The sequence below is a fragment of the Natator depressus genome, chromosome 8 (genome assembly GCF_965152275.1).
Source record: "Natator depressus isolate rNatDep1 chromosome 8, rNatDep2.hap1, whole genome shotgun sequence".
NCBI lineage: Eukaryota > Metazoa > Chordata > Testudines > Cheloniidae > Natator > Natator depressus.
The window spans coordinates 52,260,093-52,512,476 of NC_134241.1; the positions used below are offsets into that span (position 1 = coordinate 52,260,093).

General features: G+C 44.1%; 1 protein-coding gene across 2 annotated transcripts; it reads left to right on the forward strand.

The window, feature by feature from the left end:
• The first annotated feature begins 6,684 nt into the window (after nucleotides 1-6,684).
• On the forward strand, nucleotides 6,685-233,916 carry XPR1 (xenotropic and polytropic retrovirus receptor 1). 2 transcript variants are annotated; one of them, XM_074961056.1, is made up of 15 exons: nucleotides 6,685-6,904; nucleotides 20,447-20,498; nucleotides 142,067-142,168; nucleotides 164,553-164,776; nucleotides 169,572-169,721; nucleotides 170,079-170,162; nucleotides 170,749-170,830; nucleotides 182,652-182,839; nucleotides 183,639-183,818; nucleotides 189,624-189,789; nucleotides 191,697-191,891; nucleotides 218,020-218,186; nucleotides 228,289-228,428; nucleotides 229,403-229,624; nucleotides 232,302-233,916. In XM_074961056.1, exons 1-15 carry the CDS (start codon nucleotides 6,836-6,838, stop codon nucleotides 232,360-232,362), a joined length of 2,082 nt encoding a protein of 693 aa, XP_074817157.1. In that variant the 5' UTR covers nucleotides 6,685-6,835; the 3' UTR covers nucleotides 232,363-233,916. The 2 variants fall into 2 exon arrangements, with proteins under 2 accessions (XP_074817157.1, XP_074817158.1); XM_074961057.1 differs by having other exon boundaries at nucleotides 229,403-229,571.
• Nucleotides 233,917-252,384: the final 18,468 nt, after the last annotated feature.

Genomic DNA, 252,384 nt, shown 5'->3' on the forward strand with positions numbered 1-252,384 from the left:
CCACAACAAGCATTCAGATCCCCCCCTGAGCCGCCCGCACCCAAATTGCCCCACACAGAACCCTCTCTAACCACACCTGGATCCTCCCACACTAAATCCCTCCGCACTTGGATCCTGCCTTGCTTAGCCTTTCTGCCCACACCTGGTGCACCTGGCATGGAGGGGCAGGGCCCTGGGGTGTTTCTGGGGCAGGCCTGGTCCTTGTGCTGTGTCACGGTTGGTTGCAGCCTCACCGCTGAGTCTGTGTCCTGGGGCGAGCTGCACAGTGATCTCCCACCTCTGTGCAGCCAGTGGCCTGTGCTCCCCAATGCCATACTGGAGCCTCCACATTTATTTGACAAATAAAATTTGCAGAAATTTGCAGAATTTTAAAATACTGTGTGAAGAATGTTTAATTTTTTGGTGCAGAATGCCCTCAGGAGTGAAAAACTAAGATAATAAGTAACCACATGACTCCAGGAACTGGGACCCTCGACATGGGTGCAGTGCCTAGGCCTTAATCCACCTCTGATTGCCGTGCTACTTCATACCTTTTCTTCTCCCCCCACCCCCCTTTTTTCTTGGGAGAGAATTTTTGAGCTGTAACAGCTCTTCTTGTAGAGCAGTGTATCAGGCCAGTCTATCCCTTAGACCAAGAAGGGATTGATGCTGTTCCCTATGGAACCTGTCCACCAGGCTCATGGGTTAGCTGGAGAGGATCACTCAAGTGGGACGCCCTCTATCCTCCTTCAGGGATGAGCATTCGGCTCACCACAGCACTCTCAACCCCTATCAGCAGGGGAGACAGGGTCATCTCAGGAACTGAATTCTGACCACATCCTGCCTCTAGTGCCATTAATATTTATTCTGACAATTGACTAAGTGGGCCAGATCCTTGGGTCTACCTGAACTATGCTCTACGCCATCATTTTATCTCTCTTGATCTGAGAAGTAGCTGGGCTTGTTTAGCCCTTGGAACATCTTAGAGCAGATGTAAATTACACCAGCAGCAACAGTCCCAAAGACGGGTCTGCTGGCCCAAGAAAGCTGGTGCACCATGTACTCCAGCCATATACCTCTCAGTGCTTGGTCTGCCCCTGATATGCACCCGCTGCAGGTAGAGAGTGGGAAGCAGGTGGCACTGAGCTGCTACACTGGTATTACACCACCCAGGGATTCTCTTATGCAAGCAGCTCAGGCTAGTTACTCCACTTAGGGCTGTTTTCTGTCTGCTTTGTGCTGCCTGAGCATTGCAAAGCAACTGGATGGGGAGGGCGGGACCGAGGGTCTGGACCTCAGTGTTTTAATGCATCCCGTACTCGGAGCTTCATAGTCTTTGAATATTTGTATTTTGCAGGCCACCAGTGCCTTTGTACACACAGGGATTGCTCTCGGCTTGGACTTTGGGCTTTCCTTGTTATCTTCTCTTTGGTCAGGAGGGATCAAAAGGCTGTTTCCCATATCCTCTCCATTCTAAGGGCAGGACTGAGTTATTCTTTGACCGGCTGACAACACAGTGACACTTCTTCCCATATAGACCTTCCACTACCCTGACACACTTTATCCTGCTTGAATCAACTGCCTCCCTGCTCCTCTCAAGTCCTAATCATTTTTCTCCAAATGCCAGATGGACAGGCAGAAACAGCCCAGACAGAGTCTTTGGCATGGTTCTCAAACACGTAGCAGAACTCCCCTCGATTTACCAGAGCCCTTTGTGCACAATCTGTGTAATTACTATATCATCCCAGGGTGCAATCCAGACCAGTGAGGGGCTGTGTCAGTGTCAGCATCTGCCCTGTAACCTTGGGGAGGCCTCACAATGCTTTGCTGCTATAGCTCCCAAACTGGGCTGCCCACAAACAGCTTGCAAGCATGCAAGTCACACCCTGAGTGTCTGTGTATAGCTGCAGCCCTGGTCCAACAACTCTGACCCCATCAGTTTATCAGCAACACACTAGCCACACTCCAGCTTTGAGCAGGCTTGGTTACTAGATGCAGGGAGATCCCAGCATATTTCCAGTCCCAATTTTCCCCCAAAACATGTGTGTTGCACTGTCAAGCCCTCTCCTGGACAGTTCAAATATTAGAGGTCCATTGCCCCTGTAAGAGATCAGTGTACAACAGTTTGCTACTTTAATTGGAGTTACCAAACGATTCAGTTTAAACTCAGCACTGGATTTGATTAAAGAACAAAACAAATTTATTTAAGTTTTAAGTGAGTACAAGTATAAAGGCATTAAAGTCAGAAATGAGTACAAAGGAAATAAAGATAAAACATTTTCTAGTGCTAGAACTTTAACAAACTAGGCTTGGTTCAAGGTGAAATTCTTACTTCTTAAAGTTCAGAGCAACAGGGCTGACCAAATTCTCAAATCGGGACCCTTCCCGAAGTCCAAAAGCTGGTTCCTTTGTCTTCTCAGGTGAAAGAGAGAGGAAAGAAAGAGCGAATACCTGGGTTGTTCTTACCCCTTGCTTTTATAGTGCAGTCACCCTTTGAAATGCATTTTCCTGAGGGTTGCCCCTAGCTAAAGTTTGCTCTCACTGTGAGGATGGAAACATGGAGTCTCGGGGTGAAAGAGGTTCCATGTTGTTGTTTATTAAAATGCAAATCAATCTGTTCCTGTCTCTTTCTGTTGCCAAGGAATGGCCACTAGACCGGTGATAGCCAATCGACTTTGATGACAACTGACTAGAGGCGTCAGTTTGCCCTTTGTCTCTGAGGAACAGGTTTACCCCCCTCCCCAGACTTGTCTGGTAAACACATTTCAGTCATAATTTTTGTTTACTTTCATAGCTTTACATTATAATGTTGCTACACACATTTCACCATATTATTGACCAGTGAGTTGTTCGTTTTCAAATGATATCGCACAAGGCATATTTTGTACAGAGATTATTACAATAGTGTGTTGCATGTGAATACAGCAGTACATTCGGTCACAATCACACACAAACAGCTTTGGTAAATTGAAGGCAGTTGTGGTAGACGTCTATGATCTGCACAAGTATTAAGTATTTGTCTATTGTAATGCTTGGGCATTAAAGATATTTAATTAACTCACTCTTTCCCTTGGTTTTCTTCCTCCTCCTTTACCATTTCTGTTCCTTCACTCCAACTTTCCTTTTCCTCCATTTTTCTGCAGTGTCTTATCCCTCATTCTAATTTCCCTCCTCCACCATTCTCTTCTATCTTCCTCCTTCCTGCATATTCTTTCATTCTTCCCATCTGTCTCCTCCCTTATTCTGAATCTGTTCCCTGCCCAATAGCCCCAATACTCCTTTCTCACACTCACACACTGCCCTCCCCATCTCACAAACATGCTCTTTCCCTCTCATGCATGTACCCCACCCCTACTGATTCACACTAGTGCTGCATGGATTGGAGGGTACCCAGGGAGGCTCTTCATCCTCCTCCCCAGGCTAGAAAAATGGTCCTGACCTCACTCCTTCTACAGGCTTTCTTTGGTGCAATGGGGGTGGGCAGGAGAATTCACTTAGGATGACCAGATTTTCAAATTAAAAAGCCAAGACACCTTTCAAATGGGGTAGGAGTGATGATGCATGGGGGGGGGGCAGCACTTTGGGGGGTTATGCCTAGGAGGGAGAGTGAGGGACAAAGGCTTGTCTCCTCAGCCCAACAGCCCCTCCCTCTCTTTTCCTATCACTCTATGGATTTGACTATGAGGAGTTGTGTGGAGGAAGGTTGCTTCAGCAACTTTTGTGGAGGTGATGTGGGGGTGTGGTGTGTGCTTTGGAAGGTGGGTGTGGGAGGAGATGTCAACATGCAGGGGGGAGGTGGGTCCTTGAGGCTTGTGTGCTCAGCCCACTCGTCATCAATTGCATGAGCTCAGCTGCTTCAGATGGCCAGTTTACAGGGTTCACAAAAACAGAGACAAAAGGCTGGATTTTGTAAAAATAACAGGGCATTCCCAGCATTCAGAGATACATTGTCCCCTTCCAACTCACCTCCCTGGACAGGTAGAACAAGGAACAGGGGCTCTGCCCTCACCCCACTTGGTCTCCCACTGTTAGGGTGACCAGATGTCCTGATTTTATAGGGACAGTCCCAATTTTGGGGGCTTTTTCCTATATAGGCACCTATTACCCCCCACTCCCAGTCATGATTTTTGACACTTGCTATCTGGTCACCTTACCCACTGTGAGACTGGAACTGGCAAAGTGAAGATCATCTAGAGCTAATCTGCTCGCACTTGTAGTCTAGCCCTGGGTCCTGCTAAAGCTACCAGCCTACTTGCCAAATGCTGGATGGCCTGGGACCCCAATCCATAGGAAGCTACTGAACTCAGAACTTAAGTTATAGCCATCCCAAAGCTGCTGTAACTAACTTTGGGGCTAGGCACACAGCCCCCTGTTCTAAGTGCCAAGCTCAGCTCAGACAGAATGAAGAATTAGGACCAGAGAGAGAGCAGCACCTTGCTGTAAAACATGAAAAGAAATTTGAAGATAAAGTACTTTTCTGCTCACGATCATATAAAATTCAATAATGCTCCAGGATGTGGGTTTGTTACTCTAATATACAGATTACTCGGGTATGTTCAATAATATGCTTATAATTTCTGCATTTACATAGAACCTTTCACTCAAGGCTCTGAAGAACTTTACAACCGTTAATTAAGTCTTGCAACACCCTATAAAGTTGGTAAGTAATGGAAAGGTTAAATGATTTGCTAGAGATTCCAGAGTGAGTCAGTGTCAAAGTGGAGGAAATAGGCCTAGGAGCAAAGATGACTGTTAACTATTGCTATACCACAGAACAAACTGGCTCTCCAAAGTATACTGTATTTTTAAAGGAAAAGCTGATTTATGACTGAAGTTTTCCATGTTATTAGTGAACTACTAGCTGTTCAGTTAACCAGCAGAGACTATGCAATATAGAATATCAGGGTTGGAAGGGACCTCAGGAGGTCATCTAGTCCAACCCCCTGCTCAAAGCAGGACCAATCCCCAATTTTTGCCCTGATCCCTAAATGGCCCCCTCAAGGATTGAGCTCACAACCCTGGGTTTAGGAGGCCAATGCTCAAATCCAATATGACTTATACTGCTTTCTTCTCTTGATGACAAAAAAACTCATCAATCACTGTGCATGTAAATTTACTAGGAGGAAATATTTGTTTTTATAGATGATTGTAGCAAGTTAATATCATTCTTCAGGTAAAAGAAAACAGCACTTAAATGCAGGAGGTTTGATTTGTCCTTTTTGTCACAGTTCAGGACAACAGTACCTGTATTCCCCTTTTGTGGTGTCTTGAGGGCACCCATTCTAGGCTCCTCAGTTGCCACCTTTTTTGGTCAGAGATCTGCATCTCTCTCCCTTCTGACCAGCGTTTTTTCCCCCCAGACTGCACAGTTCCCTTCCTACACTGTGATATTCCCAGCAAGCCAGACTGCCTAAACAAGTCAGGGTCTGCATTTTCCCTTCTCTTCAAAGGCTATGAATAGCTGTAATTGCTAACAGTCACAAGTTACCACACAACTTCTTATAAGCAAGCACATTTATTTTTAAGGTGAAAGCATTATAGAGAAAGCATATTAAAAACAATAAAAGAATGTACAGTCATGCCAACAAGCTTACCGGAGATTAGCCCTCAACTCCAACAAGGATTCTGATAGAAGTCACTCCTTCAAACCCCACCAAGGGGTTTTTCCATGGTTACAAGTTCAGAATACCCTAGCTCAGAACTAACAAACTCTGAATAGGTTAGTCTTTCCTTTATACAGCTTGAGCATTGGATCTTGAGACTGTGGGAATCAGTAATTAGCCCTCCGCAGGGTATAGCTTCAGAAGGCTGGGATTTTGCATAATCAAGAGGGTGAGGAATTTGCATTCTCCTCCCCGTAGAGATTCCTCAGGAAAACCACTTGATACTGTGTGTCTCAAAAGTCTATTCTGGTCTAGCATATTGTTCAGTATAGTCCTAGGTATAATATACCGGTAGGGGGTTCCCACTTTCTCCATGCACAGACACTATGGCATAGGTAGCCGTCCGCACTATGATGGTGGCCCATCCCATGACCCAAGCCTGCCCTCCACACTGGCTAATGGGAATGGGGTGACCTTTGTTTGTCTCATGTTCAGTCCACTGTCCCCAGCCCACTCATACTGGCCAAACCAGGGACTCCTGCTTACATGTAACGCAGTCTGGCACTAGCTACTAGCTCACACTGTCCAAAACCGTGCAACCCCCCTTTCTCAACTGAAGCATCTCATCACCCTTGTGTGCTGTGCAGTGCCACCCAGTCCATTCTTGGAGGAGGAGCTACCACCATTGGCCTGCAGCAGCATTCCCTGCCTTCTAGCACCGGCCTGGCACGACTGTGCCCAGCTGTACGGCCCCGACGTCCACAACACCCTCTTGCCGCATTGACCGGGGGTGGGCGGAGCGAAAGGGGAAAAACTCCGCCCCCAAAGGCTTCACCGCGCTCCTTGCTTTCAAGCCACGTTTGTACCGGAGAGGGTGGGGCTCGCTGTTACTGCTGCCCCGCCCCCTGGCTCTAGGCCCCGCCCCCGTCCGGTCTCCGCGCTGCGGCGTAGGAGGTGGGCGGTGGTTACCATGGCGATGACGTCCTGCCGGCGGTAGGGGGAGAGCGGGGGAGCGAAGAGGGAAAGATGGCGGTGGCTGCGGCGGGGCCGCAGTGGGCGGCAGGGCAGCGCTGAGGAGACCCGAGCCGGGCGGGGAGGAGGGGACGCAGTGCGGGCGGCGGGAGCGAGGAGCGGGGCCCATGCGCGGCGGGGGCAGCAGCACCGGCCCGCTAGCACCAGCCACCGCAGGGTCCCGCGGAGCCGGCTCCGGGGCAGCCGAGTGAGCGCGGCGGAGGCCGGGTAGGGGCGGCAGGATGAAGTTCGCCGAGCACCTCTCCGCGCACATCACGCCCGAGTGGCGGAAGCAGTACATCCAGTATGAGGTACGCGGGCCGGGCCGGCGCGCTCAGCCCCGAGAGGCGGGCGGGGCGCCGGGAGCAGCGCTGCCGCGGGAGGGGGTCTCCAGGCGCCCCGCGGCGGGGAGCCAGGGCCTCGCCGCCGAGCGAGCTGTGAGAAGGAGCTGGGCTCAGCGGCGCGGCCCCCTCGGCTGCCTGCCCGCCGTGTGATCCCCGGCCGCTGGTGTGCCTGAGGGAAGGTCCCGGTCATCGCGGAGGTGACTGCCCCGGGTTCTCTCTGATCAGCAGCGGCTCCTTATCTCAGAGCCTCCCCCGGGGGCTTTCACCGGAGCAGCCCCCTATCACCTCACTTCCCCATCCCTTAGCGTGCCGAGGCGTCTCTGTCACCCCATGCCCTCCTGCCAGGGCTTTCGCAAAGGGAACCCCGAATCCAGCATTTCCTTCCTTTGCGTGGCTCTCCGCTAGCATCCTATGTCACGCCCTCTGCTTCTGGGTTTCTCCCAGCCCAGAGGGCTCTCCTTTCATCCCATCATCCCCTGTGCCCTGCTGGAAGTGTTTCCTGATCGGCCTCCTATCAGTCACCCTGCCCGTTATCAGCCCGAATCTCTTTTTAGCACCTCTCAGGTCATCTGTCTTTCCATCACTCCCGTCCCTGTTCACCCCAGCCCTGGTCAGTGTGGTAAATGTCTATCCAGGGGCTCTCTAACTGGATTGAAACTTGACATGGAGATAGCCTAGAAGCATGCTCTGAAAGACTTCTGTTTCCAAATATATAAAGTAAAATGTTACAATTATACAAAATAATGAAAATGTCTTTGCTGGTGTAGCTTTTGTCCATAATTTTGGAACTTGGACTGTAATTGTTTTTTGCTTTTTGAGGCTTGGAGGAAACAAATAGCTGTCATGGCCATTTAAATAACTAAGCCTTTATATGGCATCAATACTTTTAAAAAATAAACATTGCTGTATATTTTTTGGTTGCATATATTTGAGTGAAGGACTGTAACTCGAAAAATACCCAATGAGCTCTAAGGGTTGTATTCAATAAATATAATTTGCCATATAACCACTTGGATCCAAGAGATTATTTTTGTGTTCAGCAACATTATCTAGCATCCAGCGGTTTCCATTTATATACTCAACAGGAACACAGTGCAAAGTCAATATGTTTATACATGTAGGGACATGTTAAGAATGAGATTGGAGCTCATGCCATCCATAGAGCTTGAGTAAAAGCAACTTGAAGTAGTAGCTGTAACATTAAGGGGCAGCATTGGATTTTTGCATATAATCTCTCTGATAGCAGATGAGCTGGGTTTAGGAGCTTGAGGAATAAATAAGTTATTTAAAAACATTTAGTGGGGTTTATTAGGAGAAACCAGTGATAATATAAAATATGTGATTGATGGTATGCAGGAGGCTGAGAATTACTTGTCCCTTGTAGTATTTTCTTTTTATGGTAACTTTACATAATTGAGAAATATAGAGGCTATGGAACTGTGGTATAGAGTTATGCGTAATGCTGTATTGTTTTTTGTTCTTTCAGTTCTGGGATGCTGGCAAGAGTCCAGATTACGGTTCTTATTAAATTTGGTGGTGTTTTTACAGCTACTTGTGAGCAAGTGATTTTCAGCACCACTGTCAGTTCTCTACATGTGGAGGTTTGGAATATATGACCTCTTTGGCTCAGAGTTGCCTCTCAGTGAAGTATGGCTCCTAAAGATCAGAACTGAAGGGACAACTGTGGTGAATATAAAAATCTACCTGAATGCCTGAGAACATTATGGTTTTTATAACAACAGTTTCTTAATTTTTTAAGGTTAGTGAGGCCTTCTGGGGAAATTTGCTTTGTATATGTCTGCTTCATACTTGATTTTAGGATTAATCCACTTAAGTTGCAGACTCTTAATCTTCATGAACACAATTCACGTAAGGTTCTGCTCTATTAATCATGGATTATTTGCAGAAAATAGCTTTTATTTTTTTTCAGATTTTATTACATCAATTTATGATGAGAGCGGTAAAATTATCCCTTGACTAATCCTAAATTGGGGTATAAAATGTTGTTTTTTAAAAGAACAAATGGGAAAGGCAATACAGAAAGGTTCAGCATTTAAAATTTATTAAACCTTAAAGGTTTGAGTACATCTAAAATAATGCTTTGCAGTATATATAAGTCCTCAGGGTTTCTTGAAATCTATTTTAACCAAGTAGCAAGAATCCCATAAAATTATTATCCAGCATAATATTTGCAAAAGAAACAAAAAAAATGGACTAAATTATTCCAGTGGTCTTTGTGCGTGCAAATACATCTATCAGTTGGATTTCTGCACAGATATTCATGGCAGTATTTGGCATGAAGTCTTCTGAACGCTAACATCCTTTGTTACTCAGAGCTTTGCAGGAATAAATTACTAATGCTTCAGTGCTAACACTGACACTACTGGAAAATCTACTTTTGTTCTTCATATATATTTCAGGTAAGACTGGTAGGCAAGTTAGTGAAGCTACTCTTATGTGCATCTTCCCGAATTTAGACTCTAGAGTGAATAAATATTAATATCCTAGTATGATATCTTTCCTCATTCAGATGCTTGTGTTTTCACGCTCAGTGATACGATAGCCTATTTTGCATTCTTCTTTGTTAGTACCTGCAGTGATGATTGTTGTTGGAATTTGTATTTTTTTTGTGTTTGCACAAACTCTGCATTTTCATTCATTCCGAGTTTAGGGAAGCTCTTTCTTTCAATATCATCTTCTAGAGTTTCAGTGTCTTCAAAACAGTCTTGTATTAGCTATCACAACTTTCAAAAGGTCTTGCTGATTATGTAGTTTGAAATCTGGTTCATGGGATTTGTTGGAAGGTTTCATTTTGACCTGATGGAGATCAAGTCCGTTTTTTTCAGGTGCATACATGGATAAAATTGTTTTTAGAGACTTCAGTAACAGTTGTTGCTGCTCGTGATATGTCTCATTTCTCCCCAACTTGAAATGTGTGATAGACAACAGAGAACTTCAGGAAACCCATGACCAGCAACAACTTTGTCTGAAATGGTAATGGCTGATTTTAAAAAAAAAATCCATTCCCTGCTACTCGAACTCTTGTTTTTTCTGGGGGACTTCGCATCTTAATATTCACAGTAGAAATAAATTGATAAGAGAACTTTTGAAAGGAAAAGAGCTCTAAAATCATGTATTTGTCTTAGTTTGGCTCATAGAAGCTGAAACAACTTGAAGTGGGGTAGCAGAGTAATATTAATGTCTGCTGTTTTGACCAATCCTACCTCTTCTATTTGTTCCCCAGTTCCGAAGGAATTAGTCCTTGTATCTGAATACCAGTTAACGATCCTCTTACTAAAAATGGCTGAAGTTTAGTTTGAGAACAAAGTTTCAAGTTCAATGAGTAATTTAGAAAATTATGTAACCAAGTGGTGGCTAAAAATTTCAAGTGGATATTTGTTTTCTAAAAATATCAGATTAATGTTGCATCTTGCCTCTGATAGATATTTTCTATAAGAGATACAGGAAACAGAAAATGAAGATGTATCCTGAATGAGCCTTCATAGAAATTTAGGGCTAGAAGGTTGCACGAGAGACCTGCTCCAGCCTCCTGCACTAAGACAGGACCAAATAAACCTAGACTATCCCTGGCTGGTGCTTTTCTAACCTGTTCTTAAAAGCCTCCAATGACAAGATTCCACAGCCTCCCTTGGAAGTCTATTCCAGTGCTTAAATTACAGGTAGAACATTTTTCCTACTGTCTAACCTAAATCTCCCTTGCTGTAGATTAGGCCAATTACTTCTTGTCCTACCTTTATTGAATATGGAAAACCGTTGATAACTGTCCTCTTTATAACAGCTGATATAACACATATAACATACCAATGTAACATATTTGAAGACTATCAGTTTCTCCCCCCCTTTCTCACCCACCCAAGTTGTCTTTTCTCAAGGCTAGACATGCCCGGTTTTGTTGGTCTTTCCTTGTAGGTGAGATTTTCTACAGCTTTTATAATTTTTATTGCTCTCCTCTGGACACTCTCCAGTTTGTCCACATCTTTCCTCAAGAGTGACTCCTAGAACTAGACACAGTACTCTAGTTGGGGTCTCACTAGTTCCAAGTAGAGTGGGACAGTAACCTCCCGTGTCTTACACATGACACTCCTGGGACCCCAGAATGAATAAGCGTTTTCTGCAGCCACATTACATTGTTGACTCATGTTCACTTTGTGAGCAACGACAACTCCCAGATTTTTTTCCAGCTATGCTACTGCATAACCACTTATTCTCCATTTTGTAGCTGTGCATTTGATTTTTTTTTTCTTCCTAAGTGTAGTACTTCGCATTTGTCTTTATTTAATTTCATCATGTTGATTTCAGACCAATTTGTCAAAATCATTTTCAGTTCTGACGGGTAGTAAGCCCTCCCAATTTAATGTCATCTGGAAATGTTATAAACATACTCTCCACTCCATTATCCAAGTAATTAATTAAAACATTGAATAGTTCTGGACCAGGACAGACCCCTAGTGGATCCCACTGGACACATCCTTCTAGTTTGACAGTGAACCATTGATAGCTACTCTTTGAGCATGAAGAAAAGGAGTACTTGTGGCACCTTAGAGACTAACCAATTTATTTGAGCATAAGCTTTCGTGAGCTACAGCTCACTTCATCGGATGCATACTGTGGAAACTGCAGAAGACATTATATACACAGAGACCATGAAACAATATCTCCTCCCATCCCACTCTCCTGCTGGTAATAGCTTATCTAAAGTGCTCACTCTCCTTACAATGTGTATGATAATCAAGTTGGGCCATTTCCAGCACAAATCCAGGTTTTCTCACCCTCCGCCCCTCCACACACAAACTCACTCTCCTGCTGGTAATAGCCCATCCAAAGTGACCACTCTCCTTACAATGTGTATGACAATCAAGGTGGGCCATTTCCAGCACAAATCCAGGTCGTCGTCCTCCCCTCCCTCCCCCCCCCCCAAAAAAAAACAACAAAAAACCACACACACACACACACACACACACACACACACACACACTCTCTCACTCTCCTGCTGGTAATAGCTTATCCAAGGTGACCACTCTCCCTACAATGTGCATGATAATCAAGGTGGGCCATTTCCAATCATGCACATTGTAAGGAGAGTGGTCACCTTGGATAAGCTATTAGCAGCAGGAGAGTGTGTGTGTGTGTGTGTGTGTTGGGGGGGGGGGGAAAGACACCTGGATTTGTGCTGGAAATGGCCCACCTTGATTATCATGCACATTGTAGGGAGAGTGGTCACTTTGGATGGGCTATTACCAGCAGGAGAGTGAGTTTGTGTGTGGGGGGGCGGAGGGTGAGAGAACCTGGATTTGTGCTGGAAATGGCCCAACTTGATTATCATACACATTGTAAGGAGAGTGAGCACTTTAGATAAGCTATTACCAGCAGGAGAGTGGGATGGGAGGAGGTATTGTTTCATGGTCTCTGTGTATGTAATGTCTTCTGCAGTTTCCACAGTATGCATCCGATGAAGTGAGCTGTAGCTCACGAAAGCTTATGCTCAAAGAAATTGGTTAGTCTCTAAGGTGCCACAAGTACTCCTTTTCTTTTTGCGAATACAGACTAACACGGCTGTTACTCTGAAACCTGTCTTTGAGTATGTCTTTCAACAAGTTATGCACCCACCTATTAATAATTTACTATAAACCTCATTTCCCTAGTTTGCTTATGAGAATGTCAAGTGGGACTGTTAAAAGCCTTACTAAAATCAAGGTGTATCATATCTACTGTTTTCCCCCTTATTCACTAGGCTAGTAACCCTCTCAAAGAAGGAAATTAGATTGGTTTGGCATAAGTTGTTCATGACAAATCCATGCTGGCTATTACTTATTACCCTATTATCCTCTAGGTGTTTACACATTTATTATTTAATCAATTGTTCCAGTATCTTTCCAGATATTGAAGTTAGGCTGACTGATCTATAATTCTCTGGGTTTTCTTTGTTCCCCTTTTTAAAGATCGGTACCTTGTTTGCCTTTCTCTAGTCCTCTGGGACCTCACCAGCCCTACATGCGTTCTTAAATATAATTGCTAATAGTTCTGAAATTGCTTCAGCTAGTTCCTTAAGTGCCCTTGGATGAATTTCATCAGGCACACCCTGCTGACCTGGATACATCTAACTTATCTAAATATTATTTAACCTGTTTTTTTTCCTATTTTGGCTTGTTCCTTCCCTCTTGTTAATATTAAATGTGTTAATTATCTGGTCACAGTTAACCTTTTTAATGAATACAAAATAGGCGTTAAGCACCTTAGACTTCTTGATATGTTGTTAGCACTCCTTCCTCACTAAGACATGGACCTATACTTCCCTTTGTCTTTCTCTTGCTCCTAATGTGTGTATTCATAGAACCTCTTCTTATTGTCGTTGATTCAAAAATTCAGTTTGCGCCTTAGCCTTTCTGATTTTGTCCCTACATGCCTGTGGTGGTATTCTGTACTCCTTCTATGCAGTTTGTCCATGTTTCTGCTTTTTATAGGATTCCTTATTGATTTTTCAGGTCATTCAAGAGCTCATGGTGAAACCTTATCAGCCTCTTACTAGTTGTCTTATCTTTTTTTCACGTTGGATAGTTTGTTGTTGTACCTTTAATATTGTTTCTTAGCAAAATTGCCAGCTTTCCTGAATTCCTTTTCCCCTTAAATTTCTTCCAGTGGAACCTCACTTACCAGTTCTAAGTTTATTAAAGTCTGCTTTTTTTTGAAGTCCATTAGCCTTATTTTGCTGCTTTCCTTGCTTTAGAATTATGAAATCTATCGTTTCATGATCACTTTCACCAAATTGCTTCCAGCCTTCAGATTCACAGCCAGTTCCTCCCTGTTAGTCAGAATCAAGTCTAAAATTGCTATTCCTCTAGTTACTCCCTTCACCTTCTGTAACAGAAAGTTGTCCCTAACATATTCCAAGAACTGAGTGGATCTGAGATACAGTACTGATAACTGGAGTGCTCTTTATTAAGAACACATTTAATGACATAATTAAGTACATTTAGGTGTGGTGGAAAATTCTAGACTGATAGCACTGGACATCTGTTTATCCACAGTACAGATGTATCTGAGATAGATCAAGCTTGTCCACCAGTATGCCTCAACCCTGATCCCTCTAGAGGTGAGACCATCTGTCTCTCCATGTTTGTTCAGTCCTTGTTTTCTCTGCTCAGATTGCCAAGCGTAGATGTCAGTTTTGCTACACACACCTGTCCACTAAAAAATGGATTGAGGCTTATGGCAACACATGTCAACCAAAATTAACCTGGATTGGATTTGAATTGGTTACCTAGCTGTGAGGTTCTATTTCCTTACCTGTTTGTTTAATAATTTTTTCAGCCAAAATTGTTTTCTTCATGCCCAATTTCCTTGGTGCTCCATGCCCCCAAAACTTTTCTTTTGTGCATTGTATCATATCAAAGAGAGGAGGTTGTTGACTTTATTTTTTTTTTTGAAAAGTTTTGCATTGGTAGCTCTGTCAGTTCATCTCCAGTAAGAAAAGGGGCTAGATTGAAATTGCAGTATCTAGGAAGTGAGAAGGAGGAAAACAACAACTGGGACAACAGATACTGATACCATTGGAGACTATGGGTAAAATTCTCAGAAGGACCTAAGTTCAGTTGGGTTTCAGTTGAACTTAAGCTGTAAGTGTCTGAGTCCCTTTTGAAAATGGGATGTGAGTTTCTAAATTAGGCACTTGTGAAAATTTTACCCTTTGAGACTATGCCATATAAGGAAAGGAGAGGTTGGCAAGAATTGGTTTTCAATATGTAGTTTCTACTTCATAACTGGTGGGCCAGGGCCAATTTCACTTTAGACCTAAATTTTCTGCCTCCTGACACACACCTGTTGTTTTTATTTCATTATTTGTTCCTCTAGATTACTCGTTCTCAACAGGGGGCCTGCGGCACCCCAGGGTCCGCAAGCAGGTTTCAGGGGATTTATCAAGGACTGGGCTTCAGTGCCATTTGGTGGGACTCAGGGAGGTAGAGCCACCTCCACTCTTGACTCACCTCAGCGGGCTGTCCAGCCTATCTGCGTTAGGAGGATAGGTGCAGCCAAAAATTGCAGTCTCATGCAGGAGAGAGATCTCCCCCTGCCATCAGAAGGGGCTTGCTCTCGCTCATTGACTCCATGAGCAGGCAGCAACTAGCCAAGGAGATACGCTACATCAGCCCTTCAAAGAACAGGGCCACATGGAAGGCAAGAAATCTGGAGGGGGATGTGATGTGACCCCCTCCCCCCACATCATCTCTGGTTGGGGGTCCGCAGATTTGTCTGTTTAAGTTTAAGGATCTCTGGATAAAGAAAGGTTGAGAACCACTGCTCTAGATTGTCCGTGTACATGCTTAAAGGAACATTATAATTTGAAATCTAGTCAGTTTAAAAAAGCGTGTAGTAAACTTACTTTAATTTAATTTTAATTACTCTGAATCTGTCGGTTTTGGCTTTGTTGTCATATTTTTCCTATTTTGTAAAGGATTTTCTTTCCTCTTTGTGTGAGATCCAAATGGGGTAAGCTGACTGCAGATAAAAATGCTGTCAATAACACAAAGTAGGAAAAAAAAAACTTTGTTCTAGTAATTTTAGGTGTTAGACGTAACAAGGATAAGTTTAAAAAGAACCAAACACCCCTCAGTTGATTTTAAGAAAACCCCTGTTGTTTGTAATCTTGGCATGGGGTGGCTCAGGTGATTGGTAAAGGGGCATTGAGCCTTTCACTTCTAGATCTATTTAATTATATAGGCCAGGTGAACAGTGACTGAATCTGCTGCTATGCAGCTTCCAGTTTTTACATATTTCAGTTCAGTACCACTGACAACTGGTACCCCCCCAGTTTTCAAGGCTGATAATCTAGAATCTTTCACTGCACTGCATATTTTCTAGAGGTTAATCTTGAAACTATGGGTATAGAAAATACGTACATGTTACAGATTTTAAAATTCTTTTAGAACACCTTTGTCTCACAGATTTTTAAAGAAATTCTGCATTTTCCAGCCTCATGCTCTTTTGAGCTTTATGATGAGTGGAACTTGTCCAAGAATTTTGGGCTAAGTTATTAATGCTAAATCAATTTAACCTTCCAAAAATCCCCCTTATATTTAGCAGTGTGAAAGCTAGCTGAGCCCAGATGGGATCCAAGCTAGCTCAAGAAAGGGATTTAGATTTCCTTGAACAAATAAGAATATAAGCACCCTTCATTCTTGGTTCCTCTTATAGACCCGAGGAGCATTTTATTTTTCCCCACTTCACATCTTCCCTCGTAAGGCTTTGCATCATGGACGCAGTCCTTCCAGTAGTATGCTAGACATGACTCCCTTTATTCTATTTCTAACAAATCCACTTGAAGTCCAACAGTATGGTTTAATCAACGAGTTTGAGTAACATGAGTTGCTTCCCCTCCAGGGTCACTTTTGATCTGTCAGTGGTTCTCAGCCCACGGGCCACTTGTGGCCCAATTAGCACATGGCTGCAGACCATGTGACAGGCTCAGGGCCGTACAGGTAGTAAATATATTGTGTGGATGTGGCTCACATAACACACAGAGAGCTGCATATGTGGCCCACAGTGGTAAATAGGTTGAGAACCACTGATTTATGTGAAACAGTACCCTGTAGACAGAGCCATGCAGAATAGCACTACAACTGAATAAGGTGAAAACTTATTCACCTTAAAGTGACTGTAAAAAGATTACCTCCTTTAGAGGTTAATAGTTTTTAGTCGTCTCTGTCCTTTCCTATCCAACTTAGTTTTCTGGGGCCTCAATTTAATTTGCTCAGGAAGAAAAAAGTAAAGATGTCTAGATTTCAAAGGGTTTGTGTCTCTTATTGCTTAAGCTTAAATTGGTAGGAATCAACTCAAGCTAAATCGTAATAAGGCATGCAGACAGACTTGACTGTACACAAAACGGGCTTGCACTGGTTTAACTTCATGAACTTCTGAACTGATTGAATTTTATTGGTAAAATTCTCTTGTGTAGACAAGGCCTAAGAGAAAAGATACAGTAGGGGCTCCTTTTATTAATCTGTAATGCTGCACCCTCCCCCCCCCCCCACCTGGATTATTAGAGAAGATTTAATATTGCTATAGCAAGGATTATTTGGTTTACATTTGTTTCATTACTCATTATGGCTAGGGGTGGGGGTCCTGGGGGGGGCGGTCAGGGGACAAGGAGCAGGGGGGGTTGGGTGGGTCGGGGATTCTGAGGGGGGCAGTCAGGGGGCAGGAAGTGTGATGGGATGGGTGGGGGTGGGGGTCAGGCTGTTTGGGGAAGCACAGCCTTCCGTATCTGGCCCTCCATACAGTTTCGGAACCCTGATGTGGCACTCGGGCCAAAAAGTTTGCTCACCCCTGTTATAGAAGGAGATTTCAACTAGCCTTTTTTCTTGTACTTTATATTTCTCATGGGCTGTGTGAATGTTTTAGTGCATGGAAAAAGTTATAGCTAGGCAAAGATTAATAGGAGGAAAAACAAGAACACTTTTGCCACTTGATAGACTGTGGAACTTAGGTCATATGCAACTAACTAGCAAGTCATGTGGAGAAGCAGATTCAAATGCCAAGTATTTCCTGGGAATGTTTAAAAAAGAAAACAGTGGAGGGGGAAGGTTGACTGGCATGGAGAAGATGAGTAAACAATGTCTTAAGTAGGAAAACACAGGTATTCAACAGGTTTCAGAGTAACAGCCGTGTTAGTCTGTATTCGTAAAAAGAAAAAAGAAAAGGAGTACTTGTGGCACCTTAGAGACTAACCAGTTTGTTTGAGCATGAGCTTTCGTGAGCTACAGCTCACTTCATCGGATGCATAGCATATCGTGGAAACTGCAGAAGACATTATATACACACAGAGACCATGAAACAAAACTTCCTCCCACCCCACTCTCCTGCTGGTAACAGCTTATCTAAAGTGATCTTCAAGTAGGGCCATTTCCAGCACAAATCCAGGTTTTCTCACCCTTTTCCCCCCCCCCCCCCCCACCACATACACACATACAAACTCACTCTCCTGCTGGTAATAGCCCATCCCTCTTTGAAAAAGAGAGGTTTCAAAGAGGGATGGGCTATTACCAGTAGGAGAGTGAGTGTGTATGTGGGGGGGGGGGGGGGGGAAGGGTGAGAGAACCTGGATTTGTGCTGGAAATGGCCCTACTTGAAGATCACTTTAGATAAGCTGTTACCAGCAGGAGAGTGGGGTGGGAGGAAGTTTTGTTTCATGGTCTCTGTGTGTATATAATGTCTTCTGCAGTTTCCACGATATGCTATGCATCCGATGAAGTGAGCTGTAGCTCACGAAAGCTCATGCTCAAATAAACTGGTTAGTCTCTAAGGTGCCACAAGTACTCCTTTTCTTTTTTCTTTTTACAGGTATTCAAGTGACCCATGCTGAGACCTCTGTGTGGATTCAGGAATCGGACCTTTGGGAGATGGCTAAAACTGTCTGTTTAACTTGCCATTTGTGGTATCCTGAAATAAAGATGTGTCCTTTAGACCTTGTATTTACTTTGCAAGATTATGACCACCGTTACCACAGTTCTTCTGATTTTTCTCTCTTATTGCTCAGTTTGCTTTTTTCCTTGACTACTATTTGCTAATTATGCTGCAGAGTCTTGATCTTGGAGAATTGGTGTGCGGCTCAAGGATTGGGGTTTGTATCTTGTTGGTTGCAGGAAATAGGTTTGTAGAACATGTTCTCAGGATGGATTAGGATAACAGCCAAAAAGGACAGGCTGGACACTTCAAATATCCTAAAATGGAACCAGACAATGCAATTCTTGTTAAAACATGATGGTTTAGATCAGGGGTGGGCAAACTTTTTGGCCTGAGGGCCACATCGGGGTTCTGAAACTGTATGGAGGGCTGTGCCACCCCCAACAGCCTGGCCCCCGCCCCCTCACGCTTTTCTCCCTATCCCCTGACTGCCCCGACCCCTATCCACACCCCTGACAGACCCCCGGGACTCCCATGCCTATCCAACCCCCGCATTCCCGTCCCCTGATGGCCCCCCAAAACCTCTGCCCCATCCAATTGCTCCCTGTCCCCTGATTGACCCCCACAGAATGCCCAACCCATCCAACTCCCTTGTCCCCTGACTTCCCCGACCCCTATCCACACCCCCGCCCTCCGACAGGCCCCTTTGACTTCCATGCCCTATCCAGCCCCCGACCCCCGTTCCCTGACTTCCCCCCGCCCGACCCTCCGCCCCATCCAACTGCCCACTGCTCCCTGTCTGCCCCCTGGGACCCCCCCGCCCGCTTACTATGCTGGAGCCAGCCACGCTCCAGGCAGCGGTGAGCCAGAGGGCTGGCTTTGTGTTGCGCTGAGGGGAAGGGGGAGGGGCCGAGGACTAGCCTCCCCGGCCGGGAGCTCAGGAGCTGGGCAGGACTCCTGGTCCTGCAGGCTGGATGTGGCCCGTGGGCCGTAGTTTGCCCACCTCTGGTTTAGATGTTGATAGGTTCACAAATCTGAAGATTCAGTTATGGTTTGCACAGCAACTGTATCTCTACCACTTTCACATTCATCATGTACGCTATATAGTGTGTATTGTTTGCCTTAACATATGAAGTGGGGCTGTTTCTCCCTTGCTGTTAATGGGTCCAGCATGACCAGTGTAGGCTTCACCATTATTCATCCTGTTTCTTTCTTATTTGCACTTGCGTAGTAAGCAGGAGTGTAGAGTATAAAACCCACTCTTGAATTGCTGGTATTGCTTCAGTAACAAGCTGAAAATCATCATATAAAAAGGATTGTAACTGACATGATGGGCTTGGAACACATGAGGTTTTTGGGATGTTTGAATACTACTCTTGAACCCAGGTTGTGTATGTAGCAGTTGAATGGATTGCCCAAAGTATATCTTTAACTGTGTGACCTCTGCCAGTTTGATTTGTGAAACTGCTTCCTGTACTAGAAAACTAGTGTACTGGGTTTCCTGAGCTATTTGATCCCTTGAATTCTGGAGCATGAGACACTATGGTTCTGGAGTGCTGGTTAACGATCCTCATCTGAATTAATGTTTTCCTCTTTTAGTCTCCACTTCAAGAGAAGACTAAAAGGGAAATATGATTTCTTTTGTCATGTGGTTTTCACTTTTTAAAGAAAAATGTATATTTTTCAGTAGTTCACAATACTGATAAGCAGGCCCTGAGGCTCTTTCTTCCTTTGCCATGACAGATTCCTGTTATGTCACACCAAAGCTCTGGTATTGTCGGGTTTCTCTCTAGTAAAATCCTATCCTACCTAATTAGAAATATTTTTCCAAAAGAGCATATTTACACATGCTGTCAGGGTAGTCTTTTAGACAGCAAGGCAACTGGTTCTAGACAAAGCTGTCAGTAAATACGTAGTTTGTCTATTTCCTTTGTTGTCAGGAATAAGTATAATTGCAGTGACCTCACATTCCATAGCTTTATTATCAGTCTTGAGGAATTAGACTTTAACTGCTACTCATTTTCAAACAGGCTTATCAGAGTGACTTAAGTCTTTTGTGCTGACTGGTTTAATTTTTTCTGTTTGCTGCAGGCTTTCAAGGAGATGCTGTATGCAGCTCAGGACCAGGCCCCTTCTATAGAAGGTAAGCAAGCTGTGACCCTGAATCATACTTGCATTACTGGATGTTGAGTACCAAGCACAGTTTCCCCTTGCCTATCTGCTGAAACTGACAGGCTTAATAGACCAAAGGGGAAGCAAGATCTTGGCTGCAGAAAATTCTGCTTTCCCAGCTCTCTAAAGCTTTGTTTACTGAATCATTAGAACAGTAAAAGGATATTTCTATAGTGTGAGGCTTGTAACAGCTATTTTCTTCTTGTGTATATGAACACTCAATCATTCAGTGGTGGAAGTGACCCCTTCTTGAGTTAAGAATAGTACTGTGTTCTGGTATGACAATTCCAATCCCCAGAAGTGGCTAATATGAAGTGCTGGACAGGAACATATAAAATAGCCATAATGTGTCTGTCTAATTTCTGCAATGTTGCACTTTGGGATAATTTTCTGATCCCACGTATTGGTCAGTTTATGCCCTGAAGCATAAGTGAGCCTCTAACATTTATCCTGTGTTCAATTGGGATGCCATTCTTAATTGTATAAATGTAGAATTATTTTAATATTTTTCTTACTAAGCCATTTGTATCTGTTCCCTGGCAATGAGTTCCCTTGATAATGTTGTGTAAAAAATTCTATCAGCTTTAAACTGGTTGCATTATAGGAGTAGGCTTTGTTAATCAAGTGCTTACCCATAAAACTAACTTTCTTGATGAAACTCATTACATTTATCTTTCATCTCCTTTGTAAGAGAACTACAGAATAATCCTAATCTTTAAATTGCTTGCCCCAGCTGCTAGTTTTGTTACCCTCCTCGTATCTTTTTGCCTTTTTTGCAGTTAGGTGACTAAAACTGAATGCAATATCGAAGGTGAGAATGTATCATTAACTATAATGGCACTTCTATGTTAATCCCTATTTTAATACAGTTTATGACTTTATTCACCTTTTTAGGTATATATAAACCAGGAAAAACATGCTAATATGGTCAGGTTGTTAATCTTGGTCATGTTTTCTGTAATGGTGTCAAACAATTCCATCCCATCTATGCTTGCAGTTAAACTGATGTTATTACTAGTAGAAAGAAGGGTGGGGCATTGCTAGCAACTGTATGTCACTTTCCTAGAGTACACTGGAAATTTAATCACCGCTATGCATTATTCATTATTTTAAGATTAATTTTTCCGTTCTCTTCTCTTCCAGAAGACTAAGTAAGGTCTTTGAATTTTCTGTTTTTCTCTAAAATCAGAACTCCCAGGTATCTTTTCTTATCATTCCACAGGACTAATTTACCTATTCACCTGTTGTGGAAAAGGCTACAATGAAAAACACAAGTGTAAAATGTATTTTTTTTTCCATTCTTTTTCTCTTCACCAGTCTACTCCTACATTCCTGCCGATTAGCTCCTTGTATTTCCTTGGTCTTTACCAGGTAGTACACTAAATAGCTGTGAATAGGGATTTAAAAATAACAAGGTAAGGGATGTGGAGAAGATGTAGTGGGAAGCTAGCTCTAATGTGTTAATTAAACTTTGGGAGCTGTAACTTTTTTCTCTTGACACTTTTAGCATAGTATCTAGATATGTGGTCTTTGTGCACATTGTACATATTTATTTAAAGTACCAATGGAAAAGGAACTGTGTGTGTGTGTATGTGTATGTATTGTCCCTCTAGTTAGGATATGGGAGAGCTTTAACTTGTTTCAGTCTCCTGTGATGTCCTCTAAAGAGCTTGTCAAAGTCCTTCAGTAAAAAGGGGTAAGTGACATCCTGGTATTTTTAATGTAAAAAACCAAGCAGAAGAGTTTTTAAAAATAAAACTGAACCTAATTTTGTATGGCATAAAATAATTAGCTAAGCAGTCTACTTTAACTCAGTTTTGCTAAAACTATCTCCAGTTAGACAATAGCAACAGCAAATGCCTGCATGGGGCCATTTAAGTTAGGGGTTCCATTCTTTTTTGTTGAAGTAGTCCTTGTGGTGGATTGGTGGGAAGAAATTCCCTTCTGTCCCTCTTCCCAAGTATCAGCATCGTTGTCACCATATGACCATTCTTTTGCTCAATTCTTTCTCCATTTTCTATCTATTCCTTTTCCATTATTTTCTCCCCCCCACCCCCACCCTTGTTGCTCTCACTTAGTCTCTTTTGCTATTCTATATTTATTTTGCTTCCATGCTTCTACTGATTTCCCTCTCACCAATATGCTTCTTGAGATGTCTGTGGTCTCATGTGCTCTTGTGGCTGAGCTGCATACTACAGGAGAAGAGAAACAGGTTGCGGGGATTATTGCCTGAACCTACATTCATATACATGTGTGCTGCTTCTTTGGCCAGCTGGATTAGGAGCTGCTGAGACAACAGGGAAGGAAGGCAGGTGACATTCAAGGAAATGCAGCTTTTGGAGTATGTTTTTAGTAGTGACAGGAGATTGAAGATCAGGTATATCTCTCTGTCTCCATTGCTTTTATCCTCTTCCCTTATGCCCTCCTGCCATGGCAGTGCTCAAAGTTGAGAAGCACTGACTTAATTACTAGCATTCTCTAGTACGGTGGTTCTCAAACTTTTGTACTGGTGACCCCTTTCAAATAGCAAGCCTCTGAGTGTGACACCCCCTCCCTATAAATTAAAAACACTTTTTAAAAATATTTAACATCATTATAAATGCTGGATCCAAAGTGGGGTTTGGGGTGGAGGCTGACAGCTCGTGACCCCCCATGTAATAACCTTGCGACCCCCAGTTTGAGAACCCCTTATCTAGTATGTCCATCTGAAATGTTTGGTTGGAGTTGAGGTATTTTAACAAACATTGAAAATGTTAGGTCCAATTCTGGAGCTGGGCAAAATCACTCTTCAAAGGGATGCACATAAACCCTTCAAAAGCAGTGTTATCTGCCTGTACTCTGGTTACAAGAGCTCTACATAGCCTGCTCATAGATGCTATTGTCAGACCAGGAGGATGGACTGTGTTTACATGCACAATATGTCCAGAACGCCTTTCTAGTTCCTATCATGGATGCAACCTCCCTGGATTTTTAAGAGCCAGATCAGCAGTAGTCCATGACCAGCTTCTTTTCCCAGTAGTGGCTGTTTGATGTTGGTTTGCTGACAGTGCCTATATATGAGATATGCTACGCTTGCCAGAATTGTGCATATTTTCTTTTTCGCTATTATTCAAACCATTGTCCAGGATGAACAGTCTACCGAAGCCTTGTCTAAATGCAGATTGTACTGGTTTAATCAAAATTTTTCTAATTTGCTTAGTTAAACTGGTGCAGACCCCTGCGTGGACACATCTAATTAGCTTTGATTTGACTTAATGTGGAGTACTAGTTTATTAGTCAAGGCTTTGTCATGTCACTTGAGCTAGGAGAAGATTGAGTCTGTTTGCTTCCTTAGAGTCTAGGAATTTTTCCCCTTAACTTCCGAGTTTCTCCTGCTCTGTTACAAGTGCAGTGAAGTATTAGCACAGACTCTTTCTTAAATGGCTGCTACAGGCTGCTATACGTATCATTTCGCAAAGGGTTGTGTGGTGTGATAAGTGCTTCATATCACCTCCAAAACACTCCCAGTAAATAATGGGGGCAATCTAAAGTCTCAAAGATCTGCTCAGGCTAAGCACAAAAAAACCAAAAACAAACCTAATATAAACAGTTTTCAACAGCCTTGTACCCATGACTGTCTCTTTGCACAGTTCAGTCATGGACAAACAATGTTAACTTCTAAGGGGCACTTAAAGAATTTAAACTACTTGTAGTCTTACTGCTTTCAAAAAAGTTAAGAGGTGGTGGTGGGGAAAAGCCTGAGATCTGATGAGTGATGGGCAGAGCCCAGGTCAAAGTGGAGATCTTCTACTCTGCTACCTTACTCAGGTTTTTTATGATGCTAACTGGCTTTGTGCTCAGCTGACTTTTGCATGTGTAAATCTGTGTTTCCATTTTAAAGCTATGAACACTGACAATTGGATTTTAAATAACAAAGCAGGGATGTGAGTGACCAGAATAATGTATTGCAAAAATGTGCAAAAACACACCTCCCCATACCACCACCCACCTCTGGGGAAAATTTGTGCAACTTCCTGTAAATTTTAAGTTATTGCCCCAATATTCTCCTGTCCTTGCTGATGCCTTTATAATTCCTTGGTTCTTCCTGTATTGAATATTGCATTTTGCTTATTTTGGATGGAGGCAATAAGCATGGAAGAGGCGAGGTCGTTCTGTGCCTGACCACCCAAGCCTTTTGTAGAAGCAGCAGAGTACCAGCATTATGCATTTCTGTACCCTGAATTCTGCATGAATTACACCAAGTGGCCTGCACACGCTCTTCCAGAAGAGTTGCTCACATATACATAGTTTAACTAAATTTGTTCAAAGATCCCATTTCTTCCTGTGTCTCGTTATTTTTTGTTCCCATAGTTTCCTTTAGGCTTTCATCAGTTCCCTGCATGTTCTTAATAGCTTTCTTTGTGGACTTCCACTTTATCAAAGCAACGCTGTTTGTATACCCTCCTCTTATCCAAGCAACTTCTGAGCAGTATCTATGTTTGACCTTTCTTAAACCACACTTTCACATACAGGACATAAGCCAGTAAAAGCAAACAAATAATATGTAATTGTCTCCCAATCCTACATGCTATGCAAAGGAAATTCCTTGAACTACCAGGGGATTCTTTGGCTTTCATATTTGCCCTATTAGTAGAAATTAGCATGTAATATTTTTATAATGAATGGTTCAGACTGGATGAATTGATGCTGTTGTAAGATTGTTCCTCCTTCTGCTTTACACAGCTCTCAACCTTGTGAGATTACAGGTTTTCCACCAGAAACTATGCACATGAGTATAAGAAGTCAGTAGAAATTGGCACCCATGGATTTGCTGTGAGAGGAAGCACTCGGGAAGCAGCTCCTGGTGTTTTGTGGTGAAAATCAGGTATCATGCCTTGCTTTTTTTCCCAGAGGCAAAAAGCACCCTATGACAAAGGCATGAAATACTGGCCTGATATAGGGCGAGTAGTGCTCTGCCTTTCTCCCGTTGTCTCCTGTCAGCTTTGTCCCCTCAACAAGACAGGTTGCTGGACTGTCGTGGCTTGGACTCCTACTGATTATTCCACTTGGTTAGCAGATGTGTCGGCATTTCCCTGAGCTCCTTAGAATGCAACTCTTCTCAGCAGTAGTGAAGATGAAAGCATGCCTATAAATTATTCATTCTGATTATCTGCTTGAATGGACAGGGTCCACTCTGAATATTTTTCCCCAGGATCTTTTGTTTATTCTTAGGGATTTTGAAACTTAACCTGCTTCTAAAATTATTTTACATCTGTTAAAATGAGCTGTTCTTCCCACTTATTCCATAAACCTATATCTCAGTAGGACATAATTTCATTCCTTTTGCCTCTCTGAACAAGGATCACTACCCATAAGAAGGTTAAACCATGTATGGGGTTTAGAAAATATTCTAATTTTGCTTTTTATATACATATATATTTTACTTAAGAATATATATTATATAAGAAATATATATATAAGAAAATATATACACACACTTATATATTTTACTTAAGAATAAAACTAATGGATGATGTTACAGCAAAATGGGGCTGGAGGTAGAAAGAAGCAAATGTAACAGGGTTTCTCTATAGTATTTTTTATATATATATAATTTGCTTTATTTGTGAAGAGTGACAGGAGTGGGGCTCAAACCATGTGAGAATACCAGTGCTTGAGGGCATGTCGGTATGATTACACACACTCATTCTCATATAAGAAGGTTTTAATCTTCATTTGCAATATACCATTGATTAATTTTGGGTTAATATCGTCAGACCCCTTTTGTAAACTGACTTGGACTTATTCCTGCAATTAAAATAAATGAAGGCCTGATAGTATTCCTTAGTCTACTCCATTGTGGTGATAAAAATATTTAGTGCTGAATGTGATAGGATATGGAGCAAATCTAATTCCTTTGCCATGTTCCAGACAAATGGTTAAGAGGCTGCAGAAGTAGTTATTTCAATACCTAACCCCAAGGCGGCTCGCGAGGGATGGGTCCAGAGTGTACTTTGTGACAGTTTGCTAGTGAACAGGGTGTGATTTCTTAGAAGGCACTGAGGAGTTGGAAAGATATGAAGTTCAAAAGATCAAGGGAGTGTGTGTGTTGTGTGTGGAGGTGTGGGGAATAAGGATTTATCAGTAAGAGGGAAAAACTGTAATCTAGACCTTGTAATTTAGTGACAGAAATCATCCAGGTGGTTGACAAAACAATTTTTAGGCGTTCACTTTAGTAAGGCTTGGATGTTACTGATTATTGAGACTTAGGTATGCAAAGTGGTATAAGCACAAAACTCTGTCTGAGATTGGGAAGGGGGCAGGTTATTGCTTTGGTATGATTCATTTACATCCATTTCCTTTTCCAGCTTTCTGGTGTTAATAAATAAGAGCTGTGAAAACTGGGACAATCAGAGCTGTATTTAGTACAGCAGGTGGTAGTGAAAGTTGGACATAATAGGCTGGCCTGTCCCATATGAAATGGCAACTGAGAAATTGTGTTCAGGGAGCAGTAGGTCTGGTGAGCTGCTTATCAGTCCGGTTGCAGAAGTGGTATGGATTATTCATTAATGGTACTGGATAATACATCAGAGACCATAGACTGTGCTCTTTTTTTCCTTCTTTTACCTCCTTGTGTTTTAAAAACCACAATAACCGAAAACAAAACAAAAACAGCAAGGTGTACTTCCTTTTCTCTGGTTAAGGGAATTAGTGAACATTTATAATTTGACAGGTATATGTCCAATTTCATTTTAGTGACCAGCATTGGGGGTTGTAGACCAGAAAATATTCATTTTTCCAGTGTAGCTCATTTCACAAAGGTGGATAGTTGGTAGCAACGTTTTGATGAAGGAATGGCTGTCGAACAGGACCAATAGTGAAAAAAATCAGAACACTTTTTTAGTTGCAGTTATAGAGAAACAATACATGAACATTCACAAAACCAGGCTGGTTTTTGTACAATATGCAATAAAAATTGCTAACAGTCACTTTTACCATGAGGTAGCCTCTGGGTTTCCAAAAAGAAAAGGAGTACTTGTGGCACCTTAGAGACTAACCAATTTATTTGAGCATGAGCTTTCGTGAGCATCACTTCATCGGATGCATACTGTGGAAGCTGCAGAAGACATTATATACACACAGAGACCATGAAACAATACCTCCTCCCACCCCACTTTCCTGCTGGTAATATTACCAGCTATTACCAGCAGGAGAGTGGGGTGGGAGGAGGTATTGTTTCATGGTCTCTGTGTGTATATAATGTCTTCTGCAGCTTCCACAGTATGCATCCGATGAAGTGAGCTGTAGTTCACGAAAGCTCATGCTCAAATAAATTGGTTAGTCTCTAAGGTGCCACAAGTACTCCTTTTCTTTTTGCGAATACAGACTAACACGGCTGTTACTCTGAAATCTGGGTTTCCAGTAATTCCTTATATAAAATGTGATTCTTGAACTATTATTATGCAATTAAGACTTAAGAGGAGATCAGCTGTCCTCAGTGATTTATGCAATATGAATTAAACTTAATTGGTTTCTTTTGGTTTCAAAATGTGTGCTGTGGGCAGGGAAGGAGCAGAATCATTGAAATGAGATAGTATTCTGTCAGATAAGAATAGCTTGTAAGATGCCTTGGAAAAATGGCCAACTCACTTAACTAACACCCCGTGGAATCCTGATGTGTCTGCATAATACAGTGGAGGAACAAAGGATTTCCCCTATGATTATACCTCTGAGGCAGCCCTCTTCAGTTTTGTTACACGGTATGACCTTTAAGCAGATTAATGTGTTGGTTATAACAATAAGATTGTATGAGAGCATGAGGATGACTTTTTTTTAAGATTAAATATTTTTAAAGCAAACAAGGGCAATGTGCAGAGTAAAAGTCAGATCACTCCTGATCCTATTCCCTGTCTCATATATGCTTAAGGATGAGGGATAAAAAAGAGGACCAGGTAATAGTGAATTTAGAAAGGAATATTTATAGTTTAGTTGACATAGGAGTTAATGAATAGATCTCAATTAATGTTGAAAACTGCCTTTTTAGTTTAGAACACAGACTCAATAGAGTCAAAATTTGACCTTTTTTTTTTTTTACTTGAGATGAATTGGAATTTAAAAATTCTTAATTTTATTTACATGTTGTTAGTTCTTTAACTTCTTCCTGTTTTACAGTCTTAAATTTCTAAAGTGGCTGTTTTTGTATTTTGTTTAATTTTGCACATGCCTAACTTTAAGCACCTTAGTAGTCTCATTGAAGTCCATTGGACTCTTCATACAGGTAAAGTTACACACCTGTTCAAATGTTTTGCGGAATCAAGGCTTTCACTTATAATATTTTGCTTTTTTGCCTATAACAATTTTGTCAAAGTCAAATAAGAGATCCTACCAGTAATAGCATTTTTTAAAAAGCATTATAACCTTACTGCAATTTTCAATTAAAAATAAATTAGCACAGATCATAATTGTTTTACAAAGCCTCAGTATGACTTCAGTCAATGATTCTTTATTTAAAAAAGCCAGTGACTGACTGACTTTAAATTGCTCCACTGTTACTGTTGGACATGGTAGCCACTTTTATTACCTAGGTTAATATCTAATATGCTGTACAAATTGCAGACACTTGAGTTAATGGCATTTTATCATCAGAATTACAAATGCAGCTGACAAGATCTTTAATCTTTAAGAAATTCCATTGTAATATAATGGATGCTTTAACCATTACGTACAGTTTCAAAGAAATAACGTAAAAGTTAGTGACTTGTCAATCAGGAAAATGTTCCAAAATCTCTGTCGCCAAAAGCCACAGGGTAGGCAGCTATGTCAGAATGTATGAATTCACTTTGAGTGCAAAGCAGCTTCAGCATTATGGTGTACAATAACATGGCTGGCAAAGTGGTTCTTAAATGCTGCACTGTGACAGGCCATTAGACTTCTTTAGAGAATCCTGTGAGCAGCAGCCATCCATACAAGCATTGTGGGGGCAGGGGGTGGTATCAATAGTATTGGGGCCCAGTAAGGTCACGTGTTTAGTTTCTCATTTTCTCTTTTGTTAAGAGGGTGAAGCATAGTTTATTACCAAGGAGATTGAATGTCAGTCTGTGGTTCCTGATGAGAAATTGACTAGCTATGTGACTTTAACAAGAGATGCAATCAGTGGATCGGGAAAAGGAAAATTGCATTTGTATTGGTGTATTATGGCATGCAATTGATTTTTCATGCATTATGTAACCCCAGGCATACAGATTTTTATTAGGAGCTGAATTATCTGCATTCTAGACTATAGTACTGTAAGTCCTAAGTAGCTGAATTTGATTTTAGGAGTATGCTGTTAAAGCAATTATAGGAATAATTCTGAACATATTTTATAAGTGCTTCCATCCTGTTTGTGAGGCAGGGTGGATTTGAAGCAGAAAAGAGGAGCAATGGGGATGAGATGGTTGACCTTGAAACCATCCTGTCCCATAACTGCAAACTTGCTCTGAGGGCTGTAGCCAAAGCTCAAGACATCTTGAAAGATCACTCCCTATACTACTTCACCTGTCCCTAATGCAGGTGTCTAAGACAGCCATCTTATCTGTAGCCTAGCAGTCCAGGCTTCTCTCCTCTGCTAAACTGGAGTGGATCCATGCCAGCTAGATTGTTCAACTGCCAATTCATTGCCAGGGGGCTTTAAAGAAGGATGGGTACTGTTACCATAAAACTTGGAGTCTTTTGTTGCTTAGATAGGATAATCCTAGCAGGTTGCTCAGTGCGCAGAGACGCAAGAACCATTTGTACAGATATGGATGAAAATGCTTCACAGAATAATTTTATTCTGTAATTTGTATTCAGTGTTGTGAGAGGACAAACCATATTTAGTGGGGCCCCTTTGTGTGATCATAGACCAGTAAACTCAGGTTTGGTAATGCTAATTCTCTGAGTGGTGGTGACTCCTTTCTATGTCTGTGATGCAGTGAGGTGGGGTAGCAGGTAAGTGTTGACTGATGTTCCCTTGTGTAATTTGATTAATGGAATTCCATTAGTGTTTTAGTACCTCTAGAATTACTTTTCATCTTTCATGTTCAGAACTGGAAGTTAGGAAATGAAATTGATTAAATAAATGTGGGGCCTGATCTTGCATTCTTTGTACACCTAAAACTCTCATTGAAATCAACGGGAATTTTAGGTGCCTGAGAAAACAGTCGGGACCACGGTTCAGCTATTCTGTTGAACAATTAAAGTACAACAAATGCCTTCAAAATGAGAGCAACTCAGGATTTGGGTCTGCTTTACCTTGGCTAAGAGCAGCTACAGGAAAGAAACCATTTTTGGAAGTGAGTCTAATACTTTGAAAGGACACTACACACCTAAGCCCAAAAATGTGTTCTTAAGGATGATTTAAAAACTCTTAGAAGTTTGTGTGGTTGTGGCTGGATGCCTGAAGGGGCCACCCTGAGAATCCTTGCAGTTTGCCTTGAGTAAGCAATAGGGCAGACAGTCCCCAAAGGGGGTAATAATTAGAGTCACCAAATCAGTAACAAAATAGCTTCTATAATACAGTACCATATATTCCCCAGTAATCATGCAATAATCATGCAGATGCCAATCCTTTAGTATCTAAAAGACTAAAGGTTTAATAATGAAAAGAAAAAGGAAGAGAGTTATGGTGGTTAAGAGATCAATACACATACAGATATATGAAAAGTCTTTAGGTCAGTTTCATAGCAGAGATGGTGAGGCTGCTGATTTGTAAAAATCTTTCTGGAATCAGTTTAAAAGGTTATAGTCCAATAAACAATCCAGTTTGTTCTCTTCCATGAGAATTCCAGGTTAAATCCAGAGTAAACCTGGATACCTCAGTCTTGTGGCTTATACCTTCTCTGTCAAAGTTTAAGCAGGCCTGAGATGGCAGGATCAGACCCAGGGCTTTTTCTTTATAGTCTTGTAGCAAGTTGATAAGCCTCTTGACAGCACTTGTCACATCAGGACCTTTCCTGGATAAAGAATAGGCAGTGTATATTGTTGGTTTGAAGCTGATCTTCTATTTCCTGTGCATACACAGGTAAACTAGCTTCATCATTTACATAAATCAATTAGCCATTCAAATTATCAAGGCAGTTCATCATAGCAAAGAAAATTAAGATGAAGACGATATCAGTAATAATATTAGTTCCTGTAGTATCTTACATCTTTGATCTTTGAGTCAATAGGCAGTAATGATGCCTTATAAGACAGGAACAGGATTTTAGCATCTACCAGCTAATTAGATCACACTGTTAAACTTGTAACAAGATACAGGTAAACACAGACAAATACACTCAGCATCTACTCTTGATTTCTATTACTACAAATAAATGGTTAATGATTGTTGGTCTAGGCCATCTCTTTGAAACTCACATGCAAATAGATTGTCTTGATTACATTTCAGTGTCTCTTGATAAGTTGTTATGGGTGACATACAATTTGACCTGTCTGTCAATGTCACAGTGGTCCTCAGTGATATATAGATTGTTGCGGACCCAAACAATGTTTATAGATTATACTGTGTGTGCATGTGGGTGATCTTCTAGAGTTGTTGCATGAGATTGTGTTTGGGCCCAAAAATCCTTGAGTATCCCATTTAACAACCAGATTATTTTACTGATACTATAGTTTTAAACCAATGTGAGTTTGGTGAGTTGTGAATCTGGAAATTTCGTGCTTCAAAAGGTAAATTTAATTGTTACAAATACAGGTCTAGAACTAAATCTCCTCTTTTGGAGTCCTATATACAGCACTGAAGGATTGACCATATGCTTTAGGGAAATGGGGGAGAGGTATGTTATGCCAGCCTCTGAAACCTCATGTGTAGGCTGTTAGAGGTAGGATACCAGATTTTGGTGGACCAATGGTCAGATCTGGTTTGGCAAATGCAAATTATGCTGGCTGTGGGGCAATCACTGTCGCTGGTGAGCACCACTGACCTTGCATATGTTGTTTATCAGGCATGAACACTAGGTATTCATCAGCCATAGGAAGAGCTTGCCACTGTTCCAAAACCATTTTGCTTGGCAAGTGTCCTTCATGATGATCTCTTGGAATGCCTAAAATCAGAGTGGGATAATTGAGAGAAGGCAATCAGGTTCATGTCTGCATGCAAACAATTATCTGGCAAGAACTGGGATTACGGCTGAGCCCCACACTCTGGACGAGGCTTATTACTGAATGGAACTTACTTGACTGGTGTTGATTTCTGGTTCATGTTTCTGAATTCATGTGGACACTGGTGTTCTTTCCCAGCTGGTGCCTTTGACTCTGTGTTCTTAAGATATACCCATCACTTTTTAAAATGGAAGATTTGGTTGCTACTGCAGATAGTAAATGAGTCTTTGGGGGTAGATTTTCAAAGTCACTTTTGGTGCCTAACTCCCAAGGAAAGCCATTTAAGCCTTTGAAAATCTACCGCTTTCATTTTTGTAACTCAAACCTAGCCCGGTTAAAAATGTTCCATAACAATTTCCCTTCCACCTGTGAATTCCTATAGTTCTCAGCCACCTACCAATTTAATTCTTGCTTTTGTGCTCATTTGCTTGAACTAGGGTGGTGTGCACATATCTCAGTGAAGTGTTCTCTCTGGCTAGCTCAAATGAAACTAAACATCAGAAGGTGTGTGATCTCTGTTCAAGCTTGCCAGAGCACAAATTCCATTAATGAATTAGTCAGACATGGAATTATTTCTCTGGGGCCACAAATGTTGAGATTGGTACAACCCAGCTGTCTGTCAGGAGTTGCTGATGCAGGAAATTCTTTGCCAGCTGAGTTTTTCCTTATTTGTTAAAACTTGGCTGTTAACCACTGAAGCACCAAAATGAAGAACTTGATATAAAATCTACTGAGTGCTTGAAAGCTCTGGCCTTTTTAGCTAGCTTTTGCTAATAGTACAAATAGATATAAATTCAAGAAGCCTATAGTGTTTAACTGTTATGGAAGGCTATAGGTCTCATTTAGGATATAATTTCAAGTGTTTCACTGATTTCCTATCTTAATCTAGTCAAGGTGTGCCAAAAGCATTAGCTTTCCCACTGAAATTTCAGGATTGATTGACATGTTTATCAAGGCATGGGGTAAGAGATGCAATAGCTTTATCAGCCTTTAATTCTTGGCCACACTTTTCCTCATCAAATCTTTCCTTTTCTCTGCTTCTCTACTTGTGCCATATGGCTCTGTGGTGGCTGGTCTCGTTCAATGGTAATATGTTTGTAAACAATTAGCTAGTGCTGTACAACTACTGTACACCTTTCTTCACCCTTCAAAAGGCTGAAAACATAGTCTTCATGCTTCCAGCCTCCATCACCTTTAGAGCTTAAAATTGAGCTAATAGAGGAGAAGTGGAGTCATTGCTGTCTTTTACAGACCAGACTATTTCTTTCACCTAATTGGATTGATAGTTACAGTCCTCAAATACAAGCACAGATGCAATCAACTGCTGCTTGAGGTGGGGAGAAGAGACTAATGTTAATGTTGTCATTGTCCTATCTCAGGGGTGGGCAAACTTTCTAGCCTGAGGGCCACATCTTGGTATGAAAATTGTACGGAGGGCTGGCTGGGGCAGAGATTGGGGCTCATGGGGGGGGGGGTGAGGGTTCTGGCTGGGGGTGTAGACTCTGGGGTAGGGCTGGGGATGAGGGGTTTGGGGTGCAGGAGGGTGCTCTGGGCTGGGATCAAAGGGTTTGGAGGGTGATCTGGGCTGGGGAAGGGTGGTGGGGCATTGGGGAGGGGTGGGGGGGGAGTGTTCAGGGGTGCAGGATTTGGGCGGCGCTTACCTGAAGCAGTTCCCAGCCAGTGGGAGCTGCAGAGCCGGCACTAGGGGCTGGGGCAGCATGCAGAACCCCCTGGCTGCCCCTGCTTCCAGGAGCTGAGCAAAGCAAGGCAAGCCCCTGACCCCGCTCCCCGGCTGGAGCACCGGAGCAGGGAAAGCTCCCAACCCCACTCCCCGGCCGGAGCTCGAGGGCTGGATTAAAAGGTCCGACGGGCCGGATGTGGGCCATAGTTTGCCTACCCCTGTCCTAGCCTATAAACCCCCAGTAGCAGCAGTGGCGGCTTACACCTGTGCTGATTTTACAGAGAGCTTCCTCTGTGGACCCAAAGGAGAACTAATGTGAAATTAGCCAAGCTGTCAGTTTAACTTGTCTGTTGCTGTCATTGCTGAGTGAGTCCTGTGTGCAAAAGCAACCAAATGAAAGTGATTCTCCACTGTGGGGTGGGGACGTGGCGTGAGACACACAAGTTTCTGTGCCAAACTTAAACTCATGGGCCGCCTTTGTAAGAAACTAAGATTTTACAAATACTGAATGATGCCATGAGTTCCCTATCTTAGCTGTCAGCTTGGCTTAACTGTGTGGCTTTACAGATTAAACACTTGGTTTTATAGTACCTTTGTTTAATCATGTTTGTAATGTAAAACTTAATTTTCAAAATTGTACGTTTTTTTTTCCAGCTAACTTTGTTCTGAAATGTAGCAAGTGGCTAGGATTTATATGTAACTTTAGACTAGTTTTCTAAAGCTTCTTCAAGTCTTTGTTCACCCCTCTGAATGTATTGCAGTTACGTTAGTAAAGTTACAATGTACTTTGAAAACAAAGTTATCATGGTTTCTAGAGCAAAAAGCAGCTGGAGAATTGAAGCAATTGGTTTCCGGTGCCACGATATTGCTGAATAATCTTGTGTTATACTAAAGGGACACTAACTTGTAATATCATAATCTTGGGGGAAAAAAAATAAGTTAAGGTGTTTCAGGTACTACACTTGTCCTGGGTCCCCTTGAAAATACTCATATTTTGTAGGTTTCAGAGTAGCAGCCATGTTAGTCTGTATTCACAAAAAGAAAAGGAGTACTAGTGGCACCTTAGAGACTAACCAATTTATTTGAGCATAGGCTTTCATGAGCTACAGCTCACTTCATTGGATGTGTTCAGTGGAAAATACAGTGAGGAGATTTATATACACACAGAACATGAAAAAATGGGTGTTATCATACACACTGTAAGGAGAGTGATCACTTAAGACAGCTATTACCGGGGGGAGGGGGGGAGAAAACCTTTTGTAGTGATAATCAAGGTGGGCCATTTCCAGCAGTTAACAGGAACGTCTGAGGAGCGGTTGGGGGTGTGGGGGGGAAATAAACATGGGGGAAATAGTTTTACTTTGTGTAATGACCCATCCACTCCCAGTCTCTATTCAAGCCTAAGTTAATTGTATCCAGTTTGCAAATTAATTCCAATTCAGCAGTCTCTCGTTGGAGTCTGTTTTTGAAGTCTTTTTGTTGTAATATTGTGACCTTTAGGTCTGTAATCGAGTGACCCGAGAGATTGAAGTGTTCTCCGACTGGTTTATGAATGTTATAATTCTTGACATCTGATTTGTGTCCACTTATTCTTTTACGTAGAGACTGTCCAGTTTGACCAATGTACATGGCAGAGGGGCATTGCTGGCACATGATGGCATATATCACATTGGTAGATGTGCAGGTGAACGAGTCTCTGATAGCGTGGCTGATGTGATTAGGCCCTATGATGGAGTCCCCTGAATAGTTGGCAGCGGGCTTTGTTGCAAGGATAGGTTCCTGGGTTAGTGGTTCTGTGGTGTGGTGTGTGGTTGCTGGTGAGTATTTGCTTCAGGTTGGGGGGCTGTCTGTAGGCAAGGACTGGCCTGTCTCCCAAGATTTGTGAGAGTGATGGGTCGTCCTTCAGGATAGGTTGTAGATCCTTGCGTTGGAGAGGTTTTAGTTGGGGCTGAAGGTGATGGCTAGTGGCGTTCTGTTATCTTTGTTGGGCCTGTCCTGTAGTAGGTGACTTCTGGGTGCTCTTCTGGCTCTGTCAGTTTGTTTCTTCACTTCAGCAGGTGGGTATTGTAGTTGTAAGAATGCTTGATAGAGATCTTGTAGCTGTTTGTCTCTGTCTGAGGGGTTGGAGCAAATGCAGTTGTATCGTAGAGCTTGGCTGTAGACGATGGATCGTGTGGTGTGGTCTGGGTGTAGTCGCGTTTCTCTGTTTTTAAATGTTTCTCTCCCCTGTTGCTATGTGGATGATCCAACAAACAGGAAGTGGCCTGTACAGGGAAAACGAAAAACTCCCTCTATGCAATGTTGTCAAATATGCAAAGTAAACAGTCTTTTTTTTAATTTTTTTAAAATTCAGTTTAAATAATCTTAATTGTTACTTGTGACTGTTATAGGTGAAATACCTTCCAAGAACATGCATGAGTGTGCACAAACACAAACTAAGGTGTCCTTTAAACAGAAGTATATGAATATTATGACAGGTTTCAGAGTAACAGCCGTGTTAGTCTGTATTCGCAAAAAGAAAAGGAGTACTTGTGGCACCTTAGAGACTAACCAATTTATTTGAGCATAAGCTTTCGTGAGCTACAGCTCGCTTCATCGGATGCAGTCTACAATTTTCTTTCCATAGTGATGCAGCAAGCAACAAAGGAGAATAGAAGTATGCAAGTATGCAGAGTTAATCCTAGCCTTCTTTTGGGGCTAACCAATAGGAAAGAGCAGGCCAGCTATTCCTCCGTCACCCCACTTGGGTAGAGGGGAGGAGTTCAAATTAGATACAATGTACTATCCAGTGTCATAAAAAATAGTAGTACAGCAGTAACTACCACTGTTGTTAAGGTTGCATGAAGTTTCCATTTTAATCCTTTTACTGTCTGAATTAAGGTTAGAGGTATTAATCTGCATCTACAATAGGAAAAACACTGTGCTTGGGTCACATGTTGTTAACTGTGACTTAATCTTGACCTCTTCTAATCTAGATAAAACCCGACACAAGGGGGGGGCTGGGAGAGAAGGACCTGCTAAAAGGAGTGATCAGAAGTAGGAGGAGAGGACAGAGTTGCTAAAACCAAGGGAAGACATGGGTGGTACATGTGTTTATGTGAGAGCGACCATGTCAGATGCAGCTAGCAGGTCAAAAGATGAGGATAGAATACAGACATCCATAATTTAGCGAGGAAGAAGTCATTAAAGATCTTGATGAGGGCAGTTATGGAGTGGATAGAGTTAAAGACAGACTGGCAGAAATCCATGATGGAGTTGTAAGATGGGTATTTGAGGAAATGTCTTGCAGGCAAGTGGGATAAAATATTTCTTTTAGGTTGGAGAGACTTCTAGACTTTGCTTTTGTTTTGAAGAAAGCAAAGCAAAACAGTGAGGTTGGAAAGGGGAGGTTAGATGAGTATGAAGAAGTAGAAGGAAGGAATAGAGGTAGAGAGCAAGTGAGAGAACTCATTATTCTGTAACAGGAGTTTTGGTGGAGGCCAGAGAAGGAACTCTGACTTTCAGAGAACAGAGAAGGAGCAGTGCTTAGAGAAGTGTCTGTTTTGGTGAGTGGGAAAGTTAATTCAGGGTTTGAGATTGAACAAGATGAGGGCAAAGAAGGAGGTGGTAAATGGGACAGATGGGATATTAATGTGGAATTTGAAGTCACCAGTGATTAAATGGGAGGGAGAGCCAGGTATCGGAGGAAGGTGGTTGGGAAGAAGTTGGATGGAAATAGTGGCTGAAAGCTGCATGAAGTGGAAGGGGAGACTAGAGTCTCCCCTTCCACTTCATGGCAGATAGCTTGAAGGAGGAGCAGGAAATGGGAGAAGAGAAGGCTGTTTGGAAGTGACAGGAAAAGGAGATGAAAAGCCCAACGTCTCTGCATTCGTTTGGGGACTCCTTGAGGTTGTGTGTGTGAGAGAGAGAATGGTTAGACAGTGTAGCCATGTCAGTCCCAGGATATTAGAGAGACAGGTGGATGAGACCTTTTATTGGGCCAACTTCTCTCACCAACAGAATGGTTAGAGGAAGCTAGTGAAGGGATCCAGGATCCCATGCATGCCATGAGATAGAGGGGCAAGAGGTGAAAGGTTGTGAATGGCAATTGTCTTTATAAAGAGATGTTTCTAAAGGAGCAGGGGCGGGGTGGGTGGGAGGGAGGAGGCCTGAATGGATGTGAAGTTTGAAGGAGAGTCCAGAGGGATAGAGGTGGGAAATGCAAGGAACGTGAGGGTTGATGGAAGGAGAAAGTGGCGATAAGGGAGAATGTGAAGGTGAGAAGGTACAGCTGTTGGGGAGCAGTAGAAAGGGAGAAAGTAAAAGGGGAGGAAAGAAAGGAGACAGTAACAGGAGAAGTATGATGAGTGTCTTGGTGGCAGATAATGACAATGGTTGGTGAAGAACAATCAATAGGTACGTTGGGAGCAGACCATCAATTAATATAGACAAGAACAATCAAGCAACTTGGGCAAAGAAATCAATTTTGCTAAACAAATAGCAATTACCAGAACAGTAGTAGCAAGCAACATCATGAGCAGTTATCTTAGTTGTGCAGTGAAAAATTACATACAGAACCTTAATTCTGCCCTCTTTTGAACATATAAATGATGCTATTTTTCAAATACAATTAAATATTACCCGTATATACTCAATCATAAGCCGGTTCGTTTATAAGCCAACCCCCTCCCTGCCCCCCGCAGATGGATAAGTTAAAAATAAAAAATTTTATGACCCATTCATGAGCTGACCCTATAATTCGGGGGCCGGCAAACTTTGGCTCCCAGGCCATCAGGATAAGCTGCTGGTGGGCCAAGATGGTTTGTTTACCTTGAGAGTCCGCAGGCACGGAGGTAAACCTAAGTAAACAAAGTGTCCCAGTGTGCCAGCTGCTTACCCTGATGGGCCGGGACAGCAACTGATGGGGAAATTTTTGGGGGGAGAGAAGCTGGGGGTCAGGGAAGTAACCCCTGTGACCACCCCCCACATGACCCCACGCCTAGACTGGGACTCCCACACTCTCCCCATCCTATCCCTTCCCACCTTATCTGGGGAGGGCCAAGGGAGGCGGGCCGGACGGCGTGGCCCGCTGAGGCGGGCTGGGTGGCGCGTCCGCGGCCTGCTCCTTCTGTTGGGGGCAGGGGCTGTGTCCTATCTCTCCCTCTCTATACCCGTTCATAAGCTGACCCCTTTCTCTGGTGCTTCCCTTTTTTACTAAAAAAAATTTGGCTTATGAATGAGTATATACAGTACTTTTTTCTGCAACGTTAAATATGCATGTGTGGCTTGTCCCAGTACGGTGCTCTTTTCTGCATGTCACACAATTCATGAATCATTTTTATGAATGTACACAGTAAATAATTATTTAACAGTACAATTGAAACTATAAGTGAAAATTTGCTGATACATCGGTCACCTAAATTTGCATTTAACAGCCTCATCTTTTGATCTACATGTAAAGAATCCTATGCTGCTTGTTGAAGAAAAATTATTGAAATACACAGGTGAAGCAAAGATATATGTTAAAATATACCTGAGTAAGGTAATGGACTCTTGTGACAATTAAACATTTGACATTCTTGTACACTCAGAATTACAAGATGCCACATGTATCAGACTGCACTTTTTCATCTTGCACCATGGCCTGGTTATGTTACAAAAGGTTTTGACATGGAGGCTGGCTAATGCAGTACACTTATTTTGAGTTGCCTGAAAGGTTGGTGGATCAAGTGGCTGCAGCGAGCACAGAATGTGATTGTCTGACTATTAGAGGATGGCAGTGGGAGATCTCTTCTCATGCTGCTTCACATTCTTCATTAACGGCCTGTGATGATATGCAGCTTTTTTAGTGTTGATATTTAAAGCTCTTTTAGCAGGCTGGGTCCCATGTAAAGTATCTTACCAAGGATGGCACATCACAAGGATGGGGCTTTTGCTCTCAAGAAGTGGCAGAACTGATAAGTAGATTTGTGCCTTTTGGACTCTGCAGCAGCCCAAAATCTCCTGAGTGTCCTATTCCTGTACATTCAAAATTCTGCGAGTTTTTGGGCTTCGTAGAAAGGTATTCAGATACAATTTTTTAAAGTTTTAAATGTTGTAATTTAAAATATTTGTCTACATCTGGACCTATTAAAGCTTGTACTTTACACATGTAAAGCCTTAAATGTGGGACTCTGCCATGGCATTTGATCAGTTGAGTTGAACAGTAGGCTTTATCCAGATGTGAATTTGAGGGAGGAAAGAAGATCTTCCAGGCCCAACCTCCTTTCGAATACTTCCCTCCCTTCTGGTCACTTGTGTACCAAAGTATGTTGGTAGCTTTTCCTGGTAATGTCTTTTCCTCTCTCCCCCCACCCCCCATTTGAATGTGTATTTTTGTAAGTGATGTGACAAATACTTCAATTTCCTGCAATATCTTTGGGAGATCGTATTGAATTAAGTTGAAATAACTTTGCATTTATAACACAATGGACTCCAAAGTCTGTGTATTACTGTGGGATTGTATGTAACTTCTCTGCGGGGAGATGTGGCCAGTGTAAACCCTGGGAAGTGTTATGAGCTTCAAAGGACTATCTAAACCAATGTGCCGGACAAGAAAGAACTTTTAGGGCAAAGAAAGTTAAGTAGATTTCCTGGGAAACACCTAGGGGGAGAGAAATGCAAATTCCCACCTCCGGACCCAACCTTTTGAGGCTGCGTCCTGAGGAGAGAACCACTGTTTGACTGATCAGCTGTTCAGGGTCTCTGAATATCAATGTCCCAAGGTATATAAATGAAAGGCTAACCTATGCATATGTAAAAGCGGAAAAGAGTCCTGTGGCACCTTGTAGACTAACAGACATATTGGAGCATAAGCTTTCATGGGTGAATACCCACTGCGTCGTGCATATGCATATGTGTGTTCGTTCTGAGCGCATGTCTGTTATGAACTTATGAACCAAAAATCCTTTGATTGGATTTGAAAGACTGGTCACCTGTCAGAGCCCTTGAGTTGGGGGTGATCTCTGGTAAGCTCATTAGCATGTGTCTAGCTTTTTATTGTTTTTAATATGTTTTCTCTGTAATACTTTCACTTTAAGAATAAATGTGCTTGCTTAGGAAGGCTTGTGTGGTAACTTATCACTGTGGGCAGTTACACTGTTTATAGCTTCAGAGGAGGATAAAACAAAGCAGGTCTACTTAGGCATAAGAACGGCCATACTGGGTCGGACCAAAGGTCCATCTAGCCCAGTATCCTGTCTTTTGACAGTGGCCAATGCCAGGTGCCCCAGAGGGAATGAACAGAGCAGGTAATCATTAAGTGATCCATTCCGTCACCCGTTCCCAGCTTCTGGCAAACAGAAGCTAGGGACAACATCCTTGCCCATCCTGGCTAATAGCCATTGATGGACTTATCCTCCATGAACTTATATAGTTCTTTTTTGAACCCTGTTATAGGCCTTGTCTACACTATCAGGGTAAGTCGACCTAAGTTACACTACTCAGCTATGTTGTTCATGTAGCTGGAGTCAATGTAGCTTAGGTCAACTTACTGCGGTGTCCACACCATGCTGCATCTAAGGGGGACGCTGTCCCATCAACTTAACTTAATCTTCTCGTTTCGGTGGAGTACCGGAGTTGACCGGAGAGCACTCCACAGTTGATTTAGCGGGACTTCACTAGACCCGCTAAATCGGCCCCCGCTGCATCGGTCGCAGCAGCGTCGATCCCTGGTAAGTGTAGACGTGGCCATAGTCTTGGCCTTCACAACATCCTCTGGCAAGGAGTTCCACAAGTTGACTGTGCATTGTGTGGGGAAAAAATACTTCCTTTTGCTTGTCTTAAACCTGCAGCCTATTAATTTCATTTGGTGACCCCTAATTCTTGTGTTATGAGAAGGAGTAAATAACACTTCCTTATTTACTTTCTCCACACCAGTCATGATTTTATAGACCTTTACCATATTACCTCCCCTTAGTCGTCTCTTCCCCAAGCTGAAGTCAGTCTTGTTAATCTCTTTATATGGAAGCTGTTCCATACCCCTAATCATTTTTGTTGCCCTTTTCTGAAACTTTTCCAACTCCAATATATCTTTTTTGAGATGGGGCGACTACATCTGCATGCAGGATTCAATATGTGGGTGTACCATGGATTTATACAGAAGCAATATGATATTTTTTGTCTTATCTATCCCTTTCTTGATGATTCCCAACATTCTGTTCACTTTTTTGGCTGCTGCTGCACATTGAGTGGATGTTTTCAGAGAACTATCCACAATGACCCCAAGATCTTTCTTGAGTGGTAACAGCTAATTTATACCCCATCATTTTATATGTATGGTTGGGATTATGTTTTCCAATGTGCATTACTTTGCATTTATCAACATTAAATTTCATCTGCCGTTTTGTTGCCCAGTCAGTTTTGTGAGATCCTTTTGTAGCTCTTTGCAGTCTACCTGGGACTTAACTATCTTGAGTAGTTTTGTATCATCTGTAAATTTTGCCACCTCACTGTTTTTTATCCCTTTTTTCCAGATCATTTATGAATATGTTGAATAGGATTGGTCCCAGTACGGACCCCTGGGGGAGACCACTCTTTATCTCTCTCCATTTTGAAAACTGACCATTTATTCCTACCCTTCCCCCCCCCACCTTTTAACCAGTTACTGATCCATGAGAGGACCTTCCCTCTTATCCCATGACCGCTTACTTGGCTTAAGAGCCTTTGTGAGGGACCTTGTCAAAGGCTTTCTCAAAATCTAAAGTACACTATATCCACTGGATCCCCCTTGTCCACATGCTTGTTGACCCCTCAAAGAATTCTAGTGGATTGGTGAGGCATGATTTCCCTTTACAAAAAACATATTGACTCTTCCCCAACAAATTATGTTAGTCTGTGTCTGACAATTGTTCTTTACTATAGTTTCAACCAGTTTGCCCAGTACTGAAGTCAGGCTTACAGGCCTGTAATTGCTGGGATCACCTCTGGAGCCCTTTTTAAAAATTGGCATCACATTAGCTATCCTCCAGTCATTTCGTACAGAAGCTGATTTAAATGGTAGGTTACAGATGACAGTTAGTAGTCCTGCAATTTCACATTTGAGTTCCTTCAGAACTCTTGGGTGAATACCATCTGGTCCTGGTGACTTATTGCTGTTTAATTTATCAGTTTGTTCCAAAAACCTTCTCTAATTATACCTCAATCTGGGACAGTTCCTCAGATTTGTCACCTAAAACAAATGGCTCAGGTTTAAGAATCTCTCTCACATCCTCAGCCGTGAAGACGGATGCAAAGAATTCATTTAGTTTCTCCACAATGGCCTTATTGTTCTTGAGTGCTCCTTTAGCATCTCAATTGTCCAGTGGCTCCACTGGTTGTTTAACAGGTTTTCTGCATCTGATGTACTTAAAAAGAAATTTCTATTATTTTTTGAGTCTTTGGGTAACGGTTGTTCAAATTCTTTTTTGGCCTTCCTAATTGTATTTTTACACTTCATTTGCCAGAGTTTATGCTCTTTTCTATTTTCCTCACTAGGATTTAACTTCCACTTTTTCAAGGATGCCTTTTTATCTCTCACTGCTTTTTACTCTGTTTAGCCATGGCAGCAGTTTTTTGGTTCTTACCTTGTTTTTTAATTTGGGGTATACATTTAAGTTGAGCCTCTACTATGGTGTCTTTTTAAAAAGTTTCCATGCGGCTCAGAGGGATTTCACTTTTGGCAGTATAGCTTTTTAATTTTTGTTTAACTTCCTCATTTCTATGTAGTCCCCCTTTCTGAAGTTAAATGCTACAGTGTTGGGCCACTGTGGTGGTTTTCCTGCCATAGAGATTCTATAATACAGTTTGGTTCATTTAAGATTTTTACTTCACTTGATTCTTCGCTTTCTTTCCTGTGTAGTTCTGTCCTTCTGATATATTTTTTTTTTACCCTGGTATTACTGTGTCCCATTGATTATCCTCATTCCACCAATAAATCTTCTGCTAAGGGATGTCTCTGGCCGAACCATGTGTTCCTCTGCTCCTGTTGGCTTTTCCCCAGCCCTTGGTTTAAAAACTGCTCCAGGACCTTTTTAATTTTAAATGCCAGCAATATGGTTCCATTTTGGTTTAGGTGGAGCCCATCCTTGTTGTGTAGGCTCCCCCTTTCCCAAAAGTTTCCCCAGCTCCTCATAGGTATAAACCCCTCCTCCCTACACTGTTGTCTCATCCACAAGTTTTAGAATCATAGAATCTCAGGGTTGGAAGGGACCTCAGGAGGTCATCTAGTCCAACCCCCTGCTCAAAGCAGGACCAATCCCCAATTTTTGCCCCAGATCCCTAAATGGCCCCCTCAAGGATTGAACTCAGAACCCTGGGTTTAGCAGGCCAATGCTCAAACCACTGAGCGAAGTTGAGACCCTGCAGGCAGTCTGACTTGCTGGGGACCTCCATGTAGGTAGGGAATTGTGCCATCTGACAATGGTCAGGAGGGTGAGAGATACAGGTTTTCACCCAAGAGAGGTGGCAGCTGTGGAACCAGAAGCCTAAAAATGGGTGCCATTGCTAGATCATCTATTGGGGAATACAGGTACAGTTGCCCTGAACTGTGACAATTGATTTATTGCATTGATGGATTTTGGGTAGGGGATTTATTTTATTTTTGGTCTAGAGTCCTGTAGCTTTTCCATGTTTTTTTGTTGGACCTTCTACTGGATAGTATAATTTACCAAGACCCTTGTCAAGCCTCCCAGGTGAACTGATTCTTAAACCCCTTTTAGACTCAAGTGCACCCCTTAGATGACACATCTGCCTTCTTGGATTTCACTGTGGGTGGAAGCACATGGTTCAATCACTCTCAGACTGGATCTCTGGTCTGAAGACCCCTGTTCCCAACATGTTACACCAGGGGTGGGCAAACTTTTTGGGCTGAGGGCCACATCTGGGTAGGGAAATTGTATGCAGGTCTGGGGCAGGGGGTTTGGGTGCGGGAAGGAGTGCGGGGTGTGGGAGGGGGTACGGTGTGCAGGAATGGGCTCAGGGAAGGGGGTTGGGGTGCAGGAGGGGTGCGGAGTGCAGGAGGGGGCTCAGGGCAGGGTGCGGGAGGGGTGCACGGGGGTACAAGATGCAATGGGGGCTCAGGGCGGGGAGTTGGGGTGCAAGAGGGGTGGGAGGTACAGGCAGGGGGCTTAGGGCAAGGAGTTGGGGGGCAGGGTGCAGGAGGGGTTTGGACTCTGGGTTGGCAGTGGTGTGCACCGGGACCAGGGCAGGCTGCCTGCCCTCGCCCCACACCATTCCGCTCCGGGAAGTGGCCAGAACCATGTCCCTGTGTGGCCCCAGGGGGGGCCACAGGGCTCCGCGTGCTGCCCTTACCACATCTCCAGGTACCTCCCCCGAAGCTCCCATTGGCCACGGTTCCCCGTTCCCGGCCAATGGGAGCTGCAGGGGGCAGTGCCTGGGGATATGGGCAATGCATGGAGCCCTCTGTCCCCGGGGACGTGGTGCCCGGCTGCTTCAGAGAGTGGCGCGGGGCCTGTGGCACCCCGGGGGGCAACCCCGCGGGCTGGATCCAAAGCCCTGAGGGGCCAGATCCAGCCTGCGGGCCGTAGTTTGCCCGCCCCTGTGTTAGACACAGGTGCAGCTCTGTTTTTACACATGTAAGAGTTTCCCTTCAGGAGCCTCTGACAACATAAGTTTGTATTGAGAAGACAGAAATGGAGTCTTCAAAACAAAACCATTATTTATTTATTCCTCAAAGGTACAAAGCATGTAGGGCAGAGGGCATAAACAATAAAAGGCCTGCACACATGGATATTTCTTAAATCTTCATCCATTCACCTCAGCCCAATGTCTGGTGGGGAGAAAGGCTCTGCAGTTTCCACCTCATTCTGTGTGTTTTGTCTAGGGATGTAAAAGGTAAGCATTAGGCTTAACCTTAACCATTAACCCCCACGGCTAGCCATGTCAGCCAGAGCACGCCAGACTGGTCGCCGGCGGGCTGGAGCAGCCAAGGCCGGCGGGATCCCGGCCGGTGGAATTCTGGCCCCTGCCACCCCATGCTGGCCTGCTGCTGGAATGACATCGGTTAACAGTTAACTGGTTAACCGATATTAATTGGTTAACCGGTTAACTTTTTTAATCGATATTTACTTTCCTAGTTTTGTCAGCCTGTCAACTTTTCACTCTCACAGCTGGGTAGCATCTCCCAGTTCGCCCAAATGCCTTCCCTTTTCTAGGGTTTTTGAGGTTTTTTCCTTTGATCCCAGGCTTAACCTTGGGCAGAGTAAACCATTCTAGAGTAAACTGATGGGGGTCAGTCAGGTAGCTCTTCCCCACTAATGGCCTAAGTATTGTCTTTGTTGCTTGGAAGGTGTGCACCTGTGGCTGTCTTATCTTTGCCATTGTTTTGTTTTCTGTAGGTTTGCACAGTTACAGATTGCTATGGTTTTAAATCAAAGCAAACACCATATTCATTAAAAATACTTTCCAATTCATCATAGCCCTTGAGGGCTTGGACGATCAGAAAAATTTCTCAAGGGAAACTCACTCAATACCTTCAAAAGGCAAACCTGGGAACTTAAATTTGTAACTCTGGTAGACACAAAAGTCATGGATTTAACAGGGACACTGTTTTTATGGCTCATTACAATTTGTATGTCACAACACTGCATGCTACCCTTAATTACACAAAGGATTTGAAATGGGCAATAGTCTAACCCTCCAAATGCCTACTTCATTTCAGGTGATCACCTTTCTGTTTAACAATCTGTCCCAACTTATGTTTAGCTCAGACACTGTTTCCTTTCCCAGAGCTGAAGATCTCAGTGTAGCTCGAAAGTTTGCACCTTCCACCAACAGAAGTTGGTCCATTAAAAGATATTACCTACCTATCTTGTCTCTCTCATATCCTGGAACCAACATGGTTACAACAATACTGCAAAGAAAAATTTTTAACTGTTAAATTTGTATACTTTTAAAAAGACATCCAGTATTTTTTTGAAAGAAAAATGCCATATAAATGGTGTGCTGGCTTAAATCCTTAGATGAGTCTTGACAGATTTTGAGACTACTGATGTTTTATCCTTTTTTGGCTGAAGACCTAATGACAAGATGCAATATGTGATTACTTCAGGCTGGTCTCTGAATTCAGCCAGTTCTTGTTTGAAGTGCTGAAAGATTGGAGCCAAAGCTTTCTCACTCTTGGCAGGTGTCTAAGCAAGTGGTCTGACTTGGAGAGGTGTTGAATGTCTCTTGCTCCTGTTGAAATCAATAGCAACTGTGGACACCTGTGAAAATTCGGTCACTTATTTAGACTTATAATTTTAAATAGAAGTCTGAAAAACTTGTCTAGACTTACTCAGGCCAAAGATGTTGTTCAATCTTCTGTTTCTGTGAAGGAAAAAGAAGTCAGCAGATGTATGTTTCCATCTGATAAGACTGTTCGTGTGGGCTGATGTGAGCTGCTTTTAAAATCATTGCTCCAGGCATCTTATTCTAAAACAGGCTTCTGGACTATGATACTGTTTAAATACAATAGACACATTTTAAGAAATTATAGACATTCATTTTAACTTCAAGGGTATGTGTTTTCAGTCAGGGAAATGGAAACTATTACAGTATTTAGAAACTACTTCTGGGTTTCTGGTTGCAAAGATATTCCTGATCTTTGAGAAAAGAAGCTTCCCTCTGTGTGGAATAGATCAATTTAGCAAATGTGCCAGTCTACTGTCTACATCAGTAGTTTGTAGATTAATTTGAATTTGCAGTTGTATTTGCATATTCTGGTGAAAGTGTATTAAATAAAAAGAAAAGGAGTACTTGTGGCACCTTAGAGACTAACCAGTTTATTTGAGCATGAGCTTTCGTGAGCTACAGCGCACTTCATCGGATGCATACTGAAGTGAGCTGTAGCTCACGAAAGCTCATGCTCAGATAAATTGGTTAGTCTCTAAGGTGCCACAAGTACTCCTTTTCTTTTTGCGAATACAGACTAACACGGCTGTTACTCTGAAACCAGTGTATTAAATGTTTTTCTTCTACGAAAGAAATAGAATTGATCTCATGAATTAAGAATTTTTAGTCGAAGGGCAAGTCTACATTACAAAATTAAGGCTATGTCTACACTACCGCGGTACGTCGACCTACGCTATGCAACTCCAGCTACATGAATAATGTAGCTGGAGTCAATGTACATTAGGCTGAGTTGCCGCGGGGCCTACACCATGGGGGGTCGATGGGAGAAACTCTCCTGTCGACTTACCTTCCTCTTCTCATCGGGGGTAGAGTACAGGGGTTGACTGGAGAGCGATCTGTTGTCGATTTGGCGGGTCTTCACTAGTGCGTCCATCCCGGCTGGAATGTAGATGTAGCCTAAACGTCGACCTACGTTATGTTGACGTACAGCCACCACAGTAATTGAATTGCTTTTTGCATGTCCACGCTATGCTCCTTGTGTTGGCGATGCACGTCCTCACCAGAAGCGAGTTTGCACCAATTTAACAGTCAGTGTGGGACGGCTTCTGAAAGGCAGCCGCAGTTGATGTAAGCAATGCGATGTCTACACTGACACTGCATCGACCTAACTAAATCGACCTAAGCGTAATGTAGTGGGCGAGTTACATCGGTGGGAGCTACATTGTGTAGATGCTTACAGAGTTAGGTTGATGTAAGCTGCCTTGCGTTGACCTAACTCTGTAGGGTAGACCAGGCCTAACTCCAGTCCTTTCCAGCTGAACTTTTGTTTGCATTCAGGAGCAGTAAATAGAGTTAACAAAGCTATTGCTTCACTGAGGGCTTGTCTGCACTTAAAATGCTATAGCAGCAATAGATTTTCCAAATGCTAGTCTAAGGCCCCCACCCCCAAATGTTCAGTGGTGAGATAAAATAAAAAGGAATGGGTGCTGCAAATAAGTACTTGACCTTTATGTCAGTCATTTACTAGCATTTATGTAGTTTAGTAACACCTTAATTGTACCTTTTAAAAAGTCAAAACATACAGTGTAACGTAAAAGAAGAGTAAAGTACAAGGTTAGGGTGACTGCAGTGAGCTGTAGCTCACGAAAGCTTATGTTCAAATTTGTTAGTCTCTAAGGTGCCACAAGTCCTCCTTTTTCTTTTTGCGGATACAGACTAACACGGCTGCTACTCTGAAACCTAAGATAACACAGACTCCTAGCCAGTGCCTTCAGATATTGATGGAAAGCTGTGCATATCGTTGTGTTAATGCTTTGGATTGTGAAGCTACTTGAAGCTGGAATTTTATATGGAACTTTGGGAATGACCATATTTATACACTTTTTTACCATATTCCCTTTGCTACAGTTCAGATATGTGCATCTTGTATATTGATATTTCCTTTTGAATCCCACAGTGTATTCTTCATCTTGCACTTCAGTTTGTCCTGGAAATGAATTAGAGGTTACAAATATCTTATGATTTCCTTGCAGTTTTGACATTTTCATTACATGAATTGGACAGGAGACTGGTTAACCATTCTTCTCTCCCAGACAGTGTTGTGGGATCTCTTAATGCAACTGTGAAGAAGTTTTCTATTTCCGCCTTAGAGTAAGGTGCATTACTTCTGTAGAGATCTTCCCCCTCCCTTTTTTAAAATCCCATAGCACATGCAAACTTTTTTTTTAAGCAAATGTAATTTAGGGCATAAGGTGCTGGTTAAATTCTTCACTTGGAGTCTGTGACAACTTCTGAGTTTCAGTAAGACTGTCAATAGCAAATTTGGAAATATTATTGTACTGTATGTATATGTGACTGCCTGGGCCACGCTAATGGGAACAGTGAGAACTGGTGCTGCTGTGCAAAGAAGTCTGACAGAAGTACATAGGATTCTGTTTTCTCTTTAAATCAATAAATAAGATATTCTTTAGGATGCTTCCCCTCTGCCCTCCCTCCATGCTTCCAGGAAGTTTTTCAAAACTTCTTCCTGAGACCGTACCAGCTCAGATGGATATTGAATATTTGTCCTCCAACACAAGCCAGCTGTTATCTATCTTGGCAGCCTCCAGTCAGCAGCATTCAAAGAAGAAATGCTTCTGTCACTGCTTCCTTTTTTGCTTCAAGATCTTCAAACAAGTTAATTTTTTAGAGTTCATCTACTTGCCCAAGTTGCTTATCTCTGTCTTCCAGACTTGAGGATTTGCTTAATGATCTAACATTAGGGGATTCAGTGGGGAGGGGATGAGGAGGGAGGGAATAAGTAGTCTCACAACTTTAATCTTAATTGTTCAGTAAGTTTTACATTCCTTATTTCAGACTTTGTTTATAGGATCAAACAGATGAAAAATACGCTAATTTTCCAACTTGCTGAACTGAGGAATTGATTTTGTGCTGTCACAAATTGACATTTAATGTTCCTTAAAAGCTGGTTGAAAGTTGGTATTTGTGACAATGAGGTATGATTTAAGTGGGCATGGTAGTTGCATTCTTTGGACTCCTGCATCTCTGGTCAGGAATAAAGGCAAAGGTCTCTTAGGATATGGCTACACTTGCGGATGTAGAGTGCTTTGAGTTAAACCTGCCTTCGGAGAGCGCAGTAGGGGAAGCGCTGCAGTCTGTCCACACTGACAGCTGCAAGTGCACTGGCGTGGCCACATTTGCGGCACTTGCAGTAGCATTGGGAGCGGTACATTATGGGCAACTATCCCCCAGAGCACCTCTTCCCATTCTGGCGCTGTGGCTTGTGGGAAGGGGGTGAGGGGCATTCTGGGTCCTGTCTCAATGCCCCATGATGCATCGGTTCGCATCCCAGCAATCCCTATGCTTCTGTCCACATTTGGCGCTATCTTTCAATGTTTTTTGTACTGAGGGCTCTGTCTTCCCTTTTGGTCTGCGGGAATGGAGCCCGAACTCCTGAGGAATATGCTGACTAATCTCGCCAGCACGTCACGTTTGGCAGTCGAGTTATTCCTTATGATCCAAAGTGACAGTGAGGGATCAGACAGTTATATCAACTCGAGTAACACATATGACACGAGTTTGCTTGTGGCATTCACGGACATGCTCATCACAGTGGAACGCCGCTTTTGGGCTCAGGAAACAACCACTGAGTGGTTGGATCACATCATCCTGCAAGTCTGGGATGACAAGCAGTGGCTGCAGAACTTTCGGATGCGAGAAGCCACTTTCATGGGACTGTATGCTGAGCTTGCCCGCACCCTGTGGCGCAAGGACACAAGATTGAGAGCTGCCCCACCGGTGGAGAAGCGGGTGGCTATTGCAATCTGGAAGCTGGCAACTCCAAACAGCTACCGATTGGTCGCTAACCAGTTTGGAGTGGGAAAGTCGACTGTTGGAATCATGTTGATGCAAGTTTGCAGGGCCATTAATTGCATCCTATTCAGAAGAACTGTGAATCTGGGTAACGTGCATGATATTGTGGCTGGCTTTGCACAAATGGGTTTCCCTAACTGTGGAGGGGCGATAAATGGGACACACATTCCAATTCTGGCACCAGCCCACCTAGCCTCAGAGTACGTTAATTGGAAGGGGTATTTCTCTATGGTTCTCCAGGCGCCTGTGGATCACCGTGGGTGTTTCATTGACATTAACGCAGGCTGGCCCGGAAAGGTGCATGACGCACACATCTTTCAGAACATTGGCCTGTTCAGGAAGCTGCAAGCTGGGACTTTTTTCCCAGACCATAAGGTCACTGCAGGGGAAATCGAAATGCCCATTGTGATCCTTGGAGACCCTGCTTACCCTTTAATGCCGTGGCTCATGAAACCCTACACAGGGAGCCTTGACAGCAGCAAGGAGCCATTCAACAACAGGCTGAGCCGGTGCAGAATGACTGTGGAGTGTGCTTTTGGCCGTTTAAAGGGCCGCTGGTGCTCTCTGTATGGGAAACTGGACCTGGCCGATGACAGCATCCCCGCGGTTATATCTGTGTGCTGAACCCTCCATAACATTTGTGAAGGGAAAGGTGAAAGATTCACTCAGGCATGGAACTCGGAGGTTCAACACCTGGAGGCTGAATTTGAACAGCCAGAGAGCAGGGCTATTAGAGGGGCCCAGCGCGGGGCTGCAAGGATTAGGGATGCCTTGAGGAAGCAATCTGAGGCTGAAAGCCACCAGTAATGTCTGGTGCCCTGCACGGGAGTGAAGTGCAGTGGTTCCATTGTTAGCAGGAATCTGTTTGCTACGCTGACTTGCAGTGCCTGTTTCTTTCCTGGGCTAAGGTATCTTTTACTTTATGCAATAATAAAGATGATTTTCAAAGCCAAAAAATCCATTTATTGAAAAGATTTGCATATGTCCTGTTATCATACTCAGCCTTCCTGTCTGGAGTGCTGTGCAATGAATGCTGCACTTCAGGATGGCTATACTGCATGGTGATGGGGGTTGAGTGCAGTGGGTAAGGGTTGTAGTTTTCAGGGCTGGGTGGTGAAGCTACAGGTGTTGGAGGCAGCTGGTGGCAGTAAGAACCCAGATGTCGGGGAAAGTGGGTTGGAGGTGACATCGGGACACAAGGGAAAGAGTTTTTTGGGACAAGGGCTTGGGGGGGGGGGGCGGCAGTAGAGCTCCGTCTGCATGGCTACAAGCGCCTGGATAGAGTCCGCTTGGCACTCCATTATGCTTATCAGCCGATCCCTGCTTTGCTGCCAGAGCACTGCCCTTTTGTACCGGTGCTGCTCATTCTGCTGGCGGATCCTCCTTTCATTGTCCCGCCGCTCCGGCACTTTTTGATTTTCATTACTTGAATGCTGCATTACTTCATGCAACATGTCTTCCTTCCTTCTACGTGGCCTCTTTCTGATTCTTTGGAGTCTTTCGGCCAGTGATAACACGGACGGCTGAGATCTCAAGGTTGCATCTGTAAAAGCAAAATGCAACACTTAACAGAGGCAGCATTGTTCATACCAGACAGAGCAATGATTTCCCCCATACTTAAGGGCAAGCACAATCTACACAATAGCATAATTTACCCATCCCAAAGTGAGCGCATATAACCCACGGGAGCCCCAAAATGGTGAGTAAGCACAGGGTCAAGCGTGACTGATCGTTTCACAGCTGTACTTTCCTCTGAGTTTGTGTGCCTTGGGGAGAGCCCACAGCGGCAAGGGGCCCCTATACTGAATACTGTCCCCCCATTTTCCACAGGAGTTCGTCCTGGAAGATATCTTGCTGCTGAGGGTGACCTCGGAAGCAAGGGAGGGTCTTCTACTGCAATGCGCCCTGGCCCATATGCAGCTTGCCTGTGTGCAGCAATGGTCCCCGCACCTCACGGCACAGTGGCACAGACAAGTTAGCCTTACTGGGACAAGGACCACAGTGGCTCTCTCCTGAGAAACCTACACAAGCGCATTGCCCAAGTTCTGGATGAGGCCTACTTTACCTACACCATTTTCTCTAAAGACAAGGTTACTATATGAACCCCCCCTCTCCCCAATTCCTCCCCAAGGTGGTGTCTACCTTCCACCTTAACCAGCCAATATACTTACCTGTATTCCATCCCAAGCCTCACACGACTCCACAGGAAGCTGCATTACATACCCTCGATGTCTGACGGGCTCTTGCATTCTATCTTGACAGAACTAAACCATTTTGTAAATTCCTTAGGCTATTTGTTTCTACTACCGAGAGATCAAAGGTGATGCTATCTCTAAGCAAAGACTCTCCAAGTGGATCTCTGCTTGCATCAGATCCTGCTCTCAGACCCAGAATGTTCAACCACCAGACGGTGTTAAGACTCATTCTACTAGAGCAATGTCAACATCCATTGCCTTCCTCCACAACGTACCTGTTACAGACCATATGCAAGGCGGCCACATGGACATCTGACCACACATTTGCCAAACATTGCGATCTCACGGGATACCATGGCAGACACCATAGTCGGCCATATGGTACTGTCTACTGTTGTCCCTCACACAACTCCAAAATCCCACCAACCATAATGGATACTGCTTCACGTTCACCTAGAGTGGAGCACCCGCAGGGACAGCACTCGAAGAAGAAGAGAAGGTTACTCACCTTGCAGTAACTGAGGTTCTTCGAGATGTGTGTCCCCTGTAGGTGCTTCACTACCCATCCTCCTCCCTCCTCTCCCCCCCCCCCACTTTGGAGTACTAATCAGACAACTCTACGGAACAGAAGGAACTGAGCGGGGTGCAGGACGTGTGTGCTCAGGCAGACCCTAACGACACCGCAAGACAGCAGCTGAGTGCATGCGTCCCAACCAGGCACTGCTACCGAAGATCTCCGATCAACAGCGCCGGGACACACAGTCACCTAGAGTGGAGCACCCACAGGGACACACATCTTGAACCTCAGTTACTTCAAGGTGAGTAACTTTCTCTTCTCCAGGGTGACATTCAACTGCCTTGACCCTAACACTGACCTTTCTTTTTCTGCAGTCCCCTGCCTCAGGGGATGTCTTCAGTGGCAACGTTAAAATGCTGCGACGGCAGCTCTTTAACGTGGCTTGTGTAGTTGCAGCACAGCGCTAGGAGAGAGCTTTCCCAGTGCTCTAAAAAAACCACCTTCACGTAGGGCGAAGCTACCAGCGCTGAAACTTGCAGCACTTGGGGTGGGGTTCACACCCCTGATTCAGAAAGTTGCAGTGCTGTAAAGTGCCAGTGTAGACAAGCCCTCATTTGCTACACAGCTTCCAACTTCTGCAGCACACAAGGCAGGGGTCATACAGACAATAGCCTCCTTTAGTACTGAACCCTGAGCCATCCTCTAGCAGAATGGGAAAAACAATGTAACCATTTAATTAAAGACTCAATGGAATGATGGGTGGGTTGATTTAAATCAAGGTGAATTAAATTACCAAGAAGAAAGCCTTTATTTAGATCATTGATTTTAATAACTTTCCCATTTCTACTTCAGAGACTAACAAATTTATTTGAGCATAAGTGAGCTGTAGCTCACGAAAGCTTATGCTCAAATAAATTTGTTAATCTCTAAGGTGCCACAAGTACTCCTTTTCTTTTTGTGAATACAGACTAACACAGCTGCTACTCTGAAACATTTCTACTTCAGTTATTTTGTAAAGAAAGGTGTATTCTCGCAGATTATTATAACCAAATAAAACAGGTTGATTTATAACTATATAGAGCCTTTACACTAGATTTGGTACAGCTTTTTGCTACCTGGCAGGGTACACTATAACTATATTTAATTATATAGCTGAATATTTTCAGATTCTTATTAATTGTACACCTCTAGTATGTTAGAAAATCGTGAATGATATATTGCTTATTTTACTAGGTAATGAACTGTTCATCATTCTTGTCAAGCTGCATTAGGATGGTAATTGGAATTTAATTAAAAAGCATTTTTTATTTAAATATTTTAAGAGATTATAAGAAGTTTAGGCCTTAACCTATTTTGTATTATATTCATATTTCATTGGAAAATGTTTATTTTAAAAAAGAAAAACTTGATATAATTTAAATAACAAAATTTTAAAAAAGTGAATTAAAAAATTCAATTTTCAAAAAAATCATCAATTTTTATCCATGTAATGAATGTGCATGAGGGGGCTGAATTAAAGTTGTGCTAGCATGAGGATGGAATCTTCTGAGATTTTTATCAGTTGAGCTCTAGCAAATCTCTACTGAGCATGCGCAAACTGTGATTCCTACCCCCGCTCCCCTTCCCTGTTTACAGCTTGGCCAAATTTGGATGGATTTTCACTGGGCTGACAAAAGGCACATCCCTGAGCCAGTAACTGCCCTTTGACCAAATTTCAAATCCCTGCTTCAAAGCATTACCAAGAAGAGGTTGCTAGAATTTTTTAATATTGAAAAATCTATTTTCCCCCAGGCTCGTTCTCAGAAATGGTTTAATTGTTTTGGCTGAAATGTTCCAAAGTATTCAGCCTGAAGCAGACACCCAACAGGGAAAATTTAAGGTCCAACAGTCAGTTTGGTAAAGTCATAAGCAACGGAAAACAAGGTCATGTAATGGGAAGTGTTGGCCAAACATAGTAATAAGCAGGCTGCCAGCCCATCCTACAATATGCATTTCTTGCTGTACTAAAATTAGCAAAAGGTTAATGCAACACCTGTGAACTGTACTATGCCCTTGGGGTACTACTTCCAGCTCTGTCACTTTTAATACTGGGTTATACAATATGCATTTCTTGCTCTACTAAAATTAGCAAGAGGTTAATGCAACACCTGTGAACTGTATTAATGCACTTGGGGTAATACTTCCAGCTCTGTCACTTTTAATACTGTTATACTTGGAGTAATGTGTGTTCTGGAAAAGGCATTGCAGTAACTTATTCTTCTGCAGTTTCTTGGTGGTTGTCGTTACTCAAAGAGCTTATTGGATATGTGTGATGGTGCCAGAAGCTGAGCCTGTTGGAAGTTAATTATCCACATGAAGTGGATAATTCAAAGAATGGGTTCATTTACAAGATGAATTTTGGTTGTTCAGTTCTGTCGACCATATGCCCAGAGAGATAAGTTCTTATCTTTGGCCAGGTGCATGAGAGCAGGCTCACAGGCTGTTTGTACTGGAGGGGTTTGTGATTGTGACTTTTCTTTATTCGGCCCTGATTCAAGCCCAAGAACTGTGTCTGTCTCCTAACCCAAATTTGATTCTTAGGTAGGGATTTGTATTTAAGAAGTTAGAAGGCACTAAGGCATTATCCAGTGTGCATCTTTTTTTAGATTCAGATTTCATGAGATCACTTGTCCACTTCTCTTTGCTATAAAGTGCATTCTACCAGAGCATCGTAATTAAGTATGAGCCACTTTCTTAACAAATTTTTTGATCATCTTTTCTTAAGTCATCTTGTTCTAAAGTTGTTTCATTTAACATGGCAAAGGTTAAATTAATTCTTTTTACTGAAAAGATGAAATGCTTTCTGTGTCTTGAACCAATATTTATTCCATTTTTATAGCTGGTAACTTATGTTTTAGATGGATGATACCTTTAAAGTCTGAAGATTTGGCAGAGCCTTTCTGTGAGTAAATCTTTCTCTTAACGTGACACTACTACTGAACTACTTTTGATCATCACTTTGTCACGGAGAGCAGCTAGGAGTTAATAGGGACTAGGGACGAAAGAAGACAATGAAAATATAGCGCAACTATTTATCTGAATAAGGTTAGATTTATTATTTGTATTGTGATAGAGCCTAGAAGCCATGGGCCCCATTGTACCAGATAATGTAAACACACAAAGGAGATGGCCCCTACCCCCAAAGATTTACAGTTCAAGCAATTATCAGAGGTGAGCAAAGTTGCTATCTAGATAGGGGCATATTGAGGTGATCTCCCTCCAAACCCCTGCCGCCCCTTCAAGGGGGGGATGTTTTCTGCATCCCTGTCTGGAAACCTGTGGGTCTTCATTTCTATGTCTCTTCCTTTCCCTTCTGGTGACCCATGGCGTAGCCAGGCCTTTATCTGACTAACTAGGACTAGAGAGGAATTTCTTCAGAGCCTTTTGGTACCACTTCTGAATTCAGATCTTGTGAGGAATGCTTTTGATTCTTTTATCAGGGGTTCATCGCACCCTGTCCTTTATGCTAGTTTCGGAAGCAAGAGATTCAGGGCAGGAACTGAATCTAGGTCTTTTGCATTACACTGGGTTGGTCAGTGAAAACCCTTTTATCGGTTGACCAGGCTTAGGGTGACCAGATGTCCCGATTTTTCAGGACAGTCCTGATATTTGGGGCTGTGTCTTTATATAGGCAACTGTTACCCCCCACCCCGTCCCAGTTTTTCACTCTTGCTGTCCGATCACTCTAGCCAGGCTATAAAAATTGCATTTTGGTGTTCCATTGGCTTATTTTGCTATGACCTGATATTTCTTCTTGCCTACCCTTGCTCATAGCCAAAGTCATGTTTAAATCACTCTGGATTTTAGAGATGAGCTCTAAACTGACCAATGTCTGGTTCAGCTGAAGGCACAGAAGTATGTGGTTCTGAGCAAAGAATTAGTCATGTTCTAAATGACCCTGATAAATCTGTAGGAGACAGATGGCCCATTCTTTCACACTAGACTTCCGTCACAGGATCTTGTGTATTTAGTGAACTAAAACTCCTAATTTTGTATTAGTAATTGTTATTGAGTCAGTGTGGTCCAACCTTTGAATAGTGAAAGCTTATCACTAAACTGTTTTCAGAGTCAGCATCTATTTCAGGGATTGGAACTCTACGGCTTTTTGCTTCTCTTTCAGTTTCCATGAATTTAGTTACCTTGAAGTTTGCATGCCTGTATGTTTCAGTATATCTTATTTACTTATCTCTACACTGCCTCATTAGAACAGGAAAAACAGGAATTGAAACAGCTTGATTAGTAAGGAAACTGTGTTGAAATCACACCTCTTTGAAATACTAAGTATTTGAACAGCACAGTGTCAACGGCTGTTACGTTACTGTATGGGGAATCCAGATAATGAAATAAGATGATGCATTAGTTTGAAACATGTAGGGTGGTTATTACTAATGCATCTTAAAATGTGCTTCAGTTAATGAAATGTGGACATCTGGGGCATTTCTGCAGAAAACCTGTGTACCTGCATGTGCTAAATATTTCAATGTATCTGCATTTTGAAGCTTAACCATGTTCTTTTGTTTTCATTTATTCTAAATTGTAGTCTCCATTAGAGTTTAAATAACTGTAAATTTCATAATCAGACCGCTGGCTTATTGTCTGAAGTGACAGTTGTAGTCACTTCTGCAGTAATTATTGGCAGATGTCAGCCACAGAGCTGAGAAATTTTCAGGGATGCTAATTAGTGCTATCTAAACTTTTTTTTCTCTGAGTATCCTTTATTCATAAATTCCATGATTATAACCTTACAAGTGTTCCTGCAGTAGGGAAAACACTTTTTCATTATTACGTAGGAATGCTTCAGACAAGGAGGTGACAAAAAGGAGTGTCAAGCATCATTCTCCAACCGGCAGGTGTACACTGATGATTGATCAGTATCTGGGTAGAGTAGGTGACAGCAGCACAACCTCCCTTATTATACTATCCGTACAACTGCCTCACTTGTGATTTTTAAAATAGAAACAGTTGATACTGGGTGTGATGTTACACTCCACATTCTTTATGAAAATATGCTAATGATATGGATATTGACATAACTGAGCTGCACTTTATGCAAGATGGCTCATGTAAGATATCATTGGAAAGATTATGATTTACTGAATGTGATTATTCAATTTGTTTGCATGTAGAATTTCAGTATCTAAAGTTAGGAATATGCGCTATGTAACCATTACAACTGGGTGTGTATTGGGAAGCCACCCACCAGACGACAGGCCATCAGATTTGATGGGCCATTAGGAAGGAACAACAAGACTGTGAGGATACTAATCTCTCTCCCTCCTGGGAGGCATCCTGGGACATAACTGTGACACTACTAAGTCAGGTGGTCTTGTCACCTGGTACTAAACATTATCTTGGACTTCTTGTAACTTTCCACTAATGGGAAGGGGGATCAAGTTTGGGAAACAAAGGATTCTCGCCTTCTGTAAGGGTGGGGAGGAAGGCAAACAGGGCTCATCTCCATGGCCTGTCTGCGCTAGAAGAAAGACTGCTAAAGACACCTGAAGGGAAGGCAATGGAAGAGTCCAGACTGAGACCGGGGTCCAGTCTGAAAAGAAACAGAGCTGGAACTCTAAGCTACAGAAACTTTGCAACTTGCCTAAAATAACATTTAGGGTAAGAAATTACATTTTGTAACCTGTTAAGTATATTGAGCTTAGCTTGCATATTTGTTTTATTTGCTCAGTAATCTGCTTTGTTCTGTCTGTTATCTTTGGGGGGGAGGGATAGCTCTGTGGTTTGAGCATTGGCCTGCTAAACCCAGGATTGTGAGTTCAATTCTTGAGGGGGCCATTAAGGGATCGGGGCAAAAATTGGGGATTGGTCCTGCTTTGAGCAGGGGGTTGGACTAGATGACCTCCTGAGGTCCCTTCCAACCCTGATATTCTATGATTCTTATGGTCACTTAAAATTAACCTTTTGTAGTTAATAAACATATTTCTTGTTTATAATATAACCCAGTTTGTGCAAGTCATGGGGTGGGGGTGTAACAGGCTGTGCATACCTTCATCCACATTGAGGGAGGAGGTGGATTTCATAACATACCTTTTGGATCTGCACTCGAAGGGAGGTGGACACTTGAGTGATGGGGCAAGGCCGTTAAGCTGAGTCTTCCCAGAGCTGATCTGAGTGTCTGTGTCGTTCTGCAGTTGGGTGTGGCCCTGCCTGTGTGTCTGCTGGAGGAGGCTTAATGGCCTGCCTCAGAAAGACAGGTAAAAAGGGTGCCCAGGCAGGCTCAGCAGTATCTCAGCACATCAGGTGGCATGTTGAAGGGGGGCAACCCATTACACGGGTTATAGAGCTCTCTGTCCAGCGGGTTAGCAAGGTGTTGGTGAGGGGAAATGAAGTTTGGAAAAGAGATTGCTCCCCTTTTTCAAGTACCCCATCTGGACACAGTAGCTCCACTGCTCTGGACTTTTGCAGCAAACTCATTGTAAAGTGGAGGAAAAACTGTGTTGCAGCTCTATTTAAAAACAAATCAGTAATATTTTTGGTCAGACTTTCCAGTCATATTCCTCCTCTTCCCGAGGAATTGGCTTTTAATTCCATCATTACTCCTTAGTGAAGCAATCCATTTAAGGCAAACATGTATTTAAGGCTAAAGCCTCCTCATTTAATTGGGTTTTATGCAAAAAATGAAGGTTAATTAAATCTGCCAGAACTATTCAATAAGGAGAGTAGCTGGTGAACATGGCACATAGGAAAATGCATGGTTCATCCTGAACTGTACCCAAAATGACAATCTTAAGTCCTTAATATCATTGGCATGCAAATATAGATAGTGATTTGTAATTTAAAATTATGTAGAGTGCTATAGTATAAGGATTGAGGAAAATATGTAGCCTAGTGTGGGTTTTTTTTTTTTTTTTTTAATAGAATAGTGGAGGTCTCAGCCAGCATAAAGTGTTGTCAGTGAAGGTGAACCTGCAGCAGAGTGATTGTGGGCAATAATATGAGGCATGGGTTAGGGAAGCAAGCTCAATATCAGAAAGTTGTCAAATGGGAACAATCGTCCAGCAGTCACACATAAGTTACAGAATTTTAAAACTAAAGTTTAAAACTGAGTTTTGTTTTAAGTCTTTTTTGCGGTATCTTTTATTTTATGGTACTTAAGTAAGGTGACTTAGCCCTTCTCTAATACTTCTGCCACTTTTTAGAAACTGCAACTCTTTTTCAGGATGTAGCACTTCTGTGTGACCAGCACTATCTCCAGTAGATACGTTCTTTGTGTTTCCAGTCCTGTTTTGTTCCTTTTCCTTGGTAGCTGACCTCTCCAAATGCCTCTCTACTGCTTTCCACTCTTCTGACAAACTGTTTACCTTAAATTTCCACCACTGTAATCTTCCCCTTTCCAAGAGTTTCTAGCATTGTCCACTTGCAGGAACTCTTGTGACTGATTATATAAGAGCTCTTATAATTGGGCAATTTGTATAGCATCCCAGGATCTGAATTGTGCAAGGTTGGACTGGATTTTGACCTGGGCATGCATTCCTCCGCTAACCTGATGTGAACCATGGGCCAAAACTGCTCCATAGAGCACATACATTCTTTATGATTAAGGCTACGATTTTGTCATGGAGGTCATGGAAGTCATGGAATCCGTGACTTCCAAAGATCTCCTTGACTTCAGCCCCGGTGGCTGGGAGCTGCAGGGTCCTGCCACCTCCCACAGCAGCAGGGAACTCTGAGGTATCCCTGCCACCCCAGGCAGTGGGCCCCCAAGCTCCCATGGTCGCCGCGGCAGGCAGCCGGGGGGACCCTGGAGTTCTGAGCCCCCACAGTTGCCCAGCCCCTTACCATTTTATCATGGATATCTTTAGTAAGTCGGACAGGTCACGTGAATTTTTCTTTATTGCCTGTGATCTGTCCCTGACTTTTACTAAAAATATCCATGACAAAATCTTAGCCTTAGTTATGGTGACTCATTCTAAAAGATAGAAACACTTAAGCACAGGAGGTAACTTCCTACAAGAATCAAAGCTCTGATTAACCAAACAGTCTGTCTTGAGGTTGTTTTCATGAATTTTCTTAGCCTGGATGACAGCTATTCATTGTATAGGATAGTGAAATTGAGGCGCTAACATAATAATAGTATGAAATTCTTTTATTACCTTTCTTCCTCATGGCATCTGTATGGCAGTTTCTTGCTTCCCTTAAGTGATGGATTCTTGTATCTTAAATCTTTGTGTGTAGCTGGTTGAAGTCCAGTATTGCAAATTAACGTGTTCTTCTGCAAGTACAAGGGAGAAAATGAGGGAGGCATAGCACAGATCATTGTGGAGCAAGGCTTAGTGTATAAGTTTCAAACACACAATTTAATACTGTACACAGCAATGATGATCGTGAAGCTTGGTTGAGGTGGTGGAGTCAGAGGGTGGGATATTTCCCAGAGAATGCCTTGCTGCTGAATGATGAACTAGTACTTGGCTAAGCCCTCAAGGGTTAACATATTGTTGTTAATGTAGCCTCACACTCTACAAGGCTGCACTAATGGAGGGAGGAGACACAATAGATACATGGCAGTGGCTGCATACATTCCCTGTGGAAACGGAACGTGATGATGAACCCATGCTATCCCACTGGAGCTCACCACTCCCTCCACTTTCCAAAGTGCTGGGGGAGGGCTGGTGTGTGTGTGTGTGTGTGTGTGTGAGAGGGGTGCATTGGCCTTTTTAAGTAGTTCAGCAAGTTGAGACAGCAGCTGCTGCCGGCAAGCTCCTTCTGTCCTGAGCCCTGTCATGTCCCTCCCTGCTTTGTGGAGATGGGATACAGGAGTGTGGGGTGGGGCACCCAGGCATCAGCATCCTTCTTCTCCCACACCCCCTGCACAGCAAGCAGGAGGCTCCCAGGAGCAGCTCCAAGGCAGAGGGAAGGAGCAGCATACGGCAGTAGGGGCGAGGAGGGGGACACATCTGAACGGCCTGACAATTGATAGCTGGTGTGACAAAGCTCTGTCCTTGCCTCTGTGGGTCCCACGTTTCCTGGCTAGCCTCAGAGGCTCACTGTGACCCTCCACGTAACCCTTCTCTCTCTCGAGACAAGGGTCACAGTCTACTGTGCCATTTTTATCATAAGCCAGCGAGGGAGGTGAGGAGAAGTTATCCTTCCTTGTACAGTCTTTGTTGTTTCCCAGTCTCTGTGATTAATCAGGGGGCAAAGGTGTGGGGGGGAGCCTGGGCCCACCCTCTACTCTGAGCTCCAGCCCAGGGACCCTAATAGTATCAGCTATGGTAGCTGACCTTTTAAAAACATGACATGTACAATTCCCTGGGCTACTTCCCCCACAGCAGCCCTCACTTCCTCAAGCTCCACTTCACCCTTACCTCAGGGCTTCCTTCCTTGTGCCTTATATGGTGTGTACTGCTCAGTCTCTCCAACAGTGCAACTTCCTCCCACAGCTCCTGACATGCACACCCACCTGACAAACTGGGAGGCTTTTAACTAGTTTCAGTGAGCCCCTGATTGGCTTAGGTGTCCCAATCAACTTAGCCTTCTCCCTGCCTTCTGGAAAGTTCTTAATTGGCCCTAGGTGTCTTAATTGACCTGGAACAGCTGCCATTTCACTTATCCTGGTACCAGGGATTTGTTTAGCCTGGAGCTAATATATCTATCTCCCACTACTTTTCTGTAGCCATCTGGCCTTGGGCCGTCACACCAGCTGGGCAGCTGCTGCACGGCGAACTGATAGCGGGCCTGCTGGTCCACCCTGGTTCCAGGCCCCCACCGGCTAGCTCCCAACGGGTTGCTCTTCCTGCAAGCAGTGGACAAAGCAGGCAGCTGCCAAACAACGTTATAAGGGAGCACTGAGCAATGTTAACTGGGCTGACGTTAAGTGAGGAGTTATTGTACTCCAGCTGACGTCTAATCAGTAAAGCGGAAGAATTACTTTCTCATTTCTTGCTTACAACACTCCTGCTAATATATCCCAAAATGTTTGCTTTTTTTGCAATAGTGTTATACTGTTGACTCATATTTAGCTTGTGATCTACTATGATCTCCATATCCCTTTCTGCAGTACTCCATCCTAGGTGCAGAGATAAAGGAAGGAGGAGGCACGCCTCGGGGCCCTATTTCACCTCGGGGTGTTCGCTACTTCCCAAAACAGATGTAATAAGGTTAAGTGGTGTCTGTATAAAATAAGTAAGAACTACTAATTATTCCTCAAAGGCTTTTAATGATTTTCGACTATAATAACAGCATAAACAAAACAAGAAAAGGAAAACCAAAGACCAGCACTGACTAAGGATTAATACAAAAGGCAGATTGTATTGAAGACAAGCGCAAGTACATGTAATATTGTGGACCATTTGCGAGTTCCTGAACAGTGACTCTACATTTGCTGGTCCTGGCAGGTTACAATAAAAGCCCCGAAAACAAGCATACGTAAAGGTATTATTCACCAGCTCTATGTTCCTGGTGACAAACTATTTCAAAGGCAACATAAAGCTGATGAATGGCAGCACCACATACATCTGCTCAGACTACTTAAAAGACAAGCACAAATACATGCAAAGCTATTATGCATCAGCCACCTACTACTGATTTTATGCTACAGTATCGATACAGCTATGATCAATTCGGCTCGAGCGACCCCACTTCTTTACTCCATAGACTTACCCTGCATTCATCCAAAAATATGTTACCCTTCAGTCGGCCGCTTTCCGCGCTGGTCAGGTACAGACAGTCGAGAAGTGCACGTCCCTTCAGTTCAGGGGGTGTGGGTACCGAAAACACACACACACACACACACACACACACACACACACACACACACACAGTCCCATGCCTTTGTTCTTTTTATCTGATCTGACGGCCGTGTTTTAGAACAGACCAACCAATCAGGGTGGGCCATATTGGTTATGTGGTTGTCCTAGTTGTATCAAATTTAATTTTTTATGTCCAATTGTTAGTTGTTCGTATAATTGAGGCCTATTTATTTTCGGTGGCCAATTAGATTTTGAATGTGGGTAATTTGGGGTTGATAAGTACATAGGAGTCAGCATAAATTGTTATCTGGTTGCAGCACATCGTGACCACAAGCCACAAGCTTAAACTTTTGGTTTTTGCAAGGCTTACATTTTGAAGTATACGGAAGTTTGAGGCTGACATCTCTAGAATGTATTTCGTCAGGCCCTGGTGACTAGAGATGTAAATATTATTATTTAAAAAGTTAACTGTTTAAATGATTAATTGGTTAACAGATTAAACAATATAATTTGAAAGGGAGAGGGGCTGGGGTCGCTACCGTGGGTCCGGGGCTGGGATCGGCCAGCACAGCTGGGGTCGCTCCAGCCAGTCGGTGCAAAAACACCTTCATTTGGTTTTGAGAAGTAGTTGCTGAAATTCCAAACTAAGTTAGTAAAGCATAGCATACATCATTGCTGACGTTTACTGTATAGTTGGCTTTTTTCTGGTCTAGGATACTCCTTATCTTTGTGTATACCACTTACCGCACATTATGTTGTCATGTTCCTCCTGGTGCCAACTTCAAAACCTTAGCTGCCCAGTTTGTCTACCTAATTATCCCAACTAGTAATTGTGATGCACTTAATTGGTAGAGCACAGTGAATCATCTCTATATTTAGTTCCTGTTTAATTACAGTAAATATTGTCAGAAATAAAATACTTGGATTACCATGTTACAGGGTTTATTGCAGCAGGCCTCATGTTCTTGCCATGGACAGAACTGTAATCTCTGTAGATATTCTTACTGTAAATTTGAGTGACATTACGTTTTCGAAGTCCATGCCTGCTTAAATACTGGGATCATGGCCACAAGTTGGCAAAAATGCCTTGGAAATTGACAATAAAATTGACAAATAAACTCAACTCTTCACCTATACAGTTCCAGTGTGAATAGAAAATACAAGAAAAAGATGATAATATTCAGGCGTCTAATTGAGCCAGCTCATGGTGGCTTAGGAATCCAATACTATGTTTTTGGCATCCATCTTACCTAAATATACTTTCCACCAAGATTCTTACTCTTGGGTTTTAGGTTCTTAGGGCTACGCCACAGGAATTCCCACAGCTTCCAGAGGATTTTGACACCAGACGGCTGCAGCAGCAGGCTAGAGCCTGAGCAAGGCCTTGGATATTGTGCACCATCATTTGTAAGGATATAAATGTTACCCTCTGATTGTCTTGGCTCCTCATTGTCTGTGGTCAACAAAGGAGCAGTCAGTTTGTATTTGTGTGGCATTTCAGCTCTTTCTAATCTGTATCCTGTTAATTGTCCTACCCTTCTAGTTGTTTCAGTAATGGTTGTAAGATTTGTTATGCAGTTGCCACAGTGTTCTGAGACATCATTGTACCATTTTGGGGCCACATCATTGTATCATTGTACCATTTTGGTATTCTGACTTCTGTTTCAGTGTGGAACAGAACTACCAAGAAGGATACTAAAGTTTTCCAATATATAATTCATTGAATTACACGTCTAAAATGTAATTGTGCAGGAATAAAAGTCTGTACAAGCAGCAATCGGTGTAGAATATTTAAGCATGGTTGTTGGGATCCACTAATTGTGAAGAGCCCCAAGCACATTACTTCTTATAACCTTCAATTTTGACACCGCTATTACTGTTATTGGCCTCTACCAATTATATAATTATAATTCTGTAGTAGAGCTGTGGCAGACTGGCTTATCCTCATAACCAAAATTAAGGTAAATTATTACTTTGAGTTGTAATACATTTGAGATGTCATGGTCACACTGTATTTTATTGTTGTAGCTTGTTCGTGCTTATCTTGCATAATCCAGGCATTGAATGGTATGCATGCTTATTTGTTACTCTAGTGAATGAAAAGGTGGGTGGAGGGATTTGTAAATGAAGGAGTTTGAGTTTTGGGGTGGAGATAGGTTGCAGCATTAATAAAACAAAACAAACAAAAAAACCCCCCAAACTCTCAGTTCACAGGGAAAAGTCCACAGATCAATTACAATGGGTCTTATTCTTGTTTGCTTTTCCTCTGAGATTGCAGACCTGTCAATCGCATCAATTTGCTCAAAGCAAGAGAAAACAAGAGATCCTTTAAATTTTTAATATTTAACTTATTGGATTCTAAGACCAGAAGAATAGAGAGGCTGGCAGGAAAGGACACACACATGCCTGGGTTAATTGAACTGTTGTACGGGCATGCCCCGCTTCTTTCTTGCTCTCCTTTGAAGAGCCATCCATGGAGGGATGCAAGAGTGAGCAGCCCTGACGTGGAGGAGCAAGCAGGCAGTAAGGGGACCATTTCCGTGTCCCTCTTTAAGGTGTTTTGATTTTATGTAATCCTGCCTTTCTCATGATGGAATTCAATGAGAAGGTGGCTGCGCCATGTGGCTTCTTATATAACAATGTCCTGCTCACTGTGGGGTTCAGTGAAATAAAATATCTGTTCCTTTTGAAGGCTTCCCCTGGCACTCCCTGGAACAGGAGCTTAAGGAACATCTATAAAGTTCAGAGCCCACATAGGGCTTCAGAAGCAGGGAAACTCATTCAAGGAACAGTTTCATCTAAGATTCATAGATAAACTGACCTCCAACTTAGTATCAGTTGGCTCAGGCTCAGAGCAATCAGATATGTCTTAAGAGCTGTAACCCCAGTCCTACTCTGCGAACGTGTACCAGATGCCTTGAACACTTCGGCAGTTGCTTTTATCAACAAGGCAGAAAGTACCAGATCTTTAGCCATGCTATGAGCATGTAATCTTCTTTTTTGTTCTCTTCATCCAGGACCAAATATATGAATTACGTATTTTCAAGTGCTATACATTTACAGGAAATAAGCATCTTAGTATCTGGCTAAGCAGGAAAAGGATAGATCTGGGAGAGCTGAGTCTACAGTCCAAGATCTTTGAGTGGAGAGTCGGACCCTATCTCACCCGCCCACCAGTGGACCTATTGGCATGCAGCTGAAAAATACTAGAGTCTTTTTCTAAACAAAGAGACTAATAGGCTGTAGCTATGATCATTCACTTCTTCCTGTGGTCAAAGCATGGCTGTCTTTATGTTAACAGTGCTCTCCAGCACAATTTGAATAGAAAAAGCAGAAGTAACCCAGGTGGCCCCACGTTCTCCAAGGAAGTATTGGTTCTCATATCCAATTCGGGTAACAACCATTGCAATCATGTCACCTCTACAAGAAGGATTTGTTCTCAAGGACCAAAATTCCACTTACAGAATTTAAGAAATTAAATTTAGCTACATTATATTTGAGATGCATCATTTAAAATAGAGTATTGTTTATAATACATTTTTAGTCTTTAAAGTATTCCACCAATGGGATCTTCAAGGGCCTGGTAAGGCATAGAGCTTGGCTATTCAGCGCGATGGAGCTAGTCAAGTCAGAGGCAGAACTTTTTTTTTTAAGTCCCTACAGAAAAGTCTTAATATGGGCCTAGAAACTCAGCCCCAGTGGCAAAGTCCTCAGATCCAACCCACGTGGCACCAGGATTATTGTTCTGCGGGAGGCTCTTAAACTGTGTTGCCATGTTCTTGTGAGCACGCTCTGTGTGTGTGTATGTTCTCTGGTGGTTGTGGTAAAATTTGAATTTGCTCTTCAGTAGGTCTTATGAATTTCTTTTAATAACCTGTCGAAGTTTAAAAGAATAAGGTCTATTGGCGAAAGCTTCAGGGATGCAGCTGCTCTTAGCTTCCTGTGATTGACAGGTATCTGTCACCAAGGCGCTTTGAGCAGGAATAAAACCCATTGTAATGGATCTGTGGATTCTCCCACTAGAAGAAGACATTTTTTTGTGCTAAGTTCAGATAGATTTTCCTATTTTTCTTACTTGTTTTGGTGACTTTGCCAGCACAGAACAAGCACTGAACTGAGAATGGAAATTTCTGAGCGGAAGTACAAATGTAATTCATGGCTGCTTTGAAGAATGGGAGAGAAGATTTAAAAACAATGTTGCAGAAATATCATGTCCTCATATTATAATTTTACTAAGGCACCTATAAAAGAAATATTACTTTATTGGCAAATATGATTTGCAAGCTGACAGTTCATCCTTTAAATTTGAGATGCAAACTTGTTTTCATGTCCTTTAATAAGCCTCCAAATTCTTTATCAACTTGTTCATTTTCATCTCACTTTTAAAAAGTTGTTTTTGAGGGTAGCAATGCCAGAAGCATTAAAAATCCTCATTAATAAAAATGAAGTCTGGAGAGAATCTATGAATGTCTCTTTTGGAATTTGAGCCAGCTGAGATGGCATACAGTAACATGATCTTGTTTGCTTTGAAGAGTCATGTAATGTGTCATTATTTCTTCTGTTAATGGTTTCAAACCAGCATGACTGTTTAATACCATTCCAGCAACTCTAATGGGCAATGGATAACAGTTTAATGTAGTCAAATAAGAATACTCCAGCTGTGCCTTCAAATCATGTACAATACTGCAGCTAACAAAAATTGTGTGGAAAGGGGAACAGGAAGAATACCTTTGTTGTGCAAATACTTACACTTCTTGATTGACATATGCACCAGTATGTAATTCTACTTTATATCACAGGTCCTTTGCCTAGGTACAGTACCAGTGGATAGAGCAGCTCCATTATAACCCTACAGATAAAAATTAAATGGGCTGATAGGATAGAGTGCTAAATTCATGGCTTATTATGTTGTCCTCCGCAGCGATGTTGAATTCAAGGAGAAAATCCCATGGCACTAAGAAATCCAAACTGTCTGAAGGATCCTAGCCATGCTTCCAGCAGAGGGCTAGCTGTATATTTCTAATAGCCAGTCAACACTGTCTGAGTTGGCAGAAAAGTTTGTCACATGCTCCTCCCAAGGGGCTGTATGCACTAGTTCCACAGCACTACTTGTTTGGGAGTGAAGAATGGAGTAAATGCCTCTGAGAAATGGTACAAAAGCATTGATCAGATAATTGTAGTTGTATAAGAATGGTTTTTTATGGTATTGTACACTGAATTCCACAAGGCTGAAGAATGTGGTAATGAGTTTGGGTAGATTGGAATGATAATTTTGTGCTTGCATTTTTGTCTGTCATTTAGCTATCTTGCTCTTATTTCCCTGGTGAATTATGGAGGTAGAGCAGTAGTACTGATAAGAAATGGTGTAAGTTCTGTCACAGGGAGTGAAAAACTATTCAATTAAGAAGCCTACTCATCCCTGGGGGGACAAAAAAACTGTCCAAGAAATACACTTCACTTGCTATCCTTTCTAGCAAATATCTTAAACCATCTGATAAAGAAATTCATTTGGAGAAATTTTAAATTGTTTGCTATTGTATTAAGCTTTCAGAGGTTATCACACTGCAGCCTCTTAACTCCAGTCAAACAGTTAACTGATCACTGAATTCTACTGAGCTTTGTTTTGTTGAGCATGTGGCTTTTAATCAGCATCTTCCTGAAGTCCTCCTCTTTTCAATCACACCTGTTTCAACTGTTTTTAGGTGAAGTATGTGTATGAAAAAACAAGGCTTAACTAAAACAAGGCATGTGAACGATGTATTGTTTGCTCAGTACAGGCATGAATGTCTTGTTACAGCTGTAATTTTAATGGCTTTAAAATGACTTTGAACAGAGTTCTTTCAGGTATAAGGTTTTGAGTGGCTGCAGGGAAGGGTCCTGTTTGTCATTTGCTCACTGACAGCCTAGTTGACGCATCTTGGGGGAAAGAATGCAGCATTAGAAATCCCTTTTTCCTTTGATCTTCTAAAGATATTGAGAGTTACAAATGGGTTCTGCATCAGAGCTTTTTTTCATCTTGATTCATTTAGCTTGAATTATGACATAAATTATGTGACACAAATTGTTTAACTGAATTTTAGAACCCATTTTGTCCTAGTGAAGGTAGCTATTTGATTGAAATATACTGGCATTTTTGTAATTGTTCTTTCATTGCCCAACTGTGGTACTGAGGTTACAACTGAGCTCAAGTAATCATCTAAAAAATGTCTTGCACATGGGCTTGGCAATTTTGGTAGATCATATCAGAGGGTATACTCTGAGTGAGACCCTTATCAAGGAACATATGGTTGCCCACAAAAGAGACAGATGTGCAGTCAGAAAGCTAGCATGTGTCAGTGTACTAGACGAAACAACTTCTGACCCTGCCTCAGAATATTTTAATACAATCTTATCTAAGGCAAAGAACAAAACAGAGTAGAGATTTCTGTTCCTTCTGGATAGATTTTCCTACCTATAACCAGGCCCCCATGTAATCTGCTGCACAATGGGACCAAATTCCATAGCAACAGCTAAAATCTATGGCACTATTAATTTATTGCATGAAATATTCTTCATTCTCTTCCCTTACTTATACAAACACAATGGCTAATGGCTGAAAATACCCATTGATGTATATTTGATCAGTTTTTAAGTTTTTGAGGATAGGATTTTTTTACTCTGCTCTCCAGGTGGCTTGGCTCCTTGTGACATTGTCGAAAGTGACCTGGCTCAGAGTACCCATATGTCCCAGGGAAGGAGGGAGCTTGTAAACCATAGCAGTTTATTTTCGTGGACCTTGGCTGATGTGCTGTTCCCTAGGTAGCCCAGTTCACCAACCTGCATTTCTGGTTCCCTGTGCATCCTGACTGGAAGCTGGACGCCCAGCTCTAGTTCTCTGATACCTTGCAGCTTGGCTTCATGGGACACTGCAGGGGAACATACACAGTAATCTAATTAATTCCCCCGGTGGGAAAGCCTAGAGTGCAAAGCAGGCAGGTCCCAGCAGGGCCGAGAGAAAGAAAACAAAATGTTCTGTGCCTAAATGATGAATTCTGTGGAGTCCACGAGGCCCTGACTGAGTGGAATGGTGTGTGGGTCATGTGTCTCAGGGACTGTTTCAGGCTCTTAAAAGACTCAGGCAGGCATCATTGCATTGATTAACACTTGGTTCATGTTTTTAAGGTTAGTTTCAGAACTAGAAGATCTAGAAACATATTTTTTAAAAATAAAAATTGACCCTAAATTCTAGAGTACACTTCTTTGGCACATGCAACAGAACACACAAGGCTTTACCTATAACCTCTGTACAGTACCTAAACAGCATGGTAATAAGCTTAGAAAATGCCTCAAGGTAAGGGTTGAAGTTTCTCTCAGCATCCAGTTTGTAATATGTATAATATCCCATATAATTGAACATACTTTGTGGAGGTAAAATGATAAACTCCTGTGACTACTTCAGGCTCTTGATTGAACACATACTGTAAGTCTCAGCCTGTTTCAGCTGTTTATCCTTAAGGAAGTTGCAACTAGCAAGGGATGTTAAGAGTAACAAGAAGGGTTTCTACAGGTATGTTAGCAACAAGGAGGTGGTCAGGGAAAGTGTGGGCCCCTTACTGAATGGGGGAGGCAACCTAGTGACAGAGGATGTGGAAAAAGCTAATGTATTCAGTGCTTTTTTTGCCTCTGTCTTCACGAACAAGGTCAGCTCCCAGACTATTGCACTGGGCAGCACAGTATGGGGAGGAGGTGACCAGCCCCCTGTGGAGAAAGTGGTTCAGGACTATTTAGAAAAGCTGGACGAGCACAAGTCCACGGGGCCAGATGCACTGCATCCGAGGGTGTTAAAGGAGTTGGTGGATGTGATTGCAGATCCATTGGCCATTATCTTTGAAAACTCATGGTGATTGGGCGAGGTCCCGGATGATTGGAAAAAGGCTAATGTAGTGCCCATCTTTAAAAAAGGGAAGAAAGAGGATCTGGGGAATTACAGGGCAGTCAGCCTCACCTCAGTCCCTGGAAACATCGTGGAGCAGGTCCTCAAGGAATCAATTTTGAAGTACTTTGATGAAAGGAAAGTGATCAGGAACAGTCAGCATGGATTCACCAAGCGCAAGTCATGCCTGACTAACCTAATTGCCTTCTATGACGAGATAACTGGCTCTATGGATGAGGGGAAAGCAGTGGACGTGTTATTCCTTGACTTTAGCAAAGCTTTTGGTACTGTCTCCCACAGTATTCTTGCCAGCAAGTTAAAGTAGTATGGGCTGGATGAATGGACTATAAGGTAGATAGAAAGCTGGCTAGATCATTGGGCTCAAGGGGTAATGATTAATGGCTCCATGTCTAGTTGGCAGCCGGTATCAAGTGGAGTGCCCCACGGGTCAGTCCTGGGGCTGGTTTTGTTCAATATCTTCCTTAACGATCTGGAAGATGGCATAGATTGCACCCTCAGCAAGTTTGCAGATGACACTAAACTGGGAGGAGTGGTAGATACGCTGGAGGGTAGGGATAGGATACAGAGGGCCCTAGACAAATTGGAGGATTGGGCCAAAAGAAATCTGATGAGGTTCAACAAGGACAAGTGCAGAGTCCTGCACTTAGGACGGAAGAATCCCATGCACTGCTACAGACTACAGTCTGGCTCGGCAGCAGTTCTGCAGAAAAGGACCTAGGGGTTACAGTGGACGAGAAGCTGGATACTAGTCAGTGTGCCCTTGTTGCCAGGAAGGCTAATGGCATTTTGGGCTATATAAGTAGAAGCATTGCCAGCAGATCGAGGGACATAATCATTCCCCTCTATTCGGCATTGGTGAGGCCTCATCTGGAGTACTGTGTCCAGTTTTGGGCCCCACACTACAAGAAGGATGTGAAAAAATTGGAAAGTGTCCAGTGGAGGGCAAGAAAAATGATTAGGAGACTGGAGCACGTGACTTATGAGGAGAGGCTGAGGGAACTGGGATAATTTAGTCTGCAGAAGAGAAGAATGAGGGGGGATTTGATAGCTGCTGTCAACTACCTGAAAGGGATGTTCCAAAGAGGATGGATATAGGCAGGGGTCAGCAACCTATAGCACATGTGCCAAAGGCGGCACATGAGCTGATTTTCAGTGGCACTCTGCTGCCAGCCTGGGATCCCGGCTGCCGGCCCCCTGCCAGCCTGCTGCCGGCCTGGATGGACGTCAGTAGGCTGAGCCGCTAAGCTCGCTGCTGGTCTGGAGTTCTGTCCGCTAGCCCCTTGCCAGCCAGGGTCCCAGCCGCTGGCACCACTCAGCCCGCTGCCGGCCTGGAGACATTGGAAAACTTAGCAAGGAAAAGCAAGGGCAAGGATTACACGAAACTGATAAGATCTGCATTTTAATTTAATTTCAAATGAAGCTTCTTAAACATTTTAAAAATCTTATTTTGCGTACCTCAATAGTTTAGTTATATAATATAGACTTATAGAGCGAGACCTTCTAAAAACGTTGAAACGTATTACTGGCACATAAAACCTTAAATTACAGTTAATAAATGAAGACTTGGCACACCACTTCTGAAAGGTTGCTGACCCCTGATCTAGGCTGTTGTCAGTGGTAGCAGATGACAGAACAAGGAGTAATGGTCTCAAGTTGCAGTGGGAGAAGTTTAGGTTGGATATTAGGAAAAGCATTTTCACTAGGAGGGTGGTGAAGAAATGGAATGCGTTACCTAGGGAGGTGGTGGAATCTCCTTCCTTAGAGGTTTTTAAGGTCAGGCTTGACAAAGCCCCGGCTGGGATGACTTAGTTGAGGGATGGGTTCTGCTTTGAGCAGGGGGTTGGATGAGATGACCTCCTGAGGTCCCTTCCAATCCTGATATTCTATGATTCTATGAAATATCCTGTGACTCCACTCTGCTTTTAACTATCTTTGGGTATTCTATAACATACATCACGGTATCTAATTGCTTCCTAAGTAAATTATCTCTGTTTTGTGAGGTCTCTGGAGAACTCATCTTTCGCTTTCCCTGGAAAGAAGGCTTTGCTTGGAATGTTAATCTTTTATGTTTACCCTTCCCCTTTAATCTTGGTAATTTCTCAAAGAGGAAGAGCGTTTTGAAGTATTCCTTGTAGTTGGTTAGACTCTGGATTTAACTTTAGCTCCTTTAATAGTGGTTCCACAGCCAAACCTCTTCTACCAAGGATAGTTTTGTCAAGCTCTTGTCCATTTCATAATAGACGTTTTATGTTGTACTGTACCAGAGGAACGTAGCTGTTTTGGTGAACCCTGGACAGGGAGACAATAGCTGATATAGCTGGGTCTGATGAAGTTGTTGCCCTTGCAAGTCAGGACTAATGCTTTGATTAAGCAATGGAAGCAGACTGGAAGTCAGTGGAAGAATTGGAGAATGGGCATTATATTCTCAGTGGTCCATTCTACTCAGGAGCTGAGTTGCTGCAATATGTATGAGCTGGAGCCTCGCATTGCTGTTACTTTGGGTATGTCTACACTACGAAATTAGGTCGATTTTATAGAAGTCGATTTTTAGAAATGGATTTTATACAGTCGATTGTGTATGTCCCCACTAAGCACATTAAGTCGGCGGAGTGTGTCCTCAATACTGTGGCTATCATCGACTTACGGAGTGGTGCACTCTGGGTAATGTCTGCTGCCCATTGGAATACTGGATTAAGCTCCCTTGATGAGGCAAAAACATTGTCACGGGTGGTTTTGGGTACATGTCGTCAATCTCCGCTCCCTCCCTCCATGAAAGCAATGGCAGACAATCGTTTTGCGCCTTTTTTTTCCTGGGTGACCCGTGCAGACGTCATATCACGGCAAGCATGGAGCCCGCTCAGCTCACCGCTGCCGTTGTGAGCATTGTAAACACCTCATGCATTATCCTGCAGTATGTGCAGAACCGGGCTAAGAGACGCCAGCACGAGGACGATTGTGATGAGGACATGGACACAGACGTTCCTGAAAGCATGGGATGTGGCAATTGGGACATCATGGCAGCAGTGGGGCTGTTTGACACAGTGGAACGCCGATTCTGGGCCCGGCAAACAAGCGCAGACTGGTGGGACCGCATAGTGTTGCAGGTATTGGATGATTCCCAGTGGCTGCGAAACTTTCGCATGAATAAGGCCACTTTCGTGGAACTTTGAATTGCTTTCCCCCATCCTGAAGCATAGGAATACCAAGATGAGAGCTGCCGTGACAGTTGAGAAGCAAGTGGTGATAGCCCTGTGGAAGCTTGCAACGCCTGACTGCTACCAGTCAGTCAGGAATCAATTTGGAGCGGGCAAGTCTACTGTGGGGACTGCTGTGATCTAAGTAGCCAGTGCAGTCACTGACCTTCTGCTATCAAGGGTAGTGACTCTGGGAAATGTGCAGGTCATAGTGGATGGCTTTGCTGCAGTGGGGTTCCCTAACTGTGGTGGGGCGATAGACTGAACACACATCCCTATCTTGGCACTGGACCACCTTGCCAACCAGTATATAAACCGCAAGGGGTACTTCTCAATGGCGCTGCAAGCATGGGTGGATCACAAGGGACGTTTCACTGACATCAGTGTGGGATGGCTGGGAAAGCTGCATGTCGCTCACATCTTTAGGAACTCCAGGCTGTTCGAGCAGTTGCAAGAAGGGACTTATTTCCCAGACCAGAAAATTACCTTTGGGGATGTTGAAATGCCAATAGTTATCCTTGGGGACCCAGCCTATCCCTTGCTCCCATGGCTCATGAAGCTGTACACAGGCACCCTGGACAGTAGTCAGGAGCAGTTCAACAATAGGCTGAGCAAGTGCAGAATGGTGGTAGAATGTGCCTTTGGACGTTTAAAAGCTCACTGGTGCTGTTTGCTGACTAGGTTAGACCTCAGCGCAACCAACTTTCCCATTGTTATTGCTGCTTGCCGTGTGCTCCACAATATCTTTGAGAGTAAGGGGGAGACATTTATGGCGGGGTGGAAGGTTGAGGCAAATTGCCTGGCGGCCGATTTTGAGCAGCCAGACACCAGGGCGATTAGAAGAGCACAGCTAGGTGCTCTGCAAATCAGAGAAGCTTTGAAAACCAGTTTCATGACTGGCCAGGCTATGCTGTGACAGCTGTGTGTTTCTCCTTGCTGCATACCCGCCCCCTTTGTTGATTTTAATTCCCTGTAAGCCCCCTTCGATCATAACTGGCAAAGAAAATAAAGTAACTATTGTTTTGAAACCATGCATTCTTTCTTAATTTAAAAAAACAGTGAGAACTGACAAGGTAGCCTGGGTGGGGTGGGGTGCGGGAGGAGGGAAGGACAAGGCCACATTGCTTATTGTAGCCACACTACAAATCAGAACTGTTCGTTTGAGTGACAGCCTTCTGTTGCTTGGGCCATCCTCTGGAGTGGAGTGGCTGGGTGCCTGGAGCCCCCCCCCCCCCCCATGTTCTTGGGCATCTGGATGAGGAGGATATGGAACTTGGGGAGGAGGGCAGGTGGTTATACAATGGATGCAGCGGGGGGCTGTGCTCTTGTTGGCTTTCCTGCAGCTCCAACTGATGCTTCATCATGTCTGTTTGCTCCTCCATTAGCCTCAGCATTGCCTCCTGCCTCTGCTCTTCACACTCAGTTAATGCTTTTCTGGCCTCTGCCACTGAATGCCTCCATGCATTAAGCTGTGCCCTATCAGTGCGGGAGGACTGCATGAGCTCGGAAAACATGTCATCACGAGTGCCGTTTTTTTCGCCTTCTAATCTGGGATAACCTCAGGGACGGAGATGATAGGAGGAGCATAGAAACATTTGCACCTGGAGTGAGATACAAAGGGAGAGTAAAATTTAAGATGATACATTTCTGAGAACAAAAGGGAGACTCTTTGCAGTTAATCAAGCAATTCACAGCACATGTGCTTTAGGTACAAGGTCTTTTGCCTTTTATATTGAGCGCCTGCCAGTATGGTGACATGTCACACACGGCTGGGCAACAGAATTTGGTTTCTAGGCAGCCATGGTACGCCTTTTGGTATGCGGGGTTGGCTTCTGCCACCTTCATAACATGTGGGATTGGTTTCAAACTGCAGTGCCATCCTTTCCCATAGCAAGCAATGCCGGTTGGGTTTTACATTTAAAAGAAGGGGCTGCAGTTTTCAGGTGGATGTGCAGCACACACCTTCCCCCACCCCACCGCATGGCTATTCTCTGGGATGATCCCTTCACCCCTCCCCCCACTGCATGGCTGTTCTCCAAGATGATCCCTTTTAGCCAAGTGCAAACAACCCAGCATGAACGGGGTCCTTTTACTGTTCCCTTACACAAATTCCCCTATTTCAACCAGGTAACCATGAATGATATCACTCTCTTGAGTCGCTTGAATGCGACCAAAATCTAGGACCATTCGCTGCCATGCTTTGTGCCGCAATGATTCCAGACTACTTGCTACTGGCTTGGCATGGTAAAGTGTCCTACCATGGAGGACAAAATAAGGCAGCCCTCCCCAGAAACATTCTGCAAAGGCTTTCAGAGTACCTCCAGGAGAGCTTCATGGATATGTCCCTGGAGGATTCCCACTTCATCCCCAGACACGTTAATAAACCTTTCCAGTAGCTGTACTGGCTGCGAATGCATCCCAATTCTTCAGGGCAAATCAAACATTAAACGCAATTGCTTTTAAACCCTGTACTGTAGTTACAAATGTGCACTCACCAGAGCTGCTTTCTCCGGCTTCAGGGTCGGGGATCCCGCCTTGGGAGGGTATTGGCTCCAGGGTGATGAAAAGGTCCTGGCTGCTGGGGAGAACGGATTCACCGCTTGCCTGCTGTGCATTCTCCTCCTCCTCTTCCTCATCCACAAAGTCCTTCTCCCTGTTGCTTGAGACTCCCCCCTTGCAGGTGTCCACGGACAGTGGTAGGGTAGTGGTAGGGTCCCTCCTTAGAATGCCATGCAGCTGATCATAGAAGCGGTATGTATGGGGCTCTGACCCAGAGTAACCGTTTGCCTCCTTTGTCTTTTGGTAAGCTTGCCTGAGCTCCTTAACTTTCACGTGGCACTACTGTGTCCCCTTGTTGTAATCTCTCTCCACCATGCCCTCTGTGATTTTGGCACATATATTAGCATTTCTTCTTTTTGATCAGAATTCGGCCTGCACAGATTCTTCTCCCCATACAACAATCAGATCCAGTGTCTCCCTTTCGGTCCATGCTGGAGCTCATTTGCGATTCTGGGGGGACTGCATGGTCACCTGTGCTGCTGAGCTCACCATGCTGACCAAACAGGAAATGAAATTCAAAATTTCCCGGGGCTTTTCCTGTGTACCTGGCTAGTGCATCGGAGTTGAAAGTGCTGCCCAGTGTGGTCACATTGGAGCACTCTGGGATAGTTCCCGGAGGCCAATACCGTCAAATTGCGTGTGCACTACCTGAAATTCGACCCAGCAAGGTCGATTTTAACGCTACTCCCCTCGCTGGGGAGGAGTACAGAAGTCTATTTTAAGAGGCCTTTAGGTCGATGGAATGGGGTTGGTTGTGTAGATACATTTTAAAATTGACCTAACCCCATAGTGTAGACAAGGGCTTAGTTTCAGATAGTGAGTTATAGTAAACCAGTCTGGGGTAATGAAAACTTTATCCAGGTCCTCCTCTTGGTTGAAGGGGTGACATTTCTTAGTAAGTGGGAGGTGGAAGAACGTACTCATTATCATGGATGCTATCTTGTCTTCTAGGTTAAATGCAGAATTGATCATCATCTGATTCTGTTCAGTTCTGCTTCACAACATTTAGGTGACTGGAGCGATGCCACCTTTGGAAGGAGGGGGCAGTAATTTCTTCCCTTCATCCAGCATCTTATTGGTCTTTTCTTGATTAAGGCTGAGCATAGTCTTGTAGGAAACATTTGTGTTGCTGGAAAATTGATTTGGAGCAGGCATTGTGCCAACAGTATTTAGTCCTGTCTTTTGAATACTCTATTCATGCTTCATTTTGTTGTGTTTTCTGTATGTGTTGTAAGCTTAGATGATTGCTAATGCAGTCTCCAGGTGCTGTAAGTTTTTTTTTTTTTTTTTTTTTTCTTTTAACTTGTTAATGCCATTCCCTTGCACATGCTTAAATCTCACTGTTTTTGTTTTGGTTTTTTTTGTACTTGGAAATAGATGGGTTTAACTGAAGATTTGTTTCTTTAAAAGTCATGGAGTCTATGGGGGAATTACAAGAAATAACTCTTCCAAAACTGGAGGTGGCATACGTCTTGAATCAAATTGTATATCTTAGAATTCCAATATTTCTTGTCACTCCTCTAGCGCTCAGTACTGCCTCAGTGTGAGCTATATCCTCCCATACCAATGAGTCTTTGGAGCTCCCAAGAACAGTGACTCTAAACTGCAAGTCTGTTTCTGTATTATAGCTAGAACACAAACTCATTTGGCTTCCATTTGAATTAGAGGACAAAAATATCTGCTTGCTTTCAAAAGACTTGTGTCCCTCTTTCCCCTTCACTCTGGAAACAATTTTCTCTTGCTGCTCAGTTGTCTTCAAGACTTATCACCCTTCTGACCAGGACTTTAAAAATGTATAAGCTACCAGAAATAGATACAAATAGCAAATGGGGACATACCAACCAGTGAGATCCAGGGAAAATGCCCTGTGGAGAAGCCCTGTTGCTGGACGTGAGAAGTTTTCTGGGATTTTATTAAAACGTTAATCCTGGGTCATACTTTGTGGCATTATATTTCATATTAGCTGCTGGCTAGTCCTGTCTCTCAAACTTTAAGTTCTATTTTCCCTTTAGTTGCTGGAAGGGAGGTGCTTTCTGTTTCTTTTGCCTTAAAAGACTGCTGGATTTCATGAGTGAATAGGAGGGGCTTCTATCCCTCTTCAGCCTGTTCTTTGCATCCTCCTCTGAGTAACTTCATTGCCTGCCTTTGCAATTGACTTGTTAATTTTATTATGCAGTTGCTTGGAAAAAGCAATGAGCAGCTGCAGAGGCCCTGGAGCTGTCTGCAGACTTGTGAAGATTATACCAGAACATTCATGTTTGGAATGTCCTTCAAAACCATAAGAGCTAGAAATTAAACTTTAAAAAAGAAATGCTTAAAGTCTGTAGAAACTCATGGCAAAGATCACTCAGCAGGGCCAAATCAATTTCTCATCCCATGTTCCAAATTGAGGTCTTTTTTGTTGTACTGTGCAAACATATTTTCAGATGAGATTATGGGTTATTAACATTTCATTAATCCTTGAACTGGAAACTATTGCAAGCAAACAAGATGCTGCTGTAGTATCCTTCACTAGCTTTAATCCATTTCTTTCTCCTCTGGAGGCCTTGTTTAAAATCCTGCTTTATATTACAAGTGAACGTGCATGTCATATTGGTAGCTTCTGTTTGAGGTGCAACACTGGTGAAGGGTTCTGTGAATCTGTAGTTTAGCTTACACAGAACCCATCATTCCTCACTTTCCTGATTACCCAATTCACACTCCAAGAGATTAACTATCCTTTGTACTTGCTAACTTGTATCCTTGGTATGCAATATATGGTTTATTACCCAGATTAAGTATGTCTTTTGTGTGTTGTCCATACTGAGTTGGACATTGGTTGTTGTTTCTCTTTAACACGTGAACTTCCTTGCTTCCTTTTCCTTGTAAATACTATCTAGAGACCTAAATTCCCTCTGAGAGTATGTCTACACTACAAAATTAGGTCGAATTTATAGAAGTTGTTTTTTTAGAAATCGTTTTTATATAGTCGATTGTGTGTGTCCCCACACAAAATGCTTTAAGTGCATTAACTCGGCGGAGTGCTTCCACAGTACCGAGGCTAGCGTCGACTTCTGGAGTGTTGCACTGTGCGTAGCTATCCCACAGTTCCCGCAGTCTCGGCTGCCCATTGGAATTCTGGGTTGAGATCCCAATGCCTGATGGGGCAAAAAACATTGTCACGGGTGGTTCTGGGTACATGTCGTCAGGCCCTCCCTCCGTCTGTGAAAGCAACAGCAGACAATCGTTTCGTGCCTTTTTTCCTGAGTTACCTGTGCAGTCGCCATACCACGGCAAGTATGGAGCCCGCTCAGCTCATTGTCACCGTATGTCTCCTGGGTGGTGGCAGATGGGGTACTGCATTGCTGCACAGCAGCAGCAACCCATTGCCTTGTGGCAGCAGATGGTGCAATAGGCCTGAAAACCATCTTCATCATGTCCGAGGTGCTCCTGGCCTCCTCGGTAAGGTTGGTCAGGAGCACCTGGGCAGACATGAGCTCAGGGACTAAATTAGGAGTGACTCAACCAGGTCATTCTCTTTAGTCCTGGAGGAAGTCCTATTGTACCATCTTCTGCCGAGCAGCCAGGAGATGTGGATGGCTTGCAGTCCTACTGCACCGTCTGCTGCCAGCCAAAGATGTAAAAGATAGATGGAGTGGATCAAAACAAGAAATAGACGAGATTTGTTTTGCATTCATTTGCTCCTCCCTCCCTCTGTGAAATCAACGGCCGACAATTGTTTTGGTGAGGTCTGTCAGGGGCACCTTGAAAAGTTTAATGGAGATTCAGTCCTGCCTGAAATACCAGAGGGAGGGATAGCTTAGTGGGTTGAGCATTGGCCTGCTAAACCCAGGGTTTTGAGCTCAATCCTTGAGGGGGCCATTCTTTGTGACAGTTGTTTTTGTTTCTCCTTGATGTAAAGCCACCCCTTTTGTTGATTTTAATTCCCTGTAAGGCAACCCTGTGAGCCATGTCGTCAGTCGCCCCTCCCTCCGTCAGAGCAACGGCAGACAATCGTTCCGCGCCTTTTTTCTGTGCAGATGCCATACCACGGCAAGCATGGAGCCCGCTCAGATCACTTTGGCAATTAGGAGCACATTAAACACCACGCGCATTATCCAGCAGTATATGCAGCACCAGAACCTGGCAAAGCGAAACCGGGTGAGTAGGCGACGTTAGCGCGGTGACGAGAGTGATGAGGACATGGACACAGACTTCTCTTCAAGCACGGGCCCTGGCAATTTAGGCATCATGGTGCTAATGGGGCAGGTTCATGCGGTGGAACACAGATTCTGGGCCCGGGAAACAAGCACAGACTGGTGGGACCACATAGTGTTGCAGGTCTGGGACGATTCCCAGTGGCTGCGAAACTTTCGCATGCGTAAGGGCACTTTCATGGAACTTTGTGACTTGCTTTCCCCTGCCCTGAAGTGCATGAATGCCAAGATGAGAGCAGCCCTCACAGCTGAGAAGCGAGTGGCAATAGCCCTGTGGAAGCTTGCAACTGCAGACAGCTACCGGTCAGTCGGGAATCAATTTGGAGTGGGAAAATCTACTGTTGGGGCTGCTGTGATGCAAGTAGCCAACGCAATCAAAGATTGCTGATATCAAGGGTCATGACCCTGGGAAATGTGCAGGTCATAGTGGATGGCTTTGCTGCAAAGGGATTCCCTAACTGTGGTGGGGCCATAGACGGAACCCATATCCCTATCTTGGCACCGGAGCACCAAGCCGGTGAGTACATAAACCGCAAGGGGTACTTTTCAATAGTGCTGCAATCACTGGTGGATCACAAGGGACATTTCACCAACATCAACGTGGGATGGCTGGGAAAGGTACATGACGCTCACGTCTTCAGGAACTCTGGTCTGTTTTAAAAGCTGCAGGAAGGGACTTTCTTCCCAGACCAGAAAATAACTGTTGGGGATGTTGAAATGCCTATAATTATCCTTGGGGACCCAGCTTAACCCTTAATGCCATGGCTCGTGAAGCCATACACAGGGACCCTGGACAGTAGTCAGGAGCTGTTCAACTACAGTCTGAGCACATGCAGAATGGTGGTAGAGTGTGCACTTGGACGTTTAAAGACGCGCTGGCGCAGTTTACTGACTCGGTTAGACCTCAGTGAAACCAGTATTCCCACTGTTATTACTGCTTGCTGTGCGCTGTACAATATCTGTGAGAGTAAGGGGGAGACGTTTATGGCGGGGTGGGAGGTTGAGGCAAATCGCCTGGCCGTTGGTTATGTGCAGCCAGACACCAGGGTGGTTAGAAGAGCACAGGAGGGCGCGGTGCTCATCAGAGAAGCTTTGAAAACCAGTTTCATGACTGGCCAGGCTACGGAGTGAAAGTTCTGTTTGTTTCTCCTTGATGAAACCCCCCGCCCCTTGGTTCACTCTACTTCCCTGTAAGCTAACAATCCTCCCCTCCTCCCTTTGATCACCACTTGCAGAGGCAATAAAGTCATTGCTTCACATTCATGCATTCTTTATTCATTCATCACACAAATAGGGGGATAACTGCCAAGGTAGCCCGGGAGGGGTGGTGGAGGACAGAAGCGCTGGGAGGGGTGGTGGAGGAGGGAAGGACAAGGCCACACAGCACTTTAAAAGTTTAAAACTTTAAAACTTATTGAATGCTAGCCTTCTGTTGCTTGGGCAATCCTCTGGGGTGGAGTGGCTGGGTGGCCGGAGGCCCCCGCACCGCGTTCTTGGGCGTCTGGGTGAGGAGGCTATGGAACTTGGGGAGGAGGGTGGTTGGTTACACAGGGGCTGTAGCGGCGGTCTGTGCTCCACCTGCCTTTCCTGCAGCTCAGCCATAAGCTGGAGCATATTAGTTTGATCCTCGAGCAGCCTCAGCATTGAATCCTGCCTCCTCTCATTACGCTGCCGCTACCTGTGAGCTTCAGCCCTCCACTTACTCTCTTCAGCCCGCCACCTCTCCTCCCGGTCATTTTGTGCTTTCCTGCACTCTGACATTGTCTGCCTCCACGCATTCGTCTGTGCTCTGTCAGTGTGGGAGGACAGCATGAGCTCAGAGAACATTTCATCGCGAGTGCTTTTTTTTCGCCTTCTAATCTTCACTAGCCTCTGGGAGGGAGAAGATCCTGTGGTCCTTGAAACACATGCAGCTGGTGGAGGGGAAAAAAAAGGGACAGTGGTATTTAAAAAGACACATTTTATAGAACAATGGGTACACTCTTTCACGGTAAACCTTGCTGTTAACATTACATACATAGCACATGTGCTTTCGTTCCAAGGTCACATTTTGCCTCTCCCCATCACGTGGCTAGCCCCTCACCTCTCCCCGTGGCTAATGGCAGGGAACATTTCTGTTTAGCCACAGGCAAAAGGCCTGGCAGGAACGGGCACCTCTGAATGTCCCCTTAAGAAAAGCACCCTATTTCAACCAGGTGACCATGAATGATATCACTCTCCAGAGGATAACACAGAGAGATAAAGAACGGATGTTGCTTGAATGCCAGCAAACATACACTGCAATGCTTTGTTCTACAATGATTCCCGAGTACATGCTACTGGCCTGAAGTGGTAAAGTGTCCTATCATGGTGGACGGAATAAGGTTGCCCTCTCCAGAAACCTTTTGCAAAGGCTTTGGGGGTACATATAGGAGAACCGCGAATGCCAGGGCAAATTAATCATTAAACATGCTTGCTTTTAAACCATGTATTCTATTTTAAAATGTACACTCACCAGAGGTCCCTTCTCTACCTGGCGACTCCGGGAGGCAGCCTTGGGTGGGTTCGGGGGGTACTGGCTCCAGGTCCAGGGTGAGAAACAGTTCCTGGCTGTCGGGAAAACCGGTTTCTCCGCTTACTTGCTGTGAGCTATCTATAAGTTCTTCATCATCATCATCTTCCTCATCCCCAAAACCTGCTTCCGTTTTGCCTCCAATCTCCATTGAAGGAGTCAAACAACATGGCTGGGGTAGTGGTGGCTGAACCCCTAAAATGGCATGCAGCTTATCATAGAAGCGGCATGTTTTGGGCTCTGACCCGGAGTGGCCGTTTGCCTCTCTGGTTTTCTGGTAGGCTTGCCTCAGTTACTTAAGTTTCAGGCAGCACTGCTTTGGGTCCCTGTTATGGCCTCTGTCCTTCATGCCCTGGGAGATTTTGACAAAGGTTTTGGCATTTCGAAAACTGGAACGGAGTTCTGATAGCACGGATTCCTCTCCCCATACAGCGATCAGATCCTGTACCTCCCGTTCGGTCCATGCTGGAGCTCTTTTGCGATTCTGGGACTCCATCATGGCCACCTCTGCTGATGAGCTCTGCACACACCTGCAGCTTGCCATGCTGGCCAAACAGGAAATTGAAATTCAAAAGTTCGCGGGCCTTTTCCTGTCTACCTGGCCAGTGCACCTGAGTTGACGGTGCTGTCCAGAGCGGTCACAATGGAGCACTCTGGGATGGCTCCCGGAGGCCAATACCGTCTAATTGCATCCACAGTACCCCAAATTCAACCAGGCAAGGCCGATTTTAGCGCTAATCCCCTTGTCGGGGGTGGAGTAAGGAAATCGAAAAAGTTGAAAAAAGGGCTTTGTCGTGTGGACGGGTGCAGGGTTAAATCGATTTAACGCTGCTAAATTCGACTTCAGCTCCTAGTATAGACTAAGGCTAAGGTGCATGCCTGCGCAGCTACACAGGAGGTCACCAAAGGCTGCGCACTTAACCCCCCTAATCCCGGGGCTGTGGTGCAGTGAGGGGAGACACCTCCCTCCCTGCCCCGGAGCTTCTGCCGTGGAGAGAGGCGCCTCTCTGCCAGCCCCAACCCCGGAGCTGCTGAGGTGGGGAAAGAGAGCTGGGGGGAGGGGGTGGTCCATTCTCCCTGCCGCAGCCCAGGGGCAGCCTGTACCCCAAAGCCCTCAACCCCAGCCCCACCCCAGAGCCTGCAACACCTCTTCCCCCTCCCCTTCTCTGCCCCAGTCCTGAGCCCCCTCCCACACTCTGAATCCCTCTGCCCCACCACACGTCACCTCTATATTGGTGTATATCGCGAAATTAATTCTGCACATGGATGGGAAAAATTAGAACATTGCTCGAGACCAAATCCAACTATTTCCAAAAACAAATTTTAGTAGCAGAATTTGTAGAATGAATTATTAAAATGTTCCTGCTTCAGAAACAGAAGTCAATCATTTTATTACAGCAGCTGGTGAATGAGACACTTTCTACTGTTTGTAAAAGCACAACTGACCCTCCCAGCCCCTTCCCATACAAAGAATATTATAAAGGACCAGGTTGTTCTTTGGTCACTGTTCCAGCATATTTATCTTTCAGTGAGATGTCACTAATGCCTACTTCTGTGAAATCATCTTTGCCTGCCTTGTTTGGTTACTTAAAGAACACTAAAAAACCTGTCAATTAGTGCCTTCAGGAGATGAAAGCTGGAGTTATGGTTTTGGCTATGACTGCTCCAGAAATGCACATGTTTTGCTTCAAAGAGCTGTTTGAATTTGAGACCGATAATCACACACAGGCACAGATGCTCCTGATTGACCTAATCAGGCACCTGCTAAAGAGCTCACAGTAACTAGAGGAGCTGTGGCTGATTTCTGGTAACATTATCTTACTTAGCACTCACTGATATGATAGGAAGTTATGATTCAGAGAAGCACGCACAGATTAATGCAAGCTCATGTCCTCTGCCTAGCTTGTCACAAGCCAGTGTCATGTGGCATGTTGTAATTTGTCAAGATGGCCTCTGGGGAAATAATGCACCTGCTTATAAACTAGGTTGTGTTGTATTAACCGTTTCAAAGCTCATTAAAGTAGCACTTCCCTCTCCTCAGTCCTTTCCTCTCCCACCTTAGCAAACCATCTAACTGGGCTTCTGTGAAGAACACCACTAGTGATCATACCAATCAGCCAAGCCCTAGGGAGACTTGGGAATGTTATTAATGTATGCTTTTACCATGTACTACTAACTGGCTTGTAGGTTACTGCCAGTTATTGATGCTCGCTTTCCTTGATGCATGGAGTTGCCTTCCCACTCCTTGAACAATTCGTTAGGCTCCCTTACTATTTAGGTAATGCAGAGGTTATGAAAGTAGTATACCATCTTAACTAAGAGCTTGTTTACACTTAAAACATTACAGTGGTGCTACTGCTGCACTTCAGTGTAGACCAGGGGTGAGCAAACTACAGCCCATGGGCTGGATCTGGCCTGTCAGGGCTTTGGATCCAGCCCGCGGGATTGCTGCGGACGGCAACATGTCCCTGCGGTCCCTGGGGGAGGGGGTGCAGAGGGCTCTGTGTGCTGCCCTTTCCTGTGGGTACCTACCCCCGCAGCTCCCATTGGCTGGGAATGGGGAACCGCGGCCAATGGGAGGTTTGGAGGAGGTACCCACAGGCAAGGGCAGTGCGTGGAGCTCTCTGCCCCCACTCTCCCAGGGACCGCAGGAGTTTTTATCGGTTATATTTATTTCCGCAAATAACTTATGCCAAAGTAAGCAGTGTATCACCTGGTGAAAATATTTTCTGACAGTGTTTCCTACAGATCACATGGAAGCCAAAAGAAGCATTTGGTTTCATATATGAAAATAATAGCCTTATTCCGAACAGGTTTTTTTCTATTTTTGACTTGGCACAAACATTTAAGGCTCTTAAGGAGCTGAAGGTCTTCAGTCACCAGTAGATCTGTACAGAGGCGCTTTACTGCTTTGGTGTCTTTTAAATATGGTGCTGCTCTCTCATGAGATTGGTGATAAAATAGGCAATTGTTTTTAAAATATGCAAAATGTTATGTCTGTTACTTTTAGACCCCCAGACCCATTTCTAGACACGGTTAAGGATCTTCACTCGAAAAAACAGTATCTGAGGAGTCTAAACAAATTCTGTTCACCTGTTGAGGGAAATATTATTAGCCACTCTCTCTGTCAAGATGCTAGAAATAAATTCCATTGTGGCTTTTCCCCTTCCTGTTGTCCCCCTTTCCAGATAACATAAAACAGTGAGCCTACTAGGAGCCAACACAGAGATAACTTGCCGGAAAGTTTTATTCAATGAGAGTGCACAGTAGAGCTGATTGAAACTTACAATTTCCATATTGTGGGAAGTGTCAACATTTCAAAATTTTTCTTTCTGAATTGGAATTAAAAATTATTTTTGAAATTTCCCACAAAATAGAAATTTCCAAAAAAAAAAAAAATCATTGAGGTCTGTTTTGGAGGGGAAAAAAAAGTTGAAATTTCATTTCAAAACAAATTTGTTGTTTTGAAATTTCTTGTACATATTACATTTCATGACATGTCAGTGCTAGTGTACATCATATGACAACATATTAGTGTCATATAACATAGTTCAAATATTTTTTTATATTTTAAAAAAAACTGCTATTTCAGTACAGATCAAAACATTTTGAGCAACTGCATTTTTTTTAAATAAAAATATTTTGACTGTCGTAATGACATGACTTGACATGGTGACTTGTCAATAGTAGTGCAGAATGACATGTAATAAAATATAAAAATAAACAGATTTCAAAACAAAGGTTTTTTTTTTTTTTGAAACAATTTTAAACTTTTTCCAAAACCAAAAACTCTTTATTATGGGAAAAAATTTATTGTAGGAACATCATCAGAATTGTGATCTTGCAGAAAAATTCAGTTTGGTCAAAACAGCATTTTCTGTTGGAAAAATTTTAATTAAAAATTTCCAACCAGCTCTAGTGCACAGCTTGATCTGACTGTGTTCTTATGTAGTATTAACCTGCTGATCTCCCTGGTTTAGTGAGATGGTTGTGAATTTATGTTTATACACTCAACAAATTTATTTATATATAAAAAATAGGGCTGTCAAGCGATTAAAAAATTAATTGCACAATTAATTGCACTGTTAAATGGCAATAGAATACAATTTATTTAAATATTTTGATGTTTTCTACATTTTCAAATGTATTGATTTCAATTACAATACAGAATAAAAAGTGCACAGTACTCACTTTATATTTATTTTTGATTACAAGTATTTGCACTGTAAAAAAACAAAAGAAATAGTATTTTTCAATTCACGTAATAGAAGTACTGTAGTGCAATCTCTTTGTCATGAATCGTGAATTTACAAATGTAGAATTATGTACAAAAAATGCATTCAAAAATAAAATGTAAAATTTTAGAGGCTGCAAGTCCACTCATTCCTATTTCTTGTTCGGCCAATAGCTCAGACAGACAAGTTTGTTTACATTTGACGGCGATAATGCTGTCTGCTTCTTGTTTACAATGTCACCTGAAAGTGAGAACAGGTGTTCCCATGGCACTGTTGTAGCCGGCGTCGCAAGATATTTACGTGCCAGATGTGCTAATGATTCATATGTCCCTTCATGCTTCAACCACCATTCCAGAGGACGTGTATCTATGCTGATGACAGGTTCCGCTCGATAATAATTCAAAGCAGTGCAGACTGACACATGTTCATTTTCATCATCTTAGTCAGATGCCACCAGCAGAAGGTTGATTTTCTTTTTTGTTGGTTCAGGTTCTGTAGTTTCTGCATCAGAGTGTTGCTCTTTTAAGACTTCTGAAAGCATGCGCCACACCTCGTCCCTCTCAGATTTTGGAAGGCAATTCAGATTCTTAAATCTTGGGTCGAATGCTATAGCTATCTTTAGAAATCTGACATTGGTACCTCTGCATTTTTTGAAATCAGCTGTGAAAGTGTTCTTAAAATGAACGTGTTCTGGGTCATCATCCGAGACTGCTACAACATGAAATATATGTCAGAATGCAGGAAAACAGAGCAGGGAACATACAGTTCTCCCCCAAGGAGTTCAGTCACAAATTTAATTAACGCATTATTTTTCTAATTAGCATCATCAGCATGGAAGCATGTCCTCTGGAATGGTGGCTGAAGCACGAAGGGGGCAGATGAATGTTTAGCATATCTGGCATGTGAATACCTTGCAATGCTGGCTACAAAAGTCCCATGCGAATGCCTGTTCTCACTTTCTGTGACATTGTAAATAAGAAGAGGGCTGCATTATCTCCTGTAAATGTAAACAAACTTGTTTGTCTGAGTGATTGGCTGAACAAGAAGTAGGACTGAGTGGACTTGTAGGCTCTGAAGCTTTACGTTGTTTTGTTTTTGAGTGCAGTTATGTAACAAAAAAAATCTACATTTGTAAGTTACACTTTCATGATAGAGATTGCACTACAGTACTTGTATGAGGTGAATTGAAAAGCACTGTTTTTTTTACAGTGCAAATATTTGTAATAAAAAATAATGTAAAGTGAGCACTGTACAATTTATATTCTATGTTGTAATTGAAATCAATATATTTGAAAATGTAGAAAAAATCCAAAAATATTTAATAAATTTCAATTGATATTCTATTGTTTAACTGTGTGATTAAAGCGGCGATTAATCGTGATTAAATTTTTAATCACCGTAAATTTTTTTGAGTTAATCGCATGAGTTAACTGCGATTAATTGACAGCTCTAATAAATAAACGTGTGAAACAATAATATATAATCATCCTGTGAATGGGATGTTTCTGCTGAAAACCCAGTGCAAGGAATGGAGCTTTCAGTATTGTTTAATTTTTCTCTAAGGTTGCTCTTAAACACAAAAGCTCATTTCCATTTTGAGGAAGGTGTGGAGTGTTCAAATTATTAAGGCTATGTGTTCTGGTGTTTACCCTTAGGACGTAACTGAGGTTGGCACTTATCCTAAGGCTTGGCTACCTGAACAGTTAGTTCACAATAAGCTGGGTGGGTGAAACTGCCCTGCACTCACCTGCTGTGGACTAACTGTCCAACATGTTAACTCACGTTAACAGTTCAGTAATGCGTTTTCATCTAGTCCTGTTTGAAATGGGACTAATCATGTTAATGAACTGTTAATTCATGTCAGCAGGGTCCTTACAAGCAGTTAGTTCACAGTAGGCTAGTATGGGGTAGATTCACACCCCAGCTTGCCATGAACTAAATGTTCATGTAGACAAGCCCGTAGAGGGCTCTATCAGCATAATCTGGTTAAATTTTCCTTCCAAATTCTGCATCATAAAAGCACCAATCTGTGTGCTGGCATACTCCATATTCCTAAAGTGCATGTAGAACATCACAGAACTATTTTAGCTAGTTGCTTGGTGAAATTTGTATATAATTATTTTGGTACTCTGCTGACTTTATAACCCTTCCTATATAGTAGTTAAACATTTACAAAATGTTCTGTGTACCAGTTAGGAAACTAAGTGTTCTGTTCCCCCTCAACAGGTCAATATATAATAAACTCTGGGGTGGCCTCGCTACTCAACTGCTTAATGCATTTTTTTCATTTTGTTTAATGTACCAGTGGATAAAAACACTATTTCCACTAGTGGAATCGCTTCTTTAGGCAGATGGCCCAATTTGCCTGACTTGACATTTCAAGATCTCCGCCCTCCCATCATCTACCCTCTGCTTTAAGCAGATGCACAAGTATTTCATGCAACACAGCAGATCAATTGAACAGAAAGGACCCCCACTCCTGTTACCCAGTGGTGCTTTCTCTGGTGCTTTCTCTAGTGGGGCCATCCTAATCTAATGGAAGTCTAATCCACCCCTTTGACATGTTGCTAAAAAGCCTCCTGCTCCCTTCTCAGTGCACGCAATCAGTGCGCCTGCATTCCAGCTTTTCAAATGGAGATTAAAGAAACTCCAGTGCCCAGCAAAATTGTCCCAGATGCTCTCTGAAGAACCTGGTGGTGGTGGTAATCTTTAGGCATTCCTCTAGCACACTGCCTCTTGGCAGCACTTTGATTACATGAAATAAGGCTTTCCTTTCCTCTCCCCTTACAGATCAGAAGGTGGTTTCTATTTTCTGGTGTTCTGTAGTCACACCAGTTAGCAAGAACCTTCTTACTGTCAAGTGGGTAAATAGTTTCTGCTTTACAAGGCCAGAAGCACATCAAACACCACAAACTCTGCTCTGATTCTCCTTGGTTCCGTTCCCCTTCTCTCCTCAAGGAAATCTCTGTGGACATACATGTAAAATAGGACATCAGCAACTTCAGGTATTTCTTCTACCTCCCTTACAGCTGTGCCACTGTAAGCTTGTAAGTGTAGACTTGGCCTTAGATGGATAGTTTGCATCATTGCCCTGGTCTGCACTACAGTTGGAGCCATGAAATTAAAGAAAACTGGGCAGCAAGAGCCTGGCTGCTCCCTGCTCCCAGCCGGGCTCCTGCCCGGAGGCTCCCTGCTGAGGGATCCAAGAAGCCTGGAGAGGCAGCTGGCCACCCAATGGGAAGCTGTGCGGAGCTGTGAGCCCTGGCTCTCAGTCCCCCATACTGCCCCTCTTCACTTGGTGGAAGCGTTCCTAGTGAGAATGCACACCGCTGATAGGAGGAGTCTAGCATGGACCTCAGCTGTAAATTGACCTAATGTAAGTAGACTTAAGTCTGTAGTGTAGACATGTCCGTTGTTTGAGGATACAACTTTTCACTACAAAAGAATTTTGGAGTTTCTTTAACAGGATTGCAGGGCATTTTTCTCTCGCTTAAGGGACAGTTGGAAGTCGGCAAAGCTTGCAAACAGATTTTGTCAAGGAAATGAAAGTGTCTGCTTGCCAGTTAAGCTAGCCAGTAAGGAAATCTGCTCTTGAGTTATGATGCAGAGGGCACTAGTAGATGGGGTAATACTTTTTTTTTTCTTTAGTATGTCAGACCTCCAGTTCTTAGGATCAGTACTGTGGGAAGCCATGTGCCATGGAGTTGAAGTGTGCAAATGCCTCTAATGGAACTGACTTAATCATGGATTTTTAAATAAAATCTGTAATTAGTTTGGAGTTCGCAATTTGCAAGCAAGTTACAGAAGAGTTTAATCAGATTTGAGGGCAAGAAACACAGAAGCGATTACAGCAGTTTCTAAGTTCTAAGGTCGTCTTCTTCTAGGTTTCACTGTTCCCATGGAGTAAAAGGCGCAGGATTAGTCTGCAAGAAACCAATTTGGCTAGCTTGCATTTCCTGGCAAAGATGAAGGTAAAACCTGGGAATAGATTTCCCCCCCTCCCCCCCCAATAACTAAAGCCTTCATAGGCTATACAAAACCTACATTCCAGACAAGAAGGTACTTTAGTAACACCTAAGATAGAGGTGGCAGTGACTCCCAGTGTAACAGACCTGTGAATAATGTGCAGCCTGTTCCATATGGGTTGATACTTGCTGCAAAAATGCTGGTAACTTTATTATCTAGGGTTCTAATGTGCTTCATAATAGACCTTTATAATCCTGGCCAGAGCACTGAAATGCTCCCAGAACATGTTGGACTGCCAAAGGGGCTAATGACATCTTATGTAGATTACCTAAACCAACATACTGGTCCCAATTCTAGGAGGAGAAAGCAGTCTTCAGAAACCAAATACCCTCTTACTAAAGGAATAGTGTCAGTATCAGCAAGACAAAGAAATTGAGCATAAACTGATATAAAGGAAAGCTGTCTGCTATATAATTGGATAAAAGCATATAAAATTAACATCTATCTAATCAAACTGATTCTTTAATAGAAAAAAATATTTTTTCATTATTTAGAATGAGGTTTCACCACAATGGGTGTGTTGAGCTGGGTAAATCCCCCTCTCTGCATCAAAGAATTTATACCTACCCAGGAATTCAATTAAATTCATAGCCAAACTTGAGCCATGTGAGTCAGCACTGAGCTGAGACAAGGAGATAATTTTAAGCTTTGAGATATGAACTTTGTCAGCAGTGCCATAGATACGGCTTCTGTGCTCAGTAATAAAAGCTTAAGGCTTGGTTAGCAATGCCTTCCACAATATTGTTTACTTGTAATTTTATGGTTTCCTTTTACTTCTGTAACTTGCAATAAGATCTGTTTGTAGCTTAGACAACTGAACCTGGACCTGGCATATGATTGGGGGCAGTCATCAATGGCTACAGCAGAGAGCTGGTTTTGGCCGTGGGGGACACAGAATCAGAAGTGAGTAACGGCTGATGTACAAGTTGATCTTACAATCTCCATCACAATGCTGCGAAACAATCTCCAAAGTACTGGTTGTAGTTCTGCAATTGCAGTAGATCACCTCTGACCCAAAGGTCCATTGGACATGAAAATTCAACCCTGACAAGGGCATTGAGACAGCTAGAAGAGGTATTGTAAATTAACTTTCATGCTTTCCATTTTGGAATATGTTCTTTGTTTGACCCACAGAGACAGAATATTAAAACTTACCCCAACAAGAAACTTTTGAGGTTTTTTGTTTTAATGAAGGATTTATCTCTTCTCTCTCTGCTCTCAAGTGGAAGAAAGAAACTGTTGGTGATAGCTTCAAGGGGAGGGACAACTGTTTTCTTCTATTTATTTTTATTCTAAAAATAAAGACCAGTGTATTGGTGGCAGCAACCCCAACTCAGTGGCATAAGTGTGTATGACTTGGCAAAGCAAAGACCCTGGGAGAAACCACATCTTGTTCATTTTCAAGAGCAAGGTACTTACTGTACTATTCAAGTTTCAGTGAGTTTCAAAAAGTCATTGGAATAAAAATATTGCATTTTATAAAGTAGCTATACAGCAAAAAATAAAATAGTCTTCCTCCCAATCTAATTGATTTTATAAAACTCTAGTGTGAAAATCTAGTATTTTAGAGAAGGAGAAAAATCCCCTTATCCAAAACAAAAATTGTTTTATATTCTGGAATAAGTGAATTAACAATTGAAAGTAAATCCTTATCTGAAACATCCAAATCCACTCCTAAAGAATTCCTGTGTTTTTTAAATTGGTTGGATATAGTTTTTGGTAATATCAGTCATAAAATGATACAAAAGTTCTGCTGGAAGTAATACAAATCCAAAATGGCTAAAGATGAAAAGTCCACCTTTTAAAATCAAACTTCTTATGATGAGCTTAAGTAGCCACCCTATCCGAAAATAACATTTTTCCTTATATTGCCAAATTACAGCTATAGCGCCCTCTGTCTTGAACTGAAGCAAATGTGATACTTCACTTGTTCTGTCACACTTTAAATGATACAAATTTGAATAAAATCCTAACCACTTAATTTGGAAAGGAGGCTCAAACTTTATTCCAGTAGATTCCGGAAATTGAGCTATAGCTAAATTAAAAAAAAAAAAAAGTGTCCACTGTTGTCATTTTTCATAGTTTGAGAGTTCTCCTGCAGATTTTAGTTTATAAAGCAGTTGCTGTTCATGGAAATTATGGGGGAGAAAAGGGTGGTATAGATTTGCTTCTCTATGCTTGAGGTGTCCCAGAAACGTGTTGAGTGATAACTTTTTCCCTGTGTGATACTACTCTTTTTGTCATCTTGGGAGACACTATGGAACGAAAAGGAGAGGCATTCCTTCTCTTTCAGTTTCTCAGTGTGGAAGCACAAAGGATGAGACATGTTCTTTTCAACTCAACAGAATAATATCAAAACCATGAATCATCAGTATTTGAACCACTGGAGCAGTTTAAAAAATAAATAAAATAAGTAGATTGCCAGTAATCTGAAAGTTCTAGCACTGTTTCCATGCTGTAGCTTCCAGCAACACAACAGCCAGTAACTGTGATGTCATCCAAAAGTGGTAGGGTGTTCCCAACAGCATAGCCGTTTATGTGTTTTGGTAGCACATAGGTGCAAATGCCTTAGCATATTTGACCTCTCATCTCTTCTGTTGACATGTCCTGAAAGAATATTCACAGAAATAGTTCCTGGTCTGCTGCAAATAAACCTCAGACTTGTTCGTATTTGTGTCTGGAGACAAATCCAAACCCCTTTCCCTTATAAATGTAATGGTATATAATTGTTGTCAGAGACTGAATTTATTTCTAAAAGGGGCCACCACTTAGGAAAACTTGTTGATGTGCCAGATAGGTCACTTGTATCTGAATTTATTGAGTATTCCCATTTAATTCAGGGCTAGTCTGTACAATTTAAAAATAGGGATCTATTATGAGAACAGGGTATCTTTCTTGCAAGTTCAGGTAAGTTCAACTTACATTTACACTCAAACTGCTGCTTCTCTTTTTATAGTTTCGGATATGCTTTTAACCTCTGTCAGCTAACATGACCAATTTAAATTTAGGAGAAAAGTAAATTGCCTAAAAAAAACCCCTTCTCCTTACAGAAGAAACTTGCATATTAATTTACTGGTTGATAACTGCAGACAATATAAAGGTGGCTCCCAGTGGTATTGTGTGGACCAAATCAGTCACATGGGTCTTTACGTGGACCTAGGCATTCTATGATATGACCCCTGAGCCTGTTTCCCTGGCAGCTTGGGACTTCAGTGCCCTGCCTGGTTTGAGCCAGACATGCTAGCCTGCTGCAAACCCAGACCCAGGTCTGAACAATGTCCCACAAGCTGCAGGCTTAACTGAAAAACAGCTTAAGAAGTGTTCCTGTCTCCAACACTCAGATGCCCAACTCCCAGTGGGGTCCAAACCCCAAATAAATCCGTTTTACCCTGTATAAAGCTTATACAGGGTAAACTCATAAATGGTTCGCTCTCTGTAACACTGATAGAGAGAGAGATGCACAGTTGTGTGTCATGTCCACCCCCCCCCCCGGTATTAATACATACTCTGGGTTAATAAGTAAAAAGTGATTGTGTTAAATACAAAAAGTAGGATTTAAGTGGTTCCAAGTAAAAACAGCCAGAACAAAGTGAATTACCAAGCAAAATAAAATAAAACACGCAAGCCTATGCGTAATACAGTCAGTAGCTGAATACAGATAAAGTCTCACCCTCAGAGATGTTCCAATAAGCCTCTTTTACAGACTAGCCTCCTCCTAGTCTGGGTCCAGAAATCACTCACACCCCCCGTGGTTACTGTTCTTTGTTCCAGTGTCTTTCAGGTATCCTTTGGGGGTGGAGAGGCTATCTCTTGAGCCAGCTGAAGACAAAATGGACTTCCTCTTGTGGGTGGTCCTCCTCCCTCCCCTGTGTAGAATTCCAGCTACAAGATGGAGTTTTGGAGTCACATGGGCAAGTCACATGTCCATGCATGACTCAGAACTTACAGGTAGCAGCCATTGTTCACATGCTACCTTGAACGTCCTCAGGTAGACTTCTTATGTGGATTGGAGCCTTTCAAGATCCATTGTCCATTAAGTGTTTCTTGATTGGGCACTTAACTTGCAAATTCCTTTCTAAAGAAGCTGCCCAAATGCCTTACTAAGGCTACTTAAAATCAAACAAGTACACAGCCAATATTCATAACTTTGAATAAAAAAATGATACATGCATTCAAATAGGATGAATATATTCAGTAGATCATAACCTTTGCAGAAATATGTTACATGGCATATGTAGCATGAAACATATTCCAGTTATGTCATTTACATTCATAAGCATATTTCCATAAAGAATTATGGGGTGCAACATCACAGCTTCCTTCCCAGTTATGAGACATTATTGAGAGAAATACACTTGATTAGTAGAGTAGGTGTCACTTCTATTTTTAAGATGCTCTCTGGTCTTATGTGGTTCATGGCAAAACATGATAAAGTTGTCACAAGGGATTTTTGCCTCTCCAACCCTTTCCTGACTCCTCTTTTTCCTTTTCTTCCTCCTCCTGTGGCTGTCAGTGCAGTACTTTCAGTTAGCAATACGAGCTAACAGCTTCTGTTTCAGCCTTCTGCAGGCCACCTGAAATTTCAAATTCAAGATGAACAGAACTCTTTACTTCCACACTGAATATTACTGTTTCCTTTCTGTTCGCTTTTGGTTTAAATTTTCACCATTGGCTATTTTGCAGAGCCGAAAATGATACTGACCTAGTGTCTTTTTATAAATAAAACCCTGTAGAAATCAAAGTACTTCAAAAGTCACAGTTCCATGACTGCTGGGTTTGTGCTAAATTTTATCAGGAATTGAAAATTGCATTAGTAAGGAAATTCAATCATTTAGTACTGGACTAGTGCCAAAAGATGCCTTTGAATATCCGTAGCTCATGATATTGAATGTAGGGGCAATCCTGAGAAGCCAAGCACCCCATTCAGCTGTTGGGAAGAAAGGGAGTGTTGGAGGGACTACATCTTATCAGCCTCTGCTAGTAGGTAGTTAATGAGCACAAAGTCACTCTTTGCTTCCTGGAAGAGAGGAGCTTTCTGTCTCTTCCCTCCACCCAGAGCCTCCTGACTGTTTGTGGTTTTCTCGACTACTCTGTTCTTCCTTGAGCTTCTTGGCTGCTTTTGTTCGGGTAGTGTTGCATGGAGGTGGGGGCGGGTGGGTAGTGTTTTGGGAGGTGAGCCCCTGTGAATAACTCCTTCACCAAGCAGAGAACACCACCTTCTCCCATCCATCTTCTGCACTGCTCAGTACCATCCGCTTAGCTCTGAACCCTCTCCCTTCAAACTTCTGCAGCCGCCCCCCCACCCCTTTGGAAAATGCTTCTGGCTCTGAACTCATCCCCCTCCTAACTGATATCCACCACCATCTCCAGGCTTGGGGGCCCCATCTCTAGCCTCTGAGTGCTGCTGTGCCACCCTCATTCCAACAACTACAGCTATGTTTGATTGTATCTTTCCCGAGTACATGTTCATGGTGGATGTTAAGTTTTGTAGCAGCTTTGCAGTGTATTTGAGATGAGTGAATGTGTCCAGTTTTGTGACTTGATACTGGTCCATTGGAACACAAGCATGGAGTGGCAGCATGGAACTGAAAGTTTATTAATGTTATTGCTGTTCTGTTGTGTTCTGGAGAATGCATTTAATTTGAGATAAGAAATGAGAACTAATGGTCTTCCACAGCTTGGGGAGTAATATTTGCTCTCTGTCTTGCGTCTGAAACTGTACCTCTGCAATTTCCTAGGCACGTTGGTCTGTGATGGGGTGCACTAGATCATGAGACCCTCTGCTGGAGGCCTTGTGGTCCTGCCACACCCTGCCCCAGAAAAGGGCAGTAGAGCGGTCCCCCAAGCTGCCAAGAGTGGCTGTGTGGGAAGCAGCCAATCAGGGCCCAGCAGGCTAGTATCAGAAGAGCTGCAGGGCCAGAACAAGTTCAGTTCCCCTTGCTAGAGTTGGAGGAGTGTGGATGGTGTGTGGTTGGCCGGGAACAGCTGTAGGATCTCGGACAAGGTAGTGCTGCCCGAAGCCAAGGAGAGTGAAAAGGAGCCCTGAGCTGGTTGCAGGGACTCCATCAGGACAAGGCACTGTGGTAAAGGTGAAGACGGCACAGGGCTGTGGGGAAGTGGCCCAGAGAATTAGAGCGCAGTGCGACTTAAAGGGATACAGCAACAGCTGCTATCTACAGGGTCCCTGGGCTGGGACCTGGAGTAATGGACAGGCCCGGTCTCCCCCACCTCCAACCCCTCATTAGTCACTGGAGGAAGTGGCCTGGACATTAAGGCACCCCAGAAGAGGAACTGAACTGTAGTGACCCAGCTGAAGAGCTGTGTCCAGAAAGTCCCTGAGAGGGCGAAGACATTGCCTCCAGGGAAGGAGCCCTGGGGCACCGCTGTATTTCGGAGCAGAGACGAACTGAGAGAGGCCCCTGTTGGACTTGTACCCGAAAGGAGTTTGCTTTGCTTTTATCACACATACAGACTGTATATGATTTGGCTGGAGGGCTGAGTGAGCGAAGACCCACCACAAACAGAGTGAGTGTGCAGGCACACGTATTTGGCCGGGAGCGCTCGCGAGAGGTGAGTGCAATCCCATTACATGGTCTTAATGGATTCTTTAGTGTGATCTCTTGGACAGAGTAAGCTGTTGACTGCTGTATCTAATGCTGTCACCTTAGTGTTTTCTGAAGTACATGGACCTGCAAGCCATCATTTAGATAATCAGTGCAATCCTCTTTTTGAATGCTTTTTCCTGGTGAGCAGCCAGTTTATCTGCACACTCAGAGGATAAAAACAGAGTTGAAGAACCAGATGGGTTGATTGCTTCTGTACAGTTTCTCTTTTACAGTCATTGGGGCAAATGCAAGTATGCACCGTTTGTCAGTGCATTTTTGCAGATATGAAGAGTTAGCCTAAACTGTAGTTCAGAAGCTGGTCTTCACTTGCTGTGTTGAAATTTCTAAAACATATAGTTGTAAACTGGATCAAAAGTGCAGCAAGGAGAAAGCATGTTTGGGGAATGAGTTTACTGGCCTCATAAAGTTTTCTCCAACACTTAAAATGAGAGGTGGTGTTCCTGGAATATGAATCTCTGTCTTACTAAGAATGAGCTAGTATAGTAGCACGTGGAGTTCTTGTTAGCTGTCACCTTTGGCACCTTCCTATATTAATCTTAATGGTTTTCTTACTAGCCATTTTTCAGAGTATGTTAACACAGCCGTGTTAGTCTGTATTCGCAAAAAGAAAAGGAGAACTTGTGGCACCTTAGAGACTAACCAATTTATTTGAGCATAAGCTTTCATGAGCTACAGCTCACTTCATCGGATGCATACTGTGGAAAGTGTAGAAGATCTTATTATATACACACAAAGCATAAAAAAAAACCTCCTCCCACCCCACTCTCCTGCTGGTAATAGTTTATCCAAAGTGACCACTCTCCTTACATTGTGTATGATAATCAAGGTGGGCCATTTCCAGCAGAAATCCAGGGTTTAACAAGAATGTCTGGGGGAGGGGGGGTAGGAAAAAACAAGGGGAAATAGGTTACCTTGCATAATGACTAAGCCACTCCCAGTCTCTATTCAAGCCTAAGTTAATTGTATCCAATTTGCAAATGAATTCCAATTCAGCAATTTCTTGCTGGAGTCTGGATTTGAAGTTTTTTTGTTGTAAAATAGCGACTTTCATGTCTGTAATCGCGTGACCAGAGAGATTGAAGTGTTCTCCGACTGGTTTATGAATGTTATAATTCTTGACATCTGATTTGTGTCCATTTATTCTTTTACGTAGAGACTGTCCAGTTTGACCAATGTACATGGCAGAGGGGCATTGCTGGCACATGATGGCATATATCACATTGGTAGATGTGCAGGTGAACGAGCCTCTGATAGTGTGGCTGATGTTATTAGGCCCTGTGATGGTATCCCCTGAATAGATATGTGGGCACAGTTGGCAACGGGCTTTGTTGCAAGGATAGGTTCCTGGGTTAGTGGTTCTGTTGTGTGGTGTGTGGCTGCTGGTGAGTATTTGCTTCAGGTTGGGGGGCTGTCTGTAGGCAAGGACTGGCCTGTCTCCCAAGATTTGTGAGAGTGTTGGGTCATCCTTCAGGATAGGTTGTAGATTCTTAATAATGCGTTGGAGGGGTTTTAGTTGGGGGCTGAAGGTGACGGCTAGTGGCATTCTGTTATTTTCTTTGTTAGGCCTGTCCTGTAGTAGGTGACTTCTGGGAACTCTTCTGGCTCTATCAGTCTGTTTCTTCACTTCAGCAGGTGGGTATTGTAGTTTGTAAGAATGCTTGATAGAGATCTTGTAGGTGTCTGTCTCTGTCTGAGGGGTTGGAGCAAATGCGGTTGTATCGCAGAGCTTGGCTGTAGATGATGGATCGTCAGGGTGAAAGCTGGAGGCATGTAGGTAGGAATAGCGGTCAGTAGGTTTCCGGTATAGGGTGGTGTTTATGTGACCATCGTTTATTAGCACTGTAGTGTCCAGGAAGTGGATCTCTTGTGTGGACTGGACCAGGCTGAGGTTGATGGTGGGATGGAAATTGTTGAAATCATGGTGGAATTCCTCAAGGGCTTCTTTTCCATGGGTCCAGATGATGATGTCATCAATATAGCGCAAGTAGAGTTGGGGCGTTAGGGGACGAGAGCTGCGGAAGCGTTGTTCTAAGTCAGCCATAAAAATGTTGGCATACTGTGGGGCCATGCGGGTACCCGTAGCAGTGCCGCTGATCTGAAGGTATACATTGTCCCCAAATGTAAAATAGTTATGGGTAAGGACAAAGTCACAAAGTTCAGCCACCGGGTTAGCCGTGACATTATCGGGGATAGTGTTCTTGACAAAAATATACCAGGCATGCGTTAGTCAGAAGGGGATATGTCTTTCAGTCGGAGATTGCTGCAAAAGATGGTTTGGTGGTGGGAAACATGGTATGAAGCTTACCACAAGCACATTAGCTCCAGCTACTAGAAATGGAGAGATAATGGAATGGAATTCCTACTAGGGTGCCAAACTGTACCCTGCTCTGGGTTCAGTCTGTTGTACTTGCTCCTGGTTATTGGGTGCATAATTTCAAACCCCCACTGTCTCTGGTCACTGGAAAGAAAAAAGAGCTATTTCTTCTTGCCAAAGTGTCCTGACTGGGAGGGTAGGGATTCCTGCCACTTGCCTTTTTTCAGCTATGACTCCTGGATATGAAAGGGTGCACTCTCTGCTCTTCTGCCTAAGACTCAGGTTTTATGGGGTCATCCTCACTTGTTAATTCCAGTGTTTGTCTTAACTGCTGCTCATAGCTTTCTCAAGCAGAAGTAAGGAACTGACATGATTTTTGTCAACAGGTTTCTGAGTAGCTTCAGGACCCCACTCCCCTTACAGTGCTAATTTTGGGGTTTGGATAAGTGCCTCCCCTGTGTTACTCTCCACATTCTCCCATGTTCTGAAATCGAACTGTCGGTCACGTGTCTTGCTGATGCAGCCCATCCCTTCAATGACAGAAAATCTGACAAGATTTTATAGTGCTTAGCTGTAGGCTTATCAGTTTCCCCTAGGGATTTCCTTCCCGGAGCCCATGATACCATCATAGGTCAGAGCTGTCACTAGTTTGGCATTTCATTTCTAAAAATTGCCAGACAAGTATTTCAGACTTACTGATAGGATTTCAGTTTAACATGCATGTGGTCTGTGGAAAATATAAGTGAAAAAAGTATATTAATAAGGTGAAGGATTACTTTGTACAACTAAGCTGATGTGCAAAGTAGGTAGGAAAACCTGGGAATTCTGAGTGTCCTTACAGTCAGAAAATGCAAAGGCCTTTACTTTTGAAGACCTTTCTTTCGAAAGACTACTTTTAAGTCATGTGAAGTTTTACCTCAGACTTTTTCAGAGGATCTGTTTCCTTCCTCCCCACTTAATATTTCATTATTAATCCAGTGAAGTGACAAGTAGCTGGCATGTGCCTAGTACTCAAGTCTGTCGTGGACTTGATTAGAATACCACTGAGATTGGAATGCTTAGCCTGATGTGTAACAGATTTCACGGGTCTTTACATAGTACACATCTGTTGCACTTTCAGTAGAATACGTATCTGCAACTTCGTGTGCCATTTGCTTTCTCTTACTTACCCCTCAATTCTCATCTCAACTCCTAGCTGCTTTTCTTCTCCATATATTGTATCTGCCTACATACAGCAGGAGGTGGGGGATCAGACTTGTAGAATGCTGAAAGAGTCTGAACTCATCCGTTGTATCAGACTCTGTTTGTAAGCTATCAGATAAATTTGAAGCCCATCCCAAGTCCCATTCTCATTAAATAGCTCCAGCACCTGTTTCTCCTGCTGCTTATTGCTTTCCCAATTGACATGTTTCTTGTGAGTTTCACTCCTGCCCACAGATTTGCGAATAGCAACAATGAAAACTGAGAGGGAAACCACAGAAGGAAAAGAAACCTTTGCAGCTTCAGAAAGCTATAAGCAGCTTTAGTGTAATTGAAGATACTTGTGTTAATATCTATGGGTATGTCTACACTTCACACTCCTGGCAGCAGTGTGTAGGGTACACGTAGCTACATGCTGCAGTGGAAAGCAGGCTGCATCCACACTGCGGAGTTAGCTACGTGTGGCAGTTCAAAGCTCTGGCCCAGGGGAGGCAGTGAGGAAGCTGCTGTAGCTTTTTCCCCGCTACATTCTCCCTGCTGGAGCCGCTCCCCACCTCTCTGCTCTGAGACTTTCCTGTGTCTTTTTTTCCCCAGGGATGGGAATTCATTCTAGGTTTCCTGCTGCGCTGAAGGATAAGCATCCTGTTTGGAGATCTGCAAGGCAATCACCTGGTGGTTGTCATTTCATGTTTTCCTCAAACATGGGTAGATTAGGTTAGGTTAGACAGACATCCTCACCTTCTTAGAAGTGTCTTTTAGCAGATACACCCTGAGGAGGTGACAGACAAGCAGTTCTCTGTCATAAATGCCTCTCCTCCAAGTTGTGGGCCCTTTATATTTACGTTGTTTCTTTAACTTCTCTGGTGTCTGGAGTTACAGAAATTAAATTACCAGGTAGAATTCACTCAGTAAAGTAGTAGTTAGAAAACCATTTGTTCTCAAATGTCAATTAAAAATCTGTTGGCAAATTCACAGACTCTCCAGAATGTGTATTCATTAAAAGGTTCATTTGGAAGAGTAACTTGCTGTTGAAACAATAAATACAATTGCTTCTCTGTTAGCTCAACCCTGAGCAATTGGACCAGTCTCTTTAATCTTGTTTTTAAAAAGAAACAGATTGATTTGATGACCCCTGACACTCAAAATCACTGACTTGTCAGTGATACTGTGAGTCTGTGTAGTTATATTTTTGTGCCTTATGGGTATTCCGATGTCCCTCAAAACAATATTCTGTAATTCCTGCTGTTGGCTGATAAGTGGGTTTCTGCCTGTTGCTGAAACTCTGCCAACAGAAATTTTATTCCCCTCTAAGAACTAATAGTCTCAAAGCAGCAATAGAGAATCTGGTCTGAGAATCCCAATACTTGATTCCTCAGTGGTGTTAAATGAGACCTGGATTTGACAGGCTGTCTTCTGCAAAGATGCAAATGATGTGAAAATCATTTATTGGGTGGGTTTTTTTGATACAAGTAAATAGAAATCTATTTGAAATATCCTCTTTAGAAACTTAAAAATATTGTGCCCAACTCTTACCTTTTTCTTTAATAAATTCACATTTACTTTTCCTGTCTTAAGTAGAGCACAACCATTGTAGTCTAAGTTCCCTGTAAGCTGCATGGCTGCACAGCGGCCTATTCAGCACCACGCAGGCACTCATGGATCTGGACCGGCCAGGGGAGGGACACCCTGAACCCAGCCCCGGCCCAGACCTGCTGTGGCTGGGGCACCCCTCCTCGGTCCCCAACTCAGTCCCGGACCTGCTGTGGCCGGGGGACAGGTGGTGCCCCTCTCCTGGCCCAAAGCCAGCCCCGACCCGGACCTGCTGTGCCCGGGGAAAGGGTGCCTCTCCTCCTCAGCCCAGGTATTTCTGTGGTGGGAGAGAGCTGTGAGGAGTCCTCTCTCTCCCCATCATAGCCCTGGAGCACCTTCTTGAACCCCAAACCCCTCATCCATAGCCCCACCCCAGAGCCCACACCCTCAGCCAGAGCCCACCCCAACCCTCTGCCTCAGCCAGAGCCTTCCCCCACACCCCAACCCTCATCCTCAGCCCTGAACCCCTCATCCCTGGCCACACCCCAGAGCTCTCAGGCCCCAACCCTGAGTCCCTCACCCCTGGTCCCACCCCAGAGCCCGCACCCCCAGCTGGAGCCCCCTCCCACACTCCAAACCCCTTGGCCCCACCCCCACCACATGAATTTTGTTATGTGCACCAATACGAAGGTGACGTGTCACACATCACCTCCATATGGTGCACATAACAAAATTCATTCCGCACATGGGTGGGAAAAATCAGAGGGTACACTGATTGTGGCCCTGTTTTGTTCACTTCCTTGTCTCAGTGCAGCGCTGGGCTTGTGCCTTTACTTGTTCTCATTCCTCTAGATCTGTAGCAGTCACACAGTACAAAACCTGTAGGTCTTGTGTAAATGGTGGTTTTGTTTATAAGTTTAATATATTTAAAATCCAGTGGCCTTCCTTCAGGTGTTTTAGTAATTGGAACAGCACATTGACTCAGTTTTGGCTCCAAATTCTAAATGTTATTGGGTATATTTAGGTCCCTTACTATATTGCAACCTTTCTTAATTATTTTAACCTAAGCCAGAGTGTGTTTTCCCCCTTCTGCCCCCAGCATTTGCTGTTGGTGGTGTTTTTGACACATGCACAAACACTGGGAGGGGGGACATGTGCCCTGAGATCAGTGTGACAATACAGAACCGTGTCATGTATGGTCCTATAACCTCTGTGGAACACCTGCGGTTGGCAGGTGTTGAGATACAGATACATCCCGAGAGAGGTTATAGTTAAGGCTGCGAGTCTGTCACGGAAGTCACGGATTCCATGAGTTTCTGAGACTTCTGAAGCTGCTGGTGCTGCCCCAGGGGCTGCCTGAGTCAGGCAGCCCCTGGGCCAGCAGCAGCAGTTTGGGTGTGTGGGAGGGGGCTGGGGGTTGGGGAGTGCAGGCGGGTTTGCTTACCTTGGGGTGTGGGGCTCCCCGACTCCCATGGACCTGCAGCTCCTAGGCAGTGGAGGGGCTACGGGAGCTCCACACTGCACTCTGCCTGCACTTGCAGGCCCCACCCCCGCAGCTCCCATTGTCTGTGGTTCTTGGCCAGTGGGAGCTGCGGCAGCCGGTGCTTGTGGCGGGAGCAGCGTAGTTTGCTGAGCCCCCTGATTCCTCTGCCACCTAGGAGCTGCAGGGACGTGGAGCTAGGTAGGGAGCCACTGCCAGCCCTGCCAACCCTTCCCCCAACCCCCAGCAATAGTTGGGGTCATGGCTGTGCACCGGCAACAGTGGGGGTCCCTGACCATGCTGCCTGGCTCCCCCGTCAGTGGGGTCTTCTGGGCCACCTCCCCCATCACCTGCGGCACCCCCGGACTGTCGCCCTGAGCACCTCTGGCCCTCCACCCATGGGTATTTTTAGTAAAAGTCATGGACAGCTCCTGGGCCGTGAATTTTTCTTTATCTCCCGTGACCTGTCCATGACTTTTACTAAAAATACCCATGACTAAAATGTAGCCTTAGTTATAGTTAGTTTCTTTGTCCCACCTCCATCCCCAAATTCCATGTCCCAATCTGTTCATGTTATAGAAAACCTCTGAGCTTTGCCTTGAAAAGGCATTCCCTTTGGATTGATATCTGCCCTCACACGTATTCACAATTGTACTAGCTCAGGGCAGGCACACTGGTATGCTTTTGGATGATCTCCAAGTGTGATTCAGAAAGAGTATCCCTTTTGTGTTATGTGCTGTTCTTTGTAATATTTAATGCAAAATTTCTCTGTAAAGAAAACTACTGCTTGTGAAAACTACCTGACTGTCAACCCTGGAGAACAAGACTGAGGTATAACATAGTATAGTAGGGGAGCTGTTGTTTTTGCTGCTGCTAGTATTTATTATGTGGACCAGGAGAATTGGCTTCTTTTTGAATTTACTGGAAGTTTTGAAGTTGGTTATAACTAAGGCTAAGATTTTTGTCACAGGTATTTTTAGTAAAAGTCATAGAGAGGAGGCAGGCAATAAACAATAATAAATCATGGAAGCCAGAGCCCTGTGGAGGGGAGCTGGGGCCGAGAACCTGATCCCCACTGCCTGGGGCTGAAGTTGCGGAGGTCACATAAAATCACAGAATCCTTGACCTCTGTGACCAACTGATAGCCTTAATTATAATTGCTTTTTCTATCTTCAGCATGTTCATGCTCCCACATACTTTCATTAGTATATTGGGCAAAAAGGAAAAGAATTATTTGAGTACTTACGCTGCCCTGCATTATAAACCGATGCATTATTTGGTAAGCTCATCACAGGAATGCTAGACTGTCAGACTCCCATGCTGTCATTGTAATCAATCTGGTGTAGAGGCATTTTTCAGCCTGAATAACTTTTTTTTTCCTCAGAGAATGCAAATTAATAAAATGGTGAGGAAACAAAAAGGGGAGGAAACTTGGAAAACTAAGACAGTTGCAACTCAGACTGCTTCCCAAATGGAAATGTAGAAACTAGATGGTAGAATGGGTTAATATTCTAGTTTTTTGCTTCTGGAGAGCTTAATTCAAATCTCTTATGACATAAGCCAAGAAAAAAGTTTAGTTTTCTGGTAGAATTGATTAAAGCTCCTGTACCTGCTCAGATTTGTCAATTTAGAATAGTGGTATCCCTGTTCTCAGGAGGGGCTCAGGACTGAAATAGCACCAGGTGTTACAAATCAGGATTTAGATTTATTTGCAGAGAAGTTTCAAAGTACAGACATACCAAGCTGTAGTTTATAGTGCATTGGCATAATTGACTGCTAAAACTTTTGTGTACTGGCCTGATTTGTGGTTCTGAGCACCTAATTGTATCCAAATAAAAATAATTATGTGGTGTGGCAGCCATCAATGTTCTCTTCTCATTTGTCAAACAGGAAAGTGGCAACAAATGAGAGAGCACAGTTTTTGCTCCCAGTCACTCCTCTTTTGTAGACTTCCCATATTGTATGCCCCATAAAAACTGACACGTTGCTTAGGCACTGTTTCCCCCCTCTCCTTTTCTACTCCATTCCTTGATTGAAGCTAAATCTCCTACTGTGAGGAAATAGAGGAATTGCCCAGAATGCAACAATATTTTTCATTTTTCTGCTTTGGAGTAGTTTGTCTTCAGTTGCTAAGTGCAAGGAGCTTACACATTTTCCTCTTGGATGGGGACCTCACCACACAGATCTCTATCTGATGATGGAATGATTGCAATGAACCATGCACCTGGAGATACCATTGAAGCCACTCTGACAATATAAAAGCAGCTTTCCACCTGCTTGTTAGAGATTTCTCTGGCATGGAGCATGTTACACATGTGCCTCCTAGACAGCACTAGCTTTCAATTTTCCTGTATTCTGTTTGTGATATTGGCTTCAATATACAAAACCCTACATGGTTTGAATCCGGGCTTCGTTATAGATTAATACCCTCTCCTACTGCACCATCCTGACTGTTAAAATCTGCCAAGACCATCTTGCTTTGTTTTTATGTTTGAATTTCTCTTTTATGCTAAGGTCCATTGACCCTTTTCAATAAGCATTTCAGCTTGCTGCTTGGGGGCAGAACGAGACCTGTCAGGCACTGGCAGCAGGGGGATGCCTTGCAACCTGAATATCCCTTGTTTGTTCTGCCTTCCAAGGGGCCGGTGACTCAGCCAGACCTCCATGCTGCAGGGCTTTCCTGAGGAAAATTCCAAACTTTATTTCAAATGTATAGACTAACAATCCAATTTAATATTTTCTCTCAATTCCCAGCCATGTCCAGGGCTGCATTTGGTTTTTGGGCATTGCCCCCTCAGCTTTGCCGCCTCCGTCTGAGGCATTCGCAGCAGGTGGTGACATTGCAGGCTACAGGGAACAAGCTAGGCTGAGAAAAGCCAGAGCAAAAGGAAAGGTCCATCTTTCCTGCTTCACCCCCTTATCGAAGCTTGGCTGACTGTACAGGTGAAGTAGTTTTTCACTTTTGAGCCCCAGGTCAGTGCCTTCCTTGAGACACCCAGAAGGGACTTTTGTGGGAGAAAAGACAACTAAGCCCTACCTCTTTGAGGACAGGGGGATCACTAGCCAATTGAACTATTTCCAGAACAGTCTTTGAATCCAATATTGTTTCCACCTCTGCAACAGGCTTATAGGGACAAACTCCCAAAGGGGAAATGAATGAATAATAAAATCAATGCTGTTTCCTCAGCTCATCTTCATACTACTACAGCATGGGGGATAATCGTCAATGCCAGGTTCTCCTGCTCACCCTCACAGCATGGCAGATCAGTGTAGAAAAGACCAGGCTAAAGACATGGGTTGACTCCTTTAGCTGTGTACGCTCCCCGCCCGCCCGCAAAGGAAATTCTTTTTTGTTAGAGGTTAAAGACCAGCTGTCCAGTCAGTGTTAGAGAATCAAATAGTAAGTATATTTTAAAGGAGATTGTCAGGCAAGAGTGTGTGGAATATTGTGAAATTCCACTTGTCTGTAGCTGCCCAAGACAGCCTGTATATTACTCCTCGTGCACTCTGGAAAGGTCTAATAGAGATTTGACACACCTAAATCATTGGGAAATTATTGGGCTGTCGTCCCCAGCTGCCACTGTGGGTCACCGTGCCGTAACTATTGGGCTGTCATTCCCAACTTCTGTTGCAAGTAGCCATGCTTGGCTGCCACCTCCATCAAGCAAATGGCTATGGAGTGATAAGAGGGACAACAGCCTAGATGTGGGAAGAACCTGCATGCAGTGAGGGGCCATCTTTGCTTACCAATTCTTTGTTTCTACCCCAGCCTCCATTTTATAAAGCCAGAAGGTTCCTCAGTATGCACCAATCAAAATTTAACGATGTCACTGCTGAAGATAAACATGTCTATTTTCCTCAGTGGTTAGGGACTCAGCATTTCCAAGTGGGGGTGATTTTCACTTTATAGTGGACCTCGACAAGTCAGCCAAATCACAGCAGGCATCATCTCAGCCCCTTCCTTGGGGCATGAAAACTCTCAGGAGGCATCAGGTCAACAAAATAAATTAATATGAACTGTTGCCTGGCACCCTCAGGGCCTCTGCATGTTTTCACAAGCAATGGTAACATGGGTGGATAGTATTGCAAGCATGGTCCCTCTCATCCTAAAGACTGCATGGCATAAAGAAAGGCTTCTGCCTGGAAAGAAAAATTAAGTGGGATTCAAATCTGTTCTGTGCAGGTATTTGGGGCTTTGGTCTTTGGGATCTAACGCTCAGACAAATCAATTCCCAGCTACCTTAGTGATACCATGAGACCCTTTATGCAAAGCCATTTAGATTCAACACACAAGTCAACTTACAATCCTGACTCCTGCCAGACACTGTATAAAGGAATATAGGAAAATGAACCAGTCCATGAAGTACAACAGGAGAAAATACCTGTTTGCAAATAGTAGTTAGAACAAGTGTAATGTCAGTATCTGTCCTGTATTGCCTCACAGCTACCTGCAGGTCTCCCAACCAGCCCTTCCTGGACTTTGACCCCTGATTGATGCCAGGCCCTCTCGATTTGGGAACGAAAAAGCTACCTATAGCTTTGATCAAATGAAGTTTAGAGTACATGGTCCCAAGAGGATAACCTGAAATTCTTGCATGGGTCCACAAGAACAGGTTTGTCTCATTTCCAGTCTCAGCAACCAATGGAAAGGCCTGACGTGAATTAAATCAGCCATCTTCTACTTCAGATCAGAGCATTGCAATCTGCACCCCATTCTTGGAGAATCGGGAGCAAGCAGACCAAGGTCCTGTCTGAAACGTCTGAAGTTCCTGAGGAGGCTTGTCTTCAAAGCATTACCATTTTATCATCCTTGGACTAATCTTAAATTTTGCACGTGGGTGGTAGTGTTTTGATCATTACTACAATATTTGATCTTGTGTGCTCACAGAGTTGATCTCCTGGGTCATGGTAGCAATAATATTAGTTTTAGGGAAGAAGGAAACTCATTTATCTCTTCCTGGACAATTTTTCTGATCATAGTTCTGTACAGAGACATAGCTGGAGTATCTTGGATTCAGGATAGACACATGCTGCCAGGGATATCAGTCAGGCCTGGTCTGAGAATGAATACTATCAGGTACAAGGTATCAACTCAGAAGACAGTTAACAGAAGATGAAGATGGCCATAATGGAACACAAGTGAAGTGTCACGGAAAAATCCAACTCTTATTAGAGCTTATTCATAGAATCTCAGGGTTGGAAGGGACCTCAGGAGGTCATCTAGTCCAACCCCCTGCTCAAAGCAGGACCGATCCCCAATTAAATCATCCCAGCCAGGGCTTTGTCAAGCCTGACTTAAAAACCTCTAAGGAAGGAGATTCCACCACCTCCCTTGGTAACGCATTCCAGTGTTTCACCACCCTCCTAGTGAAAAAGTTTTTCCTAATATCCCACTTAAACCTCCCCCACTGCAACTTGAGACCATTACTCCTTGTTCTGTCATCTGCTACCACTGAGAACAGTCTAGAGCCATCCTCTTTGGAACCCCCTTTCAGGTAGTTGAAAGCAGCTATCAAATCCCCCCTCATTCTTCTCTTCCGTAGACTAAACATCCCCAGTTCCCTCAGCCTCTCCTCATAAGTCATGTGTTCCGGTCCCCTAATCATTTTTGTTGCCCTCCGCTGGACTCTTTCCAATTTTTCCACATCCTTCTTGTAGTGTGGGGCCCAAAACTGGACACAGTATTCCAGATGAGGCCTCACCAGTGTCGAATAGAGGGGAACGATCACGTCCCTCGATCTGCTGGCAGTGCCCCTACTTATACATCCCAAAATGCCATTGGCCTTCTTGGCAACAAGGGCACACTGTTGACTCATATCCAGCTTCTCATCCACTGTAACCCCTAGGTCCTTTTCTGCAGAACTGCTGCCGAGCCATTCGATCCCTAGTCTGTAGCGGTACATTGGATTCTTCCGATGGGAGTTATTGGGAGTTCTGATCTTATAAACAGGCATGCTTCTATGATTCAGAGTTCATAGACCTGTTCAGTAATTCTGGGTGTCCCCTCCATATCGCTCCCTGTCTCATTCATTGACAGAGATCTATCTCCAATTGTATATTCTCCACTCCCACAACTGGAAAATCAGATATTTTTGAAGGGGCCCTCCCACTTTAACTCAGGGAATGGTTTCCAGAGAAAGAGCGAGCTCAACATCCGCCAGCTGGAGCACAATGCTTCAAGTGAGATCTTGGAGCACTGCTCCTTCCATGGATCAGAGATCTGTTCTGGTCGCAACACTCAACATGCCGGATAGAGTTTCATGATAATTGGGAAGAATACAATCAGCTATACTCCAGAGAGCTTTTCCTGTCCAGCGTAGAGCAAAGGGTTCTACTCTGTGCACGCTGCCCATCAAAGGTGAGATGAACACCTTTATATGGCAGAAATCAGATTAGCAGAGTGGCTCCTACACCCACAATCTCACTTATAGTAAATGAATTTGGTGGGTCTTGTAGCCTGTCTGTGTCAGGATCCAGGATTTGAGGTGGTGAATGACAACTTGCAAAACTGGCAAGGGTCCCTGCTATGTCTTCCCTCCTTTTCCACCACTCCCCAGGAAAATACAAAAGTTAGGAATGGCAGCTGGGCAGAAGTACTGTTAATGACTTTCTGGCTGAAGAGGCTATGTTTGTTAGGCTTGTTTACCTAGCTTTGGATAACTGGATGTGTCTATCTCACAGAAGAGGACTGCTATTGCAAGACCAGTCTTCCATCTGGGACCAGATAGGTTTAAAATGAATGGCTGGATGAAGTGATTGCTCTCATGGACCCCAGAAGAGAAGTTAACAAGTAGAACTCATTCTTCTGGCTTGTACAAAGTCCTTCGATTAACCACCATGTTAAACTAGCAAAAGATAGCCTTGAATAGCTATAAGCACAGTAGGGCTTTATTATGGGTGTATGAGTGTTCCTTTTCTTGAACATATTTGGAATATAATTTTAGAGACTTGACCTTTTTGCTGGAAGTTTTGTACACATCCTAATTTTAAATGCTTCCTTAGGGCTTCAGTCTTCCAACTTCTCAAGGTCATAGACCATGACCTCGGAACCTCATTCTGTTCCTTACAGCACTATCCAGATTGAATCCCCCGTAGAAGGTGTCGGTATATTTCCTGTCATTTAGAGTAGCCCTCACAATGGCTACTATTTCCAGCAGATGAATTTTTTTATTTGAAGTTGGGAGTTTTTTCTAATGATATGCTGCATGGTACTAATAATTCAGATAGATTATTATTTCCTGTCATAGCATTCATTTCCTGAGTAATTCAATAAGATTCCTCCTTCTGTTAAGCATCAAAGTTCAGTCCTTAGGAGAACTGACAATTTCTCAGGGCAGAGTTAGTCATGTCTTCTGTTTTGAGATCTGCTAGATAGCCATTTAGTTCACCAAATTCTGCACATTGGTCATCTAATCTTAGCCAGTGTCATTTCCTTTCTTTTGGCAGAAGTCCTCTCCATGCTTTAGTGACCAGGGATAGGTGGAAATATTTATAATTAACATTTTGGATGTTCATATTTTAAAGGATGATCCTGCTTGACACACTGCTGTGAAAATCCCATTATGATGAACTGGTGGGTGTTAGCATGAAGAAGAATAGGAAAAATTTATCCATGCTTACCTGAACATTTCCTTTCTTAAAATAATAAAGTTCATGTATCTGTCCCACTCTGAAGACAAATGGATCATCCAGAACAGAGAAGGAAATTGACATCCAAGGCTTGGCATTCCCCAACAGCCAGTGATTGACGGGTCTGGTTATGCCCCCAAGGTGTAAACAAGCTGAAGTACACATTGTAATGGATCTGTAGACTTCGTTACTTGAAGAAAGGAAAATATCAGGTAAACATGGATAAACTTAATCTGTGCATGGAGCTCTTTAATTTTTTTCTGTTAACCTCAAATCTTATCTTCAGAACAAGTTATGACGCCTCTGCTTTCATTCTAGTGTTTCTAGAGTGCGAGGCTACATTAACAATGTGTTAACCCTTGAGGGCTCAGCCGAATGCTAGTTCATCATTTAGCAATAAAGCATTCCCTGGGAAATATCCCACCTTCTTCCATCCTCTAACTTCACCACTTCAACCAAGCTTCACAATCATCATTGCTGTGTACAGTATTAAATTGTTTGTTTAAAACATATACTCTGTGTGTGTGTGTGTGTGTGTGTGTGTGTGTGTGTGTGTATAAAGTTCTTTGTTTGGTGAAAAAAATTTCCCTGGAACCTAACCCCCCTTCCCCCATTTACATTAATTCTTATGGGGAAATTGAATTTGCTTAACATCGTTTTGCTTAGTCAAATTTTTCAGGAACATAACTACAATGTTATGTTCCTGAAAAATGGAAGGAGTCGCTTGACATTGTAGTTATGTTCCTGAGCAGTAGGTCTGACTTTGAGCATCTGCAGTCCTTTTCTCTCAGGAGCAAAGACAGGGTTAACTAGCCAGCTTCCATGTAGCAAAGTACTGTTTATTCAGAACAAAAGCATTATCAATTCTCCACATGGGGACACTGATAGGATTAAAATTAGTCAGGCCTTTTCTGCAGGGTCTGCCCATCTTGGTCACAGTTTTATGTTAGTTCTTGAATCGGTTGTGAGTGGTCTGTTTTCAGATTAAGGCTGTCTCTTTTATGCACCTTATAGTTCTTTATTTGCCGGGCCTCTTTAACCAGCTCAAACCAGTATATGCTGTTTTCCTCAGAGTGAACCTTCCACGGGCTGGTCACCTACATTAGCAAGTTCATTAATTATCCACTAGTAACTTCAGTTCCTACAGGAACTGTCTCTTATAGCTTACCCACTGAGCCAGGAATATGCTCACTAGCTAGTATCTAAAGATCTAGTACAGCAGTTCTCAACCGGGGGTCTGCGGGAACCCATGGCTGAAACCCAGAGAGCCTGAGCCTCAGAGTCTCCCACCACAGGGCTGAAACCCTGAGCCCTGCCCGCCCCCCACACTACAGTCCAGAGCGGGGCAGTCTGAGGGGCAACTCCACACACCCCCTTCCTCCTCTCCCTTCCTCCCCCGGCCAGATCAGATTCGGAGGTGGGAAGCTGGAATCAGCCGGGAGTGCATTTCCCCCGTTTGCTGCTGGTGCCCGGGTTGTGGCTGCTGCTCAGCTCACGTAGCTGGTAAGAGCTGCCTAGGCAGGGGGACCCCGCTCTGTGGCCGGGAGAGCCCTTGGGGAGCAGTGACCACAGGGGAGACCTCCTGGCACACAGCCCTTAGCTACCCCCTCTCAGAATCCTGAGCTAACCCACCTGCTTGCACGTGGCCCCTAGCTACCTCCTCCCTGCACCTCGAGCTAACCCCCTCCCTCCACACAGCCCCTTGCTACGCCCTTCCTGTACCCTGAGCAGTTTTCAAACTTTTTGAGCTGAACCCCCACCACACAACCCAGACAGGCTGGGTGGCCTGCTGAGGCAAGTCGGGGGTGGAGGTGGTGCTATCTTCTTGGACCCTGCTGTGCAGAGCTGGGCCAAGCCCCGCCAGCCCCTCCCACCCAAAATAGAAGTGAAACTATGCCTATGCCCGAGGGCCCAGCCCTGGCCCGGAGTGCTGAGTTCTTCCCTCCCCACCACCTGCTGGGCCCTTGAGTTTTTATAGCATGTTGAGGGGGCCTCAGAAAGGAAAAAGGTTGAGAGCTCCTGATTTAGCACTTACAGAGTTGATATTCCATGTTTCCAAAGCATCACAATGTCTTTAAAAATTAGTTTAATCTGATCTGGTACCATGAACACTAAAATGCTTTAATTATATGGTTATTGTATAATATTACAGGACAGAATTGAAGCTGGGTGCCCTTGTTATGAATTTCTGTATCTTGCCATGCTTAAAATTCTTAAGTTTTCTGAATTTCTTGCATTTATAATACTTGGTTTGGGAGATAATTGGAACATCTTAGCCCTGGTCTACACTGGGGGGTAGGGGGTGGGGAATCGATCTAAGTTATGCAACTTCAGCTACATGAATAACGTAGCTGAAGTCGATGTACTTAGGTCGACTTACCGTGGTGTCTTCACTGCAGTGAGTCAACTGCTGCCGCTCCCCCGTCGACTCCGCCTGCGCCTCTTGCAGCGGTGGAGTACAGGAGTCTATGGGAGAGCGCTCGGGGATCGATTTATCATGTCTAGACTAGATCCCCACTGGATCGATTGTTGCCCGCCGATCCAGTGGGTAGTGTAGACATACCCTGAGAATGTATTTTACTCTGAATCACTGATAAGTACTTTCAACTTTCACTCCACCTTAAAGTACTTGTATCTGGGAATGTATCATTTTACTTCCTTTTTGAATTGCTCAAATTTAGAGGGAGATTTCACCATTTGTCCCTGTCAAGGTTCCTTCCCCACTCTGAACTCTAGGGTACAGATGTGGGGACCTGCATGAAAGACCCCCTAAGCTTATTTTTACCAGCTTAGGTTAAAAACTTGCCCAAGGTACAAACTTTGCCTTGTCCTTGAACCGTATGCTGCCACCACCAAGCGTCTTACACAAAGACCAGGCAAAGAGCGCACTTGGAGACGTCTTCCCCCAAAATATCCCTGCAAGCTCTACGCCCCCTTTCCTGGGGAAGGCTTGATAAGAATCCTCACTAATTTGTACAGGTGAACACAGATCCAAACCCTTGGAACAAAAGAACAATGAAAAATCAATCAGGTTCTGAGAAGAAGAATTTTAATTAAAGAAAAGGTAAAAGAATCACCTCTGTAAAATCAGGATGGTAAATACCTTACAGGGTAATCAGATTCATAACATAGAGAATCCCTCTAGACAAAACCTTAAGTTACAAAAAGACACAAAAACAGGAATATACATTCTGTCCAGCACATCTTATTTTACCAGCCATTAAACAAAAGAAAATCTAACGCATTTTCTGGCTAGATTACTTACTAACTTTACAGGAGTTGTAAGGCTGCATTCCTGATCTGTTCCTGGCAAAAGCATCACACAGACAGACCAAACCTTTTGTGTCCCGTTCTCCCCCCCCCCTCCAGATTTGAAAGAATCTTGTCCCCTCATTGGCCATTTTGGGTCAGGTGCCAGCTAGGTTACCTTAGTTTCTTAACCCTTTACAGGTGAAAGGGTTTTGCCTCTGGCCAGGAGGGATTTTATAGCACTGTATACAGAAAGGTGGTTACCCTTCCATTTATATTTGTGACAGTCCCCATTTGAGTAGCCCTTCCTGTGAGTGAGACCTCTGATTCTAGTTTTTACAATTATCAGCAATAAGATGCAGAACTAAATGAGTATTGTTAGCTTTGACATTTCAGTGGTGCACGGATTTTAGGAAGAGTGAAAATAAGAAATTGAGGTTACTTCAGGAAATGAGGCTACTTTGTCCAAGAATGTTTTGTTTAGAATTTGTTTTGGGAAACAAAATGTACCTTTCTTGCTGGGAGGAATACACCATTCGGCTTATGTAGTCCCTTTTCATCAGACTTTTTGTTGTACAAGCAATGGAAATAACTGAATGGATTTCTTGCCTTGTTATTTATAAAGTGCCAGCAGAGTGCTAGGGACTGAGCCTTGTGCGGTGGGAAAACATGACTCTACTTTAAATCTTTCTTTTCATTTGGGGTGTAAAGATCCTCTTGAAAGTAGTATTCAGAGTAGCAGCCGTGTTATTCTGTGTCCGCAAAAAGAAAAGGAGGACTTGTGGCACTTTAGAGACTAACAGTAGTAATACTCAGGTTCCGATTCTGCGGAGATGCTCCAGGGACAAGATACCAAACTTCTGGACTTCCTGATTTGGGAATTATGCTGTGCATCAAAAGGTTGGCTTGGAGGGCAGACCAACAAACAAGCTGAAGCCTTGTCCTCACTTCATTTTAAGTTTAAAACAAAAATTATTTCTCTAACAAGGTTTGAACACAGTAGCTCAGTTTAAAAGTTGTAGTGGACATAGGCTTTCGTAAATCTATCCAATTGAAAGACCATCTCTTAAAGCAAGGACACTTAGACAACATCTTACTTCTTCCACAAATTCGAATGACAGCAAAGATTTCACAAATTCAGAGCAGAACTAGTAAAACTACTACTTGGGTTTCAAATTGGCCCTTTAGTTCTAGGATTGAAAATATAGCTGGGTAAGGGATGTTCCTTGGGGAAATTTGGAAATTCTGTGACATCTCCGAATTAGAGAAGACTCCAGCTACCTTGAATGTGTCACAGTATTGTCACACGTACTTTGAGAACTTTCTTTGAAAGTAGTGGGGCAGGGAAGAGTTCAGTCTTTGCAGACTGGAGAGAGGAAACATAATCTAGTGTAGACTTTGTAATTTTGTGTGGCACTCAAATACCTGATGAAGGGTGCTCTTTAAGAACCTAAGTAGGAGAATTATCTCAAACAGATAAGCAACAGTGTTAATACTTGTCTGCTGATGTTTGAATTAGGCATGTATCATTTAAATGGAAAAAACTTTATCTTAAATGATGCAGAACAATTAGACGAACATTGGTGTAAATGCCCATGAGGGGTAAAAAGCTTTTATGTTCTCTGCTTGGTGAGAAGTCTAAAAGCTAAACCTGAATGTGATTTGACTGTGAAATTTCACTGGAGTCTTGCACAATGCCATTTGTGGGCTCTGTATTTCACTGTGATACCTTGGAAACCTGTTTCCCTTCATCTGATAATTGCTTGCTTATTACCTTCTTGCTAACTGTTTTTTCTTAATAGCTGTTAAAATAAAAAAGGAAAAATGAATTTGAATAATGTTCACTCCCTAGAGGGAAATTAAGCCATCAATAACCTGTTTAAAATAGACTTGTCTTTGTACAATGTGTTCGCTTTCATCCATAAGGGGAGACAATAGTTGGTTCTGCATCATCTATCTTGTCTTTCTGGTTGCCCTCGCTATTAATTAAAGTCTTTCCCAGGAGACAGTGTCTATTAACCTTCCTTTTCCCATCTCCCCTCCCCCCAACATAGTTATGTCTGGAGCAGGAATTTTAAAAGCACCCTTTTGCATTGGTGGACCTCTAATCACTAATCTTTAGTTCCCTGGTAGTGATGTTTTCATTTCTGTGCCTTACCTTCAGAGTTGTATGTGCTCTGTAATTTGGCAGAAGGCAAGATTGGAAAGATATCATTTCCCATACCATGGAGCCTGAGTCTTTCAACAGCCTCAATTATTCCATCAGTTTCTTCAGTCAATCTCCCTTACTCCCCCTCACTCCCCTGGGGCATCCTATATGCTAGAGAATTTTTTTTCCCTTAGAGAAAACAATTGAATGCACCCACTCCCAGAGTGCTTTGCTACCTTAATTTTCTCAAAACTTTTGTATGGAACTTAATACTTTTTTTGAAAAAGTTTTGGTGCTCTTAGAAAACCACTGAATTTTTTATGAAATATAATAAACCATATTTTAAATTTTAACTCAGGAATCTCCAGATCTCAGGAAATTATCCCAACTATACACTTGCAAAATACCTGTAATTAGGAAACAAGATAGCATTTGGGAAAATCTAAAGTAAACATATGGCAAAATAATCTAGCAGGCATTGACCCTTCAACTGGTTCAAACATAATGTCTACTTGTTGTGACTAGGAATACATATATAGACATTTTATAGTCCAAACACTAATTACATATCTTCTTTCCCTTCCTAACTCTGCTGGGTTTCCAGTTGTCCAAAAGTGTATGCTTGTTAGGACGATGGGGGCAGGAAGGCGAGCTAAAGAGTTAGTTTACACATCTGACAAACACATGCACAGCACATCCTTTTTGTGTACTTAATAAGTTTAGCCAGAATCTCTTGTGCCTGATCACTCACTACCTGACCTTCAATTGCTGATAACTTGGCTGACTGAAAAAGTAGTTTTCCCTGCAACAAAACCATGTGCTGCTCCTTAGTATGCTGCAGATTTTAAAATTCTATTGCCTTTGTGAGGCCTGAGCAAATCTTCACCTGAAACAGGGGAAGGTGAGAAAAGGGAACTTGAGCCCTTTTGCCTCCTAGCCCTGAACACATTTCCCTTAGATAAAGGAGGTGTTTGGGTGGGTAAAGCTGGACAGATGTGTCCCAAAAACTATGGAATAGTATCATAGCTCTTTTGTAGCTATATATCAGTTTAGCCAATTCTTTGCAAAGCTGATTAGCAACATAGAGAGGCAAAGTGGGTGACAATACATATACATAAACTTGTAATGGAAACTCTTTGTAATCACCATGGTTCCTCCCAAATAGTCAGTCTATCTCTTAGTTATCCCCTGTGCAAAATGGTTAATGCTACTTTGCACCTACATAGTATACTTTCATGTTTAGATCTTTGAGCTTTGCAAAGATGGGTAAACATTACCAGCCACACTTAAGAATTTCCACACAGAGTCTTGAAACAATTTGCTTTAGAGGTTCTAAGGATCACGCAGTATTGCCAACCCCAAGCACACCTCAAATCACGGGTTTTTAATAATAATAGTTGGAGTTTGTTCTTTTACCTTCTGGTTTCTGAGTGTTTAGGAAGCACCCAGCTCATGTTTTCTGAGCCTTTTTCCACAACTGAGAGGGCTGGAACTGTTTTAATGGAAACAAAAAGAAAAGGAGTACTTGTGGCACCTTAAAGACTAACCAATTTATTTGAGCATAAGCTTTCGTGAGCTACAGCTCACTTCATCGGATGTTGCATCCGATGAAGTGAGCTGTAGCTCACGAAAGCTTATGCTCAAATAAATTGGTTAGTCTCTAAGGTGCCACAAGTACTCCTTTTCTTTTTGCGGATACAGACTAACACGGCTGCTACTCTGAAACCTGTCGTTAATGGAAACAGAATCTCATGCAATTGATTGTCTCCAGGAGCCAGGTCTTTAAGAAAAACAGTGAAAGACTCATGATAAAATTGAGTTGGCAACACTTGCATGATCTCACAAATCAAAGATCAGAGTTATGAGCTCCTCCAAAAACGGTCTATGTGAACATAACCATCACTTCTCTTTGTGCTCCACTGTCTGTAAAGTGGGAATAACTATATTTCATTTTACAAGAGTTGGTGGTAATGAGACCTCACTACTTCAAGTTTGTGAAGGGCAAAGAATTAGTCATCTTGGGAGGGAAAGGGTGGAACTAGAATTCCTGTTTCTTGGCTCCTAATCCTATGCATACCACCTAGACTCTGTGGGGAGGAGGATCCTTTTTCCCAGATCCTGATAAAGCACATTCTGGTTAGGTGGGAGACACTCTGAGGATTGAATTAAATGCACGCTTATTGAGCTTTGAAAATTAAGTACTGGCTAGGCTCCATGCTTAATTTTCCACAGCTTGTAATTTGGCCAAATGATTAGGTTTTTCTAGAATGGGGCCATGCACTACTCCTATGACAGGACTATTTCCATGCTAAATCACAATTTTCAAACCCCAGATGTTTCAGCTATAGGGCTATTAAAGAAAAGAGTCATGACTTTTTCACACTCGCTCAAATGACTGAACTACTTCTCTCTTGGGTAGAGAACAAGCATTTCTGACTTTTCTGAATATTTCAGAACGTTGTTAACTAAACACATGAAGTTATTTTGCAGACTTATCTACAGAGATTCTCAGGGACTGCCTCCACTCTCATACACAATTATGTTTTGTTATTTTTCGAAGCTATGACAATTGTTTAATTAAAGTAATATTAAATATTTTCCTAATACATTTTAGCTGTATTTTAGGGCAGGCTGCAATCTGGATGAAAGCCAACACCATGCAACCAACTCTTCACACACCATCAATAAGTGGTCCATGGACCACAGATGGAAAATTGTTGCAATAGTACTCTCACAACTTGAGTACTGTGGTCTGTTTTAGTTGCCTGATCTCAAAATAAATACGGCAGAGACTGAAAAGGTCTAAAGAAATGACAAATAGTTGGAAACATGGTAGAATTTACATAGCAGATTTTACAAAGATTGGATTACTTAGTTTGGAAAAGGAATTTATTGTGAAACAAAGATTAAATTTAACAAACAAAAGGAAATAATTTATGCAGCGTATTGTTAGTCTGTAGAATGTAATGCTGCAGGAAGCCAATGAGACACATTATAGTATTATGTTGTTTTTAAGAAGGACTGGATAATTTTATGAGCGCTATAAACCTCTGTGATTATAGAAGTTTAATATAATAATCTAAGGGAAATGAAACCATGTGCCTCAGGTAGTAAGGGTTTTTTATTCCCACTCCCTTCATGTCATAACTCTGCAACTCTGACTAGGTGAATTATCTAGTATTGGCCACTGCTGGAAACAGGATGCTTATCTAGATGGGCCAGTAGTTTAATTTGAAATGGCAGTTCCTAACTATGACTCTTCTACAAGGAAAAGAACCGGTGACAACAATTCCATGAAATACCCCTGTGTTTTGGGGTAGTTTTGACTGCCTGAGATCACAAGCTGGGTGTATACTGGTACAGCTTGCCCACTTCAGGAAGGAGAAGGCACTTTGAAGGTGGTATGAAGAGGCACTTGAACTCCTTTAGCGATTTTGACAGAATCATGTAGAGAAATAAATAACCTATGGACAAAGAGGATCTGATCTAGAGGCCTCTGCCTACATGTGGCAAACACAGTTTAATACTCTTGTTTAAACACAATGACTTCGTCTACACTAGCAAAGTTTGTAGACATAATTCACCGTGAATATAGCTCCACTGATGGTTACAATGGTGAAATCTGTAGTATAGACTGGACTTATGCATCTTTACTGTTGTCATTTAATCCTGGATGTCACAGCCTTAATTCTGACTTCATATGCTTACATGTAGAAATATAATGGATATAACTTGTCAGTACATGCATATCTATAAGGCATTAATTAATGTTATCTAGAATGGGAGTTCTTTGACTTGTAGTGATTGTTTTGGTAGAATTTGCACTTGAGCAACCTTAAGCCTAAGCAAAGGAAATGGTGAGTTTGGATAGGTGGGGTTAGGAAGAAAATTCTTCTCCTGTTCACAGGGCAAATCAAGATGCTAATTAGTAGCAGTTGCTCCTTCTTCATCCAAATTATGAATAAACAAAAATGGCAAAACTCAGAGTCAGGCAAACTAATTTTTTTCTGAATTTACCACCCTGTTAAGTCTGTTTCAAAAATAAGATCCATCCTTCTTCATAATAAAGGTCTATAGCATCAATAGCTTTAAACTGAAATTGCTGAAATAGTCCAGGCTCCCTCCCTGCCAAATGTGGCAGTACTTCTCCCCTGCCATGCCTTATTTAGTGTTCTCAGTTTACAGTTTTTTGTCTCAACTTTAGGTTTAAACATCTGTCTTCAGTCTGTGAACTGAATTTAATATTGATGAGCATTCCACTTGTTCAAAGCATTATAATGACATTAATGTAAACATCCTACAAGCTCATACAAGACACATTAATTTGCCTGTAAATGACATTTTATGGTACAGCCTAGACATGCACTTGAACTGGTTTAGCATAACTGGTTTGTGAGTCAGTATGGCCTTAGTAATATTGAATGTGCAGTATCCCAATGTCTTGTGGTCCAGTGAGAATTGTCTCCATATAGAGATAAATAGGATTTGTTGCTTTAGTTTTCTGAACTGTATTCAGCCACAGGTTGGAGAATTGGAGAGCAGTAGTTGAAGTTCACATGTAAAATGTGTCTTCAGCGGGGTGAAGTGATTTTAAGTAATGATTTAAATCGCTTAATATTTCAAAAACCTCAATCAGATCGAGGCTATATAGAAAGGACTTGAAAATTTCTGCTATTGTATCTTTAGATTAAAAATTTATAATGAGTTGAATTATAAATGCTCCTTTTTAAACACTGTTGCTGGTGTGGTGGGGTATGTTTGAATTGTATGAAATGCTGTAGGTCCTGATTCTGCAAGGAAGTTCAATATATTGGAAGAGTGTTCATTGCAAATATAGTATGGTGACTTACTTATTGCCTTTTCGTATGAGTTTATAGTGTTCTCGCAGCAAGGATATTAATGCTGCCTGGACTTGTTTCTTTCAGTATAGATGAGCATTAAGTGCAAAACTTCTTAGGCAAGTTTTCATGTTGCTTGGACAATGTAGAGGCCAGTATAGAAGTGTGAAACTTCTTAGAGGAAAAAAGAATTTTTAAAATCTGAGCTTTTGGCAACAATTTAGAAACTAATTAAACAAATACAGAACATCCACTTCAGTAGTTGTCAGTAAAATGGGAAGAAAGTAAAGAACTCGCAGCATGTAAATAAAAATCTGATATGACCTAAAAATATTTTTAAAATCGTGATTTTTATCCATTTATTTTCAGATAAATGGTGGGTGGAAGACTCTCTTTTTTAAAGATCTGTGCATTGCAGTTAGTTCTTCTGTGCTGCTCAGTTCCCTTTTATGCATAATATTTGTGTACTTAAGGAATTTTTCCTTTAGAAAATGAAAATATTTTCTTACATAAATAAAATAATTATATTAATCTATTGGGAGAAAAAATATTGATTTCTGTTGCAGTTTTTCTAGTCTGTTGATGTCTGGACTAAGGATGAAGTCATTTACAATATAGTAAGGAAGACTTCACATGGACTCAGCCACACAGGCGAATAGAGATGAAGGCACGTATCCTACTGGAGTACTAAAAGAGAAGCTGGCAGCAGCTTGCTTAGACAGAGGACTAAAGATTGAGGTTTTCATCTTGTTTAACCAATAATTAGGTTGAGAACTTTAGTAGACACCTTCGTGCTAATCATAAATCATAGGACTGGAAGGGACCTCAAGGTCACCTAGTCCAGTCCCCTGCACTTATGACAGGACTAAGTATTATCTAGACCATCCCTGACGGGTATTTGTCCAACCTGCTCTTAAAAATCTCCAGTGATGGAGATTCCACAACCTTCCTAGGCAATTTATTCCAGTGCTTAACCACTCTGGCAGTTAAGTTTTTCCTAATGTCCAACCTAAATCTCCCTTGCTGCAATTTAAATCCATTGCTTCTTGTCCTACCCTCGGAGGTTAAGAACAACTTTTCTCCCTCCTCCTTGTAACAACCTTTTATGTACTTGAAAACTTGTATCATGTCCCCTCTCTTTTCTTCTCTAGACTAAACAAACCCAATATTTTCAATCTTCCCTCATAAGTCACATTTTCTAGACCCTTAATCATTTTTGTTGCTCTTCTCTAGACTTTCTCCAATTTGCCCACATCTTTTCCGAAGTGTGGCGCCCAGAACTGGACACAGTACTCCAGTTGAGGCCTAATCAGTGCGGAGTAGAACGGAAGAATTACTTCTCGTGTCTTGCTTACAATACTCCTGCTAATACATTCCAGAATGATGTTCACTTTATTTTATTTTATTTTTTTTTGCAACAGTATTACACTGTTGACTTGTATTTAACTTGTGATTCACTGTGACCCCCAGATCCCTTTCCACAGTACTCCTTCCTAGGCAGTCATTTCCCATTTTGTATGTGTGCAACTGATTGTTCCTTCCTAAGTGGAGTACTTTGCATTTGTCCTTATTGAATTTCGTCCTGTTTACTTCAGACCATTTCTCCAGTTTGTCCACTTGCAACCCCTCTCAGCTTGGTATCGTCCGCAAACTTTATATGTGTACTCTGTCAGTGTTTCCCAAACTTTTTTGGCCACGGAACACTTTTTAGCCTATTACGGAACACTTACAATATTATTTTGTAGTCGTTTGGTTTTCAAATAAAAAATTGTGTTATGTATGCTCAAATATATTTTATTTTATAAAACCAAGCAAAAATACAAATTTAAAATAACTTGAACTAACCATTTCTAACTGGAAAGCGCGTATAAAGTAGTACAAAAATCAAGTGCAAGAGTCGAAATCAAATTCTAGATTCTTTCACAGAACACCTATTTACATCGTGTGGAACACCAGTGTTCTGTGGAACACAGTTTAGGAAACGCTGCTCTGTCATTATCTAAATCATTGATGAAGATATTGAACAGAACCAGACCAGAACTGATCCCTGCGGGACCCCACTCGTTATGCTGTTCCAGCATGACCGTGAACCGCTGATAACTACTCTCTGGGAATGGTTTTCCAACCAGTTTTTCACCCATCTTATAGTAGCTCCATCTAGGTTGCATTGCCCTAGTTTTTTTATGAGAAGGTCTTGTGAGACAGTATCAAAAGCTTTACTAAAGTCAAGATATACCACGTCTACCGCTCCCCCCCGATCCACAAGGCTTGTTACCCTGTCAAAGAAAGCTATCAGGTTGGTTTGACATGATTGTTCTTGACAGATCCATGCTGACTGTTATTTATCACATTATTTTCTAGATAATTGCAAATTAATTGCTTGATTATTTGCTCCATTATCTTTCCGGAGACAGAAGTTAAGCTCACTGGTCTGTAATTCCCCAGGTTGTCCTTAAAAAGAAAAAAGAAAAGGAGTACTTATGGCACCTTAGAGACTAACCAGTTTATTTGAGCATGAGCTTTCGTGAGCTACAGCTCACTTCATCGGATGCATAGCATATCGTGGAAACTGCAGAAGACATTATATACACACAGAGACCATGAAACAAAACTTCCTCCCACCCCACTCTCCTGCTGGTAACAGCTTATCTAAAGTGATCATCAAGGAGGGCCATTTCCAGCACAAATCCAGGTTTTCTCACCCTTCTGCCCCCCCCCCCCACAGACACACATACAAACTCACTCTCCTGCTGGTAATAGCCCATCCCTCTTTGAAACCTCTCTTTATAATGCGCATGATAATCAAGGTGGGTCATTTCCAGCACTAATCCAGGTTTTCTCACCCCCCCCCCCCCACACACACCCCTCCAAAAACCACACACACAAACTCACTCTCCTGCTGGCAATAGCTCATCTTGCAATGTGCACAGCAATAATTTGTAGAGAAGTAAAGTGTGCGTTGTAAATGGCTTGTCTAGTTTTAGTAAAATCCAGCCACGAGGAAGTTTGTGTGGAAGGTTGGTTTTTTATGAGAGTATCCATTTTTGAGAGCTCATTCTTAATCTTTCCCTGTTTCCCAGGTTGTCCTTGTTTCCCTTTTTCTAGATTGGCACTATATTTGCCCTTTTCCAGTCTTCTGGAATTCTCCAGTCTTCCATGACTTTTCAAAGATAATCGCTAATGGCTCGGATAGCTCCTCAGTCAGCTCCTTGAGTATTCTAGGATGCATTTCATCAGGCCCTGGTGACTTGAAGACATCTAATTTGTCTAAGTAATTTATAACTTGTTCTTTTCCTATTTTAGCATCTGATCCTACCTTATTTTCACTGGCATTTACTATGTTAGACGTCCAGTCACCACCAACCTTCCTGGTGAAAAACGAAACAAATAAGCACCTCTGCCATTTCCACATTTTCTGTTACTGTTTTTCCCCCTCATTGAGTAATGGGCCTACCCAGTCCGTGATCTGCCTCTTGCTTCTAATGTATTTGATGCTAATGCTTTAGTCTGGTCTAGTTTTCCTTAACACTTCCTTTCCCCCGCTCCCACCCCAATCCCCCCACATTATGTGTCAAGTAACACTTTTCAGGGTAACTTTGTAGTTTAGTCTTTAGCACTTTTGGGGTCCCTGGAAAGAAGAAAACTGACTTAGGACTCTAAAGAGGACCTGCCAAGTGTAAGTGTGTGCTGCTTTATTCTGTATAATGAAGGCCTTAAAACCATTTTCTTCTATGTACCTTAAATGTTGTTTTTTGCCAGAGGACTTACTGGGGGATTTGGGTGTGGGTTATGAGCTTTCTCAGCCATTAATTGAAGGAGTGAGTGCTGTTGCTAAGGCCGTGTCTACACTAGCACTTATGTCGCCAAACTTTTGTCACTCGGGTATGAAAAAACACTCCCCTAAGGGACATAAGTTTTTGCCAGTATAAGTGATCATGTGCACAGGGCTATGTAGGTGGGAGATGCTCTCCCGCCAACATAGCTACTGCTGCTCATTGAGCTGGTTTTACTATGCCAATGGGAGGGCTCTCTCCCATCGGCATAACGTGGCTACACGAGTGCTCTTAGTGTCACAGCTGTATCAGTACAGCTGTGCCGCTGTAAGCTTTTAAGTGTAGATGTGGATCTTTTTCACAGACCTCAGTTCCTGTAACTATCTCAGGCAAACTGAAATAGAAGGGCAACCCCATCACTAATTGGCGTGCTCTCGATCAAAAGATCAAGCACCTCCACCAATCTTATAGTGTAGATCAGATGAAATAAACCTGTGTTAAGACCTCTTCCACATCCTTAATTATTCAGTGGCTCTTAGCCAGGATGGGCAGGGATGGTGTCCCTAGCCTCTGTTTGCCAGAAGCTGGGAATGGTTGACAGGATCACTTGATTTCCTGTTCTCTTCATTCCCTCTGGGGCACCAGGCATTGGCCACTGTCAGAAGACAGGATATTAGGCTAGATGGACCTTCGGTCTGACCCAGTATGGCCGTTCTTACGTTACGTTCCTAGGAGTCTTTCCTTAGGACCCTGTTGTCCGAGATCCTTGCTCCCTCTCTGAAAGAACTATTACCTTCACCCTTTTATTCAGGTTTGTTTCTAATGAGCATTATCTAACTCTCTACTCCCTGCAAGGGAGCAGCACCTGCTGACAGGGTGGAGTGACAAGACAATCTTGCCAGAGTTCACCTGGGACCTCAAAGACCAGAGCTGGTCAAAACTCAACCACCAACACTTCACTGTATCCAGAAGGGGAAAAAAAACCTCTCCTCACTGAAGCAGTCAATTCAACCTAAATCCAACTGATGTATCTTCAGAGAAATAGTCAGATATTTCTTCCTGCAAGGAATCTGCTTTTAGTTACTGGCAGTTCAGGTACATTGACTTAGAATTGCTCTGTTGCATGGGATGTTGCCAATATAATAGTGGAAGGAAAAACATCTGTCTCCTCCACAATCCTCATACAGCACTTAAAAAAATAAATAAATACTCTGTTTACCACAATCCATCTAGATCAAAATGTGATTACCTTTATTGGTTTTCTATCCTGTGTTTCATTTTAACGTGCCAGAGATTCCGCCGCTTCAGCTAGTAGGGAGCTCTTATTGCCGAATTATAAAACCCTGAAAATAAGACTTTTTAAAAACGGAAGTCCTGACCAAAGGAGTACAAGCAGCAGTTTATTATAAAGCTTAATCTCCTGTCAGAAATATGAAAATAAACTCTTGGTTTTATAAAATTGAACCAAGGTTTCATATGCATATTTTGTCAGTATATGTGTATACACATACATACAACTCAAAGCTGCAGTAGGAAAATCATCACTTCGAAAAATTGTTGCTCTTAACTGATTGAATTGTTTCTTTGAAATGTAATCAGTATTAATGTGCAGAGGTCATAATGCCATAGAGTAAAGCATTTGTTAAAATTCCCTAGTAAATGTATGGGGGATGGAAGAAGAGGGAAAGGAGGAGTACTGTTTGACTTTTAAAGTGAGTGACCTCTATTATATTAAACATTGGAATATTTGAGTTTATTTTAATTGTCTTGCTGCAGGAGTTCCCAGCATCTATGGTATTTCTTCAGTCATTGATTAGAAAGACTATGCTAAGGGGATCAGCTACAAGATTGGAATGTCTTTTCATTTTTATGAAGCGTATATTTACATTTATTTAAATATCACGCTGCTAAAAGGTCAGGAAGCATGGTACTTATTAGGTTATAGTAACTGACACATTATTGGCTTGTATCAAGAGTGGCTTCTGTTGGACTTACATGCATTTCATCTGATTGAGAGAAAATGGGAGGTAGGGTGAATTTAGTGAAGGGACACTTGAAATTTGAATGCTAGTTAATTTTAAAAAATTGGGAACTATCCTTTCCCAGAGTTTCGTCTGCTTAGTAACACCATTTTCCTATTTTTTTAATGAGTGTTTTTTCTTTTCCTTGTTGTTGTGTGGTACAAGGGTCAAACTGGGGAAGGGTGGGGAAAGTGGTGGTATCTTCCCAAGCTCTACCTACAAAATCACTGACCATGTCAATTGCCAAAATGAAACACTGCTCAGAGTATGTTGTGTAGATGCTAAAGTATGATCATGAATTCTTACTTAGCTTCCCTTCAGTGGGACTTGAATATGTACATTGGCTCTGCTACGGTCATAGGGCTTGGCTCTTTACTCCCCCCACTCTCCCCATTAATAAGGTTTTTGTCTCCCAAATGCCTCTCACCTGTGGTGCCAAAGTGAGATGTCACTCTCAGTAAACTGCAGATCTGTGATACTCCTCTTTTCTTCCTTAAGGAATAAAATAACAGTACTGACATTTTATTATCATCACTGGCCATCTGAATTGATACCTCTCTGAAATGAATGGGGTAAGTCACAGTTATCCCATCTCTTGTTCCATGCTCACACAGCTATCTTTGTATTAGTTGAACTTTGTTCACTTTTTTGAGCTTTTTATTTTTTGCACCTATATCAGCTAATGACTTTCATTTTTAAAGCTGAGGATCTGGTGAACAAGATAGCAGCTTGAGACAGGTGCTGGAGTGCCACGTACCATCCCGTTCTGAGTCTCACTAAGTGGAGAAACTGTCCACTGTGTTATTGGTTATTCAGTGTAATTAACAGCACACAAAAGGTATGTCTATACCAGAGCTTTTGGTTCTGTTTCAATTTCAGTTAATTGATTTTTGTTTTAACTTGAGTTTAAACAGGACCACAAACTCTACTCTAGAAAAACCTAAAGTGCTGAGAATTGCACAAAGAAAAACTGAAAAAATAATTCTCTAGTCTTTCATTTAGGTAAATCATTCTAAGGTGTGTAATAGCAAATATACAAAATTTTCAGCTGGTTTTTGTTGACTGTGTGTTAACACTTTAAAAATGTGGTGTCACTAACATCTTCAGTTTAGGTGAGTAGAACACCTTTAACAAGCACATAAATCACCATTTGTTTTCCCCTTTGAAAAGACATGGAACTCAGAGGCTGGTTTGGATACTGAAAAAATTTCACTGGGTGCCATCACTATATAATGTGTTTAGCAGTTTGATTCCCTGATGCTATTTTAGCATTGCACTGCAAACTTCCAGTACGTACAACACAAATTCCTGACCATGTTACATTTCTTTCATCTATTTTTCTCGCCCCCGTGCCCCAAAATAAGTTTTTTTTCTCAACTGTCCCTTGAGTCTTAAGCACCACATGGCCCTCAATTAGTGGCCTGACCAGGAGTATTAATATAATAAATAATACTTGGAAGGCAGTGTTGTGCAGATGTTAAGCATCACATCCGTATAATGGACAAGCACTGAGGATAGAAAATGGAAATAGAACAGTGAAGTTAAATTATAACTCTGACAATCTGCGGAATTCAAACAGCAATTTAATGAGGTTCAAATAAAACGTCAAATCTGGGGCCAGTTAGTCTGGGAGCTGGGGAAGAAAACTCTCAAAGCTTAGAGATGTCTTATCTGCTCTGAAGCAATTGCCAGTCCAGCTGTCTTTTCGCTTCTTTTCATATCTGTTTGATCAGGCAGAGGAGTAGTTTACATCCCCACTCTGCCTCTATTGGGATTGGCAATGGGCACATTGTGGTTGTCCATTTGTTCCCTTTTGAGTGCCTGCTTCAATGAGAGAACTGTTATAATTGAAGATTTTGAATAGAGCCAGCACCAATGCAACCCATTCTCCTACACACTGTTATGATCCTTAATTCAGGCAACTGCAGCCAGCTAATACTAACTTTTTAAAGCAGCTTTCAGTGCTAAGCTAATAAGAATTACCTTTTGCTTTTCCTTTTTTAAGGAAGAATTTTAACATTATGCGGCCTGCCTGCCTGCCTGCCTTCCTTAATCTTTTCTATTTATCTTTATATTGTACCCAGTGTGTCAGATATGGCAATTTCCTGCAGTGTCTTTGGGAGATCTTCTTGTATAAAGTATCAGAGGGGAGCCTTGTTAGTCTGTATCCACAAAAACAACTAGGAGTCCGGTGGCACCTTAAAGGCGAACAGATTTATTTGGGCATAAACAGGGTTTTTTTTACCCACGAAAGCTTTTGCCCAAATAAATCTGTTCGTCTTTAAGGTGCCACCGGACTCCTAGTTGTTTTTACTGTATAAAGTTTTTCATTGTGGGCCAAGGATTGTATGTAATTCCATGGGGAGGGGGATCAGTCCTCCAGGAATTTAGAACAGTTGAGGGATGATTAGGTAAATTCACTCAGGTTGTAACACCTGTTGAGAGGTACCACCCCAGGAAGGGCTTGCATGTACTAGTTCAAACTGGAGTCTCCAGATAGATGCAGGCAAAGAAAGGACTTTAAGATAAATAGCCTGAGGGGGTCTGCTTTCTGATCCAGCAAACAGACAGGACCTTCTGTCCAAGGGAGGCCCCAATCTTTCTTGGGAAGGGTTGGAAGAACGTGACCTATTCATGGGCATGCTTGTTCTAAGAAAAACGTGTTATGAATCTGTAGCCACAGAAGAAACCCTGTGTAGAGGACTGATCACATGCAGTTGCTCTGAATTGTGACTGTTGTGGTTTCTGAACACCAAGGTACCAGATTTCCCTTCTTATTTAGGACTCACTTTGTTGGTGGCTTCCAGTTATGCACATTTTTATTGTTTTATGTTTAGATAGTATGGGTGTTAAAGGAAGTAGTTGCTAACAGATATGATGGCCAGATACAGGAGACAAGTGCTTCACATTACATTTTGTTTAACCATTATGGAATCCCTAGGTATCAATGGATGTCATAATAGTTATCTGATAATCAGGAAGCTGTCTTTCCCTTCTAGTATATCTTTTGGGTTGTCTTTTCCATACAGTATGTAACAACAAATAGGTAAATCTATCTTAACTTGGAGAGTAAGTCATAACTCCCTAGGCCCTGTGTGATACTTCACCCCATATTCTTGACATAGTGGTATTATTACAATATGATTATAGCATAATTATGATGCATTTTATGCAAGACAGGTCATATGAGGTGTCCTTTGAAAAGTTATGAATTGCTGAATATGATTATCATTTTGTATGAATGTATCATTTTTAATCTAAAATTAGGACTATTGACTATGTAGCTGTATTTCAATCGTGCTTACTCTGGGTGACACCCACAACTAGCCTTTCTGGTACATCTGTGAAGAAGCCAGACAGTGCTGATGGCCCATCAGCAAAGACAAGGGACCCTGGAAGAACTTAACCTTCCTGTGAATGTTTCAGACAGCCGTAAGTAATGGCTGCTATGACTCAGCAAGGTATGGAAGGGCATGTAACCAGGCCAAATGACTCTACACTTCGTCTTGGGTTATCAGTGTTTTTTCCACAAACTGAGTTTGGGACAAAAGGTTCCCGCCATATGCTAAAGCTATATAAGGCAGGGAGTGACAGCTGTGATTCTTCACTCCCCACACAAAAAGACTCCTGGAAACACCTGAGGAACAAAGACTGAACCGGGGGGAAGTGCTGGACCCAGGCTAACAGAATTTCTAGCCTGTGTATGAAAAACCTGGGGATTCCAAGCTGTAAAGCAAGTGCAGCTTTTATCTTGAGAATCTGCCAGCCTGCTTGTATCATCAGCCAGGGTGAGAATTTGCTAATTCATATGCTATCTTTCTAGTACCTTAATGTTAGTTTGCAGTTTAGTTAATTTACTAGGTAATCTGCTTTAATCTGTGTGCTATCACTTAATCTGTCTTTTGTAGTTAATACATTTATTTTATGTTTTAATCTAATCCAGTAAGTTTGGAGTGAAGTCCTTGGAAATCTCACCTTGGTTTAATACAGGGTCATTGCATTTCCTCTCCACATTGAGGGGGAGGTGAATTGGATAATAAATTCTTACTGGTTGGGGTATGGACTAGGGCAGGACGGTACAGCTCTGGGGTCGTAAGATGGAAAGCTAGTGGATATTTTGGCTGTAGCCTATGTAGATCTGAATTTGATAGATTAGCTGTTATGGCTTGCCACTGATCGCATCCAACCAGAAGATTTATAGGTTCTTATCCAATTCAGAGTACAGAGTTCAAGAGCTCAGAGAGTTCTATATCAGGGGAAGACTTTCTGGGTGCTTGGCAAGAGCATGTACACTGAGGACAATACCAAATTAATAAAAACTTTATTGAAATTAACATAAGAATAATAAATGCTATGAAACTTATAACTGCAGAACAGTAAAAGAATTCCAAAACTCGTGGTGATAACATTTTTATTATAAGTACCTTAACCTAACATACTCACACCCTTCCTTGAGGACCCGGTAATAGGAGGTGAAGGACCAGCCTCACTCCTGGCATGCCCAATTGCATGATGGTGCTGGAATGTTGAGTAGTTATACTATACTGCACAAGCTGAGACTTTCTAAATAAATAAGGATTATCTCACTCCAAAACTGCCAACCTAGGCTCTTTTAGTGACCTCCAAGTTGTGGTGTACCCTGCGGTTACCAACTGGTTGTAGATGCTGGATAAACCTGTGATGTGATGTGGATAGTTCCTCCCTTTGGTTCCCCAAAGTTCAGGGACCATTCTTATCTGTGCCAAAGGTTGCCATCTTTTATGCTGACATATTCATAACTGATTATACTTTTTGCTATATAGTAGATCTTGCCAGATTTTACAGGCCAGTAGGCTTCTTGCATTTCAACAAAACTTATTAGGAAACACATGCCTCAACACATCCTAAATTCCAAGGAATTAATACTGATAAAGTATAAGAATAAAATGGATTAATTTCAGAAAAAGAAACACATTAATTGATACTGCTGGCTGGTTTAGTAGGATATAACAACTAGCAAAATAATCCTATGGGCTACACCTATTGTTGGTTTATGCAGTGGCTTGTCAGAGAGTCTACATGTAACTGCAGCTGGGTGTGACCCTATATATGTTAATGCTGGAGGAAGCGTAAGACCGGGAGCAGGTCTGCAGCTTGTCATAGCACCCCAGTGTGAGAGGGCACCCAGGCTGGTGGGTCAGAGGGCTCAGTGGTACCCCAATTGTAGGTGGTACCCCGGGGGGAACCCGTCACACCCTGTCAATATAGTTCCAAAAAATGACTGTTCAGGTTTATTCTTCTGGGGCCCTTTGGGGATAAAAAGGCAAATAGTATTTTTGAAATTTGCTTAAGTTGAATTGTTTTTAGGGTATTTAAGGGGAGCTTTCTTGTGGTGGTGTGAAGGTATTCAAGGGAAAATAGACAAATTAAAGAAGAAAGAACATACACTTGTGAGGTTCCAAACTCTGTCCTTTCCAGCATGTTTCATTTATAGTGCATCTGAATTTGTTAGTGCTGAGGCTGCATGAAATGGGTTATAGTGTTATAAATTCCTTGTGTCAACCGAGAACTTGTGTTGCACCGAGCTACAGTATTCGTTCTGGAGCATGTCTATGCTCTGCTTTTTTTAGCTTTTCCTCTTTGTTTCTTGTACAATTTTAATATGGTAATCCCATGTGTATTAAAGTAATGGGTAGAGCTGACTTAGGTTGTGGCCTTAGATGATCTGTGCTACCCATCAGATTTCACTATTTTCATTTGTGATCTGGAAAGGCATAGAAAATACCAATAGATACAACTTTCAGAAAAAGATTACCCAGTTTTTATGCTGTGATGGATTTTCATTATGCTTTGCCTTGAATGTGCTGTGTAAACCATTTATAAAGAAGTAGCTGTCAGTTTGTGATCATATTGTGAATTGATAAGATCTGTATTGAGGGATACGCTCTAATTTTTGCCCAAAAGTTGAACTTAAAATTGTTAGATCATATTTGGAAAGTTCAGATGCACAATCCAGAACTTTCCAGGAGATTCTAGCATGTTTATGCTGGGTTGAGATGTGCAAGAATGTCGTCAGAAGTCTTCCCAAGAGCAGTACTCTGGCTTTTCATATCCTTTTCAAAACTCTCATTGTTTTTTCTGACTTGCTATTTGATTCCCATCTTAAGTGATATTTAATATTTTTCAGCTATTGCTATGATGTCTTGTGGTTACTTTGTTAGTATGAAGGGAAGGTTGGTGCATTTTAGTGTGAAGGGAACGTGGTTTGATACCTGGTGCATCTCTGGTTTTGAAATATGGCTAATTGTACAGAGCAAGGCTGCTTCAAAGGCAGCAGCTTTGAGGCTCTCAAGCACTCTTCATTTTGTAGTGTGCTTGGACGTAGAGCTCCATGTGGGACTAGTGTACAACCCTGCAGTAGGACCAGGGTCCTGCGGGACCTGCTGCCATAATAGCGGAGTGGGTGGGAGCAGGATTTAAAATAGTCCCATGCAGGGCTCTACTTGGAAACCGAAAGTGCTCTAACTCCCCACGCTCATTTGCTACCCAGCCAGTGGTTCTGCAGTGGTGACTAGCAGGTTCAGGTCTCATGGTAACTGTGTGCATCATCCCTGTTGCTTTTTACGTTCATTTAAAAGGAAGAATGGGGAGAGATTCCAATTTGAGTAATTAGCAACTTAAAATGAAGAACATTAATAAATTTTTATAATAAACCAAAAATAATAAAGTGAAACTGGACTGTGTGTATCCTGCATATTTACTGAGGCAGGGATATTACAAAATGTTTGCGTTTCAAGCATAAATTAGATGAGTTTTTGACCTTTGCAACAGATTTGCAGGGCACCACTATTTGATGATAGGAGCTAGGGATGTGGGGATTTTTTTTTTTTTAAAAGGCAGTTCAAAACTAGGAGGAGAAAAAAGGGGTTACTTCTGGTTTGAGGAAGCAGTTGTTCTACCTAGAGACCATTCAGGCTGGGGAAGTGGAGAAATGTATTCTTTTTTCAGTCTTTGGGACAAACTTTTCTTCCCTCCGCCTTTATCTTTAATGTGTCAGAAGTAATTTTTTTTGCATAGATTGCTCTTTGGACCTAACCTATGGAGAATATTGTACAGGAAACTGACCTTATTTGGCTATGTACATATCAATAGATTCTAATGACATGGTAACCATAGGCAAAGTTTTAGTGGTTTGCGCCACTTGAATCTTAAGATGTTTATATCTTTACTTAACATATTGGTGCTAAACAATAATCCTCTTAAGTTTAAAAATATTGCAGAGTGTAAAGTGTGTATATAATAACCCGAACAAGCATTAAAAGCTTACAAAAATGACTCTCCTGCCCTTCTTTGTGTTGCAAACACCTATTAGAAAAGCAGTAGAAATATAGAATACCGTGGAGATATTTATGTGTAGCATAATGACAGGTTTCAGAGTAACAGCCATGTTAGTCTGTATTCGCAAAAAGAAAAGGAGTACTTGTGGCACCTTAGAGACTAACCAATTTATTTGAGTATAAGCTTTCGTGAGCTATAGCTCACTTCATCGGATGCATACTGTGGAAAGTGTAGAAGATTTTTTATACACACAAAGCATGAAAAAATACCTCCCCCCACCCCACTCTCCTGCTGGTAATAGCTTATCTAAAGTGATCACTCTCCTTACAATGTTTATGATAATCAAGGTGGGCCATTTCCAACACAAATCCAGGGTTTAACAAGAATGTCTGGGGGCGGGGGGGGGGGGTAGGAAAAAACAAGGGGAAATAGGTTACCTTGCATAATGACTTAGCCACTCCCAGTCTCTATTCAAGCCTAAGTTAATTGTATCCAATTTGCAAATGAATTCCAATTCAACAGTTTCTCGCTGGAGTCTGGATTTGAAGTTTTTTTGTTGTAATATCGCAACTTTCATGTCTGTAATCACGTGACCAGAGAGATTGAAGTGTTCTCCAACTGGTTTATGAATGTTATAATTCTTGACATCTGATTTGTGTCCATTTATTCTTTTACGTAGAGACTGTCCAGTTTGACCAATGTACATGGCAGAGGGGCATTGCTGGCACATGATGGCATATATCACATTGGTACATGTGCAGGTGAATGAGCCTCTGATAGTGTGGCTGATGTTATTAGGCCCTGTGATGGTGTCCCCTGAATAGATATGTGGGCACAGTTGGCAACGGGCTTTGTTGCAAGGATAGGTTCCTGGGTTAGTGGTTCTGTTGTGTGGTATGTGGTTGCTGGTGAGTATTTGCTTCAGGTTGGGGGGCTGTCTGTAGGCAAGGACTGGCCTGTCTCCCAAGATTTGTGAGAGTGTTGGGTCATCCTTCAGGATAGGTTGTAGATCCTTAATAATGCGTTGGAGGGGTTTTAGTTGGGGGCTGAAGGTGACGGCTAGTGGCGTTCTGTTATTTTCTTTGTTAGGCCTGTCCTGTAGTAGGTGACTTCTGGGAACTCTTCTGGCTCTATCTGATAGAGCAGAGCTGTTTGCTTCTCTCACAATTAGTTGCTACAATGATTACAGTACAGCTGCCAGAACACAAGCCATTAAACTAATTGCTTACAAATGTACTGAAAATATTTTAACTCCGATAGTAAATGTATGTCAGGGTGGCCAACCTGAGCCTGAGAAGGAGCCAGAATTTACCAATATACATTGCCAAAGAGCCACAGTAATATGTCAGCTGCGCCCCATCAGCTCTGCCCGGCTCCCAGCCCCTCCCCGCTCCCCAGCAACCCCTCCCCCTCGCGCCCTGCACCTCCCAATCAGCTGTTTCATGGCATGCAGGAGGCTCGGGGAGGGGGAAGAGTGAGGGCATGGCAGGCTCAGGGGAGGGGGCAGGAAGGGGTGGAGTGGGGGCAGGGCCTGTGACAGATCCAGGGGTTGAGCAGTGAACACCCCCCGGCACATTGGAAAGTTGGCACCTCTACCTCCAGCCCTGGAGTCAGTGCCTATACAAGGAGCCACATATTAACTTCTGAAGAGCCGCATGTGGCTCCATAGCCACAGGTTGGCCACCCCTGATGTATGTGAAGGGAATTTGTATACTAATATCCATCATGCTTTTTTCATCTCTCAGCTGGTGTCTGAGCTCAAAGTGCAAGAAACTGAAAAGTGTAGGCGTGTCAGAAGTTGCATAGGTTTCTCTTTTACTTTTGGTTTTGCAAGTGAGAATGGCTTTTCCCACTTACTTTCTCTGAATTGGAAACGTGGAAATCCATACAATTTTCTGTAAAGCTGTGGGATACAATTGAGAGGTGGTTATACTGATCAGAGTTTCATCTTCAAACAGATTCATGGCAGCACCATGGGGACGAGAACAAAAAACCCATTAGGGATGTAGAAAAAGCATAAAGGAAAGTTGCTGCCGGTCCTTTTTGGCAGCTATAGTGCCTTGTAAAAGCAGCTTCTGTTGTCATGGAGCTTCTTAATCCAAGGGCAACTTCTGGCATCATGGCTTTCACATGGCAGAAAACCTTGTCCTGTTCAGCTTCAAAAACAATAAATATGGAATAGCCTTGGGCAGAATTGGTCTATTACTGCAGCTAAATTACTGAGCTGCAGTGAGAAACTGAACTGAAAGGAAACCGTTTGTTACCAGAAAAAAAATCTGATTTTTAAGACTCTGGCATCCACTCCAGTCAGAAGCCTGTAAAATGGAGTTTAAAGGAAAATGTTTAATAATTAGTAAATATCTTTGCGGCATTTGTATAGCCTTCCTTTCACTTGACATGACCATGTTTTGTGTCTAAATTCTGACCTGCCTTCATGATTATATGATTTTTAGAATTTCTTAGCACAGCTTTATTTTCAAGGTTTGTTTTCCTCTTCTAGTCCTTAGACTGCAGAGAGACTGAGATGAGACAAAACTGTTCCTTTCTTATTGCTACATGTCAATACAAAATGTGAAGAGGTTTTTATAAATGAGTCCTTAAAATGGCTTCTTTGAAGTTATGTACTGTCATTTCCATAGCATGGAACTCTTCACCTCAGACTCTGAAATATGTGGCTGGCCACAGTGAATTGTTTTGAAGGACATCACTGAGCTGTCACGTGAAAGTGAAATTGAATCTTTGGTTTCAAAATGAAACATTGTGCGAGTTTTATTCGGAAGTCTGCTGCAACAGCACAACAGAGTGAACCAGAGAAAAAGATCTGGCGAGGATGGGAAAAGTTGAGCAACATATTGAGGGAAAATATGATGGGGAGAGAAGTAGCAAAATACCAGGAGTGTAACGAGGAAGTCTTTGGAAGGCAAGGGGAAGGTACAGTACTGCTTTTCCCTGCATGACTGGAAAATATTTTTAGAGACACAAGATTTCTGGGTGGTATGAAGGTGTGGGGATTCTAACAGATATGAAGGGGGAGGGGTGATTCTGTTAGAACTCATGGATTCTAACAAAAAATTTAATTTGGCCCTCTACGTAAGAGTCTGAGACTTCTGTTTTAAACACAAATTAGTGTTTTGCAGACTCAGTATAAATGTAAATGCTCAATTGGGTAATTTTATTTTTTTTAAAAAGTAAAACCAGCATCTGTTCTGGGCTGAGAACTTGTATACAATTCCAACACAATGCAAACTGAAGTTAGACCCCTCAAAAATGGAGGACTGTAATGGTAAAACAGTGACAGGAATATAGTACTTAAAGTATGAACCACAGAGCATTTACCATACTGCTTCTGTGATTGCTGCGCCTAGGCTTTCAGATGCACCAAACTTGGGAATAACCCCTGTGTTTTATTAAACACTTTGGACAAGTTTGTATTAGTAGACTTGTGTCTTATGCACTGATGGGGGAGCAAAAATAGTTTTAGGCAAATATATGTAAGAGTGCAAGTAAAGTAAAATAGAACAGGAATTGTTTACACTAAGATTATTGGGCAGTTGATTTTTTTTCTTATCTGTTTGCAAAAAGTCCCATATTTTAGAGCCCCGTTTCTTACTTCACTGTTTTTACCAAAGAAATCAGTAATACATGTTTAGATTGAATTTGCGCCAAATAAAAATTTATAAACTAGAATCTTACCAGTTGACCTCTAACTCACCCTTAAATTTGTTTCCTTTATGGGCTAACACAAAGTTCAGCCTGAATTCCTAGAGTAAAAGAGCAGTATTTTCATCTGATCTGTTGCTAGAGGTGCAGCTTCTGTACAGAAAGTTGGTTTAGGGACCAGGAATGAGAGTGCATGAAACCTACAGCAGTGTTTAGGCAGGAGAGTGATGAACTCAATAGTGAAACTGAGGGGATATGTCTTTGTGCCCTCAGTAGCTGCACCTTGTGTGTCATTACTCATCTTGATTAATCTTCCTCCTTCCTCTCCCTGCTAGATTTTGGGCATTGTTAAACTCCATTGCAGCAAAGATTTGGAATAAGAGAACAAAAAACGTTCCAGTCAAGTGAGGGTTATGTCCCCTCAAGGAGTATTTGGATTTGATATTTCCTGACATTCAGCCAATTATTACAAGGAAGATGGCTTGTTCTCTGGAGAAATATTTTCACATTTGCCACCAAGAGAGACCAGAATTAACATTGGCAGGTGATTTCATCACCCTCTTTCCTTATTCTCTTACTATAAACTTTTTCTTCTTGTTTCACAGTCACAGATGAGGACACGGTGAAGAGGTATTTTGCCAAGTTTGAGGAGAAGTTCTTCCAAACCTGTGAGAAGGAACTTGCCAAAATCAACACTTTTTATTCAGGTAAGTTGCTTATCTACCTCTAATAGAATTAGTGGAAGGTATAGCACACAAAAGACCTAAGACTTCCAAACCCACAGAATAACTATAACATTCCTGAAGGTCTACCATCAGAAAATCATAGGCTGTGTCTATGTAAGAAAGCTGCTTTAGCTTAAGGTGTGAATTTAAAATGATATAACTAAATCTGTTCCAAAAAAAGCTGTGTGGATGCTCCTGTTTGGTTTGAGTGTCATATTTCAGTTTAGCTCGGTTAGAAATAGACTTAAGCCAAACCAGAATATGCCACGCTTAAACAAAAATATGAGTGTATCCAACAGCCTTTTGTGCCAGTTGAACGAGATAGGTTTAAAAAAAGTTTGTTAAACCAGTGCAACTTCCTGATGCACACAGCCCTATAGCCAATGGCAGGTAGCTGGCAAATACATTACGCAGCAATGTAACCTGTGCTTCTGTTTCTGTTCAAATTTATTAGAGTTGATGGGACTGAAAAATGAAGTGCTGTGTTTCTTCCGTGAAAGTTATACCCATTTTTGTTAGTATAGCATTTTGAAATGTCCACTGGAGTGAAGTTTCTCGTAACGTATAAATAAACTGGAAATAAAGATTAAAACTGATAGCGCGGAGTCTGTCATTTGTGTAATAATAATTCTAGAAAAGACTTTGCAACAGTGATATTATAGTAACATGCTGTCAGATTTTGAGCCAGTTTCCATCCTGTTTTGGAAATCTTGGAAATGGGATTCATTGGGGGGGGGCAGCAATTTATATATGAATATGATTTATTCATATTTGCCATAGTTTTTCTTAGCATTTTGTCAGTTACTAAAACTTTGTATAACAGAGTTTACGGTGCCTCCTGATAGCCTGTCAGTTGCTCTGATTTAATCGAGAAGTGAATACATAATGTTGAATTCATGCCTCTAAACATTGTGATAAGCACCGGGGATGACTTCATTGAGGGAAGCACCAGAGGCTGGGCTATGAGGGAAATAATTAATTAATAAAACTCAAATGTCAGTAATTGTTCACTACTGCTGCCCTCTGCCCAGATTCCATATAGGGAAGTAGTCTCTTCTTCTCTGTTGACTGTCCCTGCTCTGTTGGCTCCATGGAGGAAATTCCCTGTCCCATACATGGCTGCTGCTTCTCTCAAGCCCCATGAAAACTCCTTTCATCCTGCTGCTGCCACCCTCCTTCCCCTTCAGACCAGCTCCCTAGCTTCAGACTTAAATTGGGAAAGCAGATAACAAAGTGTGTCCTCAGAAAGTGACTGCCACCTTCACTCTCAATGAACCTTAAACGTAACTCTGTGCTTCCAAAAGAAACGTCTCACTCTCACCCTTCTTAGCCCACTAGGATTCTTATGCCTGGAGTTACAAAAACTACCTTCATTGCATGGTCAAATTGCACTGCCTTGACCTGGTGGAAAAGTCCTGGCTGGGAAGGGGTCAGGGTGGGTGCCCTCTTAAAGGAGCATATCCCATTGATGTAAAAGTCCCCATTGGTGGGGTCATTCTGGTTTGAACCTTTATTCCACAGGATCATCTATTCGTACTAAAACAGCAGCTGCTGCTTTGTTTTATCCCTTCCTTCAATGCCTAGGGAAGAACATGCAGTTGAGTTCTCTACCCCTCACCTCCAGATTAGTGTGCATGAATGTTATATTTTCATGTTAGTACATGAAACGAAAGTGAAACTCGTGTATCCGGGCACTGTTAAATGCAAAAAAGTAACACTGAAAAAACCTGAAATATTTTTCTTAATTTGTTTTGTTTAGTCATCTAAAATATGCTCTGCTAAACCCAGAGTTGTGAGCTCAATCCTTGAGGGGGCCATTTAGGGATCTGGGGCAAAAATTGGGGATTGATCCTGCTTTGAGCAGGGGGTTGGACTAGATGACCTCCTGAGGTCCCTTCCAACCCTGATATTCTATGATTAAAAAGTAACAGCAGTAACCAAAACTCCTTCAGACACCATTTTAGACTTGTCACTTTAATTAGGGAATGTTTTATTATTAACTCTTTAATATCAAGTCCCAAAACTTAGCCTATCTCTTACTTTGTTTTAAAACCATGTCATTTCTCTCCCCCTTCCCCACCCAAACAAGTATTTCATATACCGGTAAAAATATAACAGCAGCTTAGAGCTTGACTCACCCTACAACTACCGCCACCCAGTGGTGAGCTGGAGCCGGTTCGCACCGGTTGTTAAATTTAGAAGCCCTTTTAGAACCGGTTGTTCCACAAGGGACAACCGGTTCTAAAAGGGCTTCTAAATTTAACCGGCCCAAAGTGGCGCCTTAGGCACCAACTCCATGGGTGCTCCAGCCCTGGAGCACCCAAGAGGATAATTTGGTGGGTGCAGAGCACCCACCAGCAGCTCCCCACCCCACCCCCGGCCCCAGCTCGCCTCCGCCTCCACCTCCTCCCCTGAACGCGCCGCCCCACGCCGCTTCTCTGCCCCCGCCCCAGGCTTCCCGCGAATCAGCTGTTTGCGGGAAGCCGGGGCAGACTGAGAAGCAAGCGGTTGCTTTGGGCTCAGGCCCAGGGAGGCAGAGCGGAGGTGAGCTCACGCGGAGGGGGCCCGAGGAGGGCTGCCCGCGCCGCAGCAGGTAACTGGAGGGGGGGCCCGCAGGGGAACCGCTCCCCGCCCCAGCTCATCTCTGCCACCCTCGGCCTGAGTGGGAAGCTGCGGCCTGCTTCTCAGTCCTCCCAGGCTTCCCTCTGAACACCTGATTCGCGGGAAGCTGGGGTGGGGGGGCGCAGAGAAGCAGAGCAGGGCGGTGCACCCAGGGAGTCGGCGCCACTTTTGATGTGATGAGTGGGGGGAGCAGCCGCTCTCCCTGCTCCCCCCCTAGCTACGCTCCCCCGCCCCTAGGAGCCAGAGGGACCTGCCGGATGCTTCCTGGGAGCTGCCCCAGGTAAGCACCGCCGGGACTCCCCATCTCGCCCCCCGCAGGTGCCTCTGGCTCTTGGGGTGGGGTGGGCACCCACTGGGGTGGGCACCCACTAGGGTGGCCCACAAGACCCTCCTGCCCAGTTCTGGGGGGCAGTCAGGGGACAGGGGAGGCGGTTGAATGGGGCAGGAGTCCTGGGGGGCAGGGGTGGGCAACGACCCCCTCGTGGGGTGAGGAGGGACCCTGTTAAGATTTTGGCAGCTCATTACTGCCACCACCTATGTGCACAAAATAGAAGAAATAATTAATTGCATGGTGAAATGTTTTAATATTTAACATATGTTGATGTTAATATGCTGTTAAAGTATTGGAACAGTAAACTTTTTTCTGATTGCTGTAAATCTGATTACGTTATACTCTTGATGTAAAAAAAATCCTTTTTGTACTATATTCTTAATGCTTAAATCTGAAAACTATTATTCAGTTTCACTTGAAATTTGAAAGGTTATAACAAATGGGGAGGATAGTTAAAATCTTGTCCTCCCATCAACCTTCACAGAATCAGATTAAACACTTATTAACTAGAAAATGATCAAGAAATCAATTTGCTGTTAGTATTCAACATCCTGGAATCAGCTCTAGATCTGACACTGGATTTCCATAATGAAGATCTGCAAACATCATTTTCCAGCAACTTTTTATTTTCAGTGGAATTGCTAGTTAATACATGGTGAGTTTTTCACCTGTTTAAAATTTCAAAAAGCTGTGAAGAGCAGAATGATTTCCACCCTCTCGAATGAAAGTTACAATCAATCTTGTAACAATAGGCTTCCTTGTGCCTTAATTATGGAGTGACAACATGACTTTCCATAATATAAAATCATTTCAAGAGTGCTCCTATATTTCACCCCTAGCAATAGATAACTGCCTGAGGAGCATCACTTGAATTGTTCATGCCAGACTTATGATCCTGTCATACTTCAGGCATGTGTTGGCTTGGACTGTGGTCTGGTACTTGCCAGTTATTCTCGTCATGTGCATGGTTGAGAGGCATTCTTGGTCTTAGGTGTAGACCACATCTTAACAGAAACTGTCTTATGTACACCTCCCATCCAGATTATCTCCCATGCCACTTTCCTTCCTGTTGGAAATTGCATAACATCCTTGTAGATAACTACAGAAAGTACAGGCTGTGTTAGCACAGTGATTTTTATTCTGCTGTCTTCAGTGTGATAAATCTTGCTCTTCTTCTTCAAGTGATGTCCTTATGGGTGCTCCACTATAGGTATGGCAGGGCCCCCACCACCTGGGATTGGAGATCAGCAGTGCCTGTGGGACCACACATGGGTGCCTCCCTGTCTTGCACCGTGAGCGGCATGGGTATATATAGCACTGTGCAGTCCAACCGCCCCCCAATTCCTTCTCTGCCATCTTTGATCTGCAGCAGAATCTGCAGCAGAGCCCGCTTCTCCTTTCAGTTATTAGGCAGTGCCTTATCTATTAGTTTTAGTGTAGTTTTAGTAGTTCCTTTTCTCGTCCTTTCCCAAGAAAGAAGAAAAACAAAACACACTTCGTTTTCCTTCCTCTTACCCTCCCCCTTAGCTCATAACTTAGGGCTTTGTTTTCCCCCTTCCTGCTCTTCCCAACTGGGAAGCTCTCTCCCTCACCTTTATGCCCGGATCTCCAGGTTTAAGAGTTGTTTTTCCTGCCAGGATGCAGGAAATTTCCCAGAAATTGATGGTCATCCACAATGCACCCATTGCCTGGGAGAGGAATACATCTCACAGAAGTGTACCCATTGCCACAACCTGACTGCCAGAGCCAGAAAAGACAGAGACATTCGGCTACGACTTCTCCTCAGGGAGAGATCGTTGTGTCCAGCATTGGCCCCTGGCATGGCCACTTCCCCCATGAGGCTCTCATGGTCTGCTAGGTCGTCCGCCGACCCTCACTTGCTGCATCCATCTAAGAGAAAATCTCTTCCCCATGCTGACGGGAAGGAACTGGCTCTCTCCAAGGCATTGCCCACCAGAACACCATCCCCTTCAAGGTTGGTAGCCTCCATGTCTTCGGGGATGAGACATAACTCCAGGGACTGTACCAGTACCTCCGATACCAGAGCTAAGGAAAGGTCTAAAGACTTTAATGGGCAGACTTCCAGGGCTGCAAGATCCTCAAAAATGGTGCTGACCACCCCACCCAGATCAACTTTGGGTGCCACGGCACTGATGAAACCACTAGCAGTTGTACTGGTGCCAACATTGATTTCGACACTCACAAAACACACAGCACCAGCCAAGCGCTCAGCATTAGTGTGCCTTCTGGCACCAAGTGCACCCTTGGCACTGAGCAAACTCTTGGCATCAAGCAAGTCCTTGACTCTGTCTGCTGGTTGCTCAAGAGAATGCACCTCTCCCTCAGCACGAATACATCCACCCATACCAGTGATGATCCTCACTCTTCCTCAGGAGTTCAGATACCCTAAGAACCTGCTTGTATCTGATCTGCCTGAATCTCCAGTACTCAGACAAGCTTCCTCAGCCTCCTTTATCTTCTCCGAGTCACAGCGTGGCTCCCGTTCCCCTCAGAGGACTGCACCACCCTACCCCAGTGAGGAGAAAGAGGAGGAGGACTACCCTGACCCCCATTACATTCAAAGCAGGCACAAAGCACGTCATCTGTACATCCTCACTGTCCGTGACCTCCAACGGATGCAGGGCCCTGGTACGGACCACCCTGAATGCAACCCCATATGCCATTCTCTCCACATTGGCCATACTGGGATCCATGGGCCATGTACAGATCGCAGTTTGGGAAGCCTCCCATAGAACAAAGCCAGAGGCCTACACATTCACCTTCCCCATCGGTTTCTCGACCACCGGAGACTGAATCACTCGGCATAGCGGATGAGGAAGGAGAACCAGACAAGGAGATTATGCCACCACTTGATTGCTCCTCCTCTTCCTCTGATGAGGCTATCCTAGAATCATAGAACTGGAAGGGATCTAGAGAGGTCATCAAGTCCAGTCCCCTGCATTCAAGGCAGGGCTAAGTATTATCTAGGCCATCCCTGACAGGTGTTTGTCCAACCTGCTCTTAAAAATCCCCAATGATGGAGATTCCACAACCTGCCTAGACAATTTATTCCAGTGCTTAACCACTCTGACAGTTAGGAAGTTTTTCCTACTGTCCAACCTAAACCGCCCTTGCTGCAATTTAAGCCCATTGTTTCTTGTCCTATCCTCAGAGGTTAAGAACAACAATTTTTCTCCCTCCTCCTTGAAACAACCTTTTATGTACTTGAAAACTTGTATCATGTCCCCTCTCTTTTCTTCTCCAGACTAAACAAACCCAATTTTTTTTCAATCTTCCCTCATAAGTCACATTTTCTAGATCTTTAATATTTTTTGTTGCTCTTCTCTGGACTTTCTCCAATTTGTCCACATGTTTCCTGAAATGTGGTGCCCAGAACTGGACACAATACTCCAGTTGAGGCTTAATCAGCTCGGAGTAGAGCAGAAGAATTACTTCTCATGTCTTGCTTACAGTACTCCTGCTAATACATCCCAGAATGATGTTTGCTTTTTTTGCAATAGCGTTACACTGTTAACTCATATTTAGCTTGTGATCCACTATGACCCCCAGATCCCTTTCCAGAGTACTCCTTCCTAAGCAGTCATTTCCCATTTTGTATGTGTGCAACTGATTGTTCCTTCCTAAGTGGATTATTTTGCGTTTGTCCATATTGAATTTCATCCTAATGACTTCAACATCTCTCCAGTTTGTCCAGACCATTTTGAATTTTAATCCTATCCTCCAAAGCACTTGTAACCCCTCTCAGCTTTGTATCATCTGCAAACTTTATATGTGTACTCTCTATGCCATTATCTAAATCATTGATGAAGTTACTGAACAGAGCCTGACCCAGAACCGATCTCTGCGGTACCCCACTCGTTATACCCTTCCAGCATGACTCTGAACCACTGATAACTACTCTCTGGAGACTATTTTTCAACCAGTTATGCACCTCCATCTAGGTTGCATATCCCTAGTTTGTTTATGAGAAGGTCATGTGACACAGTATCAAAAGCCTTACTAAAGTCAAGATATACCACATCTACTGCTTCCCCACTATCCACAAGGCTTGTTACCCTGTCAAAGAAAGCTATCAGGTTGGTTTGACAGAATTTGTTCTTGACAAATCCATGCTGTTATTTATCACCTTATTATCTTCTAGGTGTTTGTAAATTGATTGCTTAATTATTTGCTCCATTATCTTTCCGGGGACAGAAGTTTAGCTCGCTGGTCTGAAATTCCCCAGGTTGTCCTTATTTCCCTTTTTATTGATGGGTGGTATATTTTGCCCTTTTTCAGTCTTCTGGAATGCATCCCGTCTTCCATGACTTTTCAAAGATAATTGCTAATGGCTCAGATATCTCCTCAGCCAGCTCCTTGAGTATTCTGAGATGCATTTCATCAGGCCCTGGTGATTTGAAGACCTCTAACTCGTCTAAGTAATTTTTGCCTTGTTCTTCCCCTATATTAGACTCTGATCCTACCTCATTTTCACTGGTATTCACTATGTTAGATGTCTAAACACCACCAACCTTCTTGGTGAAAACCGAAACAAAGAAGTCATTAAGCACCTCTGCCATTTCCACATTTTCTGTTATTGTCTTCCCCCCCCTCAGTGAATAACGGGCCTACTATGTCCTTGGTCTTCATCTTACTTCTCATGTATTTGTAGAATGTTTTCTTGTTTCCTTTTATATCCCTAGCTAGTTTGATGTCATTTTGTCCCTACATACTTGTGTTGTTTGTTTATATTCATCCTTTGTAAATTGACCGAGTTTCCACTTCTTGTAGGACTCTCTTTTGAATTTTAGATCATTGAAGATCTCCTGATTAAGCCAGGGTGATCTCTTGCCATACTTCCTATCTTTCCTACGCTGTGGGATAGTTTGCTCTTGTGCCCTTAATAATGTCTCTTAGAAAAACTGCCAGCTGTCTTCAGTTGTTTTTCCCCTTAGACTTGCTTCCTGTGGGATTTTACCTACCGACTCCCTGAGTTTACTAAAGTCTGCCTTCTTGAAATCCATTGTCTTTATTCTGCTGTTCTCCCTCCTACCATTCCTTAGAATCATGAACTCTACCATTTCATGATCACTTTCACCCAAGTTGCCTTCCACTTTCAAATTCTCAACCAGTTCCTCCCTATTTGTCAAAATCAAATCTAGAACAGCCTCCCCCCCAAGTAGCTTTCTCCACCTTCTGAAATAAAAAATTGTCTCCAATACATTCTAAGAACTTGTTGGATAATCTGTGCCCTGCTGTGTTGTTTTCTCAACAGATGTCTGGGTAGTTGAAGTCCCCCCCCCCCCCATCACCACCAAGTCCTGTGCTTTGGATGATTTTGTTAGTTGTTTAAAAAAAAACTTCATCCACCTCTTCTTCCTGGTTTGGTGGTCTGTAGTAGACCCCGACCATGACATCACCCTTGTTTTTTTACCCCCTTTATCCTTACCCAGAGACTTTCAACAAGTCTGTCTCTTATTTCTATCTCTACCTTAGTCCGAGTGTATACATTTTTAATGTATAAGACAACACCTCCTCCCTTTTTTCCCTGCCCGTCCTTCCTGAGCAAGCTGTATCCTTCTATACCAATATTCCAGTCATACGTATTATCCCACCAAGTCTCCGTGATGCCATCTGTCATAATTATGTTTATTTACTAGAATTTTGAGTTCTTTCTGCTTATTCCCCATACTTCTTGCATTAGTATACAGAGATTTAAGATACTAATTTAATAGTGAGAAGTGTAAGGTCATGCATTTAGGGATTAATAAGAATTTTAGTTATAAGCTGGGGACACATCAATTGGAAGTAATGGAGGAGGAGAAGGACCTTGGAGTATTGGTTGACCACAGGATGACTATGAGCTGTCAATGTGATATGGCCGCGAAAAAAGCTAGTGTGGTCTTGGGATGCATCAGGCGAGGTATTTCCAATAGAGATAAGGAGTTTTAGTACCGTTATACAAGGCACTGGTGAGACCTCATCTGGAATACTGTGTGCAGTTTTGGTCTCCCACGTTTAAGAAGGTTTCAGAGTAACAGCCGTGTTAGTCTGTATTCGCAAAAAGAAAAGGAGTACTTGTGGCACCTTAGAGACTAACCAATTTATTTGAGCATGAGCTTTCGTGAGCTACAGCTCACTTCATCGGATGCATACTGTGGAAACTGCAGAAGACATTATATACACAGAGACCATGAAACAATACCTCCCCCCACCCCACTCTCCTGCTGGTAATAGCTTATCTAAAGTGATCATCAAGTTGGGCCATTTCCAGCACAAATCCAGGTTTTCTCACCCTCCCCCCCCCCCCCCACACACACACAAACTCTCTCTCCTGCTGGTAATAGCCCATCCAAAGTGACCACTCTCTTCTCAATGTGTATGATAATCAAGGTGGGCCATTTCCTGCACAAATCCAGGTTCTCTCACCCCCCTCCAAAAACCTTTGTTTAAGAAGGATGAATTCAAACTTGAACAGGTACAGAGGAGGATGATCCAAGGAATGGAAAACCTGTCTTATGAAAGGAGACTCAAGGGGCTTGGCTTGTTTAGCCTAACCAAAAGAAGGTGGAGGGGAGAGATGATTGCTCTCTATAAATATATCCGAGGGATAAATACCGGAGAGGGAGAGGAATTATTTAAGCTCAGTACCAATGTGGACACAAGAATAAATGGATATAAACTGGCCATCGGGAAGTTTAGACTTGAAATTAGATGAAGGTTTCCAACCATCAGAGGAGTGAAGTTCTGGAACAGCCTTCCAAGGGAAGCAGTGGGGGTAAAAGACCTATCTGGCTTCAAGATTAAACTCGATAAGTTTATGGAGGAGATGGTATGATGGGATAACATGATTTTGGCAATTAATTGATGTTTAACTATTCATGGTAAATAGGCCCAGTGGCCTATGATGGGATGTTAGATGGGGTGGGATCTGAGTTACTACAGAGAATTCTTTCCTGGGTCTCTGGCTGGTGTATCTTGCCCACATGCTCAGGGTTCAGCTGATCGCCATATTTGGGGTCGGGAAGGAATTTTCCTCCAGGGCAGATTGGAAGAGGCCCTGGAGGTTTTTCGCCTTCCTCTGTAGCATGGGGCAGGGGTCACTTGCTGGAGGATTCTCTGCCCCTTGAAGTCTTTAAACCATGATTTGAGGACTTCAGTAGCTCAGATGTAGGTGAGAGGTTTATTGCAGGAGTGGGTGGGTGAGATTCTGTGGCCTGCATTGTCCAGGAGGTCAGACTAGATGATCATAATGGTCCCTTCTGACCTTAATGTCTATGAATCTATGATTTGATTTCTCCTTCCCTCCCCCTCTCCCCCCAGTTCTGTCTTGTCTCTCCCTTATTTCTGCTATAACAGCCCATGCTCCCCCCAGATTCTGACCCTTCTTCCAGTTTTTTTACTTTCCTGTGTGCTTTGGTCACCTGCCCCCGTTGAACCTACTTTAAAGCCCTCCTCACTAGGTTAGCCAGTCTGTAGCCAAATATGCTCTTCCCCTTCCTCGATAGGTGGACCCCGTCTTAGTTTAGCAGTCCTTCTTTCTGGAACAGCATCCCATGGTCAAGGAAGCCTGAAGCCCTCCTGGCAACACCATCCTCACAGCCAGGCATTCACCTCCAGGATGCATCTGTCTCTGCCGAATCCCCTACCCTTGACAAGAAGGACTGAAGAGAACACCCCTGCAGTGCCAACTCCCTCACCCTTACTCACAGAGCCGTGTAGTCACTTCTGATCTGCTGAGGGTCATACCTACATAAGCTGATGATATTAAACACTTCCAGGAGCTGTTTCACAGGAAAGCAGACTCCCTCCAGATTCCTTTGGAGGAAGTGAAAGAGCAGCATAAACTGTTCAACATCCTGCATGCATCCTTATCCTCCAAATAGCCCTCCTGGTCAATGAGGCCCTTTTTGACCCCACCAAGGTGCTCTGGCAGACCCCAGCATCCATACCAGCAATGTGGAAGCGGGCAGACAAAAATAATTATGTCCCTGCTAAGGACATGGAATTTCTTTTCTCTCTCCCCACTCCAATTATTTTAGTTGTCAATGCTGTGCATGAAAAGGGATGCCAATAACTTAGATTCACCCCTTATGACAGGTCTTGGACGCAATTAGACCTATTAGGTTGCAAGGCTTATTCATCCACTATGCTTCAATTCCTCATATCCAACCTATGAGGCGCTCATGGCCAAATACAACTGTCATTTATCCAAAAATATCGGAACTCTGCCAAGACCTTCCTGATGACAAAAAGGAGCAGCTTCAGGCACTTGTATCTGAGGCACACCTCTTCATCCTTGCAGCTTTGCAAGCTTCCTTGTATTCCATGGATACTGCTGCCCGTTCCATCACAACTGCCATGATCATGAGATGGGCATCCTGGCTGCACCTCTCAGGCATCCCTAAGGTGGTACAAACCACTGTTGAGGACCTACCCTTTGAGGGCCAAAAATTATTTGCGGAGTGCTCTGATAAATCCCTAAACTCCCTGAAGGAGACTCAGGCAACTCTCTGCTCTCTCAGCATTTATATACCAGCGCCAAAGAGACAAACAGAAATATCAACCTCCCCCGCAATCCCAACTACCATTTCACTCCTCATCGAAAGTACGACACCCAGTGCCTTCGACAGAAGCCTCCTACCAAATGCAGACGTGTGACTCCTCAAGGAGCTACCTCTCTCACGCCTTCAGCCAAACAACAATTTTGAAGGTGTGGTCGAGGCCCCCGAGAAGCCTCCCCCTGTTCCAGTTACAACCACCATCTCCAACATCACGCCAGTGTGGTGACCATTTAGCCCCTTCTTTCTATCATGGCAGCTGATTATCTCTGACTAGTGCGTTCTAGAGATAGTCAAGGAAGGATACTCCATCCCATTCCTATTATCCCACCAAACCATCCTCCCTCCCCATCCCTCTTCAGAGACGCTTCTCATGAATGTATTCTACAAGAAATAAACCACCTTCTACAATTGGGAGTGATAGAGCTAGCCCCAGTTCAGGGAAGGGTTTTCACTCCCATTATTTTCAGATCCAAATAAATCCATCTGGTGGAGACCAATCCTAGACCTTCGAAACCTAAACAAGTTTGTCAAACTGCAACACTTCAAGATGGTTACCCTCTCCACCATTATCCCAGCACTAGAACAGTGGGACTGGTTCTCGGTCCTCAACCTCCAAGACACGTATTTGCATATTGCAATACATCCTGCCCACAGACAGTTCCTCAGATTCATCATGGAAACTGATCACTATCAATAAAAAGTACTGCTCTTCAGACTTTCTACAGCCGCTCAGGAGTTCTCCGAAGTCCTCGTGGTAGTGGCTGCCAAACTATGTAAAGAAGTAGTCATCATATTTCCATACTTGGACGACTGTTTCATCAAGGTGCCATCTGAAACAGATTCCCTTAACGCCACACAAATGACAGTGGACCCTTTCTCGAGCCTCGGCCTTCACATAAACCTGGAAAAATCTACGCTAACGCTGGTGCAACACCTGGAATTTATTGGGGCACAGTTGGATGCCATACGAGCAATGTTCCCTTTAATTTTTTTCATCCATGTGTGGAATGAATGTTATGTGCACCAATATTGAGGTACTGTGCAGATGTGAGTCACCAGTAGAAACAAAAAACCTAAATTATAATATACATTTTTAAAAAGTTTCCAAATGTATGGAGGAAGACCACCTCATTAGAGGCAACAAAAAATGACAGAGAATTCCAATACAAGTCCATGAGTTAAAGGATAATGTGTTAGGTATGGTGACAGAATGTTGAAGTTAATCTTAGCGGACTCCTGTTTTTTAATGTTTGAGTTTTTTGTTTTTAAATATGTCTAACCATTTGTTTCTTGGACCAGCACTTAACAGTCTTAACTGTTAGCAAATTAAGTCTCTTCTTCAAGTGCTTGCTCATGTCCATTCCACGTTCGGTGTGAATGCACTGCGTGCACCATTGCCAGAGACTTTTCTCACTGGTATCTGTTGGGCCAGCTCTAGTGCCCTCTGGTGCTGCATGCTTATATGCTGATATAAGGGGTACTGCCAGCCCCACACCTCCTGAGTTCCTTTTTGCCATCCATGACGGTTGTTGGAACAACTCTTCTTGCTTTGGCAAGGCATTTTCCAGTGGTTTTCTTCTCTGTATCTTAGTGTATTATATTCTTAGTATAATTGTAGTGTAAATATTGTGAATAGTACTTGTGTAGATAGTTGGATCCCCTCCTTTATCATAGAGGGGTTCCCTTCTCCCCTGGTTCCGGGCATGCCCAGGGCTTCAAACCTTGTGCCTCCTGTGGCAAGCCTATGCCTCTGAGTGACGCACGCTCTAGTTGTCTGAAGTGTCTGGGAGAGGCTTATGTAAGATTTATGTCAGATTTGTTGGGACTTTAAGCCTTATTCAAAGAAAGACAAAGAGGTTAGACTGAGGGCTATCCTCATGGAAACTGCTTTTAGACAGGTGTTAGAGCCAAGCCACTCAGATTTGGCTCTGAGCACTTCAGCCTTCGTGCGAAGCGCCCCTTTGGCACTGTGCATTTCCTGGCATGGTTCTCCATCTCTGGTGCTGAGGAAAAAACACAAAAAGCAGTGCTCTGAGAGAGTTTGCTCTCCGGTGCTGAAGAAAGGAAAAGAAGTGGAAGGCAGTAGAGTGTGACCTGTGTTGGGTCACTCCTCAACCCCATGTCCCAAGGTGGCACCGTCAACTCCGCCCAGAGGGATGTTGAGTCTGGTGCGGGACCCCCTGCCGGCACCAGGAAGTCATCGCAGCACCAGCGGAATTATGGTGCCTTCTACCCCAAGGGCTTTGCAGCAGCCAGGGACTTAATACTGCTCCTAGTACCACCGACTCTGAGACAACCGCCAGCTATGATGAGCATGACCGGGAGAGAGCAATGTGCTCAGAGTTCCTTCCCAGCTCTGGGACCTTCAGTACCTTACAGGTGTAAGCCGACCTTACTTTTACGAGATCATTCCTGGTCTGGCATCAATTCCCAGACCCTCACCACCAAACAGCAGAAGTGAGGGGTACCGCTCCCACATCGTCACCTCGGGAGGACTCCTCGTCGGATTCTGAAGTGAAGCCCTAAACCCATCCCAAGGGCTGCCACCAATACCCATATTACGTGTGGGTCCCTCTGCTGGTAACTGACCAGATGGAACCCATGGGGGTTTCCCCTAGTACAGGGTCTGTCGTCCCACCAGTCATACTCCATTGCTTCTGAGAGGCGGACTCCCACACCGCTTGGCACTGGACCCTGACTCTGGTACTAATACACAAGATGTGGGCCCCATGAAGGCTGAAGAAGAGAAGAAGCCCCTCCTCCTGGTACAGGCGTCTTCCTCCTCTTCCCTGTTGTTTTTGGACTGATTTTCCCATTTCAGCCTGGTATGGTTCTTCATTACACTGGACAGCTGGGTACTAAATAATAGTGGTGAATGGTTATACCCTTCAGTTTTCATCTATTCCTGCCTTCCATTCTCCATCTCTGTCCATCTTCAGGGACCCTTCTCATGAGCAACTCCTAGCCCAGGAGATGCAAACCCTCAAATGGGCTGGGTCTGTGGAAGAGGTGCCTCAAAACTTGAGAGGGAAGGGGTTTTACTCCCTATATTTTTCTAATCCCAAAGGGGGTCTTCGCCTCATCCTGGACATGCGTCGCCTCAACAGATATCTCAATAAACTGAGGTTCCACATGGTCTCCCTGGCCTCCATTATCCCCTCCCTGGATCCAGGTGACTGGTACACTACCCTCAACTTGAAGGATGCCTACTTTCATATCTCCATCTTCCATGGCCACAGAAGATTCCTTAAGTTTATAGTAAACCAGACTCATTATCAATTCACCATTCTCTCTTTTGGCCTGTCCGCAGCCCCCCGGTTTTTACAAAATGCATGGTGGTGGTAGTGTTCTGCCTCAAACGACAAGGCATTCAAACCTACCCATACCTCAATGACTGACTGATCGAGGGTCACTCAGAGGCTCTAGTAAAGATCATCACCCTGGTCCAAACCACCTTCCAAGCACTGAGCCAGTTGATAATGAACAAATGTTAACTCTCATTCCAGTACAGAGAATACAGTTTATTAGGGCAGTGCTAGACTCAACATAGGCCAGAGCCTTCCTTCTAGAGGCTTGATTCCAGACAATGTCAGACCTGATATCCAGGGTCAGGGCTCACCTAATCACAAAAACACGGATTTGCTGCAAGCTCCTGGGACACTTGGCTACATGCACTTACATAGTATGGCACGCAGGGCTGTGCCTCAGGCTCATGCAGAAGTGGTTAGCTCACTGAACAGGCACCACTTGGACTCAGTGCTTAGTGTTCCAGTCCCCGGTCCTCGCCTCCCTCGACTGGTGGAAGGACCTCCGATCGGCAGTGGGGTGCCCCCTTTGTTGCCCACCCACTCCCGCCCAGCTGTCAGTGTCCCTAGTGTTGGACGCTTCAGACCTGGGTTGGGGAGGCCATCTTGATCCCCTCAGGACAGGAAGAGCTCCTCCTGCACATAAATGACAGGGAGTTCAGAGCGGTCCACTTAGCTTGCCAAGTGTTTCTCCCCCAGATCACAGGCGAAGTAGTACAAGTACCGATGGACAACACAGCGGCCATGTTCTACATCAGAAAGCAGGGAGGAGCATGCTCCTCTGCCCTGTGTCAGGAGGCCCTCCGTCTGGGAATTCTGTATGCAGCACTCCATCCACCTTGAGGCTTCCTATCTTCTGGGAGCCCGGAATGCCCTGGCCAGTCAGTCAGCAGATGTTTCTCCTCTTATCATGAGTGGTCACCCAGAGGTCACCAGGTTCATCTCTCCAGGGAGACCTGTATGCAACCAAGCAGAACAAGAAATGCCATCAGTTTTGCTTGCTGCACCTGCACAGCCTGGGCTCACTTTCAGATGCCTTGCTGCTTCAATGGACAGAGCTCCCATTCTACACATTTCCTTCAGTTCCTCTGGTTCACGGGGTCCTTCTGAAAATCAAGTGGGACGAGGCGAGAGTTATTCTTATGGCCCCGGGGTGGCCGCCCTCAGCACTGGTTTGGCACACTGCTAGACTTATCAGTAGTACCTCTGCTGTTGCTCCCGCTCTGCCTGGACCTGATCTCACAGGAGCAGGGCTGTTTACTCCACCCAAACTTTGGGACCCTTCACCTGACTGCATGGAAGCTCCATGGCTGAACTTGGAGGAGTAAGCCTGTTTGGAACAAGTTCACAAGGTCTTGCTGGGGAGTAGGAAGCCATCTATTAGGGCTGCTTATCTTGCCATGTGGAAGAGTTTCTCAATATGGTCATCCCAATGAGGCCTCTCTCTGACTTGGTCTTCCCTTCAATCTGTTCTGGATTAACTGCTCCATCTAAAATAGTAAGGCTTGGCCTTCACATCTATCAAGATGCACTTAGCAGCAATTTTGGCCTTCCACCCACCAGTGGGTGATAGGTCAGTTTTCTCTCACGATATGACAATTCACTTTCTTAAAGGGTTGGAGAGGTTTTATCCATGACAGTTAAACCTAGTCCTATCAAAACTCGCAGGCCATCCCTTTGAGCTGCTAGCATTGTGCCCCCTCTGCTGCTTCTCTCCTGGAAGGTCACTTTTCTGATAGGGATTACTACAGCCAGAAGGGTTTCCGGAATCAGGGCCCTTGCATCAGAACCACCGTATAAGGTGGTGGTCAAGAACAAGATCCAACTGTGTCCCCATCCGGCCTTCCTGCCAAAGGTTGTCTCGCAGTTCCTTAGCAACCAAGCCATTTTCCTGCCAGTTTTCTTCCCAAAGCCGCACAAGAATTCAGAAGAGTGGTGGCTTCGCTCACTGGATTTAGGTCCGCCCGCCCTTCTATATCGAGAGGACTAAACTGTTCCACACATCCACTACTCTTTATGGCAATAGCAGAGAGGATGAAAGCCCTACCTGGTTTCACCTCAGAGAATCTCATCCTATAATCTCCTATATTCGAGCATGCTACGAGCCGGTGAACATTCCACCTCCGGCCATCTTGACTGCTCATTCCACAAGAGCTCAGGCCTCTTCAGCAGCATTTCTGGCCCAGATCCCAATCCAAGACATCTGCGGAGGCACAACTTGGTCATCTGTGCATAACTTTTCTTCCCACTATGCCATCACCCAACAGGCTTGAGATGACGCCTGGTTTGGGAGAGCAGTGTTGCAATCTGCATGTCCATGAACTCCAAGCCCACCTTCTTGGGTACTGCTTGCGAGTCACCTAAAATGGAATGGACATGAGCAAGCACTCAAAGAATCAATAACGGTTACTAACCTTTCTGTAACATTTTTTCTTCAAGATGTTTTGCTCTTGTCCATTCCACAACCCACCCTTCTACCTCTCTGTTGGAGTTATCCGGCAAGAAGGAACTGAGGGGGTGCAGTGCCATCAGTGCCCCTTATACCGTCGGCACATAAGGGTTTGACACTAGAGGGTGCTAGAGTCAGCCTGGCGAATACCACTGAGGATAAATTTCCAGCAATGGTGCACATGCACGCCTACCGTGGAACGGACATGAGCAAAACACCTTGAAGAACAACAGTTATGGATAGGTTAGTAACCGTTTCTTTTCATATGATAATAGTTGAAAGGCTTTATTACTGAGTTAAGGAAAATTGGGCTTTAACTTAGTAGGTAAAAAAAAATGGATGCAGAATTTAAAACATGGAACAAATAGAGATTTCTAAATAATAGACTGTATAAATTGGGAGTAGAACCCATGCCAGGTACACCCATGTTTAGTTTGCCAGCTTCAGTTCTGAACAAATTTTAAATACTGTGAACACATTTTTTAATCATGTTAGTAGAAACTGTGTTGTAGAGTACCCACTTAAATGTAAATGGCATAATTTCTGAACATAAATATGGGTATATGATTGGGCACTGTGTGTACCCTAGGTAACATTTTCGAACAGTTAAAACAGCTCATGTAGACAGGGCCTAAGTCTAGCTCTGTGAACAGAAGTGAAATGGGGCATGTTTTTACTGCTGACTCTTTGATGTAGTGGCCTTCAGGATCCTTGTTTGGAGTGATAGATCAGGGGAACATTCTGTCTTTAACCCATGAAATTTATACTCATGTTTTCCCAGTTTTGCACAAGACGATAAACTTTTGTCTTCAGAGAATGCTTCTTGATCACTCTCTAGAGGAGGATTTGTTGGCTTGCTCTTTACTGCAGACATCTTACCCACGGGCTGGTTGCTGGCCCCTCTCCCCCCCCCCCCCTTTTCTGTTTGTATAGAATATCTAGTTGCATAGTCAGCGACACACATACAGATGGATAGCAGTCAACCTGTCTTGTTGAGAGCTCTTGTGCCAAGTCTGGAAGTAATGGGTGAGTCTAAGAATGTGATTGATGGAGACGGAATTTGGCAATTGCCCCAGAAGTTATCACTTTTTTTTCCCTTCAACCTTTGCCACTGAAAATTCACTTTGGTTCTGCAGTGAGTGGACACCAGGGCATGTAGTGTGCAGTAAACTCCTGGAGGCTGTTTTCAGTTTCTAAATATGTGCTTTTTCTGACCCTCTGTGTAGCAAATTGTTTAAAAGTCACTAAAAGCAACAAAAGGAGTACTTGTGGCACCTTAGAGACTAACCAGTTTATTTGAGCATGAGCTTTCGTGAGCTACAGCTCACTTCATCGGATGCATAGCATATCGTGGAAACTGCAGAAGACATTATATACACACAGAGACAAAACTTCCTCCCACCCCACTGTCCTGCTGCTAACAGCTTATCTCAGCAGGACAGTGGGGTGGGAGGAAGTTTTGTTTCATGGTCTCTGTGTGTATATAATGTCTTCTGCAGTTTCCACGATATGCTATGCATCCGATGAAGTGAGCTGTAGCTCACGAAAGCTCATGCTCAAATAAACTGGTTAGTCTCTAAGGTGCCACAAGTACTCCTTTTCTTTTTTCTTTTTACGAATACAGACTAACACGGCTGTTACTCTAAAAGCAACAAAGTTGAAGTCATATTGTGTGTTGCAAAAGAGCATGCAGTTCCACCAAGGACTTTGGCAAGGCTTGCTGTAGGTTAAAAAATGTATTTCTTTTCTGCTTTGCATGTGCCTTAAGCAATTCTGTAGATGATTTAAAAAGCAATAGCAACATAATATATTTGCTGTATTTTCATTCTGTACATGTCAAAATAATAAAATGGTATTTAATAAGGTGTAAGATTCATTGATGGGTTATTTAAATCCCTACAGCCTTCCATGGGCTCCCAGAATAAAAATGCAAAGAGGCTAGATATTGTCTTCAACAAAGCAGAATTTTCCAACCACTTTTAAGTGACTTGCAAAGGATTTTTGAGAAATTGGGCTTTTGCTCTTTTTTGTTTCTTTATTACATATATAAAGAAAGAAGGCTTGTAATGTCAGCTCTTCAGGGGGGTTTCCTGCCTTTTTTTTTAACCTTAAATAGTATACAATTTCGGAGGACCACTGGGTGATCTGAGGTGTGTGTTTAAATTAAGATGTTAGAACTCACATTAAAAGGGGTTTTTTATATTTAACAAAGGCATTTTTATTCAAAATGGTGTTTAGTCATTTAAGTACAATAGGTGTTAACAAGAATAAACAGCTTTAATAAGAGTCTGACTTAAAATTCCTTCCTCCTAATAGCTCAGTTTACCCTTTCTTGGCTCTTGTGATGTACCTCAGCTGTCACTGGACTTGTCTTCCCTAGTTTTATTTTAACTTGGAGCAAACATTTTAAGATGTGGCGTTTTAGATGACATTTAGCCTTTTACAAACTTGTTAACTACTTTGAGTTAATTGGCAATCAATTAGATATTGGTAACAGCTCTAGTGTGGACATCCAAGAGCTCTAGGAACAGCAGTTTTTTCAGAAAGATAATGCTCAAGTTTCTTTACTGTGACTTTAGCCTTTGCAAAGTCCTAATCACTGAAACTGTTCCACGAGACAGTTGGGTAGATCCAGGATGTCCCCCTTGTATTCTGAGTAGAGATTTTTTTCATTATATTTCACTGATAAGATTACTCAAATATGGACAGGGTTGGCAGTTTCTGTGATATGAGTATTTTAGTGGTCTTTTCAGAAAAGTATTATGATTTCTCATGGCACATAGTTCTGGGCTTTTCAATACTAGAAAGGTGTTTAAAGAGGGGAGGCATTTCAAAGGAACTATAAAAGTGAGTGAGGGGGCTAGTGGGATTGAGTGAAGCAAGATTTAGAATAGCTACAATAACTGAAACTGAGTAAAGGCAGAAATTACACTCCAAAGATTTGAAGATTAATGCAGAGAGAAACTTTGCATGGTACAGGAGGGGGTATAACATTAATATTAAAGAGAAAATTTAGGTTGAATATTAGAAAAAACGGACCGATAGCTAATGGATTGTGGAATAGCCTCATAGCAGATGCCTAATTATACAATCACTTAAGGGGGCACAATTAACATGAAAATAATATTTCCATCTCAAATTTGTGTACTTACTGTTACAAATCACATATTATATTACTACAGTTGTAAGAGACAACAGGTGAAAATCCTGTTGTAGTTTGTGCATTTGTCTGCACTTTGTCTGCCATCGATTTCAGTGTTTTGTTGAGGATACATACCAATCCCCTGGCTCTGCAATATTTACCAGTAACAGGTGCAGAAAAGTTGAAACTGAGTGAGTAAAGAAGTAAGTCATTGGTGGGTGGTTGCACAGAAACAAGGGGGGAAAGCGACTTTATTTAGTGGTGGTGCTTTGACGCTTGCCAAAAGACTCTTCTAAAAATAGGCCAAGGACCAGTTTTTAAAAGGATTTTTAAAAAATTCAGGACAAACTAAGTACAGGTTGTTTCTTTAGAAAATTCATTTTTAAAAAGCCTATTTAAAAAAAATTCAAGTTGACTGTCCCTTTAAAGCTAAACTGGCAAAACACTGAGTAATGTGGTACAGAGTGTGAACCTGAATTGCCAGGAAGGGAGAACTAGGTGACCACATAACTGACTCTTTTCAGTTTCTGGTTTGTCCGATTGTAGACTGTTTGTATTTTTAAACTATTGCATGTGTTGGTATCATAACCTCTCATTGCAGTAGAATCCACATTTGTCTGTTGCATGTAACTTGACAAAAGTAAAATTTCTCTTCGGAGCTCTTCCATACATCAGATTAATTTAACCCCATTGTTTTTTCTTTGATTTCTTTATGACCACATTAAACATTACATTTTCCAGTCCAACAACAGGTGCAAAGAAACCCAAAGTGCCTTACCAACTGATATCAGGTTTCATAATACTAGCTAACAAGCTTTTGTTCTTGTTATGAGTGTTACTTAATGCCTTCTTGGGATGTGAGAACCAATAAGCAAAAGCATCTTACTCTGCCCCCCTAAGGATGTTTGATGTCACTCTCTTGACAAGAGAAAATGTGAAAGTTCAACCACTGGTATCATATAAATCAGTTTGGTATTTTATGCCATATCTTGCTTTGCATGTCGGGCGTGCTGGCATGATCCTGTAACCCCAGCTACTTGGGAGGCTGAGACTGACAGATTGCTCAGGGGTTCTGGGCTGCGGTACACTATGTCAGTTTGGGGGTCTGGTGCCACTGACAGCCTGGCCAGTGCGTGGCTGAAGGACTGGCTAGAACAACACAAATGACATGTTGTGACTGGCACTCTCTCTGTGAGAGCTGATGAACTGATCGATCAAGGTGATCTTGCTTTGCAGGAAGGATAGGAAGATCGATTGCTGCCTGCCTCCAGCTATGATACTGGAATAACACCATGTCAGGAGTTTTGACTGATAGGAGCTATAAATAATGCACACACTTATGGGTAGAGGTCAGGAGAGGCTATGTCAGCTGTGATTCCTTTGTCAATGGCAAATATTTGTGTTCCTGGAGGGAGCATTGTCTAGAAGTTAAAGCACAGGACTGGAAGTCAGGAGACCTGGGTACCATTCCTAGTTCTGTTACTGCTGTGATGCATAATCGAGGGAAAGTCATTTAACTTCTCTGTTGGCCCACTTGTAAAAAGTGGGTAATATTTACCAGTTTCTTGGGATATTTGAGTTTTAATTGATTATAAAATACTTGTAAAATGATCGGAAAGAAATGCAACCTTATTTATTTCTATTTTTAATGAATTTTAGGGATTAGTGGTGTAAGGGCTTCTCTACACAGCAAGTTACTGCGCAACAAGCCAGCATGTGACTCTACAGAGTGACAAGCCTAGTGCACTGTAGAGTCACTTCCTGGCTTGCCATGCCATAACTTCTCATGTGCACAAGCCCTAAGTCACACAGTTAATGCTTCCACTCAGCACCCTGTCCCCCGCAAAAGCACTTGGCGATATACACAATGTTAATAAGTTATTTCAGCCTTCATAGACAAGTTGCTACCCGCTCCATTTGTGGTATTTGACACTTTCTTTTCCTTGCTAACAGAAAAGCTTGCCGAAGCTCAGCGCAGGTCCGCTACCCTTCAGAATGAACTACAGTCATCTTTGGATGTACAGAAAGAAACTAGTGGTCTTACCACAGTGCGGCAGCGCAGAAAGGCAGTCTTCCACCTGTCCCATGAGGAGCGTGTTCAGCATAGGAACATCAGAGACCTAAAACTGGCCTTCAGTGAGTTCTACCTCAGCCTCATCTTACTGCAGAACTATCAGGTATGAAGAAAAGAATGGCACAGTTTTTCCATGGGCCCTAAGTGCTCATACCATTCTTAGTCATTGGATTTCTTCATCTTGTTGCAGTCAGATGCCAGAACATTGAGACTGAGAAAGGGAGAGTAAATAGGTCACTACTATAACTTTGAGGCCATATACTTGTTCATGTTCTGTTCTGTGTAAAGCCAGATTTGAGAGTCTGGAAAGAAACTGTTATACCTTAAAATTTGGAAAGAAGCATGAGGCTGTTTATACATTCAGTTTCTTCTTTGTGTTACCATAGTAGTGTCGTTCACCTCATTGTAGCTGACTGCATCAACATTTTCTCTTTTAAAACCCGCGTTTTCAGGAGTTTCTAACTTTTCTGTTAAATTCTGTGGGATGCAGCTTGGCATAAAAATTGTTAGCCTGGAGGCAAGTATAAAAATTAAATATTAGGCATATTTAGATTTGTAGCACTGAAAAATGGGATTGTAATGGTTGTAAAGACTGAGTTGTGTTCCAATAATTTAATTTAATTGATGGGTTTTTTTACTGTACCTCGTTGTACAATAATGGCTCATAGTGTGCACTAATTTGTTTTTGACATTTAATATTTCAAAAATTGTTTCTTCAAGTGTCATATTGTATGTAATGTGTGTGACACTGAAAATTTCATAACCAATTTTTTTTTAGCTTGTGAATTTAACTAGCTATTCAAACTTGGGTGCCTAAAAGAAAGCACCTACATCCTTCTATAGTCACCTAAATAATTTATGCTAGGGAATTTTACCAAACCGAATCCCGCCATTGGGAATTAATTTGTGAAGTTCCATAGTATAGACAAGGGTTTAGTAGTTTGATTTTTCAGAGGATTTGCAGCTCCCCTAGAGTTCAGTGGGTTTGCTGGTACTCAGTATTTCCCAAATTAGATAATGTATTTAGATCCCTAAACATGGATTTAATTGCTTTACTTTAGGTTCCCAGGTTGGAAAATCTTGGTCCAGCTAGTGTTAAAGCAAGTTGCAAATTGGCCTGTAAGCTGATACAGGCTTCTAGTACTACTGGAAGCACTCAGTTACTTACAGCAATGGCAGCTAGTTCACAACCCTGAAGTAGACAGAGTAACCTCAGATCTTTGCTCACTTCCTGGTGAAGCCAGGTTGGCCAGTTTTTCCTTTTATTTCTTTTTAAAAAAGAATACTAGGCTCTTGGACTTTATTATCAGGAATCTCTTCTGTGGCCTGGTAAGATGAGGACAGTGCAAATGATTCCTTTAGATACCATGACGAAGGAAGGAAGGAGTCACTGATGATAGAGACCAACTAGTAAATGTGCCAGAGAGAAGATAATTTTATATTCGCTAAACATTGGTATAAACTCTGAGCCTATTTGGATTTGGAAGTCTCCACTTATGCAGACCCATTTGCATCCAAAACTGGCAGGGCGTCTTTGAGGGTTTTACACTAAGTTGGAAAGTGAGAAAAACAGATGAAGTTGTTCTAAAACAAAGGACAAAGAGTTACATGTGTGAAAAAGTGTCTGAACACAAACGCAGGCAATGTGGAAAGCACTAGATGAGTTAATAAATTACGGCAGTTATCTGCTTAGGCATAAATGAAACCAGGTGGGAAGAATCTCATAATTGGAATGTTAATGTAGATTGTACTAATCTGCATAGAAGAAATAGAACGTGAAGTGAAGGAGGGTGGCATTATGTCAAATATATTTACAATTCTCTCAAGCTACAGTTTGTGTAGAGGTGAAGCTTTTTGAGTTGGGTTACAAAGAAGAAAAAATTAAGATGAAACAGTAGATATCTTTTACAGACTGCAGTAGAACAACAAAAAATTCATGCACCAGTTCTAAAGCTACTTAAAACTGCAGGATACATACCCATGGAGTCATTTTAACTGCCCAGTTATGTGTGGGTGTCAGCCAAACATTTATCATCATCAAAGATTCCTCAATTAAAAAACAAGGTTGTGACCCAAATAGTAAAACTACCACTTAGATCTCACTAATAGAGGAACAGATATAAGAATGTGAACATAAAAGGGGAAATCTTGGAATTAGTAACCACAAACTGATGAATTCATCATAGAAAGCAGTGGCTTTACACAGTGCAGCAGCACAAAGATAATGGGTTTCTGAAAAGAGCAAACTGAGAAAAGAACCTAGTGAGCAAGATATAATAGGAGGGAGTATTAAAATCCACTGTTACGGTGGAAGAATGACAAGGCTAAAAACATCAATATATCCTAGTTCAACCTACATGTATTTGACCTGCATGAGATCCTGAATTTTCTAATTAACAGACATTTACGTACAAGCAAGCACTTTCTCTCTGAGCCCGTTCTCTCCTGCTACGTGATTTTGCATAATATTGCATAATGTAAGTTGTCACTGTGGTTTTGTGGTATTAGTCATTTATATGTTGGCAAACTGATATTTAATTTAGGCTTATGGACTTCACTTTAGTATCTAATAGAAATAGAAGCTGAGTTTGGAGGAGAGAGCTTCTATTCAAAAACAGGATTATCTTCAGTAGTAAGAAAAATACAGAATTTCAGGCTAAGTAAATTATTTCTGAGTTTTTGCTTTTGTATTTGTGTCACTTCAAAAGTCCTTCATTGAAACTACCATTTAAGTGTTTAACTTCTTTAGCGCACAGCTTTGGAATCATGGAACTTGTACTGTCAGAAGAGGAAGCTCCACTGTAAGAAGAACTCTAGGATACATGTTGTAAAAAATATTGGGCTGTTCTTCCTGAGATATGCGGATTACTCACACCAGCAAATAACATTAGTCAGTTCAGGGCAACAGTAAAATCTGTGACCAAAATTATCATTTTGTTACATTTTTTCATTTCGACTTTATGAAACAAGGCTCTGCTGTCCCAGGGGTGAAATGCTGGATTTTTCCAATAGGAAGTAATTAAAGTCTCTCTTGTCTGCGGTAATGCAGATCATTAATGCATTGGCTTCCTATTCCCATCTCCCTGTCCCTTCCTTACCTACTGCACAATGAGGGTCTGATATTAAATCACTCCAGGCATAATTAGATTGAAAATCATTTCAGTAGAGTAGTTGGAGCCACTCCCAAAGGCATTGAATTCTGCCATTCTCCGTATTTTTCTTTCAAATCTAGTCCATGGGCTAGTTTTTATAAACAAAAAAAACAAAATTCCTTTCTGGTCTGTCTGTATAGCTGGTAATAGGCTGAATAAGCTGACTGGAATATGAAGTGCTCTTGGTAATTTCTTTGCATAGTTAGATACCACCGTATTTCAAATATGCTTGATCATAGCAGTCTTCAGTCTACTCCTAGTTGCTATAATGAGCTTTCCCATTACTGTGTATTTAAAAATATTTAAATGAATATTTAAATGAATCTTGGCTTACACATACCTCTGATATTAACCCTCTTTTTTTCAACTAATTACTATGGGCCTGATCTTGAACAGATCCTGAATATTCTCAGCTCCCTTTGACTTCAAGCTCAGACTTGTTTTCTATTCACATAATGCAAAATCCTGTTATAGGAACACACTTGGCTGGATTTAATTGCCATGACATGCAAAATGCTTTCTAATTTTTCTTGACAAGGATATATCTTATTGAGTGTGTTATGCTGTACTGCTGTGTAGTCTCTAGTATTAATGTGGTCAATCTTGGTTTTAAAATGAAGGAACTAGGAATCTGTAGCCTTCCCTATCCGAAAGAAAGCAAGGGGAAAAAAATCCCCAAAAGACAAGTAGGTGTGATGCCTGGGCAGTGGATGCCTGGATAAGAGGATGAAGCTAAAAGCAACTTTGTTCTTACAAAATTACCCTCTTTCAACTTTCTGTATGTATAAATTTCGGTTAAGAGCTCAAAATAACAACTGTCAGTATATAGGCAAACTGTGATATGGTACACAGGACATACTTGAATGAGCTACTGTTATCTGAGACCGTACAGACCATCAGAATCAAAATTACTGTGGGAAAAGTGCTCAGTATAGCCAAAGCTCAGCTATCTACATTGAATTTTCATCCAGAAGGTTGCCTGTCTGGTCAGGGAAGGAGAGGTGGCAGGAACTTCACTTTGCAGAGTAAAAAATGTATGTTCCACAAGGTTCAGTGTGTTATGTTGATATTCTTCTGTGTCTAGTCCATTTTATCTCATGCTTTTTTATTATAGTTAATTGTGATCACTTTCGTTCTACAGATTTGCTCTTAATTGTGTTCTTGTTTTATATATAAACATCTGTTTCATTTCTAAGCAAAAAAAAAAGGGTGTAATTCTGTGTGTGGGTTAGCACTCTCACATCATCTGCTGCTTTTGAACCTTTGAAACATCTGTGCAAATGAGTATATTGGATGGTAGTGACACAGCCCTTTTCTCTGAATATACATTGTCTTTTTTTGATTAACTCTATTTTAATAGGTTTCAGAGTAGCAGCCATGTTAGTCTGTATTCACAAAAAGAAAAGGAGTACTTGTGGCACCTTAGAGACTAATGCTGGTATTGCATACGTTACTCTCATGAGACTGAATAAGGTATTAGACTTAAGTTCTCTACAAATAATTTCATATTTTTCATGCTCTCCATCCATACAGTCTTACTATTATTTTTTGAATAAATATTTATTCCTTTATTTAATAGCTCTATAGATCAAACAACCCTCCTGAAATATTTATACAAAAGGATCTCTAATTAACAACCCTTATTGACTGTTCCTTCTCCACTATCACTGGAATATCACCAGATTTCAACGTTCTTCATTGTTAGCCGAGCCTAAAAAATAATGTGTTTTTTTTCCTTGTTTCTAGAACCTGAATTTCACAGGATTCCGTAAGATCCTGAAGAAGCATGACAAGATCCTGGAGACACCCCGGGGTGCAGATTGGCGGGTGGCCCATGTGGAGGTGGCACCATTCTATACTTGCAAGAAAATCAACCAGCTCATCTCTGAAACAGAGGTAGAGAATGCTGAACTGTGTATTACTTCCACTTTGTGTAGAGAAACGATGCTCTTCTCTCCCTTCACCAGTAATAACCCTGAGCTCCTGTACTGTCTTGTGAATAAATGCCTTAATTACCAGTGCAACTATTAATTGATTTGAAAGAGACATTAATTTCTGGTATTGGTCACTTGTAGTTTGTGGGTTTGTGTGTACACTGGTTTCAGCTGCTAACTTTCACTATGTGAAATTACAGTGATGGTTAAGAGTAATACATTACACATCAATTACATCATTATTATGAGTCATCACTCAGTCACTTTCTCTTTCACTGGGTAGACCCCCGCATTAAATTCTTGTGATTTATGCCCATAGACTGTGGTGACCAATGAGTTAGAAGATGGAGACAGACAGAAGGCCATGAAGCGTTTACGTGTCCCACCCTTGGGAGCTGCTCAGGTGAGAATTTAAATTCCATAATTCCTGTTTTCCTCTCAGGTTAGCTGATGTGTCAAATTACATTTCAACCCCCCAGCAGAATGTAAAAGTGCAAATATATTGGAATGGGTGTTTCTACCTGTCATGAGAGATGACCAGCACTTTAAATTATTTGGTGGTTAGAAAAGGTAACCTACTTTAGTCTCAGAAAATTTGAAAATGGCTTTGCAAGGGCTAATGTATTAAGGCAAAGTAATGGTGGAGAGGTGAATAATATGGGGAAATAAATGTTAGCCTTTCAAACTTACTGTTAGTATAGATACTTCTGGCCGTGCTCTTCTGTGTTGGAATGCTGGTGTAAAGACCTGGCAGATTTCTCAGAAGGCATTAATATGCTTGGGCTCTCTGTTCTGACATTGCATAATGCTCTAGGCTGGTGCTATGTTGTACTTATAGGATTTAAGAAACTTCATCTTACAGGGGAAGGAGATACTAGAATATAGGGTAGAATACTACATTAATTGTTATGACATTTATTCTGAAAATGAATGTGCATTGCAGATAAATTAGTATTCTGCCCTTAAGCCAACTATTGTTCTATTTACAGCCTGCACCAGCATGGACCACTTTCAGGGTTGGCTTGTTCTGTGGCATATTCATTGTGCTAAACATCACTGTCATACTTTCAGGTAGGTATCCTTATCTTGGATCCAAATGACCCCCAGAGCCTGATTCTCGGTTTGCTTTTATTACCTTATAAGTGTTGAATGAGTAGTAGTAACAAGGTTGAATTTGTCAGAACATTGCTGGTAAGAAGGCTTGGTAGTCTCGGTCAAACCAAGCAAGTCAGCTACTGGTTATACCCAGTGATATGTAATACCTTTCCCATGTTACATATGTAGGTAATGCTTTTGTAACATGCTGTAGTTATACTGGCTTCTTACTTCTATTCTTGGTGGAATCTCATGCAAATGTTGTCACCTCTGTGTCTTCTGGACCTTTTGTCATTGACCGTTGCATCCATTTTATCTCTCCTGGGGTGCTCTTAGGATTCATATTTTATAGATTACTTATTCACTGGAAGAAGGAATTGGTATTGCCTGCTGTAAAACTGCAGGTTCATAGACTGAGGGTCCAGTTTCAAGCAGCATTATGCCATGCAATTTCATCCTTTTAAAAAGTTTCTTACTGAAATTTCTGGGATTTCAGTGCCAGGTCCATATTGGGCTGACCTGATGGTATATTGCTTTGTTGGTAAATTTTGACAAGTGCACAAAAAGGCAATCAATCCTCACATCACCTGCACTTTGTATTTATATTGGTTTGCTTCCTCTCATCAATGTAAAACCCCCTTACTTATTGTGGTACATTACACACAACCATCAACTGTAGAAATCAGGCCAATGTTACTGGTCCAAAGCGGGAATTCTGCCTTGTTGCAAGGAGCTTTTTCAGTTGCATACGAAAAGGCCTGATTTTTGTCTCCAGTGGAGGGGTAGTCTGTTTAAATAATGCAAAAGAAACAGCTAGCAAATCAACCGATATCTCTTTGCACTAGGGAAAGCCCATGTATTCAATTTAAAAGAATTTTTAATCAGGTATTTTTAAAATTGAATCCAGTCATCTTCAGGATAAAATGTTTGGGTTTTGGAAGCTGTTTGCTGAATTGCTTTCCTTATTTTTCTGATAGATGCAATTTTTTTCTTTGAGTGATGGTCCCTGTATATATTCCAAATGTGGGTGTGCATGCGTGCCATATACCAGAAGGTCCTCTTAGCAGTGTCCTTTGTGCTTGCTTGCAGCAGAGGATATAGTAGGCCATGCGGGTCGATGCCTCTCCAGTTCCCTCTTACTGTCATGTGGCCTGAGTTGGGACCCACTGTTCCTTCGTGCTCTTAGTTTTTACTAAGAAAGTGATTTCATCTGTTTTTTCTGTACATAGTTGTTGTTCTGCTGTTAGATAGTTGTATATAGTATTGTTAGAGTTAGTAGTAGTTAGTATTAGTCACCTGCATTTGGGGACTGTCTCCCCCCTCCCTGGGGACTGTGCCCCGCGTGCTGGGGTTCAAGAACTGTATATCCTGACCATGGTCCTTCTCTGTGAGCGACAAGCACCAGAGGTGTTTCTGTTGCCTCCGTGAGGCTGACATCACGGCGTGTTGCTCTATCTGCCAATTGTTCCCACCTCATACCCAAGAAGCTCAGGAGCTCTGCCTCTGTAAGTTCCTGGTTCAGGAGTCAATGCGGCTGCATGTGCATTTGGATCTGGGACCGTCAGAATCGCTGGTAGAGCGACCATCACTGGTGGTGAGTGCCCTTCTGACCACTTCCCATGCCCCAGATCCAGCAGTACCACTGATGGACGAGCCGAGGTGTGAGAGTAAGAAGTACTCTCACGGGCACAAGAGCAGGTCCCTGCGGCAGACTGCTCATAAACACAGTGTTTCCTCCCCAAACCAGTCAAGGTTTGGTGAGACGTTGCATGCAGAGACCACCACACCAGTGCCCAAGCTTCCCTGGGTGGGGAGGGAAAAGCCTGGTGCAAGAAGGATCCGATGGTGCCCGTCTGGACTGTTCACTGATGCCTGCATCACCCATCCCACCACCACCTCCACGCTGCTTGAAGAGCTCCTGGACATTCTCCAGCCTCAGGGCCTCATTCAGTATTAATGAGGCCATTCTCAGTCCAGCGCAGGCAGTGTCGTACACCCTTCCTCATGTGCCCCCACTCCTAAGAGGGCAGAGCGGAGGTATTTTGTCTGGGAGCAGATTTTCTTTTCTCCCACCTACCCCCCAGGTCTCTTGTCATCCACGCGGCTGCTGAATGGGCATGCCAGCACCCGCAGAAATCGACACCTGCAGATTGCACGGCTAAACGTATGGACCTGTTGGGGAGAGAGGTGTATTCCGCAGCAGCCTTACAATTTCACATAATGAACTATCAAGCTCTGCTAGCCAAATATTTTAGTAACGATGTGCGGCTAGCAGAGTTCTGGGACAAACTGCCACCAGACCAACAGCAGCAATTTCAGGTACTGGTGGATGAGGGGATGCCTAGTTGCCAAGATGGGCTTCCAGGCAGTGGTTGATGTGGAAGACACATCCTCTCACTCCCTTGCAATAGGAATGGTCATGCACTGTGACTCATGGCTACAGTCATCCGGCTTTCCTTGGGAGGTCAAAACTACTATCGAGGACCTCTTCTTTGAAGAGGACAAAATGTTCTATGCAAAGACGGACGAGTCCCTTCGCTCACTGAAGGACTCCAGGGCCATGTTGCAATCCCTAGGGATCTATACCCCAGCTCAGTGGAGCAGGCAACAGTGCCAACAGTTCTGTCCGAACCCACACATGCCCTACCTGGCCTACTACCAACAATAACAGGATGCCCCATGCAGGCAGCAGGGTTCCAGTGGCCGTGCTTCCAAGTCTCAGCCACGGCCACCTCCTCGACCCTCTCCCACCAACTACCAAGGCCCCAGTTGTGACGCGTTGGTTGAGAACTGTGAATCTTCCTCATTGCCACCCATGGTGCCCCATGTTGTCTTTGGGGACTGTCTTGCCCTGTTCGCCCACAACTGGAGCAAGATCTCATCAGTGCATTGTCCAACAAGAAGCAGATGCTCTTCTTACAAAGGGCGCTATAGAGTATGTAGCACCTCCGTATATGGGGAGAGGCTTCTACTCCCGTACTTCCTCATCCCAAAGAAGGGTGGAGGGTGCTACCTCCTTCTCAACCACCTATATCAGAAAATCCAAATTCTGTATGATGACAATGGCATCTGTTGTCCCATTCCTCCCAAACCGGGCCTGGTTCCTGGCTCTCGACATGAAGGACACCTACCTCCATGTCGATGTTGTGACATTACACAGGGTACAATCTGGACTTATGGACAGCTGTGTTCCCTCAATTTTCCAACCTGGGTTGCCTTTTACACTGCATCACTGTGAGAGCAACCACTCCTGGCCTACCCCCACACAGCCTCCAGCATGTAAATCACTCCCAGTTATACTGTATGAGTGCTATAGCCTGCCACTCATTAATCATACTGCAGGGCAGCACCAGCAAACTCCTCGTCCCAGACTTTCCCTAGATAGGTGCTTCTTGTACTGCCCAGGCTCTCCTGGACAATAGAAGCTCATATAAAGTCTGTCATTTTAGTAATATAAAATGATACACACAGGTCCTGTTATCCCAAATGAAGTTTCCCAAACACTTCAATGCAAAACCACACTGGTTTAGATAAAGCAATAAAATAAGTTTAACTACAGAAAGATAGATTTTAAGTGATTATCAGTAACGAGGCACACACATCAGAATTGGTTACTATAAAATAAAAGGTCAAATGCCACTAACACCTCACTTAACAAGCGAGGGAATTCAAGCTCCAAATGACATACCTCCTGGGCACCCAAAATTCCCTGTCCGGCGTGCTCAGCAGGATTCTGTACCTCAACCACAAGTGAGAATTGCTAGTGCAACCTTTTGATAGCTCTTCCACAAGTGGAGCACCCCATGCTTGGGTCTCTTCGCCTACCCCCAAGAACCGCAAGTTGCCCCTTTATTGTTTCAGGGGAGCCATCAGAGGACTCATAGGGTGCTGTTCTTCTCCCCTCCGCTGTGCCTTCCCCCCATTGCCCTTCTCCCACAAGAGCTAAGCAGTATCCACCAGGACTGCACTACTATAATACTCATAGTCCCATTCTGGCCCTGTCAGTTTTGATTCATGGACCTTCTCAGAGACTCTACCCGCACGCCACTCCGTCTTTGTACCCTCCTTACACAAGATTGGGGCTGGTTCCCGTATCCCCATCCAGGCCCTCTTCACCTCACAGCCTGGTTTTTGAATGGGACTCAGGAGTAGACAGAGCATGCTCCACCCAAGTGCGACACATCCTTATCATGCAGAAGGGCAGCCACTGGGGCCTGTTACCAAGCTAAATGGAAAGGATTCACCTCATGGGCTCACTGCCATCACCATCCACTGAGTATGATATCCGTATCTGTCATCCTCGATTACCTTCTCAATCTCAAAATGTCGGGCCTTGCTCTCAGCTCTATACGTGTCCACTTGGCAGCACTTAATGTTTTTCTTCCCCCTCTTCCTATGGATGGTGCCTCCATGTTTATGCACCCTATCACCATCTGTTTCATGAAAGGTGGTCTCAGTACTTTCCCACTAGTCCTCAAGCCCACAGCCCCTTGGGACCTGAATCTTGTTCTCTCCACCCTCACAAAGCCACCCTTCGAGCCACTGGCAACATGCTCCCTCTCCCATCTCTCCATGAAAGTGATGTTCTTAGTGGCCATTATCTCAGCTAGACAAGTCAGTGAACTGGGGGCCATGATGGCTGACCACCCCCCGCAATACACCTCTACCCCAACATAACACGGTTCTCGGGAGACAAAAAATCTCACCGCGTTCTAGGTGAGACAGCATTATATCAAGCTTGCTTAGCCCCCCCCCAGTTCCTTGTTCCCTGACCGCAGTGACAAAGTTCCTCCTCTACCTTGGTGTGTCCTGCGCTTATTGGCAGATTTTGCTCGCCTCAGAGATTCATGGCAGCCCTCAGTTTGGCCACTTTTATGGCTCAAATCTGCCGTTCACTCAGATAACCTCATCACTGGCCAGCATGGGGAAAAAAGAGTAAGAACAATCCCTGCAGTTTCTGCTGATCCACCATGTGGGTCGGGGACCAGCTCAGAGACCTTCACCTCTGGTGGAAGCTCCTGTGTTGAGTCAGGAGTTGGGAGGTTTGGGGGGAACCCGGGACCAGCTCAGAGACCTTCACCTCTGGTGGAAGCTCCTGTGTTGAGTCAGGAGTTGGGAGGTTGGGGGGGAACCCGGGCCCGCCCTCTACCCCGGGTTCCAGCCCAGGGCCCTGTGGACTGCAGCTCTCTAGAGTGTCTTCTGGAACAGCTGCACGACAGCTACAATTCCGTGGGCTATTTCCCCTTGGCCGCCTCCCAACACCTTCTTTGTCCTCACCGCAGGACCTTCCTCCTGATGTCTGTTAACGCTTGTACTCCTCAGTCCTCCAGCAGCACATCCTCTCACTCCCAGCTCCTTATGTGCACACCTCACTAACCGGAGTGACAGCCTTTTTAAACCAGGTGTCCTGATTAGCCTTAATTAATTCTAGCAACTTCCCAATTGGCTACAGGTGTCCTAATTAGCCTGCCTATCTCAATTAGTTATAGAAAGTTCCTGAGTGTTCTGGAATAGTCCCTGTTCTCTTACCCAGGGAAAAGGGACCTGCTTAACCTGGAACTAATGTATCTACCTTTGACCACTCTCTTGTAGCCATCTGGCCTGACCCTGTCACACTGCCCCCTCCAGAGACGACCCCACCCCCTACCCAACCCCCCGTCCCCTGACTGTTCTGACCCCTATCCACACCCTTCGCCCTCTGACAGGCACTCACTGGCAGCGGCAGGAAGTGGAGCAATGTGTCCCCAGCCCGCTCTGCTTCCCGCCACCGGTGAGTGGGGGGAGGTTGGGGAAAGGACGCCCCCCCATACTCACCTGCGGCGGGAAGCGGAGCACTGCAGCTGGGAGCTGGCAGAGTAGAGCAGGCTGGGGCTGGGCTGCTCTGCTTCCCGCCGCCGGTGAGTGCAGGGAGGTTGGAAAAAGGACACCCCACCCCATACTCACCTGCGGCGGGAAGCGGAGCGACGCGGCCCCAGCCCGCTCTGCTTTCCTTGCCCCAGACCCAGCCGTGTCACTTGGGGGGCGAGGGGTTGGGGAAAGGTCCCGCACTCACCTCCACTGGGAAGCGGAGCGCCACAGGTGGGAGCTGGCAGAGTGGAGCGGGTTGGGGCCGGGCTGCTCCGCTTCTGCCGGTGAGTCCTGGAGGGGATCCCTTCCCCCAAACCCCCTCCCCCAAGCGATATGGCTGGGGCTGGGGAGAGGGAAGCGGAGTGGGCTGCTCCGGGGCCCCCAAAAGTGCCCCCCCAGAGTTCCTGCCTGCCAGACCCTGGTGGGGGAGCCCCTGACCACCCCCCGAGACCCTCTGCTCCAGCCCGGCACCCTTAACACACTGCTCAGAGCAGCGTGTTGGAGCTTTACTGCGTTGTATGCGAACCCGTGTTATATCGGGTTGCGTTATATCGGGGTAGAGGTGTACCATATTCCACAAGGATAGTTTCCTTACAGCTACACCCTAAGTTCCTCACCAAGGTCATGTCAGCATTCCACCTCAATCAGTGTGTCCATCTACCTGTCTTCTGTCCCATGCGGACAGGATCCTGCACTCCCTTGTTGTCCACCTTGCACTGGCATTCTGCCTCCACAGGACCCACGCTGTTTGTGCATCAATGAAAATATTTGTAACCATTGCCGACGAATCCAAGGGCTAAACCGTCTCTTCCCAGTGTATCTATCCAATGTACTGTCACGTGATGGTGTCACAGCACACTCAGTGCAAGCAGCCAGGTCGGCCTGCCTAACAGACATCTCGTGGCAAGACATCTGTCGTGCAGCAACACACATTCACACCCCACTATGCCGTCGCCCAAGGGGCAGCTGTGGATGCTGCAGTGGGCCATGCCATACTACAGACTGCAGTTCCTCTCGCATCCTTGCACCTACCTCCAGACTAATCACTGCTTGCTACTCACCCATGTTTGGAACACACATAGGGACCATCACTTGAAGAGGAGGAAGAGGTTAATTACCTGTAACCGGAGGTTCTTCGAGAGGTGTGGCCCCTATTTGTATTCCAATACCCATCTTCCATCCCCTCTGCTGTGGAGTGGACTACTCACTGGAAAAAGGGTCACTGGAGAAGCATTGATCCACCCGGCCTATTGTACCCTCAGCTGCAAGCACAAGGGGATGCACGATGCACATGTGGGTCAAGGGATACTGCTAAGAAAACCTTCTGGCTCTGGTGCATGGTGCGCATGTGCACTCACATTTAGAATACAAATAGGAACCACACGTTTCCAAGAACCTCCAGTTTCAGGTAAGTAACCTCCTCTTATTACCACCCTCTATGTGTGTCAAGGGGTCTCTTTTAATGTGTGTGTTTATGCAACTTCATGCATTGTCTTCACATTTCTGTCTATAGCTTGCATATTTGATCTCTGTGAGAGCTGGGACTACCATTAAAGCCAACTGTGTGTTTGTATTTATCTCGAGATGTGAAATTGGTGTATTTTCAATATTCAGAATGAAAAAGCATTATAATGGTAGTAATGAATTCATGACCACAATCCTCATCGTCAAAAATATGCACCAAAACTGATGTGAATTAGTGTGCTTCCATCAGGAGACATGACCTGAAACCTGTGAGTTTCTACAAATATTGGGAAAATAAAAGTTGTACGGGTATTTGCAGCTATAAAGTTAATTTTAAAAATTGCTCCTTTGCTGACATTTACGAAAGAGTTTTGTGAGTCTGCTTGGTATAAGATGTCAAGGCTATAAATTTGTAATTCCTCAGGGCAGGCATTAGAACTTGGAAGTTCAATTACAAAACACACCAACCAGTACCGTCTGATTTTTAAAAGATCAACGGCATCTGGAGAGCTGGGTTTTTGAGTAACCTGGAGTTCACAATGGTTGCAGCTATCGCCAGTGGAACCAGAGAGTACTTTTTAATAGGGTAGACTGTCCTTCACTAACTCCTATGGGGGCATGACCCCTTTCCATGTCGCATCTTGTTTGCTGCAGTATCTAATGTTTTATAGCTCCTGAGAGCCTATATAGCTTTGAAAGTACATTGAAGCAGGGGTATGGTTTGTTACTTATTAACAAGTACAATTTTACACAATGCCTCATGACTAGCAACTTTTCTTACAATAGCAAGGGTCATCTTCACTTGTAAAAATATGGAAGGTGGTAATAGAACAGACCAGTGTATTTGGATACCATGAAATATCCATGTGGTGTTAGCTTTTCTATATTAGCATCTCTCATAAGATGTTAGTGAATATGGAAGTTGTTAATACATTAGTGAAGTGAAGTTGCTAATTCAGAGTTTGTACCATTTTCAGAGTACAGGGATAAAGCTAGAGTATTCAAATGATAGGAGGTTCCTGGGGAGGAGAAAAACCCTGACTCTAATTACTTCCATTTTGCAACATATTTGAACAGGATTTCTAAGAGAGAGACCCATGATCGCATGTTGATAAATGCAATATCAGAACCTGAACAGAATAGAACTGAAGCAGGTTGTGACCCTCTTGGGGGCATCAGAACAGAGAGAACCTCTCATCTGTTAACATACTGAATGCCTCTTGTACCATAGCTTTAACTTGCCTACCAAGTATCAATTGATGAAGGTGTAACAGCTAAATATGTGTTGTTATTGACTTTAGTAATTAGTCTGACCTGAGGTATTAGAGCGAGGTGAATAGCAGGTTAGTAAGGCAAGCCTTTCAACTCACTCTTTGACCATAGAAATCTGGGGGTAACCAGTAAACACTATCATGGTGCTCTTATACTAGTCTCCATTTACACACACCACAAAAGTGCTGCTTCATCATCATGTTCCCATTAAGCCTCTGGCATTTAGGGCAGCAATGAAGATCCTCCACTTCTCTGTTTCTGGCAAGTTTTTTCAATGGTTCCCCAGCTGTGCCTCAGGTTTTTCAACTTGGCTTCCACAGCTCTTTGCCATGTTGTTTTCGGGTGGACTCGTTTTCACTTGCCTTCAGGTGTCCATATTATTGCTACTCTGGTGATGGAATCAGTTTCTATCTGAAGTGCGCTGCCAATCCATCTCCACTGCCTCCTGGCACTGATGGTGCTCATATCCTCTTGGCTGCACTGTGCCAGTAGATCTTGCTTTGAGATTGTTCTGGGCCAAAAGATACAGAGGATTTTTCTGAGGCAGGTTGTATGGAATGAAGACAGTTTGGACATGTCATACTTTCTCATTCCCCAGCATTCTTGAATGTTGAAAGTACGGAGCTCTGATAAATCCTGAGTTTGATTTTGGTGTTGTATTTTGATGGTTTCCAGACTGTATTTAAGCTCCTGAAGGTATTCCTGGCTTTATTGATTTTGTTCCGGATATCCTGGCTTGCTCCACCATCGTGGTTGATGGTGCTCCCAAGTGTATGAATATGTTCTCACCAATGTAGAAACAATCTTCTATCCGTACTGGTGCTATATACTTTGCCATAAAGGACCGTCTCTTCTCGAGAAGTCAGAACTGCAGTAACAACAGAGTTGCAGGTCAAGCTTAGAATGCATTGACAGAGCAATATAGGGAAGATTTTACATGTTATCAGCCCACAGCACTATCTAGTTCAGGCCAGTCCTAGTAGTGCTTCATTTTCATGAGCAGAATCATCCATAACACTGGAAACAAAAAGGAAACGGTTGAAAGTGGTTTTTGGTTAGACCTCCAATAAACTGTTCTTGATTTGTTGTCAGACTTGTCGTCCCTTCTTCAATACAGGCAGAGACTGACTCCTAGGCCAACTGAAATTATACAGAAAATAATGGTGAAAACTGATGCATAACAATTTTCACTATTTATATGGTGCTGTAATTTTGCATGGCAATTAGATTTTTTTAAGACTTAACAAATAGACCCCTCAAACTCTCTCCCACCTGTGGTTCTCAGGTTCTGTCCTAGCTCTGCTACACCTAATGGGGCAAGATCCCCACTCATCCTTGCCTTTTACCAAGAATTGATAAGTGCAATTTATTCTCATGATGCTCCATCATAATTCTTCATAGTGTTTCCAGTTCAATACTTTTGGGTCTGCTTTGCCCAGAGTAAACAGGTTGATATCCACTGTCTGTCCCTTTCTATGTGTAATTGTTTCCTCCCTTTATTTGCAAGCAGCCCCCTGATCATGCATGCCCCTGGCTCAAAATAAAGTTCAGATGTATATTTTCACTGTTCCTATCATAAACTACCTTAGCTGTCACCCTCTTCAGGACATTTTTAGTAAAATCCTTTTGAATGTTAATTAGACTTCTGCTGATTTGGCTCCGTGTTACCTGAAACCTGTTTAAATTTATATCCAAGAGTGATAATGCTAAGGGACAATATTTGTATAATTCCTCCTTATCCATAATTTCTATCTCAGTAATTCCAAGCAATATGAATATTGGCCAGATGAATGAAAATGATTAGAGACCGTTTCATATGGAGAGACTGAAAAGATTGGTGCTATTAAGTTTAGAGAGGAATTGAATAAGACGGTGTGGTGGAAAAAAAATTGACACAGAGAAGTTAAATTGGGTGCTCCTGTCCAGCCTTTCTATTGAAAAAATAAATAAATAAAAGATTGGGAAGGAGCAGGAGGGAGAAGGGAATATTCAATGAAACTGAAATTGATTAAAAAAACCAATTTAACTCACCCATCAGTAACAAAAACCTTGCCTTGGGCAATCAGTAGGGTAAAATTTTACAGGGTTGCCTGGGCTGGACAAAGATACAGCTTCTAGTTTAAAGAGTTGATTGCTCCCTTTGTTCAGTCCTACAAGCTTTTGGAGACCCATGTGTTTTTACTGCACCTCAAATGGCAGTCTGCATTTCACCAACCTCACTACAGTATGTTGAATTTAGTGAATAGACAGATTTAGCCCTGGTTTAAATAGTGTGTATTGTATTTCATTGGCCTGGTCTGAGGCTAAAATATTTGTTCCTCCATTTGCAGAGAAAAAATGAGGCTTTGAGAATTTTTCATTTAACCACAAACTTGGAAGAATGTTCAGCTTCTTCTAGTTACAATTCCTGCTGGTACCAATGCTTCAGTTTCACATGATGCCTACCAGTAAGGGAGTAGGATGTTGCTGATGGCCTGAGTGGGAGATGGAGCAGAGCTAGTAATCACTGGCATGTTCAGAAGTAGTCATACAAAAATGTAATGTTTTCTTCTAAGCTGGGGCAGAAACAAATTAGGGTAAAAGGAGACTTAAAATACAGTGAGGACAGTTAACCACTGGAACAATTTACCAAGGATTGTGGTGGATTCTCCATCACTGGAAACCTAAGATTGAATGGGTTTTTTTCTAAAAGATCTGCTCTACATCAAAAAGGAATTAATTTGGGGAAGTCCTATGGCCTGTGCTATTCAGTAGGAGTTATATTAGATGATCACAGTGGTTCCTTCTGGTGTAATAATCTATGAATCTCTGATGTTTGACAATCTTAAATTTTACTTATGAGGTGAGGCTTGGGAAGACGGGTGTACTGTTTAATACCAAATAAAGCTTAACTTTGATCATTTGGCCAAAAAGGAACCTGACTACCATATGCAACTTCTCTTGTTTGGCTGAGGTCAAGTGCCAGATCTTCTCCCATCCCCAAGAACAAAGCGAGTCAGAACTTCAATCTGGATTTAGGGCAAAGGATCCTGTCTCCCCACTGTGTTCTTCTAGCTAGATTATGAGGCTCTGGATTAAGAGTACTACCCCTTTCTTGTGGGGCATGTATATTATCTGCTCTTTACCTTAGGATCAGCATAAAGAAGCAGAGAATTGTTTTGGCCTGCAGCATGGCATGTATGATATCATTATGCACTTAAATTCTCTCTGGCAGGTGTGTTTTTTATAGAGGGACCAAATGTGTGGCCACTGGTGAGAATCTATCGAGGTGGCTTTCTCCTGATAGAATTCCTCTTCCTCCTGGGCATCAATACATATGGCTGGAGGCAGGCTGGAGTGAATCATGTCCTCATCTTTGAACTCAATCCCCGCAGCAATTTATCCCATCAGCATCTCTTTGAGGTAAGCAGAACAAGCCAAAAGAGCCACAGTGCATTTTAAACATCAGCAGAATAAATCATCCTGTTTCCTTGGAATGAATGGTAACATAACTATCGAGAAAAGGTTCAGGAAAGGCCAACAAAAATGATAAGAGGTATGGAGCTGCCTCCGTATGCGGAGAGATAAATAAGCCTGGGACTTTTCAGCTTGGAAAAGACACGACTAAGGAGGGGATATGGTAGAGGTCTACAAAATCATGACTGGTGTGGAGAAATTAAATAAGGAAGTGTTACTTACACCTTCTCATAACACAGGAACTAGAGGTCACCAAATGAAATTAATAGGCAGCAAGTTTAAAACAAACAAAAGGAAGTATTTCTTCACCCAAACCACAGTCAGCCTGTGGAATTCTTTGCCAGAGATTGTTGTGAAGGCCAAGACTATAACAGGGTTCAAAAAAGAACTAGATAAATTCATAGAGGATAAGTCCATCAATGGGTATTAGCCAGGATAGGCAGGGATGGTGTCTCTAGCCTCTGTTTGCCAGAAGCTGGGAATGGGTGACAGGCGATGGATCACTTGATGATTCCTGTTCTGTTCATTCCCTCTGAAGCACCTGGCATTGGCCACTGTCAGAAGACAGGCTACTGGGCTAGATGGCCCTTTGGTCTGACCCTGTAGGATGTTCTTAAGTCAAGAAAAGGAGGTTACTGATGTGTTACTGATTTGATTATAGTGATGAAAGCAGCTCTTCCTTGGGCTCTATAATATGGAATTCAGAATTTTCTTAACTTCGTTTCTCACCTCCATCTTTTATTAGATTGCTGGATTCCTTGGGATGTTGTGGTGCTTGAGCCTGCTGGCATGTATATATGGCAAATTCACCCATGTCCCTATGCAGGTGAACCCACTCATCTTGTATGGATTCATGTTGCTTTTCCTCATCAACCCCACCAAAACTTTGTATTACAAGTCCCGGTTTTGGCTGCTCAAACTGTTGGTAAGTCTGGAACCTCGTACAAACTCAAGAGAAACTGATGTGGGTAATTGAACTCAAGTAGTTGAAGTGAGTCCAAATACATCACTAATTTTCAGACTTGGAAGTGTATGCCACACAATTTTATGCATGCTTTGATTCAATAGTACTCAAGCAAGTCCATGCGTAAAGAATTGGACGTGTATTTGTTGAGCATAGAGTTACAGAAGTTACTTTCAGTCTTTGTACTATTTCTGTTATGCTCTTCATACCAAGGGTATGTACACACACACAAAAATAAGCATATGTGGTGCATGCATGCACATACAAATGTACCATATAGCTTTCCTCATGTCTCAGTCATGCTCGCTGTATCTCTTCCCTAGCAAAGTAGTTTGGGTAACATTACAAAGGGCTGCAAAGCAAAGCTGACAGAATGCTGTTTGCCCAAACTGAAAATGGGCCAATACTCAAATAGAGTATTCATGGGTGGCAGACTATAGCTGAGGTAACTTTCCTTTTATAATAACTAGTTGAAACTACTTTTTCAACATTTCTTTTTTATACTTGTTCTGAATGAGAGAGATTAATATTTTAATATTGGCTATTGTTTCCCTGGTAACAAAAATCAGTAAAAAATGAATGGAAACGTACGCTAATGCAATATTAAGATTATAAATGTAAACATCAAACCAGTAGTTTTCAGCCATCTTGACCCAGGGATCTCTTTCCAGTTTTTCCCAAAATGCATATACCCCTGCTGCCACACCATATGCCCACACACCCTTTAATTTTCATTACTTTTAATCAGATTGATTCCGTCATCTTTTCACTCTTGCTGTTACTGCTGTGAAGGCTTGGGTTCTGTCTAGGCTTCTTAGAAGACTTGAAATTTTCTGGCTAAATAATTTTTTGCTCAATTTGCACTGTAAAAATACTGAGTGATTTGCAGGAGGGAGGATTAAGGCCGTATAGGTCGGTCCTGGAGTATCCTCCTCTGTGGAATTATTTTGCTAACACTTGCTAAATATTTTTTAAATGGTGCTATCTGGAACAATTCAAAGATAAGACATAAAATTGGTTTTCAGCATGAACATGCATATGCATATACAAGTAGACATAAGTGTATTCAGATTTTGTTTATATACATCTTATTTAATCTTTAAGGGTTCAATTTTCTAATAGTTTTAACATGCTGAGTCTCTGCTCCTTTTATGCTCCCTTCTTTTCCTTTTCCTTTCATCATTCAACAGATCACCCTCTCTCTTACTCATGAGTGCTTTTTCAGATGCAGTCTTGCTCCTTTCTCCTCCCCTCCTTTCTTCAGCCCCTAGCCTGGCCCACCTGTATTACTGCCGCCTTACCTGAGAGAAGCTAGGCTAGTCTCCAGCCTCCCCCTCCCACACTCCATCCCCATTGGAAATAAATTAGCAGGGAGTTTATTAGGGTCCATCCTGGTTCAGTTTTTGCCTTCCATTGAGGAGCAGAAGACATCTCTCACCTCCAGATGCTCTGCAACATAAACTAGTTATATTTCACTCTGACACAAAGGCCGGGTTTTCCAGACCAATATTAGTTCTTGAAGGGAATACAACACTTTTTTCCATAAAAGGAACTATAATCGGTTTTATTTCTGTGGGGAGTGATTGTGTGGGTTCCAGTCTCACAATTATAGCATTATTGTGGCACCACTAGCATAGGCACAGTGAAACATATTGGCATGATAGAGCTAGAAAGGAAGCACTCGAAGTCTTCGCAATGACAGCAGCTTTGGAAATTCTGCACAAAGTCAAAGGACCTCACACAGTTGTAGTAAATGAGGTAGTAAAGGTAGTAAATGAGACATAAGGTATTAAATGAGACTTTTTCTCCCCCTGTAGTCCCCCATCACTGAAATAACAAGCTCTGATTCATGCATGGCAGGTTACCTGCACAGCTTCTTAACAGACAGATTGCACATTTTGCTTCACATTAAGCATTGCAACTGCTGTGTGTATGTTAATGAACAAAGACTAGTTGATGGACTACATTGGGAGCGATGGTGGCAGGCGGAGGTAACACAATAATGAAATGAGTTGAGCTAGCAAAACTATTAAAATATAAAAAAGCAACTTCTGCAGTTATTACTGCAATAACCAGAGTTCACAGGTGCAATCTAGTTAATAGTTTTCTTTGTAAGAAACCTTGGAGGTTGACACATCTACGTGAATCAGAAAAGCTTGCCCCTTATGACTAATTGGAATCTGAAGAAGAGAAGCCACTTATACAAAAAGTTTCTCATGCACAAATCTCATTTCCCATTTTGACAGTAACAATAGACACTTAGTCCCATTTATTTATCTTGGGTACAAATTCAAAACTATGTATTTCATTAGCTTCATCCAGTATATTCTGTGCCTTTGGACTACTCTCTGGGCTGGTATACACAACTTTTTTACCGCTTTCACTATATCAATTTAGAAATAGATTGTGGTATAATCCACCCGTTGTGTGAACAGTGACATTGGTATGGCACTTGCATCAGAATAGTTTTTCTTTATTTCTGTCCAAATTTATTGAAATTTGCTGTATGTTATAAGCATCTTTATATGGGTATACCTGTGTCCATGCTAGAGGTTGTAGTGAATTAATCATCTCTATGTCTAAACTGATATAGTGAAAGAACAAAAACTTTGTGTATAATAGCACTTTGGCTGTGAACTCAGTAAGGCATAGTGAACTGACACCTACAGGCTTGAGGTCTCTTAAGGAGAGATGGCTCACAAAATGCAAGATGACCGTAATGTTGCAAAATAATACAGTACATTTAACTATATGTAAGGCCAAAAAGCAAACAGACTACATGAAAAAATAGCTGTTGGGGCAATTTATGTTCACCCAGATATTAGCAAAGAGGGGCTCTGACTACATAAGAATTTTTTATGAGTTAGCCAGGAAAGATCCTTCTTGGCCATATTAGGGCTCATTCTGCTAGGGCTCGAGCAGTTTACCTGAGATATGTAGAGCAGCGACGTGGTGCTCGATTCACCCATTTACCTAGCATAGGCCTCGAGATCAGATGCCAATATTGGTAAGGCTGCCCTGCAGTCAACAGTCAAGAAGGACCCCTTGTACCCAACTCCATAGAAACAGACAGCTGCTTGTTAGTCACTAAGAATGAAATCAGTGTGGGCAATTGCTTGAAGAAAGAACAGTTACTTAAATTACGATAACTGTGGTTCTTTGAGGTGAGTGGTTCCCACGGATTCCATGATCTGCCCTCTTTCCCTGCTAACGCGGAGTCCTATTCCTTTGGGATTCTGTATTGACGAAGGATCTGAGGAGCGAATGCTGTTCATACCCTTGGGTAGAAGGCACAAGAACACCTATGGTGCAGGCGCAGCCCCAACAGAAGCTGCTAGCCAAAAAAAAATCAGTACTCAACCGCGGTGGTGCATAGGTGCTCTCAACGGTAGAATGCATGTGCAACACATCTTGAAGAATCACAATTACTGAAGGGTAAATAATCTTAGCTGTTCAGTGCCATGGTGGATAAGCAAGCCCAGGGAGCACCTGGTTTTGCAATGTAGAAATCTAGCAAGAGTTTACAGGTGGATGAAACATCCACTACTTTAGCACTTATTAAAACTACAGTTGTCAGCTCCAGAATGCCCATATTCACCCCACCTGGGAAATGGTCCAATCACAAAGGTGACCAAATATTTGAAACTAAAATTCAGGTCTTACTCTTAGTATTTTAAGCACAAAAATATTTCTTAATGTTGTCAGAGACAGGTTTTGTTAGCTCTGGGGTCTGGTTTTGGTAGATGTGGCAGATTCGGCAGCTGCCAAGGTGGATTTGATTGGTGGTACTTGTCAGTGGGAAAAGTCCACTTGTAACCACACTGTAAACTCTGACCTCTCCCTGTACCTCTAGCACCTTCTCTCCCAAACCTGATTGTGTACTTGGGGCTCAGCTGCTTCTTTATTCGGCTCCAGTGTGCTCTCGGCCTGCCTCACTATTGAACTGTGTAGTCATTGGTACACAGTGGGGTCTGGGCTATTGCACATGAGCAGTGTTCCACGCAGAACTGCATACCAAGGTGTGCACTGGTCAGTGGAGTAGCAAAAAGGAGACACGTTAGGGTGAAGAAGTAGGATGCAAACAGCACAGAAGCAGTTGGGAACCACGGGCAGTTGGGATTAGGAGGATGGCCAAAGGATGGATTATATTGAAAGTGATGATTCAATTCCCAGTATAAGTGATTAGAGTACTAGTGCCTTCTATAGGTTTAAAACACATGCCTGGTCACTCTGTCTGCTATAAACTTTAGATGGAGTATTCTAGTCCATTGTTGTATCTATCTAGCTTAGGTTTTTATACTGAAGTCCAGCCCTATAGTATCTGAGCACCTTCCATGTAAAAGCAATAGCAAAGTTCCTAGTGGACTTCATAGAGCGTCTCTTTCTTCCCCCTCTTTGGGCTAAAAACACTACTTGAGATAAGGGCTTTGGTTTTGATTGTTTAGATGTTGTTTGTTTTTTAGGTTGACTTGTTTCAGCAATTTTTTGGTTGGGATTAGTTGTGTAGAAGGTGGTGTCAGTGCTGAGGGCCATTTTTATGGTGGAAAGGTCTTTTTGAAGAGAGGTTTTGCAGTGTTCCTTAATTACTGTTAGACTGGATTTTCCTGATGTCCTTTGGATGCTTGTTACATAGCTGACCCCTTCAGCTGAGAACACTTTGTCCCTAACTCTCATGTACTTCTTGGGCTTTGTGATGTGCATTGTCCTAAAGGAACACAGCTGTGTCTCTAGTTCACACACTGAAATGTAGTCTTTTAAAGTAGCTGTGGCTTGATCCATTAATTGCTTTGAAGATTAGGACCAAAGTCTTAAACTGGCTAGGAGCCAGTGGAGAGACTTGAGCAAAGCCCTGATGTGCTGTGTTCTGTTTTCTTCCAGTGTCAGCCCTGCATATTAATAGTAGAAACCTTTTACTCCTCTACAGATCAGTTTTACCCAGTGTTTTCTTAATAGAAAGCTTCATAAATATCTGAACTGCAGGACAATACTGGTGTTATCTTTTAGTTACTATAACTAACCAGTCAGGGTCAGTTGTAATCAAAGGTAATGGAGCATGAACATTGCCTGCTTTGAAAGGAGTGTAACTGCTCTCAAGCCTTGGAGGGAAAGTGGGCTGGGATGGAGAGGGAGTCTGATTAATATTTGACAGTTAAAATTTCCTCTGCTTTTTTAATGTAACCCTTTAAACTCTTGAGGGATTTGGGGGCCCTACATTAAGGTTGAACACTGCAGACGCATGGTCTTAGGGGTTGGTATACGAATCTGAGTCAAGGTCAGATTAGAGGCCGAGATAGTGGTCCAGGACCTAGTGGGTGTCAGGTGTGGAATGGGGAAGAAGCATGCTAAGATGTGCAAGTGGTTATGGTGGAAATGCTGGGGAGGAGGTGTCAGAGGCTATTGTCAATGTCATAGATTGGGAAAGATTGGTTACATAACACACTCTTAAGTGGGGATTGTGAGTTTCTTTGGAGAATCTTGGCTCTCACTTTGAAGAGATTAAAAAACTCAGGCCAGCCAGAAGGGAAAGGCTGTGAATAACTGAACACAAGGGGGGGAAATGGATGTCTGAAAGAGGAAATGTTATGCTCAGTTCTTGTGAGCAACGGGGAAGTTCTACTGCCAGGAGGAGTGATGAAACGGCAGATCTTTGGGGGGAGCAGTGTGATATTTCATGTTAATTTAGCACAGTCTCATCTCCTGCCACTATACTGTCAGTCTGCTCTATTAATATCTTTCATGCTAACTTCATGCTGTTTTAATTCCCAGTTCCGGGTGTTCACAGCCCCCTTCCATAAGGTAGGCTTCGCAGATTTCTGGCTGGCCGATCAGCTCAACAGTTTGGCTGTGATACTTATGGACCTGGAGTACATGATCTGTTTCTACAGCTTTGAGCTCCAGTGGGACAACAGTGCCGGACTGTTGGCAGATACAGGTATAGTGGTGATGAAGATGTGATGGTAACAAATATGTATGAACACTTTGCCCAATAGTCCAGGAACATTGATACAAACTGAACATTTCAATAGGCAGATTATCTTTCTGTCCTTTAGCAAAAATTCTCCCAGTGACATAGGAAACTCATCCCATCATAAAACACAGCCCTAGAAATTTTATTCTCCCATCCCTTACTGCCCTATTTTCCAGTCCATTCGTCTGGTATAACCTGCTTCTGTGACTGGCGTGACCTGTGTTTTTCAGAACTCGTTTGCCAAGATTTTGAGGTGTTCTTTGGCAGAGGAAAGACACAGCAGTTTTTGAGGCTTGGCTGGCAGTTTTTCAGACTCTTTTCCAACCATGCAATCACAATTAGCCTTTTGTTGCTGCTTAGTGTTAGTGATTTATAGAAGCAGTACAAAGCTGATTACCAAGCATTCAGGGTTTATGGGGAAATAGTCTCATGAGGATTTTTTCCCCTAAGGGCTCTTCTCCTGAGGGTCTTCCATATTCCTAATACAGTCGTGTGGGTTCCTTTCTGTTTGATCTGTGCTTTCCAGACTATTTCTTCCAGGTCCTATGTTTCAATGTTGTCTTTTCTTCTGGATGGAATGGCAGGAACTTTCTCAGAGCTCATTGGTGCCATTCATTATTCAATTACAGTTGACATTGAGAGAGACAAGGGCTATGCACACTGCCTCCACATCATTTCCAGCTTGGAGAGCAAGAGATGATATCTAAATTTTAACTCTGGTCTTCCCCATGGCAAAACATTATCTTATGCCTCTGGACCAGTCCACAGTCATTGTCTTTCCATTTTAACCAGTAACCACTGAAAAGTTATCTTGACAGTGGACCTTTAGCATATATTGAGAGAACTTGAAGCCTGTTTTCTGTGTACATTAGCATTACTTTCTATTCCTCCGGTCTTGCCTACTTCAGAACCTTCTACCTGGTTGTATTAAGGCTGCATTCTAAGGGTCTGTTCCCTGTAAGCATTAGTTGGAATTAAATTAAACTGTTTAAAACAAGAAACTGTGTATACTAAAGTTTTCTGCATCAAACCAAAAAGTGGAATAAGAACACAGTTTCCCCTGGAAGAAATACTGATTGATCGATCTGAGGGAGTGAACAAATTCTGTATATTGATGACCTGATGTTTTTCAGGTGTGCTGAGCACATTTTGGAAATTAAGCCATAAATGACTAGATATTCACTTGTGTAAGAATGTAACAGACTTTGGAATTTACACTTAACTCGTCGATTTTTCTGCCTTTTCCCCGTTACTTATTGGCAAAAATCATTGCACCCCTAAAAATGGGATTTTCTTATGCTAATTGGTGATGTGACCATATTAGGAGACCAATTCAAATCGGTTGATAGTTATAATTAAAGGGACACATTCAACTTGAAATCTACATGGCGAGATCCACACAAACAGGAGAAACATTGAAATTGAGTATACACAGTGCTATCAAATGCACAAAGTAAATAAAATAAAACAAAAGATTTTTTCCCCTATGCTTTCATTGATAGTAATCTTACTTGCTAAGTGTAACAACACTAGGTTTTAAAATTTTCTAACTGCAGTGTGTTGTTTCAGCTGTGTCTCTTTAAACCCGAGCAGTGATCTCTCCTGTTATTGAAGGAAAGGGGTTTGGAACACCTTTCCTTGACTGAAACACCTGGTCGTTGGATTGAAAATGTTGAGATGCTAAATATAGATGCAAATGCAAAGCATTGTGAATTGCACCGTTGCTTAGGATATTACAATTGCTGCTTCCAAAAGCTTAGTTTCACTCATCTCTTCAAGGAAGGTAGAGGAAGTGAGACAATTGGAAGGGAATGAGAGAAGAAATTAAATATTTTGTTTCCATGTCCACTGAAACATCTCTTCTCTTGTAGGTGATCAGATTTGTAACAGCTACTCCTACGGCGTGCGAGCAGTTGTCCAGTGCATCCCTGCTTGGTTGCGTTTTATCCAGTGCCTGCGCCGTTACCGTGACACCAAACGGGCCTTTCCTCATCTGGTTAATGCTGGCAAATACTCCACCACCTTCTTCATGGTGACATTTGCAGCCCTTTACAGCACTCACAAAGGTATTGGATTTAGTTATTTCACAAAGCTTTGCAGAACCCCCTGCTGTCTTTTGTCAGTCTCTGCTCCTCAGTCACCTTTTCTCTCTGTGGTGCTAACGTTTATAGAGAGAAAACAGAATTATGGATAGAGCCCTGCAAATCCATGGGTATCTGCTTTAATCCATGGACCATTTTTGTGGATAGCCGCTCAGATGCGGATACAAATTTTATATCCACACAGGGCTCTGACCATAACAGATTCACCAGAATGGAGCAGCTGCGGCTGTTACCCAGCCCCCAGGCTCCAGCTCAGCTCTCTGAATTGCACAGCAGCGCGTATAGCCCATTGGGCATTCTGGTAGTTGTAGTCCCCAGCTTGCTTGGACGGAGGAGGTAAACTACAACTCCTAGAAGGGAGTGAGCCTAGCACCATTTTAAAAGAGGTATGGTGTGTAATTTAAATTAGCAGGTGGCAAGGACCCTATGCTATGAGGGGGAGAGTAGTTATCGACACTTTCTGCCTGGGACTGGTTTGCATGCATTACTGCTCCTGCAGCTGCCTAGGGGTGTCTGAGCTTCCCACCCCTCCCCCCTCGGAGGGTGGTGCGACACGCAAGGGCCCAGGAGTGTAGCCTTCCTCCCCAGAGTGGGGAACGACGGATAGGTGGGGGAAAGAGCAGGTGGTGGGGCAAGCGGTGTCTGGGGAGAAGTGGGTGGCAGTTGGGGGGCTTGGCAGAGCCCTGCATCACTGTCAAGGGCAACGGAGCCCTCCTAAAAGTGGGGGGCCGGGGAGCCCGCCCTCCTGCCCAGAATGGGATGGGGCCAAAAGCAGCCCCCTACCAGCCCCCAGGTCTCCCACCCAGGGCAAGTGGAGGGACCCCGGCTCCTCACAACTACCCACGTGGCTCTCCCCGATTTGGCTCTGGCTGGCGGCGGGGGCCTCGGAGCTGCAGCTTGGCCATGATAAGAGCCAGGCGGGCAGCTGTGGGGAGTCGCAGCGGCCCTCCACCTGCCCTGGGTGGGGGGCCGGAGCAGCCCCCAGCCTGTGTCCCCACCGCCCCTACGTTCCCCAGGGCAGGTAGAGAGTCTGCAACTGCATGCTGGCTCCTCACAGTTGCCCGCCCGGCTCTTATCATGGGTGGGCTGCAGCTTCAAGGCCCCCACACCCTGGCCGGAGCCGGAGCGGGGAGCTGGTGTGGAGTCGCGGACCCTCGACCATCAGCCAGGCGGGGATCCTAGGGGGCGGGGACACAAGCCAGGGGCTGCTCTGAGCCACCGTTGTGCAACCCCCCTCTTCCCACCACCACCACCACAATAGGCAGGTTCAGGGTCCGCTGTAGCTCCCCACTGCTGCCCAGGTTCCCCGGCAGGGCTCACTTCTCTTCTTGCGAGGAAGAAGTGAAGGGGGCAGGGTCTGCCCTGGTGAAAAGTGGAAGTGCCCTGGCCCCCCGGGTTCCAGCACCACTGCTCACTGCTGCATGGTGAACTATGGAGCTGTAAATTAGAGCCTTGCAAATCCATGGATATCTGCATCTGCGGATTCAGATATCCGCCGACAACTTTTGCGGATCATGTGCAGATACACATTTTTGTATCCGCGCAAGGCTCTAATTATGGATAGTACAAATTACATTCTTACCTCACCTCTTATTAAAAAGATGACTGCTATAAAAAGTAAGAGAATACAGTAGAACTGAGGCACTGTGGATTGAATTACAGTAAATAACATTGTTTTAAAAAATGCATTGATAACTTTGATATCAGTTCATCCCACTTTTGGCACTGATTGAATCTTCCACTGCAACTGATGACTCCTCAGTGAAATGGGACCAGTCTGTAGCATTGATTCATGTATAGTATGATGCAGCTCAGATAAACTTTCATCAGTTCAGTACATTTTCTTCAATTTTCCTTCATAATAAAGTATAGTGATCTATTTAAAAGTAGTAGGATTTGTCCCCGAGAGTGGGAATTGAGAACTCAGTTTCCCATTCATATGAATATGAAACGTTTTCTTTTGGGTGGGGGAATGGGTGGGAACAATTTTTTAATCAACAGCGCTGTACTGCACACTGTCTACCATCGTGAGAGAGGCATTTCAAAATTTTCATTTGAAATTGTTGATCTATTCAATGTAATTATAATGGGGCTTAAACGTAGTCCGTGGAGAATTTTAAGGGGAGGGTCAAAGGTTACTAGTGATAATGAGGCCTTCTCTTCCCTTCAGAAAGAAAATTCTGAAACACCTAAGAAATTTCCCATCCTTTTCTTTCTGTGAATAGACACTAATTTTTGACTCTCTAGATGTGTAAGGAAATGGACTGAGCTCCTACTTTATGTAGTAGTTACCAGTCCCTTGGTATTCAAGGGCTACTGTCAGAGATCAAACTGAACAGAGCTGGTCCATTATTTAGGAAGGTAGGGGAATGTATCTTGTGCTAGGAAAAAGCCTCCTCTGGGTTTCATGTATATTTTTATCCCTTTTCCTTCTCTAGCTGGTGGGGAGTTGTTTCCAACCCATTTAACTGCCAATTGAGCTTTCTGATCCCTCAAGTTCCCTATCTCCGTGGAAACCGCAATTATTACTTGATTCTGCTCTTGTTGTGAAGGAAAAAGCTTTTAGCTCCTGCACTTCAGGCAGTCACCCTGTCTTTCATTGTTCTTTCTCCCCCAAGTCCCATGTCAGTCCAAAGCTTTATTCTTTCCACTGAAATAGATGTCTGCTGTATCTACAGAAATTAGCAACAATATACACTTGTGAGGTAGTTACTCATCCGTGTGTATGGTCAAGGTGATTGATAGAGAAATCAGAAAAATATACAAAGCTTCCTTCTAGCTGTCCTAGTAGGATGTTTCCTTCAGGTGGACACCAGGTTTAATAGAAAACCTTGCTGGTGCCAAGAGTTGGTGCTAGTTGGAAATGGACTGGCGTCTGGGAAATAATACAAATAAAACACGAGCCTTGAGCAATGTAGATGGCGTATAACAATGTATTAGTACAAGCTGTCTGAAGACTGAAAGTCAAACAATATTCATGAATGTATTTTGTATCCAAAGGTATACGCATGCTTCTCTTGGGGGTGTTAAGTAGTAGACTTTGTCACGGCTGATAGCCGCCATGTTTGACTCCTCTGTCTGTCTCCCACCGTCACCTCCACAAAGACTATTCCCCCTAATAGTTAAGATATTCCCCTTGTGGTTTTTTTTTTTCTACTGCTTTTCCCAGTCTGAGGCTGCAGTCTAATTAAAATCCCTTGCTCCTAAGCTAGGCAATCAAACAACAAATCTAGGATGTAAGGCTTGCAATTAATGCTTCTGATGTGAACCTGCCATACCTTCATTCAGGAGGACTGATTAAGTTTTTCACCATCAAGGGCATTCCAAAATAGTCACTCTTATGAAGAGGGAGGAAATTGGTTGGGGGCAAGCTCAAAAATATGTGCTTGTAAAATATGCCTGTTTAATATAAGTTTGAGCTCTTCTTAGTCCCCTTGAATTTTGCACCTGTGCCAATATCACTGACGGCAGGTTTCATTGCTACTGTGTATAATTTTACGTCTCTCTTCAAATCTGACACTTGGTCATAATGAGGTGTTCACATATCATAGAGACAGGGCCTGTTCAGATTGCTAGTTTAAACAAGGGCTACCCTAGAACACATCATCTCATCCTCGGCATAGGGGAGGTGAATTGAGAAGATAATACTGTCATTTAAGGTTATTTGATTTTTGAAAAACAGAAATGGGCCACAGTTGAGGATGGGCAGAAAATGTTCTCACTCCAGTTGTCCAATCTCACCTCTCTCCAGCCATGTCCCTTCCCTCTTGCCCCGACGGCTCTTCTCTTCCATGCAACCTGGTGTTCCCCAACCCTTTATCAAAGGACCTCAGGGCCCAGCTGTCTCTGCTCTGGTGAAGATGCTACTACAGCCTTCTGGCCACACCCTGTTAATACCAGACATTTCTTTAAGGAGTGTCCCTATCAGTGCTCCTCTGTGGGTGTATCTGCACCCCTGTGCCTCTAATCAGAGATTTTAGGTAGCAGTGTCTGTTCAGCGTGCACGTGCGCTCTCCCTCCCTCGTAGTCTACCTCGAGGCTATCCAACACTGTGCCGGTGAACCCCACTCAGTTCCTTCTCAATCACTTTTGGCCTGCAAGGGAGCGAGGAGTGAGCAGTTGTCCTTCCTTATCTGCATCATTAGCATATATAGTAATTGTTTTTTTCTTTTGTTCTCCTTAAAAGTTAGAGTTTTCTTTTTACCCCTTGTGATTTAAAAAAAAAAAGAGAAAGAGAACTTCAGTTTGTTTCCCACCCTCTCCCAGGGGCATTTAGAAGACACTATAAGTTCTTTCAAGTTTTTAAAAAAAAATTTAAATAGAAGAAGAAACTCAAAATCCTACAAAAAGGGGAAACTAGGTCAAATTGCTGAGTTGCCCAGTCGCTCTGGGGAAACTCTCTGGCTGGCCAACGACTCAGCTTGGGGGCTTGGAGCCCTTTTTCTCAAGCCTTTACGGGGGAATGTGCTGGTCTTTTCAGCAACTCTACCCCCTTCGAAGTTGAAGGCTCTGATGATGATCCAAAGTCAGCACATACCCTGGAGACTGAAGTGCCTTCTCCATAAGGAGGAGTGTTAACTTCAGCGCCCTGTTCTTATGAGATCTCAGCTTTAGCTGGTGACAGAGGGAGCATTTCTGAGGGATATGGGACTCTCCCAGAAATGGTTGTAGGGGACAACCTTGGTTCAAGTGATCATGAGCTAATTCAGTTCAAACTGAACGGAAGGATAAACAAAAATAAATCTGCAACAAAGGTTTTTGATTTCAAAAGGGCTGATTTTCAAAAATTAAGGAAATTAGTTAGGGAAATGGATTGGACTGAAGAACTTATGGATCGAAAGGCAGAGGAGGCCTGGGATTACTTCAAGTCAAAGCTGCAGAAGCTATCAGAAGCCTGCATCCCAAGAAAGGGGAAAAAATTCAGAGGCAGGAGTTGTAGACCAAGCTGGATGAGCAAGCATCTCAGAGAGGTGATTAAGAAAAAGCAGAAAGCATACAGGGAGTGGAAGATGGGAGGGATCCGCAAGGAAAGCTACCTTATTGAGGTCAGAACATGTAGGGATAGAGAGAGAGAGAGGCTAAAAGTCAAGTAGAGTTGGACCTTGCAAAGGGAATTAAAACCAATAGTAAAAGGTTCTATAGCCATATAAATAAGAAGAAAACAAAGAAAGAAGTGGGACTGCTAAACGCTGAGGATGGAGTGGAGGTCAAGGATAATCTAGGCATGGCTCAATATCTAAACAAATACTTCGCCTCAATCTTTAATAAGACTAATGAGGATGTTCGGGATAATGGTAGCATGACAAATGGGAATGAGGATATGGAGGTAGATATTACCATATCTGAGGTAGAAGCAAAACTCTAACGGTTTAATGGGACTAAATCGGGGAGCCCAGATAATCTTCATCCAAGAATATTAAAGGAATTGGCACATGAAATTGCAAGCCCATTAGCAAGAATTTTTAATGAATCTGTAAACTCAGGGGTTGTACCGTATGACTGGAGTATTGCTGACGTAGTTCCTATTTTTAAGAAAGGAAAAAAGGTGATCCGGGTAACTACAGGCCTGTTAGTTTGACAACTGTAGTATGCAACGTCTTGGAAAAAATTTTGAAGGAGAAAGTAGTTAAGGACATTGAAGTCAATGGTAAATGGGACAAAATACAACATGGTTTTACAAAAGGTAAATCGTGCCAAACCAACCTGATCTCCTTCTTTGAGAAAGTAACAGATTTTTTAGACAAAAGAAATGCAGTGGATCTAATTTACCTAGATTTCAGTAAGGAGTTTGATACGGTGCCACATGGGGAATTATTAGTTAAATTTGAAAAGTTGGGGATCAATATAAAAATTGAAAGATGGATAAGGAATTGGTTAAAAGGGAGACTACAGCGGGTCCTACTGAAAGGTGAACTGTCAGGCTGGAGGGAGGTTACCAGTGCAGTTCCTCAGGGATCGATTTTGGGACCAGTCTTATTTAATCTTTTTATTACTGACCTTGGCACAAAAAGTGGGAGTGTACTAATAAAGTTTGCGGATGATACAAAGCTGGGAGGTATTACCAATTTAGAGAGAGACCGGGATACCATACAGAAGGATCTGGATGACCTTGTAAACTGGAGTAATAGTAATAGGATGAAATTTAATAGTGAAAAGCAAAAGGTCATGCATTTAGGGATTAATAACAAGAATTTTAGTTACTAGCTGGGGACGCATCAATTAGAAGTAACGGAGGAGGAGAAGGACCTTGGAGTATTGGTTGACCACAGGATGACCATGAGCCGCCAATGTGATAAGGCCGTGAAAAAAGCTAATGCGGTCTTGGGATACATCAGGCGAGGTATTTCCAGTAGAGATAAGGAGGTGTTAGTACCGTTATGCAAGGCACTGGTGAGACCTCACTTGCAATACTGTGTGCAGTTCTGGTCTCCCATGTTTAAGAAGGATGAATTCAAACCGGAACAGGTACAGAGAACGGTTACTAGGATGATCTGAGGAATGGAAAACCTGTCTTATGAAAGGAGACTCAAGGAGCTTGGCTTGTTTAGCCTAACCAAAAGAAGGTGGAGGGGAGATATGATTGCTCTCTATAAATATATCAGAGGGATAAATACCGGCGAGGGAGAGGAATTATTTAAGCTCAGTACCAATATGGACACAAGAACAAATGGATATAAACTGGCCATCGGGAAGTTTAGACTTGAAATTAGACGAAGGTTTCTAACCATCAGAGGAGTGAAGTTCTGGAATTGCTTTCCAAGGGAAGCAGTGGGGGCAAAAGACCTATTAAACTCGATACATTTATGGAGGAGATGGTATGATGGGATAACATGATTTTGGCAATTAATTGATCTTTATTCGTGGTAAATAGGCCTAATGGCCTGTGATGGGATGTTAGATGGGGTGGGATCTGAGTTACTACAGATGATCATCTAGTCTGACCTCCTGCACGATGCAGGCCACAGAATCTCACCCACGCACTCCTGCGATAAACCTCTCACCTATGTCTGAGCTTCTACCCCCACCCTCCACCCCAATGGCTGTATTGGGATCCTTGGGCGACATACACATCCTACATGTCACGGCCATCCATTGTCTCTCAGAGAGAGTCCACCCAATGGTCTACAGCCTTGCTGTCCAGAGCTCCTGAGCCAGGGGAGGAGGAAGTTTTGCAGAACAGGAAGGAGGACTAGAAGGGGAGGCCACCCCTTCAGCAAACTTCTGCTTGTCTCCATCAGATGAGGCTGTAATGTCCACCCCCTCCCATCACTAGCTGATGATTTTAAGAACTTGCAGGCTTTTAGAAAGAGGGTGGTGGGTGAGCTGCAGATTCTCCTACAGGAGGGGACAGATACACATCACAAGCTGGTGGATATTTTGCACACCTCCTCCTTGTCCAGAATTGCCCTCCCAATTAATGAGGCGATTCTAGATCCTGCCAAAGTCATCTGGCAGACACCAGCCTCCATCGCACCAATCTGTAACAGAGCCAACAAAAAATACTACATCCCTCCCAAAGAGGTAGACTTCCTGTTTTAACATCTGCAACCCAACTCCATCATCATAGTGGATGCGGTTAATGCACAAAGCAAGTAACATCACACCAAGTCAACCTCATACGGTCGGGACTGGAAAAAGCTAGATCTCTTGGGAAGGAAGGTGTATTCGTCACTGACGTTGCAGTTTAGAGTCATGAACTACCAAGCTGTCGTGGTCAAATATGATTTTATTAATTATGGGAAACTCCATGCGTTTCTGGAACATTTACCAGAGATGCAAAAGGAGTGGTTTCAGGCCATTGTCAGAGATGGTCAGTTAATAGCCACAACCGGCGCTACAGATGGCACAGATGCAGCCAATATAACAGTCCATTCAGTCTCTACAGCAGTGGTAATGAGGTGAGCTTCTTGGCTACATCTTTCCAGGTTGCCCAAAGAGTGCAGGAGACAGTGGAAGATCTTCCGTTTGAAGGGCCCAAGCTCTTTGCAGAGAAAATAAACTCTTCTCTCCATACCTTGAAGGATTCCCAGGCCACATTACACTCCCTGGGGAATCTATGCTGCGGGACAGAAGAGAAGAGAGAGCCCTCAGCCACAGCACAGGTCACAACCTCCTTAATACTCTCTGTCTCAGCACTATTATGAGCTGCAGCATAAGAGGCTGAGGGTTCAAACGCGGAAGCAGTCAGCACCCCAATCCACAACCTCTCAGACCGCCTCTTCTAAGCACTTTTGACAGGTTGGTCGAGGGCCTGAACAATTGTATCTTGCAACATCAGCTGCCCTCTACACACCTGTCACGCCCCTTCGGAAGTTGCCTGGTCTTCTTTCACTGCAATTGGGAAAATACCATCTCCGACATATGGGTCTTGGAGAGTATTTCAAAGGGTTACGCCATTCAGTTCATGCCCCATTCCCACCCTCCTTCCCCATCCCTCTTCAGGAAACCTACTTCATCAGGAAATAGATCATCTGTTATGCGTAGGGGTCACAGAACCAGTCCTGGTGCAACTCAGGGGCAAAGGGTTTTACTCCCATTATTTCCTGATCTCCCAGGCAAAGGGAGGTTGGAGGCCCATTCTAGATCTAGGGGCATTAAACAAATACATAAAGATGCAAAAGTTCAAGATGGTCATGCTAGTAGCCATTATTTCAGCTCTAGAGCAAGGAGATTGGTTTTTGGCCCTCGACCTACAAGATGCCTACTGCCTCATCTCGATATGACCATCGCATAGGAGATTCCTATGGTTTACCTTTGGGCAGGACCATTATCAGTATAGGGTGCCCCCATTTAGCCTCTCATCCACACCCAGGGTATTTTCCAAGGTTCTCTCCATCATAGCGGCACACCTACGAACGTTGGGCATTGTTACCTACTTAGATGACTGCCTCCTCAGGGCTCCCTCGTTCAAGGATGCCTAACGAGCCACCCAGATGATCATGTGCACATTTGCACAGCTGGGCCTACAGCTCAACTTACAGAAATTGACACTGACCCCAGTATAGTGACCAAAGTTTATCAGTACCAACCTTGCCGCAGTTCTAGTGAGGTTGCTCCTCCCACTACAGAGACTCACCACCCTCACAAGTCTCAGAGACAGGACAGGCCAGTCCCCAAACATTGGCCAGGGACTTCCTCCAGCTGCTAGCTCATATGGCAGCATGCACCTTTGTCACCCCATGTGCCCGGATGTTCATGAGGTGTCTTCAGATGTGGCTCAGTTCTGTCTAGTCCTCGAACAGGGACAGACTAACCAAACTGCTATCATAGTTCTCTGCAGTTCCTGGACTGGTGGAAAGACTCATCCAATGTCTGAGCAGGCATTCCATTTGTACAACTGCCACCAATGCTGACTCTAATGATGGATGCCTCCCTAATAGGCTGGGGAGCTCACCTACCTGACCATAAGGTTCAGGGGCTGGAACAGACAGACAATCTACACAGAGTAGAGAAAGTCCAGTTAAAACTGTAGAAAGTTCTGTGAATGTCTGAAGGTCCTTGCTTTGGCTGCTTCTGCATGCGATGGATTCTGAGGTATCCCCAATTGCATTCTGTAGCTCACAAGAGGTTAGCAAGCCTAATTCAATACATTAACTGATGGATAGCGTTGTATTAAATTCAGGCCCTGTCCAGGCATAGCAGTATATAGTGGTAGTAGGTTGGGGGAGAAACAGGAGAGCCATTCATAAGACCAGCCGTACTGGATCAGACCAGTGGTCCGTCAAAGCCAGTATCCTGTCTTCTGACAGTGGCCAGTGCCAGATGCTTCAGAGGAGATTAACAGTATAGGGCAATTCTGAGTGACCCATCCCTTGTTATGTGGTTTCAGGTTGTCTAAGATTAAACAAGATGTTGCATCCCTGACCATCTTGACTTCATGAACTTAATTTAATTTTTTTTAACCCAGTTATACTTTTCTCCTTCACAACATCCCATGGTATCCACAAGTTGACTGTGTGTTGTTGAAGTAGTACTTCCTTTTGTTTGTTTTAAAGCTACTGCCTATTAATTTCATTGGGTGACCCATAGTTCTTCCTCGAGTGCTTGTTCACGTCCATTCCACATTAGGTGTGCGCACGTTGCATGCACGAGCGTCAGAAACTTTTTCCCTTAGCGGCTCCTGGCGGGGCTCCTGAGTGACACCACTGTGCAGTACATATATATCCCTGCCGCCCGACCCCCTCCAGTTCCTCCTTACCATCTGTGACGGCGTTGGAACAACCTCTCTATTGGATGAGAGCAGTCCCTTAGCCTTTCTCATAGATCACTGTTATCAGTTAGTTAGCATACCTTTGTTGCGGACGCTTAAGTGATTAGGTGCTTGGAGGGTTCCAGCACCCGCCTCAGGCCGCGGGGCATGCTGCAGGCCCACGGGTTTAAGGCTTGTGCCACGTGCCGCAAGTCTACGCCAGTTAGTGACCCCCACGGCTCATGTTATGTTGCCTGGGGGAAGAACATCAAATTGAGCGGTGTAAAATTTGCAAGGTGTTCAAGCCAAGAACAGAGAAAGAAAGAAAGACTTTCGTTTAAAGCAGTTGTTGATGGAAGCTGCATTGCAGCCACCGGGCCCGGAGCGCTCAACGCCACCTCTGGCTTCCTCAGTGCGTAGTGCCCCGGAGCCGTCAGGAGACCCGGCATCGGCTAAACACTGAAAGCTGCCAGTCCCAGAGCGCCAGACTAGGCCCCTGCACCGTTTGTCCTCCCCGGTGCGGCCCACGGCGCAGCCAAAAGGAAGGCACGGATGTTCCCTGCATAGGAGGTCGGCGCCTTCCAAGGCCCCGAGTACCGATAAGAGTGGGAAGGCTGCTGTACCGGCGCTGGCACCGGTGGCTTCAGCACCACAAGTCCCACCGAGCCCAGGCCTAAGTGAGCTCAGTGCAGACGATGGGCTCGACGACTTAATGGATCAGCCCTCCACGCCTGGCATGTTTGAGGCGGCAAAGGACCTCACTGAGCTGTCGGCGACAAGCCCCCTCCCGTACAGGGAGAATCCTTCTGCACCCATGCCACGGGTGCCGTCAAGGGGTAAGCCAGCAATGGTGTGCCGTTCGAGGACACCATCCCGGCATCGCCCCGGAGTTGGTCCCGGTCGAGCTCCACATCTGCGAACTCCCAGTTACCCACAGCTCAGAAGGAAGTCGCGGTACCGGGAGTGGGTTGGCGCAAGGAAGTAACGGAAGAGGCACAACGCTCTCCGGCACCGATTAGAGACAGGCACCGGGAGGAGTCGAGACGGCCCTCGCCGGAGGACTCCCGCAGACGCCGATCCCGGTCCTGAGAATGCCGGTGCCGGTCCCGGGGATATCAGTACCGGTCTCGTTCCCGTTCCGTTAGGAGCCACTCGTTGACCACCTGCCGGCACAGATCGTCAGCACTGCCATGGCCTTTGTGATCAGCATCACTGCAGTCCAGCACCAACTCCGGCCGTTAGTTACTCGCACTGTGCTCTGGACAGCAAGGACCCTCAGACAGGGTGGCACCCCCAATGGGGACCACCAGGTCATTGGCCCTTCTGGACTCCTTGGGCCTATCAACAGCGCCAAGGCGAACTACTCAGTACAGCAGTCCCGGTCCCCGCACCAATGCCCGATGGCACCGGAAGCTACAGTATCCAGGCCTCCAGCATCCCCCCAGGATAAACCGGAGAGACTAGCACCGAGTCTGGTGCCGCCCTGAGGTCTCCCGCCCCGGCCCGAGCCGGAGGCCCCTCCCATGGGAGAAGGGGAGCAGGAGTACTAGCCAGAGGGGGTTGAGCAGCTGCTAACCTCCTCGTCATCCCCGGATGAGGCGCTGGCGGGAACAGCGGTGTCCGGCCCTCCACCCATAGACTACAGAGCCCACCAGGAGCTATTGCGTAGGGTCGCCCAGAACTTGGGGTTACAGACCGAGGAGACGGTTGAGCAGGAGGACCCCATGGTGGACATTTTGAGCCCCGAAGGTCCATCTAGAATAGCGCTCCCACTCATTAAGACCATCCAGTCGCATTATAAGACTATATGGCAGACCCCGGCCTCCAGCGCTCCAACGGCCAAAGGTGTGGAGCATAAGTACTTTGCCCCATCAAAGGGCTACGAACTCCTGTTCTGCCACCCAAGTCCGTGCTCCCTGGTGATCTCGGCGGTGAATGAAAGGGAGTGCCATGGACAACAGGCCTCGGCACCTAAGGCCAAGGAGTCAAAATGTCGGGACCTTTTTGGCAGAAAGGTGTACTCGTCAAGGGGCCTTCAGTTGAGGATCGCTAACCAACAGGCCATCCTCAACAGGCATAATTTTAACTCCTGGGCAGCGGTGGGTAAGTTTAAGGACAACTTCCCGTAAGGTTCCCAACAGGATGAGGGCAAGGCAGAAGCTAAGACCTCTCTCCAGGCCTCCCTGGATTCAGCAGACGGGGCGGACAGAACAATCGCGTCGGGGTGGTCATGAGGCACTCAGCATGGCTGCAGGAGTCAGGCTTGCTTCAGGACCTCCCCTTTGAAGGGTCAGCGCTCTTTTCGGACCAGACAGACGCAAGGCTGCATAGCCTCAAGGACTCAAGGGCTTAAGTCACTGGGTATGCACACCCTGGTGACGCAGAGGAAGCCCTTTAAGCCGCAGCCTCCCCCTCAGCACCAGTACCAGCCTCATCATAGGCATGAACCTTACCGTAGGCGAGGCAGGGATAACAGGCGATGGCACAATAATAACAACATTAATGCGCTGGGTTAAAACCACGGTCAGCACAAATCCCAGCCGGGCACTAAGCCAGGCTTTTGAAGGTGCGCTCGAGGACAGCGTATCAGACCAGTCACCGGATCCGTCCACTTGTTTCCTGAACTGCGTGGCCTGTTTCTTCCGTGCGTGGTCCAGCATTATGTCGGACTGTTGGGTCTTACGCACGGAACGGGTACTCGCTGCAATTCTCTTCCCTCCCACCCCCCTTCCCCGTCCCTCTGCAGGGACCCCTCTCACAAGCATCTCCTAGGGAAGGAGGTTCGCTCGCTGCTGGAGGCGGGGGTTGTAGAGGCAGTGCCGCACGGCCTAAGGGGGAAAGGTTTCTACTCCCGGTACTTCCTCATCCCCAAGGCCAAAGGGGGCCTTCGCCCCATCCTAGACCTGCAAGGGCACAACAAGTTCCTGGTCAAGGCCCGGTTCCATATGGTCTCTCTGGGCACTATCATCCCTTCCCTGGATCCGGGAGGCTGGTACACTGCCCTCAACATGAAGGACGCGTACTTTCATATCGCCATCCACCCAGCACATCGGTGGTTCCTGCGCTTTACCGTGGGCCAAGAACATGACCAGTTTGCGGTTCTCCTGTTTGGTCTAGCTGCGGCCCCAAGGGTGTTCACAAAATGCATGGCAGTGGTGGTGGCCTTCTTACGGAGGCAGAGGGTCCGCGTTTACCCGTACCTCGATGACTGGCTCCTGGCAGGTCAATCCGAAGTGGAAGTGCAGGGCCAAGTGGAGGTGGCCCTGAGATTGTTCCGCGAGCTGGGGCTCCTGGTCAATGTCCCCAAGTCCACTCTCGTGCCCACACAGAAAGTGAAATTCATAGGGGCGGTCCTGGACGCGGTGCAGGCCAGGGCAAGCCTTCCGGTATCCCAGTTCCGGGCTATCCGCAAGCGGTGGCCTCCCTGTGCCAGTTTCCAACGACAACAGCCACGTGCTGCCTGCGGCTCCTGGGCCACATGGCAGCATGCATGCACGCACGTGGTCAGGCATGCCAGACTGAGACTCAGGACTCTGCAGGCGTGGCTTGCTTGGGTGTACCGCCCAGGCAGGGACCCCCTGGACTTGGTGGTGACAGCCCCAAGGGATGTGGTGGCAGTCCCAGCCTGTGGTTTGTGAAGGCATCCCCTTTGCCGCCCCACAACCGGACCTGACTCTGGTGACGGATGCGTCAGACCACGGATGGGAGGCTCACCTGGGGGACCTCAGGGCTTGTGGTCCGGAGCAGAGCGGTCGCTCCATATCAACGTGAAGGAGCTCAGGGCGGTTCGTCTCACCTGCCAGACCTTTCACGCCACTCTGAATGGTTACAGCGTGACAGTTCTGACAGACAACACTACTGCCATGTTTTATATAAACAAGCAGGGTGGGCCCCGTTCCTTGCCCCTCTGTCGCGAGGCTCTCCTCCTCTGGGACTTCTGTGTAGCCCACGCCATTCACCTCGAGGTGTCGTATCTCCCAGGGGTGCGAAACAAGCTGGTGGACTACCTCAGCAGGTCATATCTCACTCACGAGTGGACGCTCAGAGCGGACGTTGTGCTTTTGCTCTTCTACAGGTGGGGGTTTCCCTAGGTAGACCTGTTTGCCACCAGGGCCAACGCCCAGTGCCCACGGTTCTGCTCCTTCCAGGACCACAGCCCGGGCTCAGTCACAGACACGTTTGTGATCCCGTGGGGAGGGGGCTTGATGTATGCTTTTCCCCAGCTCCCCTTGGTACATAAGGTCCTGCTCAAGGTTTGCAGGAACAGGGCAGCGGTGGTCCTCATCGCCCCGTCGTGGCCCCGCCAGCACTGGTACACATCGCTCCTAGAGCTGTCAGTGGAAGCCCCGATAGTCCTGCCCCTACAGCGGGACCTCATCACGCAGGACGGCAGGCAGCTTCTCCACCCCGACCTGCAATCACTACACTTGACGGTGTGGAAGCTCTGTGGCTGAACGCCTTGGAGAGCCAGTGCTCCCTTCCTGTGTAGCAGATCCTGCTTGGCAGTAGGAAGCCCTCTACCAGGGATACCTATGTGGCCAAGTGGAAAAGGTTCTCGTCTTGGTGTGAGCCCCGACAGGTGCGGCCGTGCCAGGCCCCGGTGCAAGCCATCCTCGAGTACCTCCTGCACCTCAAGCAGCAGCAGCAGCTGGCCCTGTCCTCACTCAGTGCACCTGGTGGCCATCTCCGCCTTCCGTCCGGGGTTTTCGGGGGGCTCGGTGTTTTCCCACGCAGTGGTGGGACAGTCCTTAAAGGATTGGGGGGGATGTTTCCGTACTCACGCCCCCCAGTCCGTCCTTGGAACCTTAACTTGGTCCTCTCTAAGCTCATGGGACCCCCGTTCGAGCCCCTCACTACCCGCTCCTTCCTCCACCTTTCCTGGAAGGTGGCATTTCTAGTGGCCATTACCTCAGCCAGAAGGGTGTCTGAGCTGAGGGTTCTCACCTCTGAGCCACCGTATACAGTGTTTCACAAGGATAAGGTGCAGCTCCGACTGCACCCCAAGTTCCTCCCTAAGGTGGTCTCGCAATTCCATTTAGGCCAGGACATTTGTCTTCCAGTGTTTTTTTCAAAACCCCATCTGACCCGAGTCACCGCAGCCTACACACTCTGGATGTCCGTCGAGCGCTGGCGTTCTATTTGGAGTGCACCAAGCCCTTTAGTAAATCCGTGCAGCTGTTCGTGGCCGTAGCTGAGAGGATGAAAGGCCTCCTGGTGTTGGCGCAGCAGATCTCGTCTTGGATTACAAGCTGCATCCGGGTGTGCTATGAGCTCGCAGGTGTTCTTGTCCCGGCAGTCACGGCCCACTCGACCAGGGCGCAAGCAACTTCCACGGCTTTCCTGGCACAGGTCCCGATCCAGGAGATCTGCAGAGCAGCCACTTGGTCCTCTGAGCACACCTTCACGACCTACTATGCGGTCAACCAGCAGGCCAGAGAGGACGCGGCAGTTGGCAGAGTGGTCCTCCAATCAGTTGTTCCGTGACTCCTACCCTCCTCCAGAGGTAAGCTTGTGATTCACCTAATGTGGAATGGACGTGAACAAACACTCGAAGAAAAAACTGTTACTTACCTGCTCATAACTGTTGTTCTTCGAGATGTGTTCACGTCCATTCCACCACCCACCCTCCTACCTCTCTGTCGGAGTCGCCGGCAAGCAGGAACCGGAGGGGGTCGGGCGGCAGGGGTATATATGCACGGCTCACCCGACGGGAGCCGCTAAGGGAAAAAGTTTCCGACGCTCGTGCACGCAACGCGCGCACACCTAATGTGGAATGGATGTGAACAACACATCTTGAAGAACAACAGTTACGAGAAGGTAAGTAACCTTTTTTTCTTACTTTAATAACACTTCCCTATGCACTTTCTCCACACGGTTAATGATTATATAGACCTCTGTTAGATCCCCCACTTTGTCATCTCTTTTTGAAGTTGAACAGTTCCAGTCTTTTTAATCTCTCCTCATATGGAAGCTGTTCCATACCCTTAATAATTTTAGTTGCCCTTCTCTGTAGCTTTTCCAATTCTAGCACATCTTTTTTGAGATACGGCTATCAGAACTGCGCACAGAATTCGAAGTGTGGGCATACCATGGTTTTGTATAATGGCTTTGATATTTTCTTTATTATCTGTACAGAGAACAGTTTCTAAAGAAAGCAAGGTGTTCTCCTACACAATAACTGATATCCCAAACTGAGGATTATTTCATGTATATGCTGGGGAGCTGGGAGAACTGGCAGTATGCCATTACTAAGAAAAGGATAAAAATGATAGAAAATGTGATCTGAAGAGAATGTGTTCTATCCTAGACCATTTTTAATTAAAAAAAAACCTAAAGTCAACTGCACTTGAGATCCTGTTCCTTGACTTGCTGTCCCCGTAATCCTGTTTTGCAAGGCCTCCCATCTGTCTGTCTTGTATCTTCCCTTCTATTCAGAACTGTTAGTACTCAGATAAATCAGAGATTGATTTATGTTATCGCTAGTGCCTGATGCAGAAGTTAGTGACCTCTTGGAGTAATATATACTTTGTGATAAGATTTACTAACTTCTTTTTTGGTACTTGTTCCTTTCATCTGGTTCATTGTAATGTAGCATACTTGCAACTCCACCTGGGTCGGAAGGGAGGGGTAATTTGGAGCCAAAATCCATAATGTGTCTCACAATAATAATTGCTGTGAGCAAGGATGAATTTTGTCTGAAACCCAGTTCTCCCATGCCCAGGGGGACTTACGTAACGAGTTGTGTTCATTAGCTAGTCTTTCTGATCCTCTCACTCAGAGCAGTGTCAATGTCATTAGTGGAGAATCTGAGACATTGCCATAGGGAAATGTTATGTCTTTTGACCTAGCAACAGCTTTGACAATCCTGTCATCACTAGGACTGTAGACTAGCTAGCATGACTTCTGAAAACCAAATTGCTAGGTCTCTACCGGTTTGGTCACCATTTCTGGTGATGTCCTGCTAAAGAGTCTTAAGAGTAGAACTGGAGAGGATGAGCAACAAGGCAGCAGGATTTTGTTCAGGCTACTGCAGGATCTTCTAAGTGTTCATCTGTTCAGGGAGCCTGCAGGTTTCACTTGTCCACAACATGTACTGTTCAAATGGAAAAAGTGAGATGACTGAGGCTGCAGCATATACTTGATAGAGAAAACCTCTGCCAGAGACATTCATAAGTAGTGTCTCAGGAACTGCCACTGCATCCAGAATGACAGCACAGCTTGGATATGCACAAAGAAATTTTCCCAAATTTCATAGGTCTGTCAGTGTGATCAAATAGGACACTTTACAGTGACAGAACCCAGATGATGGAGAAGAAGATACCTCTGTATCCTCCTATCCGTATCGATTCTTGTTGGTACTAAAGCTCGCCCTCTTAAGGCAGATGAATTTTAATAGCCGTAATTTCAAGAGCAGCGGAATAATACTGTTTATATTGCTTAATATTGTCTTCAGTTAATGGTGACCAGCTAAGTGAGAGTATTAATGAAAAAGATGTGAGCAGAAAGGATGATCTGCTGATCTTTCATTTCATAGGCAATTAGGGATGGAAAGGTCTGATTTTTATGTAACTCTTTAAGAAGAGCAATTTACTATATCACAAGTAAGTAGTTTTCCTTTCAAATACACAACTGCAGTTTTACGTGGTGCTGCAACACTCTAAGAAAAAATACAACCCTATATTTAAATAATTTTTATTTGGTTAATTGGATGTTGTGGTGTTATTTCTGTGGGACTCTTTATTTTGGGGTTTCAAAGCTCTTCCGAAACTCTGTGGTGTAATTGATTATTGCATCTGTCCACAAACCTTAGATTTGCATTCCCAGTAGAGGTGCTGGTTCACCACAATGTTTACTTCTAATTAGTAAGACCTGATCATCATTCTGAAAAGTGGATGGACTGGTAAATACGTCCTCCTCAAGGAACAAGCTGAACACCAGTAGATCCACCAATAGATCACACTTCATAGAGGTGCTTGAGAAAAGTCACCGGAAGAGAGATCAAATCAAATGTGACAGATATTGCAGCATCTTATTCTCTCTTCACTGTAATTAACATAGTTGGAAGAAATGCTCTTTTATAGACATAAGTGGCAAAATAATTGTGAAGGCTTAAAATAACCTACACAAATGTTTGTTCTACCCCACCAAAGATAACCCACACTTACATAGTACTTTTCATCCAAGCATAACAGTGCTTTACAAAGATAAATTAGGATTATCCCCATTGTACAGAATCTGATGCACAAAGAACCTAAATGACTTTCCCAGAATCACACAGCAAGCCTGCAAGAGAGCTAATAAGAATGGTCTCCTGGAAATTGCAATGCATCTTGCTATATTGTAATAAATTGTGCCTTGGAGCTGTAGAAAAAGGTTTGCAGGATCTTACAGAGAAGATGTTTGCAATGTAAAATGCTCGTATTTTACAGAGCATACCAGTGGGATAAAAAGGAGTACAGCCTATAAACTACATAGGAATGTTTGGTTTGTGGGCAAAAGCAGCAAAGTCCATTTTTGTGTGGAAGCACTGTCATTGGTCAGTGCTGAACAGAGACTGGTATCCCCTTGTGCTGAGCTAGTACTTTCCTGCCATTTCCTCACCAATATGCCTGTTTGTTATGAGATCCATAAAACTGATCTCAGGTAGTTAAGGATTGACCATAAATGCATTTGTGGGTTGCATTAGCTGTCATTCTGACAGCGGTTCTCATGTAGATGAGTCATTTCTGCTTGTCACATTCACCCCATTGCATTATGGAATAGATGGTTTAATGGAGACATGCCATTCAGTGGCTAACTAGGCAGTAGTTAACTTAGGATGGGTTTTGTATATCCAGTCCCTAGTATATTGCAAATGAGCTTTTTATTTTGGATTGTGACACTATAGTTCTGGTTCTGCTCAAATTTACAGTGGAAATCCTAATAATCTACCTTTGTTACCTGCATAAAAATTATCTGTTACTCACACTCTATGGCACCCACCTTTACCGGTTCCTAGGGCTCAAGGCGTAACCCTCTTAATTTAGGCACCCGCACCCTTTCCCAGTTCCTAGGGCTCCAGCGAAAGACACCTAACTTTACTCCTCTGTGGGCTCTGGGCAAACACCTCCCTGTGGACTTAGAGCAAACACCCTTTCCCTGTGGACTCAGGACTTAATCTTTTGTAGGTTTACGGGGTCTTTTCGGAGTGAAGGAGCCCTATACAGTAATATCCTCTATTTATTAACAATCACCAAAACCAGAATGCACACGCTACACATACAATGCTGACCACTCCCAGTAAGACACATGAACTTTTCTTGATGGCCAGTCAGGATCAGGTCCATCTGGGGGACTCCAGTTTCTGCACAGTGCCATTGTCAGTGTGTTGAGGTTTGGCAACTCTGTTCTTGGGGCTGTGTCCTGGAGCTGGTTCCCCCAAAGAACATCCTTTTGGACCCCAGTTTATATATAGTGAAACTTGAGCCCGGCTTTGCTATACTTTAACCAATCATTATACTAAAAATTTTACTAACCAATCCTGGCATTGTAACAAAATTCTCTAACCAATCCTACCCCACCACCTTAATTAATTTACACCTGGCAAAATTAATTATGTAACAGACAGAAAAAAATTAAAGAACCGGACAGAGATTATACAGACAAACAATAGGGAAGTGGGGACCATAATGACAAAACAATAAAGAAATGAGGATTTCACAACCACAATTATTGATAAATTATTTCTTGACAGACAGAATGCTATCAAACTAAGTTTTCTTTAACCACCTTAAGATCTGTTTCTTTATCTGGTGATAGTTGGTGCCATTAGGATGGGGTCTCCTTCTTAACAGCCTGATATTACATTGTTTGAATGTAATTTAGATGAAATGTGAGGATATGACTTCCTGCTTCTCAGCTAATGGCTGCTGCTCTTTTAACCTGGCTGCAGACGAAGGCCTAGGCTTTAGGCCTTTCAATATGGCTACAGACAAAGGCCTTATCCTTACACTTAGACCAGGTCAAGTTTGGCACCACTTGATGATTGAAGGCTTTTAATTCAAGGTGGCAGAAGTCTTACAGCAGTCAGTCTTGTACCATGCAGCAGTGCTTACCTTAGATTTAGAAGGTTTTCTGATAACCCCAGACTTCTTGCTGCTTTATCACAGTTTTCACCATCAGCAGAAACCACAGCTGCAATGGCAAACGCACCAGGAATGCTTATCCATGGCCATTGTATTCCGAGCCAGTTCTTCTGTAACCCATGGATGGCATTGATTTTAGCTGCATTGAATAGAATATAGCGTTTACATTCTGCAGGATAATTCAGGAGGGTAAACAGATAGCATTCACTAAAGCAAAGTCAATATTAACTACATTCACTGTGGTATTAACTGTGTGGCTCTGCAGTGGAAAATGGCCCTTTTTTTTTGTCTGTGTTTAGAATGAGTTATAATTTGCAGATATTTTATTATTATCTCAAAATGCTAGTCAGATTTCCTGTGTCCCCTGAGGTGCTTTTAGATTTCAGGATATTTGTTTCTCTCATTTTTTTGTGTGTATTTTTAACACACATTTCCTTAACTTTCCACAGCAAAAGGAGGCAGGTAACACAAGTGCTGCTACATGGCACTGAGAGATTGGGCAACCCTTGGCTTTACAGAAGTTGCAGTTTTGCTAATGTGAAGATCCATAGAAATCCAGCGTTTCAGACACGATGTTCTTACAGCTTTATATGCTGAAATGCTAAACTGTTTCCTGTGCCATTTACCTCTTCAAGCATGCATATTTGAGCAACTCATTGTGGTCAGGGGATGCTCTCTGTGTTGTTGCCCTCCAGAGCTTCTAAGTCAAAGGGTCTCCAGGCTGCCTGACTTGCTTCTCCAGGTCTCACTTCCCATCTTTGAGCTCTCTTGAAGATAGTTTCAGTATTTCTGTAGGTGATAAGCAGCAGAAGTTTTGATTTCTAGCAGAAATCCTGTACAGGGCCTCTCTATTGGTAAAAGCAGACTGTCCCCCTTTTACATTTGAGACTGAGAGCCCTTTTCTCCACTCCATCGCAGAAACTTCAAATGCCCCTGTCCTGCAGAGTTCCTGAGATCTGCAGCAAAAGGGGCAGGGGGAAGGCTCTGCTACTTCTCTCCAATGGACCTTAGGGGCAATGTGTCAGTGGAGCTGCCTTTTTGTGCCACATAGGAGCCAAATTGCACCCAAATTCTACCTGTGTTCCACCAAAAGACCATCACTCCTGATCTTTGTTTTAAGCTTCTGGCACGAATTTTCTTCTTGACCCTTGTTTTTAGTCTTTTCCCTAGATTGTCTGTGTCCCGTGTTTGAGTTATGGCAGGTGGAGAGTTGTCTCTTATGCGTTCCTACCTTGGGCTGATTGAAGGCTTCATCAGACCAAAAAGGGTCTGCAGTCCAAGGGAGATAATGGAATCCATCTTTTCCATAATGTCCGGAGAAGTGAGGAGATGAGGGAGCAGGTTCTAGGACACTGTCTCTTCCTGAATCTCTGTCTTCCTAACAGCTTTCTGGCAGTTTCCAGCACTTCATTATGTGAAGAAGTACCGCTGGGTGAAACTGTTTTTGTTTAAATAGACCCTGACATTACTATAAACATACCCAGCATGTATTATTTCGGTCGAAGTGGCAGGAATATAGTAGATGGAATCTCTGGACAGAATATCAATGCCTTGATTTTTTTCCAACCTTCCGTGCAGCATTGAAGAGGGCCACTAGGACTAGCCAGTGGAGATTGAGATATAATTGCTTGCCTAGAGCAGTAATCTCTCGGTTACACCAGCTGAATACCAATGAGGACACATGAGACGGAAGGAGGGTGTCAAACAGAATCATGGGGAAGAGAGAGAAGTAGAAGTGGAAAAGAGGACAAATGATTAAGAGAAGAGACCAAAAGGCAGAGGAGGACAATAGACTGTTTTTGTTTGAAGTCTGTTACTGGGGAATGATTTGTATTTGTAATGAAATTTTCAGGAGCAAAACACATTACACAATCAATGATACAGAAAGAAAATGGGGGAGGGGAAAGTATGCAGATTGATCCAAAGTGCCACTGAAAAGAATACTCCTAGGGGTGGGGAGAGAAAGGGAACAGAAGCCAGGATGAGTAACTGGAAATTAGCACATCCCTTTTAGCTTGATTGCTAATGCACCAAGAGTTTTTAATTGAATTCTCTCCTATACTCCCTTTCTCTCAATAATTGACCTCAGTAACTCTTCTTAAGGCAATTTAGCTTTAAGCAACATTAAAACTTGACATCACCTTGCTGTGCAACTGTCTGCTTAGGTGCAGTTTCATCAGCTCTAGCTTCACTGACTTGGTGCCATTCTGTGTTATTTCTGAGAAATAGAAATCTAAGGCCAGATCGTCCCCCTCCATGAGCAGAGGGTTCCAAAGGCAGTTTGGGAGTACAGAATAACTCTGTGGCATTGTCTCCCCTTCCTTGCATCTTACAAATGTAATCCTGCAAATGCACTGCATGGCTCAAGCTCTGTATATGAAAAGAGGGCTTGTCTGAAGAATGTTTTCTCCATGGCATCTGTAGAATAAATATAAAATTAGAGAATTCAAGTTAGCTTTAGTTTGGTTAAAGAAATGTAGTGTAAAGAAAGGCCCTAATTAGCAAGTAAAAGAGAGGCCTTGAAAGTAATGAGTTATAAGGCCAGAAGGAATGAAGTAGAGAGGATGTCTGGTTCAAAGAATAGCTAATGAAATAAGAGGAAGTTTCTAAAAAGAAGGCCTCTGACTGATAGGGGTGACTGCAGATGGTTTTAAACAAGACAAAGCAAATCTGTCTTAAGAGCTAACATAGACCTTCCCAACCCACATGCTAATGTTATCTCAAAAATTAGGGCCTACGTGAACCCAAGTGCAACAGAAGAACTGTTGGTCAATGAAAAGGAGGGAAAGAGATAGAAAGGAAAGTCTTTGGGGAGAAAGAAGGTTATAAATCTTATTTGGATTAAGGCTAGAAATAAAGGTGAACTGTCTCAAATTGGTTTTTAGCTGGAGTCAGTAGTTGGCAGTGACATCACTTGTTTGTTAAAGGGTATAAAAAGTAAACTTGTAAAGGGTTCATTGCTGATACCTGCCTGACCAAGTTGGAGCTGACCAATATAGATCTAAGCATCCCTGAGTTTAGCCCATTTGTAAGTACTTTGATCTAATACTTATCAATGTTTTCAGAGTAGCAGCCGTGTTAGTCTGTATCTGTAAAAAGAAAAGGAGTACTTGTGGCACCTGAGAGACTAACCAATTTGTTAAAGCATAAGCTTTCGTGAGCTGTAGCTCACGAGAGCTTATGCTCTAATAACTTCTTAAAAAAAAAAAAAAAGATGCATCCGATGAAGTGAGCTGTAGCTCACGAAAGCTTATGCTCAAATAAATTGGTTAGTCTCTAAGGTGCCACAAGTACTCCTTTTCTTTTTGCGAATACAGACTAACACGGCTGTTACTCTGAAACCAATAACTTTTTAGTCTCTCAGATGCCACAAGTACTACTTTTCTTTTATCAGTGTTTTGTTATGGATGTAGTAAATAGCTTATTTAGGTGTTTAGGCATGTTTATAGCAATTATATAAATACCATTTGGCCTTTGGATTTAATAAAGCAATTTATGGTTAAATTGGTGTCACGGTAAAAACCTGCATAAATAATAACCCCAACAGCATTACTACTTTCTACTCCCCAAAGCTGTGGGGAAGCCTTGCGTAGGGCTGACCCTTGGTATCCAGTTGGGGCGAGGGGACTAAACATAGCTGAGAAACTGTTTGAATGCACAATCTCAGCATATTTGGCCCTAGTCCCTACAGATCTTGGTGGACCAACTGCTTTTAAAAAAAAAAAGAGGAGTCCTTGTGGCACCTTAGAGACAAGCAAATTTATTTGGGCATAAGCTTTCATGAGCTAGAACCCACTTCATCAGATGCATGGAGTGGAAAATACAGTAGCAGTTGTGTATATATATACACATAGTACATGAAAAGATTGGAGTAGCCTTACCAAGTGGGAGGTCAATCTAATGAGACAATTCAATTAACAGTAGTATACCAAGGGAGGAAAAATCATTTTTATAGTGGTAATGAGGGTGGCCTATTTCAGGCAGTTGACAAGAAGGTGTGAGTAACAGTAGGAGAAAATTAGTATGGAGAAATTAGTTTTTGTAATGACCCATCAACTCCCAGTCTTTATTCAGGCCTAATTTGATGGTGTCCAGTTTGCAAATTAATTCCAGTTCTGCAGTTTCACGTTGGAGTCTGTTTTTGAAGTTTTTTTGTTGAAGAATTGCCACTTTTAAGTCTGTTGTGTGACCAGAGAGGTTGAAGTGGTGTTCTACTGGTTTTTGAATGTTATAATTCCTAATGTCAGATTTGTGTCCATTTATTCTTTTGCATAGAGATTGTCCGGTTTGGCCAATGTACATGGCAGAGGAGCAACTGCTTTAAGTCACGGTCTCATTCTGGAATAATGCAATGGAAACTCTAAGGGGGAGCTTGCAGCCACTTCTGATGTGGACTGTTCCCATGTAAAGGTTGATCTGGGCTGTAGTTCGTAACATTCAAAATCTGCACTATAAACTCACCCAATTTGCCTACTCTGGGTGAATCAAACTTTGGAAGCATGGAGAGGGGAAGGCAGTATGTAGCACCAATATTAGTTGCACCTTGGCACTGCATCTGCTAGGTTGAGGAATTTTTTCTGCGTGCCTCCAGGTAGTGGAGCCTGTGATACCTTCTGAAGTGACCATGGTGGTGAGGAGGGGATGTTACCAAACCTGCCCCTTGGTCTCTCCTGGAAAGCCTTGTTAGCTGAAGATTAATTTAAAATTGTTAGGAGTATGAAAAATGCTACACAGATGTTTCTTATTTTACACAAAAGCAAGAAAGCTAGTCTAAGCAAAAGACTGAAGAATATCACTTTTATATACTTTTGCACTATTAATTTTAGACTCCACTGCAGGTAGGCTTTAGTAGGTAGGTTGGGGGGTTGTTGTGAAGAGGATGAGTGTGTATTTGACTTATATCCTGCACATCATGTCCCAAAAGTCTGAAAGGCATAATGGAATGAATGTACTATTACACTATAACTCTCATTTTCACCCCTAGTAATTGTATTGTGTTACCTCACATATATACACATTACATTTCTATCACAACTATTAAAATGAAAATAAGAAAGAGGACAAATTGAACTATTGCTGTTTTTGTGATCAGGAGGCAGCTCTAGGAATGTTTATTGTTTTAAAGCCACATACCTGGAAAATGCACCATCACAGTTTGTTATATTATTGTAGAGTCACTTTTGTATTGGGAACATTTTTGTTGGGTTTGTTAGTAAAGAGTCAATGAATAAGCAGTTGCAGTCATTGTGCAAAATGACACCTGATAGCAAGATGGTGCAAAAGTCTCAGCTGTACAATCCAATAACATGTTTTATTTTTATGAACTCTTTGAGCCCAAATTTAGGTACTAATTCAAAAACAAAATAAACAGTACAATTTATTTTCTTCCCTAGAAGCGTATTAAGAGTGTGACAAATATAAAAGATAAGAGAATACAGTAGGCTTGAGGAATCAATATAGTCAGTCCTATGCTGGAGTGAAAGAACTTATTTACAATAATATACCTACAAACTAGCAAGTTTCCCAAACAAGGCAAATTTAAACAATTATTTTCATATCAAGCACAACATATTGAAATGAGCTTGAGGAGGAATTCAAACTGTAACTTAAAGATACCTCTGATAAGGCTTTCAAAGAGTTTATTTAGCCTGGTGGGACAGGGAGCTTGGTTAAAAGGGGAACTACCATCGGTCACGTGGAGTTTTGGTGGTCAGTTTTGGTGCTGCTATAAGAAATGTTTAAAATTATGCAGAGTCATGCTGTTGTTTCTCTCTTGCAGCTCAAAACCACAGTGACACCCAAGTGTTCTTCTACCTGTGGATTGTGTTCTATTTAATCAGCTCCTGCTACACCCTTATATGGGACCTGAAGATGGACTGGGGTCTCTTTGACAAGAATGCTGGTGAAAATACCTTCCTTCGGGAAGAGATTGTCTACCCACAGAAAGTGAGTACACAGCCTTTTGTCATTTTGGGGAGGGTCTGCCAATGTTTTAACAAAACACTTGGGATTAAAGGCACATTCTGACTGGTTGCTGGAGTGTCTTAAATGCAGTGTGTCAGAAGTTCTGATAGTATAATCTGTCCATTACCAAAGAGACAGTCCCATCCTTTTTATGATTATTGAAAGCCATAGGTGCTGACTCTGTGGAAAAGATCACAGGAAAAAAATTAAAGGGTGCTTAGCACCCACTGGCAGCCAACTTCTCCCTTCCCCTTCCTCCACAGTGTCTCCCGCCCGCCAGCGACCCTGCCGATCAACTCCTCCCCCTTCCTCCCAGCGCCTACCGCCTGCCGCAATCAGCTGTTTCGCAGTATGCTGGAGGTGTTGGGGGGAACACACTTAGGGGAGAGGATGGAAATGGGCGGGAAGGGGCAGGGTGGGGAGAAGTAGTGGGGGGTTGGGGTCTGGGGCGGAGCAGGGGCGGGAAGAGGTGGAACGGGGTGGGGGCTTAGGGGAAGGGGGCAGTTGGGTGCAAGGCCCAGGCCCGGAGGACGCCAGTGCCTACAGAGAGCAAAAAAGTAATACCCATTGTGATGGGTTCAGTCACAGAGACCCCCTTGGGACTGTCACCTGATGTGCTGACATTACCTCTGAGCCCGTTTTCCCTGCCAGCTTGGGACTTCCAGAACCCTGTCTTGTTGAGCCAGACACGCTAGCCTGCTGCAACACAGACCCAGGGTCTGGTCCATGCCCCCCAAGCTGCAGGCTTAACTAAAAAGAGCTCAGCAGGTTACCTCTCTAGCACCCAGACACCCAGTTCCAAATGGGAACCAAACCCCAAATCTGCTTTACTCTGTATAAAGCTTATTCAGGGTAAATTCATAAATTGTCTGCCCTCTATAACACTGATAGAGAGAGATGCTTAGCTGTTTGCTCCCCCAGTGGTTGCAGACGTGTATTTCACTCAGGTGTGCATGGGCCCAGCACACTGAAGCTGGAGCATTGTGCTTAGCGGTATCCATCAGGACCTAAACTTGCCTTTTAATTTCATCTTGTTGATCCTTGTTATATTCCCAATTATACCATCCTAAGTAATTCCTTTCTCCTTAATGTTTACACCCTTCAGTTATTTGTAGATGGTTGCCCCCTTTCCTCCCACTATTGAAAAGCAGAGGCAGGAAGACATAAAAGGTCTTGTGACAAAGTTCCTCCTCTACCTTGGTGGGTCTTGCGCTTATTGGCAGATTTGCTCGCCTTGGAGCTTCACAGCCGCCCTCAGTTTGGCCATTTTCATGAACCCACAATCCAGGTCAACTCCTCCTGTGTCTGACCAGGAGTTGGGAGGTTTGGGGGGAACCTGGGCCTGCCCTCTACTCTGGGTTCCAGCCCAGAGACCTGTGGTATGCAGCTGTTTAGAGTGCCTCCTGGAACAGTTGTGCAACAGCTACAACTCCCTGGGCTACTTCCCCATGGCCTCCTCCCAACACCTTCTTTATCCTCACTGTAGGACCTTCCTCCTGGTGTCTGATGATGCTTGTACTCCTCAGTCCTCCAACAGTATGTGTTCTCACTCTCAGCTCCTAGCACCTCTTGTTCCCAGCTCCTCTCTCACACACCACAAACTGAAATGAGCTCCTTTTTAAACCCAGGTGCCCTGATTAGCCTGCCTTAATTGATTCTAGCAGCTTCTTGATTGGCTGCAGGTGTTCTAATCAGCCTGTCAGTCTTAATTGTCTCCAGAAGGTTCTTGATTGTTCTGGAACCTTCCCTGTTCCCTTATCCAGGGAAAAGGGACCTGCTTAACCTGGGGCTAATATATCTGCCTTTGATCACTCTCCTGTAGCCCTCTGGCCTGGAGAGAGAAGGAGGGAGAGGGCTGCTGCTTCTAGGCCCTGGGCTCTCCCTGCTGCTACTGCTGTTGCTACTCCAGCTGCTCTCCTGGCTGGGCCAGAAACCATCCCCCTTCTCTGCTACCTGGTTGCTGGCCAGCTGCTGGACCCCCCACCCTCGGGTGCTGCTACTGCTCCAACTGCAGCCCTTTGTGGGGGGGGCCTGCTGGCCCGCTCCCCAGAAGGGGGGAGTGAGGAGCCCCAGCCCCAGCCATTGCTGCTGCAGTCACGACCATCATCACCACCTGTGAGGGGTCCTTTCTGCCTGCCTGGCCACCAGGCTGCTGCCTGGAGCTGCTGCTGCCTTTGCTGCCTGGGAGCTGCTGGACCCCGAAGGAGGAGGGGAAGAGGCCATCTGCTGCTGGGGGAGCACACAGGGACTCTGCAGACCACTGTGGAGAGGGTCTTAAGGCTGAGTAACTTTTGAACTGTGCTCTTGTGGTGGGGGTTTTGAGTGTGTTTGTGGGGACACAGGGGGTGTAGCGTGGAGCCTGCCCCCCAAGTCCATCCGTGTGTCCCCCCCCAACCCCCACCACCATTGTCGTTGCTGCCCCCTCCACCACCCCCAGTGGACACTTACCATCTGCCTCAAGCTCCTGACTCTGGGACTCTGCTGCTTGCTTGGCTGGCCGTGCCATTTCTCCACCTTTTTGGGCCTGAAGCAGCAGCCAGCCCATACTGACTCTTTTGTGCAAGCGCATGTGAGCGCACATGCCACCCCCCCCCTTAGACTGACCCCCTTCAGCAAGCCCTCGGCTTTGTCCCTTGCTACCTGCCCCATTTTGCCCCTTGCAGCCTTTTGCCCCCCCCCCTTTTACCCCAGCACCTTGCTAGCTTCAGTTTGTTTGCCTGCCTCTCCGTTTTCCCTCTGCGGCTTTTGTTTGTTTGCCCCGCCACAGCCTCTGTTGCTAGCCCCTTGGTTCCCTGTCCTACCTCCAGCCTGGTTCTCCCCCCTCCCCACGTGGTTCCCCTGCCCTGATTGGCCCCTTACTCAGTGCGCCCATGCCCCCTCCCAGGCGCTTGTGCTCTTCCCCGTTTGAGTTTGCCCCATCTCACTACACCCCCCTAACGTTGTTATGATCCCCCTCCCCTAGTGCAGATAGAGGAGCCGGATTCCCATCCTGAGTCGGTGGCTGCCCCCCACGAACCCTTGATAGCCCCCCTGTCCAGCCCACCCCTTTTGACACCCTCCTCCCCTGCTTGCAGCCTAGCGGGGAGGAGTGGTCGACCTGCCTCCCCCTTCCCCTCCTCTCTCTGGTGTTTTTCCCTCCCTCCCTGCTCATTATGGCGGGGGACGCAGCGGGTGGGGCCCCTCCAGCAGCCCCAACTGCCCGTCCCCCGCCTGACCCTCCATCACCCCCACAAGCCTCTACCTCAACTGCCGCTGCCAAACCACCTGCAACTGCCCCCGCTGGGGTGCCAGCAGCGGCGGGCACCGGGGTGACCTCCGCTGCTGCCACGTTCCTCGCCCCCTCAGATTCGGGGGGAGCCCCCCCATCCGGCGGGAAGGGCCAGGGTAAGAAGGGGAAGGGCCCCCTAAAAAGACCAGGCCCTCCATGGCAGGGGCCGCCCCCACTGCCACTGCCCAACCACCATCCGCGGCGTCCCTCCCCGCTGTTCCCTCCACTAGCTCTGTGGGTGACCCTCCCCCGGCCCCCAGGGCATACGCCCAGGTGGCAGCAGCCCCCCCGCCTGCAGCTACGTCATCTCTCCCACCCACCGTCTCCGCTACCATCTATAGCGGCTGGGGCCCCTTTCCCACCATGACCAGGAAGCACGACGTCCGTTGCCTCCTGGTGCCCGCATCACCCCATGTGGAGACCTACGTGCAGGCGTTGGCGAGGGTGGTGGGGCCCACGGCCATTGTGGCAGCCTCCAAAATGTATGGCAAGGTCGTCTTCTTCTTAGCATCAGAGGCTGCCGCCCAGGAGGCAGTGGAGAAGGGCCTGGCAGTGGGTGGGGGGGGCGGGGGTTCGTCCCCCTGGAGCTGCTAGAGGACCTGGGCGTCCGCCTGGTCCTGACCTCTGTCCCTCGCTTTCTTCCCTATGCTGTCCTGTTACCCGCCCTCTCTACCCTTGGGAAACCCATCTCCTTTGTCAGCCCTCTCCCGTTGGGCTGCAAAGACCCCGCCCTCCATCACATCCTCTCGTTCCGCCGGCAAGTGCAGCTTCTACTGCCGCCGCCGGCACGTGACAGAGGTGCTCGAGGGGTCATTCCTGGTCCGCTACCAGGGGGCCCATTACCGGGTGCATTATTCCACAGGGGAGGCCCGGTGCTACCTCTGCCGGGCGATGGGGCACGTCTGGAGGGACGTCATCTGCCCGGTGCCTGGAGCCACCCCTCTCCTTCTCAGTCCACCAGTGCTCCCACTCGGGCCCAAGGGGTACTTCCCCCAGCGCGCCCAGACGAGCGGGAGAGCCCCGCCTCTGCTGCCTGCAATCTGGTGGGGTCCCTAGAGGAGGGTGCAGCAGGGATACCGCCAAGCATGGGAGAGGGCCCCCCCAGGGGGAATCTTCCCTCCCTCATGCCGCCCTACCGCAGCCTCCCACAGTCCCTGAGCCATCGCCCCTGCCCCCCCGACCCAACCCCTGTTAGCCGGCCCCCAGCTGATGCCATGGAGGGCTGGGCCCTAGTCCAGGGGAAGCGGGGCAAGCGAAAGGCTCGAGCTCCGCTCCTTTGCACTGATACGGAAGCCTCCCGGAAGACCAGAAAGGGGAGCACTGATGCCGAGCCTTCTGCCTTGCCCGCGGATGCGTTCCATCCACTGGTACTGGCTGGGGAAGGCGTGGCAGCACGGGAGAGCAGTACCACCCCTCCATTGGACTCCCACCCCTCCAAGGCCCCTGATGGAGCCCCTGTGAGCCCCGAGGCGAGCGTCACTTCGGGCACTGGTGGGGAGAACTCCGGGGTGGTAGAAGGAGAGCTCCCTTCTATCTACGAGGAGATCGAGGCCCTGGGTCTGACCACGGTCACCCAGGGGGAGGACGACCCTCTGCCAGCGGGCCTCGATCTGAGCGACCTCATCCCGGCCCACCCTTCTCCATGCTCCCTCCCCCTAAATGCTGTTTCCGCTCCCGCCTCCAAGGGTTCCCTGGGCTCCTCCATCTGCCTGGCCGTGGGTGGCACCCTGCTGTTGGCCACCGAGCCAACTGAGGTGACAGCCAGTGCCATGCGGCTGGGACCTGAGCCCCACGGGATGTCCCTCATGGGCGTGGGGCAACCGACCTCCTTCCTGGGCGGGGACCCCACTGAAGACTGTCCACCTTTCGATGCCATGGCTACTACGCCGGCCATCGAGCCAGAGCCCGGCATCACGGAGGGCCCCCTTTCCACCCCCCAGATCCCTGAGCTTGCCTGAGAGGGGCCATTTTCCAGCGGCCTGGCTACTGGGGCCCAGGATCCTGCCTCTGCCCCTCTCCCTGATTCTGCTCCCGACCCCTGCCCTGCTCCTACATTGGATCCCTGCCCTGCCCCTGATGCCAACCCCGTCCCTATGCCCTCCACCTCCCGTGATGCCATTGCTGCCCCTGGGGCCGTCATTTCCTCACTCCCAGAGGATAGCCCCCAGGGAGCGGCCTCTGTCTTTCCCTGTCCCAACTCACCAGGGGCTTCTATCTTCCCTCCACCGCCCCCACTTGAGCCAGGGTTTGAGGGGGGCCGCATGGCGCCAGCCCATCGGGCGCCATGTCGGGGGTCCGCCCCTTGCCTGCCTGTCTTGGTGGGCCATGGGGCTGTGTCGGGGGTCCCTCCAGAGGATAGCCGGGGGCTAGTGACCCCGGCCCCCCATACACTGTAAGAGGAGCTGCGGGAGTTCCTTGAGGACATCCGTGGCTCCCGTAACAAGGTGCAGCTCACTCTCCAGCGATGGGGGGACTTCCATCAAATCCTCCGGGCCTCAAGGGCCCTCATGGGGGAGGGTAAAAGGACCAGGAAGCAGGCCACCGCGGCCTACCAGCGGGTCCGCCACTTCCGTGACTCCTTATTCACCTACGGGGTAGGTCACGGATTGTTGCGCGGTCCGTTGGGAGCCGCAAGCGTCCCTGCCGGCGAGGATCTCCCCCCGCCCCCCCCCAGCCCTCCTCATGGCATCTCTCACCATTGCAACGTTGAACACCCAGGGCTGTAGGATGGGTCTCCGCTGGTGCCAGGTGCTCTCCTTCCTTCGGGAGGGGGGGTACTCTGTGGTTTTCCTGTAGGAGACCCATACGGATTCGGCCGCCGAAGACGACTGGGGGGACAGGGTCTACTTTAGCCCTCTCACAGTTCATAGAGCTGGAGTGGCGACCCTGTTCTCCCCCGGCCTACGGCCCGAGGTGCTGGGGGTTGCCGAGGCTGTGCCGGGCCACCTGCTGCACCTCCGGGCCCATATGGAGGGGCTCGTGGTCAACCTTGTTAACGTCTATGCCCCGACATTGGGCCCAGAGCGGCTGCGTTTCTTTCAGCAGGCATCTGCCTTCCTCAGCACCTTGGATCCTCGCTAGTGCCTGGTCCTGGGCGGGGACTTTAATACTGCCCTCGAGGAGCGGGACCGCTCAGGGACCGAGCAGTGCCCGGCCGCAGCAGACGTCTTGCGGGAGATAGTAGACCATCACTCCCTGGTGGACGTCTGGCGCGACCACCACCTGGACAACGTCTCGACGTTCACCTTTGTCCGGGTGGAGGCCCATCGGTCGCACCACTCCTGGTTGGACTGCATTTATTTATCACACTTCCACCTTTCACGGGCCCACTTCTCCAGCATCCGGCCAGCCCCATTCTCCAATCATCATTTAGCCACCGTGACGGCCTCTCTCTGCGCAGAGAGGCCTGGGCCGGCCTATTGGCATTTTAACAACAGCTTGTTGGAGGAGTGGGCTTCGTGGCGTCCTTCCGGGAGTTCTGGCTGGCCTGGCAAGGGCAGTGGCATGCCTTTCTCTCGACACGGCGGTGGTGGGACCTGGGGAAGGTGCGCACCCGGCTCTTCTGCCATGACTACACCCAGGGCGCCAGCCAACGGAGGGATGCGGCGATAGGGCAGTTGGAACGGGAGGTCTTAGAGCTGGAGAGGCATCTGACCATCAGCCCCGAGGATTCATCCCTCTGCGGGGCGTGCCGGAAGAAGCGGGAGGAGCTCCGGGCCCTCGAGGACAATCAGGCCCGGGGTGCCTTTGTTCGATCCCGCATCCACCTCCTTCGGGAGATGGATCATGGCTCCCGCTTCTTCTATGCCCTGGACAAAAAGAGGGGGGCCAAGAAACACGTCACCTGCCTCCTAGCAGAGGACGGCACCCCCCTCACGGATCCGGTGGAGATGTGCGGGAGGGCCAGGGCCTTCTACGCAGGCCTTTTCTCCCCAGATCCGACCGATCCTAATGCTTGCAGAGTGCTCTGGGAACGAATTCCCGACAGTCCGCACGGGCGACCGAGACCGGCTAGAGCTGCCTCTCACTCTGGCCGAGTTCTCAGAAGCCCTCCGCCGCATGTCCACCAATAAATCTCCAGGCATGGACGGGCTGACCGTGGAGTTCTACTGCGTGTTCTGGGACGTCCTCGGCCCAGACCTAGTCACCGTCTGGGCCGAATCTTTGCAGAGCGGGGTCCTCCCTCTGTCGTGCAGGCGAGCTGTGCTCGCCTTATTGCCGAAGAAGGGGGACCTCCGCGATTTACGAAATTGGCATATGGTCTCGCTCCTCAGCACGGACTACAATGTCGTAGCGAAAGCCATCTCGCTGCGGCTAGGGTCCATGCTGGCGGATGTGGTCCACCCAGACCAGACCTACACCGTCCCAGGCCACACCATCTTCGACAACCTGTATCTGGCCCGGGACCTCTTGGAACTCGGGTGGAGGGATGGTCTGTCGTTCACCCTCCTGTCCCTGGATCAGGAGAAGGCGTTCGACAGGGTGGACCACGGGTATCTCCTGAGCACTCTGCGAGCGTTTGGCTTCCGACCCCAGTTTGTGGGTTTTCTCCAGGTGCTGTATGCCTCCGCAGAGTGTCTGGTCAGGCTCAACTGGACCCTGACAGAACCGGTCAGCTTCGGGCGAGGAGTATGGTAGGGGTGCCGTACTCCCGGGCCAGCTGTACGCTGTGGCAATCGAGCCCTTCCTCTGCCTCCTCCGCAGGAGGTTGACGGGTTTGGTGCTGCGGGAGCCGGAGCTGCGGCTGGTCCTGTCGGCTTGACACTTCCAGCTTGACTGCTTCCAGACCGCACCAAGGAAACATCTATACACGATCGTGCTCCACATCCTTCACACCCTCACCCTCGTGTCCCGCCCCGATACAAAATGGCGGGACCTCCTGCCACCTTTGGAGGGTGAGGAGCCCCGGTGGGCCAACCTATATTCCACCTTGGTCCCGAGGCCCGCCGGAGATATCAGTTGGCGGCTCCTTCACGGAGCCGTGAGCACAGGCGTGTACTTGGCGCGGTTCACCCCATACCAACACCTGCCCCTTTTGCGGCGTGAGGGAAACCGTGGCACACACATATTTGGAGTGTGCCAGGCTGCAGCCCTTATTTCGGCTCCTCACCAATATTTTATTACAGTTTTGGTTGCACTTTTCCCCTCACCTACTTATTGATGCACTCCCTATCCGTGGCCCCACAAAGTCACGGGATCTCCTGGTCAACCTTCTCTTGGCCCTAGCTAAAATGGCCATCTATAAAACCAGAGTGAGGAGGTTGGCCGATGGAGTCTCCTGTGACTGTGGGGCCTATTTCCGATCCTTGGTCCGTTCACGTATCCGGGCAGAGTTCCTCTGGGCGGCGTCCACTGACTCCCTTGACGCCTTTGAGGAGCAGTGGGTGCTGTCCGGGGTTCTCTGCTCGGTGTCCCCATCCGGTTCCCTTCATTTGACCCTTTGACCACGCTCCTGTCCCTGTTGTTTCATTCGTTGTCCCCCGGATTTATTTGGTGTCCAGGTCCTGTGGATCCCCTTCTTAGGCTGGGGGGGGATCCTTTAGCAGTGTGCGGGCTTTGCCCACCCACTTCCCAGATCCCAATAGGATCACTCTCCTGTAGCCATCTGGCCTGACCCTGTCACAGTCTAAAGTTCTGTCTCAAATCCCATGCAAACTAGGACAGGAAGTATTTATTGATCTTTCACCATGGTTCCTGAATATTACAGGTTGTTAGAGCAAAGGGTGATATGCAAGAAATCCCACAAGTAGAATACAGCAGTTATATTCGGTACTTGGGTATGTTGAGGATCAAGGCCTGTATGTAATTTGTCTTAAAATATAAAGGAATAAAATTGGTTCAGAAAAATTTGTAAACTTCTTTTTAAAAAAAAAAAAAGGTAAAGCCCTATCCTTACATTTTGAAATGAGCACTTTATGAACTCCCAAAAATCTGTTTTTTAATCTGGTCTTTGTAGGTGCTCATGCAGCTATTGCAACCCGATGTTAGAAATTCTGAGGTGTTATATTTGTAAGAAATATTTTCTGTATTTCTCTGTTCCACTGCCTGGTGAATCTGTGATTGGAGACAGTTTTGTTTTAAATCAAAACCAAGTAAAAGTACAATAAAACTAAAAACCTGGTGAAAAAAACTCTTAAAAGTCTCTTACAGGTAAATGAACAATTGCTATGCAAACGTTAGCTGCAGAAGGAGAACCAGGGTAAAAACAATAAATTTTAGGTCTGGTTCTCATATGGGGAAGTTTGCCCACGTCTAAATCAGTTTAGAAACTGATTTAGTCAAATCAATGCAACACTTATGTGGATGCTTTATTTCAGTTTAAGAAGCTATAGATTGATTTAACTTAAATTGGTCAGGAATTGGTGAATAAGTGTTTCCACAAAAGAGGGCTGTATTGATTTAATTAAATTAGTTTCAAAACAGATTTAGTTAAATCAGTATAAATCTCTTGTGTAGACAAACCTTAGGTGACTGGGAGACTTAAATACTGACAATCATATATATTATACTTAATATGGCATGTCTAGCTCTGGTGATCATCTCTACCTTACTAGAAAATCTTATTTTAGGGTCCCAGAGTCTTCTATCTGGAGAAGGATGATGGGAGCGCCAAGTTTAACCTCTGTGTGTTGTATTTTCTCTGCATGAAGCCCATAGCCATCAGTGGTTGTACAAATGGTATTGAAGAATTAATCCCAATAAACGTGAAAGTTAGTGATGGGATTGGCTCTGCTTCTCCTTGGTCATTTGGCAGGTATCCGTGCTCTGTGTTGAACATGTAAGCTGACCTGTCCTATTTTACTCTTTGTTTCTCAGGCATATTACTATTGTGCCATTGTGGAGGATGTAATCCTGCGCTTTGCCTGGACCATCCAGATCTCCCTCACTTCCATGCAAATCTTTCCTTATGCTGGGGACATCATCTCTACTGTCTTTGCACCACTCGAGGTTTTCCGGTAAGGTGGCTCAGCTAAACAGTATTTCAAACTGCTTGTATATCCCTTTTGATTTACAACCAACAACACCAGAAAGGTGGGGAAGTCCCTGGCTTTCCACAGGCTCCTGGAGCTGTTGTCTGAAAAGCCAAAAACTGATGAAAACACAAAGCACCAAGACTCAGAATATGCACTAAGCTGAGCAAATTGCTGGCTGAAAGAGTGCTATGGAATCTTTCACTGACCCATCTGGGATTCAGAGACCTCTGAAAACACATAGGTCTGACCGTAGGCAGGCCTGAGACCTGGGTTCTACCTCACTGTGTTGTATTTGCTAGGGGCCAAGGTCTTGCCTGAGTTTATTGCAGGAATTTAGCAAGCTCACATTTTAAGCATTTTCACTGGTAAAAATTATTGAAATGTCACTTCAAGGCTAAATTTACAAATTTTCCCAAATCCCTTCTGCTTTTGCAAATGATTAAAAAATGGAATTCTTACTGTGATCAGGCACTTCCAGAGCATTAATGCTGTCTGCATTTTTGTGTTACATCAGGAATCACGTGTCTGCTTGAGATGAGCAAAATCTCACTGAATTTGAATCTCACTGTGTGGGGGGTTTTATTTGTATTTATTCTTCCTAATTGATAATCCTTGGGCTACCTTGACACTAGCCATGCTGGGGTAATCCTCGCTGTTAAAACTATGAATGGTTCCACCAAAACTGTTTGCTTCCCTGGAAAACTCCATCAATCTACTGCTGTGAAGTAATGTAGCAGGTTGCTCCTTTTTAGTCATTCACCTTCCTGGCCATCTACTTCTCTCCAACCTGTAAATTTACAGGGCCTTGCCCTCATAGGGGCTATGTGTAATCCTTGGGAAGTGTAGCAGTAGCATCTATGGGACTGCATCACTGCTTTGCCAAAAATTGGTGAGAGCTGTGAAAGCAGTACTTAGTTTTTATATTATTCCTTTTCTCCTTCCCTCTCTCCTTCCAGGCGGTTTGTGTGGAATTTCTTCCGTCTGGAGAATGAGCATCTGAACAACTGTGGCGAGTTCCGTGCTGTCCGGGACATCTCAGTGGCACCAATGAATGCTGATGATCAGACGCTACTAGAGCAGATGATGGACCAGGAAGATGGTGTCCGAAACCGCCAGAAGAACAAGGTGTGGAAGCGTAGCCAGAGCGTGTCCCTGCGCCGACCTAATCTTTCTTCACAGTATGTATTGCTTTGTCCTCTTGCACAACAAAATTTGAAGGGATTAATTTATTAATAAGTGTTTGAAATGCCATGTTGGAGACATAACTCTAAATAGTTTGAAAAGAGAGGACTGACCCAGCTAGTAAATAAGTACATTGGCATTTTTACCCTCTCACACCAAGTCTCTGTAGCATTGAATCAGTGTGCTTTGTTCAGTAAGGTTGACTAACCAAGTGTACTTTTGTCAGGTGCAGAGTTCTGTTTAGATAAACACATTTAAGGCACAGTTTATCCCTCAGACATGCAGTGAAGCAGGGTATGTCATAAGATAAGCTGTGTGTGTGTGAAGCACAGTGACAGATTGAACAAGAAATATGCACAGTAGTTTATGTCCACTGTTCTGAGGACAGGATTGATTCCCTAAGGCCTTGTCTACACTGCAACTTTATAGTGTTGCAACTTTCTTGCTTAAGGGTGTGAAAAAACACACCCTGAGCGCTGCAAAGTGGCAGTGTAGACAGTGCACCAGCACTGGGAGAGCTCTCTGCCAGCGCTGCTGTTGTGTCTACACAGCCACGTTAAAGCGCTGCTGCGGCAGCTCTCTAACATTGCTAGTGAAGACGTACCCTAATGTAGGTAACTGTATGCAGTGTTTAGTGTGAGTGTCTGTCTACAATATCTGTAGGAATGGGATTCCTTGTATAAAGTCATGGGCACTGACTCTGGGTGCTCCAGGGCTCAAGCACCAACGCAAAAAAAAAAAAATTGAGTGCTCGGCACACAGGAGCCAGAGCTTGGGTGTGGAATGTGATGAGTTCTGTGCTGCTAACACCTTCTGCCCTTGGGGCAGGGAGTTTGTTTGTTTATAAGCAGAGGCAGGGTGATTAAGATAACAAAAGGCTCAGCATTACATTAAATTAAGAATTATTAGATGATCCTGAAAGCATTCCAGTTAAAAGATAGGAAACAAAGGGTAGGAATAAATGGTCAGTTTTCAGAATGGAGAGAGGTAAATAGTGGTGTCCCCAAGGGGCTTGTACTGGGACCAGTGCTGTTCAACATATTCATAAGTGATCTGCAAAAAGGGATAAACAGTGAGGTGGCAAAGTTCGCAGATGATACAAAATTACTCAAAATAGATAAGTCCAAAGTTGACTGCAAAGAGTTACAAAGGGATCTTACAAAACTGGCAACAAAATGGCAGATGAAATTCCACGTTAAATGCAAAGTAATGCACATGGCAAAGTATAATCCCAACTATACATACAAAATGATGGTGCCTAAATTAGTAGTTACCCACCAAGAAAAAGATCTTGGAGTCATATGCAGTACTCTGGAAGCCCTATGATTCCATAGTACTGCAAATTTATAAGAATCCTTCTCATTGTGCCTGTATCATCCTGAACTCATTCACTGGCTTCAGAAGACTTAAAAATTATCTCCAGTCATCAATGGGTCAGACGCAACTGAATAATGTAGCTGTCCTTAACGTATATCAACACAGTACCAGGGAACTAGATGTGAATAAGATTGCTGACAGTTTCATCCAGAAAGCTACAGTGAGACATAATGTCTTTAAACTGGGAGTTAGTGAAGACAGCTTGTAGATGATTGCAATGATTTTAATATACTGTAATTCATGATGATGTAATTATGTAGTTCATAACAATTTAATCGTTATTAAAATAATGCTATTTTTCCCCTACTGTTACTCACACCTTCTTGTCAACTGTTTGAAATGGGCCATCCTGATTATCACTGCAAACATGTTTTTTTTTCTCCTGCTGATAATCATAGAATATCAGGGTTGGAAGGGACCTCAGGAGATCATCTAGTCCAACCCCGTGCTCAAAGCAGGACCAATCCCCAATTTTTGCCCCAGATCCCAAAATGGCCCCCCTCAAGGATTGAACTCACAACCCTGGGTTTAGCAGGCCAATGCTCAAACTACTGAGCTAGAATAGCCCACCTTAATTGATTAGTCTCATTAGAGTTGGTATGGCAACACCCTTTTATTCATGTGTATATATAAATCTTCCTATTGTATTTTCCACTGTATGCATCTGATGAAGTGGGCTTTAGCCCACAAAAGCTTATGCCCAAATAAATGTGTTAGTCTCTAAGGTGCCACAAGTCCTCCTCATTCTTTTTGCTAAAATAGTAAAGATACCAATGATAGACGCATTCAATAACTAGACTATGAAAAAAAGTGTATAAATATGCTGAAAATAGCCACCCCCCAAAACTGGCAGAGTGCCCCCCACACACACGCGCACACACACACATTTCCTCAAAAGCACCCACCGGCAAAAACAAAAGTCAGTGCCTGTGATAAAGGTTATTCTAGTTTCATTCCCAGCCTCAAAAAATTTGTTTACATTTTGCGTCCCTTGTTTGCTGTATTGTAACTAACCAGTGGAGGGCACTGTTAACCTGCTGAATTTAGCTGTATCAGAAAGGTGAGCAGGAGAGGCAGAAAGGTATCAGTCATCCCTCTGTATTTTTATAGGGTGATCTTTCCATCCTGGGCGGGAGGGGAGAGTATGAATTACCACGTCTATAGTAGTCTGCTGGCCCAGACATTACCTATGTAGGGAATATGTTTGACAGAGTGTATTTATCTTATCTGTATATTCTAGTAATGTCTTCCTTCCCCTCAGTGAGTATTTTTGTTTGCTTGTTTGTTTTTTCCCAGATCCAAGGCTCGTGACACCAAGATATTGATCGAGGACACAGATGACGAAGCAAACACATGAAACGTCCACAGATTCTGGTTCCACATCCCTTATTTTCTTGCTCTACTACCCTTTCCCAGACCAATCCAACCTCTGGTGCAGTTCCAGCTGAAAACAGGAGAAAACACTGAACACATTTTCCGAGCTCTTCCGGACCGGATCCTATGGACTCCAACAAGCTCACTGTGTTTCTTTTCTTCTGGTTTAGTTTTCATTTTCTACTTTTAAAATAAATATTTACTTCGTTTTGCCAATCAGAGGACAGTTAAGGAAAGAAGTATCTAAGAATTGTTTACAATCACAACAAGGACACAAAACCCTATCTGGATGAAGAACAAGCATCATAGGGACTCCCTGATGGGACAGCACTGAGAATATACTCTGCTTCTGCTTGGCCCAGTTTCGACTGGTTTAAACCGGACTTGGGTTTTTAAATTTGTGTTTTGTTTTTTTCTTTCCTTCATATCCAGCGCTGAGGCACTGGCTGCACTTGCCGGTAAAGTGCACTTAGAGCAGTACCTTCATTCACGAAGCTACTTTTTAATTTGATGTAATTTTTCTTATAATTTTTTTGGAAATACGATGTATTTGTTGCATACAGTTTTCACATTATTTATGAAACTTAACCATATGAGAATGATTTTTTGAGTCCTGTGCAATGAAAGCGATAACAGTAAAACAAGGCAGGGGGATGTAGATCTGGATCGCTTTTGTGAGGGTTATGCCCTGCGAATACCTCTTTCATGAGATAGTTTGCACCAGTTTGACCCTTTTTCTCTTCAGTTTAGTTTTATTTATAAACCAAAGTTTTTCTTTCTGGTTTTAGTTGCTGCTGCTGCTTCAGAAGCCTGAGCATGTTTCACGTACCAGTTCATGGTCATCTTTCCATGTGGCCATGCAAAGATGCAAATGATTCTGAGAATTTGTTTTAAAAGAGAGTTGTAATAAATCTTGCCATAAGGCCAAACACCCAGGCAAAAAAAGGGGAGTTGGTGTTTAGGTTAAGAACTGTGTTTTCAAAGCCTTAATCTTCATGAGATAAGGTGAGAGTACTGTCCACCCCGTTAAATAGGGAGCTTTCCCATTGTTCCGCCTCTGCTAACTACAGCAAAAATAAAAGTGGATGAGATGAGGACATGATCTTTCCCATGTCTGGGAGGGGGGGGTTGTTACATGTTTTGATTCAAAGGTGGCTACGCTTCAGAGAATTGGCACCCCCGACGCAGTTTGCTGTGGGGCAAGGAGGTGGTTGTGTGTTGGCCATAGGGTAGGGAAGTTGGTATTAAATTAGAAGTCTTTAATGACATTTTATTTTATATGTCTTGCCAGGCTTTGGCAAAGTGTTCTCTACCAGTCACTTCCTGAGCACACCTTCAAGTTGCTTTGTTTCTTTCCCGTCCTTTGCACCCTCTCCTCAGTGTAATCTAAAACCAGTTAAGTGGTAGGTCAGCCTTGCACTGGAGTGTGAATGATCATACTCAGCAGGCTAGGGTTTAAGGACATCATACTGCTTAGCAATTTCAGTAGAAATGATAAGGCCAGCTTAATAAGCTTTGTATATTTTGATCCCCCCCCCCCCCCTTAGAGAGCAGCATGAGTGTTTGAGAGGGCCATGCCCTACACCACTGCCGGCTTTAATGCTTGCAGAAAACTTCAATGTTTAATAAAATCTTATTTGTGCCTTGCTCTGTTGCGTGTAAGGTTAACACCAGGGACTGGGGGAAGCTGCTTCAGTTCCCTTTAATCCTATCCTTAACCCAAGGCTCGACTTTACAGCAGGGACTGTTGAAGACTTTGCAGCTTTTTCTTATGGGCATGGTCACTGTTTTTGCTGCTCTGTCTCCTTGTTTTTAACCACTCTTCCATGTATCCCAAGTACTCTCTTAGTTCTTTGGCAGTTCCAGTAGCTAGGTATATACAGTTATTGTTCAGACTCCAAGTGGCAGATGAACACCCTCAACTAAGTAGGAACCATTTTTGACTTCTGTCCCTTGTTTTGTATTTACATTTCTAGCAGTCAGATGCTAGGAATCCCTGCTCAGCTGCTGTTAAATAATTTTTCTTTCTTTAGCCAATCATATGGCTTCTTCCATATGGCTGGTGCGCTGCATTTTCTTAGTTTGCCCATTGTGCCTCTTGCCCAGAGGAACTGAAGAAGGAAACGTAATTGTATTCATTTAGCTTAAATAGGGCAAAATAACTTTATCATACATTGGTGGTAGTGAACTGGTGCCCCTTGACAGAGTGAGCATTATCTCAATTATCAGCACTGTCATATTGCACCCTGAACTTATCAAGAAACTTTGCTGACCTGCCAGGAAAGGCCTCAGCACTACCACTGATCTACTGAAAGTGATAGTGTCATTCTGGTGGAATAGATGATTTGTTTATTGTTATTTCTCCACCAACGTGACCAGGGCAAGCTGCTATTTCAGCACCAGCCCATTCTGGTGAGAAAAATCAGAACAATACAGACTAACCCAGAATTCTGTCGTTGACCCTTTTGGTGCCCAGGAGTCTGACTCCCCTGATCTTGACTCACTGATGCTTCTTGTTCAGACACTGACAGATTCACCTGTCCAGCAGGAAGTGGAGTTTGAGACGGAAAGCTCTCTAAAGTATTTCAGTCCACTATTTTGCATTTCAGTGGTTTTTGCTGTATTCGCAGTGTTTGATTCCACACAAAACAGAGAGCTCATTCTCCTGGGAGGTAACTATGATACTCCAGCTAATAACAATTGGAATATCATCAGCAACTAAAACTGTCAGAGAATAGCGATGTCATACATGCCAGTGGGCAGTTTAAAAAGAGTAGCAGCCAAACCAAGGGGCACAACCTGAACTAATAGTGTCATTACTTAAGGAAGCATTGCTTTAAAAAGGGAAGGGTTGGGGCTTACTGATAGCACTCTCTTGTCAAAGGAATGGAAAGTATCATTGCAGCAATTAGGGCATCTGAAAATATTTTATAACTTGGTACAGAGAGCTTTTAAAGTATCACGGAACAAGTAGAAGCAAGTGAAACATTGTAAATGAGTTTCTGAGCTCAGCTAGGAGAATCGAACATGTTTTGGTTAGTCTGCCTCTGACATGAGTGGTACTGCATGAGCCGATTGGCTTAAAATTTAAACCCACGGAAGGATCAAGTCAATAAGAACTGAGATCTTGGTCAGTTTTTTTTCTGCAACATATCAAAACTCTGGAGGAAGAGAGAATTTTGTTCTGTTTGTCAGTATACTGCTCTCACCTTCTTCCTCTTCCCACCCTGCAGAAGAGCACTCTGTTTCGGGCTATGTTTTCCCTGCCAAAAAAGTTGGGTTTTTTTACAGTGAGACAACTAATTGATGTTAGCTAACTTGGTGTAAAAGTGCATGTTTTATGACCACAAAGACAGCCTGTGTAATGAAGGTGTCTGTACACTTGGGTCAGGATCCCTGACACCCCAGCATCATGCTCCAAAAGAACCCAGTTTCCAGAATCACTGTGCTGCCTGGTGCTGCAAGGGTTTGTATTCTGTGACTACACAGATTGATTTCTGAGCCATTCAGAATATAGCTCCACTCCGGAGTTAGTTCTCAAAACCTGTCTGGTTCCATCTCTGAACGTACAGTGATATCTGGCCAGTTAAATGAGATATAATCGAGCAGGGCAACTAGTGAAAGAAATATAACCACCTCTCCTGCTGAGTGGTCTGCAAAATGAGAAAATGAGAGAAGATGTCTCCTCTCTGGTGGTCACACTTCATGAATGACCTTTGCAAATATAACGGAATGGGTATTTGTAAAAATACTGCTGTAGAAGACTAGTATTACTAAATGCAGAATGCGCAGTGAAAGGAGAACAGGAACTGGGTTTTTTATCTAGTGGATTGCCTCAAACTCTCAGATGGGATAGCAGGAGAGCCACGAACCTGTTCTCAACTTCGAACCTGTTCTCAACTTCGTTAAGCAAAAGTTGGAAAATGCCCATCATCTTCCTATTTTATAGCACCTATGTTTGCGTTTCCTTTGATCTCTCTGGGTTCTCTCCTTCCCTTATCTGATATCTTAAAGGGTGCTCTTCTGCTGGAATTGAGACCTACCCAGTGGTTCTGCTTTGTATTCACCTGAGCTTAGAGTGTGATGGTATTTGTCTCACCACTGGATGGTTTTTTTTAAATGGAGATTTTCCCCCACCCCTGTAGTTTAGAAGTTCCAATTGGCCACATTCATTCCCTGTTCAAAGGGATCTCCATCCCTCCCAGACATCTAAAGTTGCATGGGGATTGTCAGGCAATGTTAATCAGGCAGATCTGTTCCCAGGCTGTCGAGATATTGACCACTGTGAATCCACACGTATCTCTAATTCCCTGGGACTTTCCTCCAGCTTCTGACTGTACTATATGAAAATGAGACTTTGATCAGTGGCATGTGCTCATCACAAATCGTAGATCTTTTTCTATACTTTCCTGATAGGCCAGAATCCCTTTGCTGTGTTCCATAGATGAATTTCATCCAAGAGGAGGAAGGCAGCTGGAAGAAGAAGAAGAAAAAAAAAAAAAAACCAGTGGATTCTCTGCATAGAACTTCACAAAGCAAAGCTTAGTGAACTAGGGCAGAAATCGTGGGGGAGAGCGTGCCTATCAGGCTCATTCTCTACTAACTTTACTGATACCTTTCCCTTCATATTCTCCTGCTTTCTTATGGCTGTATCCTGAATGTCTCAATATATTCATACTTCTGAAATTCAGATACATTTTGGAGGCAAATTTGCTTGCCCTGTGCCTTCCCCTATCCTACTTCCTGTGTTTCTTAAGTATCACTGTTTATATCATGTTATGAAGATCAATACAGAGGAAGAGACAGAAGCTTTCTGCATAGAACTACAGGCAGAAGTTCCCGCTGTGGTGCAGTGAGACTGAGCCATCCTCTGAAAAAGGAAGCTCTTCATGCTACTATTCTGTCACCTCCTGTTGGCTGCTCTGATTCGTCCAGGTACCCTTAGCTGCTGCTTCCTACAGGCCAAAATGAACAAATTCTCTTTCCTTCTTCTCCCCTCCGTATGTCTGCCAGCCTTGTGCAAGGAATCATCTGTTCAAGACATGCCTCCTCTCAGAATTTATCCTTCAGTCTTTGCCTCTGGACAAAGGGGAGAGGAAGAATGCACTGGGCTTCATAGTTTTCTGTATTGCCCATAGGAGGCTTTTGTGTCTAGGATCACACATCTTCACAGCTATGTGTCTGCAAAGGGGGATGGAGGATTCATTATTGGAGGATTCATTATTTTGGGCTGCTGCACTAGTTGTGCCTGTGTAATATCCTGGGGGGGGGGGTTACCATGAATCCTCAAGGAACAATAGGGATCAGGGCCAAAATTTTCAAACTTGAATACCCCAAGTGAGGCATCTGAGTCCACGTTTGGGCATCTGAATAAAAGGGGCCTGATTTTCCAAGGTGCTGAGCAGTCATGGCTTGTTGCTCATTGTTTCTGCAAACCAGGTGACTCTCTTTTAAGTGCCTAATTTTAGGCACCCAAGTTTGAAAATCTCTCGCCCATTTTGGTGATTTAGCAAGGCCTACCTTGAAGAGTTTAGCTGACTTTAGCTCTGCTGAGCACAAGACCAACTTGACTAGGAAGTGGATTGAGTGTCTGAACTATGGTGCTTAGGTCAAGGCTTCACACCAGCCCGATTCCTCCCCCGCACACACACACTTTTATCTCTTCCACGGTGGTTCTGAGTCACTCCAAGCGGGAGAGAGCTGTTCTGCCTTAAGCATTATTTCTGGAAGGCTACTGATTTATTTTGCTCACTGGAAAAGAGGGGATCAGGACTCCTTGCGGAAGGGTGGAGAATCATTATACTAACTTCAGATGTAATCAGACTCTCACTTGTAGATCGTTAAATCAAACCCCGCCTCTGTAACATCATGACATCTGTGTGACTTGGGTCCCAAAAATGACTCTGCATACTTTGGGGCAAATATGTAGACCTGCCACAACAGGGATTTAACCCAGAACTGGATCAAACTGCTACTCTAGTTTACCCATGGGATTTCAGTCCCCAGCACAACTTAATGGGAAAATCACCAGAGTGACATAAGAAATGTGGATTTCTCTGGGGGAAAGGGGCCTTTAATATTGGGTAAATCCTGGGACCAATTCCTCGTCCCTGCAGCCCAGACAAGTGTGAGGTTGCTCTGGTCTGTGTACATCTCACAGTAGCATCAGTGTGTTGGTGGTCAAGGGACTTACTGGAAATCCTGGGGCTGTAATAAGGCCATAAAATATAATCCTTTTGAGTTCTTAAAACAAAATTGTATGAGCCCTTCAGTACAGACAGTGAATCTCTTCAGCCTGTAACACTTTGTGGCTGTCAACTTCCTTACTATCTTGTCAATCCTTCTATCAAATAAACAGTATTTGGAAGGGACCTGGGGTAGAAATGTATTTGCTGCTTCAGAAATTTATCCTTGCCTCACTCCCATCTTTCTGTACACTCCTCGCCCCTGCTGTGTTGGTCTAAATGATGATTATTCTATGAAGCCCTGAGCTGTAGATGTCAAAAGTAACTATGGAATGTGATTAGTCCTCTGTGGGTGCTTTCTTTCTTTCCTCCTTTCTCTTTTGCTATCTCCTTCTCCACTCTTCTTTTGGCTAAGTGGACAAGGTGAGGACAAAGAATTGCCGCTTGCTTGGACTCATGATGTATCTGTGACTGCGCTATTAGCTGTCTCCTTTTTCCTTCCCAAATGGATGTAGCATTTTTTAAGTGTGGAATACCCTTCTTGATAAGTCGGTTTTAAAAAAATGCACAATGTGGTACTGTTTCATAGTTTCTAGGTGGTTGTATAAAACAAAGTCAACTGTGGTTATGTGTTTTTAAAAGGAAAAAAAGTGATTGGTTACGAAATCTGTCCTTTTTTCATTATTACAAGCTCTTTGTTTTCCAATGATTGGATGGCTCCTTTGTCACTGGTGTGTTTTGTGTGTGTGTGTGTGTGCGTGCGTGCGTGTCCTTTTTCCTCTCTGGGCTGATGACCTTTTCATTTCTGAACATTGACACTGCCATTACTTGCTTAACTCATCTGTAGACTTACAAGCCAAACTGTGATGGGGCTGGGTTTCTGGGAAGGATGGCAAGTTTGTTTATTGGGGTCTCTTTAAAGAGAAAAGGAGGTCTGAAGCTAAAGATTTGCAGGCTGCAAATGTTGGTCCTGAGTAGCTGTATGGGGGACTGTGAATAGCTTGTGACTTTAAAAAAACAAACAAAAAACCAAACCCTAACATTTACAACTCCTGTGCTTTACATTTTGAAGGCAACAGAAATGGCTAGAAATGTTTGAAAATAATCAGTTAAGATCACATCAACATTTAAAAGGTCCCACAGATCAGAAGGCCTGTGGCTACAAGCTTTGTGGGTGTGAAAGTCTGCCCCTGCATGAAGGAAAAAGGAGAAAGAGGCATAGCAAGTCATGGATATAAAGGGCCAGTTTAATTTGAGCCTTACACCAATACAGAGCCTTATCTGCCCAGTCTCAAGAATGCTTTCCATGATTCTTCTGAAATCAGCTACCCTGGTAACCAGCTACAATTAAGCTGTTTTCTGCACCACTTCAAGGAGATCTATTGCTAACAACCATTGTCTGTAACAGGTCAGTTCCTACTGAAGAAGTGCCTGGCACTATCTTAGGATTCGGCAAAAAGTGCATCCTGAACAATAAATTGACATTGTGTAGGTGTCTTGTGCACCTGTCAGTAATTGTACACAGACCCCACATGCACTCTTCTGTACAGAACCTGTGGCAGATTGTCACCCTCTGCATTCTTAGGATCAGAAAACTGTGGATCACAGTAGTTCTGCCACTCTAGAGAAGGACACGTGGTCAAATGTCTTGCATCTTCCAACAGACATTAAAGTATGTGCAATCTATATTTTAATGGTCCAGTTAGTGACCATGCTTTTTGTCTGTCTTAAGGATAGAGTATGACAACAAACCAATGCCACCTGGCTTGTATCTCCTCCAGAGCCTGTTAGGTGGTGATTGTGGGTCAATGGAAACAGTGGATTCTTGGATAATCATAAGAGTGAAAAGCCCCAAAGGATGCATGTAGGGAGAAACAACAAAATTTCCATAAAATGGATGCAAGTTAGTAACAGGATGGTTACACTTTAAGGGCCAGGAGGTCTGGGGCTAGCCAACCTCGTTTAATCAGCCTCATAAAAGGGCTGAGAAACTCAGTTTCGAAGAGGAACCACAGGGAACAAGTTGGGCTTTTGTGGAAGGCCCTGAAGTAGGGTCTGGAAGGACTCCAGGGATGTAGCCTGGGAGTCAGTGCTCTACCCCAGAGCAGGGAAAATGGAAAGGTAGCCCAGAGGGGCTAAGACTGTGACAGGGACTCTAAGGATGACGTCAGCCTTGGAATAAAGGTCTCTCCAACAGCCAGAGAGACTTAATGGTAAGCCAGAAGGGACTGGGACTTCAGCCTGGAGGGTGGGCTGAAGAGAAGCCCAAGCAGCGCAGAACATTTTGTTTGTTTGGAGTTTTGTTACCCTGGAAGGAGGGTGAACTTTGACCCAGCCAGAGGGCTGAGCCATGTGGCTCCCTGGGACAGACAGGAAACCCTGGTGAGGGGAATAAATTGAGGCAGGGAATACCTGCAGCACCAAACTTTGCCAGCAGGCGGTGTTACAGGGCAGGATGCCCTATAACAGTGGAATAAGGCAGATGAAGAAATGTACTTTGAATAGGGAAGGTGGAGAGAAATAATATGAAGATGGTCATCACAGTGCCCAGTTCCAACTAAGTATTAGATTTTTTGCTAGGTTGCTTAATTAGGGATTAAGGTCTGAAATGTAGGAAGAATTTCAGCTTATTTTAGAAGAGGGGAGAAAAGTGATCAGTGTTAGTTGTTGCAACAAGAAAATATATACTTAAAGTCTATGGCACAAAATGAGTTACACCTGGACTTTCTGATTTTGTCCCTACATGCTTGTGGTATTTTTTTTGTACAAGAAGTTCTATTAAGTACATTAGGAGCAAGACAATTAATATTAACGGGGGAAGGAACGCAAGCCAAAATATGGAAAGAACAGCTTAAAGAATATTTAGAGAAGTTAGATGTAATCAAGGCAGCAGGACCTGATGAAATTCACCTTAAGGTATGTAAGTAACACTGCAGCAATCTCAGAATTGTTAGCAATTATATTTGAGAATTCATGGAGAATGGATGAGGTCCCAGAGGACTGGAGAAGGGCAAATATGTAGTACCTATCTTTAAAAAGGAGAACAAAGAGAATCCATGGAACTAGAGACCACTCAGCCAGCCTAGCTTCGATACCTGGAAAGATACTGGAACAAATTAAGCAAGCAATTTGTAAGCACCTAGACTATAAAAGGGTTACAAGTAATACCCAGCATCAGTTTGGCATGATATGTTCTTGACACATCCATCTTAATTTCCTTCTTTGACAGGGTTACTAGCTTAATAGATGAGGGGAAGCTGTAGATGTGATATTTCTTGATGTTTAGTAAGGCTTCTGACAGTCCCACATGATATTCTCATAAGCAAACTAGGGAAATGTGGTTTAGCTTAAATTACTCTAAGGTGGGTGCAAAATTGCTTGAAAGACCATACTCGAATAATTATCAATAGTTTGCTGTCAAACTGGGCGGACATGTCTAGTGGAGTCACGCAGTGGTCTGTTCTGGGTCTGGTACTATTCAATATTTTCATTAATGATTTGAATAATGGAGTGGAGAGTATGCTTATGGAATTTACAGATGATCCCAAGCTGGAAGGGGCTGCTAGCACTTTGGAGAACAGGCTTAAAATTCAAAACAACCTTGATAAAGTGGAGAGCTAGTCTGAAATCAACAAGATAAAATTCAATAAAGACCAGGAAAAATCAAATGCACGGCTACAAAATGGGGAATAACTGGTTAGGTGGTAATACTGCTGAAAAGGATCTAGTGATTACGATGGATCACAAATGGAATGAGTCAATGTGATGCAATTGTGAAAAAGGCAACTGTCGTTTTGGGACGTATTAACAGAAGTGTTGTATGTAAGACACAGGATGTAACCAACCTGCTCTACTCAGGCTAGTCAGGCCTCAGCTGGAGTCCTGTGTCCAGTTCTGGGTGCCACACTTTAAGAAAGGTGTGAATAAATTAGAGAGAGTCCAGAGGAGAACAATGAAAATGATAAACGGTTTCGAAAATCTGACCTATGGGGGAAAACTTAAAGAACTGGCCATGTTTAGTCTTAAGAAAAGAAGACTGAGAGGGACCTGATAATTCTTCAAATATGGTAAGGGCTACTCTAAGGAGGAGGATGGTTAATTGTTCTGCATGTCCACTGAAGATAGGATAAAAAGTAATAGGCTTAATCTGCAGCAAAGGAGATTTAAGGTATATATTCGGGAAAACTTTCTAACTACAAGGATTGTGAAGAACTGGAGTAGACTTCCAAGGGAGTTTGTGGAATCTTAGTCATGGAAGGTTTTTAAGAACCAGTTAGACAAACACCTCTCCAGGATGGTCTAGGTCAGTGGTTCTGAAACTTTTTTTTTTCATGGACCACTTGAAAAGGGTCTTGGCAGACCACTTAATGATCTTTCCAAATGTTGTTTGTACCGTTAGCTAACTATTGTAAAGAACTTTGGATAAAAGCGCTATATAAGAAAACCTTAGTAATAATTAACGTGTTTTTAATCTACAAATAAAAGCACACAACTCATATTTTAACATCGGTAGTTTTACCTTTCTAAAGCAAAGGATGTGTCCTCTCTCCCCCACTGCAGCAGTCCCCGAGCTGGGGCTGGGAAGGATGGGGGCGGGTCTCTCCCCTGCCACAGCAGCCACAGAGCTGGGGCTGGGAAAGGGGGCCATCTGTCCCCAGCAGCCACAGCCCTGGAGCTGGGGGAAAATCTTTCTCTGGCCACCACAGCCCTGCACATCCCAAATTCCCCTCACCCGTCTTCTCACCCCGCTGCCTCCTCCCACTTACCCCTATTCCCCCCAAGGCCACCACCTCACCTTACATGTGCATCTTCTCCAGGGTCCAGGCACTTAATTAGTGGAGCTAATTAGGTGGGTGGCCCTTCATTCTCTCGTGTGCAGCCGCCCAGGCACGCACCTTAGAGGGAACTTTCTGCGGACACCCTGAATGGAGCTCGCGGACCACTGGTGGTCCACGGACCACAGTTTGAGAATCTCTGGTCTAGGTTTACTTGGTCCTGCCTCAGCAGCAGTGGCAGGACCAGATACCCTCTCAAGGTCTTTTCCAGCTCTCTATTTCTATGTTCTATAAAAGGCCAGGATCTTGGTAATTAATTCTGCTTCATAGGATTAGTGTAATAGTTGGAAGCTATTGAAGGGATGGTTTGGCCCAGATGTTCGGGAGGACTTCTTCCAGATTTCCTGGAATGTGTAACCACATTCTGCCACGTGTTGTAGGAAATTCGTTTTAAAAAGAAAAAAGTTTGGACCCAAATAGAATGAAAATATAGTTGGGGTCTATTTACTAAACATTATCTTGCTAGTTCTACGGTGATGTGGTGTGCCTGGTGCTCTGTAGGCAGACGAGCCCTACGCCAAGGAGCAGACGGTCTAAATTGGAAGCTGAGCAATAAGATGTATTTGTCATAAGAAGCAGAAGCAGCTTGTGGAAATCTTCCACTCATGAAAGAATTTTCGGTAGTATCTGGCTGGTGAATCTTGCCCATCTGCCCAGGGTTCAGCTGATCGCCATATTTGGGGTCGGGAAGGAATTTTCCTCCAGGGCAGATTGGAAGAGGCCCTGGAGGTTTTTCACCTTCCTCTGTAGCATGGGGCACGGGTCACTTGCTGGAGGATTCTCTGCTCCTTGAAGTCTTTAAACCACGATTTGAGGACTTCTATAGCTCAGACATAGGTGAGGTTTTTCGCAGGAGTGGGTGGGTGAAATTTTGTGGCCTGCGTTGTGCAGGAGGTAAGACTAGATCACAATGGTCCCTTCTGACCTTAGTATCTATGAATCTATGATATTTGCTAAAAGTAAAGGGGACTTGGTCACTGGGATTGATGAACTGGTTCAAATTGAAACAAGCACTGAATAGGACCTTTGTGACTAAAAGCCTAACGGAGCCCAAACCTGATGAAATGAAAGAACTGAAAGTTTGCTCCTTTGTTCTAAATACTTGCCTACTTCTGCACTTTCTGGTTTCAGGCAGAAGAAATGAAGTACCATATACCTGCAATACCAGTGTTCTTGTGGTATTTTTAGCCTAACTGAAACTGGGATGGAGAACCTCATGAGAACCACATCCCAACAGACTTCCAGACCAAAGACAGAAGCTTAAGTTTTGGGTGTCTATCTGAAATAAGCTTGGGAGGCTTGCCCATGACTAATCAGTCACAGGTCAGAGCCACAGAAACAAAGTCAAGTCATTGAGTGGGTGGACAGGATAATATTAGACCGCAAACCATTTTAAGAGAAAAAGGCCATCTGGTCCAACACTGGTTTATAATCCCCTCCTATCATATTCCTCAATCAATCTTTTTTCCAGAAACAAATCCAGGTATCTTTCTTTAATTTAACCTAAGCTTATTTTGCTTCAGTTGCTTTCTCTAGTTGCTTATTCTGCATGACCGTTACTCTTTGCAAAAATTAGTTCTGTGACTGAGTTGCCTTATCGACTTCTGGTCCCAGTGAAATCAATGGGAGTTTTGCCATTGACTTCAAATGAGGCAGGACTTCATCACAGGTTTTGAATTTTTACCCAGGTTAAACTTGCCCAAGATAAAATATTTCATAGACTCAGAGATTGACCGGAGGGGACCATTAGATCATCTAGTCTGACCTCCTGTATATTGCAGGCCATGAAATTTCACCCAGTTTATTCCAATAATTTGTGGTTTTGAGTAAAGCATAATTTGTGTTGGGTTAAATCATGTCTTCCAGAAGTGCTCAGTTCTGATCTGAAGACTCCAAGAAATGGAGAATATGCTATTTACCTTGGTAGTTGGTTCCAATGGTTAATTACCCTCATTGTTTACAAATTGGTGCCTTATTTCTAATTTGAATTTGTGTGGCTTCAATTTCCAGCCCTTGGTTCTTGCTGTGCTCAGTTAGATTAAAGGGCCCTTTGGTATCTGTTATGTTCCCTCCGTGAAGGTGCTTAGACACTAATCAAGTCGTCTTCACTACTCCAGTCTATACATCCAAGGATCACATTAGCCCTTTTTGCCACAGCATCGCACTGGGAGCTCATGTTGAGTTGCTCATGCACTATGACCCCTAGCTCCTTTTCAGTCATTCTTCTCGAATACAGTCCCACATTCTGTAAGTGTGGCCCCTGCGTTCCTTGTTCCTAACTGTGCAACTTTGCATTTGGCCATATTAAAATGCATTTTGTTTGAACGGACCCAGCTCACCCAAGCAATCCACATCATTCTGTATGGCTGCCCTGTCTTCATCATTACCTACCACTCCACCAGTCGTTGTCATCCACACATTTTATCTTCAGTGATTGTTTACTTCAGGTCGCTGATGAGCATGTTGAATAGCATTGGGCCTAGTAGCGATTCCAGCAGAGCCCCACTAGATTTTCCTAAAACTGGAGAAAAGTAAATATCAAGAACTGTTTCATTGAAGGCACTTCCGGATAAGAGAGAGAATGAACAGAAAGCCTAGAACTGAGCCTGTCGATACCCATTCCTTTCCTCTTGGAAAATGGCTCTTAATTTAAGCCAGTTTTCTATCTGCACCCCATTTTCATTATATTTTCATCTGTTCAGGATGTGAAATCTTGCCTATGCTTTGATATTCTCCAGTCACTGACTTGCCCTTGTATATTATATCAGCCTTCCAGATGGCTAATTAAACAACCTTCCCTACCTGCATCCATGCGGTTATTTAATCCTCCATGTCCTCTCCTTTTAACATAACGTCCAAGCTTTTTCCTTACGAAGTGTAGTGAGCTGTAGCTCCCGGGGTTTGTCTCTGGAAATACAGTACTGCAGAGTTGTCAACACTAAACATTTGTGCCACAGACAATTTTCCAAATCAGCCATGGGGCTGCGGTGGGACCATGAAGCCTCCAGCTGCCAGGGGACTCCTGCACTTCTAAGAAAGGTGAAATAGAGAGGAGCCCTAAGCAAATGCAGACTGCACCACACTGTGCATGAAAGCCATTAGCACCTCCAGCCTGCCGGCTGGTTAGAAAAATTACCCCTTTACTAACACTGCTTCTCCTGACACAGCCTCTCCCCAGTGGCTTCTCTGCCCCTTTCACCTTCCCCTCTCCTCATCCCCGTGGTTTTCTCCCTTGCCCCTGCTGCAGCTGTTTCTTCTGCTGTCCTCCTTCCCCAGGGTTTCCCCACATCTTTGTGCTTCAGTCTTTCCTTTCCTCCCCTCCCCACAGGCCGAGCAGCAAGGGAGCAGCTCCAGCTGCTCAGGGGAGTCTCTGTTGCTGTTGCGGGATAGTCCTTAAAGAGCTATATCCCCTCTGCCTGCTGGTGCTGTCATTCCCTCCCCCTGTGCCTCATGGGCAGAGTGGGAATGGGGGGGGCCTTTGAGCCCACAGCCCCAAAACTGTCCATGTGTGATTTCCTTCCCCCACCCTCCAAGCCTCCCCCCCTCCAAAAAGTCATCCAATTGTCACCCTGCTTACTTTTCTCGGTGACTGTCTCTGCTCGTGTGCAGCCCTGGCCCTGGCCAGGAAAGCCAACCGCCCCCTCCCAGTCCAGTGTGCTGACACGCCTGCCTCACTGGTGAAAGGAGTCGGCAGGTGCCTCTGTCCTCATGCAATCCCTCAGTGGCTGAGGAGAAACAAATGCTGGGAACATCCTTCTGTATCTGCAGAGAGAATAACCAGATACCCACAGCCACCAAAGAGAGCTCAAGCTGCAGCTGCCCGTCAATCGCATCTGGGGCTAAGAGTCTGTTTCCCCACTATCCTAGTGCCTGGCTGAAGCTCATCAAGACAGAGGTCACATTAGTAAGAAGAGGGAAACCCTCTGAAGACTCAGGCTGACACCATATCATCACCTATCAAAGGCATCTGACGCCTTGGGGTCTGAGAGACTCTGAGAGACTCTTGGGGTCTGAGAGACGCCCGCGAGCCGCTCTCCATCCTGTTCGCAGTGCTGCCAATCCTCGTGATTCTTTTCCTGAGTGACAGGGTTTTGACAGAGGCTGGCACCAGCCCGGCCACAACGTGAGAAGCCCCAGCCCGCTAGCGAACGTGAGCGAATGGAGCTGCCTGCCTCATTTTCTGCCTCCTGGGGCAGAATAGACAGAGTGGCTGCAGGCAGAGCTCTCTCCCCGTCCCCATGGCAACCCGAAGCTAAATGGCCAGGCAGCTCAGGGCGGCCCTGCTACCTCTCCCATGAGCAGCCATGACTGGATGGGGCCTCTGAGGGGTTAGGGGCTGGAAGAGTAAACTGATGGAGGCTGGGGGAGGGCGATGCTGATCTGATGGGGCAGGGTTAATTGCTGAGCAGGGGACAGGTAGATGTAGGGTGAATGCTCCTGCAGCAGGGCCAAAATTGTCTTCCTTATTAAGTTTTTAGGCAAGTGGGCAACACTAAACAATGCACACACATACAACAGAACCCCATTTATCCAGCTCTCCGTATTAACCGAACAACCAGCGCACACGGGTCCAGAAGTGGGCGAGCTCTCCTGTGGCCACTAGACGGCGTGGCAGCTTCACACTTTCCCGTTCTCCGGATTATCCAAATTTTTGATTATTTGATCTGGCCCAGTCCTGATTACATCAAATAAACAGGGTTCTGCTGTTCACACATACATACGTGAACCTGCGTGCACTGGGGATGGGCAGAGGGAGTTCAAAAGTCAACAGTCTAAAAATCACAATAGTCTTTTTTTTAATCTCTTGAAGTTGGGGGTCTGACTCAGGATTTTTTCATCTCTTGCGGTCGGCCATGCTGTATTGGACAATGACTTACCCACCGGGAACCACGCCTTTGGCACATGAGTAATGCACCATTATGCACAGGCATGGGTGAAGGGCTTTGGAAATGGTCAGTGAGACGATTCTTCCAGATATCTGAACAGAAATCAGTCCTTTTACATAAAGCATGTGACTGGGGGAGGAATTGCTTGGTCCCCCTTTTCCTCTTGCTGCAGAAAGGGAGTCCAGATGTATATTCCCTTCGGCCTCAGCAACTGGTTTACATTAGTATGGGCTTTCAGGGCTATCTTTGCAAGGAAAAAGGCAAGAGACTTTGTGTTTTGTTTTGCTTTTAAAGTCAAAAGCCAAGGTTCTCGGGACCAAGGGTCAGCTCTCTTAACAAAGAGCTTGTGCTTAGATTTTAGAGCTCAAACGCAGGTCTGGCATGATTCAGCTCATTTAGTTAGCATCAGGTCCCCCTGTGGCTAGAGTCAAGTACTGTGCTTGGGAGAGGCAAAGAGCTAGCTAAGGGAATGAATTCCCCAGTGGGCAAGGACAAGGTTTTGTGCTGGAAACAGAATTACAGCCAGGAAATCCAAGAACAAATTTCTCCTTGTTCCAGGACTCAGTGGGTCCCTCCAGGTCAGCACGGTGATTAGGAGGAAAGGGAATGGGAGGCAGTGTGGCTGGCCTATGGATAAGCCTTATTAAGAATCCCTAAGTCCTCTCAGTCCAAAGGCTCAAGAACAATTGAAGCCTCTTGCATAATGAATGGAAGGAGAGGTAATTGTGTTTGTCTCCATCCAGTGCCCAGAGCAATCAGCACCTTTGCGAACTCCACTGCTTTCTCCCTGCTGCTAACTGCATGCAGCACAGCAGGAAACTAAGCTAGGCTCTTGCCTCCCGAGAGAACCACTGGGCAAACTGCAGCCACAAGAGGCTTTCGCTGTTTGTCCTCAGTTTGACTCGACTCTTAAGGCTGACTTCTGCTCTTCTCCAGCGGCATGCCTCTGACTACGGTGCCAAGGAAGGCATCCCCCTGTTGCCCTGTACTGCTTTGGGGAGGAGTGTTTGAGGATGTCCCCTCTTTCTGTAGCTCCAGAGCAGGAGCCATGCAGGAGAGGTTGCGGAAGGTTCTAGTGGAAGCGCTGCAACTTTATGGATAATCAGCATTTTCCTTTATTCTTGTTCAGTCTTAGCAGGAAGTGACTCTTTGCCTCTTCCTCTATGGTGCCGTGTTATGGGAATGGCAGTCGCGCTCTCCTTTGCAGAAGGTTCCTGTCACCTTGGTATTGAAGCAGTGAATTAAGTTATGGCCAGCCTTTATCCTCAGCTGTTGGAATCAATAGTGAGTGCTAAGTGGTGTCTGATTATTGCTTTGGGTAAAGGCTTGATCTGTGACCCCAAGCATGAAGTCTGGGAGGGCTGAGTGAGAGGGGCCTCACAGGTGCAATGGGGGGCGGATTTGGGAGATGCCAGACCATTTGGTCGGCAGGTGGAGCATTGATGCAAGGTCAGTTGACAGCTTGCTGACAGCATCCCAGAGAAGCTCCCTGGCTGGGCCTCTGTCCTGGTAGGAGGAGGCACTGGCCTTGCCCCAGCCGACTGGCTTTCTGAGAAGTGATAAAGGATAGACGGCATGCAGGTTTCTGCTGTAGCTGGGTGGTGGGCATTCTCCTGGACCTGAAGTCAAAGGGAAAGTACAGGAATAAGACAATGCCAGGCTGCAAAGCAGCACAATATTGCGTAACTGTAAGGTGTTAACCAAAGCCTGGGGGCTAGATTATGAACTGCTTGCAAGGGGCACCTTTACTCCAGGTGTTGTGGGTTAGATGCAAACCATGTTAGAACCAATATACAAAAGAGCTGGGACCCCAACTTTCAATATTGACCTGTCTGCATATACACAATATGGTCTTCAAAACTACATACCTAGTCTACAGTCCAATACCCTCTCACACTGTCTGGAGTGGCTCACAACTAGGAGTGCCTATCTCAGGGCAGACACCCTAAGCTGGTGGTATGTTCTGTAATTAGATTTCACCAAGCCAGTAACAAATGTGAACTCCTGGATCACTATACCAGTCTTACCCTGGAGTCACAGACAGTCCCCTTAGCGTCTCCAGTCTATCTTGTCACCCAGACAAACTGAACTTTGTGATAAAAGGTTATTTAAACCTAAAATCATATCACATCAGGTTACTCCCAGTCCCAAGAGACCAGTCACTCACCCCAGATCAATTGGTACTCCAGACCTTACGCCAAAGACAACACTGGCAGCCAATTGCATAGTAAACTAACTATAGGTTTATTAGCTAAGAAAAAAGAATGAGAGTTATTGAAAGGTTAAATCAGGTAAAATATATCTACAGATAAATCAGTTTGTAACTCCAAATGGTGGCAGCGATGTAATAGACTGCCAGTTTCCCAGACGTCTTTTCCATGGCTGCCCAGAATAATTCTGTGGATCTCCGTCTTCTCTTTCAGTTATTCTGCCCTGTTAGAATTCAAACAGTCCAGAGATAAAGGATCTTTCTTTGAATCCATATTTATATCTTCTTCTCACAGAAGACAAGCTGACTGTCTCTCTACCCATGTGGGTTTTTCCTTTAATGACAGCAAGTGAGGAAGGTACTTTTGACCTCCAGCCACACACATAGTGGCCACCTGCTGTGAAATTAGCATTTTCTTTGTTAGCATTTCACAAGATTTCTTTGAGGGGTAATTTAGTTGCAAGGGTATTTGCCATGTAAATGTTTGCTATTACATTATGACAGGAATAGATAAGTGAAAACAATATAAGTAAACTTCCATTAGTTTTATGAAGTTTAAACATCCAAAACACTTATATATTTACAGTCGCTTTGATTTAATACACAGTTGAATTAACCTGAATACACACTAGCATGACCTGGTCAGCCTGGTCACCTCCTTCCCTCCAAAATGTAACCCCTCCCTACACTGCATTGCAAGTTCAGCCTGCCCTCTTGCTTAAATCCTTTCTGACTTTCTTGCTGTTCGGTCAGCTCTGTTATCAGAGGGGCAGAGAAATCCTGTTCTCTCATGTACTCGTGCACCAGAATGAGTTATTAAATGTTGCCGAATCATAGATTCTAAGGGTGGAAGGGACTATTGTGATCATCTAGTCTGACCTCCTGCATCTCACAGGCCAGAGAACTTCCCCAGAACAATTCCTGTCTGAATGAGGAACAAAGGTAACGTGATGAGGGTGAAGCGTCAGAAGGAGACGCCAGGAGGGTGATGTGCAGATTGTAGAGTCCTGGTGGCCAGGCAAGGAGGATTTTGAGGATGTGACAGAAGAGCTACACTGATGTTCACTCCCGTTCAGATCACTCTGCAAAATCCCTTTCTCCTTTTTGTAGCTATTGGCAATTGACCTCAGGGTGCCCAAAGGGGTGTTTTGACTGGCCAACTCCATATGTGACATACAGCTTTCTGCGGGTCCTGGGGTCAAGCATTCTGGTGAAGCTCCACTCCCAGCACTTGCGTGAAGGTGGCACTTGTGCAGCTTGGCCGCTGTAGCAGCTGATTGACATTTGGGGTCTTTGGTGCTAGAATCCATGTTCTCATCCAAGGTGACCATTTCTCAGGGCTCCTTCCGAAAAGGGAATGACTCCTCTGCAGGAACCAACGCAGGCCCAGGGTGTCAGAGAGAACGTTAACCAGGCAGGCAGCGAGCGACTGTGCAGGAAAACTGTTTCAGGTCCTGACCCATTGACACCAACTGCTGGCCGGGGCAGAAGGGAGTTCAGCCTCCATCACAACTGAACTTTGCCAACGTGGTGCTTTTCCACATTTCCCACGGAAACGAACCCTGCACGGGTTCGACAGCAGGAACGGTGTCCTCAGCAGCGAGGGAAGAGGGAAGCAGGAGGAGCTGTAAAAGAAGCATAGATCAGTTACATGTGAGGCTCTGCTCTTTGCCTCTAGGTAGCCAGCCCCACACTTAAGTTCCTGAGCCTCTGGCCCCTCGCTAATCTAGGACCCTCCTGAAACCCGGGTCTTTTTCTCCAGTCCCACTTGTTATAGCATAGAAGCAACAGCACAGAATGGATACCAGTGTTTTAATCAATGTTGTCCAACTGTGCTCACCACAGCTTTGGATGACCCAGTGGTTAAGATGCCAGCAACCTTATAGCTGT

Excerpts from the sequence above, each read along its gene's own strand:
- XPR1 (XM_074961056.1), top strand. The coding sequence starts at position 6,836 with ATGAAGTTCGCCGAGCACCTCTCCGCGCACATCACGCCCGAGTGGCGG. Across the intron at positions 6,905-20,446 it reads AGCAGTACATCCAGTATGAG|GCTTTCAAGGAGATGCTGTA; the intron begins GTACGCGGGCCG and ends TGTTTGCTGCAG. Across the intron at positions 229,625-232,301 it reads CGACCTAATCTTTCTTCACA|ATCCAAGGCTCGTGACACCA; the intron begins GTATGTATTGCT and ends GTTTTTTCCCAG.